Source organism: Oenanthe melanoleuca, chromosome 3 (genome assembly GCF_029582105.1).
Source record: "Oenanthe melanoleuca isolate GR-GAL-2019-014 chromosome 3, OMel1.0, whole genome shotgun sequence".
NCBI lineage: Eukaryota > Metazoa > Chordata > Aves > Passeriformes > Muscicapidae > Oenanthe > Oenanthe melanoleuca.
The window spans coordinates 36,086,405-36,374,762 of record NC_079336.1 but is presented as its reverse complement, the minus strand read 5'-3'; the positions used below and the strand labels follow the sequence as shown (position 1 = coordinate 36,374,762).

At 37.0% G+C, this 288,358-nt stretch overlaps 1 protein-coding gene across 6 annotated transcripts; it reads left to right on the top strand.

The window, feature by feature from the left end:
- The first annotated feature begins 67,052 nt into the window (after nt 1-67,052).
- Nucleotides 67,053-230,868, top strand: EPHA7 (EPH receptor A7). 6 transcript variants are annotated; one of them, XM_056487914.1, is made up of 17 exons: nt 67,053-67,376; nt 71,307-71,371; nt 75,554-76,223; nt 120,408-120,563; nt 121,432-121,767; nt 184,515-184,639; nt 188,218-188,386; nt 195,808-195,916; nt 196,619-196,674; nt 200,489-200,614; nt 204,692-204,877; nt 205,437-205,498; nt 206,525-206,734; nt 207,737-207,886; nt 212,308-212,501; nt 213,618-213,773; nt 227,112-230,868. In XM_056487914.1, exons 1-17 carry the CDS (start codon nt 67,280-67,282, stop codon nt 227,305-227,307), a joined length of 3,063 nt encoding a protein of 1,020 aa, XP_056343889.1. In that variant the 5' UTR covers nt 67,053-67,279; the 3' UTR covers nt 227,308-230,868. The 6 variants fall into 6 exon arrangements, with proteins under 6 accessions (XP_056343889.1, XP_056343885.1, XP_056343884.1 ...); XM_056487910.1 differs by lacking the exon at nt 227,112-230,868 and adding an exon at nt 214,925-217,044 and having other exon boundaries at nt 200,501-200,614; XM_056487909.1 differs by lacking the exon at nt 227,112-230,868 and adding an exon at nt 214,925-217,044.
- The last annotated feature ends 57,490 nt before the right edge of the window (nt 230,869-288,358 follow it).

Below are 288,358 nucleotides of genomic sequence, written 5' to 3'. Positions count from 1 at the left end.
ACATATGTTGACTTATCTTCACAACATGTTATTGACACCGCTATACAGCTTTACAATACAAATATGTTTTATTTGGCTTGTCTTGCAGTCATATCAGACTGTTCTGAAAGCACAGTATGGTCCTATCATCTTCACTTCTGTCAAAACTTATTTGACTTAGCTACATTTTTCTATGCCCATATTACGCCAAGAAAATTTCTTTTCTGCCAAAAAATTTGTTCAAAATGGTCATTTTTTCTTAGTGCAAATATGATGAACCACTCCTTCATTATCCCTCACGTGTGATGCACGTGTCACAATACAGACAGTTTCAGCAGCTTCAATATGCAGTAATATTTTGTGATATGAGTACTCCCCCCAAAAATTAGGAACTTTATGTACATGCACCAAACTGGCAAATACAGATGTCCCTCATTTGAATTCTTTTCTCATGCTAGAATATATTTCTTCATATGAACAAATATCTCCATCAGGACCATGAAAGCGAATGAGAACTCCTAAATAAAAAGAGTGACAGGAATTCCCTTTGTGGGTAGCTCTTGCTATATTTCTGTTCTAAAGACTGACTTTTTGTTTTCATAGATTAAAAACACAGTTGATAATGAAATAGAAAATAAAGTGGAAAACAGATGTTACTTGTCCACGGAGTCAGGTTTTTAAGGAGTAGCTGAAATCGTGTAACAAGTCCGTCTTGTGTAATAATTTCAGTATGGACAACTTACTCTGCAGTTCCACTAGTCTGGTGGCATGTAGTAAGCCACAAAAGTGCCCCCTCTGTGCTATTTCTCAGAAATTCTTAAAGGGAAGGATCATGGGAATTGATGAAATCATGTAAGGTAAACCATTAACTGAAAAAAGTTGGCTACATACTGTATGTTGACTTTATGCTTCCCTAGTAATATATTAAGGAACACAGAAGAAAGCAAACTGTGAATATTGAGCCCTAATTCTAGTGCTGAAGATATACTCACACAGTGTTACAAAGTCTGAAAAACTTCTGGATAATGACAACCTCAACTCTTCTTTTTATTTTTGTCAGGTTTTCACACTGAACTGCCCACAGTGAATAGGGTTTCCTGAGTACCAAAGTAATTGGGTATCAAATGAACAACCTTAATTGTTGCTAATAACTGAAAGGATGGCTTTTGGCCCTTCCAGCAATTTGTAATGAAGGAAGAAGAAACCTAAAACTCAGAACAACTTTTCAGCAATTTCTCAGTCAGACAAAATGGTTAAGAATGTATATTAATCCCTTTCTCCATTATTCATTAATGCTTATTTGGAGCTCAACATTTCTACCTAAGCATTTTCCTTTGTCCTCACTGCTGATCAAAATTTGGAAGTTTTCAGAGGAAAGAGCCTTTAGGAAAAAAACTAGAAAAGGAAAGCTTAGCAAGGTCTCTCAATAGGAAATTACCTTTCGTATGTGTGGCTTTGTTTAGGTGTGAATCAAAGCAAGAAGCTGGGCTAGTGATGGTCAATAATAGGAACTTATGGTTGATGGGCAGATAGCAGAGCAAGATGATCAGCATCCAACAAACCAGAGGAAAAAGAGCCCTTTGTCAGTGGTAGATCTGACACTTGACTTGCTGTATGGCTAAACACAGCACGATGGCCACAGAACTGGGTGCAGCCAGCACTTAATACCCTGCAGCTGTGGAAACAGTAAATTGATACACTTGGCTCTTGTGGGATTGAGTAACATTGCTGTAACTGTTGTACTTCCAGTGGAGCTCAGCAGCAACAAAGCAAGGGTGTTCAAGACCAGCAGAACCAAGATATTTTCCCTTCCCTTCCCTTCCCTTCCCTTCCCTTCCCTTCCCTTCCCTTCCCTTCCCTTCCCTTCCCTTCCCTTCCCTTCCCTTCCCTTCCCTTCCCTTCCCTTCCCTTCCCTTCCCTTCCCTTCCCTTCCCTTCCCTTCCCTTCCCTTCCCTTCCCTTCCCTTCCCTTCCCTTCCCTTCCCTTCCCTCATCATTACAGTAACTTTTTTGAGAGTGCAATTGCACACTTATCAGATACACTCCCTACACTGTCGTTGACAAAATCAGGAAGTATGAAACAAAGAAATACTCTCCAACTCTCTGCACATCTGCATGTTTGTTACTGTGTCTGATCAGCCTATATTTTCTAGTGAAATTAAAATTTTAAGAAAATTGCTGTCTCTTGTTCAGCTATGAATCTGCATAACATGTTTTTATCATATTATTTTAATCAGTTTCAGATTTATAACATTTTATTTCTCAGTAAAAACATCAAAAATGTTCTGCTCCAGAAATATTGAAGTGTATGTTGTCTAAATATTTCTAAACCCCTGAAAATTAAGTCCTTCTCTAAAGGATTTTTAACTGTTTCAGCAAATATAAAAAATCAGGATTAGGAAAAGTCAGTCAGGTCCAACCAATTTTCAGGGTTGGTTTCCATATTGTTTTATAAGTTCAACTTGCTGTTGTCCTGTAATAAATCAGTTATTTTGCAACAGTGCAAAGAAAATGTAAAGTAGCTGTAAAAGGCTGACATTTTCAGAAAATGTAAAGTGGCTGTAAAAGGCTGACATTTTCATGCCTTTTATGCTCACTTCTGCTGCCTTCAAGTAAGTGTAAGACCCTTGGTGTTCCACCTTTATCCAACTTCCTGCTTTCTGTTATTTATTAGCCAGTTTTGTGCCTTTTAACCTAAACTGTCCTTCCAGAAAACTTAATTTCCATTTCAAAGGCTTTATGAACAGATTTAAGGCAGCAGAAATACTGTTCAATTGGCAATTGGTGAAAGATTTTGAGATGTAGGATATGTTGGAAGGGAAAATTATGTCATGTATTGAAAATCTCTGTTGCTTTTATTTCAACCTATTTTCTGTAAAACAAGTTTTCCATAAAGTTTTGAGTGATGGCTACCTGAATTATCCTGAGTAGACTTGATACAAAGGACTAAAACAGTACTGGGAGCTGTTCATCAGCAAACTTGTAATAATGCATAGCTCTGAATGCTTTCAGCAGATTTTTCTAAGATTTTTTTGTAGATTCCTTGGGTAAATACATGTGATACAGTATACTGTACTTTTGAGGATATTAAGCTGATTTTAAGATAGCTATTTCAGATTAATTATAGGGAGTAGGATTTCATATGCAGACATTCATCCCTTGCTAGCTGATCATCATCAAAAACCTAAAGCCACCCACGTCTCCTTTTTTTCACTGTTTCATTCAGTCCCCCTGTATTAGGGAGAGGGGTCAGTCCTTTTCCTGGGACAAAACTACCAGCATATTCAAGATTTTGGATGTATGCTCAGTCTACACAGCCTTTGAGAAGAGGCTATCCCTTAGCACAGGTCAAAGATTATTATTCTAGTAGTACAGGTGGGAATAATTGACTGTGTTTAAAATCTCGTTTCCCTGTGGCAAAGTCATATGACCAAACCAGGCAAACTTTCCCAACACAGGATTATTCCTGGATTTCTGATCTCACATGGGCTGATAGACTACAACTGACTACAATCACAATGATCCTGCATTTTAAGTTTCTTAGCTGCTGAGCAGGGTCTTTTCACCACAAATTGTGAATGTTTGACAGGCCAGAGTGTGGACAAAGTAAGAAAAGGGAACACAGTTTGCAATTTTTATTGAGTTTCCAGAAATATATATTCAGGGAAAAGGTGTATTTCATACATGTTTCTGAAGCACCTAATTTAACTTCACCACTGTGCAAAAGATAAAGCAGACAAAAAGTAATCTGAAAACCAAATAACTCTTCAAGTCAAAAGGAGGAGGGAGAGGCAGAGTGTGTGAGCTCACATTGAGCCTGTGTGAGATGTGCTTAAAATATCAGCTTTTTGATTTTGGAAAATGAGAAGAATACTTGATGATTACTGACTTTTGGTGTGATTTTAAGATCGATGGAAGAATATTTGTCACATGCTTCTGATGCATGTATCACAGAATAACTTTGCAGTCTTAGACAAAACAGGCAATCAAATTTATATTCTAAGCCTGATAAACACTTCTGCCCTCTCTCTTCCAAATACCATCCTTTCTTTCCGACTTTATTTTCAATTTGAAAACCTGAAATGGTTGGTGGAATGCATCAGTGACAGAAAAACAGTGTCATTGAAGCTTGTTTATATTTTTGATCATTTTCATAGATGATATTTCAAATTAATAAATTAAAAAGTCCTTAAAAATAGGCAGATTTGTTTCACATTGACAATAAATGTGATATTTTGCAATAATACAAATACTATGGAAAGAACACACAGCTGTGTGCGAGTTTGGGTTCTGAATCACAGTAAAGCAATGGGGTTTAGGTGCTTAAATAAGTGTGATCCTTTTTTCCTCTTTGAATCCATATTTCCATTGGATTTTAAAATTACCACACAATTTATAAAGGGTCACAACTCTGTCAAAAATTATACCTCTAATCGGGGGTGATTGAGAAAATTCTTATATTGTTACATTTTTTTAAGCATTGGCATTATTAGTGTGTGAAACCTGGGGATATACTATAGAGAATCTGAAAAACTCTGAAATTGTGATGCATGTCTGAGCCATGATTATTAGGATTACTCACTCAATTCCAGATCTTTTATTCCCAGAATATTTTTTTTTTCCTAAAAGCTAGAGAGTACCTATTTAGATATTTTATGAAATTACAGTAAGAGGCATGGAAGGTAAGCACATTTTTTCAGTGTCTGTGTTGACTAACAGAACAAATTAGAAGGGAAAGTCATGACTTCACTGTTCTCTGATGCCTTTGAATGGATCTCTCACTGAGATGAGCTACTCATTTCACTTGGAGCAAATAGATAATATTAATGGCCTCTTAATATGCAGGTGAATATAAAATGTGCAAACTGGGAACCCTAAGGGACAATGAATATATCAAAGCAGTCCATGAAAAAATAACTAAGAAAAAAAAAGTTTATTTCCCAGAGGCTTAAATTCATTATTAAAAAGTGTGAAAAATCTGGAAACTTAAGCAGAAAGTGAAGGATATGGTTTATATCATAACAGCAAATAAAATACATATGTAGTTATACACTGGAAGTAGAAAGAAAAATGTTCTGTTCAAACTAACAGAAAAAAAAGAGCACCAACCTTGGGAGCCTTTATGTTGGATACATAATGCATAGGTACAATGAGGATAGAAAGAGATCTAAAACCAAAACAATTTCATGTTTCCTTTTGAAAAGAATTATCTTTTCCAGAGTTGTAACAGTATCCTATCTAGTTTATAAAGAAGCTTTTTGGCCCTTTAAGCTGTGATTTCTTTATTAAATTCTCCTTTATACAGTTATAATTTTCTAATTTATCCTAGAATAACCCAAAACGAGCTGATATGATTTGAAGTAATACCTTGGAAAGTGACACTCTTTTACTTATTGCCAACTTTCAATAGCTATAAAGATGGAATTGAAAGAATTGTAAATTGAACCATTGTATAAAGGTGAAATTGTATCACTACCTGAGTTTGTAAGTGAATGCTTTTTGGGTATTACAGTCCATCACATATTTAAAAGGCTGAAAACCTTGAAACAGATCACTGTGTGTATCATACTGAAACCTTCTTCTAAATCAATCCTTCTCTATCAATAATCTTTATATTCTTTTTTGCTTTATTTACTTGGCATGAAAAAAATCTGCAGCCTATCTGGTCAACACTAGAAATACTCAACTATATTTGATAACTGAAGTACTACCTGTTAAACTGCTATGAACTAGTGCCCAGGACAGATGAAGCTTAAGATAAATGTCTGGACTTTCTGGTTTTTAAGGCTTTCTAGGATAAAATTTTAAAAATTCTTTTAACTGAGGTAGTAAATATTTAAACTATCCAAACTGAGAGGGACATATCCAGAACATTCTACATCCTTGTCATGGCTTCAGAGGAAGATAGGTCTGCAGGTACCCACTGCCAGGACTTCAAGCTCTCCAAGGAAGTTAGAGGATCTGTGAAAAATATCTAAGAGCAGAGTTCTGTAAATTTGAGTTATCTTGTTGCTCTGAAAGCTATTGGACAATCCATACCCAAAGGGAAACTTGTAGGAACTCAAAATGTTTTGGTCTTGGCACAAGTGATTTGTTATTTGCTTTTTTTGACTCATACTCTTAATCAGCACTCTGCCCTCAGAAATTTGCCACTGGATTTCACCAAGGGCTTAATTATAAGTGTAACTTCTCTCTTCTGTCTTCAGGCTCTTTTCTTCCAGATTTAGCACACTCCTGCACATAAAAACACGTAAATACTCCTGCAGGTGTATTGTTAGTTTGTTCCTAACAACTATGCATTTACCCTGGCTTTCAAAGAAACACAAATTAATAAAATGACCTAGCAGCTATCTCAACTTCTAGTCTCTATTCATTATTTAAGCTATAAATAAATGAAAAAGCATGTATTTTTTCCTTACCCAGTGTGAATGGAAAGCAGCCAGTTTGTTTATTTTCAGACACTCACAGTGAAAGCTATTAGAATGTAAGAAATTACAGTTTTAGATATAATTTACATAAACACATGTCTATTTTTAAGGTTATTTGTTTTCAATAAGATTTAGTATTTTATTTTAGTATTTATTTTCTATTGTTTTTATTTAAAGAAAAATAATAATAATTGTTATTTCTAGAGCTTGGTGACAGAAAACATTTTAAACATTTACTCATGTTCTGGTCAGATGAAATTCTGCTGTCACCCTGCACAGAACACTCAAACCTATTTGTAAGAAAGCAACTATTTAAATATTTCATTGCAAATTGACTTTCCTGTGATATTCCTGCCTGCTGAAGCTCCCCCTTCTGGAGCCGAGTGTCCATGCGGGAATTTCAGCTTCAGTCAGAAAACACCCAGAGCACAGCCTGAGAGCACGACCAGGCTGACCTTACAGGCTTTAAAACAGCAGGTGAGGAGAATGGCCATTTGTTTTTCATCATCTTAATTCAAAAGTCAGGTTCTCTGGTTCTGTTACATGACTGATTTACAAGTTTAACACACTTGCTGGCTTTGGCAGTACCAAAATATGATTATTTGTAGCAGGAGGTATAAGTTCAAGGCTGTATGCTGTCTGCAGTGCAAGGGCCACAACACTCACTGATGTCAGTAGAGAGCTGGTGTAGTGATCCCAGACAGACTTTTATTTAATTGTCCAACTGTTTCCTTGTCACATTTGCTATTCTCTAAAAAAAAAAAAAAAAAAAAAAAAATTGAACCTGCTCTGCCCACTGTTGTTTGAAACTGTTCCTCTTTTTTGTCTCTAACCTCTTTTTACATTTCCTTTGCTCTTTTTCACACTTCAACCCAAAGAGGTTTAAATCCCATTTTTGGCCCTCACTGCATGAATAGTGTCTAAATAGTAAATGAAGAGCAACGTGCCATCACTGGGCTTCAAAGCTGATATTCCAATCAGCTAAATAGAAACAGGGAAATTCACGTCTCATTAATTACTTCAGGATGCATGAAAGGCAAATATTTCTGCACCCACCATTATTTAAAAATGACACTGCAGCTACAATAACTTGTTACCTGGTCTGTGAAAACACACGTTTTCAAGATCTTTTATCTTTTCCTAAAATGAAGGATGAGGAGTTAAGCATTTTCAGCCTTGCCCTTTACAATTCCCTGTTGTTCCATGACATGATTCTCTCCACTGGCCCACCTACATCCTGGCAATGGTCAAGACACAGCTGTCAATGGGCTGAGGTGCTTGATGAGAAAAGGTCAACAGTGAGCTGGCAGTAGGGAGGAAGGATCATATCCTAGGATAGAATAAAGAGAGATTAAAGTCTACTGAGAAAAGTGAGATATCTGCATGTGCATCAGACCACTGGCACAGGGCACAAGAAAAATTGAAAACTGGCAGGAGCTCCTTCATAACAAAAGAAGCAGTAGACATTTTGATTTTATGCTCTCCATGTTACCTTCTCATTGGCAAAATAGAGGTACATGCACTGTATAGAATTAAATTAAAATGTGCACCAAAATGTCCAGGTTACTCTGCTTGAAGAGCAGGTACAAATTCACTTTGAAATAGAAAAATATATTGAGTGAGACTGTGCAGGTATTGTCCTCAGGCTAATGCATATCAACAGTTTCCTTAATATTCAATCATATTTTCAGGTGATATTATCATGATAATGCTTTGGAGGGAAAGATTAGATTTCAAAATGTTCATGAGAAATAGAGGAAAAAATAAGGAGCATTAGGGAGGAATTGTATGAACACGTGCATAAGACAACAAATAGGTCATTGATCATCAGCTGTGGAAATAAAGAATAAAACAAAATTTTTAGTACAGAACAGTTAATAATTGATAATAATAGAAATAAATTAAATAATAGAGAAGAATTGAAGATTATAGGCAATCCTGACCTGAGAGTGTGTCAAAAGTATTAGTCTGTGGTAAAAAATGCAGACATTGTTTGAGAATGTGAGGAGCAAGTAAAAGTACAAAACAGTTCTGCTTGGAGTTGGCAAGACTCCAGATGGAATGCTGAGCAGAGTATTTGGTATTTATGTTAAGCAAAATATTGGACAGAGGAGACAAACAAAAACAATCATAAATCTAAAAATCAGGACTACTTTGAAAGGAGATATTGAATGACTTGGCTTATCTTAAGCCAAGAGGAAGGCTTATGAAGTGAATGAAGAAGGGAGGAGGGAAACATATATGTATATTTATATATAAATTTATATATGAAAACACTTTTGTGTATATATGTGCAGATAGAGGACACAAAAAAGAGAAAGGAAAAACATGTCTTCTGCCTTCACAGCCCAAAGGAATAAAGGGATGTAGCAGGAAAAAATCAAGTAATAAGTAAAGTAAAAAATTCTCATGCTGTTAATAAAAAAAAAAACAGACTGTCTGGCAATATTATTAAATCTCCATTAGTGGCAATTAAAAAAAAGGAGAAGGGCAAATGTATGCCAGATTGTCATAGGCTTAATCATTTAAGTCTTGGGGAGGAAATTAAATAGAGTTTCTTAAGGTTCCCACTTCTATTGAGCATAGAAACCTCCTTACGCCTGGAGTTAGATGTGCCCTCTATTTTTCTATTGCTACCAGATGTGGCTGTTCATATGCAATTTTTTTTGCAGCAATATTAATCACTTATTAGGATTAAATTTTCATTTCAGAAATGAAAAATTAATGGCTTTTTTATCTGAAAATTAACACAACAAACCCAACAAAATATATATTTTTATATTGTCCTGTACATCTTTCTATCAAAATTTTTAAAAAAAATTATTTGGAATAGAAAAATTAATAAATTCAGAAATAAAAAAAATTCTGGGAAAAATAGAATTAGGTTTACCTCAATACAAATTATAAAGGTAAGTTAAAAAATTTTTAGTACTCTATACACATTAAAACAGAGGGAGTGAGAACAAGGTGCAATGATACTACATTTGTAAAAGTATGATTATGTAGGTTTAAAACTTCAAGTTGGAAAGTTACAGAATTCTGATTGTTATCTGATGCTTCAGCAACCTGTAAAATCTGGCAGTTTTTTTATTTTTCCTCAAAACTTGAATTTTTCCACATAGCTGCAAATTTAATGTTTCTGAGGCTCTAGTCCCATCTCAAATTCAGCTAACATTTCAACTGATATTATGATTGTCAACTGACAGTTAGACTTTTCATTAAAAAGTTCATTAAAAGTTGAAAGAGACAAAAAGGTATGCACAGCAGAACAGGTTACTAAGTGTCCTTCCATTGCAAAGGTCAGCTAAAAACACACCTGGGCTCTCAAGATTACAGCTGAAAAAATTTTGATGTTCCACCTATATTTTTTGGTGACATAAAATAGTTAATAACATGAAATTCAGTCAAAATTAGAATGCAATTACTTATATTTATTTAAAGGATGAGTACAGAATACATCAGCTTTTGTATATATCAAATTTAATGAACCTTTTCAGTAAAAGATGTTTGTGCATACCACGTTGTTTTCCATGCAATTCTTTGCCCTGATTAAGAAGATATTATTCTTCCCTCTGTAGTCTGGTGTCTCAGTCATCCAATGAGGCTTAGCACAGGTTTACATTTTTTTCCTGGATGGATTCATGTGAGTTAGTAGAGATTAGGCATTTTCTTTTATATATCTTCTCCAGAGGAGAGCAAAGGGAAGGCTGTTGGGTGCACACATCTAACTTTTGCTTCTCTAATTAGGGGCCTTTTACATCACCTAAATGTTACATCTGTGGCTCTTTTGAGCTCCCAGTGGCTGTGTAGGTCTTTAGGAGATGACCTAACTCCAGAAGCAAAGCATTTTGCCATTTGTTTGGGAGAAATGTTCTTTTCCCAAACACCACCAGCAGATGAAGCTGTAAAATTTACGACAAGTAAATTACAGTGGAAGCATTGTCACTAATTTTTTTTTTCACTTTTATGAAATGCTTTTCTTTAGTCATGGAAACACTGGCAAGAAAAACTTCAAAAATACAGAAATGGATAATGGAAACCAGAAGTGGATCTCCTGCCTTCACTCCTATTTATCAAATACTCCTCCTTCCCATTCCAAACCAAAAGCCAGAGCTGTCATCTCTCATGCATTAAAATAAATAAAATCACACTGAAGAGAAATTTTTAAACAGCATTTTGAAATGCAGTTTTCAAGTGAAAGCAAGTAGAATACAAAAAATTCCTTTGGTGCTATAAAGCAAAAAGTTTTCTAATTTCATAAGTCGTTAAAATGAATCCACCTTTTACTTTCTTTTTTATTCTGTGAATATACTCATGAGATCTTGATGTGCCAGTATGACTTATGAGCCTTGGGGAACCAAAAGGGAGTTTAAACAAGTGAATTTTTCCATGCATAGTCACCTAAGAGCCAAAACTAAAATATCAAAGTTAGAAATTCAGTTGCAAATATGTTAGCTAATAAACTGTCCAAGCTGTATTTCCTGTCTCTAAGCAGGAGTGCCATGGAACAGAGCACATCCCCACAGCTAAGCTGCCTTATCAGCCAGTCTCTATGACCTGTTTGGAAAGATCCACAGACCATACTGTTTCCTGGACAGTGGTCAAGCCTTGCCAGTGTTTGTTGGTGTGCAGCAGAGAGTGATCCAAGGAGCATGGCATGTTTTTGAGCAGAACTGATGGTCCCAGGATAGCACTGAAGTGCCTGGCTCTGTTAATTTATTGACATAGTCATAGCCCCTGCACCCCGTGGTGAAACACTTGATGTTAGGTTACCTTACCTCAAAAGTAAACCTATGAAGTAATCTAAATACTAAGTGCATACATCAACTTCCACTCTGTAAATAGACTTTACAATTGTAGAAGTATTACCTGAATTTAGATATTTCTCCATCTCAACAAAGTTTCTCTGAACTTGACTTTTGCTTTGGACATAATGAAATAGATGGAAATCTTTTCACTGGAAGTTTTTCACTGGATGTTTCTTATGTGACATACACATTCTATTCTCAAAAATCAAAAGAAGTAGCAAGGAGGGGGATGGGGGCTTGTTTGGTTTTTTTCATAGAAGAAAAGTTTTGTATTACTTCTAAAAAAGAAATTAAACAAATAAAAACACAACAGTGCAGCTTTATGTGAGTAAATCTGGTTCACAATAATTACTATCAAGTTCGATTTTTTTATTTCAGTGTTAGTTCAATTGTAGAAATAATGAAAAAAACCCCAAAATAAGATTGTAAAGCACATTTTCTAGGATTTTTTAAGATAACTTAATCCTTTGAGCAAATTTCTCAGAAAGAAGAATGTGCCACTTACTGAGCAGAGGGACTGTTCATCCTCAGAATGCACACTGCTGTTTTCACTAAGGTGATCTTGCTGGAGTGTTTGTTTAATCACCAATGCCCCTGTGAGGATGGTTACAGAAGCAGTGACCTTTGAACTTGACATTGGTTGATGAGCCTGTAAAAACAGCTTGATCTCCTCCACAGCATTTGTCCCATTAATCTTTTCTTTGTGATTCTTCTGTCTTGGCATGTCCTTTTCTTGTGCATGTTGTTGAGTTTGTATTTTTCTCTTTGACTAATTTTATACATGGTGGTTGGCAAGGGAGACAGGACAGAGATGACACAAAGCATGGGAGGATGGAGCAACAGCAAAGCTGTGTTGGGTTACTGCTTTCAGATGAATTGACTTTTATCAGTCACAGATTTCAGTACACTGGTCCACTAAATACTTTCTATGACATCATTTTATGACATTGGCTCAAGAGCAGCAAATTGTGAAGAAGAACATTGAAAACAGAACCACCATGGAAAATTATAATTTTGCAGGAACCAGTAAGAGAGCTCTACATGGGAGATGATAGCCTGAACAAGAACTTTTGGACTGGGGGAACATGAAACAAAATACCAGACTTGGAAATTTTAACTCAAAATGCATATCAATACCAAATTTGTTAGTAAATATGTAACAGTAGAACTATTCTGACAAGCACATCCAGCCAACACAGACCAGAACTGTGTTTCACTTCTAACTCACTTTGGTTATTATATTATCTTATGAATGTATGGACTGCACAGTTTTGTGAAGTGTGTAATTTTTTCCACATATTTTAACTGTGATAGTTCAGTTGTCAAAACTTACAAGCATGGATCATGGTTAAGAGAGAGCCAGGTGACCAAAGTGTCCTGCAGTTTTAGGTACCAGCTGCAGAGTGATATTGTTGACACCAATAAGAACAGGAAACTGCTAAAGTAGAAGAACATAGACTCAGAAATTAAATCCATACCATTAAATCCATGCAATCCTGAACAGCAGATGAGACAGAAGAAGACAAAAATGTGAACTACAAATATTTGGGATAAAAATCAGAAATATTTTCTTAACATTATCATTACTTGAGATAACCCTGCCCCCCAGCAATGTGTAGGATGTTTGGAGAATATAATTCATAATGAAAATTTTATATTTGCATATGTATAATGTCCACAGAAACAAATAATAAAGAAATGTTTATAGATGTTCAGCCAAAAGACAAATGAGTTAAAAATATGGAAAGGATATCCAGTTTAAGAAAAGACTGAGCAAAAATGTTGAAAACCAGGAGGGAGGACAAGATAAAAGAGGGAGTATGATTGGCAAGATGCTGTTAGAGGCATTTCAAACAGCAGCATCTGTGCAGGAAAATGGGAAAATGACAGGAACTGGTTTGGGAATAGTCCAGATCAATTTGGAAAAAAAAAAAAAAAAAAAGAAAACAGCTATAATCACAACATTAAGTGAGTTGCAACATTAAGTGAGCTTACAACCAAAATGCAGGGCATTCCTAGAGTATCCTAAAAGGGAAAAGCTCAGGGGAAAACTGAACACTAAAGGCCAAGAAACAGAGAGAAGGTCCAAATGAGCAGGATATGCTGGAGACAGACTGAACTCTGCAAGGACAGAACTGAAGAAGTCACAGGAAAAATTAAATATACCTTCCTGACTTAGTGTAAGCAGAGCAGATTATGAACTGACCTGCATTAATAATTGCTCTGTAATGTGAATGATTCATGAAGTTAAAAAGTCCTTTCTTAGCATACTGGAAGAAAAGAAGTTTTGGCATCACAATGCAATATGAGGGGTACCAAGCTGTTTCCAGGACAGACTAAAGGAGCTGTTGTGTGACTCTAAGTTGACCTCCTCTGAGACAGCACTAGTTTAAAGCATCCAATTTTTGCTTATTTATAAATACATGTCCTTTTCTTTGCACCTAGGTAAGCCTATTCTTTTTCTATTTGAATATCATCACTGTTTCTAGACAAAATACGCTAAGTCTATTAATAAAAATAGCATGCTGTCTTTAAGCGAGGAGAACCATTTTCACTGTGATTTGCCTACATTTGTTTGAATTTCTGTTATTTCAATAGCTTTTATGAAATTAGTCAAAAGCTCTTTCTGCTGCATTGCTTGGAGGGAGATGTAGGAACAGAGAAGGAAGCAGCGAGGCCCTGGGAGCAGCAGGAACAGGAACAGAGCTTCCATAGCAAGTTACAAGGCCCCAGGAGTGTTTCCTCATGAATGCAGCTTGGCAGGCACTGAGCAGGTTGAGAGGCTGTCAGGAGGACTGAGCCCAGGGACAGCCACTTCAGTTAAATGCTGGAGAAGCCATTAGCAGCAAAGCCCTTGAGTTTCTCCTGCCAGGAGTAAAGGAAGGATGGGAACTAATCTTTTCACAGATATCCTACAATCAGGACTTGATTTCCCATAGATCTTTTACATTTAGCAGGCACTGCTCCCTCAGCATATCCAGAAATATCCTGTCCCTCCTTATTTCCCCTTCTAACTTGCATTCTTCCCTTGACCTTCACCCCAGCACAAAATGTCTGTTTTGGAGGCATTTAAGATCACACTGAGATTTAGAGGAGAAAAAATGTATTTGTTGCAATGAGCTGTGTTTCCCACCCCCAGCCCCCAAAATGAAAATACATGTGCTACATTTTGTTCCACAAATATCCTTGTGGATGTCATTAAAAGAGGATTTGAAGGGAGAGGGGGTTAACAGATATCTGGCTGAGAAAATTTTTCTGAGACACATTTTCTAATCAGTTAGCTAGGACAAAAAGATAAAACTATTTATTTGCATGCACATTATAGAAAAACACAGAGAACCCTTTTACTGTACTACACAGTGTTATGGGTCAGCTTCCAACTTCAAATACACACCTCCACATTTCTCGAAAATTTCCAATACAACCACAAAGCCATATGCTTAGAGATTCACAGAAATATCAGCTGGAATTACAATATGATCCTTAATGCCTCGAGTACGTCAAACAGACTCTGCTCATTGTGGCTAAATGCCATCTGAAAATAATTCTATACTGAGGTAGTATGAGGATTTCCATATATTGGCATATGATGAATCTCCCACCAAGGGTGTACTTATAGCATAAGTCTACCCTGTGCCCCTGTCTTCTGATTACAAAATAATGAGTTTTCACAAGCAATTCTCTGATGCAGTGAGAGTGAAAACTCAGGGAGCATTCATGTGAGTAATGGCTCACATGCATGAGGGTGAGGTTTACAAATTGGCTTATCTTCTCTCCCTTAATTTCTTCTCTGTTAGCAAGAGCTATATGTGCAAAATATCACCCGCTTGAAATACCTTTATTGTCATCCTAAATGCATTTGCATTAGTATAATTTCCTTCAGCAAATACTCTGAAGGCTGCATTGCATCCTAGGTATGTGCAAAAATCTCATATTAACAGAAAATTGATAGGGATCAATAATTGCTAAGCTGGTCAAATGAAAAGGGTATATAACTCAGAAAGCAGTTTCAAGTAATGTCCAGTAATCAGTGTTCTGGGAAAGAGCATGAGAATTCAGCAGGCTGAGAGTGGCCATTTCCTGATATAGCATTTTAGCTTCTACCTAGACACAATTATAGTCTATTTTGTTTGTTCAATTACAAAACCAGAGTCCTAATTAAAAACACTAATAGGGAAATATGTTCCTTTTTAGGGTTATTTTTTGTTTGGTTTTGTTTTTTGTTTGTTGTCTTTTAGTTTTTCTTTTTAATAAAGCATATAATCAGAATATAGAATTGACTAATTATGAAAGTTTTACATTTGTCCTCTCTCAGTGGAGGTGGAAATTTTCATCTTTTGAAATTTTGTTTCATTTTCAAATCATTCTGACACAAACAGACATATTGACAATTAAACTGTGCTATGCTTACTATCATTGTTACCCAGCAAAGTTCTCCAACTCATAACAGAATCTTAGGCAAGAACAGGGAAAGAGGAAGAGGTGATATTTCTAATGTAAATATAAAATCTTATCAGTCAGATGAAAACATGAGAAAATTTCAAATAATTATTATTTTGTTTCTGATAATTTAATTATTTTTATTTCTGAAATAAATTTGTCGGTGAAAAAAAGAGCATACATCTTAAGTGTTCTAATTGCCCTTCCAACATATTACACAGAAGATGCCAATCACTCCCACAGAAACAAAAACTTTTTCCAAAGGAACTGGTCTTCATCACTTTTTTTAGTCTCTGGTCTCAATGAGGCATAGGCAACAATAAGTACCTATTTACAGGAATGAAGCATCCACTGTATTCAAAAAAACAAATGTCAGAAATCTCAGAACACATGAGTAGGCACTTTAGAGAGATAATCAAATGGTTAGGAAGATGATCTCCAGCATCCTCCAAATGTCTCTTACTGCCTCAACCATTCTGTGTTTCTGCAGAAGGGGCTGTGGGCAACTATTATGGACTTGGGGGTATTTTAGAAGTTTAACTTCTTTTCAGTGTGCCAAATGACTCATAGAGTCAAATTTTGTTGCAGACACCTGGCTATACATCCTTTGCTTTCCTAGCCTGGGGAACTTTTCCACATTCTGCCACACTTGAGTATGCTGTGATGTCACAAAATGAGAAATGGACTTATCAACTAACACAGAAGTTCTGAAGAGGAATGTGAAAGCACCAGAGTCTTCAGGCAATGACCATGTTTTGTGGTCTAGCACCAGCCAGCAACTACATTCCATGCAACACTTACTCACACATTCCTCTTTCCTCACCTAGTGGGGAGGAAAATCTGAAGAAAATAGACTTGTGGATTTAAATAAGAACAGTAGAAATATTGAAACAAAGTCAAATACAAACCACTAATTATAATGTCATCATGATGATGATGACAATGATGATGGCAATGATGATGATGAAGATGACGATGATGAACTAAACCAAGTCAGGAAAATGATGATGACATAATTGTTCACCCACTGACCAATGCCCAGCCCTTCCCTGAGCAGCAATTGGTCCCTCCCAGCCAGCTCTATCCAGTTTATACACTGTTCTTGGCCTTCTGTGGTATGGAATGTCCCTTTGGCCACCTCAGGTCAACTGTCCTAACCATGCTCCCTCCAGCTTCTTGTGCAGCTCCTCACTGGCAAGGCATAAGACACTGAAAAGTCCTTGGTTTACAATAAACACTACTTAGCAACAGCTGAAATATCGGAGTATTGTCAACCTTATTTTCCTATTAAATTCCAAACATGGCACTGCACCAGCTATTAGGAAGAAGAACAATTCTATTTCAGCCAAAACCTGGACAAAGCGCTCTTAGCAATCAAATGCCAAATCAGAAGATGTGCTGGATCAGAAGGAAGATCATACAGTTGATTAACTGAAAATACCCTCTCTTAACCACCCTTCTCCTAGATTTAACCTGGCATATTCCCACCAAGTCCATTGCAAGGTACACTAAGTGTTTCTACCAAGTAAAAAGCAAAACTCATGGGGTAAGGGTTGCTGTAGGACAACCATGATGCTCAGTAACAGTTCTTATATGTGACAAGTGCTCTTTGTAGTCTCATGCAGCTTTCACAATTTTTAGATATTGGAATAGAAATTGTCAAGTTTAAATGTAAAGCTATATCAATATTTTTAGCATCTCCTAACAGATCTTTACTCAATTATAGTTCATCTTTTAGTGAAGGCACTATATTTCCACTTAATTATTTCAGGTTCTGGCAGACGTACAAGCAGAAGATACTTGTTCCAAGAAAACTGTAACAGCTCTTTCAGCAGTCAATATTTCAGATGGTTCAGGTTTCACCTAATTTTTCATCAACAGTTAATTATCAAAATGCTGTAAAGGACAATAAGCATTACTTAAATTTAATGGTCTTTCAGTCTAGAAGGATCATCTAAACAAAATATAATTCTGATTTCTTGTAATGTAGGCTTCACCTCTGTATCCCATTATATGTGTGAATGAAGAAAGAATGACCAGAATATATGTATTTTGAATAAAAGTCTAATTTGCTAGAAGCAAAAAAATTATTATATTCACACTGTCATTAATGCAGAAATAACATTCACAATGAATATTGATAACACATTTTGTTTAAGCATAGTTAAATACTAAGTACAGAGAATTAACTTTTATGTAACTTCAGACTGACATTTTAGAAGTGGATGCAAAATTACTGATTAAATAAGAGGATATCTTTGGAAAAAGAAATATAATTTGTAAAATTAGGGCATAAGCATATAAATAGGAAGGTATGGAGAAATCCCAACTAATTTAAAGAAGCAGTTCCAGTTACATAATGAAGACTACAGAGCTGAGATAAATCTGCCTCAAAACAAGTAACTTTACTTCAATTCTGTGCAAGGGAATTTAGTTCTGAGACAAGATAATCTCTTTGCAGAATAGTCCTTCATTTGTACATTGTTGCCCCGAGGCTTTATGGCAAATCTTCTGCCTTGAGATTCCCTATTTTGGGTTACTTCACTGGTGTATACCTACCCTCAGTCACAGCTCACAGAAATAAAAATATGAGAAATATTATTCAGAGAAGAGACTAAATAATGATTGATAGAGTGCAGGATTGGATGCCAACAAGCAGTAAACTCAGTTATTTCACAGATCTGACGTTATGGAATCCTAGGAGAAGGCCAGTGGTTCCCATTTCCCATTTTACATGGAGCTAATAACTCAGCTGTCAGATATTTGATTCCTCACTTTTTTTACCCTGAATTTTCTACAAATCTTACAGTTCCTATTATTCCAAGGGTTTAAAGAAAACTCATCAAACTCTACCTAATTTTTCCTCTTGAAGTACTTTATTTTCCGTTTTTTTGGTTTTTTTTTTTTTTGCCATGTGCCAACTGGGCAGAAAACTGCCTGAGTCCAAGGTTTATGTTGCTGTACACACAGCTGAGAGCCATTTTTGAATTGTGGGATGGAGTGACAAAGCACTGTTAAATACTCACGGTTTTTATCATACCACACTCATAACCTCTCAACATGACAGTTGGCTGCAGAAATGGACATTGTAGGTTCTGCCATGACAAAAACCACACTGGTTTCAGTACCCTAGCTCTTTATGAGAAAGACACTATTTTTCAATGATAGTGAATGACATGCAAATGTCTAAAATGATAAAGTAAGTTTAATTATGCATAGCACTTGACAGATAAGATCTTGTTTATCATCAACTTCCCAGTTTCCTTTGACTTCTCAAGCAAATAAGTTACCCATTACCTAAGAGAAATGATTCAGCTGCTAGTTATCCTCTAGTTTTTATATCTGGCTGTCTAGTTTGGACACCTGGAAGTTAATTCTCTCACCTCAGCCAAACTGAGTGATTTTTTTCTATTGAGCTTGGCTTATTTGCAGACAAGGCCCTGAAGTGGTTGTGATTTCAAACATCCTTCTAATGTATTTCTTTTTCTGAAGGAAAAGGGCAGGTTTTTATTTTTTTATCATTGTTTTTGTTTTTATTATTGGTTTGTTGGTTTGGGTGTGGTTTCAGGGTTTTTAATTTTTTTCCTCTCATCTCACAATTTCTCTTACTGAATTTGGGCAGTTATATTGATTCTGTCCTCTTTAAATTGTTTTTCCCCACTATCTGCCTATGCTCGGTAGAAAGCATCAAAACATAGAAATTCATGAGTTTTATCAGCTCATGAAATAATATGCATCAGGGGCATTCTACTAACAAACTCATATCTTGTTTGACAGACATGTCATTCACAGATCTTGGCAGAATGTTTATGCACTTCAAGCCAGATGCAGGCATCATCTTTTCCTGCCATGTGGTCCACTGTGACATGAATCTTACTGTTTCTGTTCCATTCTCAACATCTCTTGCTTCTGGAAAAGCCTAGAAGTCACACTAACAGTAGCATGACCATGGTAATTTCCAAAAAAAGCACTTTCTGAAGTCTCCACCTTGCAGCACACCAGACCATCTCCCCTGCTGCTCTTTAGATTTGTCAGCACTACCTGCCCACCTCCCCAGCATCTCTCTACTCCCACCACAGCTCATTGGCAGCCTCGTGCTTAGCTGAGCCCAGAGCAGGAGGAATGCACATGTAGCTGTGAAAACTGGTGACTTTTACCTGGGAGGATGATCCATCCAGGAGCTAGTTTTGGAGCCCAGACCTCATGGTTTTATACTACAACCAGAAGACCAATCTGCCAATTTTCACCTTCACAGAAAGTGTTTATGCATTTCATAGCTGTCTGTGTGACAGATGCTGTGATTTCCCTGACTCCATCTGCTTCTGCTGCTGAGTTAGACGCCCACTAGTGATAAGAGGTGTCAGCTTTCTCATCAGAGAACTTGTCTTTACTGTAGTACTATGTAGTCAAATGGAATGAAATAATCTGAAAACTTTATTACACTGATGTACAGAGCAATTGTTCCAGACGTGTAACCACCTTTCCTGAAGGCAAAATTCAAAATTCATTCCTTCCTGCAGATCAGGCAAGTGGGTAGTTATGATTTTTTTCTCCTGTAGCCTTACTATAGGAAGTGGAGCTGCATGTCATGTCATGTCAAGGTAATTGAGTTATTCATCTCAGATCAGATTATCTGATGAATTTCAGCATTTTCTGCAAAACAAATTGTTCAAGGATGAATTAGATGAACAGATCTAATTTCAGGTACAAGTGTTCTATACATTTTATTCTTTTCCTCTTTTTGAGAAGCTCACAGTCCAATAACTCAGTACTTCAAAGGTAATAGTGGATCTATGACTCACATCTTAAAAATCACGACTAAAAGTACATGACTATACATCCAAGTGAGGCAAAGGACTCCTATAAAAAAGCAATACATAAACCACATAAACCTGTCTAAATCTTTGGACAGCTTAAGACTTCTACAGGCCTTCTGTATGCAAGACAGTACATTATTTTATAAATCATTAGCATTCACATGGGATTAGATCCAACAAAGCTCTGAGGCACCAAATCTTGCCTAATTGGCCCTTCTTCATCGAGAGAAAAAAGTGTTCAAATAGGCAAGGTGTTACAACTAGTTGTGACAAAAACCATCTTTTAGCTTAATAATTGCAAAAAAAAAATCCCCCATACAGAAATGAATGGAAATTTTTCTGAAGGAGGTAGAAGTATGAGGCAGAGATAGCAAGTGTGGAAATGATTTGCATTCTGAATTAACAGCCCATGTTAATTGCATGCTTGCAGTTTGTTCAAGGAGGTTTAATCAGAAAAGTAAACTGTAAGCAACTTAACACGGAATTTATTGCCAAGATCCCACTACAAATCAAATCCTTCTGTTTATTAAACAGGTTTTTAAAAAGGAAAAGGGGGAATCTACTTTTCAATGAAAAGAGGGATATCTGAAGGGTTGCATCTTGAGGAACTAGTAATACAAAAGGTGTAAAAAGGACCTCTGAATTTTTTTCAATTTGCAAGGAAGATAATTTTCAGTCCTGTGGTCTTGTCCTAAAGATGAAGTTACATTAAATTATCACTTAGCTTGGGAACACCTTACAAATTCAGATATTTAATAGCTCTGTTTGTTTGATTCAAATCAGACACTCCTTGGCAGTAAAAATTAATACATTGAATGTTATATTATTCTACTATTTCCATAGTAAAAATGCATCACAGAATTTTCAGTATTTAAAATAATTTAGGTAATCAATATATTCTAAAATATATACATTTTAAAGACCAGCCATTCATTCATTAAAAACAAGATCAATATTTACTCAATTTTTAAGCCAAGTATTGTACATATTAAATTTTAAAGTTTTGGTTAATTTTAAAGGAAGAATGAGAATGATAACAGGAATTAGCATTTTTGCATATGCTCACCTTTTTCTTCAGTCTAGAAGTAAATCTATTGGATTTTTTGCTTGAACATTATTTTAGAAGAAAATATAGACTGTATTACCAAGGGATAAACTGCACTTTTCAAGAGTATTTGACAATAAGATAGAGATTATTTCTTCATGTAAAAAATGACTATACTTTCAATCTGAGGTATTAAAAAGTTATACACACAAATAAAAGGAATATTAAAGTATACATTTGGTAAGCAATGAAAGTTTATTGGGTTGTCAATGACTTTAAATGGAAGGATGAGACTAAAATGTCATAAAATAGTTTTAGTTTTACTTAATGTGGAATAGGATTTCTGATAGATATTTACTATAAAGTCAAAAATTTCTTACTCTTGTCTCTCCTTGGTTGCTTACCTGCAATGTCCCAGGAGCTAGAGATACTGCATTTCCTTCAAAAGTATTATAAAATTGATGGAGTCAAATATAGACTTAATATTGAGTGAGAGGACATTAAGCATCTAGGAGAAGGTCAAAATGCAAAAATACAGGAAATGTCACTTAAAAGAAAAAAAACAAATTAAACATTTTTATTCTGCATGAGAATAGGATATCCAGAGATGAATTTTGGACTTTCCATCCTTGTAGACATAAAAGCTAAAATCCTCTTGACACCCAAATAAATTTTTCACATTTCAATCACTATTGATACAGACCACAGGAGATTTCCCTAGGCAATTTTATGTTGTTTTGTCTGTTGCATGACTTATGATCCATTCCTTTCTATATCATGTCTTCTAAGCTTCTGATAATTCTCATGGTTGTCTGGATCATGACTAATTAAGATCATTTGGGACATGGAAACTATTATTTCATTTTATTTTATTTTATTTTATTTTATTTTATTTTATTTTATTTTATTTTATTTTATATACCTGAATTACTTATTATTGTATAACAGAAAAATCTTTGGGTTTACAAGTATGTGGCACTGTTGACTGATGGTCAGTTAAAGAATTAAATTATCTCCCAGACTGTATTTTGCAGAACTATCTGGACAATCATTCCATGTGTTGCAGGTGCATATTATTCTTACTAAATCTAGTGCCTTGTTATCTTTCTTATTAAGTTTTTCCTATTTTTCAAACACTTATGAATCTTGCCTTAGTCATTTTGAATTATATGTCTGCTCTCCAAAGTACTTGTATCTTTTTCAGCTTGTTATCATTAAATAGTTGTAGTCCCGATTATTGTTAAAAAATAAGTGGTATCAGACTCAGAACAGATATTTACCTGTTTTCTTGAATTATTTGATAGCAAATTGCACAAAACTATACTCTCTTTTCCAGTACTCTGTCTACCCAATTTAAATAGTTTTATCTATACCATACTTAAGCTCCTTTGATTATGATTATGATGTCACTCAAAACTGTTTAACAACCAAGAAAAACTACATATTTCAGTTATGTCTCTTCTCCAAGAAATAGATGGAAATTGTATTGATTCAGTATTATTGTTCTTAACAAATCTGTGCTGGTTATTACTTACTGCCTTATTTTCTTCAAAATGCTTACAAATAGATTATTTGATTTTTATTCCAAAGCCTGAAATTCAGTACATACATTTCATTTTACCACCTGAGATTAGTCACTACATCTTTTTCCAGCTTTGTGATGATTCAGTTGTCCTTCTTTTACTGAAAATAACTATTAACTAGTCTGAAACTACTTCAGCTAATTCTCTAAAGGCAAAGTCAATTAAATCTCTAGTTTATCTAAGATCTTTATGATTTTAATTTTTTCCTATTATAAATTGAATTTTGACTCTTATGTGATTGGTGCCAATTGTAAGTCATATCCAACAGTTTAACTTAAAAGAGAGTAAAGGGTACAAATGACAATGACATTTCTGGTGTTCTCAGTGTTTTTTTCTTAGTAGCTTTCCAACCTGATGGCAAACTGATCAATTCCTCTTATGCTAATGTACTGATTCAAAGCATTTTTATTTTCCTTTAGATTTCTGTTAAACTGTAATTGCAATTTCCAAGCGAATTTCCATTTTTCATTTGAACTTTTTCTCCTCCTAGATAAAAACTTTGGATTTTACAGTTATGTGATGCTCCATTAAAATCATTCTAAAGATGCAGATTTAGACCATAGCATAATTCTCTCATCTAACGTTAGCTATTGAGAAATTCAGGCTACTCTAAGATATTTTCATATATTATTCCTACAATAAATGATAAGAAGTAGGTTGAAATGAGGAGGTAATCTTATGACACATCCTGTCCTAAATTTGGTCTCTGAGATGCGGAGGATAAATTGTCCTTTGGAAATTCTCAGCGCTGTTGCTAGTCACAAACTGTGCTCATCACACCCACAACATTGTTCTGAACTTCAGCAAATGTGATGGATCCAGATCCAGTGTTTTATTTCTGTGCTAACTATGTAACTCTCCTGAAATTATCCTATACTGCCTTAGAAATATTAGTTAACTTAGATCACAATATCCCAGTGAGAGAAGGAAGTGAAGACTGAAGAACTCGTCTGTTTTCTGTCATAAAATAATGCTGCTGAGCAGTTTAGGACAAGAAATAATTTTCACCTGACTAAACATGTAAACAGAATACAGAATTAGGAGGAATGGTTACAAAATAGTGATAAATAAAATGAGAAAGGCCTGGAAAAAAAAACAACTTTGATTTAAACCTGAACTACTTTGTTCTAAATAATGTAATCTGTGATTTCTAATATAAAACTATTTCTGGGATTTTGTTTTCCTGTTGCTTCTTCAGTTAGGCAGTACACTGTACAAAATTGTTTAAAAGTATTTTTACTTTAATGTCTGAATTTTCTTGGTTACCTACCCTATGTCACTAACAAAGCAGTTAGAAACTAACTCCTTTGACCAACCCGTTTTCTCAGCATGTACAAGATTTTATGCTTCAAACATTGTTTTCCTTTTCAGAAAAAAACAAAACAAAAACAAAAAACATAAACCTGAAAGACTATATGTCTTTTCCTACCATTTCTTAATGCTCACTAGTAAAGAAACGTGACACACGGTTTCCTAAACAGGTAAATTAAAATATGTTTCAGAGTATAAAATCAATGGTGTCAAAGTGTGGGACAGCACACTTGCTCCTAAGAGTTATGACAAAACTCCTGATATGAAGACCTAGCTGTTGTGGTCATAGTTGTCTTAGAATCTAAAAATATGTGCTACTTTTGTCTGTTTCAGATCAATACAATTGAAATTTGTATCGTACTCAGGAAGATGGTGTGGCCAAGGAATAGGAAAATGATCTTCATGTAATCTGGACTTCACCCTCAGTTAGTAAGTAAAGAATTATTTGTGTTGACAGGCTGGGGCACAGTTTACTGGGTGGGTATCTTACATGATATCAAAATTAGTCCCAGTACTTCAATTATCTATACAAGGTGTGGATCTGCTGGAGGTTCCTCTGGCTTCCCCCAGCCCTCACCATGTGCACCCATGTGTTTCTGTTGCTGCCATTTCATGCAGGCACCAGGCAGAAGCAGAGACATCTACCCCATGGTCACCAGCATTCAGTGTTTGTATTCACTTCTGATTGTGTATCAGAACAAATCACTGGTGAGAATCCAGAGCTGCTGCATTTAAATGCACTACAGCACGAGTCACAACTCTCCATCTCCATATCTGTAAAATGAGATGGTAAATTGTAAATTTCTGATATGCTCTACAAGGCTTAAGTGGCATTTGTAAAGTGCTTTGAGATACTGTGGTTTATAAAAAGACTCCTCGTATGCTTGCCCTATGTGTTTTATATCAGTGAAGTTTCTTTTATTTATGTTTTGGGATATTTTCTTACGCTTTTGGCAAAAAAACCATAGAAAACCACATATAAAATATAATAACCTTTTTAAAATATAAATTATAGTGGGTGTTCAGAACATCAAATGACAGGATTTAGACACTTCAGCTTGAAGCTGATAAACATATGTACAGATTTTTAGAAGGAGGTTTCATATTTCAGAAAGAAATGCTTAGATCTCAAACCCAAACAAATGGAAAACATAGTTAACTGATCTGCATGATGTAATGGTGGATCTGGAATGGTGTGTGTCTGTCCACCCACTGTTGTACAGGCACTCAAGATACTAGTCATGAAACTATTTTTACAATCGTGAGCTTGGTCTTGTAACCACCCACATTTGTCTTTTAGGTTCTTATCTGTCAACGATGTAATTCACACCTTCACTTATAGCCCTGCCCTGAAGCCAAGAATAAGAAACTAACAATATTTTTTAAAATTTCATTACTCCTCCTAAGATTTATTTTTCTCTCTACTTTTTTGAGAATATTTGCATGAAATTATTCCTACAACAGCATTCTTTAAAAAAACACAAGACCTCTGAGAAAAAAAGTAATTATGTTTAAAATATTCCTTAGGAAGTAAACAGGGTGTGAGCTGCAGACTGAAAGAGACAAATTTTTATTCCTATTTACAGAATGGGTTCTACATTGCACTAATTCTTCATGGGAACTATTCAAGAATGAAAGTAGCTCCTTCATCCTAAAGAATGTCCATCAAACTTCCAATACATAGTAGCCATCAGGATGCTCTGTTCACTTGTTCAAATTAATTTGCTTTCCAACTGATCCATTTTCCAAGTCTCTCAAGGGCCTTTCATGTTCTGTATGTTCAGACATCCTTTTCATAGTTGTTCATCTATCTTTCAAGTGGATTGAATCCATTAGCTCAGGGATAAGAAATTTTGTTAACATTTACACAAAGATATCATTAATTAGGACCAAGTTTTCTTAGGAAGAATGCTATTTGACAACTTCTCTCTGATTATGCTCTTGAACTTTATTCTAGTCTTTCTGTCCCCAACACTGATATTCCCATGTTATGATATCATAAAAAATAATTGAGATTACCCAAACCAGTCTTAAGATAGGCATCTTCTAGGAGTTAATTTTAGAACTAGGACAGCAGGTAGTAACTGTTGTCTAAAAAGTGCTAGTAGTCAGCAAGGTTAAATCAGACTGTTTAAAGATGATTTTCAGACCATATATAGTATTTGCAGAAATGTAGATCTATATATAGCAACCTACTGCAAAATACAAGAAACCTGTTATTTGGCTAAAAAAGCTCAGTAACTTCTGAATCACAGTTTAAAAAAAAAAAAAAAAAAAAAAAAAAAAAAGCCTTGCTTTGAAAATTCTGTCATGCAGCATTTACTAGAAAATTGAGAAGTTCGTGCAGCAGTCAGTTACTCCATTGATTTATTATTCTGCCACTGTCACTGTTAAAAACTGTCTGCTTTCTAGTGTAAATGCACATGGTTAAAGTTCCAACAATTGGTTAAAAGCCCTAGTTATTCATAATTATGTTAAATGTAGCAATCAGCTATGGACAAGTCCTTATATCTCAAAGGAGTTAATTCAGGTGTTCCAACAGAGTACCTGCTATCTTCATTTCTGCTGAGTACATGGGTAGTTTGTGTAGAAGCCGTACACTTATTAATTTTTCTTAGTATAAGGGATTTTTAAAGAGTTTCTAAGAGTTTCAGTTTCTATGAAGATACAGAATTGTGACTGCTATAGGTTCCTTCAGATAAGTGTCTTACAGAAGAAGTTACCTCTTGTATTAATAGGGTGGGTTCACTGTGGGTTCACAGCCTTCAGAGCAGGCTGAAGGCTCCATTGCTCAGATAAATACATGGATATCAAGCATTGCACATCTTTGGACCCCTATCCAAGATGCACGAGTTCTGTGGTGAATCCAAGGCATTATGATCACTTTCCACATTGTGCAAGACGTCCTCTACCGTCCTTAGCTTGGGGTTGAGTGATGTTTATGAGGAACAAGTATTAACTCTATCATTTGGGGAGGAAAGAGCTCAGTTGCCAGCTGTCAGGCACGTCATAGCTGTAAGAGCAGACAGCAATTTGTCAGGGAATTAATGCATTTCTGATAGTACCTGTGCAGCCATTGAGGAGCTACATTTACTAATAGCAGCACAAGCACTTTGTCAATCACTGCACACAGACTTGTCCACAAATCTTGATGGTTCCATGTCAACAACCCTCCTTCAGGAAGGACACATAAAGATTTGCTGTCACCACAAAGACACTTTTGCATGAATTACAAGCTATATGCTTACAAAGCAGTCATTCACTGTTGTCAGGTGATTTGAGAAGTCTGTCCTTTAAGTCTGACATATGAAATATGGGTACAGAAAGGAATAGCCCTAGAGAGTGTACATAGAACAGGAATCACATGTGGTGGAGTCCTCTGGATGTGGGCTTGTGGTGTTGGAGTCATGCATGGATATACCAAAGATAATGTAGTGCAGATGAAGTGTGATCTGTTGGGTTCAGTGCCCAAGTAGGCTGATATTTGGGGCATTTAAAAGTAAGAAGCAAGTTCAATACCCTGATGGAAAAATGAACATTTCCACCTTTTACAGCCACACAATAGTCCACTTCAAACACAGCAAAATGACAAGAGACTGAAATGATATATCACATTTTACTTTTTCAAAAGCTATACGTCACCTAGCACATAATATCATTCATGTCTAAAAACAGTGCAAGTGAGTAGCTTGTAAAACCTCATAAAAATATGGCCAAATAATAATTTAAATAGACTACTTACTCTGTAAGAGAATACCCCAATAATATACAATTATCTGCACATATTTAGTTACTTATTTTCATTTCCCCCAAGCCTATTTATTACCTCTCAGATTTCAAATAACTCAAGCTTCCCATGAAACCTTGCTGTCTCTCTGCAGCACTGTACCATGAATGTCTTTGCCCCTTTTTACACATTTGTTCTGCAGTTTCCAGGCTGCTGCTACTGAGATTTCAGCTGGCAAATTCTCCTCCTTCGTGGTTGCCTCCATGAGAGATTCAGCCTAAGATTTAGCACACTGAACTTTGACTAAGGTAACATCTGCTCTAACTTAATCAATACAGATCCTTCTGAAGTCCATGGGTCATGTAATCATCCAAATTAAGATATTAAGTCAGTTTGAACCTACTGGCAGTGCCTGTGTCTCTCTGTTGAGATGAGAGAGGCACTGGGTGAGGACGCTAAGACTACATGCATATTAAAATAAAAAAATAAAAAAACCACAGACTCTTTTGTGGCCTGAGCTAAGCCAGCAGGGGTTTTTGAGTCCTCCATTCAATAACACACAACCACTTGTCTGCCAAAGCAGGGGAGCTGCACCTAAACTTCTATTGGAATGATACCTGGCTTAGGCAGTACAGGAACTGGACACATGAGCCTGAGATTAGCTCAGTTGCCTGGAGCCAACAACTCCTAGGCTGTGAATTTGTCCCTTATGGGCTGTTCATTTAAGACTTGACTCAATGATCCTTGTGGGCTCCTTCCAACCCAAACCCTTCTGTGATCTTGTGAGCACATGCTGGTGGTAAGACTTACCTCCTTCTATCTTGTGTGGTTTCCCAGTATAAGTGATTAAGTACATGTATCTAGCTTCTGTACAGATAAAAAGAAATCAAATTAATATACATTCTAGTCTTGAATGTATTCTATATTAAAAGACCAAATTGTGGTAAAGGAAACAAATATTTTAACGTGTAAAAAAAAGGAATTATTGAAACATCACTAACCAATTCACCCACTGTGCTAAAGACACCACTTACAGAACATTTACCCAAAAACTACATTTCTGAGTACTGTCTATACTAGAACAGCCTCTGCTACTGTAATCTTGCCAGTTATCAAATCTGGCGCTGTAATCATGCCAGATACAAAGATTGTCACTTGTGCCACAGTAACTTTTTAGCACAGACCTAGTTTTACTGAAGACAAGAACTAAAAATAAATTTCTATATTCTTAAAAGAGTTTCTCTTATAGATGATTAAACAGAAGTAGACTGTTTAAATGTGAATTAGAACTCTTATTTTTAAAAATAAAAGTAAATTCTAAGGTAGATTTGGATGTGAAGGTCAATTGTCATACACCAAAGTTTATTTATAGACTGTAATATAATACATGTTTTTTTACTATGTGACTGTAATTTTTTCTCATACATATCTTCCATTTCAATATTCTTTCGTTCCCTCTTAACATGGGTATAGATCCTGTTTCTGAATAACTATTATGAAAATTACATTGTCTGATTAACAGCTGTGTAGCTTCCCAATAACCTAAGAGCTCATTCTGTAATCACAGAAATAGTCTTTCTGAGTGCAATGGGGCTATTTGCATGAATAAAGACCTGAGGCCTCAGCCCCTAAATTTGTATTTATAGTATCTTTAAGTATAATAAAATTAAATTACAAATGAGTCTCTGATTAAGTGTCCTTTCAAGTGCTATAAAATCTTACATTGAGTCAGAGCTCCCTACTGTTCCTGTGATAAATAAGTGTTCAGAAAGATAACACCGGAGGGTTTAGTAGGATGCAGATCATGGGATCATCTTTATCTGAGTTTTTGACAGAAAACAGCTTTTCAGGTTTACATATAATATGAAAAGGTGTGCAGGAGCACCAAGTCTCACAATAATTCCTTTTCAGACATTGCAACTACAGCTTCAGAAATGAGGTCTGAAAAGATCTGAGGCAATCCCTTCTCCTCTGGCACAAAATAGGGGACAGCTGGCCAAGCTACAAGTCCTTCAGAAGCAACTCTTGTCAGAACACCTTAGTTAAAAATAGTTTCAAAGAAATCTGATCAGAAAACTCCAACGAGATTCGGACATTGTGAAAAGATCGCAACAGAAGAATAAGATAGGCAGTGAAGACTATGATGCTGTGCTGGAAAGACTGATGTCACTAGCCAACTTGTTAAAGCTCAGGTACTCATTAGTTGTCTCTTGCTCTCCTATCAACCTTATCCCTTCCAATATCTCTGTATTTCCTGCTCTGAAAAGAGTTATCTATATACCCCATGTCTGATACTCTCTATGTCTCTCATTTTTTTGTCCCACTCCAAAAAGATTTTTCTTTTCTGTCTCACGTAGTAGAAGCAGAGAGAGGGTTTTCCCAGCTACAGCCCCGATTGCCACCCAGCTTTTTGCCCTGGCCCCCAGCCGAAGTAGACTTTGGAGAGGAAGCATGCTCCAAGAGAAGAAGGAATGATGTGTGTTTCATTCCTCTTACCCCCTGCCTTCTTCTGCTGTCTGAATGTCTGTCCCACATGCCCTGGACAGTTCCCAGCTGAAAAAACATTGGTCAGTTGTTTAAGTGGAGCTTTTACGTGTGTGTGTGTGTGTGTGTGTGTGTGTGTGTTTGTGTTTGTGTATTTAACCCAAATCTGTAGAGTTCCAGATCTTAAAACCTTAAGCTACAGATCTGATTGGATCTTGTGCTCATGATCTGTCATGTTTCATGAATAGAGAGTATACACAATGCATATGGACAAATCAAGTAGAAATCAAGATAAATTCTTCTTCCCCTTCTGTTTGGAATCACACAGCTTTAAGAATGTAATACTAGCCTGAACTCTGTAACTGAGATTTCTTGAGCACCCCCTCCTCCTCCCCACTCTTCACTGACCTTGGTGTCTGCAGAGCTGTTTCTCTCACATAGTCTCACTCCTCTCTGGCTGAGATTTGCTTTTCCACAGTAACTTTTCCCCCTTCTTAAATAGGTTATCCCAGTGGTACTACCACTCTCTCTGAGGGCTCAGCCTTAGCTGACAGCTTGTCCATCTTGGAGACAGATGCCATTGGCTCTGTCAGACATAAGGAAAGCTTCTGTCATCTTAGAGAAGACACTCCTGTAGACCCCTACTACCAAAACTTTGCCAAGAAAACCACTAAGGCTGCAAGACAAATATAAACACCTTATCTCAGAAAGAATTGTGTAAATGAATATTCATTGCTTGCTGAAGAAGTCCCACTGCCCCAGAAATTACTTCTGTGATGGAAGAGTCCTGAGATGTGAAGGGGTTTGTCCCTAAGGCTAGAAGGACCTAGCACTCTGTAATTTTTTAACTAGAAAAGTTAAACTGGGGAGATTCAAAAAAGAATTTTTTGTGATTAAGTGCCTTGCACTCCCAAAATCCAAGTGAAGTAAAAGCTAGAGTGAAAGCTGCTCAACATTTCACCTTAAATTTTACCATGACTCTCACCTCACTTCATCTTGGTGCTGACATGTGAGCACAAGTAGATTGAGCTTGTTTGGCTGCAGCAGCTATTTCCTGCTATTATTCACCTTGCTTCTTGCTGACGTGGCCACTTGCAGCTGGGAAGACTGGACCAGCTTGAAGGCTATTTCTTGAACAGCTGATCACTGCCATATCAAGGCAAAAGGCCAGCTCTGAAATGATGCCATCCAGGAGCTGCCTCACACAGAGCCAGCTGTCCCATCCATGGGGAATGCACCCCCAGGAGAAAAGTAAGGCACAGAGCACCAAGACAGCACAGTAACCTCAGTTTAATCATCCTGTGAGTTAGTATCATTGGTCCTCCTGAATATTTTTTTAATCTTTTGCTCTTATTACTTCATTTACACACTAAGCCATTTTCTATGTCCTGCCCTGAAACCTCTTGCACATGGAATTTCTCTGTTTTTTCCAGCTCCAGGCTTAGCAGACACCACAAAATTTACTCTTTGTTAGCACCTCAAGCTAGACAGCAACTTGGCTGTAGAAAGAGACATTCAGTGTTTTATTCATCATTTAACACAGGCATCTTTTAAACTGTTCATAGTGCACTTTTATTAAACAAAAGGCACATTATTGGCTTAGAGCCATTTCACATGAATATTTCTTGGTCAAGATCTAATAATGTAAAGCATCCTGAAAAACATTAAAAGAATAATATAACAAGATTTGTATGTCACATCACATAAAACTGAGAAATTTAAGGTTGATTATTTGGAAATTATTGAACGGTATGAACTGAATGTTGCTGAAATCTATAAAAATATAACAAGAATATATAAGCAGAAGTTCTGATATCTATTCCAGATGTATCAATTTAGTTTGGTTTCTTGTTGCTGTAAGGCTTATTCTACTATGCTGTCTATCTTACAAATAACTTCTGAAGTCACTCACCAATTTCAACCAATTTAATAAAAATTTAACTTTTCAAAGTTTATATGATAATTGGAATCAGGATACAGAAAATACCCCAAAATTATTGTCTCCCTGAGAGAAAAGCAAATATAACTTATCCCTTTATCTCCTTTGAGAGGAATCAGACATCTGGTCATTCAGCAATTGTAAATTGGCAAGAAATCATCACAAACAAAACATAAAACCACCCAGAGCAAGTATTAAAAAAACATCTAAATTATGTTGAGGAGGAGGGAATAGTGTATGTGGCAAGAAGAAAGGATAAAATTTATGGAACAAAATTCAAATGAAATAAGGCTATAGTATTTCCATTATTTGTTGAATATCCATTTCTTTCAAAACTCCTTTTATTTTGTTAAATCCCATCTTCATCTTTCAATTCTCCTTTTTTGTTTTTTTTTCTAAGGAGAAGTTCATGTTTAAAAGCTACTCAAGAACAACCATCAAATAAATCAAATAAGATACACAAGGAACTTTTCTGTGTGTGTGTGAACTTTGCTATGAGTCATGGAAAGTTCTTAAAACATTTAATTGCATAGTATTAGAGATGTAAACTAGGCTGAGGTTCAGGCTGGCATGCATGGAGATACTGAAACATTATTTTAACATGTTTGAATGGGTCATAATTTGTAGGATGAAAACATCAGGTTGAACAAGACAAAATATGAAATATCATGAAAATTAAGGAGGAACTAGTCTTTTTAGTATTTTGAGAATAAACACTGAAGGTGTTACAGGTTTGAATACTCCCATGAATCACTAACAGCACTCTCTGTCTCTTCAGTGGAATTGTTTTCTAGATTCAGCAGAGAATATTGCTTATTTATTAGGTTTTTTTATGCTTTTAACAGTAGCTCACCTCCTTCACCTCCCGTCCTAGTAAAAGACCTCAATAGAAAAGACAAAAAAATGGACTGAAAAGCAACGAGTCATTGGCCACTGAATGACCTGATTTTCCTCAAGGAATAAGATCCAAGGTAAAACTAATACTGAAAACTGTGCTGGGAAACAGTTCCTAGGAGTTACTACATGTATCTACACACAGACAGAGAACTTAAGATAAATAATTTACAGCACAATGGGACATGAATTTAAAACACAAACATTCAGTATAGACTTTTAAACTGTACCTATCACATTAAATTCAGTCATGTCTGGGAAGGTTTCCAGATGCTGGAACACAACTCTCTATGTGAATAAACACTTAAATGTTCCTTGGCACTTACCTGGCTCGTGCCAGCTAGCAGGGTCCAGACCATGCCTGGAGATAGAGCTTGTACAGACCAGCTCATTCCCAATAAACATCTTACATGCTATTCCCTGAAGTGGAGCTAGGAGAGTTTGCCACCAGAGAGGTGAGCAGCATGTGCTGGCCTCAGCACCCAGAAGTGTTCTCATGCACGTATAGCACATTAGTACAGAGACAGTATTAGTGAGAACTTTGAATTATGTTGTCTGAAGTAGCTACACCATCTTGAACAGGGAGTAGCTGGTCCCTGGCAGAGAAAGCATTGTGTACATCCATAATAGGAATTAATGAAGAGCAAATATTATTTCTGTACTCTATTCTTGCTCTGTGACTCTTCTTTATATAGAGATCATAAATAGTGATATCACTGTATACAGCTTAAAACACATTGCTGTGCAATTTCTTGCATTTCAAGAGAAAAGTGGTAATCGTAGGTTTTTAATGAAAACTAGATTTTTCATTTAAATGAATGTTTACTGTTTGCTAGTGGGAAGAACATGAAAAAAAAATAAGGCTCATCCAGTAAATTAGTCAGGATGAATTATTCTTCCACTCTAATATTAATGACTCAACATTAGCTTGGCAGAAGATATTAAGTTGGGTCTCTCAGGGATCCATTCTGGCTTCAGTATCATTCAATATTTTCAATAATGACTTGGAGACTAAAGTTGGGAATATGTTAATTGCATTTGTAGATGAATACAGGGTTTAAAGTAATCAAAACCTCGTGGTGGTACAAGACAGATGCAAATGGCTGAGCCTGTGTCTATCTCATCAATAAACTGTATTGCAGAACTCTGGTAACCATGACCAGGGATTATGAATATGTTTGTCCTATCAACAATAAAAAATAACTGTAACAATCATAAATAGGATATAATTCCTGAAAAGGAATACAGAATCCAATGAGATTAGGCAAACTGTTTCTGATGAGAAGAAACAACTAAATGCATTGATATAAAATACAAGAATCAGTAACTTAGCAGTTAGAGAAATAGATCTAGGTACTTTAGGAGATGATGAATTAAATGAGTCAACAACATGACATATTTCAAATACCATAAATGCTATCTGGGTTGCATTATTAGGAGTGTCATGTTAAACAAGCTAGGCAATTATGTTGCACTGCTTAGCAGTACATCAGTGCACTTTAGAGCACTATTTTCAGTTCCAGTTACTCCTCAAAAAACTGCAGAAAAAAAGGAGAATAATTGAACCACTTTTCCTAAGCAACAATTTAATCAAATTTGCAAGAGAATCTCAAGTGGATGAGTTTTAAAAACAGATAAATATGCAGATTTAATAAATGTTAAATAAATTAATTCTGTAAATACTACATGACTCAACTATCTTTGCATATTAACCAGAAATAAACATAATGTTATAGGATTAAATTTAAGGATGAAAATAGAAATCTGATCATGGATATCTTGTAAAACTTTGACTTCAAGTTGGCAATGAAAACAGCTTCCAGTTGAATCAAGGAAACACCAATCAGTGTAAAAAAAATAGGCACATTATGTTGGGTTAATAGGAAGATTATTCCTTCTCTACATAGTTTGGAAATCCTGGGGCCATAAGCCACATACCTTTCTTTTCTGAAGAAGCCACAGCCATTCCTGGCAGGAAGGCTAGACACAGAACTAACCATGAATCTCATTGCTACTGGAAGTGTCTGTGGAGGAAGTGCATTAACTGGCATGCTGTAAGCACTTTGGTTCGAGCCACAACGTGTGCAGAAAGGCTTTGCATCAACAGAGAAAAAGGTGTAACAGAGGCAGAGCCATCCAGAGCTCTGCAAATTATTATTATTATTAATAATAATAATAATAGTAACAAGAGGAAGAAGGAGAAGGAGAAGAAGAAGAAGAAGAAGAAGAAGAAGAAGAAGAAGAAGAAGAAGAAGAAGAAGAAGAAAAAGAAGAAGAAGAAGAAGAAGAAGAAGAAGAAGAAGAAGAAGAAGAAGAAGAAGAAGAAGAAGTTGTTTCAGGAAATTTAATCCACAGTATTGAAGCAAATTAATGCTTCATGTAAAATCAGCAGAAAGAGGCAGTTTGAGAGAAGTGGCTGAGTACACCAAGTCTCAGAGAGGTGAGATTTTGGGACTGGGAGCTTATGGGGAAGGGAAGAGACAATATAGCAGAGGAGGGAGCACAGACAATTCCTAGTATGGAAAAATATTTTTCCATAAGGAAGCTGAGTGCAATGTTGTCAGCTGACAAAGATACTTTGAGTCAGGATGTGGGGAAGGATTCAAATAGTGTATCTGTGTCTTATCTTTCTACAGTGCTATGTGGCCCACTGCAAATACACATCTCTTTATCTCACTGTACAGAATAGGGAGTTCCATGTGGTTGCAATGTAAAATAATCAATGTAGACTCACCTCTTTTATCTTACATCTGGTTTGGACACTATTTCACTAAGACTGAAATTTTTCTCTTATTTTTTTATCTGTCTACCAATTATTAATCCATTAATCTCTATCTATTATTAATCAATTGTTTGGGTCTCTCTCTAGTCAGCAAAGGAAATTATAGTCTCAGAGGCCCTTCCCTTTCTCATTCTCTTTTTTTTTTCCCTCCTTCTTTAACTGGTTTTCTCTGATCTTATTTATTTGTTTGTTCTCTTTCTGTCTTCCATTCTACTTTTCTGTATTTTTTATTTGGGACAATTTTCTGCAGACTTTAATGTATTAGATTTAGCTCTGAAGAATGTGTTGAATGCCATAGCTGGGTGCAGTTGCTGAGTGAGAAGTGAAAAGAAATGGGTATGTATCTGTCAGTAGTGTGGAGCTGTCAAGGGTTCACTGATAGCTACCCAGCAGAAACTAATGACACTACTAAGCAAAAGCCATTATTGTTTGTTTAAATGCTTAGTGAATACTTCCCAAAACGTGACATACCCCACTATACTCTCTCTTCTTTAACCAGAAAAGCCCATTCACCATTTTTTTTTTTTTTAATAGCTTCATTACTTTTTTTTCTGTTGTTTTGGTTTTTTTTCCATGCTGTCCTCTACACACAGCATTCTCCCTAGATTGGAAACTTGCTATCAGAGACAATTCACCAGGTGGCACATGGGAAAATTCTGCACACATAATTATGTGTTTTAATTAGTACTAAAGGGAATTACATGTATAAATACCACATACTTTTGGAAATCTGTTTCATGCAAGGCAGGGTGGTTACTGAACAACTATTAAAACAAATGAACTATTTCAAGAACAAAAGGAAGGGATGTTTTCCTTTAATGCTAACAAATTTTACCTCTTGGTTAGTGTCCTTAATCCAATGTAGTAATGCAGCGATTCTATGAGGAGGAAAGGGATTCTGTTTCTTTCAAAACAGGTTTTATTTTTACATCTCTTAGAAAATGATTAATTTCTTTTTTAGATCCATTTTAAAAAGCCATGGAAAAGCTCAATTTACTAAGTAAATAAACATGTACATGAAAAATCCTTATAGTCCATTAGAATTTTTATGACTCTTGTTTATTGTAATCAGAAACAATCTATAGCTTATAGTACTTAAAGGCAATGATATGTGAGAAGGAGAAAAAAGCAAGTTGACAGGTATATTAGCATATTCTGGATACAATAGCAGCCCTGCATAACAAAGACCAACAAATAAAAGTAATTAGTTCCATGACACCATTTGAAATCTTGTTTGCCCTATGTAGGAAAGCAAAATAATAATGGAAAGAAAAATATAATTGTAAGCAACATAAGAGATGAATTGTAATGAGCAGTTTAGCTCTTCAGTGATATGTGATCATTTAGTTAGAGGGTAATGTTGAAATTCCCAATGTAAAAAGAATTATCATACTTTTTATGGCTGCTTTTTTTAAAGTTAGAGATTGAATATTAATCAGAAACATAAACACATTTAATAACTGGTAGGTTCAGTATCTAACAGAACTTTCATGAGCAATCTGGATAGAGGAAAATACTTAATGAGATTAAGGAATAAAATTTACAAATCTTCTCTCAGAGATTTATGAAAGAAAAAAGTCCTCTCATCTCTGATTATACCTTGAGTTCATTTAATGAGCAGCAACTGAAAGCAATTGATTTTACAAACTATCCTTTTTCTTATTTTATGTATCCCATAATCTACAAAAGGAAATGCTAGGATAAATTGCAAAGCTGTAGATGCATTGTTAACCTTAACCATAGCACTCACATGCACAAATATTTGCAAAATCAACACTCAATTAAATATTCAAAGAGACAAGAACTGAAGCCATATGATTTTCAAACACTAGTTACTTTTCTATTTACAACTGTGGAATCCACAAGCAATGTTTTCTTAATTAATGTGGATAGCTCATTTCACTGGAAAAAAAGTTATATGAAATTACTTTTTCTTGTTAAAAGAAATATGAAGGAATTGAACCCTGGAATTTCACTAAACTTAACAGATAAGTGACATGCGTAAATCACACCTGTCATTTTACAGATGAAAGGATTTGACAGGATGTGAATTGCAACTATAAATCTTTTATATATGAATAGGATAGTAGACAGTCTCAGGCTCAGTTTTCTAAGTCATGATTTGTTGACAGTAATGGCCCTGATAATTAGCAGCAAGTTTTTATAATATTTAAGGAGTAAACTTCAAGGGTCACTGATTTTAAATCAAACCTTGGAGCAATTTGAGTTACCTTGTGTTGAGGAATCAGAAGGCTGTCACCTCATAAATCCCCTTGTATTCTTAACTGGTATTGACAGGGCTCTGTTGCAGCATTATATGACTTCTGATTTATTTTGTATGGGAAATGAAGCACTTGCTGGGAAAGTGTTTCAATACTGGAAATTCTCAGAGGGTGGCTTTATTGTATTAATAGAGCAGTACAAATAAAGTTTAAATCGTTTATTGTTCCATGCTCTACCAAAAAAAAAAGAGCCTGAAAGGGTTCTAAATGTTTCTTTATACCAAATGTTGAAGAAAACTTATTTTTATGATTATAATCTGACAGCTAGATCTGGCATTATGAAAGCTACTCACCCTCATATCAGATCAGCACCAAGTCAGACAACAAGAATTTTTTTCCTTCAATATTCAATATATATGAACTGCTTCCTCCTACACAATATTTTTCTGACACCTAGGTTAATCACCCTATCACGAGAGAAAGCCATTTCCAGAATTAAATAAATCACTATTTGAAGGTCTCTCTCTCTACACTGGCTACAAAGGGAGCTTGGACTTACTGCATAAAAGGGTGAGAACTTCAAGGGAAAATAAGGACTGCCAGGCTTAGACCAAAGCTTTGTCTAACCAACATCATTGTTCCCAAGAGCACATGCCAATAGGACTGTAGGTTCTATGTAGTAACCATGCTCTCTGCTGCCATCAGAAAAGGAGAGCCTTGCTGAACCCTTCACTACAGGTATGTAGATGGCAGAGATCCTCTTGGTGTGTGGAGGGAGGGTGTCAGCAAGGCTGGAGACAGACTGGACTATAATTCATGGGTATATGTGGGCCCCTGGTGCCTCGTGTCCAACTCTGAACTGCCCTTTGAAATCAACTCCTCACATACATGTAATTCTTTTACCCTGTTTCCTTGCATTTGTGCCCCATCCAGACTAATAGATAGGTTCTATGAGTATCAAGTTGGTAAAATATGGCTGTGGAGCAGCACACTCCACATTTGACTGTGTATTATTGGAAAATAGCCCAAAAGTCCAGGCATGTTCATGGACATGGAGCAGTTCTTAGTGTCCCCATGATTCCTGCAGCAAGTGGCACACCCAGGTGAGTATTCATATCTTGAACACCACCTGCAGTGCTATTCCACCTCCTCAGGAACCCCTTTTTAACGTTTTGCTCTTTTCTTGATTTCCTTTCCTGTATATCTCTGAGGCTTGAGCACCTACCATGCCCTAAAAATCTCATTAATTTCCAGTTGGCCCTGGTCATTCCTGGAATGAGGAAAAGGAAGTTACATGGAAACAGGGGGTGACTGCAGACACCCTAACTGTTGCCTCATTCTGTCACAATTCCATACCTCACAGCAGCAGGCAGTGCCCACCTGTCCTTGGATGACACTTCCAAGAAATTATGAGAGCTTTTGGGAGACTCTGCTTGGTGTTTCCTGCTGTTTCCCTACTCTTATGTTTGTGACCCTTAAATTGTTACCCTCCTCCCTTTTCAGCTTATTATTTCTCCCACAATCCTTCTGCTTGCTCCAGAGTGGGTTTCTCTCCCTATTTGTCTTTCCCAGATCAGATTTCAGGGAAAAACATTTTACCCAGGAATGAATTTGTCCACCATGAGGAGCACCAGCAGCTAATTTGTGGTAAGGCAAGAATGTAATAATAGGATACACATAATCTTTCTTCTGATGCTCTTATTTTCCTCTTTTCTCCATATGCTTTGTCTTCTACCTGCTACCTGGATTCTAGAAATCATCCCATCAAAGTCAGGGGTTTTAAGATTTAACCTCTATGCTAACAGGATTAAAATGGCCAGTTTCCCTCTTCTTCATTTTGATCAACCTTTTACTTCAGCTCTGCAACTGTATCTATCAAAAAGTTATGGAATATAACAATATTTCATGTAAAAAAAATTGGCCTTCCTTTTCTTTGCTTTACACTTGCCAATTGTTAATTTCATTGGGTTGCCCCCTAACTTGTGCCTGGTGAGACTTGGTGTCTAACAGTTCCCAATTTGCTTTTGCTATAAAGTACGTGATTTTATAGGGATCCTTTACATAATTTTCTTTATATGCCATCCTCAGTTTCTGTTATTAGTCTTCCAAGTGAGGAACTAAAAATTATTTAGATTATACACTGATAGCACAAATGGAACTTTCTTTTTTTCTCTATTTTTTTTCCCCAAACGGGAGAATGTTAAAAATTATTGTGATATTCATTTTGGAGCATCATTATTATTTTCAATACATCATACTTCCTGTTTTTCTTCATTTCTCTGAATAATTACCCCCTTCTCATTCTAGGATTTTCTTGAATCATCTCAATCACTGTTAACTCCTTGATTAAAGTGAAGAGAGATGACCTTTGCATATAATCACTGCCCTATTGGTAGTCATAGGTCACCTCTTCTATGCAATTATGATAAAATTATAAACAAAATAATTCTGTGCCACCATTATATTGTTATTTGTCTTTCAAGGCATTAGAAAAATACTTTTATCTTCTTATTGCTATTTTCCTTTCTTTGATTCACTTCTCTGTACTCCTGTTATGCATATTATTTGTCTCTATTTACTTATGGTGATATTTTGCTACATTTGTTCACAACGGGTACTTGGGTAAAATGTTACTTCTCATTTATTTACTACTGATTTACCTCGTTGGAGCACACCCATGACCATTCAAGTAATGGTGTTGTTTGGTCCCTATGCTGTAAGCTCTTGGACTCAAACAAGCCTCGAGTCTTGTTTTATTTTTGTTAAGTATTATATCAGTTTTCAGAACTGTAAGAAATAACAAACAGTATATTTTTTAAAAAATTAAAGCATATTATAAATAGAAATAAAGACCAGTAGTATCATTAGTCCTTATCTTGATTGTTTAAGGAAAACAGCCTAAACCAAAACTATGATTTCTTTCTTTCACAAGCCTAAAATTCATGAAGCAGTATTCTGCATCTCCTGAAAGAGTTTAGGAATGGTTGCTTTCCTCTGGGGTATTGCAACTTCATACCACTTTCTTCCTCTGAGCTGTGCCTAAGTGGAATAATTGAACCCATAATTTGCAGTTACACTGCGGGAATACAATTATAAAGAGTCTCACTCCTAAAACACGTCTTTTTTTCATTTGATTTAGGCACTTAGAAGTCTAATTCTTATTGACTTTCAAATGTGATTTAGCCTCTTGTGCCAGATTTGTAAAGGTATTTAGGTTCCTAATTCCTGTAATCAATGGAAGATAGTAGCCTTTAAAAATCTGGCCCTGAGGTGCATAATTTCTATTGACTTTCCTAAGTGTCTAAGCCACTTTCAAACTTCTGAGTCACGCAGGTGTTTTTGAAAAGTCACTAAATAGTGTCTACCAGAAAACCCTCTCCAGTCAGAGAGTGAGTAGTAGTTGCAGTTACAGTGTGAATACTCCCAGCCTTTTAAGGAGGCAGATGACACTGCCTGCAGTTGGAGAGATGGCACAGAAATAAGTGATTAATTGATTGGATGTAATTACTATATAAGGCATGACTCCCAGTCTTATCTTGCTCACACACCATGATCACTATTGTTACTATTGCAGCTAATGCCATTCTGCAAGGCAGCAACTTCTACTCTTGTCTATACAGGTAACATAAGTAGCCTTTTAAGTCATATTTTGATCTGGTAAATTTAGCTCCTTGTCAGTGGTTTATTCTATGCAACATTAGTTATTCATCTCGATAAATGCTCAGTTAAAACACAGCTTAATCTTTCTGGATAGAGATACAGATCAAAATAAAGAATATAAAAAAATATTTGATAATGAAACAAATTCCATTTATGTGTGTGGTTTCAAAGAAAGGTGTGACCAGAACACTTGTTTTCCACAAACTGTTGACCATATGCTAGTATTAGATCATGTACTTCCACTGATGCCAAATGGATTTTCTGATTCATATCTGAAGATGTCTTTGGCTTTTTATATGCAAATAAGGATAGGCATTGTCCATTTTTTAATATAAATTACACCCAGATTAAGTCAATATGCTTTGAAGCCATATGTGTCTTTAGGCATTGATGCACTGGTGCATCCTCCTTAGCAACATGTTGGTGAGTATCTAGACACAGAGATGGTGTGGATGGAAGCTTAGGCACTAAGGCTTAATAGGCTTAAACTTATTCTGTATTAAACATTTTATAATGAATGTTGTCCTGAATACGGAAAAAAAAAAAAGTTGTTTCAGACACATATTTCTCTTTTCTCAAATGAATAAACCCAACCAAACAAAATCCCATGCACACATGCACAAGAAAACAGCTGTGATTTTTATAATGAAATTTTGCAGGCAATTAGCCTGGAATGTAGAATAATCAGTTTAAGTAATTTAAATTGGGCAATATGTTGTAGTTTTAAAGCAACTGTTGCACACTCTCAGTAGTTACTTGCCACTGGGATATTTGCTCAGCACTGAGTGCTGCATGTTTGTAATATGCAATCTGTACTATTATTACAACACAGTGTTTCCATGTTTAAAGGAGTCATTACTTTAGTGCTGCAAAGTAACAAAGTAGTGATTGTGTTTTGCATCTATAAAACATAAAGATTTTGAAAAAGTGTTCAGTGAGTTTGCTTTGTAACTGCAGATCCCCTGTAGCAATTTTAAATTATTTTGGGTACACATTCATACTACATGTGATAGTGACCCTGGGAAGAATGGAAAAAAATATAACTTTGTTATAGAAAATATAGTCATTGAATAAGACTGTAAACCCAATGCACTGTAGAAGACCCGTGTATTTTTTCCTTTTTTTTTCTAATTTCCATGATAAAAGAGAGAAAAATAAAGAATCATCCTAAAATCACATTGACAGGTACACTACATCTTCAGCTCAAGACAGAGAATGCAGAATGCACAATTTATTTAACAATTCTGAATGTACTAGGGCTGCCATATGTCCAGGTTTTCTTGATATGTCCTCTTTTTCCTCCCGGAAATGGTGTCCAGGTGGAATTTGAGTATTTTGGATTTTTTTTTTTCGAGAATTCCAGATGCCTGGCAGCTCAGTTGGAGGAGCAGCAGAGACATATAGGCTGTGTATGGGCAGGTCAATCCATCTGATTTTATGTGCACATGCAGACCATCTGTACAGCTCAGGTGCAGCAAGCCCAGTGCTTCATGGATATATTTCTCCTGGGAAATCCTGCAGAAAAGGAAGGTAAACTTACAAATTACTCAGACTGAAAGCATACCTCCCTTTTTACTAAGTAAGTGAACTTTAGAATTAAGGACTCAGTCCCAAGCAATGCTCTGGACTATTGCCATGCTATGGAACTCAACACCAAATGAAGTTGAAATTGTCATCTCCTGCTCTTTTGTCTCTGCAGTCATGTTGGGCTGCTTACAAAACGAGGAAGAGTAGTGCAGGGCCAAAGAAGCTGACCTTTTTAAAGCACTGGATGGCCTTTTAAAGCCATCACATCGTGTGGACACAGATCAGATAGCACCATATATCAGACACAGCTGAGAGCATACCCTTAACTGGTAATTCAGTGTTTAGCTGCTTCCTGGTTACAGCAAAGACTGATAACAATGTATTACTATTCAAGACTATTTCAGTACTCAGCCACCACAGTGTGAAACAATTCTTTAGAAAATATATCATATTCTGCCCCAAAGAGATCCAGATCAGGTGATATATTAATGAGTGACATCCTGCCCCAAATCTAGGCAACATTAACATTTCTAACTGTAGCAGGTTAACACCAGTTATACTCAATTTTTTTTAAACTCAGTGATTTAAGAATGCAAATGCATGGGGTCTTCAGCTCTAACAGATGGTGAGGCAGGATTCATTCCCAGTCCTAAGGAGCACTTAGCTATACTTTCCTTGCTTCAAAAGTGATTTAGAATGCAGTCCAGAAATATAGGTGTGCAGATTGCTTGTCATGGAGAACCCCTGGTTGGTAAAGAATCCATTCAACCATTTCTGTGCCTTTTCTTTTCTGACTCTTTTCTATTATGTAAATCTCAATTCAGTGAAGTTATGGTTGAAAATTAAAGAGATTATTTTAAGAAATGTTATATACTCTAATACTTCTAACTTCTTCTGTGTCACTACCACACCTTCTCAGTGCCATCATAGCAGATGAGAAATATTTAAGTCCTTTGCTATTAATAGATCTTTTTCTTAAGAATTACCTTGTTATGTGTCATATAATGACTAGGAAGTAAAACCTGGTTTATTTGGGGTTTTTAACTTTTGTAGAATTTTTCAAGAATAATTAATGGCACCATACCAGAAAATTGTTACAATCCACTTGAGTATTCTAAAGTATTCTGTGTCTGAAGAAAATGTATATATAATTTTGAGCCAGTTCTCATAAGAAATATCATTCAGTAAAAAGCATGCTTTTCTATCCTACTCTTCATTCTACTATGCTGTCTCAGAAGAAACTCCTTTCTTCTTTCCCTTTTTTAATCTTAGGTACCCTCTAACCCCATAAATCTATTGTTCATTTTTATTTCATTCTCTTATCCACAAGCTCTCAATGCCATGCTATTTTCCTTCCAATGACACAAACATTAACCTTGCCACTGAAAAAAATCTCACTTCTTTCTACTTTAGAGCTAATTGATCGTTGATTGTAAAATTTCCTTTTTTTTTTTTCACTAACCTGAACCATTTTCCTGCATATCCTCATATACAATGAAGCTATTCTTGCTACAGTTTTTAATAACTTTATTTTTGCCAGACACTATTCCATGTTAATCTATCAGCTGTGTTTAATATTACTGACCTCTCCTTAACTCTTGTCTCAGTTAGTTTCTGTGATACTTTCCTGGATCATCTCTTGCCTCTGACATCTGACCTTTCAGTGCATTCATCAAAGGAGAAACCTCAATGAGGTGGAACTACAAACTGTGTTCTAGATTACTGTCTTCTTTTTCATTCTCTACAGGTAATTTTATCTTCAGATTTCTCTGTTATGACAAATCATACTTCTACTTTGGCCAAACCTGTTTTCTCCTGTGCAAATCAAAATACTGTTTCATCTCTCATACATTCCTGAATATATCTAGTTGTCAGCTCAGATTCCATGCAGCTAAAATAAAATCTTGTTCTTATTCTTAAAGACTTCCTCCATTTTTTCCTTTCTGCTGAAAAAAAGCAAAGACCTATCTGTCAATCACACCTATCACCTAACCATCACAGAAATCAGTATGAACAATTAAAGCTTAACAGTCATTTAGACTTGCTTAATGGCTAATGAAGATTAATAGATAGTTTTAGGTCTATTTAGACTTTTTCCTAGATCTTTATCTTCAGAATGTGTCTAAGTATTGTGAAATATCTCTTGGTTGAATCCTTTTCTATCCATTTCAGCTGGTTCCTGCTATTGGTCATTTCAGTTAGCGTAGCGTCCTTCTCACAGGACCTAAGACAGTTAATCTTTCTTTTTCAATACATTCAAAATGGTTCTGTAAAGATCTTTTTTACAGTTTGGCACCTTGACCAATTCAATCCATCCCTCCCTGTCCTTCTCCTGAATTTTCTTCCCTCTTTCTTACACTGAACCCTGACTCCTGCTTTCACATCCAAGGAAGAGCCTTTCTTATGGCTTATCTTAGCCATTTTCATTCTGTTCAATACAGTTATTTAATTTTTATGTCAGGCCCTTATGTTCTTTTTATCTCTTTTTTTTTTAAACTCACATTTGCAATCCTAACTCACTGTCTTCCTTTCAACATCTCCTTTTCCCTGATGCCTTCAAAATACTTCCCAACTCTCTGGCTGCAAGTGATGCTGAGCCAAATGCCTGCAACACTGACCAAGGTGCCTTATTGCTTCCTTATTTTTCTATTGTGAAAGTCTCAGCTTGAACATTTTGCTTAATGCTGAATTCAGTAGTTCAAAGTAGTCAAAAGTTCATAAAACAATACACTGCTTGAGGAAAGTGGCACAAAAATGGGAAAAAAACCCCAGCTTATTCACAGGACAAGAATTTTAATAAAGCTCAACAACTATGTGAAGATTGGGCTAGACTAAAAAAAAAAAAAAAGCAACAGACCAAAATCAATATTACAGAAAAGAAGCTAAATTTTGAATGAAATAGTCTTGGATATTATATTCCATCTGTAGCCTTACTTCTCAAAGCTTTAAAAGAAAATCTTTTCCTCTCAAATGGCTTCAGTATTGAGTCTGAGGGAAAAAGGAAAAAAAGGTGTTGTTACTGTTTCTGTTATTGTTATCAACACAGACATCAAAACACTTCCATTAAGCACTCATGATCAGCAGGATGTACCCTTAAAGGACACCTGATCACTAGTTCACAGAGTTACAAACAGAAAAAGTGATCTTTACCCTCTTTCATTCCTTCAGCATATTTCTGTGTTTTCCTCAGATTCTTGTTACTGGCACTCCTTTTCTTGCTCTCTTCCTTTCTGTTCTTCAGTCCTGAGAGCAATCACAATGGCAGCAAAAGCAGAACAGCCCAGATGTTTCAGCCTAGCCCCAGCAAGAGCAGTGAAGCAGATGGACCTGGTCAGATCAGTCACACAACATCCTGGGTACCTAGTGAGAGCACAGAACAGAAACTGGTATTAGAACTGACTGGTTCTCCTGAAAACCACCAGAAAATCTATTTCACCCAGCTTTTACCCTCCCTTTTGTATTAGCACTTGTGTATTTTTAAAACAGGAAAACAGGACTTGGCACACTGATTATCTCAACATTCACCAGCAGAGGTAAATGCTGTGTTTTGCACCATGAGGGAATGACTTTGCAGGGAACTTGCTGAGGATACCTCAGAGAGCAACTGGTGACCTGCAAGCCAAGTCATGCTGGGGGCTTCATATCCACCCAGCTCAAAGGTAGGCTCCTCTAGAGTGGACTGGTCTTGTTCACAGAACATAACACCCCATCCTATTTGTTATACCTTGGGACTAAACAGTGAAAAAGGCCATTATATTATTCTTTTGTTTTGTGTGGAGTTGGGTTACTTTCATAATTTGAATATTTTGGTTTTGTTTTGCATTTTTTTCTGTCTCAGAGATCCAGAAGATAAAACAACCATATTGAGTTGATGATTTTTAAAATGTGAATCAAGGCTGTTGTAGGTCTTTCCTAAACATTACCTGCTCTCTAGTGACTGAATTAAATTAACATTCCTGATTTTCTGAGCTCATCCATTCCTTTGAAGTTATACCAGTGGGTATTATCTGCCATTCCTTGGTTCTGGTCTATAGATTACAGGTCTTTGAGGCACAGATTTTCACTTATGATCATAATTGTCTTACCATGGAGGTCCTGCAGCACAGTACTGATGGCTGCTGGAAATAACAGTCAATGCACCAGTCTCTATTCTGCTGGCAATGGGAACAAGTTTCAATTATTCAATTACAATCAGGGTCTGTGTGTTTAGCTCTTCACTCCCAGAGAGTGAATGTCTTCTTCCCTGGTGGAAAGGTCCCTCCATCTCTACCCAGCAGGCAAAGATATATATACAAAGACAAGGCTACAAAGGAATGAGCTGAAGCAACTCTCTTGAGCTAAGAAGCCCCAGGTTAATGAACAGGTGTTTCCAAAAATTAGGAATCTGGGAATGGAAGAAGAGGTGAGTTCATTTCCATAAAGAGAGCTTGCCCCAGGCAGTTCTGTAACTCACTGTAGAAGGCTTTCTCAGGGACAAGCCATCTGTCTAAGGCTGACCTATACACAGAATAAGCCACAGAGCCATGTTCTGTAGCTGCTGAGGGCTTGCCTGTAAAATCCCAAATATTTGCTGTATCTTACTGCTCTGACTTCTTTCCTACAGGAGAAATTTTAGTTTCTGGGTCACTTTGAGGCCAAATAATAGAAAAGACCATCATTATTTTATGTCACCAAAGATAGATACATCTATTAAGCATCTCTTGAACACATTATTATCTTAATGTGTTTATTATACAACCTCATCTACAGCATTGTACAGGTACTTCTATGAAAGTAAAATCAAATTTCAGAGACAAGTATAAACTTAGTTTTTTCTAGAAGAACAACTATTTCCTTCATGGATTTGGTAGTGTTTTCCTCTTAACGTCTTCATTCTCTTAGAAGAATGTAAGCTCTTCATTTAGAGCTGTGTTTTTCTATCGCTTTTTAAAATTATTGCCAACAGTATAAATAAATAAATAACTATCCACTAGGTCACAGAACAAAAATGAAGAGCAGAAGCCACATCAGGGATTCATATCACCAAACCTTGGCCCACTTCCATAGAGACACAGAATTTTACAAAATAATCTTAATTCCCTTTACCATGAGCAGAGAAAGATTCAGAGCTCAGGCTAATCCTTAGACAGGTCTTAAGACTGTTTTGCTGACCTGACATTTACTATAGAAGGATTCTAGAAGATGCTTTAAACAAAATTACTCTCATTTAGCAGTATAAATCTAAGCCACATAAAACTGCCACTTAAATTTTAGATTGTGCCTTGATGATAATCTCGGCTCTACAAAAAAACCTGAAAAGCTGTAACATGGGAGACTGGAGAAAGAGCAATTGACTGCCAATATTCACAAAATTGTGTTTCTGCTTCAATTCAAAAAGAAAGTAAGTGAAAAATTTGCCTCCCAGAAAAGGCTTCAGGGGTAGGGTTACCAAAACTAAGTACCCCCACTTCTACTGTAAGGGGACTCTCTTGATTTTCTCAGTGGTGCTCACGTCAAAAGAAAAGATTGTCAGGGATGCTGAACCAGACTATTACAGCGTTTCTTATTCTCTGTCTTTTCTCTTTTTTAAATTTTCTTTTTTTTTTCTTCACCAAAAATATTTATTAAACTTAATCCAAGATCAAATATTTTCCAATTTCCTAAGACTTTATATTTTGTTAGAAAAATTGATCCACTAAAATACTTTCATACAGCTCTGAAAATAAGTGTGCCAAATACAGATGAAAGAGGACCAAAAATATGTTCTGTCTCAAAGCTTTTGCACTGTCCTAGTGAAAATGTGGAGATACTATCTAAGATTGTAAGTCTCTTCCCCTACCTTGAGCAAAAATTATTTCCCCTTAGTCTGATGCAAACCAGTAGAATTTTGGTAGTTTATAGTTTTTCTTACTTTTTGAACAAAAGAAGCTTTTAAACCATTTTATTCCCTTCTCTCTTGTCCATAAAAGAGGTTGAATTATTCCATACAACTTCTTCTGAGGAGAGTCCTGCTGAGTAGGACTAGAGGTGGTTGTGGATGAGAGGATGGACGTGATGCAGCAATCTTCATTGAGAGCCAGTTGTGTCCTGGGCTGCTTCAAAAGCAGTGTAGGCAGCAGGGGGAGGGAGGGGATCCTGCCCCTCTGCCCTTGTGAGAATCCACCTGCAGTGCTGTGACCGGCTGAAGCACTTCTGTCTCCTGTAAAGACCAAGGGAAAGAGCTGGTTTGGAGTTATTTAGCATGGAGAAAAGACTCTAGAGAAACCCTATAACAGTAAAGGGGGCCTACAAGCAAGCTGGAGAGGCACTTTTTAAATAACATCTTTTAAATAGTGATGGGACAAGGAGGGAATGGCTTTAAACTGAAAGAGGGTTGATTTAGGTTAGATATCTGGAAGAAATTCTTTGCTGTGTGAGCGAAGAAACACTTGAACAGGTTTCCCAGAGAAGTTGTGGATCTCTCATCATTGGAAGGGTTCCAGGCCAGGTTGGAAGGAGCTTTGAGCAAAATGGAACCAATGGAAGGTCCTTGGGAAGAGGGCTGTAACTACATGATCTTTAAGATCCCTTCCACCCCACACCATGATTCAGTGGCTCTTTGGGCTAAAGACTTACTGGTAGCATATCTGATGGATGCACTAAAATGCTGGACAGCACAGGAGAGGTAATCTGAACATGAGTCACTTTAACAGTCCCCAGGAGAAGCAGACCATTCTTTGAGCCCTGCTGAGAGCTCAGCAATCCCAAATTTGAAATAGCTTCTAAACTGCAGGCCTCCATCCTAATATTCTCATGATCTTACTATAATCCATCACAGCTAATTATATTAACTTCCTCAATTTCATGCCATATGCTTCATTATCTCTGCAAGAGAAATCAAGATTTCCAAAGGACAGTCTCTTCAAGTTTGAATATATTATATTTTTTTAAAAAAATTTTATCATTGTATCCTACTTATCTTGTGCATTTAGTGACGTAGTCACATCACCGTCATCAGATAATAAGAAAATTGGCTTTTTCTTTGTTTTTCTTTTGTAAAACTCAGTTAAACATTTCCCTTTTCACAGCTGAGAACCCTGACCAATGACACAGTTGAAGTTAAAATTAGTTGAAAGGAAGTGAGAGCCTTTGTCGGGATCTGGCTGGAAATCACTGCTTAGTAGAAGGCAAAAGTGCTCCTACGTTTTCCACAAACACTTTACAAGGCAAGGAGGAACTTTAAAGAGGAATGACAGCAAAAACTATTGGAAGATTAATGAGGATCCCTGCAGCCTGGTCTTTTATGGATCACCAACTTTTCTTTCATCAGCTATATTTACTCAGCAAGTAAATCCACTGCTAAAAAATATGAAAAGCTCTTGCACAAGCCTGTTTAAAGGTAAGGGACCCTAAACAAAAGAGTTAACAGCATTCTAACAACAAAGAAAGCCTTGAGGGCGGGGAGGAAGAAAAAACCCTTAGGAAAACCTTCATCTTGCCTGTCAATTAGTCATTTTGCTATTCACTGCATTGCAGCTCCTGAACTATCTTTTCTCACAAATGGAAGGAATGCAACGCAGAGTGGTTAATCATATTACTGCATTGATCTTTTATTAAGCAATATGCTGAACCTCTTGGATTGTTATTAAAACTAAAATGTGTTTATGGCATACAGCATGTATATCTGGCCTTCTGGATCAAAGTATCTCCTGGCACTGTCACATACTAATGAGGTGAGCTGAGCTCAGAAACTTCACATTCATCAGGAGAAACAAATTTTTGTATATTATACATTTTTAATGACTTGTCTCAGTCCTGATTTTTACTTGTAATAAATTACATTTGTAACTTATTACAGCAAATGCAATTTGTAATCATACAAAATAGTCCATGGAAACAGCATTCTATTGACAGAATTTTCTTGTGTGTTTTTGCTGTATTCTTGAAGACATGGTGGTGATTCACACTCTATTAAAAATTATCATCTAAAACAGGCAACTCTTATTTCAAGCCAAAAAGCTTTTACTTGTGCTCTGTTCATCTCTGGTGAGGCTCTCCCACATGAGAAAAGCTCTGTAGTCACTGAGGATCAAGTCTAGCAGGTGAACTAAACTGCTGCCAAAATTTTTGCAGAAAACTGCTCTCTGTGACATTTTCACTAAGAAATTAAAGAGGAGCAGGGCATGGCTCTAAACAGGGACCTGTGAGCATCTATAATCTATCCCACCACACTTGTAATTGCAAGCAGAGGCTCAGGGATAGAAGTGTGTGGAGTGGCCAGCTCTATCTCAGGTGGGGCACAAGGCAGCAGGACTGGTTGCAGAAGCAGTATCCCTTTTAGGAGGGAGATGCAAACAGGAGTAAAGAGCACAACCTGGCTTCTTTATTTGTGTGGATATAGCTTTTGTTTGCTTTCTATCAAATCTAAAACCTGCATTTATATTTTGGGATGTTGTCTCACTTTTTAAATGACCTTTACAGCTATTTAGTAGGTTTTTGAAGTAGAATAATGCTCAATATATAATTACAGTTGGTTAGTTTAAAACAAACCTCTTTATTAAAATTAATGAATAAGCAGATTCTACCTAAGGTATTTCTCTGAAAAGAGAAATCTGATTTAATTTTTCTAATTTCTCTTTGAAAAAAAATAAAATTCCACCACCATGAAAAATTTTCAAATAGAAAAATATTTTCATTTTTCTTTTGGGATTTCCTACAGGGAAACAAAAAATACAGACTTTTTCAGTTCAATCTATGGTTTCATTTTTGTGCACAACTATCAGCCAGGTGCCTTAGGACATAGAAAATCCTGCAGACTACCAGATTCCCTACAAATATACCATCATAAGATGCAAAAAACATGTTTGTACTTAGGTTCCATGATCTGTTACAGAGGACAGGCTATAATTTTAGTAGGAAGAAACAGTGTGAGACAACCAAACTGGCAGAATTTATACCAGAACATTTCCAGTTACATCACTTGGCTGGTGAAACTCACCTAAAAGCTGTGGCGATTTCAACATGTTTGTTCAAATTGCACAACAGGAGGCACAACTGGAGAATCTTCTGTATTTTCCTCAAAGGCACATCAGAGCTTCTCTCTTCACCAAACTGCCTTCAGCCTGCCTGGTCCAGCAGTGTGCCCACAGAAGGCAGGAGTGCATTTGGGAGGAGAGGGGCAGGTCACCCTTCTGCTGGGTGTGCATCAAAATCAACTGACACCACACATCCCTGCAAGTTGGTATCATGCTTTCCAACCATCCCAAGGTGTGCTATGGGGCTGCTTCAATTCCAGTTATCCTCCTAACTTCAGTCCTATTCATAGCAGGAAATCCTTTAACATGTGTCAATGGAGGCTTTCAGTTTTAGGCAGTGAGCATGATAAATAATACAGATTTAAAGATCTAAATAAACAAATCTCAGCAGCTGCTCATGCAGGCAGGCTAGGGACAGCACAGTCAGATATGGTTCTCTGCTCTGTCTCCAGGATCCTGCAATTTTTTCTGTATGTGTATAGGAAAGAAGGAATTTCTCAATCAATATCTTGTTTGTGCTTGTGCTTCTGGTCCCAGACTTCCAAGCACTGGTCCAGCCCTGACCACTCACATGCTACCACTGTGTAATATACACCTTCAGCCAAGCTAGGCTAATCAAAAAAGAATAATTCAAATGCAGCATGTTGAAATGAACTCTGCAGTGAATGAGTGAGCTCAAGGACCTTTTTGATAACATTTGCATGTGAGTCATTAAGCAGATGCAATGCTTAGAATTAACATTGCTCAGTAACTCCTCTTCATTTTTTGTTGATTAGGCTATTGGTTAGCAATAATCCCCAAACATTTAGATATGTTTTGAGTAATGAATCACTGTTTTTGTTTAACTTTGTTAAATTTTGGGTAGATCAATAATTTTTAGGCCAGAAGTGATGTGTGTGATCCTCACCCATCTAATGAAGTTATTTCTATTGTCAGTAAGTGGCTGGTTTTTTAAGTTCTACAATAGAGATTCTAGTCCATAACAGGCACAGATACAATGGAATAAAGGGAATAATCCTCTTTTTAGAAATACTTAAATGTATTAAAAGATATGGCCCTTTTAAAAACAATAATCATCTGCACAAATAACCTTTATATTTTTCACATATCACATCTTTCAGCCTCAAAAATCATCAGCAATTGCAAGTTAGCATACACTTACCAATGAATGTCTATGAAAATTTACTGTTTGGTTACATTAATTCTGGTTATACCACAGCAAAATGCAGAAGAGACCCACTTCATACTGCAGAGACGCCTGTACCACATTTTAACTTTTACAGATGTTCAGTAATTTTATTTATTAAATAAAATACCTTTGTTTAAAGTCTGGAAAAAGTAATATTTTTAAAAGAAAATTTAATTAAATACTTATTTGTCTGTTCACTCGACCCGCATCCCTTTAATATAATTTCCTTTGGTTTCACCCCTTTTTGAATTTGTTTTTATATTCTTAGAAGATAGCATCATATTTTAGAAAGCTTCTGCTGTCCTCAGTATGGCCAACATGGTATAAAGACAAACAGCAAATGGGTAAAAAGTGACACAACATAATTACTCTCCACCTGAAATGTTAGGTAACTTATTCCTGAATAAAGTGGAAAGGTTTTTTCTCCACAATACCTTAAGCATCAATTGTCTAAATTAATCAATCTAGATTTTACCTATCATAAATGCTGTTTTTTAACAGAATAAAACACAAGATCGTGCATTTTGTTCTTCATAAATTCTTACCTCTACACTAACAACAGGTTTGTCATTTTCAGCATAATAACCATATCATCAATAAACTTGCCATTTATATATTGAATATCTTCCTTCCATGAACTTTGTTTTCTTTTTTTCAATCTACTTATTTAAGTCTAGTTTCTTGGAAATTCAGCTTGAGTTTTGGCTCTAGGGTACTATTTTTCCTCAGCCAGCCAAGTTTGCCATCTAAGATGAAGTGAGGGATGTGGCTGATGGAGACACTTGCTGTCTGGTTGTTCACATAGATCACACATGCCAGCCTCTTGCTCAGACACTGCCAGGTTCACTTGTGGTAACTGGTAGGTTCATTTGCAGGTTGGTTTGCCAGGTAGCAGGCTGTGATCTTTAGTGTGTGCCCATTCAATATTAAGAAAATAACTTCTCAGTAATAGTGGATAAAAGAATATCTTATTTTTCTCTTATGAAAGGGCACATCCAGGACAGCCAGCCAAATACTGTGTCTCTTCAGGAATAAAGCCTATGCTCCCTTATAAATCAGGAATTTTTAAGATATATGATGTGCAGGTATCAGCATATGTCTATACATAGGTTATGCAACTTACCAGCTCAAAGGGTAACATGATCTTTGTCAGCTTGAAGGTCTGGTCCTCTCAAGCTGGATTCCCCCATTTGGAACTGGCAAACTTGATTGTATATTTCAGTTCTGTTCAAACCAACCTCTAGCTGTCTTGTCACTTTGGATAGCCTCAAAATCTCTATCTGCACTAGTAAGTAAAAGAACAGTGTGGAGTGTTGCTAAACATCAACTATCTGTGCTGTTAGAGCAGAACGTGGCCAGATCAGCTAATATGTTCCTAAATGATTCCTGGGCATGGGCAAATGAAATTCCCCATGGGAAGCTTGATTTGGTGGCTCAAACAGTTGAGGAGTGGGATACAGAGACATAGCATACCAAGACAGATTTGGCCAAAGTGGGTAAAAAACCCACAGCCAGGTGCCAGAAAATGGGATCTCCTAGTCATCATCTCAATATCATACAGTCATACAAGAGTTTGGGTGGGAAGGGGCAATTAAAGATCATCTAGTCCAACTCCTTGCTATAAGCAGAAACATTGACAAAAACAGATTGCTCAGAGCATTATCCAACATGGAATTGAATGTTTCTAAGAATAGGGCACTTACCACCTTTCTGGACATATGGATGTGGGCAATCCTGTCTCCCAAGTACAGAACAGTACAAAAGAATGACTGCATCACCTCTAACATCCTTTAGTACAGACAATGTACTTAGAGATCTCAAAACATGGCTCTGGTCCTCTTCAAAGTGTCCTGAAGGAATTCTACCCATCTCTCCCAGAGGTTTCAAAATCCTGACAGGTCATCTACGTTCCTAAGTTATAATACTGAAGAACCACAACACTGCTGACCTTTACACTGGTTGAACTTTCTAGCTATACTTATATTTGCACCCTAGAAAATCAGTTCTGCAGATATTAGGCTCTGCTTCAAAGTCCTATGAGATCCCAGTGGTCAAGCATGGTCTGGACTAGCACAAATTCAGATGAGCTGGATGATGTCTCAAATTCCTTTAGGTTAGACATAACCTAAAGGATTAGAAGACTGAGTAAAGAATTTCAGCAGTCCTTTGCAGCCCTATTACAAGCTGAATTCATATTAAAAGGGGTCATCCTTTCAGGGACAGAAAGGAAAAAAAGGCAAGTTCAATTCTTTACGCTATAGAATCACAGTTCTCCTGATTTATTAAATTGTGTCCTTCTTAAAAATTATACAAAAAAAAAAAAAAAAAGTCATCACCAGAACTTCTAATTTCTGTTTCTTTTGAAGCTAAACAACTGAAAAAAGGTAAAACAGATTTTCTTAAAGTTTTGTGAGGAAAGTATAATCCTATAGTGAACAGTGTGAACAGCAAATTTCATCCCAGAGTTAATTTCTGTAGCCCATTTATAAGTCTTTGAAATACAGGTTTGTAATGGAAATACTGACAGACCCTTAACAATAGTGCTGCTATAATGAGATTTGTCATTTATGATTAATTGAGGATAGTCTTAAAACATCTTTTCTAAAAGCATCTTCTTTCCATCGGATTTATTCCCCGTAAAGCTGTATCATAAAAATCAGTTCCCCAATTTTGTCAAGTGCCAGAGACATTCTGCTTATTTACCCTTAATGATAATCCAAGCTTCTGACAAGTAATAATTTCATCTGTGTCACTTCAATCAAACAGGTTTTATTGAAAACCCACAAAAGCAAGGGCTAGGAATCTGCAGTGTTTTTAATAATGTAATTCTAATTGCAATATTGTTTCAAAATCTGTGAAATACAAATGGATTAAAAAAAAAAAAAGGATGCTTAATGATAGGATTAGATCAAGAATTTAAAAAAATATGGTTAGCTGGAAACTATTTTAAAAAAATGTTTCATCCTAAATGTTTCACTTCATGCATTAATACCACTTTGTGAATGCAGTTCGTTTACTCTAGTGTAATTGAATTTGCTTGTTAATCTGTTTCCAAAAGGTGTTCAAAAATACAGCTGTGCAAGCAAATGAAATTTTACAAAAATGAATATTTATGAAGATCCAGATTTCCTTATTCCCAAAGGAATGTTCAAATTTTACTCTAAATCTTTAAAAAGATTTTTTATCTCGCTTCTTGCTTATATTAGTGATGTGGGCTGCTTATTAATCAATGTTTAACAATGTAATTACAGCTGGTTTTAGTCTTACCAGATAACACAGATTAATAAATGACCTGCAACTAGTGAAGTGTGTAGAAAGGGTAATGAATTCCTTCCATCAGCACAATAATTTCTTAGTAATAAACAAAGAGTATGATGAATTAGAAGAATTTGTTGAGTTTCTGAATATTGCACCAAAATTTCCAGATGAAAGCATTTAATCATGCAGTTTTCATTCATTTATTTCCTTTGTAGCAATTCTGTGAGCTATACTACGCTGGGATTCACTTTTCTGAGCTATGTTAAGACATCCTTTGAAAGCCAGGTTCCAGGGTTTTATATCAGCTCACACTGCTACACACCAATCTTACCTGTCACTGAAGATAGTGTAACTTTGATGTGAACTAACTAAATTCCTTCCATACAGTAAAACAAAACATAGCCGAGCACAGCTGTCTCCTCACTGGTTAGGAGTATGCAGAATTCCTTTGCAGAACAATATGCAGCTGCAGGTAAAAAGAGGCAGCTATAGAAGCAGCCTGATTAATGTGACCTACCTGTCTGTGAAGGGGATATCACACACATCTGCATGCTAGAGAGATGTAACAGCAAAGAACATAAGCAAATGTAGTTTTAAAACAATCTTGCTATTTTAGCCTCCTTATGAACTCTTCTGGCTTTTCATCATTTGGATACAGACAGACACCTTTCTGAGAATCGTATAATTCCCTATGAACAGCAAAACTGAAGGTGAGAAGAAAAGGCAAGGCATCGATAACACAGAGTACCCATTGGCATCATCAGGAATTGCAGCAAACAGCAACAGAACTGTTAAGTGACTGTGGCAATACCCACAGAGATAACCCTGCACACCCCCTGCACTGCACAGCAGCCTCCTCTTTCTGTCTTTACTCCTGCTACCCTCCTTCCCTGAGCTGCCCCTCTCGCCAGTTCAGCAGGGCAGAGGAGGCAAGCTGTACACTTAATCCTCCCTCACTCCTCTCGTTCCTCCAGCACAGTCTTGAAACAGAACCAAAACAGTGAGAGAGCAGCCAGGCAGATCTGCCGTGCCCCCAGGTGAGAGAGGATGCATGCTGAGGACAGGCATAGCTCAGCGAGGATGTGCAGGAGAGGCAGCTCAAACACCTCCGATCTGACTGTAGGTTACTGACTTCCTCAGGAACAATTCCCAGCCTCCTAGAAAAAATCAGGTGGAAAGCTAATGGGGGAAGAGGTGGAGAAAAACCTCTCCAACCTCACAAAAGAATGCAGAATTTTTGTACCTTTTAAAATCTAATATTATCCAGATACTTGATTTTGTATTCTTTTTTTTTTATATCCAGATAAAAAAACTTCAGAAAGGTTTAAGTGGTGTAACTCATCATAAGTCAGATATCTTAGCAGGTAGTAATCTCAGCAGGTGCACAAAAACACTAACTCCAGGGGCTCACATCAGGTGAGGCTCAGGGTCACAACACTTGGTAATTGGAAGTGTGTGTGAAGGAGTGTTAAACGAGCTCAGGACCTACTGTGCTTTGACCAGCATCCAGCCCTATTACATATGTGCATCTAAACCCTGCACTGACTTCTATGAGAGCTGTATAGGTGGGAGAATTGCAACAGTGACTCTCAAAGTGACACAGTGACAGAAGCATACCCAGGGGGAACCTGAGGGCACATCAAAAGGGAATTCAGAGCAGAAATCATTGAGAATATACAAGCTACGCCTAAAAATATGCATAGATTTCAGTAGGTTAGAATAGGCTGTAATGAATTATGTAACTGTCATGAATTCTTGCCAAAAAGCCCCAACTAGCATAATGTTGTTGCAATTATGTCAATTCACAGGAGATAAGAGACTGGCCCTCTGTAAACAGTGCTTCGTGCATGAAGCTGTATTATCTCTACATTCCATTTATCTAAGACTACTGAATTTATGAGGAAATTATGTATGTAGACACATACATATGCATATTTGACAAATAAATGTACTGAAAAGTCTCAGTATGAACAGATACGGTACAGTACTTGTTTTGAAAGAAAAGTATCTCAAATAATCTCCTAGTGAATCCAAATTCAGATGAAGCTCTTGCCAGCTGCCAGCAGTTACTAACAGGTACAGTAGAGGCAGTGCAGACTTAAAGCTATGCTCTGATTTCAGCAGGAAGGAATGTGACAAACTAGGGTATTTTGCTGAGCCTGATTAAGCACCTAAAATCTAGCTTAATTATGCTACAGCTGTTTATATGCAAGGCACATTATATGGCAGGACAAAGAAGCCTCCCTGTTTCTCTCTGGGAGGGGAAAGCCTTTGCACAGGTGTGCCATAAGAAAACCTTCACAGCACTGACTTGCAAACCACAGCGAGGGGCAAAGCTAAGGCCAGGCTGGGGGAAGGAGGAGAATCTGGGACAGGGCTCCAGACAGCAAAGGCTGAAACTGGTCCTGCAGGGCTCCAGCCAGCTTTAGAAGTGTGCCATAATTTTACAGGACCTCAGAGCACTTCAGAATACAATGAGGGCATTTTCAGCTTACCAAAAGAGAAGGACACAAAGGTGACTTAATTCTCCTTCAGTTTGCCATGTCCTTTGACTGTAAATTTTAAGAGGCACACAACGGTAAATTTTTGGGTGGTTTTGTTTTGGTATTTCTGTTTGTTTGTTTGTTTGTTTTTTTGTTTGTTTGTTGTGTAGCAACATTCATTGACAAGCCTGTGACCACTTGAGGGAAAAACAAACTCCCACTACCCATATGGGATGATTAAGAAGATATATGTTAACAATGAACAAGGAAAAATAAGTGTAGATCTATCTTTTCTCCTGGAATTCAGCAGGTAGATTTCTTCTAAAATATCCTTGGCAGACCTCCTGGGTCTGGCAGACTGTTTTATTTTTTCCTTTTTTTAAATTTACTAATCTTAATACTGAAAGTTCACTTAGGTAAGTTGATTTCTTACTGTGGGGCTTACTACAGTAATGCACCAGTTATAGAATTTTTTCTGGTAGTGTACAAATGAAATAAATGTAAGAAATACAAAATCATGTTACCTCACAGACAGCATAAATCTGAATTCTTTTGTTTTAAGGTTCAGTTTGCCAGATATATTAATTAATTTCCTTTCCTGCAACTTTACTTGAATATTTGGCTGCATTTGAAAATGGTTTAAAGAACAAAATTTAAAAGTGAAGGGAAATAGAACATGTTAATTTGTGTATGCATTGGATTGCACACCCTAACTCTAAGCAACTAGGCAACAAAATGACAAGTGAATTACTGTAGATAGCTGCCATATTATTCATGAGAAAGAAGGAACACTCAAAAAATTGATGCATAAGAAACCACACCCCACTGCACCACTTAGCTCTTTTTATCACCACAGTTCATCTTTCCAAGAAAAAGATGTGCAAAAGGACAAATAAAGTATTTCTTGAAATTAAGTGCTTTTCACCTGAAAGAGCATGAAAGATCCTTAGTGTTAAGAGTGTCACTCTCATTCAGCTGGAGTATCACCTAGCTCTCATCTAGATCAATGGAACCACTTACATGAGGAAAACATTATCTGAACTGAGGCCTCAGATGGGAAACTACTAAGAATTTGCTTGGCAAATGCATGCGAAATTGTATTAATTAAAAGAAAAAATAACTATTCAGTAGTGTGTGGGGTGAAATTATTCATTTGTGGCACCTGTTTTCATGGGCACAGAGATAGCTAATCTGGTTGCATGAAGGACAGAAGGGACCAGAGGCAATATTGCAATACTGAGGTTTATGTTTGTCATATTTTTACTGATCCAGGCAGGGGTTAGCTTGGCCTTTAGGGTCTACTTCAGCAAAGCCTTTTTTCTTCATTATACAGCCACGTAGCTTAATTTTATAAATGCATCATCCCTGCATTTGTATCAGAAGATTATTACTCTAGACAAACCAGAATTGAATGTATAAAGACAGTTTTTTAGGTACTTCTATTAACCTTTGTCACACTATGGTAAATACTAGAGAAATCCTGAAACCACAGTTGGCAAATTCAAGCCAATACAAAATTCATTCTGAATAAAGCATTACTTACTCATGAAACACACTATCACGTGCACTTTCATATTTAAAGGAGATAAAATATGCAAGGTCTTGTGATTTAGTGTATCTGGCAAGCATCATGTATCTGAGGACAAAACAAGATCCCACAAACTAGTATGTGTATTACTTGTCAAAAATCTAGTTTACTTGCAGTGGACAATGAGAGATCAGTTTTGGGGAGAGGTAAATTCACAGGCCAGGACAGAAGTGGCAGTATATCTGCATGGAAACTTGACAGAGTATGAGAATACGTGAAAGACAACAAAGAGGGAAATCTGCAGAGGGTTGTACTCCTGAGAGATGCAATTCTTGAATTATTCTACTTCAAGGAACACCTTCTCCCATACATTTTGGCAGCTTTCCTGTCAGCAGTGATGCTCCACATCACCACACTTCCTGGATCTAGAGGTGAAAGCACTGGAACTCCTGCCATTGCAATCTGTAGTTTCTCTTTCAGAACTAAATCAGGGTTATTGCATCTGTTCTTTTATCCTTTCCCCTCCTACCTCCTAACACAGAAGGGAGATTGAGAGAAGAGATGCTTTCATGCTCTTTCACAGAAGAAAATTGAGAGATTGAGACTGACTGTAAGAAGGGGTAATATATGGAAACAGAAAATCTACTGGGTCTGATTTTTCACCTCAGCTGGGCTGAAAGAAGAATCTAGGACTGTCACAGATGGAAGTGATCAGATGTCACTTGTGCTGAATAAGAACAGGAAGCTACTAACCTCACTGGAGCATATTGCTAGAGTTTATCTGTCACTTACAACTAATTAACTAAAATACGAATTTGCTGCCCTTATGATCAGGCTCTTCCCTGCACAATTTTTAGTATGACAAACGTCCTAGGAAAATTGAAGCTTTAAATCTTATGAAGAATTGAAGTCAACAAGGAGCTTATATGAGGGGATACTTGTTGTTGCACCCAGACACAAAGACACTCCTTTAATTCATAGGTGAGAAAGGTTAATTATCTCCTTTCAGAATATCTCCAGATGCTATCACAGGATGATGGCAGGGCTTTGTGCTGCTCAAGTTTCCCAGAGGAAGGTCCACAGCACAATCTGATATATTAACAGACTCTGAAGAATGATCAGCACAGTGACAGTATGTTCTCCAAAGGCTGTTGTTCCTCAGAAAAGCAGTTTCCAAACTCAGCTGTATCAGTCTCACAGGACCCAAATACAGCATGCTTTGGACTCTCTGCAACTCTGCTGTTGTTCCTCAGGAAAGGCAAAAGCATTTTATGTTCACTGTATGTTCAATGTGAATTTAATTTCTGCTGTTCCATAGAATGTATTTCATTTCCATTAAATGGCAAGATGACACACCATACTACCTCTATTTCTGTACAGTGTTTCTCAAAGCATATTGAAAATTCATAGATTTGGAAAAACATGATCTATGTATCTATTTAGCACAGTACAACTTTAAATCTCCCAAGAGAAAGTTTGACAGTGAATTTTTATTACCATTCTGATATAAGTAAAGACTTTAAAGTGTGAAGCTTTATGGTACTATTTTTGATTTGTGTTAACTAAAATAGTTTTAAAAACCCCAAAACCAAACTGGCATTTTAACTAGAAAAATAACTTTTCACATGAGCATACTTTTCAAAGAAGCCAGTCCTGGTTCTCTAAAATTTCTTTATGAATCAATAATATTTATTTAATACATTGCCTTCTTTGCTATAATAGAGCTAGTCTGAGTTATAAATCCACCAGATTATCTGAAATTGATAGTGTATGGAAAATTCATCTCTGGTCCAGATTTGAAATGTGCCATTACATTACAAAACTAAATGCAAAGTCTGATATAATGATTTATTATACATACATAACTTAAAAGTGAAATGTCAGAAAGCCACTGAATTTTATATTAAAAAGTATATTAAAAATGGACAAAAATTGCACAAAAATGTGTACTATGCATTTAATAGAAAACCTTGTGCATGGACAAAATCTGCTTAGAGATTGTTTAGATTAAGACCAAAAAGTCAGGGCTGAGAAGATCTTCTTTTATACTTAAACCTAATTTCTTCTTTTGCTACTCTAAAACAGAGCTCATGTGTTTTTTTTTGTTTGTTTTTTTTTTTTTTTTTGGTTTGTGGTTTTTTTTTTTTTTTTTTTTTTTTGTGTTTTGTTTTGGTGTTTTTTTTGTTTGTTTGTTTGCTTTTGTTTTGTTTTGTAATTTCCCTCCAAAACCAGTTTTAAGGATCATTCTTCTGTGGACAGAACCAAGACACAGCTACATTTACAGAAACTGTGTCTGAGGCTTACTTGCAACATCTTTTCGAAACTATTGAAATTTCACTTCAGCCCTGCACAAAGTCAGAAAGAAAGAATGGCTAAATCCTGCAAGAAGAAAATTTGTGAAAACAGAACTTTGTAACAACTTTCAAATTATGAGCATCTCCTGGCATATTCTTGTGTAGCCCTAGACTTCATCCTGTATTTCTTGTGCCACAATTTCAGATCGAGTTGTGATGAATATAGAGTTAATAAATTTTAAGGAGGAGGAAAGTTTTTGAATGTTTCTTCAAAGTCTGGTTAGATCTTTGCAATTCAGTATAGAGAAGCTCAGCCAGTATGAAGTTAGTATTAGCATAGGGAAGCTTGGTGATGTCAAATCATGCTAACAAGGAAAAATAAAAGACAAAATCTGGCCTGCAGACTTTGAGTTAGGAGAAAAAGGACAAAACAGAATAAAGACACAATCTTGGATTATATTGTTCTTTTCCCATTAACCATTTCTTTTGGTGGTGCCTGAATTGAATTGAATGAAATTCCCAGTCCCTTTTTTTCCCCCACCTTTTTTCTTCCTTCTTCTCTCAGAGGTTTTGTTACAAAATCTGAGGATTGTAATCCATTTAACTTGGGTATTTTTGTTCAGTTGTATTACATCTCTTTTCTGTTTTTCTTTCCAGAAGATCTAACACAGCTGGACGAGATGCAATGCAGGATAAATCTTACAGAATACAATGAAGTACTAGAAAACACTACAAATAAACAGAGGAAATTGAAAAATCAAATTCACTAAAAAAAGATTTCAAATTCTTCATCAATTTCACAAAGTTTTAATGTGTGAGAAGCACAAAAATCCACCCCCAGCACTAATAGACACTCTCAATGTATATGGAATGTTTTGGTGTAACAGTGAGTACATCCATTACTGTTTTAACAATGCAGTACATATACTATGTCATCTTTATCTTAGTTTACAACTAGCAGGAAGACAGGGCATCTAAAATTAGTTGATCAGCAAGAAGAATATACACGTCTTTTTTTTTTAATCTCTAATTTCTTTGTACACTCACTCATGTACACACATAACCTTTGTGTGGTTAATACATCTGCATAACCTTGAGAATCCTTGTATATGATCCAATACATATGCCACACATATACACTATTAGATTGTATGAAATAGTACAGTATAATATGTATAAATGCAGGTGATGATAAAAATAAGTGTCTGGCCTAATACTATATGTAGGACAGGAATACACCTTGTTACCATTTAAGCCTTTCTCTGTAAATATTTCCACTTAGCAATTTTCAACATTTTTATTAACATAGTCATTCAAAAACTCAATATAATTTTTTAGTACATTCTTTAGGGTAAAAATTGTCTTTTTGGCTTAGTGGCATAGTACAGTGCTAGCACTTCATGCTAGGAAATTGTGGAGGACTAACTAGGTTGAAGACTTCCTACATCTCCGTTAATCACTGTTAAAATATTTGCAATATGAAAACTAACTTCACCCAAGAAAATTTGCCATGGAGTCACAAAATCCCTGCATGTATTTAAAACAGCCTTTTAAAAAGAAGATAAGCCTACTTACTGTTCTGCACAGCTCCCCTTTCTAAGTACACATGCATGAGGATGGGAATGACAGACGACAGAGGATGAGAAAACTGAGTCTGTACTATGCCTACACTTATCATGGTACCCGAAGTATCAACAGAGCATTCTGAATGAAACACTGTCATATTCTAAGCCATATTAATTATTCAGAAGTGAAAGAAATACAGCGCATTTTGGAGCCTCTCTCTACACCCTTCTCGGAAGTAACAAGGAGCCCACAGGGAAAGTGGTCAAAGCCCGGAGTATGGTGGCTGTTTTATCCGTCAGTGCTGAGCTTGTATTATTGTTATCATTATTGGTAGTAGTAATTCCAATTTTGTCTTATCTACCTAAAGGTTCCATAAACAAGCCTCCCCCCCAGTTTAAATTCCCATTTATGGCATAACAATTTCTATATCAGGATCCCCATCTGCACAAGGCGTGTTTCAGATTCTCGCTCTATCTTGCCACCGAATTGCAATTACACCCCTCGCTCTTCGCTGCCTTCGCTTGCAGCCGAGGCGACAGTCACTTATTGTGTTTACATCGCGGTATCTATCCTTCAGAGGACACGACGATGCACTTTTAGCGGAGCGGCACAAAACCCGGTCCATGCCGCTGGGCATCGGCCGCGGGGAGGTTGCGCGGGACACAGGCGGAGGAGGCAGGGGCCGAGCGAGGGTGCGGAGCGGGGGAGCGGAGATGGGGCGCGGAGCTGGGGGCACGGAACGGGGGGAGCGGAACCGGGAGAGCGGAGCGGGGGAGCGGAGCGGGGGGAGCGGAACCGAGGGCGCGGAGCCGGGAGAGCGGAGCGGGGGGAGCGGAGCGAGGGGAGCGGAGCGGGGGCACGGAGCGGGGGCACGGAGCGGGGGGAGCGGAACCGGGGGCGCGGAGCGGGGGTGCGGAGCGGGGGGAGCGGAGCGGGGGGAGCGGAGCGGGGGGAGCGGAACCGGGGGCGCGGAGCGGGGGGCGCGGAACGGGACCGCAGCCGGGCCGCCCCTCCCGCCGCGGGGCTGCGCGGCCCGGGAGAGGAGCGCTCCCGCCGGGACACCGCACACCACGCTCCGCTCCGCGCCCTCATCGGGGAGCGGGAAGTTCTTGTGTCCGTCCCGCAGCTGTTTCACTCATTGAAGGAGCGAGGGATGGGCTTGAGGAAAGAAAAGCGGAGGGGTGGGGGCGTGATGCATTCCCGGGAAAAGCTCTCCCGGTCCGCAGGGTGAGCGCTGACAAGAGAGATTTGGCAAGTTCCTCTCTCCCTCGGTTTTCACTTTTCCCCCCCCCTCCCTCCTATTTAAATTGTCTCATTGTTTGAGGATTACACGCGCTTCAGGTTACACCCGGAGAGGGCAGGGGGGAAGCAGCCGCTCCTTCCCCTCCTCACATGACATCTATATTGCCATTAACCTGTTCTTCATTTTTGGGGCAAACGGGAGACGCGGGGCGGAAAACACGGACGCAACAGAGGGAAGGGATCCCAAGTGATGTGAGCCCCGAGGAACTTGGTATGGCAGGGCTGTCTCGGGGAGCCATCCCGCAGCTGCTGCCGAAGTTTCCCTTTCGGTGGCAGCAGCCCAGGTGCGCGCTCAGCCCGGCCACGGGCGGGCACCGCGCGGGGGCAGCGCCGGGACCCGCCGGCGGCGGCTGGGCTTCGGCCGGACCACGCTCGGGACCCCTCTCTCTCGCTACCCCGGCGGCTGCGACACGGGGAGACCACAGGGAACCTGGGGGAGGGATGCAGGGGCAGGATGCAGCCTCGCTCGCACGGCGGTCCGGCGTGCGGGACAGCGCCGGAGCCGCCCGGGCTCGGAGCGCGGCCCCTCCGTCCCGGCGCTGCGCCCCGCGCGCAGCCCGCGGCTCCCCGGCACCGGCGGACACCCGACACCGCCGCGCGCTCATTGGCCAGCGCCGCCGGCCCCGCCCCCCCGGCCGCGGCGACTCAGGGGGCGGCTCGGCCCGCCGGGCGCCGAGAGCCGCTGCTGATTGGTCAGATGCTGCTGTCAGTCACGTTGAGGGACGGGCCGCCCGGCCCCCGAGGCCCCGCCCCCCCGCCCCCGTTGATATTATCGGCGCGCGGCGCGGGCGGCCGGGCTGCAGTCGGGGCTGGCGGGCGGCCGGCCCGGTGCGGGAGCCGGCAGCGGCGCGGAGGCGGAGGAGGAGGCGGCGAAAGAGAAAGGCAGCCTGGAGGGAGGGAGCGCCGAGCCACAGACTAGCGCTGCAGATCCTCCACCGTCCTCTCGCACCCACCAAGCGGCGGCAGTGGCAGTGTCTAGGAATAGAGAGCTAGAAATATAAAATCACCCCGCTCCAGCACCATGGCTTTCCAAAGTAGGCTCCCTTCTTGGATTATTTTGTGCTCCGTCTGGCTGTTCCGCTTTGCACACACGGGGGAGGCACAGGCTGCAAAAGAAGGTAAGGTGATGCAGAAAACAAAAGTTTGAGCTTATTTATTGCTCTTGCACACGAAGTCTGTTTGGAGGCTTAGCAGGGGACCTTCCTGCCCCTGCCAGCTGCTTGTCAGCCCCCTCTCCGAGGGAAAAAAAAAAAAAAAAGGCGTTTTGGTTGAGGTGGGAGGGAGGCAAAAGCAGGGCATTCACTGGGGGTCGTGCGTGTATGTGTATGAGGGACCGGGACAACTGCCTTTGCTCCCAGGAATAAGGTTTGCGAGGCATTCGCACGTGATGCGGGGGAATGGGGCAGGGAGAGCCCCCGGGCCGGGTATCCGTGCAGGGCAGCGTCGCTCTCCCGTGCCAGCCCTGATGCTGCCGGGGCGGTGCAGGGAGGGCGGGCTGCCTCGCTGCTCCGCGGGCAGGGGCCGAGGGCCGAGTGTTAGGGCTCGGGACGCTCGGAGGGAGGCGGGCACGGCGCGGGGCTGGGCTGCGGGGCGCTCCCCAGCGGGGCCCTGCAGCGCTCCGGCCCGGCGGGGTCGGGCACAGACCGCGGGAAGGAGCATCGGTGCAGTTCCGCGCGTCCCAGCCGCGCAGGCTGGCATGTATTTAGGGGTCGTGTGCCTGCAACGCCTGTGCTGTCCCCTGGCTTCGCTGGAGAGGGGTTTAGGGTTTTTACACCATCTGCGTATCACAACGCAGCTTCCCCGTTCTCACCAGTCCAATACTGGTGTCCGCGTAAGGCGCACCCAGCACATTTGTTTCCCCCGCGCACGGAGACAAACCAGGCAGTTTTGTATCAGACTGATGTAGGTGTTTAAAATCAATTCACAAAGCCCATCTGGGAATCTCTTTTTTCACGCTGAGAAGATCTGAAATGATTTAAAGGGGCGCCCTGCTCGCGCTTGACAGCCGAAGGCGAAGATGCGTCTCCATCTTCGGAGGGGGGGAACGACGACACACACGACATGACAGGGAAGGGGGACTCAGGGCATTTTCGGTGCCTCTGCATATGTATGCGTTTGGGGGCTTCCCCCCGCCTCAGCTGGATGCGTCAGTAATTTTTATCAAACCTCTGGCATGCAATAAAATATCATTTGGAGCTTTAAGAAATGCCTCAGTTAAAATGTACTCTGCCCTTAAAAGACGAAGTCGATGGCGAGATTAGAGAGGGGAAGAAGAAGGAGCCTTTCCCTAGCAGCATTTCGAAAGTTTATTTGGAGGGGCTGTGAAGCACAGAAACCCGCAGGCGGGGGTCACTAGCGCGGAGCCGGGGGTGGGAAGGGGAGAAGGGCCGGGCAGTCGGACAGGGAAGCAGGCGGGGAGGGTGCGGACTGCCTGCCCCGCTGTGCCCTACGGATTGCTCCGTGATCGGAGCTGCGCCGGTGCTTCCCAGTAGCCTATCCCGCTTTTTTCTGTAATACGTGTGTGGGTGGTTATATATGCATCTATACCTATGAGTGTGCGTGTATAATGTCTGTATATTCGGGGAAAATCACCTAGCCAGAGGAGGGTCAGGAGGGGGCGAGCGGCAGACAGGGATTGATAGCAGCTACCTGCTGCAAGCGCAGAAAACTCTCTCGGAAGAAAGAGCGAGTTAAAACAAACAAACAAAAAAGTAACTTTGCAGCTCCACCGCCGGCCCCGCCGAAGGGTCGGTGGCGGCAACAGCCCTGCGTGGTTTCCTACCCCTCCCCGCTGGGTACGGAAGAGAGATAGATGGGAGGGGTAAAAGGCTGAAAAGTTTTCCGAGTTTCTTTTCTGTATCTCAATGCAAGCCGCTGCGAGATGCTGGCGAGGAACGCGGCAGGGTCCGCCTGTCTCTCTAGGCGAGGAAGTGCCCGCGTTACCTGCGGAGCCCTCCGCCAGCGGCAGGACCCTGGGTCCAGGGCATACACGGGGAGCGGGCTGTCCCTTCGCTCCGTGGCTGCGGGAGCTCAGGGCTCCGTTCTGGGGCCGCTGTCCCGGGCGCTTCCTCCCAAGCCCGCGGCTGTCGGGGGTGCGGCGGGGGCGGCCGCGGGGCCGGCGCTCCGCTGCTGGGTGCGGGGGCGCGGCCGGCTGCGCGCAGCTCTGCGCAGCGCCCGGAGCGCGGCCGCGGCTCCCCGCGGAGCCCACTGCCCGCGGCCGCGGCTCCCCGCGGAGGCGAGAAGCCCCGCGGAGCCCACTGCCCGCGGCCGCGGCTCCCCGCGGAGGCGAGAAGCCCCGCGGAGCCCACTGCCCGCGGCCGCGCTCCGCCCGCCGCCTCTCCGCCTCTCGCTCTCGGTCGCGCTGCGCAGCGGAGCGCGGTGCGCAGCTCCCCGCGGAGGGTCCGCGCCGGAGCCCCGGAGGCTGCGGAGCCCCTGCGGTGCCGGCGGGCACGGCGCCGTCCCCTCGTCCCCCCCAGCTGAACGAGCCGTGACGGCCGCGGGTCTCCCCGCGCTGCGAGCAGGGCGGCAGCCGCTGGCTCGAAGAGCTCTTCCCCGGTAACTCTGGATGCCAGAAGGAACGCCAAGATTCCTTTGCAAGGGGTGTTTGCAGAGCGGGGCTTTCTGTGCCGGGTTTTCTTTTTGTTTGTTTCTTTGTGGGTTTTCTTTTTGTTTGTTTTGTTTACTTGATGTCTTTTCTTTCTCTGATGCGCTCACCCGTTGCTACGTGATGGAGAATTACTGCCAAATAAAAAGTGTAATGAATTGCAGCCGTAGTGTGCTGGTGCTGAAACGGTTAAATTTGTGGTGGTACCTTTTTTTCCAGGACCATTATAAATGTACTTGTTTAACAAGCCATCGCATACACCACCTGCTTTTCCATTGAAAGTGTTAAAAAAGTAAAGCCCCTTGAATCCAACCTTAATGACATAAGCAGGTAATCTTTCTAGAGGGAGGCTATCAAACTTCCTTAATGAGTAGTTCCACTTCATTACTGAAACACAGGCCTGGAAGCTACCGTTTGGTGTTCAGCTAACATTCCATGTGTTACTGTATGAATTAACTTTTTAGGCATCATTTTAGTAATTCACTGAAATTTTGTGTTAAATTCTCCTTGGAGAAAGGGCCAAAGCTAGAATTAAAACTGTTTTGATAGACCTGACAAAAGTTGCTTCAAGTTGCAGCCTTAAGTCACACATGTAAATATCTTAGTACAGAAATTCTGTGTACAAAGTTATAAATAGCTTTATAGCTAAAGATATGTAGAAGGGGTTCAAATTAGGAATGCTACTAAAGAGTTGGTTTACTAGGCTGTGATTAACCACTTTTTGAGGCAGGGTTACGTTTAGCTGAAGATAATTGTGATGCTGCTAGAACCGATGTCTTTCTGTATATAAATATCACCATGGCATGGAGATTTTAGGAAGCTATTACCATAAAGTGAATTAGTGTGATTTTGTGTATGCAAGGTGTGAGGTAATTGCAGAGGCTTTTTATTTTCTGTATTCCTGGTTGTCATTTATTTGCAGAATTATTGCTTTATCACCAAAGGGAAGTATTTTTCACTTTGACACTCAAAAAAGATAATTGATTTTTCAAAGCGACTCTCGGCAAGGTATAGACCAGTCCTGTATAAATCAGTTTGGAAATGTGTTGAAATGTTTGTGTATCTGTGTGCTTTAAGCTGATTGTAATAGCCAGCATATGGAAAATGTCCTTACAAAAAAGGAGAGGGAGGGAGCATGCATCTTAATGACTGATTAATAGCACTTCAGAACAGAAAAACCCCCCTCACTTTGTTTTAAGCAATGAAATTGTAAAGATTTATGTATGTCTGCTTATATGTGAATAGTGCATAATAATTTGTCTATTTACAAATAAATACCTAGTCATTGTTGCAGATAATTTGTTAATAATGTGAAGAAGAAATATTAATCTGTACAAAAATTATATTAATTGTATAACTTTTTAAAATTCATATTATGTTCCTTAGTGTTAACCCACTCCTTGTTATGTTTAACAAGCTGTGGAATTTCCTTTTTTTTTTTTAGTAATATTGCTGGACTCTAAAGCACAACAAACAGAGTTGGAATGGATTTCCTCTCCTCCCAATGGGGTAAGTACTGCAGACAAAAATTAAGTTCCTAAAGATGAGTAGTTATTTTATTGAAGCAGTTGAAAGACCTGCTTTAAACTAGTTCCCCCTCATATTTCTCTCAGTAATCATACCAAGTGTTTATGGCTTCTTCATTTTAGAATGAAACCTCAGGTTACAGTGTACAAATGCACAAGCTAATTAAAAGCAAGTGGCTCTTTGGAAACTTTTGGTACCTTTATGTTTTGTAGTGCTGTAGTCCTTTGTGCTGTACAAAGGATTACACTGTATATTTATAACAGAGTATTTTAAATCATTGTTTCCCTCCTCCCTTTAGAAACAACAGATCTGCTTCTGTGTGGAAGCTTTCTAAAAATATGTTTTTCATTTTCTGCAGAATGGGTGATCATAAATTTGTTTACAATGTTTTCTTTGTAATTGAATAGCACAGATTGAAGTGCTCTAAAATAAAAACATTTATATTGCAGATGTGTTTGAAATGACATTCCAAACTTGAAACATCCCCAAGCCTTGAGGAGCTTGATTTCTGGAACTAGGCACGAATTATGTGGTTAAGGCCACCTCCAGCTTGCATACAAATTAATCTCATGGCATTCTACAATATGTACCATTGTAAAATACATAGTTATAAAAAATGAGATGTTTAGGAACATTAGTGTTATTGTCCTATTTATTATATGTGTAAAGTTGAGAAATGCTGCTTTCAGTCTGAATTAAAAGTGGTATAAAATCTCTTTTTCCTCAAGCCTTGAGGAAGAACATTTTCAGAAATGGATATATTGTCCTATCTTAACTCAGTCCTACATGAACTTAGTCTGACAGATCATGGATTAGATGGACAGTTCTTGCTCATGGACACACTCTTGCTGAATCTATTGTGATGCTTTGCCCGAACAAGAACTTGGGGGATCAGTCCCTTAATCTTCAGCTCATTTAGAAATCTGGAGCCAGAAGAGCGTGAAGTGTGGGTAGGGATATAAAGTGTAACAAATCCTTTAAATGAGAAGAATGAAAATGTGGAAGTGTCTTTCTTTAAAAGTAAGACTGTAGCATCAATACAAGCATAAACTGGAAACTAATCTAAGGACTTCAGAGGGAATGTAGTGCGGGCTCAATGTGCATGATGTCCAATAACCTCAGCATTAGCCTTTGGTGCTGATGGAAGCCTTTACCAGAGGTGTTTGAAAGATTAGCTTGGTGGCACTTACATTAAACTAACTTGTAGATAATGAAAGACATGTCAGCACATCAGCACACTTTCACTATTTCTATGAATAGGGAAAGGCGAGTTTCAGAAGTAGAAGCGAATTTCAATCACAAATTAAAAGTGAATCAAAACTAATGGCTAGATTTGTATGTGTGAAAGTGTTCACAAGAAGTTGTCTGTAAATTAACATAAAAGGACCATTTCAATAATGTAATTTTGAAAATAAATGTTTTTCTAATTTTAATTAATGAATTATTTACTATGCAATAAAGACTTCATGGGAATGAACACAGAAAATTTTGAGAGAAGCTACTGCATCATCACAGTACAGAATATATCAGTCAGATACTCGTTAAATGCCTCATTCAACTGCAAATGCTACATTTAATGCTGTTAATATAACTAAGAAGTTAAAACACTATAAATTGAAACCAATAGAACAGCGCATATTCGAACAGATTTGCATGTGTAGCACCATATATTGCAGTAGGACAAAGAAAAGTGGTGCTTTCTTTCTGTGAAACTGATCACTATAAAAAGACTTCAATGAATGGTGACCTCAGCTGCCATAGGTGAAAATATCTTGAGGTACTGATATATATATTTTTTTTTTTTCCATGCAGACACTCTGATTACGTAGTTGCATCATAAATCACGTTTCCTTAATGCTTTGGCAAAATATGGAAAAATAGCTCCAATGCTTAATACCAGGGATCACAAAAAGTAGTGCTTCTTGTGTGAATTTAGTTTTTTGTATTATTTTCCTTGACTGTAGCATAAGAATATCTTTAATGCTACCTAGTCTCATGTAGTGGGATTTTGACTCTGAGAAAACTCATTTGTATTATGAAGTGTAGGCTGACTTTGTAAAATGTATTTTGCTTGTTGTTTTTTTTTTGAGGAGGAAGGGTGATTAGTTTTGGTGGAGTAATCCATATCAAGACTCAAGGAGACAGATTCTGTTGTGTGATGCCCAAGAGTTACTTTCATGTCAAAGATGCAATGCATTGTCTTACTGAATATTTTCATGCAGAATCTGGCTTGGTGTCTTGAGGGAAGAATGCTTACACAAGATGAAACATAAAACAAAAAACCTTCCCCAAACCATCTCAAAGAAAGCCCAAAAGACATAGCATTACCTGGAAAAATTTTAGGCTTTATGCCTTTTTTGTTATCTTGATGGGATTTTTTTTAGTGGAGAAATATTTTTTTATTATTGTGGTATAGCCAAAACCCTCTCAGTCCAGGGCTACTTTTTTTATTTTTCTTGGTTTTTTTCTAACTCTTATAGAGGTGAAAAAAAATTACTCATTCAGCTCTAAGAAATCTGTTATGAAGATAGACTTTCTTTTGTTCAGAGGTTAATACAGTTCCATATGCAATCACTTCAGTTAACTCCATGAGCATTTAATAATGCTCATTTAATACCATATGCATATATAATACTGTATATATCTCATCTATATTAACTGTAGGTCCTTGAAATGCGCTTTGATATTTACAACTTCTGTGCATTTCAGCATCTGCAGCTGTGATATATTTTGTGGGGATAACTTCCAGCATCAATTCAGCCACATCTGCTTTTTTCCTGAAACAGACAACAACATTAAAATGCTCTCATTTGCTGTCAGAGAGGCTTGCAGAGTAATGTGCGCTGTGTGGCTCCTGATCTGGGAAAGCAATGCCTTCCATGCTTGGTTGTGGTGGGAGGAATGTCAGTGGATGCTCTATCCTGCAGAGGTGCCGACTATATGAGTCCCACAAAGCACTTAAGCATGTGCTTACCATTGAGCTCATAAGTACAGTCACTGATCTTAAGCATGAGCTTAAGTGCATTATTGACACAGGGCCAGAGGGCTAAGTGCCATCCAGAGAAGCCATGGTTGCCTGAATCCTGGGGTGACGATAGCTCACCCCCTTCTCTAATTTATTACAGCTGCAGCTTCTGCAGGCACTGAAATGTTACAAGAAACGTGAAAAAGGTGGGAGACAAGGATTGTTTGGTTGCACCTGGGCAGATCTGCCTGGGTGATTCCAGTGGAAGGTTTGCCATTGCTGGAGGTGCAAATTCCCACGCTACCAAAGGCTGTTAAAGACTCTGGGGGTGTTAAAGGCTTACCAGCTCATTACACAGTTGGTAACCTAAAGAGAGAGCATCGACAGAACTCAGGCTTTGAACCAGCGAGCTTTCAGTCATATGGGTTGTTTTTAATTCTGTATGTAGTCTCATGGTTAATTTGAACTCCCAGCTAAATGAAGTTTACCCCTTCTAATGCGGGTGCAACCACTGGACAAAAGGTGAGGTGAGGAGGAGCTGCTACTTAACCTTTCAGTTTGTAAATAAAACAGAAGGCAGATTGAAAGAACGGCAAAAACTAAAATGTCTTCTTGCTTTCAGATTTTTAATTTTTCTTGCCCTTTTTCTATGCCACTTCAGTCATATAGGGGTGGGAATCATCTGTCTCATGAGTTTCAGGACCCAATCCCCTGCTTTCTATACAGCTGCAAGTTTCATTGGAAGCTTTACAGGCACAAGATTTATGTACTCTAATGCTAAGCAATTTCAGTTTCTAAGACTTCACTGATGTTAGGCTTCTTTGGAAGACAAGCTGCCTCCCTCCTTTTGGTCTTTGCTCGCTCAAAACCACTGTGACCTTAAAGAAATGTGTGTGAGCTCAGGGTGAAACCAGAAATGGGTATGCTAAACAGCCTTTTCTGAAGCTGCCCCTTTGCAAGTGTGCCCATGATATGACAATGATTTTTGGAAGCTGTATGTGGAAAAGACATGAAGGGAGAGAGAGCTTACTCCTGCATTAATGTGTATTTTCATTTAGGTGCTCAACAGTATTTTTAATAATAACTTAGTGTAAAAAAAAAAAGGGAGACATGAGTTTTGTGAAGCTTTTAAAAATACTTAGTAGTTATATCTGGTGACATACTTCTTGTTTATTACTAACTGTTTGTTATCATTTTAGTGGGAAGAAATTAGTGGACTGGATGAAAACTACACTCCTATACGAACATACCAGGTATGCCAGGTGATGGAATCAAACCAAAACAACTGGCTTCGGACTAACTGGATTGCAAAAAGCAATGCACAAAGGATTTTTGTAGAACTGAAATTCACTCTAAGGGATTGTAACAGTCTTCCTGGAGTTCTGGGGACTTGTAAAGAAACTTTTAACTTGTATTACTATGAAACAGACTACGACACTGGCAGGAATATCCGAGAAAACCAATATGTAAAAATAGACACTATTGCAGCAGATGAAAGTTTTACCCAGGGTGATCTTGGGGAGAGAAAAATGAAACTTAACACAGAGGTGAGAGAAATTGGACCTTTGTCCAAAAAAGGATTCTATCTTGCGTTTCAGGACGTAGGGGCCTGCATTGCTTTGGTCTCTGTCAAAGTCTACTACAAGAAGTGCTGGTCCATCATTGAGAACTTAGCTATTTTTCCCGACACAGTGACTGGCTCAGAGTTTTCCTCTCTAGTTGAAGTGCGAGGAACTTGTGTCAGCAGCGCGGAGGAGGAGGCGGAGAACTCGCCGAAGATGCACTGTAGCGCGGAGGGAGAATGGTTAGTGCCTATTGGAAAGTGTATCTGCAAAGCAGGATTCCAGCAGAAAGGAGACACGTGTGAACGTAAGTAAACACACAAATTGGGGGTCGTGTTCTACCAGATTTTTCTTTTGTTTCCTTTTTTTTTTTTTTTTAAGAGAAATGCATCATCACTCTGCTTGTAAAGTTTTCAGATCCTCAATCTGTGAAGTTCACACTGGTTAATCTAAATCAGTCAGTCGTTCTGATTATGAAAGTCAGTGGTTGCACAATGCACTTTTAAATTTAAAGAAAAAAAGTTGAAATCGTAAGAAGTATAGAGATAGGTTCAGGACTAACATTATGAACTGATTAATGTGCTGTTTCTTGTACCCTTCAGTAAGGCTGAGTAAGTCATACTTATCTCAGCACATTGTATTAATAATGTCAGGTATGAGTAGGTAAACAGTTTGTTCTTTCACATGATCTCTGACAGATTATAAGGAAACTAAAATGGATGTACTAAACAGAATGGGGTGTGGTTAGCAGTGGGAAGAATACACAAAAGATCAAAACTGAGCTAGAGATTTGTGTCAAGTGTGTAAAAATTCTAAATGCAAGACAGATACTTCAAAGTATTGAATTTTCAGAACAAAGTATGATATCCTTTCAATATTTTTGCACAAAACTAACTCTAAACTTTTGGCTTGCAGTGGGATCATGGTGATTATTTTAAAATACTAGCAGATCAGTCTACTGAGTTGTATTTCCTGATTCAAGACTAATTCAGTTAACCATGTTCTTAGAATTATACTTGCCCTTAGCAATGATGTCACTGGGGCTACAGGCATAAGATATTTCTACTTAGCATGAGAAATAATATTTTATTGTCTTTATTTCCAGTAAGAGCAAAAGAATCTGGAGTTTGTTTGAAAAGAAGTATTTTCATGTAAATTTAATACAAGAGCTATCATTTTTATCACAAGATAACACAAGGAGTTACATACCACCATATTTTTATTGCAAGATAGGCAGACATTTGTTGATGAGAAATACTGTAAGTGAAAAAGTGGAAAAAACCACACAAATCTATGAAGAAGAGAAATGTGTGTAATTTCAAAAACAAAGCTGTCAGCACTCACTGAGTCTGAGGTCCCTCAGTCTGATTAGGACTTCAAAAACTGTAGTGGATTTGGGACATCCTAAAAAAAAAGTAAATGTGTCTCTTTATTAATAGCTTGTCCTCATGAAAAAACACAGTTCTGCTTTTGACGAGTTTTTATGAGGAAATTCAGTAGATGGTGAAGTGAGTGGAATTGATCTGAGGCCTTTGTAGCTCCACACAAATCTTTCATTGTTCTGTTGGGAAGGGATGAAGTCTTAAACACTGCAGAGGGTGATCTCATTAGGAGTAATTGTAATGTGAAAAACTGCCCCAACAAAACTGTATGTTCAGGAGACTGTATTAGAGGTCTGTTAAAAATATTAAGTGCTGTGTCCCCTAGAAGTCTGTGTTGAGGTTTTAGTATTTCTTTTTCTGAGTGACTAATTTTTTTTTTTCCTTTTTTTAGTTAACTTGCTCTTGATTACAGACCTACTTATCATTGATGTAATTAATATACTAATTTTATTTGACTTTCAATAAGGGAGAGAAAATATCCAAAAAACCCCCCCCAGTGTATGTTAGGAAGAGGGTGGGGTACAGGAGCTGAGTGAGCACGGCAGGGATGGATAGAGAAGAAATTGATGTTTGGTGACTGGAATTCAAGTAACCTGTTTATTAAACAGGCTTCTTAATTTCTAACCGTGCTGATGTTGACAAAAGAATTAAATGATAACTTGTACTTGAGCCTGGTGGCGTGCTCATTTGCAAGAACACTTCCCATTTCTGGCTTGCTTCCAAAGCAATCGCTAGGAGAACATGCTACCCTGGAAGCAGTCCAGAGGATCATTTATGGCATTTTTCCTCTTTTCTTTCAGTGATCCTGTTAAGAGTTTCAAAACAAACTCTGGCCCCATTTTGAGTCAGGCTAATGTGCTTGAGAGGGAAGAGGTGGTCGGCAGACACTCGTTGAGTCAGACCCATCTGGGTGGCTGCGGCACACGCTTGTAATTGTAATTGTAGCATTGGAGGAGGATGCTATTAACTATGACCAACTATGTAGCGACCGGTAGTGCAGCTGGCACACTGATACAGTGTCTGTTTTTTGTGACAGATACTGAGAGAAACTTATCTGAGCATTGACACTAATGCAGCTGGCTATCTGTCACTGTCGAGCTGTGTAACAGATCAAGTGGAAGTAAGTTGGTGTTGTGCTTCCTTAACCTGGGGCTTTTATAGCCTTGTCTGGGGGATGACTTCTGCAAATTCTTTGTACCTGGCATGCTGTGTGGCTTCTTCGGGACTACTCAGGGTGAGAGTGTTGTGCTCTGTCAGGATGGGCAGACGTCTGTGATTCTTCTCTCGCACTTGCTGAAGCTCTGCTGCATTAACAGAGTAGGATCCTTTAAAAATACAGAATAATACCTTATCTGGCTGTGTGGTAGCAAAGGTAGGAGTAGATGGCCACGCTGTAGTTCCAAATATCTCTTCAGCCTGTAACTCAGCAGGGATTTTCATTTGTGTTACGCTAGTTTGATTGGCTGTCTGTGATTGACTAATGTGTTCCTTTTGCATACACCTCCTCTCCTGTTTGTGAAATTTATTGAGTGCAGATACTAAAACAATTGAATTTTGATTTATACACAGCTCTGCACTGGATGCATTTTTTATTTATTTTTTTTTTTTTTTTTTTTTTTTTAATGAATGTAAGTAACTTGTAGTGCTAGGAAGGATAAGAAAAAAAACAATCATGAGTGGTGAAACACATAATCTGGAAAATAAGGTCCCCTGTGTTCCCTCTTCATTGCTTGATCTTTCAAACAGAGTTAATTTTTTTTTTCCTTTTGGATGTACACCCATTACTTCTCACTATATGAGTGCCAAAGAATCCTTGCAACTTCAGTGGTCTAACACATACATAAGAGAGCCAAACTTCAGAGAGCTCACAAATGCGATTTAAAGCAAAATCTTAAAGCTGTGTGAAACAAATATGAGAAAACGATGTGAGCTTCTGAACTTTCAATTGCAGATTGTTTTGCAAACTGTTGTTTGAGACTATTTCCTTAGTGTTGATTTTAGGTCTGCTGATGTGTAGCACTAGGCTTAGGTGTGGAAATTGTACAATTTAAAGGATTATGTTGAAGGGTACCTAGCAGCTGTACCAGAAAGGTACTTGGACATATTTAGTTCTTTTAACATTATGAATTGCATCTGCTCTGGAAAAAAACAGAAACATCCAACCAACCAAAAAAAAACACCCCTTCCACAAAACCCAGTGGACTTCTCAGTGACTGTAGTGGACCCCAATAGGTCTAACTTGGACTTCATTTGATATGGTATGCATGTAAAGGAGTACACTGTGATCAGTGAGTGATATTTGAAGGTGAAAATAATTCTATGAGAGTTTCAAGTATAATGTATTTTCCATCTGTTTCATGTTAGTTGGGGGTGGACAGAGAAAGAATTAAATTTATTCAATCAGAGCAGTGGAGTGATATTTCAAAAGGTAGGAAGCTTCTCTTACTATTACTGAACTGAGAAATTACAGAGATCACTGGGCACCAAGTCCAAGATTTCAAATTCCTAGGGAAAGCCAAATGGGTGCATTTTACTGTTAAACATTTTATAATACTGTATGCATTAACAATTGTTTTATTGGCCTCCAAGTGAGGATGGAATTATAGCATTTTGCACATTTTATCTTGGTGAGGTAAAAAGGGAGCTACAGGCTTTTCTTTCCAGACTTTGTCAAGTGCTATACAGTGTGCCAAAGAGCAAGCTGCATCTGTTCCTTGTCTCTTCTCTTTTCCTTCTTGGGACAAACTTTTTATCTCTTCACTTTGTGAGATATTACTTTATAACAGATCCAGAAACTGAATTTCCCTTATGTGTAGAGTATTTGTGGTAAAGTATGTGTGGTTGTGGGTTTTTTTTTGGTTTTTTTTTTTTTTTTTTTTTTTTTTTTATTTGTTTTCTTTCTTGTGTGTTTTGTTTTTTAATGTTACTCCATTTAGGAGCTGATGTGCCACACATTTATTAATAGAGGACAAATAATTAAGATGGGAATGTGAATAAGTTGTCATTAAAACACATATTACTATGCTTCCCAAAAGCCCAAGTTGCACATATTGTGAATTGGGTGTAGAGTCCAGCTCAGGGAGTGTGCCACAGAAGCTGTGGGTGACTTGGGATCTGAGTAACCTATGCTGACATTCCTGCATTTTCAACTTGAAAATTTTTTGCTTTTTGGAGATGGGGAAAATGGTAGAAAACATTTCAATGGCATTTAAATCATCAAGATTTTAAACACTGTCTTTTTTGAAGAAGAGTTACCTTTCTTCCATTTGCTTCCAAAATTACTCTAGGGAAGAGAATGTAATTAGTTTCAGCTAATTGAACCTGAGCAGAGAATGAGGGTATCTCTGTGTCACTGAGTCTTGTCATTTTTTCAGAAGCCCACAGAAGTTCAACAGCAGAGCATCTATCTCCTTCTCTTTTTATTCCCTAACATATTAAATAACTTTTCTGTTCCTTTTTTAAAGAAAGGTCAGTGGGATCTGATATCAGACACCACATACAGCTGAATATGAACTATTTGATTAAAAAAAAAAAAAAAAAAAGTTTAAAAGGTAGGTATCTTTGCAAAGGATCCTAGCAGGGTTCAGGAAAATAAACTAGATACTTTAAAGTGGCAGTAGGACCTTCTAGCTAGATGGTCAAGAAGCACTGATGGTGTTTCTACCATGAAATGGAGAGCTCTGATTTCTGCTTTAAGCTCCCTTGGAATTTATAAAAAGTTGAATGCTTTGGCTATCATTCACCCTGTAGTCTTCTGACTTCCTTCTTGTCAGGGAGGTGTTGTGGAAAGATATATTTTCTTGCTATATCTTCCTTTCAAAACAATCTAGTGTTCATAAAGAGGATGATTTTTACAAATTTATTAGTCTCTAAGTAATTTGGATTTCTTTGAACTACTTTGTTCATATTCTTCAGCTTTCTGGATGTGAAAGCACAGAGAATAGAAAGGGAAAGGAGCTATGTCCACTGTTAAACATGATCTCTTTGAAAGTGGTTTCCAAATAAAGTAACACGAAATGGCTGGTGGTCTCAGTGGTCAGGGCTGAAACAAACTGATGCCTTCCTGCTTCATAAAAGTCTGTTCCAGGTCTATTCCTGTTGTCTTTTGATACAATTGATTTTTTTGTAGGGTTGCTTTGCCTGAAGTATCTGAATTAGTATGATTGTAGGCTCTCATAGTTTTGGTGATACAGCATCCTCTCCCAAATGTAACCTAAAAATATGAGGGAAGTAAAATGATGAGAAGTCAAAGTGATAAGTGATGAAGGCAGTCAAAGCCATCTAGTTTTCATTGATAATGCCATCAGAGTGATCCCTAAAATGAATTACCTGCAGAGCTACTGACAGATTTAGCTTCCAATAAACTAGAAGTTTTGCTCCAGAAGAGCTGAAAGAGGTGAAATTGCACATGAAATGGGCAATCAGATCCTAGAAGTGGAGTTTTTGGACAATGTGGTTGAATGTAGAGCCCTTTCCCTCTCCTGCCTCTCTTCTCCTCTGCCCTCCAGCCTTGCCCCTCTTCCCAGCTTCTGCTGCCTCCAGGATTTAATTGGAGTTTTACATTTTACTTCAGGTTTGATGAATACCAATTTCTTAAACTAAATTTGGTGCATGGTTATTGTTGTTGTTTAGGGTTTTTTTGGGTCAGATCCACTGCTGTGCACAGATTTTGAAATGAAAACAAATCCAGCAATGAAATCAAAGAGAATTTTAGTAATATCTCCTTTAGTTGCAGGGGAAGCACTAAAACTGTCTGTTTTAGGGGTCTGGGATGCCACTGCTGAATTAGCTACAGTTGCTCAACAGCTGGGCCATTAACTCCATAGCCATAAAGTCTATCTGCTGTTTGTTCTAAGTGAAGCTTTAGTTGGTATTTAGAAATGGAATCTCATCCTGTCAAGCCTGCTGCCCAAAACCATACATTTTGCTTATGAAACAAACTTCCATGCTCAGAAATCTTTTGTGAAGGGTGCAATAGGTGTCTAATGGCTTTGCTGTAATTTTCTAAGTTTGCTGTGTTTGTAAGTGTAAAAAAGTTTTCCTACATGTAAAAGAAGCTGCTTACTTGGAAACTGTGAGAGATTTTTATGGTTTGTTTTGGTCTGGTTTTTCTTTTTGTCCAGGGTTTCTGTTAAGCTCTCAGAATTCAGCTACTAAAAATAAATTTAAGTAGTCTTTCATCTCTGAGTACAAATGGGAGAAGTCACTTATAATCCTCATAAGGAGTATCCTAAGTGTATATACATTCTCTTAAGTGTGACTATTAGCTTTCTAAGGAAAAGATAAACAAAACTCACCCAGAAAACAAGGTTTCAGGAACTGAAAAAAGAGAGTTAGTAGGTTCCAGAGAAACTGAAAGTTTATTGGAAGGACTGATCACAGAAAAGAGAAGAACATGTTAATAATTAGGTAAATAGTCTCTTATCTCTATGGTGAAAAACTGTTGAAAGTTGTTCAAGAAAGCTGCAGTTCAAAGTATAAATTATTCTTTGAAAAATAAGGAACCTTAAGTAAAGGACTGAATTTGAGTTTTTTATTTAAGAAGTGAGACAACCATATGGTGAGATCTATGTTTGATACTGAAACAGAAAAAAAAAAAAGGAAATTATGTGGGCAAAATGTTTGGTTAACTAGATTAGCTTCTGAATTTTGATGCATCCAAAACTTCCTCTGTTATTGTGAAAATATTTGCTCCTCAACAGCAGTTCCTATATATTAAGCAGTATTAAATCCTTAAGAATATCTTTCTGTTTTCACTTGGGAAACTGTGGAGACAGTTTTAGTGTAGGTTTTCAGTTAATATAATGCTTATTATTACTTGAACTATTGAGCAAAAATTAATTTTTGCTTCTTGACTTCTCAGCTGCTCTGTCTGCAATGCTAATTTAGTTATTAAAAACAATAAGCTGTGCACAGTTTACTGTGGATTAACCCTTTTTAGATTGAAAACAAATAAAAAGGTTCAAATTAATAACTGCAAGGTCGAAATGGATCTTTGGAAGCTTTTTAATAAGTTACATAAATTATATGCATTTAACTTAATAGTGTTTTTTCCCTCTCCTAGAGGTCCTATAAATACTACTTTTTAAAAAACTTAAGGCTGGAACCAAATTGAGAGTAAAATAGTTTGTAGGAGTTTCCTTCAAAGAATTAGAAAAGTATATTCAGGGAGCTTATTAAAAGCCAAGCACTTGACAGTAAAAATATGTAGATGATTTCTACTCTAATCCTTCACAGACTGTTGTGGCATCAAAGAGAATCAAAAAAAGGGCAGGTGCACTATTTAAGTCAACATTACCTGTTTTTAATTTCATAAAAAGAAACCCCCTTTTTTACAGAATGGTGTGTCTAATTTCTTCTATAGTGTTGTATTATTGTGAAAACAGCTGCAGTAGCAAATATATTTAAGACATTTTTACGAACACACTTCTCCTTACTTGAAGAAGCTTTTATCCCTGTGCACTTCCTAATCTTTGTGCTGCTGCTGTCTCTCGCAGTGCCCCTAATATTAATGAAAAATCTGTGTTATATGTGAAAGTGGATAGTATCCAGTTAATAGTTCACAGCAGAAACCGTGGTAATCTCGTGTTTCATTTCTTGCTCTCAGACACATCAGCAGTGTGTGCCTGCTGGAATTTTTGTGCATTTCTCTGTATACATTTTTTGTATATTTTTCTATTAATGACTGTTTCTGACTTCACAGTCTCCCTAATAAACACAGCACACCAGCAAAAAGGAGAGTGTCTGTTCAATATGTAACACTTTTTTCCTTTCTATTTTTCTTCATTAAGAAGAGATTTTCCATTTAGGAAAAAATATCTCTTTGAATGCACATTCTCTTTGGAAAGTTTTGGTTAATATCAAGCTAATTTGTAAGTCTAATTCAGAATAGCAAAGGCAACCAAGTACAAAACTTGCATGCAATAAGAATTGAGCTCAAATATTGTATTTCTTGAGTTCAGATCCTGTCAGTGCATGTACCTGTACATTTTTATTTAGTTGGGTGGCCCTGCTTCTTTTTTTAAGGAGGATAAAGTTGCTCATATCTCTAACAAACAGCAGGGTTTTTACCGAGGGTAATTTGATACTTTAACCTCTTAATTTTTATGATTTGGATTAGTTACATGTGTCTCTTGGCAAGACATGGCTTTCCTGCAATAATAGTAGCAAGCATTTTTCCAATAAAAGTCTAATTAATTGCAATTGTTAATATCATCTGATATCAGTGCATACCTCAAATGTGTGTGATTGATGGGAAAAGAAAGGAATTACATGATTGAGAAACATGATTACTGTTAATATTTTACAACATATTTAGAATACATAAATGCAGAAGTTATTTCTTGTTGTAGTGAAATACACTAAGGTTTTAGAGAGGCTGGAATAAGTCTACAGCAGGCTGGCTGCTGATTTTTTTTTTTTCTTTAATAAAAATCTTCTGATACTATGTATTACCATAAATAAACATGCTGAGAAAGTGTAAAAATGAGGTTTATACTTTTCACTGAACAAGTTATAAGTATTTTAAGGAAGTAATGCCTAATGGAGGAAACTATCTGTAGAACTGCAGGCTGGGGCACCATCCCTAGAACTTAATGGCAAGAATCCCATTAACTTAATGACAGTATCATCATGTGTTGGTGTTTTCCTACTGAGGAAAGTGCTAAAGTTTTAGGTAAGTGTAAGCATATACATAAACTTGAAACTTCTATGTTGATGAAATATATTTAAATGCATGTTTTATTAGAATATTCAGAATTTTAATATTGTGCTGCTATAAATGTATACAGAGAAATGAATATTAACAGGATGCTCAAATTCCACTGATGGTACATCTCCCACTGGTGAGACGTATAATCTCTAGCATAGTTATTTGCTATAACTTGTTATTATTCTTTCCTTGCATATAGTGAATATGATATATCAAGCAGTGTATGACTGATGTTCACTTTACAGTGGATGGAACACAGTGGATTAAACTCGTGTGGGGGAGGGTCAAGTGGTATTTGGAGGTCTTCTGGCAGGTGACTAATGTGGTGGCCTCGTGTAGCCACATGTGTGGGACCTGCTGTACATTCCTTTTCTTGGTCTTGCTGGATGTGTCCTCATAATGTGACTAAACTGCAAGTGTCCCCTGACAGTTGCTAGAGCTATTTTTTCTCAAATCACCATACATATGCTTTACTTGCAGTCTTATAACAAAGTGTATGTGTGCATATTTTCCTATGGAAGTCTAAACCCATGTGTAGGAGAGGGCAGGATGTCCTTCATCCACTTGTGATGGACCACCAGAACAAAACTCAGGAGTTTTATGGAGCTTGTATTAATGACTTGATCCACTTGACCTGAAAAGTTGGGATGGCATGGGGCTTCCAATCCTCTAAATCCGTTAATTTCTCAGTTTATGAACTAATGTTAATTTGTGGGCAGTAAACAGTATTTGTTTAACTTCCTGAGTGTACCATCTTTTTTTTTTTTTTTTTTTTTTTTTTTAATTTGTTTTTTTTTTTTTTGGGGCAGATGTTGAGAAGAAGTGATACATTTAATGAAAGTATATGTGGTGCCTATTTGAATCAATCAACTTGTATTCACAGTTGGTGTTGAGAAACCAGTTAAATCTCCAATATAAAATATTGGAAACCTTCCTTTGCTATTATGAAAATTCTAAAAGAATGTTGGCAATTGAGGCTTTAAAAGTAAAGTTTATTGTATTTCTAAAAGTTGGGTAGTTTGTGTGCCAAACAGCTCAGCTCTGTTAATACTGGAACAAATTGCATGTTCAAAAATTTGTCTGTGGGACATGGTCTGAGTGGGCAGTGTGTCTATTTACATGATCTCATCCAACTCATGTTATCCAGGCTTAGGTCAATTATTTTTCTTGCTGAGGAGAATTTGAGCTTGGATCTCTTGCTTCAAATAGGGCATGTCTCTTAACCAACATGCAATCACAGTTAGAAGGTTTTATTAGCTACTGCTGAAACTTGTTCTTCCCATAGTGTAGCACTTAGAACCATTCATATGGAGTGACAGATTCCAATCCCTTATGAGGTTATGAGCTTTCTTTTTTATATAGATATATTTGTTTATATGAATATATGTAATATATAAAACACACAGACATGCATATAAAATAGAAACCATTTAATCTTGACTATTTGAGTTCTAGTGTTTCCAAATGTTGACATAACGTTGTTTTCATTAATTATTTGCATTGTGTATATATGTATGTATTTATTAGGTGAATGGTAGAACAGTTCTACTGATTTCTTTTTGCTTATGAGAGTGATGTGTTTGTATGTCAAAGCAAATGGAGATGTATTGATCTTTTCTCTTGTTTCTGTTAGAATGTGTTGCTTGAAGTCTTAAAACATCAAATAAGAAAATGTAACTAGAAAGAAAAAGATTGTATGGAACAGATTTTTTTTTTTAAATAGTATTTGGTATTTTGTTTTTAATTGCTACATAGAGATGGTTTTGAGATGTGACTGGAATATTTTCTAAGAGAGGATATTCTTACTTGACTTTATTGTCTTGGATCAGGCCCATGATACAGCCTCTTAGCTGAAATCAGACATTGCATCTGGGATATTTGATTTCTCATGTTTCAAAATGTCAACATATTTTTTTCTTGATCAATTTATTTGCACAGTAAAGAAATTAATTTTTGTTCAATTTATTGAGAAGGTTTGTTCTGTATCAGTAGCTCTTCAGAAAAAAATAACATTCATTATATTATTTACTGAGTATATTAAAATTGTGACATTGTTCTGTGTTGATTGTGCAGGGACACATTTATCTGTTATACAGATAAATGGACAACTTTCAAAGTGTGATCAGTTTTATTGACAGTAAATAGAAAAAGAGAGTAGTGATAAAGTCCTTCCAATAATTACTAAAGGAAATGGGCATTGTTTTAACTGTTAGCAAATCTCTAGGCTCCACACTGTCACCTAATTATCTCACCTATGGACATCTCAGCTGGGTTTCAGCTGCAGTCTGATGCTGGGAAGTGTGAAAGTATCATGTGCTTAAAATCATAAGCAGGGTTAAAAATCATGTCACCCTGTGCAGATGGAATAGAATTTTCTGTCTGTGATCTCTGTCTCTTCTCTTTACTTAGCACTTATAATTATTTGCATATCACTTAATTTTCTGATTTAAAGGCACAATTTTTTGTCTTTAGGATGTATATGCTTGTTTGTCAGCTAAAATAAGTCTCTACTTTCCTATTATTGAAAAAGCCTTGTCAGTGGAATTGCTAGTGAATAATGCTGGTAAACAAGAGAGAGAAAGAACATCTTTTTAAAACAGTTTTTCTTTTCCCTGGGCAAATGTGACATAGGAAGAGACAATGACATACCTACTTTTGATCTTTTATCTTAAAGATTTTCTGTCATGTTTAGAGCTAGAGTCATTGTATTGTGTATTATTGTTGTAAAAAATCATGTATCCAAGAAGATAAGATTCAGAATTCTATGACAAGTAGAGATGAATGGTTTTTAGAAAATAAAGCACAGGCTGATAGCACAAATGATGTGCAATATCTGAGTAAGGGGTTTTATTTCTCTTCTTAATACAAGGACTAAATGAAAATGCAATAACTGTTCTCACAAAACAAACCCTACTTTTGTAATTCAACTATTTAAAGACATTTTGTGTGTTTAAGCAGTGACAAGGGTATTCATTATTAATTAACATTCAGGAGATAACTAACTGTCAGTTGGCAGTCAGAGTGGAGTTTGGAAGAATGCTGACATTGATTGATGGACATGTTCTGGGACTATGCACAAACAACCTGCTCAGGTCATCTGAATACATAGAAACATTACAGATCAGCTCCCCCTACACAAAAAGCTCGGGCTGTCCTTCTTTCTGAAGGGAGGACATCCTTCCAGGTATCCTAGACTCACTTGATTTGTAAGTTAAACCTTCACTTTCCTGCACTGTCATCACCAGATAAGAAAAGTTCAGTTTAGTGTGGTAAATATGAATAACATATCACTGTTATTTTTCTAGCCATTTGTGATTGAGGTGCTTAATCATTCAGCAATATTTTTTTATGTGCTTTTTGGAATGCTGTATGTACTTACCTAATGATTATATACTAATGCAATTTTTTCTTTAGGCAGAAGAAAATTCCCAACCCCTCATTTATAATACTTTGAAATAGAGGGATGGAAGAGGTCTTTCAATCTTGCCATCTCTATGGTCTCTTCAGAAGTGAGTTTTACATACCTGCAGTGATACCAGTTGCATGCATCCCTGCAATCAGTAGTGTATTTAGATTCAGTACAGTGCACCCTCACACCTCCTTATAAAGGAGGATATAAGCAAGCTCTTAGTGTGGCACACACCAGTTCCACTTACCCTCAGCTGAGTAGGCTGTGTGCTGTGGGAAGAGTGTCTGAACTCCTCCTGCCTTTTGTGGTGGCACCTGCTCATACAGCGATGGCAGTTGTAGCTAAAGAAAGAGTATGGTGGTTTATGGGCTGTAGAGACTTTCAGGGAGATGACACTTTCCTTTCTAAGTGAACAGCCTGGTCATCAATATATGATAAGCAACTGCTTCACAGATACTTATTTCTAATAATTTTTCTCAATTTTAATTTTTTTAATATGCTTCCAAATATATCATGGTTGACTTGGATTTATTAACTGAGGCAGTGGGCTGCTCATTAAGGTGATTGAAAAGGCATATGACTAGAGCCCTTTTCCTATGATTATCCATGAGGGCAAAACTCTATTACATGACTCTGTAGGTTAAAAAATTGGATCTGTCTTGTCTTTAAAATCCCCATAACTTTCAGCTTTGGGAGACGTTGCAGTTCCACCCACTCCAGATGGAAGAAGCGTGCTGCTGGGAATCCCTTGCCAATCTCTGTCCCTGATAACAGTTTCTGAAGCATATTGGGGAAATCTGTTGAGAGCTGTTATAATTTCATCCTTGTCTGCCAGTTTTCTCTTTCCCTGTTTCTTCCAAGTACCTGCTGCTGGGGTTCCTTAGTGCTTCTTTGGGGCTGGCAGGGTATTCCTGCAATGAGGCACAGCTCCCTGCTTTTTACCCATTAGAAAAGGGCACCACAAACGTTTCTGTTGCAAAACTGCTTATTTTCCCTTGGGTAAAATTTTGCTTGCTTTATTCATTAAAAAAAAAAAAAAAAAAAAAAAAAAATAATGAGTCCCTTGGGACTGCTTGTGAAAGTAAGAAAAACAGGAATTGGCCCCATGTCATAACCATCTGTTATTAACACAAAGAGCAAGAGCCCAGTCTTGAAGTCCTTGCTAAAAGCAGTTTGTTTAATAGGAATTACTACAAATATGAAAAATGTGTGTTTTCCTCATTACTGTGACAATATTCCCTTCCAGTAGTGGAAAAAAAAAGTCATCATGAATCTTGGTGTACAATCACACAATTGCATTATGTTATATTGCAGTAGGCTGTATGCAATAAACATCTCATTCCAAGAAATATATGTATTGCAGTATTTTCTAAAATCACTTCAGCTACTTTCACGCATATTTTTTTTGTAGTACATCTTTTTATTTTATGGCTGAATTATGAGTGGGTTTTCTTTTCTACTGTTTTTATGACTGAGGTAAACCTTTTTTTTTATTATTTTTTTTATTTATTTTTTATAGCAGCTAGTTTGAAAATGGTGCCATTTTTCCATCTCCTCCAGCAGAAAATGTTTGACTTTTTACTTGATGACTCCCCTGCCTCAGACACACACACACACACACTCCAGTCCCCTCCCTCAATTATAACTACGAGTGTTACTGGAGAATTGAAATAATTTGATCCATCTTACCATGCCATCTCATGGCAGAGAGGTAGTTTTGGTGGCTATTACTTCCATTCACCTATAGGATGAACTGCTAGGTTAGATTGTATTTTTTTTCCCCCAACTTTGTGACCTCCCCTGTATTCTTTATTTTTACCTTCATATTTGAGAGAATTATTCCATGCTGTTTAATACAAACCCCATATCTCTGTAAAAAGGATCAGTTTGCTATCTTCCTGCCTGTTTGTTTTTCCATCAGTTCATCACTAGTTCTGAGAGTTGTGCCAGTCCCTGCAAGGTAACTTGAGCTATGAGTGTTAATAGGAGCATTTAATCCGTGCTCCTTCACTTCTGGCTATAAATCTGTTAGGCAGAACATGGGTTGCTATAATCCTGTTGATTGCACCTCAGTGGCAGGCCAGTCCCCTGGCAGGCTGCAGTGCCTTGAAGGGTGGCTTTGAACAATCAGTCTGGCACAGAGCACATGCAACACAGCCCAGAATCTGGGAAAATATATAAATTATGATAGGAGGCTGTGTGTTTCCATGGTGTATGCAGAAAGACAGGAATTGCTGTATTGGATCAAACAAGTGGCTTGTCAAATCCATTACTCTTTGCCAGCAAATGTCCAGTAGCAGATGTTTGGGAAAAAAAAATATGAAGGAACATCAGTTTTGCTTTTCTTCAACCTGCAAGCATTCTCTGCAGCACTCTTACATCCTTTGTATCCTATATACAGCTCTTGATATCCTTTCTCCAGTCATTTTGTCATTCAAATGTTAGAATAATTGTTTTCATTTCATGTAATAGATATATTCCATATAAGCTCCTAGTGTATTTTTGTGATTTTTCTTAAGCTTGTGCTCTCAGATTTAAATAGACTGGAAATTCTATAGATGTTTGCATTATTAACTATTCAAGCCTTAAATTTATACTTTGAACTTGACTGAAAAGGCCCTTGAGGATCTGATGTAGAAGCATGCACAGTAACAACACTAAGCTGATTTCTGTGCATTTAGAGATGTAGATTTTTAACATTTTGATGGGGAAAGCTAAATTCATAATTTGTAAATGATGTGTAGGACAAATACAGTATAATTTTATTACATTATGTATTTACAGACACTTTGAGACATTGGAGGGTTAACCCTCCCACCCCAGGCAAGCAGGGTATCACTTTCCTTAAAATGCCATTGGGAAACTGAGATAAATGGTGAAGCATTTTCTGTGTTGACATGATGTTCGCCTGTCCGATTGCATCCTTCCCAACAGACAGCAGAGAAGCAATTACAAAAAAAGACATCTGTGCCAAGGTTTGGCTAGCCAGGGAGGGCAAGCTCTTGTGTTTAAGAGGCAGAGAATCCGATCGATGAAAATGTCTGGGCCTGTTAGCGCCAATAAAGCTGAAGGCCACTGGGAAGCTCAGAGAGGGTCTTTTGTTGCAGAGATAGAAGAGAGGCCGAAGCTGTGACACTTGGGGAGGAATGGGGTCAGCCAGTAGGATCATCCATCTTCCTCAATGGCAGCTTTCTGTCAGTTTTTAACCCTGCTCAGCAGAGGATCTAAACCCCTATTGTTGGCACCAGCCAATTCTCAGCCAAGTGTAAATGAAGTTAATATTCACTGACCTTATGCATAGCCAATGAAGGCCCTTGATGTCATCCTGGAAATAATGTTATCTGACACTTCAAAAAGCAGATGTTGGCAGGTTGTTTGTGGTTTTTTGCTGAGGCAGTGCGCAAAGACGCATTGTTTAGGCACCTCGCATTTGAACTGATTTCCATAATAACCACAAATAGGCCTTTCTGACCTTAAATTGACATAGTTATGGTTTTGGTTTGCATATCATTATGTGCTGCTCACAAAGCCCGGCTAACCTGCACTAAGTGGTCAGGGAGAAGTCGCTTGGTTCACTTAGATAAGAAATATATGGGTCAGTGAGCAAAATTTATTTATGCTGATAAAACAGTGAGTAATTAAAGTAGTTTAAATAGTTCAAAGCAGACATTTTTAGAGCAAAATGAAGAATAGTGTTTTATTTTGCAGCATACCTCCATGAAAGGAAATATGTAATATAAGAAAAAAAAAAAAAAGATTCCACTTTCAGAGGTACAGACAGCTTTTATTTTGAAAGGCCTATTGCAAGCAATTGTAAATGTCTTCCTTTGTCTCCAGTAATATTCTGTCATGGTGAAACATGATTATTCTGATGTTTTAATTACAGAAGGGTAAATAATTCTTACAGGTTCCCCTTTGCCAGAAATTTGTCTAAGAGAGCAGCATACTGGTAATATCTGCGTATCTGTGCAGTGCATTTAATCCAGACAGTCCCCAAGCCTTCTGCAGACTCCTAAAACAGAACACATCCATGATCCTCTTGTCTAAAAGCCAGTGTCAAACATATGCTGCAGCTCTAGGGTGAAACACTATGGTTCTTTTTAAAGCACTGTGCTGTTTCTCAGCAGCCTGTGGTTCTGATTCGAGGAAAGTTATAATCATGTATCACACACTGGAGGTGAAAAGTATTCAATTTGCTTTATTTTTCTTGCAAATTATCTATAATTCTGGCTCATGCGTGTTTATCTTGTGCAAGATGAGCATAATGATGTGGTAATAAAGTGCAGATGCAGGATGAGTAGTCATTAATAACAAATTTCATCTGTATCAACCAGTGAACTTTGCACATAACCATATTTTTCCCCTCTGTGTACAAAATGCAGCAGCAGGTGACAGAAATCTAGAAAATTTTCTATTATCTCATGGTATTGGTGTTAAAAATATGTTTGAATGATGCTTGTAATATAGTTAACACCTTTCAGGCTGTGATGCATTCCTGTCCTTTTGAAAAAGACCTCAAAATAGCATGACTTTTTTTTTTTTTTCTTTTTTTTTTTTTTTTTTTTTTTTCCCTCTAGTCAAAGAATGAGTTAATAGTTGTACTGAGAAAGCCTGATAATCACAGTTGCTCGGGAGGCAATTATCTGACAAGCTGGCACAGATGAGAAATACCAGAAAAGATATGCATCTAATTGAAATCACTCAAATCTGATGTTAAGATAAACAGTCCTAGTATTTTTGGAAACTCTGTTATTGATTGTGTTGTTCCCATCAGTTATGTTTGTTTGTACCTGTTAGAGAAGTGAACATGTTTCCTGTAGTAACAGATTTCCTTAGAAACTCATCAGCTAGAGATTTCTCACTGTCTTTGCTCAGTATTAACTCAGCTCCTGGATGAAATTTTAAGGAATTGGTGATTGATTTTGTTTGAAGTACAGCATTGTATTTCATTAGCTTCTGGTTATTTATGTGCTGTCTGTGACATATGATGGCTCAGTCATATAGCTCAGATGATTAAAAGGCTAATTTTAGTTTAGAACTGATTTTAATGGGGTATCTGATAGGACTAATTTGTCCAAATAGATTAACTCTGATCCCCTCTCCCTGCCTGCCCCAATCCTATATTCAGTTTATTCTACAGTCATTCTGAAAATACGTGAAGTTATATGAAAATTTCTGAAATGCAGAATTACAGGCAGCTACTGAACATTGTGGAAAGAGCAATGAGCCAGAGAGCACTGAAAGCAATGAGGCACCTTAGTGGGCCTTTAACAAGCCCTAAGTCTGCTAAGAAAGCAAATTAATTTGTTTAAGACTTTACAAAGACCCATTTCTTCTGTAAGTTATATTGAGTAATAACCAGATTGAGTCACATTTTTGTTTTACTACTCTGCTGTAAATCGGTTCATTTCTGGCTTGGCTTTGTTAGTCTGTCCCTTTCTCAGGCTTTATCCTAAGAAAAGTGTAGAATGCCAAAAGAAACATCAAACTGACCCAATTCTGCCCTCTCCTCCAGCAAAAATGGATACTGAACTACAGAAGTTTATTTCCTATTTCTGGAAGGAGACTGTGAAAGAGAAATTTGCCTTTGTGAATTAACCCATGGACAGATTGATTCATTTCATCCTGTTGGTATTGAATATTGTTCTTATTTTAGTTGAAAGTTTGCAAAATGCTAGCTTTCCATGGGCAGGCCACTGAGGAAGTGATCCAAAAATAATATAAATTGAAAGTGTTTGGTTTAATGTACTTTTCTGTTTGTTTGTGGTTTTGGCTTTGGTTTGTTTTTTTTCCTTAAACAAAACAGAACAAAACAAGATATGCTTTGGAGTAAATGTCAGAAGATTCATTAGGGGATAAGGACACAGCTAGCTGGGAGGTGTGGGGGTGTGGGGAGGTGGTTGGGGTCTCTCCTGCTGATGGAAGGCTCCACCAGCAGTGGGTTTGCTGGGGGCATTGGTGCTGTCTGGCTGTTCTGGTGGAGGAAACCTGTCAGGGACTCTGAATCCAATATTCTTACTTGAAACTAAGTTGTTTTTGCTCCTGATTAATCTGATCTGTGAGAGATGATGTCTTCAACTGCAGATCCTTTTGGCTGTTTCTGTTGTTTAGGATAATATATAATTTTTTCCTCTAGACTCTGGACCTCCACAGACACAGTCTGTATGGATCCGAGTTCATTTGGATTGCGTTGTTTGCATGGCTGTGATTTTCTTGACAGTTACATCATCTGGGAAGAGAAAAATGGAATTAGATTTGAAAAATTGCTTTGTTCTCCAGAGTTTCTAGAAAACCTCTTTGAAGCTGTAGTGTGAAATCTCTAGCGCATCTGCAGATGATTTGTACTAATAAAAAATAGCCAGCAAAACTCGGTTGGAGAAAATGATATTGGAAGAAAAAAGCACAGAAAAAAATCAATTGTACGAGGAGGTAGAATATTTAGTACTGACTCATCTTCCCTAATCAGTAGAAAAATGGATTATATGACTAATAAAGAATCACCTCAAAGAGAACAGTTAAACCATGTACCATTTTGTTGAACAGATCAAAAATGCTGTGAACAACCTACCAATAACGAAATATGTGATTTTGTAACAAACAAAATTTGCCATATGGGGGAACAAAAAAAATCAAACGAATGGTGTAAAGCACCTGCTGTCAGATTGAAGCCTGGGAATGTATCACTGGGGAGAGGGAAGCAGAGGGTAAGTCAGTTATGAGGAGCTGTGGATGGGTGAGGAGATGCAATCTAATGATAAGGTTTTGGGCAGGGGCTCAGCTTGAGGAGGACAGTGGTGTTTCTCAGCTTCTACCCTATACTTGTGTGCCAGGCAGTGTATGGGTCCAGAGGTGGATGAGCACAACTGGAAAGCAGGAGCTCTTGTTGGTGGTGGGCAATTCCATCAAGTGGTGTCTGTGCTGTGCTGATAACCAGCGTGGGCTGTGCTGGGGAGCTGCCATGGCCAGTGACACAGCCCCACACAGCCACCCGTGCTCTGCTCCACCAGCCCTTTGCTTCACAGCATCAACAATGCAAACGTACAAGAATAAAGGTGAGGCCTGACCTCACCCCTCTGAAATGACTAGGAGATTGTCTTTACCTTTCATAAGCACTAAGGTCTAGTTGCTGCCTCTCTGTTGTTTTTGTGGTTTGTGGTTTTTTTAATGGTAACAGTTTCCAAAGTGCCTTTCACACACATAGATTTTTTTTTTTTTTTTTAACAGAGTAAATATCTGTTTCAATAGATGAAATATCAGTTGTAAATGTTGTGGAAATACCTTTCATAAGTAATAAAAAAAGAAAGGCTCATTTGTAAGCACAGCCATGTTCTTACTTAGTGGAGGAGAATAAGGTGCATTTTTCTTCCCTGCTCCTCCTCTTTCTTCTCAAATGGCAGAGGGTGTGAAAGAAGTTAGATTTTTGTACTATCCATGCAAAAGACCTTTTTGCATTTTATCCACATAAAATAGCACTTAAAAAAAAGTTGCAATTTGAATTTGTGATCTCAGCCTAAGGTGACTGGGCTCTGTGCTTTTCATTAAACAAGTTGGAATGCCTCTTTTCTCTATGCACCATCTTGAAGTGCCTGCAAAACTGGAATTTAAAGATGAGTTGAGTAAAAGAAGAATTTTTCTGAAGCTGAGAATTTATTGGGTTTTTTTTTTGTTTTTTTTTTTTTTTTTAACTTCTTTAGCTTTAGACAGACAGACATAGATCATGTAGCTGAAATTAATTGGGTCCCCACAATATCAGGAATGTCTGAAATAAAAATTATTCTTTAATCCCTCTGTATGCATCTGTTCAGTCTCTGAATATAATTGGGTCATCTTTTCAAAATATTTTCTACAACTGGAAGAGCGAGGTGCCATTTTTTTCCCAAGCTAGAGTTTAGATGGTCATTCAGAAACAATAACAACAGCAAAACCATATGATTCTTGGCACTGGAATATAAAATAGAACCAATTTCTTTAGAATTATGAATATTAAAAAGTAAAAAATTAGCAACTTCATATGCTCAAGCATACTTAGATTTTGAAGCCCATTTTAAAACCCTCATTTAACTGCAAAGTTGTTTATATATATATATATATTTGGTCGGTTTGGGTTTTTTTTTTCTATTTTTTTTTTTAAATATTCTTTTGTTTAAGATGAGCCAGTGTATCTTGAAGGACTAAATCAGGGATCTTAATTCATGTCATACACCAGTGGCAGGACTGCTTAGCAAGTGACAGCCTAATCATAATAAATTTGAGCAGCTTTTACCTCTATAAAATCATCATGGGCAAAGTGTCTCCAAGCGTGGGAGAATATTTATTTGTTGGTAGGTGTAAAGGAGGACATAATTTAACTAGTGGAAACACTGGTACCACTGATGAGGAATGGGGAGGAGAGAAACCCCTTGGGGGCTTTCAAAGATCCAAAGTCAAAACTGGGTTTATATTGCTGATGAATAACAAAACCATCTTTTTTCTAGCAAATTAAGCATATTTCCTGCAGAATTCACCAAGCAGACCATAAGCATGAAGGGTTATCTCTCTCCCATGTGACTGCAGAGGCCCTTGTGGAGTGAAATCTTTGCTGCAGCCTGCATGTGTAAAATTCTACAGCCAGACAGCAGAGGACTTTGAATGCACAAGATCTGGCTCTTGCTCAGCCTCTCTCATGCAGCACATCAGGGAGCACAGGACTTACATTCCAGTGTCTGTGTAATTAGAGTCTTCCTGTGGGTGAAATTTAGGTTAAAAGTGAGGAAATATCCTTCTGCACTGAGCAGCAGAAGGCTTCTAGTCAGGGCACACCTGTTCCTCCGTGCTGAAGGGTTCAGGATGAAACAGGAATTGTTGGTGCAGAACAAGCATGTCAAGGGGAATCCAGGTTTTAAAGTGGTTTAAACCAAACAGGAACAAGTCTCACTCTGTTTGCATGGTTATAATCAGGAACAACTGTCTGTGAAGACTGCAGTGATCCTTGGCTTGCAAATCAGATGTTTAGCTGTGAGTTCCAGTGTCTAGTTTCTTTAACACTGAATGCTAAATGGGGATAAACTACTGGATATGCAATGCTAGTCTGATTATTTCAGAACTGTATGCCTCTGCATTTTTCTATTCTGCATATGTTTTTTACTTCCACTGAAGTAATGCACAGTTCTCTTGGTACACACCCCTAGAAATTTACAGCCTTGCTGCTGCTGCCCATTTATGTTATGACATCTACATTCCTGGAATGATCAACTCCTGCTTTGCTGAATTAACTGCAATACACCATCATTCACCGAGTTTCTTTGCACTAGTGAGAGGTAACTCTTAATCCTGTGCTAAAAATAAAGTGCAGGAACTTGGTAAAATTATGCTGGATAGTAAAATAAGTTTGAATTTGCTTCATTGCATGAAGTGCCTCTTGCCAACTCTTCTAGTGTTGTCACAAGCTTTATGGCTATTTGCTGCTGTACAGTTTCAGCTCCTGCAGAACTGTATTTCAGTTTCTGTTCTTGAATTTTAAGGGTCACCTGTCAAGCACTTCTGATGCTTGACAAATGTTGTGTAGTTAAGGATATCAAAAGGAGATAATAAGTGATAAGTGGTAATATAAAAAGAAAAATAGAAATGCTCATATTTTAAAGTCTCCAATGCAAATAAGTAGAGGTGGCCCTTCTGTATGCATATCATTCATTAGTGAGGAGTATAAAGTTTTTTGTTGAGATGTGTTTTCCAGTTATTGGCTATTTAGGGCTGTGCGAAAGTCTCAAATAATCTGTTTGCTTCAAAGGAAGAAAGCAATGCCTTCTAGGCAGTGTTATTTTAGGACTAAGAGAATGCCTTTCTACTTTTGTCACTAAGCTATCACCTATGGTGCACCTGAGGCCTGAAGGGGATGATCTCAACGGAGTTAAAAATGGTTGTTCTTTTATTAATAACACACAGTGTATTATGTTTGTGCCTGTCTTTGCTGCTTTCACAGAGGCACCTCATTTGAAGTCATTAAGAACTCATGGATACATTTATTCTCACCACAGTGCACTAATAACATTCAAAGGTATTAGGATCTAGCTACCGTGCATTTGCAAAAAGTTGCAGTGCCAGGTCAGCACACATCCTACTTTTCTGTGATATATGAGAAATATTAACATATTAGTCCAGAAATAGATTAAAAATATTTCTAGTGTCAGCTTTCTGTCTTACATTTTACTTTTTTTTTCTTGTTTCTACAGTAGGTCCTAATTAGTGTATTATATGGATAATTTTACATTATTGTTTTCAATTTGAAGCAATGATTAAAAATAGTTTGACAAACTTAAAAAAGTAGTAAGAGATAATTCTCTAGTATGACCAGGAGTCTCATGCTCTCCCTTGCTGCCTCAGTAAGCACAAAGAGTTAATAGAGTCTCACAGTACACTGGTAGAAATTCAGAACAAAACAAAACAATGTATAAGTCATGGACAAGCAAAATAATTTTCTGCCTATTTGTAAAATGATCTCTTTTAATTTGGCCACTGGTACAACTAATAAGCTCCTAAAAGCCATAAGCTTTGTGTGGAAAATATCACTTTCTACAAAATATTCCAATTTATGCATGTTTTTATGCCACCACAGCTTATTTGCATGAGATAGGTTCATCCATGTTTCCATGAAAACTAATGGTAAAACTCCTGCTGAATTTATTTATCAAGCATTGCATAAAAACTGGATGCCATTTTCTGTTCAAGCTAAACCCACTGGGTTTTCACTGGTGGAAGTTAGAAGGTGAGATTTTGTCCTTGGTGATGTGAAGTGTGAATCTTAGTTTAACTGGACAGGGAATTGACCCAAGGTATTCTGCTTATTATCTTATATTCATTTTAATGACTATTTGTGATGTCACAAAGCAGAGATATCAGGGTAAAACAGACATCTAGAGGAGGTACAGTTCTAAGCCTCATAGACAATGATTTATTTTAAGTTACCTGTAGTAAAAGAAAATAACTGGTGGGAAATCAGTTATGTTTAAAAAGATTTCCCACCTTGCTGTTAGAAAGAGTTTATGTTTATATTGTGTAGTGGTGAAAAGGAAAAAGAAGGTTAAAATTTCTTCCTGATTTTTAGCTTAGTTGTAATGACTATCTACATTCACTGCTTCCTGTGCTAAATTTTGATCTGAGCAATGTACAGGACATTGAACAATACAGGATCAAGGTTTTTCTTTCTATTTTGATTCCCAAAGTGTTGTCTGCTGTCACAGGAGAAGTGAACTTCATCAGACGTGACTCGACGTTACATCTGTGCAGGAGGTTATCCCTTGTAAAAGAGTAGAGTTGTGAATGAAACCTTTGTCTTCAGCTTCCTTGTAATCCTGCAGTACAGTTGTGCATGTTAGCTTAGTTGGAATAATGTGCTGATTTTCTAAAGATGAAAAAAAAAAAAAAAATAAGCTCTTTCCTCATTTTAGGTTCCCACTTCTGTAGTTTCTTAGATTTCACACTACCTGCTTTGGCTTTAGCAACTCTGATTTCAGTCTGTCACCTTCCCTGGCTAAATATAAAAAATGATATGCTCCTCTTCTTGAAGGAGAATGTTTAAGAAATGCAGTCCCGGTGAGAATGCTGTTTTGTAGCAGCAGGGATTCTTTTTTCCTGTCATTTTCTTAATTTGGTCTCTGTTTCAAATCTTTATCAGCACCTGTCCTTTTAATGAAACAGATTAAAATGTCTGGGGGTAAACAGAGGGTTGATTTGGTGTGAATGTACAGCTTCTGTGCTTTTGCAATACCTGCAGTTATGAACAGGGATACCACATGCTTTAATGTCCTTACAAACCCTTAACTGCTTTGCCTCCTTGCCTTTGTGCATGCTGATCTCAGTTCTCCTTTCACTATATTGGGCATTATTAAATGAAAATTCTAAATTTATTTTTTTTCTTTAGAACAAGAAGCATGTTTTATGAAATGCTGTATGAAATGCTGGATAATGCAGGCAGGGCTGGAGAGGGGCTATCTGTTACAGAATTGTGGAGATATAGAAGAAAATACTAAAGATACTAGTTAAAGATTTGGGTTAATAAAATGATAACAATATTCTGAAATATTACAGAATATATTGCAGCAGCTCAAATATATTGATGACTGTCTGTCTGGGTTAGAGATAAAAGCAGTAGACATGCATTTGCTCTGCTTGCTCTCATTTAATTTCATCATAGTGAGTCACATAGGCATCAAGATTTATATGTGTCTGATAAGTAGTCAGGATAGAGAGTGCTAATGATGGTTGTAATGCTTTCTAGAATTCTATTTCTTCTGACTTTGGTTGACATTGTGACTCTAAATACTGCAGATTCTGTAAATTAGTAAGTGGGAGACAGAGGAGGGGACACCCCCCTCAGAACTCACGCCATATTCATCAGTATTTAGTCATCCATAGGTTGATTTTTTAAATTCCTCCCTTCCCCCATGTCTGGACAGCAGAATGCATGGTGCTTTTCAGGGAATATTTATCAGATTGTGTGCATTTATTGGAAGGAATTCAGGGAAAGTAAATCCATGCTTGCTGGGGGTTTGGTGAGGGCTTTTTGGTTTCGTGGTTTTTGTGTGATTTTTTTTCTGTTTTTTTTTTTTTTTTTTTTTGATTTTTTGTTTTTGTGGGAGGGAGAGTTGTTTGTTTTGGTTTCTTTTCTTTTGGGGGGGTTGAGGGCGTTTTTGTTTTTTTTTTTTTTTTTTTTTTTTTTTTTTTTTCTTTTGCAAGGAACTTATTTACCCTTCAATACCTAGAAGGGTAAATCACCAGTGATCAGTGCAGAATGGAGAGACTTGGCTGAGTCTCACTGCTTCACATGGGACAACAGTCTCTAGCACAGTCTGTTTCTGCTGATGGCCCCAGCACTGACATGACAGATGCTTGGAAAGCTGCTGTCCCTACAGCTGCTGTTGTTGGCACCAGTGCCAATTCTTAAAGGAAAGTTGCAAAGAGTCTTACTCTAGTTGAAACAGAAGACCCACAGTTAAAAACAAGGTAGTCTTTTACAGCCTGATCCTGTGGGGTCTCTCTTGCCATCAAGAGCTTTTGGATGGTCTTAACTGTAGGCAGTGGGTTGAAGGTCTTCACCTCTTTAAATGACTGTGGTGTTAATAGGAGAATTTGGAATATTGTGAGGTGTTTGCACTTCTCTTACTGTCTTCATTTATATGACTTAGGTGTTTGCTGCCCTTGTAGCAGTGGTCCTTAGAGGAGCTACTTTTCCAGGACATGAACAAAGAGAGGAGTGACAGTATTGCAGCTAGAAAAAGCATGGGAAAAGATAGCTATGGGCAATTTCCACAGCTCTTAATAAGTAGCAAGAGCAAGTATAGCAGAGAAAAATCAATAAAAGCCCCTTGTCTACCTTCTTACCTCCACAGCCCTTTCCTGAAACCCACAAGAAAAAAAGATGCAGGAATAAAGCATTTATCTTCAATGTGCCTGTCTGTTAGGTACATCCTATGGCTGACAGCAAGGCTCTTTTCCACTTTATCATTTCATGCTTGTTTTGGTGGAGAAGAGAGTCAGTTATTCTATGTAATTCTATCAGCTGTTGGAAAGTACTCTCTATTCTAGTGATATTTTCCTTTGAGCAGTTTAAATTCTTCTGAAATGGCACAGATTTTACTGAAGGGTGTTGTTGCTGTTTAGTGTATTACTGCCTACATGTTTTAGCTGGACTGAAGAACAGGAATCAGTTGATTCATATACTTAATGGGAATATATCTCGTTTGCTCCTTTTTTTCATTATTTAACCAGAGAAATAGAAAAGTTGAGCTGGGTCTGGTAACAAAATTGTTAAGTGCCAGTGTGGGGAATGGATCCCAAACAGAGATTTTTACTTAGGATTCTTGTTCCTGAGCATTCTTCTACATTATTTTCTCCTAGAAAAGAAATTAAGAATAAAGAAAATGCATCTTTAAAATGCTTTTGATGCAAAAAGAAAATTAATGCAGATGTATGGATTGCCAAATGTTATGTTATTCTCTTATACAGAAAAATTGCCTTTTCCCACTCCCCTGACACATTTAAGTATGGCTACAGTCTTAATAAAGTAAACCTAAGCCCTACACAATTAAGGTAACTCTACAGAAAATTAGGAACTAAAAGCAGCAGAAGTTTGCATCACCTGTTTGACCTTCATGAGAACAGCAGTGCAATCAATCTTTTAATTTTAACAGAAGTGGTATAAAATTTGAGGAGGAGACATAAATTTTGCTGCATATGCAAAGAGCTGCATGTAAATGGGCTATATACCTGTCGAATCTTTAGCTGAACAATATAGACTGAGATAATACCACAAGTCAATCTCTTCCTCAAGTTTTGTGTTATTGGATTTGATTTACTAGTAAAACCACATAAACCCCACCTAATCTTCTTGAATTCTGTGTGAGGTTTTGATTTTTCCCCTGTTCTCTTCTGACTTTCTCATCTGAAAGAGCTGCTTTATGTGGAAACTACTCGTCTACTAGTATGACTTGACATTTGTTGTCTTCATTTGTAAGATTGTGATTTTTTTTTTTTTTTTTTTTTGGGTTTTTTTTTTTTTCAAGCAGGTCAGTGCATACAGACTCTTTTATTTCTATGTAAAATTTGAAGTCTGCCAACCTGTTACAAATACTACAAAGAAAAAAAGAGTATTTTGTTTCTATATGCCAGTGGACGTAAATAAAAGTGCTATGTGCTTATGCAGTGTCAGGAATAATTTATATTAATTTTTAGTACAATTACTATGCAACTGATTAGACTGTGGGACTAGCTGCCAAAGGATGTTGTAGAAACATAATCACAGAAAAGGTCAAGTATCTGTATTTCTAAACTGTACAGCAGAAATCCTTAGTTCTGCAGAGCAGTTACAACTGACAGAAAATTTTAGAGCAGCTTCACTGCAAACACAAAGCAGATGCTGTAAGTGAATTCAGATTAAAAAAAAAAAAAAAAGAAAGAAAAAAGCAATCAGTACAGCAACCCTAGCAATACCTATTCTCACATTAAATTCCATTTCTTTTTCACAAGCTCCCATTATCAGACTTTGATGAAACAGGTTTTTTTGACTGCTAATCCACAATACGTGCTATGTTCAGGACTGAAGGAGGATGAGTGAAAATCCAGCACAAAGTGCTGTTTGAAATCTCTGGTACTACTGAAAAAATACAAGTGCAGAGCACAGATTGGAGGATATATTGGCTTAAGTCCATCCAAAGGTTCCTGTTCGGAATGTTGCTGGTTGAAAACCAGTATTCCTGCAGAGCTGATGTACATTTGGGCTCATTCTTGCAAATATGTCCAGTAAAGTCACTCTTACATCCAATGTGTTTGCACACAGTCAAAACCTCTCACTGCATTTGAAACAGATTCCAGTGAGCTTTGCACTTCCTTTACATCTTATGACTCCTTATTCTGAGTTCTGAGAAAACAAACATTCTGTTTTCACTAAGTTCCCAGTAATTATCATATGTCTTGAAAGCTGCCACTTAAATGCAGATTAGAGTTTCAAGCACTTACAGGCCTTATAGGACACACAAACCAAAAGGGCACAAAAGTGCACAAAGGTGCTTTATTCACATGAGAATTAGTGGCTGGGCAAAGGTACACTTTGCAGTGCAGGAAGTAGCATGTTTATCAGGGATACCCAGATCCCTCAGAAAAGTCTGTAATTAATAATTGTTGTTGCTTCATACATGTATTGGCAAAAGGCCTAATAAATGGCTCCTGCATCTGCTGTTTCAGTGATATAATAGGTTAGTTTATTCCAAAGAAAGAAAAGGGACATGGGAAGAAATACAGAGGGTTTTTAAAATTTCTCTTCATAACAAATGTGTAGCTGATAAAGTCTTTAAGAGTGCAACTTTCTGCAGTCACTAATAACTGAGTATGCTTACTTGTTCTTTGGTTTGCTATTTGGTACTCATACCATTCATCTTTGGCTGAATGAGAGGCCAGTAGAGAGTGTTGTATCACTGAAATATGAATGATGGTGAAGTGTGCACATGTGTACACGCATGCCCACAAATTAAGATTCTTCAAACGTGTGTCCTGTCTGTACTGCTGCTGTAATGCAGGAAATTGCCAGCTAGCATTTGTATTCATATCAAATTAGTTTTCATCACCCTCCACATAAATGTCATAATAGCCTAATACAGTCATAAACAGCTTGACTGCACCAGTATTTTATTCTGAATTTAGAGAACTAGTTGCAGTACACCAGTTCTTTACTTCAAAGCTCAAATCTGCCAACCTCAGCTTGATATCTCATTCCCTGTAGGCATACATTACTCATTTCGGCTCAGCCACCAAGATTTTGTGTGACAAGCTATAAAAAGCTCTACAACGCTCTGTGTATGGATCTAGGTGGATCCAGCTATTATTAAAGAATTTTGGACAATCCTCTGTTCCAATTTCTCATCACTACCCAGCCTCATAGGAGGCTAGGTGAACTTTGTGCATATGAAAACAGGAGATATTTTATGAGGCTATGAAGCTGGGTGCCATTTGAGGATTACTGGTAATTCTTCTGACTGGATACTTTATGTTGGCATGCCAGGACGAGAAAGTGAGAGAGGATTTATTTGAAGCTGTTGCCTGAAGAGCAGTTCCACTGACTGCAAGAGGCTTGGGTTGGGTTTGTAAACATTGTTTGTCTGTTCTTGTTTGAGGTGGGGTGTAGTGTGCAGAATGTTGGTTGACAGATGTGATACAGGAGTCACAGAAGACCCATTTTCTTTTGGACCATTAGCTTGAGGACCTGGCAGGACAGCCTTTGGCAGCTGGGAACTGAGTCCTGGGTCTCCATAGACTATAGAGAGAACTATACAAGTGTAAGCACTAACTGAAGTTTAGGTGTTGTAAAATCTTGGGAGAAATCACATCCCGAATGTTTAATCTGTGGCCAGTTGTCAGCTGGGCAGAAGAGATCAAGGGATTAATTTGGACAACTTCTCTAAAAAGTATTCACACTCTATCACATTGCTGCAGTTTCTGTTGATATTTCCCTCCCAACAGCCCTTTTTTTCCTGCAGAAGCCCTCCAGGCAGACTCAGGATACCCAGATCCCAGTCTGACTTTGTATTTAAATCCAGTGTCAGAGTTGACCAACCTTTTTCCTTTGTGTAGCTTTCCTGTGACTGTCTCAGAGGAGACCCATTTGAGATCAGTGGGTCTGCTGGACTGGTGTGCTTGCTGGTGATAAGGAGGTGGGTTGTGTAATGGAAATGTGTCTGGCTGAGTGATTAGAAAAGTTTGGGAAGGGGAGGAACTGAGCACCCTGCATGAAGACTGCATGTCTGGCTTTTTTCCCATTGCTCAGTCCTATTCCTCTTTCTATTCTTTCCTATTTCTAGTGGACCTTGACAGGTCTCTGAATTTGTTCCATCTTTGTTTTTCTTATTAAATTGACTTCAGTTAAAGTTTACTTGTATATTTTATCATTCAGGAAAAAAACATCTATTTAAATATTTAATGTAGAAAATTGCAAGACTGGGGAAGAAGGAGAGCAATACTAGGGAGCCAGTATGTTTTCAGGTAGCATAGTAGAAATGAAGATGGAAATGCATTAGAAGCAGGGAGATACTTGGGAATGCTTTTTATCAGTATCTGCTGTCCCCTGGGCCAGTGCCATGACTTTCACGCCTTTGTGGGATATGTTTTATTTCTTACTTGGCAGTGCATCCTTTTGAGAATAAATGAATGATTTTTGAATAGAGCTGCCTAATTAAAGCCCTAAATTCTGCCTTAAGTGGAAAACTGAGTTTTGCCATGGGCTTCAAGGGCACTTCCATTTCTGTTGGGAGCTGCAAATGTGTTAGGCAAGGATGAACTGGGCCTCCTTGCCTGTTATTGAACTTCATAAAAATTTGCTTTTTCTCCCCACTCACTTACATAAACCAGCTTTTTCTGTTTTCTTTTTGCTTGTGACTATAACAAGTTGCTTCCTTCATTGTTTTTCTTTCAGTATCTTGCTCTTTTTTCAAAGAATTTTGCAGTTTCTTGAGCACTGAGGAGCCAACATCTATAAACTTGTCTTTCTAACAAACTACACTGAGATGTTTGAAGAGTTACTTGCACAAAAAATCATTTGATATACAAATTGTTCACAATTAGGATGTTGAGTCACCTCTGCGTCTGTTAGATATTTTAAGTAGCGATTTGTCAATCAAAGCCAACAATTAAAGCTTCTCTAAATAAGGAATTCATGTTTTCCCCTCATGTTGGTGTCACTATCAAGGAGAACTGAACAATAGAAGTGAACTGTAGAGCAAAACAGCTTGTCCTGAGGACTTGATGTTCACACTAAATAATTTTCAGGAAGGTGTTATTTGTGGTAGGTCTACTCTGATCCAATTGTAGTTGGAACACATAAGTTTTACCCTTGGAGCACGTCTTCTGGTTATTTTCCTCTGAAAACAAACCTGTTCACTTGCTCTGAGATTATGTGATGGGAACCAAAACACAGTAAGCATGGAGGGCTGGGAAATCCCTTCAAAAGTGCACTCTGTATCCAAACAAAAATGTGAATGTGGATGCATTAGTGTTATATTGGCATTCTTTCTATTCCTTTTCAGTTTTCACAAGTTGAAACTCGAGACACAAATAAAAAGTTATAATAACAAAACCTCAAAAATAGAAATTCTACATTTCCAAGACCTTAAAATTTGTTAAATGTTATGGAATATTGGTATCCTTGAAAACATACCTGACAGGTGGGCTGTTGCAACAGAGACTGTTCATGTGTCTATACTGCAGTGTCTGCTATGAACTACCAGTGGTCTCAATGGAGGTTGGATCTTCCTTGTTTGCCTTGTCTTTATTGCATGATTCAGGTCATCCCTTGTCCAAGGCACCTATTGCTTCAGTGGGTTTAGTTCAAGCCCTCAGGGCTGTAATTACTTAGCTGACTAATGCCTGTAAGTTTTTGGGAATTTGCAGAGAACTGTGATTCCACAGTTCCATGGGTCTTGCATGCACACAGAGCTGTTCTCTTAGGGGTTTTAAAGGATTAAATGTAATAGTAGTGTACACTGAAACAGAAAGTGTGATAATCTTAGTTAGTGTGATAATCTTAGTTAGTGTGCTTGCATGGCAAGAGCAGCTTGGAAGTGCACAGCATTTTCAGTGAAAAAAAAATCTTTTGTCTGGTTAGATAAATATCCTCTTGTCTTCTTTAACAAAAATAAAGTTCATGTTTTGAGATTGCATCATGCTGGTTCCATAAAGCTTCCTTGGTTATCTAACTCCTTTGTTTTGCAGTGGTGTTTAATCACTTGCAGTATCATACACTCTTCAGCCATGCACATTATCCCTTAATTATATACCACTAAGCCCCTCTTGACTGTGAGACATGTTGTTTGTTCAAACACACTTACAAATCCATTTTCTTATCAGTTCTTTGCTGAACATTTACACAACGGGGTACTGTTTAAATATGAAAATAAACCTTTTATAAAAAAATAGTTTGACCCACCCACCTGGCCTCCATCTGTGATTGTTCTGTCTCTGCAATCTGTTGTCTGCTTTTCCTCAGCGTGTTCTTTATCTTTTTGGATGGCTGCTATCTTTGAGCGACTTTATTGCCCCTCCCTATTTTCTCTGTGCTTAGTAGAAAGTGACATTTTCAAATCATAAGGATCAGCCAGGCAGATTTGATACGCTCTCTGCTGTAAGACACACTTCTGTTCATAGTATGCAATTAGTAAAGACAACTTCATTTCACAGTATCACAACTCATGCTGTACTATTTGGAATTAAAGCATTGTGTGAATCCAAGGAGTTTTGTCATAAAAACTGGTACAGATAAATCTGTCAGAATTAGCAATGTTTTTTCTTACCACTTGCTTACTGAAATCCAGAAGTTTCTTTATATTTTGTTCCAGTTCAGTTTCATGTCTGTGAATTGCTATAGTAATGAATTTCCTTTAATTTTTTTTTCATTAAAGGGGGAGTTATGTGTTTGTAATCTCTTAATAAACTGACGCTCTAATCTTTAGATAAAGAGGTTAAATCCATTTTTATTTTAAAGGATTATAGTTAAATTCTTACAAAGACAGTTAAATTTCCAGTCTGTGCACTGATAAATTTTTTATTGTCTTCTGTGAACCTGGAAGGGAATCCTTTCTTAAAGAAATTAGAGTGTATTTTTTGTTTTGCTTCTGGCAGCATTTCTGTTTTTTCCCATTCCAAGCCAAATGTAGCTGTGGAGAACAGTTGCTTTTTTGCATTAAAGTTCCTTCAAAAGCACCACAATACATTCAAAGGCATGAGCATATTTTTTTTCTGAGTAAGTAGGACAATCAGCATTAAATGTAGAAATATCTGAGACCAGGATATGCAAGTAAAGTTATTTTTAGATTCTATAGCACTGTTGTGCTGAAGTGGAGTAATTTCTCTCTTGTGGGTTCTTAGAAGTTGGTCTTTTGTTTGGATGGATTTGCCTGCTGTATAATGATGGCCTTGAGGAATGCATTGCAGAAACCTGTGAAAATTTTTTTCTGGATTGAGGCCTGGAATGGTAATAGTAGGTCATTGTCCAAAGGAAACAAAAAAATGTGTTATTAAGTTATTTTAACTTCATTTCAATTGGAAACCTTATAGAGATGCCTGCTTCTATTCTATTTCACAAGAAAGCCCTCCAGATTTATTTCTTGCCAGCCAATTATTAAGCACCATTACAGTTAAATTAAATTAAACATCCACAACAAGTTGACTGCCTCAAAGCTTCAAGAATAAACAGAACAGATTCATTTGCACCACTTGCTTTACAGAGAACTTTATCCTTGAACCAGGAGATCTGAGAGAGACCTGAAACTCCCCTGAAAGACCTTCATTATTTCATGGGGCCTGAAATGGTTTTGTGAAAAGATTTTAGATTATCTGAGACTTTCATATGAAACTGTTCAATTTTATTGGTATCTGGAGAGCTGTAAGACAGGATTGTTGGGGTTTTTGGAGGAATCATCTGCGTGAAGAGGAAGTCTGGCATAAAGATAGACAAAATGATTAAGCTTAGTGCTGTTCTTTTCACAGAAGTACAAGAAGCTACTCAGGTTATATTTTTGCTGACTTTACATTTTATTAATGCATTGATTAAACACTGTTGCTGAAAGGAGTGTTTCTACTCCTTTTCCACTTTCTACTCCATTTTGTAGCCCTCTGCCCCTATGTTAGTGCCTTCACAGACACTTAGTGGCTGTAGAGTAAACTGGATTGAGGAACCAATAAAATATCACAAAAGTTAGTTTTACAATGGTATGTCACAAGGTTTTGTGCATAAGGCTTCAGTGATATATGAATTATCTTGTCCACATAATAAATTTTTATATTTTGCAGAAGTAGGTTGCTGTTGGGGAACTCCTTTGTCAGCATAGGTGTTCTACATTTTATTTTTGGACATCAGCATTGAGCACTTGAGCAAAACAGACTTGTCTGAGTGTTTAGGCTTTTAGAGGCAAATGTTTGGTGAACTTCATGGCATCCTGGGAAGGAAAACTTGCCTAGAATCCTCCAGCTGGCTTGGGCCAACACTTTCCCACCCATACCTGACCATGGATGGGGTCAGGCAGGCAGGTCAAGGTGTGGATTCTCCTGGAGGGTTGCAGAGGGGCAGATCCAGTCTGTAGACAGCCTGAGAAATATCTGCATCTGCAGTTCCTGGGGCAGCATGAGCCATCTGTCCCCTGCAGCCACCAGACCTGTCCATTGAGGAACAGCTCCAAAGGATGAAAGGCAAATTGCAAACCTTGATACTGCACACTTAGATCTCCTTGAGTGGTAGATGTAGCTGACATATTTCAATGGTAGACCATAACTTACACCTCTTCTGTTATCCCTCTGATGGTAATTTAGAAGCAACTATGTCAGAGAAGCTATCATTGCATCTTCCCTTCATCAGTTCATGTTTCTTCTCCTAGAAGTTTCTCACTGCTGCTCCCAGAAAGGGAGAATAGGGGTAGCTAGGGAGTGAGAGGGTTTTTTTAGACTTTTTTTTTTTTTTTTATAAGGTTTGGTGAAAAAGCACAGTAATTCTTTGATTAGAAGATTCTGACATCAGTACCGGCAAGACTATGGATGTTCATTTGGCAAGGGAAATGAGAGCCCTTGGGGGACTTACTGGGCATTAGAGATGTTCATGTTGGGGGACATGTTCACTGCTGTGTGTAAAAGGTTGTCATATTGTAGCTGTGTTGGAGTGGTGCTGTGTAATAAGGTTTCTATTTAGAGTGTGACCGTCGCTCTTTGTTTGTTTGATTTGAGGTAACAAGGCTAAAAGATGCTAAAATAATGGAGTTTCTTAAGAAAAATCAATGAGAGAGAGAAAAAAAAAGAAAAGTCCTACCTAGTACTCATCACTTTTGGATTCCACTGTAGATTTTTGCCTTTAATATCCTAGAATCATATAATTATTTAGGTTGGAAAAGACACTTGAGATCATCACCCATATCACAGCACAGCCGAATCTACCATGACACTTAACCATGTCCCTATGTGCCACATCTACACATCTTTTAAATACCTCTGGGGAAAATGACTCAACCCCTTCCCTGGGCAGCCTATTCCAAAGCTTGCAGCCTTTTCAGGGAAAAAAAAATTCTTATAGCCAAATTAAACCTCCTCTAGCACACCTTGAGGCAATTTCCTCTTGTCCTGTCCCCACCTCCTTATATCCTCCTTTCAGGCTGTTGTAGAAAGCAAAAAGCTCTTCCCTTAACCTCCTTTTCCCCTGGGTATACAACTCAAAAAAAGTTCCCTTAGTGGTACTTGTAAGACCTATTCTCCAGACCCTTCACCAACTCTGTTGCTTTCCTCTGGACCTGCTTCAGCACCTCAGTGTTCTTCTTGCAATGAGGGACCCAGGACTGAACACAGTTCTAGAGTTTAAAGATGTTTTGTTGTTGATTCCAAAGGCCTTTGCAACATTGGAAAGTCAGGTAAGAAGACCCAGAAGATCATGGAAATTTTGTTGGCCTGAAATTAAAAAAAATGTTTTCAAACTATTTTAAAATTATTTTCCAAATGACTTATCAGTGATCAAATTTTACTGTATTTTTTTTATTTAGAAAACAATCAAGCCTGTAATACAAGCCCTTCCCCTTCCCAAATTCCATTATTTTCCTTACTTTTTTGATGTTTTTCATTCTCTTTGCAAAACAACAGGAAAATATACCTAAGGCACATGAGCAACACCAAAGCCCAAGTGTGCATTAGACACTTCAAAATGTTAATTTTGTGTATGGCCAGACAAGGTATGGCTGTACAGAACCTGTGTGAAATCAGAGTTTAGTCACAGAATCAAAAGTTCCTGATGAATTCAGTGACTTGTTTATAATTTAAGTGGCAGTATTGTGTGAGCTTCATTGTTTGAGCTATGCCCCCAGAATTGGGAAGCAAAAATGTTAGAGAAAAATCTGATGGAAACAGCCTTTTGTATTCAGTTCATCACCACTGGGTTGGAGTGTTTTTTTGTTTGTTTGTTTTTGGTTTTTTAAAAAAAAACTTTCTTACAGCTATTAGAGTTGAGTATTACATGAGTAAAAAGAAAAAAAGAAAAAAAAACCCAACAAGAACCCAACAAAAAATCATTACAGGAATGTGACAAATTTGGAATTATTTTTCATATATCTGTATGGAAAAAAAGCACCACTTACATTCAAGTTTGCACAGCCAATTTATTTTTGTTGCAGCAGTTCTCTGTTGTCTGCTGATGCATCCAGGGATGTGTTATTCTGCTCTCAGTTAGATAATCATACAAATTTCCTATCAGACCATCATAACTTTCACAACATAAGTTGTTTGTAGCTTTACATTTCCTCAATTCTTAGTCAATGTAGTTTTAACAAATTCTTTTTTTAGTAAAAATTTCAAAACGTTTATCAATGAATATTACTATTTAAAAAAAGAGGAAGGAACAATAACCAAAACCTAAAGATACAGAAGCTATGAATCAAGTGCATTTCTTCATTAATTTTCTGACTTGTTGAGAATCTTCTGAGGAAGACAGATAAAATTTCTACTGCTGACAGTACATCAGGCATATATTCATTTTTTTTTTGGTGATGGACCTATACCACATCCTGCAAAGTGTGGAGCATTTGCTTCCAAACTGACTAATGAGTTGAGCTGTCACTCAACTCTGAGCAGAAACTACTCAGGCACCTTGCAAACCTTATCTTGAGGGAAGGGCATGGTTGAACATAAGGAAGAAATAGAAGAATGAACAGGAAAGCCAGAATATCTCTTCTCCTTTAGTTTTCTAATCCAGCTTTCAATTTTGAGCTCTGTAACAGAATTACATACCTCTGCATTTTTGGTGTCTTTGTATCTCTCGCATGTTAATTTCCCCCAATTTTCATGGTGGTTTTATATTTGTCATTTCCAGGAAAGTTAATGAGAGGCAAATGCCTTATCCTTGTAAACTGAAAATTTAGAGAAACATTATGTCATAGCCTCAATGCACAACTTTTAACTCTGCCAGTTAATTAATTCTCCTCAGAATATGCTAGTGTGTCTTTAATTGCCATTTGGATGTACTGATTCGGAATGATTAGATTCAAAGTAATTTTGCTGTTACAGTATAGTGACATTGGGTATTCTTTGATTTGTAGCATATGTTCTTCAATCTGATTACCTTGTCCTTGTCTAGAAATTAGCCATGAAAACAGCATAGTACTGCTTGGTGCCTATGTTTCTTTGCAGCTGGATAAGTTAAAAAGACACATATGCTGACATACTTACTTTTGGGGTTTTGTTTTTTTGTTTTTTTGGGGTTTTTTTTGTTTTTTTTTTTTTTGTTTTTTTTTTTTTAAAGCAGATTTGGAGAGAGGTGAAGCTTTCACTTCATTCGGTGGAAAAATCAGAGCAAGTTGATGTTACCTAGCCAGCATTCTTTTTCTGGATCTCTGTTTGTGTGACCAGCAGTATGTGAACATCTCTCAAAAGACATTAGCAGGATTTTGGAAAAAAAAGGACATAGTAGGCTTGGAAAATTAATATGAGGTCTGAGAGATTCCTGACATGCAGCAACAAACATTCAGTGAATGATGGTGTGCAGCCATGGGACAGCCCTATTTAGATATGTCATTCACACTATAGCTTAGGCACCATTAAAAGTCCCGAGTTTACTCTGACTGAAATATACAACATAGCTCCTTAGTTGAAACATGAATAATCTTTAGATGTTATTGCAGTTTAAAAATCAAGCTAAAATAAACTTCTTTTTCAGCAAGACATTTAGCATTGCATAGTAGTTAGACAAAATACCACAGTGTAAGTTCCTTATAAAACAATATATATTAGGTGCCAGAGAAGGCATAACAGATGCCATCTCTCACTATAAAAGTAATTTACAGTTTCAAACATAGCCATGACTGGAACATACACAAATTATTAAAAAAGGGGATCAGAGGTTATAAAATCTCTCTTTTTGTTACTGGATTTCTTATGTCTAAAATTTCACATTGAAATCTGCAGTTGGGAATTGTTTTATAATGGTCTGCTTTCAGTTTATCTAAACTTTTCAAAGACTTCAGCTCAAAAGTGCCTTTGGCCAATGTGATCTATTGGCCAAGTATCTCATAAGAGAACAATGCTCCCCAAATGTTTTTTAAAAAATTATTTTTTGACACTGTGAAAGGTTAAACCTTTTGTATTTCTAATGTCTCCCATGCCAAATTGTCATGTGTTTGTAGCAGGTTAATACAGAAGATGGTTGACAAATCTTGCTATAATCACTACCCCATGTTGCTTTTATCCTTGTCTGCTGTTCATTTTGGTTGTGAAAAATCCTAATATATCAGTGACAGGAGGTCTGCCTTTGTGGCTGACTATTATAATTACTCCCACTGAGGCACTGTCAATAGGATTAAAATACAGATTCTAGACCTGTCCATCCTAGATGAGGTCAGCAACACTAGCAGTGGGAGTAGTTTCTGCAAGCTGTGCTTTTAGTCCTGAGTTATGGAACCATAGACATTAATATGAAGCAAATATTTGAAAGCTCCAGTGGAGAAAGACCAGCTCTCTTTTTTTTTTTTTTCCTTTCTCATTAGCTAAAATATCCATCTGTAATAAATAATCTAACAGCATCCATCTATGTCCTGGCCATACATATATGTATGTTAATTTTCAAATGTATCTGAACCCCAGAGAGTTTCAATTACAGAACAATCCATTTTGCATTTTATAATTAATAAAGTCTTTGCAGCTGCATAACTTCGCCCAGGAAACCTCTGCACAAACTCTTTGTGTATACATCATTTCTGTGAAAAGAGGGTTAGCTGAATTCTCTTTAATTTTCTCAGGCTTGGAGAAGGTAGAAAGGTAGGGAGTGATTAAGATAATGGAAAACAAATCATAAGAATGGCGAGTTATGCCCGCACAGATATAAAATAAATTCTACTCACTGCTGGTAGGAAAAAATACAGTGTATAGGATCACTTATAATATAGTCAACTTACTCAATGAAGAGAGAAAGGAACCCTGGGGAACCCTGAGCCCTTCCAAGATGGGCAGTCAATTTGCCATGCTCTCAGTGGGACCAGCCTGGTACCCCAGGTTAGTAGGTAATGCTGATGTTGTTGAAAATCTGTGGTTACTCCTTTGTTGTCCTTTGACAATGACTCTGAAAAAGTGTTGCTTTTTAAACATTAGTTTCATCTTAGTGTGCATAAAACTGTCACACCACTGAGGCTTACTAGCAATGGCAAACTCAGGGAATGGTGCCCAAACCAGAGGAAACAGGCAAGCTCTCTTGCTCTGCTAGCACAGTGTGTCATCTTTATTCTTATCCTCTTACACCAGTCTGCTTCTTATAATGGGATCAAGCAGTAATTAGTGCATTCACCTCTTTAATTATTTTCATATAAACTCAAAAGATATTAAAAACCATGTTCAATCAAGAGTCTAACATGATGAAACAATTGTGTGGCCTTTAAGTCTTAAGCTGATATGCCACCTGGAAGCCTTTCACTTTGAAAAATGGAGATTTTCTTCTTTTTTTAAAATTGTTTATTGTAGTAGCAAATAATTTTCTTGATTAATATGTCGGTGCCCTATAACTGTTTATTCTTTCTCTTTTGATTATATAAACATCAATTGTTACATACATCACTCATAGCCCTCACCGTATTTCCATCATTGCTCCTAATTTATGTTCTCTTTTTATCCTAGACACAAAATGAATCTCACAGTGTTTATAGTGAAAAGGCTACATAAAAATGAATAGTACTTAACACATCCTTTTTTTCCTTTCTCTTTGCTCACAAGTGGGACTATAGACTGCTGTTTGTTGCCCTCTACATCTGCCTTCATTCCCTTCTCCGGAGGTCCTTGGACTTTTTTTTTTTAAATAAATGTGAAAAGAAACATGTACCTTGTTTGATCTCTAGCAGGCCACTAAAGCATGTGATGAGCTCACAGCAGAGAAGCTGCTATTTTTCTCCATTAGGTGCAGTCAGCAGCTTATGCCACAGAAGTGGCATCATAGTCCTTGTTAGTGTGTTAATTCCTCAGTATTTACTTTTGGCTTTGCAAAATTCCATTCTTTACAGTATTTGTATAGCCCCTTCGGGGATACTAATCATACTGGCTAAAAATGTTTGCAAATGCCCTGCCTGCAGTGGCATATGCTGCACACATTTCCAGGTGGGCACTGTGCATCAATGGTGCAGCCGTGTCCGGCCGTGTGCCACACCTCACTGTCACCATGCGTCCTTGTCACAGCTGGGTGCCCTGGATGTTCCAGAAGAAAGCAACTTAGTCCCAGCCCAGGAAGATTGCTGGTAGAGTCTTTCATTGTACACAGCCAGAATAGTGTAGTGCTTTATCTAGGGCTTCCTCTGTCTCAAATCCCAACTCCGGGAAAGCTCTCTCATCCGAGAGATTTTGTTCACTTTGTCCTTGTAGTTCACGCTGGAACTCTGCCAGCTTCCCAACAGAAAACAATCTCTGATGGAGGAGGTGAGAAGATTTGCTCTGAGAAGCAGCCATGGCTATTGCAGACAAGTGAGGAAGTCCAAGGAGCTGGTCAGCCGTGGGAGGGTCAGTGATGGACAGTCCCTAGTGGTTTTGAGGCTAAGATACCAAGCGAAGAATTGAGCCTTGGCTGATACAAGCCTTTATTCTGTATTTATTGTTGATTTTGTAGTATATGGGGAAAGAATTAAAACCTAATTGTGTTGTTTTAAGCTGGTTGAGGTCAGGCAGGTAGGTGCTATTCTGTGTCTTTGTGCTGTCAGTAACATGTAAGACTTTGGAGCAGCTGATTGAACAAAATGGAGCTTCATCTGGGAAGAGCTGTTCTCTTAAATTAGCAACTGTAAATGACACAACAGAGTGAATGGAAGAGAATTGTACTTTGTGCTGCCTTTCTTGTCTTTCTCCACACCCCTGTGCTGCCTTTTGTCATACCCCAGAAGCCCTTCAGTTGCAAAACTACTGCTGGATCTTCAGTTGTTTGAGGAACATCAAATGAGTTCACATTTTAATCAAATCAGCAAGGATGGGGATTAGAGCTACAACATCAGAGTGCCATCTCACCAGTTATATCTCCCTGCCTGTCTTCTGTCATTGCTTGAGTTCTGTGCCTTGACTTATAATTTAGGCTTCCTTTATAAGGAAGAAGGGCAGTTAATGAGTGCTTTCCTGTACTAATGAAATGAAATATTAAAATAGATGTGATCAAAAGTCGTTTGAGTTGCCTTAAGCTTTGCCATGAGATACTTTTGGGAAAGAGTAGCTGTATTTATCGCCTTAGATTTGCATGAGCACAGCTCTGAGTGTTGTTTGGCTAATGTGTTTGTTTTTGTTATTTTACAATTAAATTACTACTTCCTTATGGAGGTAGTAGCAGTGGGGATTTTATACCACCTGTCCCTGTAATCTTAAAAATATTACATATAAAACCAAGTTTAATCAAAATACATAGAATTAAAATAGTGTAGAACAAAACAATCTATCTAAATTACTCATAAAATAGAAAAATCCACCATGGCAATTTGGCAAGGGAAGACAAAAAGGGAGGAAAAAAAGAATCAAGCGAGTATTTTTGAATGATTTTTTCCCATCTGTTATCTGTGTAGCTGACTGGCAAGTTCTCACACCTTCATAAGTGGTAGAGTTTTGGTTGTGATTTTCTTTGCAAGGACAATGTTAATGTTAAGAACAGATAAGGACCCACAGGTCCCCAGTTTTTAAGCACTAGAAGTATTCTACTGCTAGCCTGAAAAAAACAATTTTTGTGAGAAATTTGTTTTATGAAGAAATATGAGAGAATAATTTAGTTGTATTCCCTCAATTAGTACCTTTAATTATAGTGTACAGCCCTGCATACCCTCCTTTCAGAAGAACTACAAAGTTTTTAAAAACCTATTTAAAAGTGCTGGTTTTATACTGTTAAAAATCAGTTCTGGAATATTCTGCCTCTTATACCTCTGGGATTTATAAGTTAAAGGGATGGTCATTAAATCACAAGCCTCTAAGTGGACAAAAAGCTAATGGAATGGTAGCATGATTTGAATGCCTGAACCTGCTGCCCGTGTTATGCTGTGCGGGAGAATAATTGGCTTTCAGTCATGTAAACTAGTCACAGACACTCAGATCCTTTGAACTCTAATAAGAAATGCACACTTACTTTAAATAGTGAGTGACTAAGCATATGAATGTCTTGATGAAGTCATCAGGAAAAAAAAAAAAAAAAACCACAAAAGTGAAAAGGAGTTTTCTGTTTACATTTTGTGATTTCTGTCTGAAATCTTTATTTTACTCTCTGTGTCTTTGCCGTGTGATGTTCCCTGCTGAGAAGGACAGACTGGAAACACAGTAGGGATCTTTGCCTTTTAAGTTGCTCTTTGCTTTGCAGAGGACTGCATGTTGGAAGTTCCGGTGTATTTGTCCACTATTTTGTTTGGTATAAGAGGAACATGACAATTTAAGAAAGGCAGGAAACTATTATTTGGTAATTTTAGCTACATTTCTATTGCAAGTACTAAAAAAGTGGACAGAAGTTTAAATGTATCTCTTAAGGTGCATGTATACAAATCTGTTCAGCTTTTGTGTGCTTTGGTCAGAAAATTCTGGAACAATGGATGAAGGTATAAAAGGATAATTTTGAGCTGAATTTGCCACAGCTATGAATTCACAGGTCATGTTTATCTAAAGCGCTTCTCCAAAATTCTTTTTGTTATCTTTTCTAAATAGCATATATAACAGCTACTGTGGCACAATCAAGCTATAGCACATTTTACAAGCAGGGCTAGATTTTCTTCCAATGCAAACTTGTGCCTCTTTATCAAAATCAAAGGTTACTAGCTTTGCCTGCTAATTGGCTCTGCCAAATAATTTAGGTTTCATCCACTGGGTTTTTTCAGCACAAGAAACTCTAAATGTTATAGCAATTTCAAGCATATTTTTCTTAAAAACTTTGTGTGTTGACAGAGTAATAGACAGCCCGAATTTCCTACTGGTGTAATCCACTATTGATTTACATAATTCATTAGCTTGAATTTACTGTTGTCTTAAGTATTGCTGCATTTATTTTTTTTCTCTGTTGCATAAAATTAATCAGACTCATATGACTCATGTTGCTTTAGTACTTTGGGTCCAGTCCAAAAGCTATTAAAGTCAAAGGTACTCCTCATTGACTTAGTGAGCTTTGGTTAAAGTTCATTGTTTTCATGCTCTTTCCATCACTGCAGTACCAGACAACTGAAATAACTGTTCCAAATATCAGTGTCTTTTGATACTTTGCATTTCTGTTCTGAGAAAATATCCAAGCAAATATGAATGTAACCAAAGTAAATTCTCTCCCTCTGAATACAGAATGACTATTTAACTAACTTTAATATTTTGATACCCAGTACAAAGTTTCAGCCTCTGTCCCTTTCCTTTGCATACAGGTGATGGCTTAAGAAGGTTAGACTGTCTGTTAGGGTTGGAAGAAAAAAAAAAAAAAAAGAGTTAAATAGTTTGGTTGAAAATACATCTGCTTTATTAGAAGGTTCTGGAGGAGTTTTGTGTTTTATTTCGCTCATTGACAGTGTTTGTAGGTTTGCCTGTAATCTCAGTGCTGAAACTGAGTCTTAATCTGTTTTCAGTTTTAGTGTTGTCTGATCCCCGCTTCCCTGTTCCTTATTCCCCACAGTTCTCATAGTTTATACATTCTTAAGCTGGCTGTCTAGGTTGCAGTGCTCTGCTTGCAAGTCTAATGGTAGATGTGTTTTATCTATGTTTTTGCCTTGGGAGTTGTGGCAGTAGCTGCAAGAAATATTTCTAAACATCAGCGTTGTAACACAACACTTTTTTTTTAATTTCATGGGCTCACAATGGGCAAACCAGAGTAAGAAATTCTCTTGTCTACATATTTCTGATTGCCTACTTTTTGTCTTTTTTTAAAAAGAGTTTTAGTAAGTTTATTTCAATCTAATTGTCTCTTTCTGTGAAACTGGGAAAACCAATTGAGCAGTTTATGCTGTCTGCTCTCCTCCTCTTTCTTTGTGTTCTTACCAGCGTCATCTTTTAAACAAAGTGCCTCATTCTTTCCTCAGGATCAGGGTTTGCTGGTGGGTTACAACTTCTTTGGGTTTCTGAGATCAGGGAAATAATAAATTTTGCTCCAAAACTACTAGTTCAGACCCCTTCAGTGGTCTTAGAGCAGCTCTCAAGAGTGTTTTCCTTTGGTTTAGGCCTATTGCAGGCATGCAGATATTTCACACCATTATTGTACTCTACTTTGGTGATGTTCTTGTATTGATGCTTCTTGTATTTATGTGACCCTCTGTTTTAGAATATTGTACTGCCAGCTGTTGAGGTACATATAGTATATACTTGAACTCATTAAAGTACCACGAAATTATTAAATCTGAGGAAAAAGAAATGGTGAGCCTATCTTGCTTGAGCCAACATAACATAATGGGCAGTTTAGATGTTTACAGAAATGTACCTCATGTGACAGAAACAAAAAAAAGATCAGGATAGCAGTCCACGCAAATCTAAACCTTTATTTGTTTTGTTCTGCTTCAGCTTGTGGCCGTGGGTTCTACAAATCCTCCTCACAAGATCTGCAGTGCTCCCGCTGCCCTACTCACAGCTTCTCTGACAAGGAGGGATCTTCCAGATGCGAGTGTGAAGATAGCTATTACAGAGCACCTTCTGATCCACCATATGTCGCATGCACAAGTGAGTGAGTCATGAATTTAATAGTGAGGGACGTTGCTTAACCAGCCAGGTGCAGCCACTTGCAGAGAGTAGTTTTGTCTGGCTTTTCCTGTGTTTGAAAAGTACATTTGCAACGGTATAAGAAATTGAAAGGCAGAGGGAAAAAGGGTTGACAGTGAATACAGGATCAGCATAAATATAATTTTCAAGTTTGCTTGATACAGCATTGGGAAACATTGCATGTTGCATAAGTGCATAATTCACTGTGATAGATATATACAGACCCATTTCTTCCTAAGTTGTTGTAGACAATGTGTATTATGTGATGTAATACCAAAATTAGTAATGTGAGAAATGAAAAGTAACCTCTGTGGAGCTGCATTTTGATTGAACTGTAATTGGATCTCATTTAACCTTCTAACTACAAATATATAGGCCAACACAGGCTGGCAGTTCAAATAGTGGAAGTCTCCTAAATCCAAAGCATCACTATATATCTGTGTAAATCATATCAGAGCTGATAACAAAAGAGTAGATGCAGCTTGTCCGGCATGTTTAGAACATGAATAAAGCCCATATTTGGAAAAATTTTAAAAGAGAACCTTTAAGGCATATTAAGCATTCCTTTTAATTACACAGAAGAGAAACAGCTAAAATCAGTTGCAGTAAATATACAGACAATTGTTATTCTGATGTCTTAATGGAAAATAAATAAAGCTCTTACCAAATGAGTTCAAGAAAGCTTTTATGCAGCCTGTGCTAAAAATAATGAAATGTTTCTGTGAAGAAAAATGCTTCGACTGTTTTCTGTCTCAGTAATTAAAATGCTACCTGTGTGTCCTACTGTGGTTTTGTGTAATTACCCCAGACTTCTTTGTGTGTTATGTAGGACCTCCATCTGCACCACAGAACCTAATTTTCAATATCAACCAGACTACTGTGAGTTTGGAGTGGAGTCCTCCTGCTGACAATGGGGGAAGAAGCGATGTGACCTACCGCATTTTGTGCAAGAGGTGCAGCTGGGAGCAGGGCGAGTGTGTTCCCTGTGGGAGCAACATTGGATATATGCCCCAGCAAACTGGATTAGTAGATAACTATGTCACTGTCATGGACCTACTAGCTCATGCTAACTACACCTTTGAAGTTGAAGCTGTGAACGGGGTTTCTGACTTGAGCCGTTCCCAGAGGCTTTTTGCAGCTGTCAGTATTACCACCGGCCAAGCAGGTAAGTTTTCATGGCTTATGAACCTCAACACTGTGAGACTGAGAGAAACTTGGAACATTCAAACTATAGATGCAGTGAATCAGGAGCATGTTTAGTGTGTTCTGGCTCATTAATCTTTTTACCTTGCCAGCTATTTAATTTGAGCTTATATTATTTGAGGATAACCTGTCTTGTTTCTTGGCTTCAGCATTGCTTTCAGAAAGCATTCACAAAAGAATTAAAGAAGACACACAGCTTTGTTATTAAATAGAATTTCTAAACTTAGAAACTTTTTTTGTTGTTGTTGTTCTTACTTCATTATAGTTAATTCCTAGTATTTGAAGATAAAAAAAATAGATGTGACAGTTCTGTGTGGAATTTATTTTTGAAATTTTTAAACATGTATGGGAGTCTTAGGTCACTCGAAGATGGTTTGGATTTCTAATGGTGTTTTCAGTGTTAATGTTTTCCCTCAGGACAATATTTCTGATTTATCTTATATATTTGATTATGAGATGCAATGAGAATGTGATTATTCTTTGTTTCTTCTATTTATCATAATCTGACAGGTGAAATGTCAGGGGAAATAAAATCAAACCAGCATATCACCCCAGGGGAAAGAAAGGGCTTTAGTTGTCTGCAGCTGAGAAAAGAAAAAAATAAAAAGGAATTCTCAGATTTAGGTTTCTGAACTGACGAGTTGCTTGTTGGTAAAATTACAGGCAATAGTGTCCTGTGGTCTTAAAGACAGGGTAGTAAAGCTAACCTTTTGTAATTTGAACAATCTTAAACCAAATATTATTTGCAAGATCTCACTTTCAAAGAAATGCTGTAAAAGAAAATATAAAGTGACTAACAGATATGATGCTTCCTGTAAAAACAGCTCAGTAATATTTTAAAAGGTGCTTCATACTTATATCTTGGAGGAAACCTCCATGACTGTGAATCATGCTATTTTTTTTTCCTTAGTGCAGTAGAAATGATCCCCTAAAGTAATGTTTTGAACTAAGAATAAACTCACCAAACAGGGCAAACAAACAAACAGGAAAATCTGTAGTTATTTTTTTCTTTAAAAATAGTAATCTCAAAAAAAAAAAAAAAACCAAAAAAAAAAAAAAGTAGGACAGTTGATAATGGTTGTTAAAATTAGGCTGGAGTATTTATGGCATATTTAATCTCCCTATAGTGTTTTCATGGATTCCAAATGCACATTTTGTATTATTTTGGAACAATCTCTGTGGCTGAAAGGATTGGTCTCTGTGTTCATTCAGTTCTTGAAGTTTCTGATGAGATTTTCAGCACAAAAAACTTACCCTGAAACTATTTCTGCACCACAGATGATACTATTTTGGCACCTTGATTTTTCATCTTCAAAATAATTCTCCAAACATGCACAGGTGTTGTGCTCTCTGTAGATGACTGTACAGAACTATCACATGAAGAAGAGGATTTGGACTTTTTCCTATTTAGCTGAATCAAATTGGCTTTACTTTATGTGCTCTGGTGGTTCAGTGGCACACTGGGTAAAGGAAGAAACAGTGCAATTTAGTGGCCAGTATCACATCTCAGGAAGATGAAAAAGCCGTAATCAGAAGTTTGTTGTGTTTTCTCCAAGATAACTCATTATAGTTCATTATTTTGTGTTGTCATAGTCATGGTTTTACAGGGCTTTTATTAGGCCAGATGATGTAATATGGTTATTCTGTGCTATAAGTAGCAGAAGCTATGTGATTTTATGAAATAATCCTCACATCAAGCCCAGAGATGTCAGTGAAACTATAGCTTGCATATGTGTTAGAGACAACATCTAAACTTTACTAAAGGTTTAAAGTAATCAAACATCTTCAACCTTCTAGACAAGCTTTGTAAGACCATGAAGAAGGAGATCTGACTCTGTTCCTTCCCTGCTCTTCAGTTTAGTGTGGGATTATGCACAGACCAGCATTTCCCAGGATTTGACACCTGAAAAAAACTGAAGCTTTGCCTGTTTAGCACTTCTGAATATAAAGATTTAAAGGCTTCCAATTTGGCATCTAAAAGGAATATACATGGGGGGACAGATTTTGAAAAAAAAAAGAGGCTTTATGCTCTTTTCATTGCAGTTTTCTCTGTAAAATTAAGGTAGCCTTCACTTTTCCTTACCAAGCTCATCAAGATTTTCTGATTAGAAGTGCCACATAAATGCAGCCTTTTATTTTTTTCACAGAATTACAAAATTTGTGTTAAAGAAAATACAGACATTCAGAACAAATGGATTTAGCAAAAGGAAAGACCTCTGTTACTTTTATTTTTTATTTTTTTTTTGCAACAGCATGTTTTGGATCCTAATACTGATTTCTTTGATTTCTCAAGGAGGAAAATATTTTAGGTGGAACAGATTGATGACTATAATTGAACAGAAAGAGACTGGTTGCTCAAAGGAGACTTATGCTTCTGTGTTTCTCTTTTATTTTACCATGGAGAGAAAGAAAATGTTGGATTTATTTATAGCCAAGTAAACTAGGATTCATGCAGCTCTCATTTGTTCCTGTGTGACTGTTCTATACTTCTGGCAAAACGAACTTTTTCTATGCCCATACTGCTTTTTATGTGTGTAAATGTGTCTAACTAAACCTTCTTCACATGTTATTATGCTAACACAATAGGTGGCTCTCTATAATTACTGGGTTCACCAGTTGCACAGAGGATTGCAATGAGATTTTCCCTTTGTAGTTTTGGTTTAATTGAATTGCTCCTTTGTGGCCATAGTCACAAAATTCAAATCATTGTGTAATGATAACAGGAAATTATTGATAAAAGAATGGGGTTATAGAATATATTCAGTGTTTCTTCACCCACATGTAACAAGCTTCTGATGAAACAAAGAAAGGATGACACATAAAAGAACCAGGTGGTGGATAAAAACCTATTTATATTTGTGGAAATAGCACAATAAAATGACTTCAAGTGGGTAGGTATCATTTCACATTGGTTATACATCTACACGTATGACACATTGCTATTCATTCCTGGTTTTAAAAATACTTTGTGACTAGGCTATCAGTTGTCATATGGCATATTGTTATGATTCAGCCAAGAACCATAAGGCTTTTGGTTTTGCTTTTTTTTATTTTTTTGACAAGATTAAGTACATGAAGTCCCCCAGGAGTAAACCATCTTGTTTCATATCTTGCCTATCCAGCATCATATAAAGAATACAGGATGTATTATTTCCTGTATACAGTACTGCAAGTTGTTCTATTAGAACCCCTACATCCTTGTAGAATTCAGATTTAAATGTGGCTGAGCTCTACTTGCAATAAACAAATGCACTAAAGAGCTGCACCTGGTGAACAGCTGAAAAGCACTACCTTTGCCAGCTCATTGAATGGGTTTTTACCAAAGATAAAATTGACCACTTCCTTGAAAAGATATTCCCCTTTCAGATGTACTGGTATTTCCTTTTGATCCATGAAATTCCTTCCCAAATTTTACATTTTTTCCATACAACACCCTGAAGGTGAGTGGGAATTGGGTAGGTTTCACTGCAGATGAGTATTTGTTGTTTTTTGGCATTCTTGCATTTTCATTTTACGAAATATGCTTCAATATCAATTTTATAATTTTTCTGTTGAAATTTTTGCAAAGATAGTTTGTTTTTAAAGCTATCTTTCTTCATCCTTTTCTCCAGATTTTATCTGAATGAAAAATTGACTCATCTCTTGTAAAGGGATCAAGGATAAAGCTTAGGATATTTTGAATGAATACCAAAATTTATCAGGGTTTGAGAAAATTTAAGTGTGAGTCCTGAGCCAGCTTAAATTGTCTTTATACTCATTGAAAAGAAAAAAAATGACATCCAAGGGGTCACCCATAATGCCTTATTACGGTAACTAAGACAAACAAAAGTTAAAATGTAATACCAGCAGCTGTCCCTAAATGTACTCATTGCTCTTGTGCAGGGAGCACTTGCTAATGCTTGCTGCTGCTTCACAGCAAGAGAAAGGTGCCCCATAGCACTCTTAGGTCATGCTGTGACTTCAGATGCACTTAATGCTGACAAACTTCAAGTGGTTAAAAAACCCTTTTTCAGTTCCATAATCAAGACTTAGTCTTGAAAAACATTCTTTTTTTAGTAATGATTTCCTTTGTATATGTTGATTTGCTGCTATTCCTTTTTTTGCATCTTAGAGTTCAATTTAAGACCTTTGCCTTCAAAAAAAAAGCAGATCCCAGATTTCACAGTTAAAAAAAGGGGAGCTGAGTTTTTCAAATTGGCACTATCCCAGGAACTTGAACTGAAAAAAACATTACATGCTATAAAATCATGACTATTAGCAGCAACATCATTGATTTACATGACAAGAGGAAATGGATGAATGCATAAATGCAAATATGTGGGATGGGTTCTGCCTTTCTTAAGTAATTCTGAAGTTTTCTAAATGACAGAGACATTTCACATTCTCTCATGTTACATTCTCCTTTCATTCTTGCTGCTTATAATTTTTCTTTTTTCTTTCTTTCTTTATGCTTGTTCCCCAGCTCTCAATTATCCCCACTCATTTTTAAAGTCTCTTCTTTCATAGCCTCTGCACTACTGACCATCTATTTGTTTCCTGTTCCCTGTCACTCTCACTTAAGCCTGACTTTCCTTCAGCAGTGAGCTGTCCCCAGCAGAGGCAGCAATCAAGGAGATTGATGCCTGCGGCTTTCCCAGTCACTGTGACCTCAGTGTTCCAGTCCTGTTGTCACTTCTCTCCTTTCCCCAGGCCATTTTGATTTCTTCCCATACTGCCACCAAGTTGTTTTAATCTACCTCCATCTACGTCTTCCATCCAATGTTCACTTCTGGTGCTACATGACATCTTATTACAAATAGCTTCAGTGTTCAATTTAACATTTCTTCAATGTTTTCCCATTTCAGTGGACTTCCCTTAGCTATGGGTTTCCTTGGTTATTTCCTGCTAATGACTTTACTTTTCGAGTTATGCTTCATCTGCTAACGTCCAGCTGTAGGTCAGCTTTCCCACATTGATATGGCTACATCATCAATATTTATTTTTTTTAAAAGCAATGCCTCATGTAAAAATAATTCAGATTATCAAAATAATGTTTTCTTTTTACCAAATGTGTTCCACCTGTTGAATCATTTTACAAAAAGTTACTTTTCAAATGTAATATTCACTAAATGCTTTCATTAAACAGAGGTTTTTAAAAACATATATGTGACGATGACTGCATTTTGGGTTACCTTTTTGCTTTTTTTTAAATGGGAGCTATATGGATGTCTGTGCTTATTCTTAATAATATTTAAGATATATTTTAAAATTTTTCCTAAACCAGTAGGCAGAGTAAACCAGTAGGCTGTGTAAGTGTTCTGCACTCCATGATAATCAACTAAAAAAGGAAAAAATAAAGTAGAAATGAGTTGCGTATGATAGTTATTATTCTTCTACTTTTTTAGATGTCTTTTCAGTCCATTAAAAGAATGGATTGGGTTATTTTGGTGCAGCTAAGACTGCTTATTGATCTGCAATCACATTACCCTGAACTAATATCACAGATTTTTTTACAGGAGGCGATAACTGAGTTTATACCTGAATTAAACCGATGGATAAAAACTTGATAAGAATTCCAGTCTCTGTATAGCAAATACCATCAGATCAAGGAAGGCAGTTTGTTCATTCACTGATTGTATCGGGTCATATTTAATATTGTGACATCCACAAGGTTATAGAGATACTACAGAATTGCAAGGTTGGGGCATTCTTATTAGATTATTAAATGTTAGATTTTTCTTCAGGAGTTTCAGTGTATAGGATATAAGATGGTATGGCACATATATTTGAGAGTTTTGATGATATTTTATATACATACACAGAACATGTATATTCGCAAAAAAAATGGAATGACATGCAGTATGTATTATACAAAAATGTACCACAGAGTATCCAATTGATATTAATTCCATTTTTTTCTACTATTTAGTTCTTATTTGTTTCAATATTTTTCACTGAAAGATAAGAGATATAGAAAGCAAGCATGTGCTAACCTGTGTTGCTTAGGGTCTGATCCTGCACCGCTGAAGTCAATGGAAGCTTTGTCATTGACTTCAATAGGAGCAGGATTTGAACCTTATGCTCTATCAGGACACAGGAAACAAAGTAATGGGCGCTCTGTCATCCTGAAAGAAAATTTAACTTCATATCATATTTTGAGTCAGGATTTTGCACATCAGTTTGTGACTGAATGTAATTTGGATTTTTTGTATAGTGTACTAAACTATGTAAGTTTTGTATAGTGTACTAAAGTAGTATACAACTATGTAGTTGTTTTTTGGATTTTTTTGTTTTGTTTGTTGGTGGGGGTTTTTTTTGGTGATTTTTTTTGTTTGGGTTTTGTTTTTTTTTTTTTTTTTTTCCAAATGGATATCAGAACTCTTGCCTGTCCAGCCCTATCATAAAAGCTTCTTTGACAGAGATGTAATAATTTTTGCTAAGAAGCTAATTTTTTTTCTATGAAGATTATGCAAATTTTACAATAGTTAGAAGTGAAAAGAATGGGAAGCTTCACTCTAGTGTAACTACACTATGATAAAGTAAAGCTTCAGCTTCACAGAAGCAGAACTCCAAATCAGAACTGGTCTGATTAAGCTATGGATGTTGAATGTTTGGTGGCAACCTGCTCAGAGAAGCATGACAGCCGCAGGGCTATTGACTTTCCTGTGCACTGAGCTATTGAAAAAGCAGGTTATGTCACCATGGTCTAATGTATGCTACTCAAGAATAATTTCACCAACTGCACAATAACAAACTGTGTACTTGAGGAGGAAAATGAGCAACATGAAGCTACAATTTAGCCATGGAAAGGAGGGATTACTTTACTGATGTCGCACAACAAAGGACTAGGAGCCCCTTTTTTCTTTTAAAAACATAGACCAGCTATCTCCTCAAAAAGTATGAGTTAAACCAATTGTGTTCATAAAAACAGGGACGAAAAATTAATCCTGATCTGAAAAAGCAAGTGCACGTGTTAACACCACACTGTCTATGACCAATCCCTGAAAGGTCTCTAAAATTAGAGAGCTCTACTTGTGACACCTGCTGGGTGAATTTTTAAACCCTCATGAATGTGCCTGGCTACTTCTTTCACATCATCCATAGTTAGGTATTTTTTCTCAGGGCCACAAATTCTTTTCAACAGAATAGAAACTCTGCACTTTATTGTACTTTTTGGGAACTTTAATACATGGTTCTGTGGCAGCCCAGCTAGTGTCAAAGACTTTAAGATAGCTGTACTACAAAGACACAAAGTCACTTGATATATTTATACTCGGTGGTACACATTCTAGAGCAGCTAATTAACTTAAGTGCAAAGAATATACAACTCCACAGACAATTGATTTTCACAGCAGAACAACATCTCCATATCTTCCTTTTACTGCCTCTTGTGAACTGTAGTATGGTAACTGGATTCAGGATCTAAATAAGTGCAGGACATCATCAGCAGGAACTCTGAACTCAGTGTTGTTTGTTTCAGACCTTTTGAAGAATTCAAGTGCCATTGTCATTAGAACAAACAAAACCTTTTAAGTGCTCAGATGCTTTTTCAATGAGAAATGAACATCGCTGTTGAAAGGCACTCTTGCAAATGTGTAAGTGCTACCAAATGTGAAATCCTAAATAAAGTTGAATGTAGTGAATTAAAAAATTCTTAGACTGTAACATCTCTATATAGTGAAGCATTTGATGACAGCATGGCATGGAGCCAATCTACTGTAATGCCTCCTGTGGAAATCTTTAGGAGAAGGAAGGTAGCTTGCATAGGGAGAGCTAAAGAAGTTTCTTCATTATGCTTAAATAATGCCATGTAGAATTGTCCAGCAATTTAAGACACTGTGTTTCCAGTTTCCTTTTTTTATATGTATTTTCTTTAGAAATAGAGTCAGAGATTGCTGCTTTTCTTTTGGAGCACATCATATTTTTTTCAGTTACTGATTTTAAATTCGTTGTGTGTGCCAATAAGCCTCCCTTTTTAGAAGGAAAAACAGATTTGGCTAAATGGGCCCTCAGTGGGAAAATACAAGTCTTCCTCTTCTGGTTCATGGCCTTCTGGCAGTTTAGGGAGTATTAATGACCCAAGAATAAATGATTCACCTTTGGCAGGAAAGGGTGAAGATTGACAAATTCTGTGAAGAGCTGGGTATGATCTTTCTGATGCTAGTGGGATAATAAGAAAGGGACACATCTTCCTTAATAGAGGATTGCTGACTTACCCACTATGACAACCCATGGGTGTCAGCAGATTTTTCAGGTGCTGGAATAGTCTCAATAATTAAAAGCCTGAACAAATTTTGGCAACTTTGACACTTTGCTGCCCTATGTAGTTTATTGTGCTTTGTATGTGATAGAACCTGCCCTGACTCCATAGGGCATATTTGTAACTGAGTAGTTTTATCTACTACTCTTTTAGTGTGTGTATTGTTTTGTTAAGCATTTCTGTAGTCTTTCCCTGTAAAAATCAAAATATCTAATTGGTTCTATTTCTAGAGAGAACTCTCATGGCAATTTACTGAGGAAGCTGCAGTTGAAGGCTGCAAATTGACAACAATAAAAGTGTTATCCCAAGTTCAATAGTTAATGTTAAGATAGGAGATACTGATTATCCTTTTCTTTGCTTCGTTAGTGATGAATGGAAGCAAATTTGATGCAGACAGCAGTCTGGTGGAATGATGCAGAGCTATCTATGAAAACATCTGTACTAATCCACCAATGCAGTAAATTATAGCTACAAGCAAACGACATTGATCCAAGAGGATCATTAACAGCTTTAACCAACTGATCCAAGTAATAGGGTAAATGAGAGTACATTATCAAGATCTGTTTTTTACAGCTGTCAACTACAATTGCTGAAATATTGTTACTACTTCCTCTCAACTTCAGCCATTTTATGACTTAAATTTAGTGTATCCTATTGTGATCAACCAACAAGGATCAATTAAGTGGTAAAATACGCAGGAAAAAATTGCCCAGTGATCATGCACTCCATTTACCAGGAGGTCAGTCACAAAGGGAGAGATAATTGCTGCAAGCCAGCAAAATTAATCGGGGATGAGCCAGAAAGGATGATGTATGTTCTGTGACAAAGTACGTGACAGAGATGTACGTATAAACCTGTAGCTACTTGCCTTGTTGAGGACACAAGGACAAAAGGAGGAGACATGTGAAAAACAATTAGCATGGCTTCAGAGTTAGCAATTCTTAATTATCCATAACATGTCGACATCAGATAATTAGTGTCCCAATTTTTAACAATATTTGGTCATTAACTACAGTAGAATAAGAAAGATCAAGAACAGAGCCATTTGTCTGAGCTAAGTGTTACATAATGGTGTCTACATGTGAACATAATACAACTAAATCATGCTCATGGTAATGACACAGAAATCTTCTTACTGTAGGACCAATATAAATGTCCTAAATTCAAGCTTATAACAAGCTGCTTTTTATGTTTCCATAAGGTAGTTTGTTTGTGTTGGCACTCTGCAAAATAAATAAGACTTTAGTGATAGCTGTAGTTTTAAACTTCCTGACTTGCTGCTTTTATTTGTACATTTAAATTTTCACACCAAGTGTCGTAAGTCCCATGACTCAAACCATTTTAATATTAATGCTAATTAAGAAAAGGTCATTTCTAGCTCAATTTTCTAAACATCCAAGACTCTGTGAGCATGCTAAGTACCCATCTCTTTGGAAATTTTTCCTTCAGCTCCTTTATCCTCTGTCAACAGTTTTTGACCACTTTTAGCTGTGTTTGACAGAGAGGCAGAAATCTTAAGGTCTTACCTGTAGTCAGTGGGCCAGTAGAGACCTCATTCCTTACTGAATGAGGTAAATGGTGTGTCATACACAAGAGAATCCACACGTGCAGAAACACAGAAACCCTTAAGAAAAAATATTCACAGATCTGCATGAATTTTTCCAAGGTTAATGCAATAAATCTTAGAAGTGCAGAATGGGATGTTTCATGTCTTCCATTTTGTTTCTGCTATTTAAGAGAGGGAGAGGCAGATACACACATGTACATTCATGCACACATGTACATGTAGCTCAATCTCCTTTCAATCACTTTTTCTTCTATCCTGTTAGTGTATTTTTCAGAAGTTTTCAGACAGATCTCATTTCCTAAGTAGGTTTAAGATTAGGGATAAGGTCCTGTCATTCTGTGATTGTTAACTTTGCTTTGTATGACCTCTCTGAAACTCTTACCTGTGTTTCAATAGCTTGTACAAAATTATCCATTGAATCTGGTGTTTTGTCTCATATGTGTGCATTTGCAGCAGCAGACTCTTCAGTTTCTGTATCTGCTGTCTCATGTCTGCTCATGTATCTGTTTGCCATCTCTCCTTTTGACCTTTTCTGTCACCTAAAAGTTTCTTTTTTTTTTTTTGAGAATCCCACTTCTTAAGTCATCATGGAGAGCTCATATTTTTCCATAATACCCAAGCTCCTATCATGCAGTAGTGGCTGAGTCAGCAGAGCAGATTCAAAGCTAGTAAACCCTGATGCTTATGTGGAGAAATGCCATTTATTTCGCTAAAGAGTCTATTTAAGTTCATACAGCCTCTAATCATGGCTGTGAAATGAGAAATTGGATGCTAATATTTCAGAGCCAATACAGTAATGATGTGTCTCTGTGGACCTCCTGTGGAATTATTCCAGATATTCCCTTGTGTAGCTGAGATCAAAATTTCACCCTTAGTTCTAATTTTTTGTATTGCAGCTTAACTGATAATGAAGAGGGAAAGTGTCATTGCACTTTATATTGCATAGAGTTAATCACGTGGAGTATTTTAGGGCTAAACGTTCTGCTCTTTGATGTTGGCATTAAACATTAGCATTTAAATCTTTGGTGGGTATTTACATTGTTGTAGTCAGTGGAGATTGATAGGTTTCTTTAGGGAGTGATTTGGAGCAGGAGCCAAGTTTAGGAATTGTGCATTGACTCGTCCTTAATTACAGAGGAAGCGTTAGATTACCTTCCCTATTTAGCCACCTAAATTAGCTAGCAAAAGTTGATGACTTGAATGCCCTCTTCCCACCACCCAGCACATACACAAATGCTAATTTCTGCCACAATATTAACATTAAATATTTACATGATTTTATTTATTTTCAAAATAATACTAAGCAAGTAAGCAAATTTTAAAATAGTTTATTGTCTGAGGGATTTTAAAACTCTAGAAATTAATTTGCTTGTCTTACTAGTAATTCATTAGTAGTTATTGAGACTTTTTGAAGCTGTTTACCAAGGACTGAATTAACCAAGATGCTTAGTGAGGATATTCTTATACAGGTGTATCCTAAAAATAGGGATATTTCAATTGATTGCAGTTTATAGCTTTAATGCTAAAAATGTTTAAAAAAAATAAAATACTTTTTCTATTATTTATATTTATTGTAATGCTAGTTAAGAGTCCCCATTAGGAGGGCAGCAGGTGCCTTACAGCTTATTTTGGCTACAATAATGCAGTGATGGCCACCCATCAGTGTTACAACCTTCTGTGTAAAAAATTAATTTAATGAGCCATGCAGGGGCACAGAACAATTACAGTCAAATAACCTTCAGTGAGCAATAAGTAGAGAAAGTGAACTTCACCAAACTCTTGGAAGATGTTTCTCAGCATTTCCCTAGCAGGTACCCCAGGCTCTCAGACTATTGTCACATTCACAGTGCTTTGGAAGGTGAATTCTGAATGGCTAAGAGATTACCTTTCACATCTATACTGAGATGTTGGTGGTGATCTCTCAGGAAGACGTGTCCCATCCCATTTAGCAATCTATAGATCTAAATTGATAGCTCAAACTCCACTGGGATGCCAGCAGACAGGCAGTGGGACTCTTAAAGAAATTAATTGGTGTTCACTGTTTACCAGAGCTAAGCCTGCTCAGAAGAGATCAGGTTCATCCTCTGTTCCTGGCATGTCAGGGCTCATGCTTGCAAAATTAACTTCTTTGTCTCTCAGAATAGTGTTCCCTTATGGAGATTGCCAGAATTATGCCCAACTAGCTAAGCACACTAACAAAGTAACAATATGGACAAGCATGAATTCATACTCCTTTCTCAACTCTAGCAAAATTTACTTTACTAGATTAAGAATACCAAGTCTCCTGAGGTAAATTTATAGATCAGGAGGTCTATAAAATTTGACTTCTTGCAAAATATTGTAATGAGCTAATCTCAAAGTGATAAACTTATTCATAAAATCAGCACACTTTCTTTTCTGGGGGAAATACCACAGCTGCCAGCTGCTGTGAAATTGGTAAACTGGTACGATGCCCCTCTTGGTCACATGGTCGTATAAATTTCTGTGAATGCAGAACACTCCTGGGAACAATCATAGCTTGTTTCATAAATTCTGTTTTGAAAAAGGGTTATGCTTTCCATTAGACCCACAAAAAGTGCTTCAGTTTGTAATTCCTATTTTTAAAGTTTGCATTATGTTTCTATACTGACTTGAATTTTCCTTTACTCACTATGAAGCCTAGGAAAGATAAAAATATTCAGAGCATGTATAAAATAGTTTTGAAACTACTGATAAAACACACAGAACTGTTGTTTCAAAATGTGGGAAGACCTCAAGTATATTTTTGACAGAAGAAATTAAGTAAAGAATTTCTAAAAAATGTTCTCCTACCTTCTTATGCTCTGATTCAAAGTCAGTGGTAACTCTCATAGGTATCTAAGCCATTTAAAATGACTAATAAGGACAAATAAGATGGCACAAAATTGCTTTGCATTGAACTAGCTCCGAACAGTCAGTGTTATTCAGCATCACAACTTAGAGAGTTAGCACACATTTAGAAAAAAATGGAGAAAAAATGAGAAGGTAGTAATTACTGAACTTTTTTCATACATTGATCCTTTTTCATACATTTTAATAATCTCAGATGTTACATCTAATATAAGGTTGTTTAAAAATTTTCTGTAAAAATCTGGGATCTGGGAAACGCTTACCTATGTAAATGCTCCATCTTCTTCAAATATGGAATAAATACTTAGGAATTTGCATAAACTAGCTGTAAAAAATTACTTGATCCTGTGTTTTTGGAGGTTTTATTCTGTGTTCAGGAGTGCATGGAGTGTAATGTTTTGAAATTAATAGGTACATCTCAGGGGGAGCCTTGGTGTGAAAGGGGTAGGTTTTGACCCATGTAGCTGTAGAAAGTAGAAGTCAGTGATCTCCATTAGACTGTATATCCCGCTGGGCAGTATCGGTTGCCCTTTTGTTATTGTAAGCTGTTTCTCTTACTTTTACAGTTTGAATGAATATGTTGAAGCCAAGGAGTTAATGACAGATTCAGGAAGCGTTGCCCTCCCGGTGCTGAAGCGCGATGCGTTTTGTGCCGTTCGAGGTGCACAATCTACGGCCCCGTTTGATTACCGCGGCATGTCCTCCTCTGTCAGGATTGCACCCGGGGGACCAGCCAGCTCATTAATCCATCACTTGCTGCCTTTCATGGTGCAGTAGCCCTGCATGGTGTACGAGCAGGGAGATCCTGGGATCTGAAGGCTGGTTCCACTCTAGCTGCCCCTTTGTGTGCAGGCACAATGCTGGTGGCTTTTCCCTGGGCTCCTCTTTCCCGGGGCTGCCTTACCCTCCTTCTGTCTCAACAGGAGCATGGTTACAGGGACTTCAGGGAGGAAGGGCCTTCCTCAAGTTAACCTGTAGCTTTCTTAAGTGCCTTTTGATTTATCTGTCACCTGATCCATCAGCAATGAATAATTTTCATGGAAGGTGCACTTTAATTACCTTCCCATTTGACTAGCATTATCATGCCCTATCTAGGTAATTAATCTCACAAAGTATCCAATTTCAGTCTTTACTGCTGGCAGGCAGGCCTTCTGAATTATATGTGCTTGAATGGGCATTGGGTCTGTTGTTAAACCAAATAGGCCATGAAACAAATTTTGGGTCCTTTCTTTTTTTCTGTCTTTTTTTTTTTTTCCCCTTAGCTTAATGGGTTCATACAGATGTTGTGGTCTAGTTGCTTTTGTTGACATAGTTGAGATTTGCATAATGTAAAGCAGAAAAGGGCAATGGTAGAAAATGATGGCTGATAAAATAATAATTAAAAACACAGATCATAGAAGTCAATCAGTCTCTGAAGAAATAGTTACCAGGTTGTGAAACTAGGTACCAAAAATAATCATTTTTTTGCTCTTGAATAATGTATAACTCTCACAGTATGAGCTCTGTATGCCAAAGAGTTACTTTGTAGAACTAGTGCGTTCACAGGATAAATTAGAAGTCCACCTCCCAGTATCAGATTAAGGATTTCAAATTGTGTTCAGATTTTTGTTTCATTCCTCTGTGGGTAAAAAATAGACCTTTAAAAAATGTACTGTTGAAAAAGAAAATTAAATAGCATGGCCATAAATTTTTAGGTGGGGTTATTTTTTTTTTTCTTATGTCTGTCTCATTAAAAAATGGTGAAGAGCTAAGGTATTTGGAAAACTGAAAAAAAATTGCCTCACTGGTTAGAAATAAATAGTTACATGGTGCAAGTCTTTCATTTGGTTGCCTACAGATTAGACACATTGAGTATTTTGGAAATTCCTTTCTAAATTTTTTAAAAGTGGTGTTTTTTCTTCTCTGTTTCCTCTCAGTTTCTTTCCCATTCCCTAATTACAAAAAAAAAAAAAAAAAAAAAAAAAAAAAAAAAAATTTTTCCAAAAGTTTTGACAGAAGAAAACTTCAGATGCAGCTGAGAATTCCTTGAGAATTTTCACAAGCCCATTTCCTCGAAATAAATTAACTGACTTTATCACTGAAGCTGATAAAGTAGTGTGTTAGTTAAGTTTCATGTTTTAAATACAGAACAGAATTGATGGATTAGGGGAAGAAAAAGGAATTTTAAAAATATGAGGATTTGTGAGGGAAAATATGAAATCTTAAATTCATGGGATTTTTCTTTGTTATAATTTTTAAGGTAACCAAAGCAATCCGTATGATCCTTGTAATTAAAAGCCCTTGAAAGAAGCAGACAATTTTACAAAGGCACAACTTAACTTATAACAGAATTTTTTCCAGAACAGGACTTCTTAAATACCATAATTTTATTATGTGACAGATTATTTTCTTATTTAATGGACGAACTTTTTTTTTTAAATCAGGAGTTCTCCAGACACAAGAAAATTTTGTATAATTGTGGTTTGTGCTTAGAATTATTTTAAGGGAAAAAAGTCTGAAAATATTTAAGTGGATGTAAAGTGGAGACAACTGTGTTTAACCATGTAACTCTCGCTTCTACCACTTTGAACTTCAGAAAACTGGAATAATAAACAGCATGGAGATTGATACTGGAATGCAGAATCTTTCACCTTTAGGTCACCAATTCAAATTCAGTAAACCAGTGACCAAAAATTGTTACCATATGAAAGTTGTTTGTGAACTGTGTAGAATTTAAATAATGATCTCAGTTCGTTTTCTTCTTCATAAACTTCATCATAAGCAAGGCTTTTGGCAGTGGCTCAAAAGAGACGGTGAGATTAAAGGAGCATGACCCAGTAAACTTTTCACTCCTGGTCACGATCCCTTCAGGTGAACATAGTGGCTGGAGAGTTTTAGTTTGCTGATGTGAATTGTATTTATTCTTTGGATAAAGACAAAACTTTGGTAGTTTTTTTCTTTAAATAGCATATTTTAATTAATTTGTGCATTCAGAGGGAGATACCGACCCAGTGTTTTAGACTACCAGTCTCATGAGTGCTTCTGTGACTTGAATTACATTCAAACCTAAAACCATTTGTTGAATATAAAGAGAAAACAATTGACTGCCTTTTTTTTTAAGCAGCTTTACCAAATGGTAAACAGAGCTCTTCAGTGTGCCAGGAAGGAACATATTTTGGTAGTTACCAAATGCCTCCTGCCATATATTCAGACATATACTTTTCAGTCTCAGGAATATAAAAAGCCTTGGAAAAAACCTTTAAAGGACTTGAATAAAGCATGGTCATTTGCAGAGCATGAAGGATCTTTTCCAGCTGCCAAGCTGCTGAGCTTTAGCTTTGCTGCTGCCTTCCAAGAGATACGTAATATTTGGTCTGAAAGTGTATGTGTTCCCAAGTTTCACAGCTGGTGTTGAGACAAGATACAGGGTGCTTAATTAAGCTCTCTCGAGGTATGTTGCTTTAACAGCTTTCTTCAGAATGGTGATAGAGCAAAAACCATGCACAAAATAGCCATTTTGAAAGGTCATTTAAGGTACTGTACTGTCATTTAAGCTCTTCTCTGTGAAGAAGAGAATGGTCTACTGGTTCAGGCAGTGGACTGCAGCTCTTGAGATCCGTGATAAATTACATAGTCATTCCCATAGGCATCTTGTGCTGCTTTGGATAAATGACTTAATCTCTCCATGACACTGTTCTTCACGAGAAGTGTAAGGATAATAGAACTTCTTTGCATCAAAGAAGCATTCTGAGGAAAAATCCATTAATGAGTGTGAGGCATTCAGATACTGTTTTGCTGGTGGCTTTATAAATACGGAGATAGGTTAAAGTTATCCATCTTCCATGATTTGGTTTTCGAGGGGTTATATCCTTTTCTAGTTAAAATGTAAAATAGAATGAAGTCCTTGTTTTCATGTTAATCTAGAGGTATTGGTATTTTTTGTTCAGTAATGGCCAAATTCTTTTTGGAATTCTTCTAAAGTTCCCTAAATAGACTTTTTCATCCCTCTATACCTAAATCCTTCTACATTTTAAAGAGAGGTTTTAAACAGGACTAGTCCAGTGTGTCACAAGCTTTTTGAGAAAACTTGTTTCTCCTGCAGCTCTGGTGGATGGACTGGGTAGCTGCCAGTGTTGCATATGAAAGAAACAAATCTCACCAGGAGTTTTGAAGCTTTCAGACAGACAGACAGAGCAGGTAGCAGAGTAAACCCTTAAGGATATTTTAATAATGTGTTTGCTTATTAAAAATAAAGTCCCGAGATTGTGAGCGTTCTGAAATAGTTGGTTCTTTCTGGAGCTTTTCTTTTAATAACTAATAATTGTGTCTTTTCTTGGCAACTTGACCCTTTCTGCAGTTATCTAGGAAAGTCTTCCATTGAATAAAACCAGATCTTTAATACAGCATTTTTTAAACTGTAGCACTGATGCATTCCTTCATTCCCTAATTGCATCTGGGAAGATCTGGACCTTGTTGCAGTTAATAAGCTGTTCCCCCCCAGTACTCTAAAATAACAAGACTGGTCATATTAAACTGAATTTTCATGGCTAATGTTTTTTCTCCCCCCACTGCTCCAAGTAAGAGGAATAATTTTGAAATCAGCACCATTGCTCTTGCATCTTTCTTGTGGAAGAATCTCGGGTTTGTTTTATATGGAAGTATTCTAAAGCTTTTATATGGAAGTTTTATAAAGCTTAGCTGTCATCTTTCTGCCACACTGCAACACAGTTAAAGCTCCAGAGTTTGTTCAGACATATGGACATAAGCTTCTGTTCTGATTGGTGCAATGTTAAACCTTACTGTCTCTCTAAGATCACACAAAAGTAGGTGTAAAGAATAGCAGAGAATACTAAACTTTGGGGATCAATTTTTTTTATTTTTGGGATTTTTTTAAAAATAGAGATAAAGTCATCTTTGGTCAGCAAATCCAAACCACTGATATTAGGATGTAATCACAGAGTAAATTTTAGGTGCAAACACAAAGGACAATTTCCCACATCTTCAGCTGAGGGTGAGCAAAGGCAGAGGCATCAAATCTTGGTTCCTCCTTCAAGACATTTTCAAAGCTACCATTCTTCTTCACATATTTGCTGTGTGAAGCTGTGGTTGTTTTGCCACTTTCTTGCTTTGCATTGCATTCTGTTGACTCAGCCATAAGGGAAGAAAGAAACTCAAATGCTCAGCTGAAGCTTTGGGACTTTTACCTTTTTGGGTCCTGTGATGAAGAGACTCCCACCCAGTGGCATGGTCCCCTCTTCTGGCCATGCACAAACATTTTGCTTTTCATAATGATCAACTAAATTATGATTCTCACTAGGAGGAATAGGGTTCTTCTGAAAGCTGTTTCTTGATTTTGAAAACTTTGGATAGAAGACTGAAGAGGAGGTAAAATGCATACTGCTGAGGGGAAAAAAAAATCAATTTATAAACTGTTTTTAAAGCATCCTCTAGATTCTTGTTGAGGTAATGTTTTGCATTTGAACAATGGGCTAATAACATTTATGATATAGCTGGCTTTGTGGTGGTACAACCCCAAATATATTAAGGCTAGATAAATCTCTTTAATGCTTTATCTACACATTTCAGAGTATTGTAGACAACTTAGCAGTGTCCTGTCACCATGGGAATAAGGTGTCCTTGCACATACTTGTTTTAACATGAAGATTCACCTGTTTTTCCAGTCCAGTTTTCTTTCCCTTCTTTCTTATGTCAGTGACAGCATTATTTAGTGAAGCAACAGTGCATCACCAGTGTTTCTGGAATTTTACAATTACAGAAGTCATGAATATCACTCAGAAGATGAAACATCACAGTCCTCTTATAGGCTGAATTCCAAAGGTTTTCAGAATTACTGCTAGAGCAGTTGTAATGGAGGGTTTTAGCTGACATCTCTATCAATATGGTTCATGTTCTTGTAAAAAAATTAGGTTTTATTTGAAATAAAGAGTTATCCTCATGGTTTTTGAGACATAGAGAGTGGAATATAGCAGTGCACTAAATACCACATTTTCTAAAATTTTCACTACAGTAGTGAGAAAATTCATTATTCTTTAAAAAGAAGACAGGAATTGTGGCCTCTTTATCTTTTCCTGAGCAGCACAAAAATGTATTCAGTTTAATGGAATGCCATAATGCACTCCTAAACTGTCAGGTTTCTAAATATGAGCCATACATCATGACAGTGCAGAACAATGTATTTTGTACCAAAGCAGTTCTATTAGAGAAGGTGAAAATATGTTAATCCTACCTTGATCATCAGGGACCCATATGAATTTGCATTATTCTGTTAACCTTGAAATGAGTAGGTGATATAATTTTTTAATTTTGAAAAGAAAAATCTATTCAACTACAAACAAGATTTTTCTTTGACAGTATTATTAATGACTACATAGACATCAGTAATTATTATTTGCACATACACAAAATATTAAAAATCTCAGAGAAGCTTGTGTTATGCATTATTATTTCTCTTTTGCCCAAGGGAACTCTCTAAGGGTTTTTTTGTTTGTTTCTTTGTTTTTGGTTGCTTGTAACTTGCATCCATTTTGAGTTAGAATACTAATTTTTAAATTATATTCCATAGCTGTCAGTTTCTGTTGCCTACAGATTTCATTGAAATGCAAACCAGTGTTGGAAAATATGGCCACAAAACTGTTACCCACATTTGTAGATTATTGCATTGAATTGTCTCAAGTGTAATTTCATACTAGGAACAGCTGAAATTGCATTTTAACCTTTCGGGAAATTAACCTTTTAGGTGATTAACACTAGTTGTATTATTAAATCTATTTTGGGGGAGGGGTATAAAGGAAAAAAAGAAAGTAGTAATGTAAGATGATTACAAGTGTTACAGTGGGTAAAATAATAATTTTTTTTTTTTGGTTGGAGTTTATACATTAAAATACAGCCAGGCAGATCTAATACTGAAAAATGTAAACATAGTTAGATTTTGGTAACTACTTATGAATTAAGAGAAATCTATTCACATATCCTCATCACATGAGACATCTCGGGGAGTTTGATTTGGGGATTTTTTTTTTGTTTGTTTGTTTTTGTCATGAACATACACACAACAGAAGAACTGAAGATATATATGGCTGTGGTATAGATTTAATATAGTGTAATATCTGCAGAGATTAACTGTGATGAAAAATGAAACAGATGAGGCTTAGAGTCCTATAAGAGTTGAAAGCAAATTCTTCACTTTTGTGACATTAGGTGCTGTATTGTCGTTATTGCTTTCTTGTCTTCAACTGATCTTAAAAAAAAAGAAAAAGCAATTTGATAGCAGAAGCTTGGTAATGGCTGTATGATTAATGACAATGAACTGCAGATCAGTTTTAAAAAATAGTCATGAAACCATCTATACTTTAGATTTAGTTAAAAAAAATAAATATATATATATATATTTTTTTTTTTTAACATGTGTGAAGTAATTTATATTTTGGTGTTTGGCAAATTTATTTCCTTCTGAAAAGTCCAAGAGTGACCCCTTGTAAAACATAACTTACTCTTCAGTGTGTGAGTTCAGCATGGACTTCATCAGACCTGACCCTCTTTTTATTCCATCTGCACTGTGGTCATCTCTGTGAGCATGGAGAAACAGGTAGTTTAACACTACATTAAGAACTGCTAATTAGCTCGGTTTCACAGTTGAAAAAGAAACAAAGTACTTGAAGGGGTCTGTGTGCTGAGTGCTGGGTCCTGCATTAGTACTCATGGCTCCAATGGGAAAAAGGCAAGAGAACAGTTTCCTCTTATTCTCAGGACTTGTTCCAAAGATCTCATGTAAAGGAAATGATGGAGTAGTGTAGTTTTGAGCAGAAAGGAGAACCAGAATATTTTATCAGTAGTCCCTTATTAGGAGGGGATCAGGAAGAGTATGAAATTTCACCCTCTGCTTCTAGAAAGTCAGGGCACTCAGAAGGTTTCAAGAGAAACATGCTGGAAGAAAAGCTGTTGGACCTGCTTAGCTGAAAACATAGCTCCTTTCATCTGCCTTTAATTTGGCACTAGAGTGTGTATGGGTTTGAGAGCCAGAAAACCTGTCCTGAGGTGAGCATGCCAGTGTTCATGATTATTTTTTTGAGAAAAGAGCAGGTGAAGCCTTCTGTTAAAATAGGGTGCTGTGACTCAGAAATGCTGTTTGAGCACTATACCATAACTGGTGAAATAGGAGAGTCAGATCCCTTCTTTAACTGTTGAGTTTGCTGTGCTCCTTCCATGTCCTTAGGAATATCCTTATTTTTAGTCCACAAAGCAATGTTTATGTATAGTGCCTAATTTTCTTCTGTTGCCTTTATTTCACCTGGTAGAGATTCAACAAGAATCACAGAGAGACTGCCTCAGATTTTATTAGTATTCAGAAATACACTGGGATTGAATGTTGGGGAACAATCAGGAGTGACATGCCAGCTTAACAAAATGACTAGTACAGATGTGAAAACAAATGGTTGGCTTTGTACCATGAGATATTTAGGCTGGAAATTTTAACTTTTCTAGCCATCAGACCAGTGAGATTCTGAAACTGTCTTTTGATGGAAGTAGTGGGAGACACAATCTGATTTTAAGATGGAGTGTGGACATTCTTTTTGGAAGGAATGACATCACATGGTTTCCTTAGATGGCAGGTAACTGCAGACAGTGATCCCAAAGTACCCTTCCATTCCTACCTTCTTAATTAGGAAAATATATTTTTTTATGTTCTCTGGTTTCTCAGTAACATTTCACCTGTAATTTGATGGTGGTATTTTTTTATTGCTTAAGAGAGGCTGGGCATAGAAAAGAAAAAATTTTGTTTAGATTGCACAAGTCTGGTAATTGATATGTGAACTGGAGATGATGAAATCACTGTGTGTAGGGTAGAGAAACAAGGAGGACACTGTTCACATTGAAATAGCTGGAAGGGATGTATAAACAATTATGGCACTTTGTAATATCTGTTTTAATACTGATGTCAAGACTGATAAAGCATAGAGTAAGTGTTGTTTCATTGGATAGCGTAAATTTAGAAGGTGAGCAAAGACTTATCCCCAGTTTGTTTACTTTTACATGAATGTTGCATTTGTTAACATTTTAGAATATGCAAGTTCTGCATCATGGGTGCTAGAAATCCATTTGACTGTATTCTGACTTCACCATCTTTTCATCAAAACACTTCTTTGCAACTTGTGGGAGGACAAATCATGTCATAGTCAGTAAAACGAGTACTTGGAAATACTGCTTTACATTGGTACCACAGTTAAATGAGTTCAAATTAGTTTTTGTTTTGTTTTTTTTTTTTTTGATAGTATTCAATCAGTGGTTCAAACCCAGAAGGCAAATTTATGATCTTTAATGGTAAACGGTCTTATAATGCATTTTAAACAAGTTTTGCCTTTGTGTTACACTAGTTGCTCAAAGATTTTTCTGCCACAGATGATGGTAGTGTAGTCTTATGTAGTGTCTGAGTTCAAGGGACTCTTTGGAAGATTGTGTGTATCCTTTCTTTGTTAATGTTAAAACTTCTGCTGTCATATCCTGTGCTGCTAATGACTCAGCACCTTCCTGGAGGTGAGACAAGAAGATGCCAGTCATAATCAAGGTGTGAAAATGAAGTTTGGAATCATATTATAAGGTGGTGCTTTGCAATGGATCGTTAACTTGCTCTATGGAATGAAACCCCTGGAGGAGGATCTTTGAGATTACAGATTATAAGTAATAACATAATTGCCTGATTATGTAGAAATATGATCAAGGTTTTAAAATGTGCTTTCTCTGAATGCTTCTGGTGCAGGATGCCCACGGATTGATGCCCACGGTCTGATTTTCAGCAGTGATTATTGTGAGGAGCTCTTTCTTTCAAAGGGTCAGGAAGGAAGTTGTGGTAATAGGACACAAGGTCATGTTGCACCAACTTGCTTAGTCAGTCTTCAGGGACACAACAGACACCTACCAGACTTCTTGCCAAAATTATTTTACTGCATAACTGAAATGTCACTGGACTTGTAGGCAGTTGATATCTCTGAAAGTCATTATGTGAGTTACAAAAACCAAGTAATTGAAAATTAGAGACTACTTCTAGAAATTTGGGCATTGGCATGGATTGCTTTACTATTTACTATTCACTATTCTTTATTATTATTATTATTATTATTATTATTATTATTATTATTATTATTATTATTATTCTATCATTACTTGAAGTTTAGATGGAAAAGAAAATGGATTTCTTCATTGCTGATCATAGTTAATTTATCAAAAAAGTAGAGCTCTGAAAGGAATTGCTTTTAAAACATTGTGGGTTTTGAATCCATTTTTCTTCCTTTAATAAATTGATCTGTCATTCTTGAATGATCAGCAAAATCCCACAAAGTCAAAGTAGTTTTTTTACAGCTTTGAACATCATGAAATTGATTCTTTTATGTGTGTGTGCACACATATATATGGTTTAATAATCTTCATTCACCTACTTACCACTCTTGCTTAAATTTCAGGCAAACAACCTAGAAATTTTTCAGTAAACATTCTCCAGTGTTTAGTTTGCTGTGTGTTGTTACATTGTTTGTTAGTTGGCAGTGTTAAATTACACTAGTATTTGGCTCATGGTCACTGTAGCTGCACTTCTTTAAACTTTCTTTTCACCTATCATACTAAGTTATAATGGGGAGTATTATTACTGGAAATGGATACCTGCAGTGTGAGTCCAAATGTTGAAAGAAGTGCTGAGGATGATTCAGAAGATAGTTCTTTCTTACTCTATTATGCCAGACCCATTGTCCCTTGTGGGAGAAAAGAATTTTGCAGTTGGATTTGTTGCTTTTCAAATGAACTAAAACCCCTGCAATCCTGTCAGCTGCAGCCTTGACACAATTTTCAAGAGGAGAGGCGTTAACCTCAGTGTCCTAAGCAAATTCCAGTTTGAATAATTGTCTCACATCCGTGTCACTCCCCCTGTAGCTTCAGTAGGATTAGCTATTCATTTCCTGTCCCAAATCTTTGTCTAGCATTTCCATGTGCTCTATAAGGGGTTCCACATTTCACCCTAGAGCAAACTATAATCGTCTCTCTTTGTCTGTCCCCACATACAGACACAGAATAATTGTGAAACTCTTTGCAGGCTCATGGAGAAGCTAGCCAGAGGCCTACTGCATTAACTAAATTAAGATAAAATTCTAGATCCAGTACAATCTGAATTTAAAGCAGGACTTGAAATGGTTTTAGTGGCATATGTAATCTGCTCCTGTCAGTGGAGACAGTACAGACATCTATTCTCATCACTTTAGACATATCTGAATCATTTAACACAGTTGATCATGAGATAGTACTTCCTTGCTTGAGAGAGGTAGCAGGATCCCAAGTAATACACTGAAATGGTTGGCATTATTCCCAGGCAAACACATCTAACCAGCAGTCAGGGCAGACTGCCTTTCTGTTCTTCATTCCGGTGTCTTTCAAGAATCAGTTTTATTGCTAACTCTTTTTGGCATCTATATTCAGCTACTGTGTGAACAGGTCAGATGGTATGCTTGAGAAATATGCAGATCACATACATTTCCTTTTGTCCTTTGAGGCCTGTAACCATTCCAGTTTCACTGTGGTGGCAACTGAGTGCAAAAACCAGCACAGAAATAAAGAATAGTTGTTTGAAACTGAACCTAAATGAGTCAGACAGAAAGTGACAATTCAGTGAGTTTCCAGGCCCAGTGTAGGAGCTTCTGGTGAAAGTTATATATTGTTTTTTCATCAATGCATTCCATAATTGAGGAGTATTTCTGTATTATGTGTCGGCACTAAGGCTGCTACTGAGTGGCATTTGGGAAATAATACTCCATCTTCCACCTTTGCATAAGAGACTTGACCTCATCCTGCTGGATGCTGCACCTCTATGTAGTTATTCTTGTATTTCTTCTTCTCCCTTGGATGATAGCAGCACAGTATATCTCAGCATAAAGCTCTTGCTGGCTAGGGAAAGTAATCTAGTACAAAAGGTTGCAGCAGCTCAGACCACCAGGAACACATGAGGCTGCCTTACATTGGCTTTTCAGAGAATTAGGCTTAACTGCAGCCTCCACTCTTATCTTCAAGACTCTCTGGCCTGGACCCAGATATCTAAAAGGCTATCTGAAGTCTCAGTGCTTGATAGTTTCTCTGCTGGAAGTTCTTCAGTAGATTTCTTCACAGAAAATATAAGGCTTATCTGTAGGAGAGAGCATACAGCAGTACAGTTTGCATCAAAGCCTCTGAGTTAATTCCCAAGGAATCTGATGCCTATCAAAATATTGCTTTATTTCTCTGTGTGATGCAAATTTCTTGGATTTGCTTCTATCTTGATAGTTGCACAGAAACAGCCATAAGAAGGAAAAAAAAAGCACTTTGAAGCTTAGGTGTTCAGTTACTCATTCTCCTCCTTCTAGAGAAAGGATGAGGAATGTATATTATATATATATGCTTCTGTGTTTGTAAATATCCCTGGCTTATAAACTTGTAGAGCTCAAAGAACTCCAGTGAATATAGCCCAAATTATAATGAATTACTGTATAGATGGGAAATCATTATTATGAGAACTTGATATATCATAGGCTTTACTTCTAAAGAAGATGCTAGATTAGATTTTTTTTCAAAGTCACATAGATAATAGTGCAATATCTACACCAAAGTAAATACTAAAGTTATTAAATAAATGTTATAATTTTTTTCTAAATATTATTTCTTACTGTAAACCAGCAGGCAGAGATGATGGCTAGACAAAAGAAAACCCAAAATATTTTTGTAAAGTGCTGGATATTGATCTTGGTTTTAAAATTCTTCATAACTTTTTTTGCTTTGTTTTCCAAAAACATGTTTCTTCATTATTCTTTAACTAATGCTAGTAGTACTTCTTTTGGAGAAACTGAAGCTACAGAAGGTAATAAAATGGTTTATGTATATGTGCCTCTGCACATAGCTTCATAATACTTGGTTTATTTCTGGCACTCATGTTCCTCACAATTAATTTTATTACTGATGTTTTTGGTAATGGTTCTTCAGTCAAAAATGTGAAAGAAAGATGGTTATTTTTTTCACAGTTTAATTGTATTAACTTGTTAGATACAGCAACAGCAAGTACTAGGTGGCAATACAGAATCTCTAGTAAGAACAGTTAGGTGATTAATTTAGTTGATAGATACATTTTCCACTGCCACGTTTGTATTCCTGCAGATAGACAAGTCATTGCTAAGTGGAACAGAAAAAATAAGATATACAAACCTACATCTTTCTGCAGAATCTGGATACCTTTCTCATTACTGTGTTAATTTGTGTTTTTTTAATTTTACCAGCTGAATAAACTTTCTAGCTTTCCTATGTATTAGAGTTTAATAGTAAGAATCAACTCAGACCAAAATAGTGAGAAAGCTGTATCAAAAAAGCTCAGAAGTCTCTGATGTGGTGTCTAAGCTGTTAATTGCTTGCCACATTTACTTAAAGCACATTCCTGGGTGACATTGTTTTTAATTAGTAGAAATTATTAGATGAAGCAGGATTTTTTTTCTTTCATTTCTGTAAGGAATATATGTAACAGAAAAGAAGAAGGTGTAATATCAAAAATAAAATTTAACTTTCTTGAATAGAAAGGTATTTAGTTGTGAAGTACTTTGCAACTAAATAGGTCTGATGTCTCTTAAGTCTGAAATTTTTTTGCATTACTCAATGAAATTACTCTTGGGATTTAAACAAAAATTAAGAGAAGCATCATACCTTTTCATTCTTCCTGAGTTTCCACTAGGATTTCTTTGAATTTGAAACCACAGTCTAATAAAATTGATTATTTTGCTGTTTTCTGACTTCTTATATTACTACAATTGTTTAAAAGCCTTGGCTGGGGTGGGGAGTTGTTCTGGTCTTGCCTTTAAGATGACACTGCACATACCAGCTGATGGACTGAATCTGCTGGTCTTTCAAGTTACATTGACTTTTATCCATTATTTTCACGCTGTTGTTCCTGAAGGTGTAAGATTACCTCAGGACTCTGGCATGTGCAGCTGAGGACTCTCAGAAGGAGCAGTGTACAGGCCCTAGCAGGTATAGCAGGAAACACATACTGGGACTTCTTGTGGCTGGGGTTGCTCTCCTCTGGCTGAGCCATTGCTGTCATGTTTCACAAAAGCCACTCAGGCTTTCACAGTGACAGAGCTGGGCTGCCCTGCACCTTCTGTCGGGCTCCCAGTGGAGAAGGAGAAGGTGTTAAGCCCTGGCTCTGTGTAGTCCAAACCTTGTTCCTATTTCAGACTTGGTACATTGTATTGCTTACTGCACAGTGGCAGGTGCTGTTCCTGGTGCCTTCTCATTACCACATGAACTTTCTAACATGATTTTGCCAGTTCAAGCAAGAGCCATGTTCACAGTGCTTCTCTGCCGTTTCTTGAGGACTTTTATTCCTTTACTTAAGAAGACCTGACTGTTCAAAGGCAGGAAGAGTTTAACAGATTGGGAGCTAGATCTCTTGTCACATCCCATGGTGTCTCCTTAGACCTGAGATCACCTCTGGAGGACATGCAGGTGGTCTGGAACCCAGCTCTTTCCAATGCCCATCAATGAGAGACTGCAGGAGGCTGTTCTTAGAGGTTTTCATGGTTGTTTATTCTTCCTTATCTCAGGAATGCTTTGTCCAGCTGACAGCGGTCTGCTCACAGAATCTGCCTGGCAGAGGCAGGACATACCTTTTATACTCTAAATTACCTACTAGGTGTTTACAATTATTTTCCAATACAATACAACTTTGTTAAACTGTCCAGCTCTGTCCCTATCCAATCTAAAAGTGGCAGCGTGTCACCCAGCATGGATGACATGGAGAAGAAGGAGGAAGAGGTATCCACACCCCCAATTCTCCATGTTTGCCACGTGTCCCTTAATATAAACATTCTAGAAATCTACTTATTCTACATTTTAATAGTTTAATTTACACTCTATTTGTTTTTGCATCTTGCATTTCTTCTCTCAATGTTGGTAAATTGTTCCAAGGAGCTAAATCCAGCCCCTGAGACACCTGGGTCTCATTTGAGGGTCTTTGGGGACCCTGCCAGGGGGGTCTTAAACCTCCCAGGGAAGCCAGAGGAATACTCTGGACTCCCACAGTCTGTGTCTGATACAAAGGGAAGAATACAGCTATGACTTGAGAGTGTGCTGTACAGGTGGAAGTCAGTGCAGACTGGTAGCACCTCCAGGATTCTGGTAGCATGTTGTCCTAAAGGTATTCCTCCACCAAAAAAAAAAAAAAAAAAAAAAGGGGTGGGGACATCTTTTGTTTTCATGAACGGCTCTGAAAAACTACAGCTATGGTCCCAATGTGCTGAAGTGACAATTGGCACTCTGGGTTTGCAAAGCAGTGCTTTGGGAGCAGGCTGACAAAGACACCAGACTTGCCTGCCTCCAGGCTGGGGCAGAGGGACCAGGAGCTATTTATAGCTGCTGCTGCACATTCATCAGGTCACACAGTCACAGAGGCTTTTGCAAGGGCTCTGCAAAAGGCAGTGTGAAGGTTTGTCAGCTCTGGATTTACATTTTATTTATCTGTGCTTTTTGCACCAAGTTCGTTCTGTTGGATTTTGTGGGTTTGAGGCAGACTATAAATAGGTGGGTGTTTCTTCTAAATATATTAATCAGAGGAAATAGAAAAGTGAAGGACCACCTGGAGTTAAGATTTTAATATTTCAGTTGTTACAAACCAACTCCAAAAACAATATTTTTTTTTCCCCAGCAAATTTGGTGTGAAAATGTTTAGTTGAGCAGATGGAGCCACAGCTGGTAGTGTACATGTTTATCGGGATAGTTGGCATTTAGCTGCATCCAAAACTGATGTCAGGCTTGAAGATGCTGAAAAGCAGGAATGACTGGAAGTGAAAGAGAGTACTTGATCAGATCATCTAGCAGAAAATTTATTTAATTTTTATTACTTTGGCCTTGTAAGAATAAATTCAATCCAGCAGGAAGTTAAAAGTTTAAAAATAAATATTAAAAAAAAAAAAGAAGTCAAATCACGTAAACATTTGCTTTTACTATGCTTTAATAAATAGCCTGAGGAGTGCAGAACATAACCCAGAATGTATTGATGTTTAAGGCCTAGTTAGCAAATAACACACATCTGCTGATGTTTAGTTACCATGTATGCTTTGCTGGCAGATTTCAGAATCTGTACAGTTCATATTTACCAATGTAGTCTCTTGTTTCACACGAGAACATTCAGCTGGAGGTTTGAGAGAGGAGAGGGGATGTGAATGGTAGTGAGGAACCAAGATGGAACTGATATGTGTAGACAGTAATGATTTTACAGTTGTGTCTAATGCACACAATGAGATTTGATGTCCTGTTGTGCCAGGCACTGTGCAAACAGTGGGAGAGAGTCCCACTGCCAAGGAGGCTTAAAGGAAGGATATGGATTCAGAGACCAAAATCTTCATTTCAAACAAGCATTTCAGATTAAATCTCCTCAGAACAAGATTAATATCAACAATATGAATGTACACTCTTTCTATGGTCCTGGCCATGCAGAAGTCTTATGCCAGAGTAGGATATTATTCTCTTTAGCTTAATAGTATGCCATACATTTATACCAAGGATTATTTGAGTTCAATGTTATTTCTAGAACTACATTTTTTAAAGCATAAACAGTTTATTTTTTTTTTCTTCATCATATTAGTATTTTTCCCAGAACAATTTTTCTTCCTGTTCAAGTTTTTCCCAAATGTCGTAGATGCACCATGGGCTGTAAAGAAAAGTGGAACATGTTTCTTTCTTTTCCATAATGCACAACATTTGATAACACTAGCATAGCAGAATCTGTTCCAGTGGCATTCCTGTACAAATAGGGTAACACACAGGGAAGTGAGATTTATTCATGCACATTACTATCCTGTAGGCAGCAAAGAATTTTTCCCTCATTTTTGGCATGTGATATTCTGAAGCAGACTCTTTTGTTTGTTGTCATTGCACAGGTAGCAGAGAAAAGTATCTCTCCAGGCATATAAAATGGCTGCATTATAAATGGCAGTGCAAGGGGAACTGAACTGCTTTGCTAGATGACCAGTGATGCCTGTCACCTCTTTGCCAGTGGGTTGTGAATGTACAGTGTACTGAAATGTAATGGTGCCTTCAATAACAGAATAACAGCATGTGGCATTGTGCAAACCCTGAGCAATTCTGCTTACCTTAGGGCATCCTTGGAGTTTGCTATAATACAGAAAGCCCCCCCTCCCCTCAGCTGTCATCTCCTGGGGACCGTTCCAATTTCCATCATAATCCAGCCTAGGAAACATGAAAAAGTGCCAGGAAGGCATCCTAATCCTGCATCTCACTGAACTAGGCTTCCTGAAAATATAAGCTCGTACAGAATTCAAGTGTCATGTTTCTTCCTTTCAGGAAAGTTGCATAAGAAAATTATTATGTAGCAACATTTAAAGATGTTTCAGTCATAGACTGTACATGTAAATAAAAATTAGGCAAGCATTCAAATTGTTGGTACCCCTTTTTATCTCATGGCCATGTCTATTTTTTAAAGTATGCATGCATTTATGCACTCCAGTGCACTCCCTGACTGCAGGGCAATGCCATAATTATGCAAACTTAATGATGGTGAAACAATGGCATGGGGGATAAAAAGCCATGATGTTTTATAAGGGAGTGGGTTTGTCATACATATTTACCTCATGCCAGTTCCACAGGAAAGAAAAGACAGTTTCTGTAGTAGGTGTGAGGGACATAGGAACCTCTCACAAATGGGATTATCTCCTAGCTGTATCCAGGTTCTTTTAGGGACCTATGAGGCAGAAAGCTTATTCTCATCTCACCTTTAATATTTTAGTGCTGTCTCAGGGCTTTACTAATTGTGCTGGACCATAACTGCCTCCAGAGCACTAAATTTTATTACCACTAATATAGAACTTTTGGTCAAAAATATTTTTACATTGGCATTTATGCAGTTTAGTATATTACAGATAAACCTGATAACCTGAAAGAATATGCTGCATTTTTTCTTTTCATTATTTTTCAATTTGAGCTCTATATTGATTTTTCAAGAACATGTAGCCATTTTATCACCTAATTATGAAAATTATATTCCATGACGTCTAATTAGAATGAAAATTTAGAGGATATGTTCTTACTTTGTGCAATGAACTTTGGCAAAAATGCTTTGTACACTAATGGCTGCACTCCTTTTAAAAAAGCTAATATAAGTGTTCTTCCCCAGGGTAGAGTGAAGAAGTATAAAGCTCCTCTTTTGGAGCTCCTTTTTCAGTGGAGAAAATTGTAACATATATACATACATTTTCTCTAAAATTAATTCATACTTTTACTAAAATTTCACTATTAAAACCACATTTGGTCTTAATTTCTAGTGAAACCCAGCATTTAATAAATGAGTAGTTTTTAAGGGCAGGTGTAAAAAGAAGGGAATTGTCTGGTTTCAGCTGCATTTCTTTATTTTCTTTTATTTTTTATTTCTTTTTTTTTTTATTTTATTTTTATATAAAACTAAAATTTAGCAGGTGGAATTTGTGCTAAATCCAAGTACAGTTTTTACCAACAACTGGTGGTGCATATTAAAGTATAAATAGATAAGAAACTATATATAGTGGCTTCACACCATATCTTTCTTCATACAAATTTTTTTACAAAGTGTGCCAGAGTGGAGAAGGATTTAGGTTTTTTAGAAAGGTATTGAAATCGGAAGTGCATTCGAAAATAGTTGATAACAGAGCCAATAGGAATTATCTAAATTAGGAAAATGGTCATATTTTAGCTGTGTTCTATAAAGAGTCCAAAATATTGGATGTCAGTCCAGCTATTATAAACAGAGAAAGAATAAAAGTCCTTGTACAATCTGTTTGTTACAATTAAGAGCTGAAAATTAAAATTTAATATAGCAATCCATAAAGAATTAGTATGGATATGTTCTGAGCAAGAAAGTGCTTTACATAAAGAATACTACTGGAAGGGGTGTTGTAGTCCTAGCAAAGACAACAATTGAATTTTAATTTTCCAAACATATCCTGATACATTTGATTTACCTTTGGCATGGGGACATTAATGCTACAACAAAAGGCTGTACCTGGAAATATACAATAGAAGTCAGTGGATAAAGTAAACCAGTCTGCAGCATAAGAGTCTTAATGTATCTTTGAACATGGTGCAATTGAAACAGAAATTTCATGGTTTTCTCCTGTTGCTTAACCCCTGAGACATGATTGTCTCCTTATTGTTTGCTTTCTTCAAGGCACCAAGAGTTTAATGTTCTTCTTTTGAAAGCAGGAGATAGAGTGCTGATTTAGAGTTGCTGTGTACTTCTGCTTTTACATTTTGACTTGCTTATAAAATCAAGGCTGTGTGTTTCAGGAAGCCAAACTCATGGATAGTTTTAGTAAACTTGTAATAATAATAGTAAAATAGTAAAAAAAAAAAAAAAAAAAGTAAATTTGATCTTTCATATTCCCACTTTGTGGATAAGAGGGTTTTTTTTCATTCCTCATCTTTCTGTTTGACAAATCAAACCAACTTGTTTATCTCCTTTTATATATTTTGAAGAAGAAATAGGCATAGATAACTTAAAAATTGCTGTTTATTTTTCTTGTATGTGTCAGGATACTCAGTTATAAAGTATAAGTACTTACATAAAATAAAAGCTTGATAGTTTGAGTAAGTTGGGACAAAATTGAAGGAAGCTTCATCTTCACCCTGATTAGCATAATTTGCTTTGTTTTGATAACCAAAGCTTTTTTTTATAATACTAAACAGCCTTTTCACAACCTTCCAATCGTGGCTTGATGGATTCATTCGTTTACAGAGTCTAAAAGCAGCTGCTCCTACTTGCTGCTGCTGCAATTAGAAAATCAGTCTGTAAAGGTATAATGAACTTAATAAATCTCATGTTTTCAGATTGTTTTTATTGTCTACTAGCCATAGTAGAACCTATAGCTAACACATTTTTCCAAAGCATAATAATAATACTAATACTAATACTAATACTAATACTAATACTAATACTAATACTAATACTAATACTAATACTAATACTAATAATAATAATAAATAAGAAAGATGCTTTGTATAACAAAGCAAGTATTTTTCATGGTAGTCATCTTTGGGAGAAAAAAAATTGCTGGTGAGTGTAGAAAAGCAAAGATAATCTCACTGCCTCACACACTGTTGCTAAATACAAAAGTAGCAATGGTCTTTCAGAAATGTTCTTATTAAATACACACAGCAGGGTCAGTCAATGACCTTTTTGTTTAATGCAGTAATTACACTATGTTTTCACAGAGATATGCCTTGTAGGGTTCATGTCCTAAGTATAGGAAAATCCCTATGAAAGTGTGATGTACTGATTATTTTCCAATCTTCATATCTATCACAAATAAGGGTAAGGATTATTATCCAGTGTTGCATTGGAAATTTTTGATGTTGTTGCTGAAGATATGAAAAGAAATCATTGTCAGAGTATAGTAAAGAATCCAAACAGCTCGACTAAGTTTTGTTTCTAACACATTTAATCAGACTGATTAGTTGATGTGAGCTTTTTGTTTGTTTTGTTTTTTTTTTTTTTTTTTTTTTTTGTAATTTATTATTTAATTATTTTTAAAATAGAATGGTCTAGTTAAGCTAAACACATAGAGTGCATTAACCTAAAGTATTAGAAATTGAAGACAATGTGATTGCTATATGGTTCATCTTTTGGATAGATACCTGGAAATGCCATACATTATCTTTCAGCCAAATTCCCTCCCTCTCTATTCCTATTTTCCCTTCTATTTTTTTCTCTCTCTCTTTTTGTCACCTTTTCTAAATAGTCTATATATTTTATCCTTCTAAAAGTGCATCAAGAGGCATGTGGCTGCCAAGACCAGGTCAAATCCAGAGGGAAAAAACTACATGCAAAGCCAAAGCAGCATTATCCCCTGTATCACTGCATTGACGTTGGCAGATGTTAGTTCTTCTCATAGGGCAGATTCTCCAAGGGGAACTCTCAGGGCTTAAGCAGACTTCAGGAGCATCCTGGCACTTCTGCTCTGCAGCTGGTAAGCTGTGCAGAAAAGGGAATTGTAATTTTCCTGGATATATTCCACCTCTCTACACCATTTGAGAAGCCTGGGCTGCAATAATCCAAAGGAGTAAGAAGACAAAAGGAGTGAGACCTAATTCATTGTGATGCACTGCTCTAAACTTGCTTTCAGCAGACCTGTCTCTGTCAGTGTGCTGTCCAGAAAGCAGCCTTTTAAGAACATTTCTGTTTGGGTTTTATCACATACCACTGGTAAAGGAGAGATCAAAGTTTGCATTATTTTGCTTCCTTCACTTCCTTCCCCTCCTATTGTCACTTCTACCTCCTACCCCTTCACCACAGCACTTCTGGCATCAGGCTTCCTAGGCAACAGTTCTCTCCCACTCAAATTTCTCTCCTACTTAAAAGATTGTTTAGTGACTCCTCCCAAACACTTTAGCAGAGTTGGATGTATGCATTTTGCCTCCCCTAAGTGAGAAGAAATTAAAGATCCTAGCTTGTTTAGCAAGAGAAAGGTGGATAGGAAATGCTTCTTAAGTTAAAAATGCATGCATCTCATTCTGGAACAATCCTGCAGCCAAAAAAGCAGCAACCCTACAGTATTTTTAATCTTCATATCGTGACCACATAATGTTGTCTGCAATGTAGTTAACAGGGAATTAAATTTTGTGACACAGATATCTCTTTCCAGTCTTAGAAGTGTGATGATTTGTCAGGCTTTATATGGATTATAGGGTTTCTGGTTCCAAGAAATTTCAGAAATTAAACAACATATTACCAAATAGAGGAAGTATCTAGAAAGTGTGTCAGCCAAGGAGACATATCTCCAGATTCTTTTAGCTTGTTCCATTAGAGGTGGAGAACTTCCCAAGTTCAGAATATGTAAATCAAGCTGTCACTCAATGGAAGTGGCATTTCTTCAAATGTTTATCCATTGTGTTCAAAAATGTCAATATTCCCTGGACTTTAAAGGGCTAAAACTAAAAAGAGGAGTAAAATAAATCTGTTTTGAATCATATTTTCAGCATTTCAAAGGAAATAGCTTATGGTATACAGCTAAGCAAAGATTGATAATCATGTTATTGGTCAGGCTATGTAAACTTGATAGCAAGGAAGGCAAATTCTTGCTTTCTATCAAAAAGAATGTTAAATACTCACTCCATAGAAACAATATGGTTGCAAGAGAAGTTTCTGAAGCTTCTTTTTGAATAAACTCAATGTATCTATGTTCTCACAGGGAGGATCTTAAATGTTCCTTGGCTATTGGGGTTTTTCTCCTCTTCCCAGCATCAGAGTAGTATATTTAATAATATTTTTTGTGCCTTCTAATATTTGTCTTCATTTAAAGTCGATTCAATCCACAGATAATTTTTATTGGCAATCAGAACAAGATAACTGCATTTCAGGAACATCCTGAGAACATTATGCTCAAATATCAGAGGGTTCCAGTCATAGTAACAACATAGTGTTTCTGATACACAAACATCCATTCCTCCTATACAAATACAGCAATTTAAGGGATGGAACAGCACGATTGCCTCTTAAAATGTTTGCATTGTTTGCAGCTTTTTGAACTAATAGCGAAAAATTTTAACAATTTTGGGTTTAGTGTCTGGGCTTGCATAATGGGAAGGGAGGCTGAGCATAGAAAGGCTTGGTGGAGGAAGACAAGGAACATGCAGTTTCAGCTGCAAAGGAGTTGTATGTTTCAAAGAGTGCCACAAGGAGCTGACATATAAGTGTCACTTTCCCTGTTCAATAATATGAAGTTTTAAAAAGTGTCTGTGTTCTTTGTCTGACTTACCTGTCTTCTAAGCAGAAATTTTGTCTAGGATATTGCAGCTATCTCCAATCTCTGTTTCCTTAAACTAAAGAGGGAATGATAATCAAGAGAACTTTAGCAAATTTTTATTTCATTCTTCATAATATTTTGGGGACATTGAGGAGGAGGGATGAAGAACAGTTAATTAGAAATATGTGTAAGTGTTTAGCTAGTTCAGCTTATGACTCATATCTTCTGTGTGCAAACAACTGAAGACTCATCTTGTGAGAGGCAACCTGGTGTTTTATTAGTTGAGCTTTTTCTTTGAGAAGCACAGAAGAAAGGATTTTAACAATTGAATTCCTTCCTGAATATCTTTTATTGCCCTCAAGAAGAAGGATGGGAGAAATTAAGGATTGGTCTGAATCTTTCGATGAATTCAGTCAAGCAGTTCTCAGGGGTGTTATCCCTGTTATCTCTAGACAGGGTCTTCTTAAATGGTCCATAAAATGAATTAATGAAATGATAGCCTGCTGCTTCAGGAATGTTCCAGTGTCTGTATTTGCTCCCTTCTGTGTCAGTTATGACTTTTGATCAGGTTATTCAGAATAAAAAACCTATAAAATGATGACTGCAGAAGGGCAATTTCACATTTTAAAAATTGTAGTGTTGACTTAATAAAGCTAACTGGGTACAATGTTTTAACTGTTGAATTAATCTTGAACTATTGCTGGCAGTAACAATCATAGGGGCTTTGGTAGGGTCTCAGCCCTTGGTTGCATATCTTGTTGGGCACTTGTCACGCTGCTGGAATTTATTGTCTGCATCACAGCAGAGAAGTCTGCCCCTGCAGGTTTGATTAGGGCTTTATAAAAAAGCTAAAACCCTCAAACATATCAGTCATGTTGTTCCAAAATGTGGAATATGTAATACTTTCTTAAAAAAGGCTGTTCTTTAGTGTTTGATCTTTGTATACTTTCAAGCCTAATCAACAAGAAGGGAGATTTAATCAGTTAAATAGCAGCTAACAAGCTGTAAGTAATGTCCAGGTGTTAGAAATACTAATTACTTGTTGGTAGAATTGCCTTGTTAAGGTTTAGGGCTTGACGTGTTCAATGGTCTCAGACCTAGAGGGAGGTTAAAAAATCTTGGGAAGAAGGATGCCCACTGATAATGGACACAAAGAATGTAGAATATACAGGCCACAAGGACATTTGACAGAACTCCCAAGATAAGGAAGAAACTAACAAGGCCAGCTCAGCAACTGCGCTGAAATCAGCTCCAACTGGGTAAAAGGTAATTCTGGCAGGGGGAGATCATGAACACGGAGCCATGGGCCACTGACTCAGGAGAGAGAGACTACACATGTGGACTGCTTAGCATGATAAAAGAGAGAATCAGTAACCAAGAGAAGATAGAATACTTATTAATAAGAAAACTATATAACCTGTAACCAGTGAACACTAATTCCATTTTTTGCTGAAGTTATGAATAGTAGAAAGTTTTGATATTGATTGTGTTTGATTTGGGGAATACCACCGAGCAGCCAAGCTTGTGAAACTCTGAAATAAATTATCAGTGTCTCTCTTGAGTGTCTAATTTTTGGCTTGTTGCACACTGGGTAATGAATCCAATTTTTGTGGACAACAATACCCTCTGTATTTGTATTTGTCATGAGAACTTAGATAATACATTCCACATTTTCTTAAGGTATTGTGCTTGATGCAGTTTCACATCAAAAAAATCTGTGTATTAAAGGAAGAGATAAAGAAGAGCATTTGACCATAAGTTTCTGGAGTGTAAATCCCAGGAATCCCAAAAGTGTGCTTAAGTTACAGCAGTACGCATAAGATTTTAATGGTATGGTCGTTTCCTATAACTAATATTTTGTTGATGAGCATTTATGTACCTTTATACAACCCTTTCTCTTACAAAAGAATCTTTCTGAGTATAAATTCAACTGAAGGAATCCAAACAGGTTTGATTTAAATAGAGACAACTCTTTATAAGTGTCATTAATATAGCACCAGTTTTAAGATTGTTTGGGTTTTTTTTGTGCTTTCATTTTGGTTTGATTGTGGGTTTTTTCCCCTGGTGGTGGTAATTTTGTGTCTTCAAATATATTGAGACACCTTGAGATATGTAGAGATTAAGTTTTCCAAATAATTTAAAAGCCTACTGAAAAACAAGAATAGTCCAGTAACAATATATATAATTTGAAGCATCTTGGACCTTGGACAGATACTAGGACCTGAAATGGATTAATGGGTGTCTTATCTGTGAATCCTTGATAATATGTAGAAGTCTTGCTTCTTCTTGCTAGAATTGACTGCTTTTGTCTACAGAATAGGTCTTGCCACAAGAGGAGTAGTATGCCCAGGTTACATAGAAAATTACGCATAGTATCTCATTTTTTAGGTAGGATCTATAAATACAAAACTATTTAATGAAAAGTTATAACCATGTTTGTAGGGTTTCTGCATTGACCTAATCCTTTCTTCCTAAGAATTTGTATGCAAACACACAAAGCTCATGCCTTCAAGGCTTCACTCTTTTACTGTCCAAAGCCAGAGGCTTGAAAGGGAGAGCTGAGGAAGGACAAACTGTAATAAAATTCACCCTGAAGTTAATGTGCAACAGGTGTATTCATTTCTAGATGGATTCTCTCTGTGCTGTTCCTTCTGAGGCATGTATGAGATTGATGAGACAGAGGCAAACTGCAAGAAGTGGGCTCTGAAAGGAAGAATGCAGCAGAATCTAGAAATGCTTGGCAGAGAACTTCCCACCAAGTGCACTGGCATCAGTGTGTAAACCCAGAGTAATTTAGATTAGCATTTCCCTGAGCAAAGTTTGCCTAATGTTTATTACACATAGTTACGTGGCGTTTTAATCCTTTACCTGCAATGTTTCAAATATAAAGGGCAAATATATCTACTTTGTGTTATTCTTAAATATAGTTACAGTACAAGAATGTAGTAGTTTAGATTTAAAGCAGGCAGTTGGCTATAGATGGATTAATTAATTTGGGCTTGATCCCACAAAACAGCCATTTTAAACAAAATAAGTAACCAAAAGTCAGAATATTCTTAAATATCATTGACTTCACTTGACTGAAAGTTTAAGCACAGGTTTTCAGAATTTACAGAGCTGAACTTATTTGCAAGTAGATTAAAAATGTGTTTACCTCTTCTACCATTTTCTTGCATCAGATTAAAAAAATTCAGAATAAGAAAATGAAATTATTTGTTTAGAATGGCTTAACTTCTAAATATATGATTTATTTTCTATCAGTGCTATCTTTCAGGAAGAAAATGACAAGGAAAAAAATCAAAAGCAGAAAACCCTTTTTGTGGCTTTGTGACTCATTTCAGGTAAATGATTGATTCAGGGTAGCTGAGAATCTAATCTAGTATGACCCAGTTGTATCAGGGTGAATTTGGCTTTAAAGTATTGCCCATTCCTGGAAGCAGGAGTAAAAAAGCATTGATTCCATAAACAATCTCTGTGATAGTTTGTATTAGAATCAGCCTTTCAGCAAAGTAACAAGGCTTATGTAGAAAAAGAGTGGTTTGGAGTGTATTTAATTATTTGTTTGTTTTTGTTTTTATCTTTTTGCCCCACACTAATCTGTGAGAGACAGTGAGTGTAAATCATCTTTCTCTTTGTGTATTCAGTCTCAATTCATTTGTTGAAATACAGAGCTAAAGCTGCTTTTTGGAGCAGCCCATATTTTAGCATATTGAAGACTTTCAGAAATTAAAGATTTTAAAAATATAATCTCTTCCAGGAGGGATTGAGGGAAAACATTTTGCCAGAAGCTCATCTTATTAAAAAATGACTGAATGATTTATAAAGTAGCATTCAGACTGATTTAATTGTTGAGGCTGGAGCAAATCATATCCTGAATTTATTGTAGATTGGGCTATGTTAATCTGCAGGCCAGGATTTCACAGCTACAAGTTTGATGATTCCACCTCTCTCTTCTTTCATCTCTCTTTCACGTCTTCCACTGCCTTTTTTCACTTCCTCTTTTCCCCAATATATCAGGGATTTTTTGGGGATTTTTTTCCTCTTTAGCTTCAAAACAAATTAGATTAATTCTGATTTAGCTTGAAAGGGTAATGGAAGTTGCATTTTTCTATTTAAGGCTTCCTTTTAATGAAAGGCAGTGCTTGGATAGCTCTGTCTTTGCATTTATTCAAAGCTTTCCCACTTGCCGGTGCAGAGTGTGTGTGAGTTCAGCTGAGTGAGCCACTGAGAAATAGGCTGAGGTTTCCAGGGGTAATAAAGGTTTGTTGTGGGTAGATCCTGAGATGGGGCTTTGAGTTATCATATGGCACATCACTCGTTAGTGATTAAGCCTCAAAGGCTTCAAAACAGTGACCATTTCATGGAAGATAAAGAATATATTGTATGCTTGCATCCCTTCAACTTCCTTTGTGCTTCAATCCTGGTTTTTTGTCTCTTTAAAAAAAATATCTTTAGAAAGCTTCTCTCGCACTTTGTCTATTTATGCTGTCTGAAATGAGATCCTACTTCTCTCCCCAAATCCTTTTCAATTTTCATAAGGGAATATGCTGAAATTTAAGAGCTGCAAACAGGTTTTCAACATTTTCATATGAATACAAAACATTTTTATCCTCTTAAAAATAAAAAAAAAAAGTTTTATCCTTCCCATCTGTCAAAGTGCATAAACCTGCTTTCCAGAAAGCATATCCCTGATGGTAGGCACCAGAAAACTATTAAGAAACTATGTGTATGTCTTAATAGCAATAATTTTACTGTGTTTGGTAGAGCTCACTAGGATGACATTTCATTTGCACTTACAATCCAGACGTGCCTAGAAAAAATTAATAAAGTTTAAACATCTAATGTTACTGCAGATGTTTTAATTTTGATATGTTGGAACGTACAAATTTCCTTCTCTTAGGGTCTTGCTTGCAAGATTGAAATCCTGATAATTCATCATACTTGAAGTGTTTGAGTGAAGTGAGAATGCAATAATGCATTTGTATTGTGAAAAGCTCTTCAGGTTTTTTTCCCCTCTTTTGTGCTTTATCCTAGATGTAATCTTGAGATAAGGAGTAGAGCTAACATTTAATCCCCTCTGTGTTGCCATGCAAACAACTGTATTTTTCTTTAAGGGTACATATCTTCAATCAGAGCATTAGCAGAACGTGTGGCCCACTTGGCAGCCCAGGATCTGGGTTGCTGTTCCTGCCCCTCTGCTTGCATGTGGATGCAATCAGATCATTGCACTGCAGCATGCTCCAAAAGGACCATTAAGCATTCTGCTTCTATGCTGTGCTCCTCTTTTTCACCCATCTGTGCTACAGAATCAAAACAAAATATTCACACAGAAGTTTTGCAGGTGTAAAAATCAAAATCTTTCTCCCCAGCCTGGAAGGAGCTGTTGATGCACAGAGAGATATCTGAGCCACAGCACTCCTGAGGAGGGCTGCTGGGGAGCCTCCAGATTTCTCTTTGTTTAAAACTATGTCACCATTTGAAACCTAGCTAATGTGGAGAGAATTCATAAGCTGATTGCATGCAGCGCTTCCCTTGTTAAGGGTTAATTATTATGCGTCTTTCCTTGCACCATATGGTGGACTTTTCTTTGCTCTGAAATGCCTCTCCTTTCAACAGCTCTGCAGATTAAAAAGTAAAGCTCATTAGCTAACAAACACTATCCCTTTTACTTCAGATTTACATGGTTTTATGTAATTTTACATACACTTGACTCATTGTCGAGTATAACTAGATAGGGTTTATGAAAATTGCCCTCTATTTTTATTATTTATCTTTAAATAAGTAATGGTAATTTTTTTTTGTTGCTTTTCTCTATTCTCTGTACTAAGAAGAAAACTTTTCTTTCTTTATCTCAATACTGTGTTTAAAATTAGGTATGACTATGGACATGTATACTCCTCAAATGGCAAAAGTTTAAACTTTGTTGCTGCAGGATCAATGCCAAACATCTCCTAGTAAAACTGGTTGTATGAAGTCAAAGCTTCCTTAAATGTATTTGCTTTTGTGATAATCCTAGCCTAAATGTGGTTACAGATAGAATCAAGTGCTTAATTTTTGGCTAAAATTTTTCAGACTGATGGGTTTTGTGGTTTTTCTGCTCAGTAGTTTGCAGAAGAAGAATACCAAACTTTTGAAATAAAATACTCATCTTTCATGTTATGTGAAAAGAGAAAGGCTGGAATGTGTGGGATTTTATGACTTATTTATATAGCCATATTTATTTGAGCCACACTTGCAGCAAAATAACTGAGTTGAAATTCTGGCAAGGAAATAGAGATTATTTATTATTATTTTGCCTTTTTAATTTTTTTAAATGAAATGCCTTTTTGATGTGGTATAATTGCCCATCTTTGAACAGTGCACATTTTGAATGCACCTTTTGTGGACTTATGCCTTATTGAGTGTTATGGAGATGCTCATAAACATTAATCTTGATGAATTCTGGCAAATATGGGATAATGGAAAGTTTTAAATTTTGCACATATGTTACCATTCTCTTTATACTTTTATATAATATTAAACACACTTTAGGAGCCACTGGAAACAATCATTGCTGTAATATTAAAAGATTTATTCCTTCACTATTGCCATTACCATGCCCTACTGGTATTACTGCTGTCTGGATATACCACTAGCATTATTGATTATTAATGGTGGAATAAGAAAGGGAATTCTGCCTGTGCATTATAAATATTCAGAGGAATGGAATATGCACATTCACACTGCATATTTGTGGTACACAGTTTGGGAAAACAGGCCTTTACTGAAACAAGCTTTAAATAATTCTTTATCACTTTTGATGCTGCATTTTTATATTTTTCCAGATATTTTTAAGACTTTTCTGCGGATGACCCATCTTTTTCTGATTTATTGCTCAAAGATTACTTCTAAATCTGATAAGAACTGTTACATGGAACATTATTTGCGATGTCACAAATCAGCTTCATGGTTTTTCTGCAGGACTGAGCCTTGCTAACCAAGACAGAAATAAAGGTACCATATCTTGTTTCATGCAGGTATTTCTGAAAAAGGAAGAGGATGGCAGTGAGTTATGTATAAGGCATGGAAAAACAGACATAATTCACTTACTTTTCTGCTTTGAATATGTCTTATTAATTCCATGGAATCACTGTACTTTTTGCCTTATTTTTGAAGTATGCTTAAAATTATCTCTAATCTGCAGAGCTGTCTAAACTCTGCTACCAAACTAGCTGAAAGACAGTGTCATTATCAGGGTTGGTTTGGATTGTTTTTTTCTTTTTTTCTTTTTTTTTGTCCTACTGTTTTTCATTTCTTTTGGAATAGCACTAAAAGGCTGCCATCAGACTTCAGGCTGGCTACATTAGTCATTAGATCCACACATAAAAATGCATTCTCTAAGCAGAAAAGCTTTTTACTCTAAGTAACAATGGCATGCTATGCCAAGGACAAGGTGAAATGCTAATGTCCTGTTTACCTCTTTCCAACGGTCTGCATGGTGGAATAGACAAAAGTCCTTACTCTGAAGCACAGCTTTGTGATTCTGGTTTCAGGAACTTCCTGAGTAATTAAGACATGCTCATTTATTATGCCAATTTACGATGGTTCTGTCTAGATAACAATACAGATTCTTCAAATTTCTTTCCACCATTTTAAATGAAAATCTTTATCTGCTGGTTTGACACATATTTCCCATGTCTTCTTTCTTAACTCTCTGACATACATTTTATTTTTTTTTTAATTAGACATGACAGAAAAAACTTTGAATAGCTTTTGAACTTTAAATTAGGAAATTAAGTCAAAAGTTAGTGAGAGTGTGCATTAAGTCAGAAGTTATTGAAAGTCTGCAAATTTTAGGACCTGGAAAAGTTTGTGTTCCAGAGTATTTAAAATATCACTTCTATTAAAAACTGATGAAATACATATTTAACCAGACTTAAGGTTAAAAAACACACAGTAAAACCCAGAAAAAAGTACTTGTGCTTTTTAAAATGAATAATGATTCTAGTAATTTTTGATGGTTGTAGGGTTTTTTTAAAGATTTAATTATTAATTATTAATTATTAATTATTAGAAATTGTTCTAATATTAAAATAATATAAATAATTACCAGGGAAAATTCTTTTGACAATGAGAACTTTGCTGAATTCAGATATTACAAAATATTGAATCATATTGGTGCTTTTGGTTGTTTTTGCATTTGGTGTTATTTTAGTGGGGGGGGCTAAATCCAAATAAGTAAGTAAATGAAAAATTATTTATCTAATTGGATCTAATTATTAATAGATTTTTATCAAAGTATTAATAAATAGATTATTCATTCCTGTATTCTAAGAATTTATTATTCATTACATATATTATATATGTATTATATATTGCAATTTATTATATATCCCTTAAGCCATCATTCTTAAAATAAAATTATAGCGTCCCCTTTTTCTTTTGCCTCTGAAAGCCTCTTCTCAGGTGGCCAGATCTTAAGAGCAAAATTCGTTTTTGGTGAATAAAAAGGGTTGTAATGACCATAGTTAAGGGAAGGTATTTCATACACATCAGTGATACAGAAGTATCAGAGCATCTCACCCATGCACTTGCTCATTCCTGAGATACTCCAGCTCCTTACACTCAGTTCTTTTCCAGAATAGCTCTCACAGGCAATACTAATAGTTGCAAAAATATGTCCTAAATTTTCTTTGCAATGCAGGATTTGTAATGACTTTTCTATAAATTGTCTTTGACCTATAAAAAGAAAGAGCAACATTTTATCATTGTAATTAATAAGTAAAAGCTGAGTGTTTAATATTCAGCATTGTGTAATCAATCTAAAGTCATACAAGCAACAAGTGTTTGAATTTCTAAGACAACTTCCTGTGAGTGGTAGGAGCATTTTCTCGTTGAGCTGTGCTCAAGTCCTAGATATACACAGGGAAACCCTGTTTGAAGGAGAGATACACTGAGCTCATGATTTTGTTTTCCTGCATTTTTTAGCATAGATCACTAAATTGATGTTTACACTTGAATGGATGCAGCTTTTAGAGCAGGAGTTTCACTGTGAACTGAGTGCCCTGAATTCTCCTCTCACTTTGCTTTAGAGAGAGATGCCACCATTTCCACAATTAAGAATAACGGAGGAAGAAAATTTTAGAAAATAATGAGGTAGTACACACTGTTAATTTCAGTTGGAACATCTTTTTGTTAGGCTCTTGTTTAGTGTTTTGTCATGCTGTGTTTTATCCCTTGTGCTGGTTTTACTGTCCTTTGGGGCAAGCTTTGGCCAACTGAGGTTGTATTTGGGCAGTAGATCATATTTTGATAAAAAAATCTGTTTTTCCAGACTCCTCTGGGACAATATATCTGTGTAAGTTCAGTCACATACACTTTTAGATAAGGACACAGGCCTAATTTTAATCCTTATCAAGTTTAGCAACTACCCAGAAGACTGTATTTTAGTGATAAAATCGGGGGGGGGTTTAAAGACTCTTATGGATTCAACAGCAAGACGTAGGGATGTTAAATCAGAAGGTGACTTTGCTCTGATACTTGGAGATTTTATTTTTAACTTTGGTGTGCCTAAAGCTGTATGATGGTTAACCTGGGTTTTCTGGTCTGAAATCATTATTAGAGCATGAGGCTTTCAAACACCTTCCAGTCACTGTGCCAGATGCTGATGCTTAAGGTACTTTAGTTCCCCAACTTCATTTTAGATGAAAATTTCTAACACCTAAGGCAGCTGTATCTCTGTTGGTAATGAAATTCCTTGTTTTCTGTACTTTTTAATCAACATGCTTTAAAAGTGGTATTTCCCTGATGTTTTAGTAAATGCTAATAAACAATACATGTTTTTAGTGAAATGAGAGAACCTATTAAAAATAAATAAATACTTGCTATGGCAGCACCTGGTTGCTATAAAACCTGTCTTGCAAAACTCAGGATTGCTTTTGCATGGGCATACTACCTCTTGTTTTGTTTTGTTTTGTTTTGTTGGTTTTTTGTTTTGTTTTTGTTTTTTTTTTTTTGTCAGGGAAACATAATGTAGTGATTTATTTTATTATCAACATCACTTTGGTGGATTTTGTTTGTTTAAGATATTTATTATTGGTTGGTTTGGGCATGATAATTATCCCAGCAAATTCAGTTAGCTGTTACTCACAAATAAAAGGGTATTAAAATGAAAAATTGTAGTGTTTTCCCAAGAACATCTCTGTGTAATCAGAAATCTGTACCTAGCACAAGAAAGAACGGTGTTCTTTCAGGATACAGAGATGCATTAATTGGCAAAAATCAATGTCCTGGCAATATAAAAGTCCAACAACGTTTATAAATAAGCAGACAATGCCTCAATAAAGATGTGATAATTAGAAGGTGATCAGTTTAACACTTTTTTTTGTTTATTTTATGTCATTAATATTATTGATTATTTCTGGTGAGCAAACTTAACTTGTGAGCAGTGAGAACAAAGCAGGTGTATTAGCTTCTATTCACAGTTGATGCTCCAATGAGTCAGGTAGACCAGAAAATGCATAAACCAACCAAACAGAAAAAGTGCCAGGTGATACATCTTGTCTGAAAGACCATAGTGCAGCCTTCATTGTGCAGAGTGTGAGTTAAAAGAGCAGTATCCTGATGTGAGGTGAGGTTGTTGTTTACCTTGAAGCTGCAAAAAACTGCAAGTAGTAAAATAAACTTAGAAAGTTAAAAAGAAAGATGGAAGCACTAAGTTAGTACATAAAAGTATATGTCTAAGAAAGAAGTAGTTTTATAAAGTGCATTAAATAAACCATTTTTACTACTGTAATTTCAAAATAGCTACCTTGGAAAAGCAAATCTTTGGAGAATTTGACAAAAGGCATATTAATTTTATTTAGAAGAAAACTCTGTTTGAATACCATAACAAAAGAGTCAGGAAGAAAGAAGAAAAAAATTAATTTCATTAAGGTTGCTTGTTTATTCTGCTCAATTTTTTTTTTTTTTTTTTTTTTTTTAATTTTATCTGTGATCTAGCACTAGGCTGGATGATTCCAGTGATGCAAAGACATAATTTGTTTTTCCAGCCCTTAGCAGCATTTTACTCCTGGGGCCTCTTTTCTCAAGTGGTACACACTGCATCACATCCCTTCCAGTCCTTTGGGGATGCAGGCTGGTGGTATGGATGCTTTCTACTGGCTAGATTTAGAACATTGTTCCAAAACAAAGAGGGATGGAAAGGGGTACTATATCCTGTTCATTATTTTGAAGAGAATCTACCATTTTCAATTAAAAGGATGGAAGATAATTGTAGGATGTACAAAAGAGCCCAGTTTTGACAATCTCTGTTCAAACATAATTGTCTATTAAACAAACCACTCAATGCTGGTACATCACTCATTTACATATGTAACTTTTCATCCTCCTCTTCATCTGCCATGGACACACACCACAGTCTGCTGTAGTGAGATTTTCTGTTTAAAGTGAAAATTTAAGTTATGTAAGTTTCAGTTAAATTACAGTTAAGTGAAGGCTTTCTGTAGTAATACTAGAGGAGATTTAGAAGTGTAACTTTCTGAGATTGCTCTAAACTATATGTAGATTTGGGTCACCTCTCTTACCTATCTTTTTGATGACTGGATATAGCCTTCCTTAAAATATCTCTATTTTTCTATATCTAAGAATCTTGTCTTTTCCTTTCTCTTTGGTTCTTCTACAGTAAAGATACTTAAAGTCATCATTAGGCTCTACCATTTTGTTATTTAAACATCACTACTTCATTTGAAAACTTTGAGTGCATTTAAATACATGAAACAACATAAGTCATAGTTGAGTCAAGAACTGGAAGGACTTTGGTTTTACATTTCAATACAAACAAAATGAGAATGTGGAAGGAAGATAGGAATTCTATAGAGAAAAAAATTCTAATCAGTCTCAACATACATTTATAAGAAGGAAATAATAGAATAACAATTATATGGAAGGAAGGTTGACCTTTCCTCTCTTGTCTGCTTTATTCTGGGAGGAGAAACAGTTTTGCCCATATCAGCTTCTATTCAGAGAAGTCTGTGGCTCTGTCCAGGAAAAGCTAATACAGTCTAGGGGGACGTTTCTGGATTGTCTGCCTCCATCCTGATTCCTGGCAATGGGACTTTGCCCATTGTGTGGAAACCAAGGAAATAAGGGAGATGTGCTTTCAGTCCCAGAATGGCTGGGGCAAAGGGTGCTGTTTAAGCAAAACCAGCATTCCAGCAAAACTGCCACTATCTGGATAACTGGTGACAATCTGGAAATCTGTATCTTGAGGAAATGGCAATAGTGTCAATCCATCTTTCACTCTGCTGATCAATGGCCTAATTAAGAGTGTGGTGTGTTCCATTTGTTATAACCTGAGTGTTACAGTGCTAGTGGTTAGATTCTTCTTCGTTTGGCCATAAAAATAATACCACTGGATTTTTAAAAATCATAAAATACTCCTGTCATCCTTTTATACTTTTTGTATTTTCTGCCTTTGAGCTTTTTTCTTTTAGGTGTACCATTAAAAATTAGTCACCAGTTAATGTGCTGAAGGCTTTGGGTACCTAGATGATTCTTTGGAAAGAACTAAAGAACATCTGCAATGTCTTAAGGTAATAACTGTCAAACTGTCAGAGGCAAAAGTAACAAGCAAAAATATTTGCAACAAAAGAAATGAGAAGACAGCTGTTGGAAAGGGAAGCAAGCTATATTTATAAAGCTGGTTGTAAAAGCAGTTAATGCTAAACATGTGATGTTTATGCCAATAGAATGAGTCAGATGTGCTTCAAGTGAAATACTGTATTTTGAGCTGCCTAATGTCACCAGCGCCTGCAGGGACAGTTTGCTAACTCTCCATGAACACACAGCCAGCTCTTCAAAGTAATTTTCATTATGCAACAGTGGAACTTTAAAGGCATTCTCCCTTATTGATCTTGTTTTTGCATGATTCAACTTGTTAAGAACAAGATAAAGCTCCTCTGATAAGCATTGATATTCTATAGGTAAGGAGAATTTCTTTTGTCTGACATTTTTATTGTCATTGTTTGTATCTATTCAGACAGCTTAACCTTCTGTAAGCCTCTGGTAAGTCATTAAAATGGCTTTCTCTCACAACAGTTAAGCTTCCTTTAAACTCTAGCCAGCTGCTTGCATTCCTGACCTTCTGGAACTTCTGAGCCAGTACTTGAGACCAGTCATGGCACCTCACCTACTGTTACAGTCTGGACTGGGCCAAAATATTCCAGATTTTGCTTCCTTCATGATAAATTCAATGAAAGAGATGCAGGCATCTGATTTTTCAGAAAGAATGCACTGATAAAAAAAGCCACAACCTTTCCCTTTCCCTTTCCCTTTCCCTTTCCCTTTCCCTTTCCCTTTCCCTTTCCCTTTCCCTTTCCCTTTCCCTTTCCCTTTCCCTTTCCCTTTCCCTTTCCCTTTCCCTTTCCCTTTCCCTTTCCCTTTCCCTTTCCCTTTCCCTTTCCCTTCTTGGGAACATATTCCCTTCTTCCTCCTTGAACTATGCCCTGAGCTATGGACTAGTATGAAAACTAAAGGAAATGATCAAATGGGATAATTTCACAATAATCTAATCAGTCTTCTTTAAAAGTGTTGCAGATTTGGAATATCTTTCCTGCTTTAGTTTTTTTTGAAGGGTGTCAGGGGGGAGTAGGGTGGTTTGAGACCAACCTAGATATTAAATATATATGTTAACAAAATGCAAATATAAAAGTACATTCTCAGTATTTTAAAAACAAATTTATGATCTCTTTTTTTTCTTTTAAATACTTTGACAAGCTGTTTACCACAGAGTTGAAAAGGGGAGAAATGCATACTTAACACTAGAGTCTGTAATCTGGGTGGCCTGGCTGTGCAGTAGAGTTCAAACAGAATTTGGGGTGATCCTGTAACTTGAGGCCATGCTGGGTCACTTAAGACACATGCATGCTGTTGTGCCCTAGGTCAGCTGGCCAGCTGTTAACATGTTAAATCTCACAAATCTGTGTTTGTCACAATCCTCATTTATCATGCATTTTTACATATTTTTAATGCTTTTCATAGAATACAATCTTGTGAAAATGACTTGAGAAAACTCGAAAGTCTGTTTGTATCTAGGGGATGAGAGTGGTTCCTAGGCACTCTTGAGAAAAGTTAATGACTGCAGCAGAAAGGTGGGTAGGTGGTAGACTGTCTGCCAAACTTGGCTGTGCGTGCGTATCGACACTGAGTAACTCTGAGTAAGCCAGACTCCTTACAGGATATGCCTCATTTACCTCTTGAAGAGTGGCAGATGTTTCCACCATCCCTCAGAGGGGAGTCCAGCCTCCCTAGCTGGGTGCCTGGGCTGTACCAGAGAGGATGCTTCCCTGTAGGCCTTTTGGGGCAGCCCCTTTCCTTGATTAGATTTCTTCTTGGAAAAGTTTTTAGGCATTTACTAAATAGAGGTTTAAATTAGGAAGGGTAGTTCCCAGCTGTGGATAATAAATTGAGACAAATACCAGAAATTAGCATCTCTGTATTCTTATTAGAGAAAACAAATATTAGATGAATGATTTAAAATTTAATAATGATAATTAAAAAAAAAAAAAACAACCTTATAAAAGATATAGAATGAGAAAACAGTCCAATCTAGGTTATGTAGGTTCCATCTTAGGAAATGCCTGTAGAAACAATCTAGCTTAAAAGCACACCTAAGACCTGCTTACCTAAAATCTAAAAGACCAGCAAGATCTCCTTCTCCAGTAACTCAAAGGACCTTAATGATGTTGGACTTGTATTTTAATATGTCTGGTGAAAAATAAGATGCAATCAGTCCGTGCAGGTGTTGCACACTGAGGTGTGAAATTTGAGTCCAGATAAGGAGAATTATATTTAATGGTGATTTGTTCATTACCTTAAGGACTGCAATATATGTAGTAGTAGTTCTTTTAATAAAGATAAGCCAGCTGTGTGTTCCACTTTTAAAATAGTTTGTCCTTTTGAAGATAGTGATTCTATTGAATCTGTGCACATACTGCATGTATAAAGATCTTATTGGTACCTGTAGATACAGATGTTATTTAAAAAAGTACCATGAGTCTCTATATTATATGACTTTATACATGTATTTCATAAACCTTTAGTTTGGATTAGAGAAATGACAAGGTTAAAAAAAGAAAAAGCTTTCAAGCAGAGATTTAAAATAAAACTTGGGCATATCAGTGCCAGCTTTTTTTTTAATAACTAATTCAACTGCTCTTAAATAGACAAAAAAGGGAGGATTTTTTTTCCTGTTTTTATTATGCCTGAGCATGTATGCAGCACAGCTTTAATTAGTTAAGTAATCTGTAAATGAAGTAGTCTCTATTATTTCCCCTTTTCTAGCAGTGCTCACATAAAGATCTTCAAAAATTCATAGCTAGGTAATGAGTAGATTGACTACTTTTATCACTGAATGATCATAAGAGGAGTTTGTTTCTAAGTGATTTAGCACAGCTATTTTTTAAGTAAGGGTTTTTACTTGCATGTAGAAGGGAGAGTAAAGAGCATTCAGTATATTTATTATCATGGGAAATTCCAGTACCAATAATTAATTTTTTTCATTTCATACAGTAAGCAGTGCTGAGACCATATTCATTGAGGAAACCAGCTATAAATGTTTATGCTTCTGATGTATATCCATCTTAATATGTGTATTATAATGCATTCATGAGTATAAATAATTACACTGGAGCTTTTTCAAATGAATAAGATATTAGACTGTTGTTAGAGGATGTGGTCATATTTCTGTTTCTGTTTATATATTGTGCAACCTTGCACATTCTGTTATTTAATACACTGTTGGTCTAACATAAGTTGTGTTGTATTGTTTGACAGATCTGGATATGACCCATATTGTACACGGTGCTCATTCATGTCAGTTCAGTTGCTCTGCTAGTGATGGGCCTTGGAATCACTAAATTTGTGTCTCTTGCTGTTGGTGTCAAGGGCAGCTTTTGTGCTATACATACATGTAGGTAGCAGTAATCTCTCCTGAAGACCTGGAGGCTCTCACAGGAAAATAGTAATTGAGAAATGATCTGCACCGACTGTGTAGGAAAACAGTAATTTTCATTAAAACACAGGATTGTGCTGTTGTTAAGACTCAAGTTTAATTGCTTTTGTGACATTCCAGTTATATGGTCTTTTTGCTGTCTCCTCTACAATCTGGAAGGGCTTGTTAGATATGTAGACACCATTTTCCACACTTTCATTTAGCAGAACAACTTATGTTGGATGCTGTCTGAAGGACACACTAATCTCTCCCAATACCCTAAATATGAGTGAAGGGATGGAAAATCAGATCTAAATTTCATTTTTTAAGATAAATACAACCATAATAAACTGTTCAAGATAATTATGCAATTTTGCCTATTTTGCCAATATATTGAGTAAGTGTGCAATAAAACAGAACCAGCTTTGTTTGGTTGAGTTTTGGGGGGTTTCTTTAAGTTTAGCCATTCTGACTTATTATTGCATGGTTTTGTGTTACTGCAAAGAGCTCCATTTTCATCTCCTTCATCCTGGATATTTATTGAAGTTCAACACTCAGGATGAAAGGAGTCAGTGCAGTCACTGCTTATTCACACCATTAAAAATTGAAATAGAGCCCAACCCAGAAGCTGTTCTGGTTGTGTTATTTTGTGGATTTTTTTTTCCTTATAAAATATTAGTTCAGACTTCAATACTACATAGGAATATTCTCATCATTAATTTGATTCTCTGCAGTTGTGAAGCTAGAGTTCTATAAGTAGTCACAGTATTTAAATAGCAGTTTGCTAAAATACCTCTAGGCTCACCAGGATTCAGACTTACACTATTGTGTGTAGAAATCTGGATCCTGCAAGATTTGCATGAGAGGTAAGTCAGAGCAAACTCCTGGCTAATTGCCTTCAGGAGATTTAAGGATAATGGAATATATCCTTAAATGCAAGGGAAAATTTAAAAGGAAGGAAGAAATCTTAGATAGTGTATGAGAAAGATGGGGTCTACTTCACCTAAAAATACATAAATGCTATTTGTCAGTTTTATTTGCTTAACTAGGCTGTCTGTTTCTTCTAAAATCAGTGCCTAAATTCACTGTGTAGTCAGTGGAGAAAGTTTTTCAAAGGTTTTCAAGGGATGTTTTAAAATGTGTGGCTCTCAGTTTAAACAGGTTCTCTTTTTGGATCTTCCAGTGCACTTACCTCTGTCACAGGGAGCAAACCTGTTTGGGTGAACTTAAGCACTTAATTTATGTGTGCTGGAGTTGCCTAAAGGGGAGGTGCACCCAGGTGCTTAAGTTAGATTGACTTTATCTCATCTAGAATTACTTCTAATATAAAAAAAATATATATAGACCAATCTCTGTGAAATTGGCAAAGCAATTGTAATTTTTTTTTCGTAAAAATATATAAAAAATTGTATCCAATTAGTGATGTAGCTATGTTGCATAATCAGTTGTGGTAATTACATTTTTCATTACTTTACCCTTAGGACCTGATTCTGATCTTGTTTCCATTGGTATAAAGCAAGGATAACTTAGATAAAATCAATGCAGCTAAACTAAGATATAATTGATAAGAGGTCAGAATTGAGCCCTAAATGATATCTTAAAAGTGGAACTAATCAGGAGGCTAAATGGGTTTATAATTTGTGCAATTGACATTTTCGTAATCTAAATCTCCAAGAAGTTAACCTTTGGATACAGAACTTTGCTTTCTTTGGAGTCTTATAGTATTCAAGGAAGTGAAGCCACCAGAAAGACTGTAAACAAAAAAAACCAAACAAACAAACAAACAAACAAACAAAAAAAAAAAAAAAAAAAAAATTCTGTAAAACTTTTAAACCACATAGTAAATTATTTCATTATGTGATTGATGTGTTTTGAGCTTAATACATTTCTGCGTCAGACAAGTCTTCAAGCAAAATTTTCTGGTGAGCAGAACCTGGAGAAGCATTAAACCTTAGCATGTTCTCAAATAACAAACAAAACAAAAAAAAAAGCCAAAAAAAAAAAAAAAAACCAAAAAATTCCCCCAAATTCAAAGTTACTTTAAGCAGTAAGTTTTAGGAATTAATGTCTACTCAAAGGGAAGAATATTTAAGATCTTTTTGAAATTACGTACAGAGTTCACTTTTTGTGTAATAGATGGAAAGAATACATTTTTTTTAAATCCTACTTTTTATCATATGTAGTTGCATAAGCCCTATAAATGTATTACAAGTTTTAATGTTTTGGTGTAAAAAAAAGAAATAAAAAATATCAAAGATATTTCCATACAAAATTTTTTTATTTTTAAATAAATATGTGCATTATGTCTAAAGGACTTTTTGCTGTTGAATACTGAGATGTTGATTTTTGTTGTATAGTCAGTTCAATCAAATAGCTTTACTTTGCAAAATGCATTCCCCCAAAGATAAGGGGTTTTCCTTCTGCTTTTGCACAAGAGTATTTTTCAAACAGTTTGTGCAAACATCCAAAGTTACTTCACTTGGGACAATCAATGCTGCATCAAATGGATTTTTTCTCAGCTGACAGAATGTACGTGAGTTTTTGTACATCAGGATAAATTTTGAATATTGTGTTTATGTCAGGGGCATTTCTCCAGAGTGGTGACCTTGCTCTGGCCAGTGAAACTGCTTCCTCTGAGTCTTGACCCAGGGAGCCATGGGCTGTCTGCTGTGCCCAACCTTCTCCTCATGGGCAAGACTTTCCCTCCTGTGCACAGTCAATAACTTCAGCCTTACTGCTTCTGGTATTTATCACTAGCAGAGATTCCCAGGTGGATATTTATCCATCTTCTTAAATGCTGGAGAGTTATTGCTCTTTGAGAGAAAAGCAGCTCGTAACATGAGAGAAAAACTGTTCTTGCATGGAGTTCTTCCTGTATTCCCTGTGAATACTACCCATGCTGCTTTCAGAAATATGCCCATTGTTAGCAGTGCCACTGTGATGCATTTCACAGGAATTTGGAAGGCTCTAACAGAAGTTGTTACACATTTGAGGAATGTTAGTAGAGAAATATTTTTTTTCCCCACAGAACAATTGTATCTTTGGAAGCATCAGCTTGATCAAGCCTCTGCCACATAATTATTGTTTTGTGCTGACATCTTTATAGAATATTTATATGCTTTTCCATTAATATTTGATCAACTGTTTTAAATTTTTTTGGCATGGCACTTTGTTTCCAGATTTTGGTTGACTGTGTCTGAAACAAAATGCTTTGTTATAGGTCTGGAATTCACTCAGATGTGTTTGGACATCTTAGACAAAATAAACATAATCTAACAATTCCATAGGCCTCTAAAGCCACTGTTGTAAATCACCTCATACACTTCTCTAAAAGTAAAAGTTTATTTTGCTGAGGTCAAATTACAGCAACAAACTTAGCTATGTGGTACCAACAAGAATGTATTAAGGGGGTTTTGTTGTTATTTTTTTCCCCATGTGTAGCATCCTTGAAGCTGACATCTATTTGTGACTGAATAGATGACAGCATGAAATTCAATTATAGCAAACAGTCTCAGTCATTACACCTGTCTACTTCCAGAGAAAAGTATTTGTAAACTGTTTTTTATCCTTCTGTTCCCTAAAACCTATGTCTGTAATTGACACTTGCCAGCAGAGATGACTGGAGACAGAAGGAGAACATTATGTGTCTGAGTACCACACCAGGGAAAAGAGTGTCCTCATCTTTGGAGAGTTTTGTGGTGTTTTGTTTTCTTTAATGAAGAATAATATCTGTGTACCAAGGATTTACTGCAAGGCTGGTGGCAGATGTTTCTCTAAAAAAAAATAGAAAAAGTTATGAAAGATGAATCACAAAATAACACAGGACAAAAGAAAAAGCTAATTAACATAGAAATATTTCTTCTGCAAAGGAAAAACAAATGCTTCAGGAGAACAAAAGCCCCTCTCTGTTATTTGTAAGGCTGGTTTGTTACTCTAACACATTTGTAAGAATCAGGTTTGTGCCTGACATGTCAAAACTTATTCACAAAACAAGAGTTGTGGATATCTTGGGAGACAACGTTGTCACTTGTTACGCAACTCAGCATCCGTACATCACTGATTGATGCCCAAGTTGCCACTTTTCAAAGAAATGAGATGCAGACATAACAGTAATATTTGTACCAAATGTCAAGCAGAAGAAACAGGGGAGTTCATAGAATGGGTCTAGATGTAGACTGTGACCAGAAAAAAAATCAAAACGTGATAGACAAGCTGTCAGCCTGATCTTTCTAAATTGTTTTATTTCTTTCTGGTAGGTTCTTTTTCTTTCTTTCTATTGGTTTCCCTCCCCAGAACTTTGCCAGAGTAGACAGCATACAGAACTGATCCAGCTGCTAAGTTTTGAGTTTGATGTAGAAATTACCAAACCATTATACATTTTAAATGCATCAGAGGTTTAAAAGGTATGGACAATTACTAAATCACTACATATTTGATAGTAATGCTATTTGAGCATAAGCTTTCTTAAAAATTTGCTAGTGATATTAGGGGAGATCAGAATGTATTTATTGGTTTTTTTTCTTCAAGGGTCCCTTCCAAATCAGCATATTTTATGATTCTATTTTTAATTGAAATTCAACAGTATAGTGCTTGGGCAACTACTGCTTCTGTTCTTCCCTGTATATCAGCAAGTATTTGGAGAGTTTCTAAGCCATAAAAGTAATGGCAAAGCATGTGATCAAGCAATGCAGTCAAGTACTACTTGACTACTTTGCTTGTTCCCATGTTCTCATGACATCCCCAAGTGGCTCAGAGCAAGTGTGTGTGCCTCTGCTGAGGCTTACCCAGCACTGCAAGCACACTGTGTTATATTTATGAGCTGGAAAGTGAAGTGTGTCAGCGAGGAAGTTAAAATGGTTGCTCTGTAGGATATTGTTAGTGTAAAATATCTGATTTATTTGGGTCTTTTTTTTGAATGCTGCAGCTTGTAAACACAGTGGGGAATTTCTCTGCCATTGATCCAAAGCAATGGGTATTAATGGCATAATACAGTGGTACTCAATAACCTTTTATCATGGGCTGCTTTAGGATGTGGAGGCTTAACTGAGGGGAGAGAAATATACTGTAACAAAACAAAGTCTTGTAAATTTCTATCAATACATTTAATAATTTCTGGTTTAAGATAGCTAGCATGATCTTTTCTATTATCTTTTTTGCATGAATTATGATATAGAATAACATGAAAATTATTATGCATATTAGTGTAAAGATAAAGTGAAATATTTTTTTCCAAGCATTTCAAGGACAAGCTATGGCAGTTTTCTATCATAGCTTTAGTAGCAACTCGAATTTAATAATTTGAATAATTAATATAATCTACTTTTTTTTTTTCCTTTATCACAAAAAAGCTTTTGTATCTTTCTAAGAAACAGAATATATAAGTAAGGGAAATAGATATACAGTAAAGTGTTAAAATTTTCCCAGCACTAGCAATCCTGGGCAAGGCTCTTCTTCCATCAGACAGCTCCTTGGAAGTAAGCAAGGGCATGTGTCCTGAAGCAAGAGAGGGCATGTATCCTGAGGTATCCTGTTTCAGACCAGCACAAAAACCAGTGTGGTGCCACATGCTGACCCCCAGATCTCTGACAGCAGCAGCTGCAATTCTTCAAGGTGTATAATCTGTTTGCCTTCCACTCTTATTTAGTAATTTTAGCAGTTGTGATGCCTGTTTCCCTTGAGAGCAAACCAGAACATGGTTGGAGGCCAGGTTATGACTTCACTTACATTCTTCTCTAGGGAGCAAATCAGTGCAAAAGGCAGTGCAGAAAGGTGCCCTTAGGGTAATCTGGGTGCAGGACTATAATGGAGTATGGGAAGCTTTGTATTCTCTTCCTGAACAACCATTTAAGAGCTAACAGCAGTATAATTTTCTGCTACTATTTTCATATGCATATATATATATATATATATATATATATATATATATATATACACACACACACACACATATCTATATCTGTCTATCTACATCTATCTATATCCAGGTTCATTTTACATTTGTTATTAGTAAAATTCCAGATTACAGTCTCACTTAAAATAGATGTAGAGGCAAAACAACTCTGTTATCCAAAGATTTTTCCTGAAAAAAGGACACAGCAAAAACATGTTAAAAAGAAATAACAGGGTAGGTTATAACCATTGGGATGCCAATATCCCTGTTTTTTTCTATGTTTTGCAATGTCCTCTTCAGGCTCAATACTCAAAACAGCTCTCAACTGCTGTAGAACACTGTTGCAGAAAAATGGTTTATGTCATGTAAAACTTATATTGGGCTCTAAGATACAGTTTTACAGAGATGTAAAATTGATGTCATTGCTGCTGTAGGAAAAGCTGGTGGCTTTGAATGATTCTTGCATATCTTCATGATATGAAAACAAAGGATACCAAAAGCCAAGATTTTTTTGTCCTTTAGGAAGTGCTGTAAGGGTGCTATCAATGTGCTGCCAGTGTTATTGTTTGACTTTAGCAAGTACAAGAGGAAGCTCAGATTGACTTCAGCACGTTATTGCTGTTGTAAGATAAGGAAATAAAAAAAAAAAAAAAAGGTTAAGGAAGTCTGATAGCCCATTCATTTTTTAGAATTTGTATGACAAGTCATGAAACTGGTGCTGCAAGCAGAGATTTGGTGGCATTTGTTAGTATTGGGTTTAGTTCTGCACAAGGAGCATGTACTCCTATTCATTTATTAAATTTTCTGTGTGGAGTGAGACTCCAGGATGCTTCTAGAGACATTTTTAAAAAAGTATCAAGTTAAAAGTCTCCATGACTGATGCTGTTGATGGAATTGAGACACATTCAATATTCAGGACTTTAGGAAATTGCTGAGAAATGGATAGCTATGTTCCTTTTGCTGACTTACCTTTTTTCAGTAAAAAGATGCTTACAGCTGATTTTGTGCTAGCAATTGGTACATTATGACTAATTTCACTTATACGTTAAAGTCCAGCTTGACATACTTTTGTTTTGGGGTTGTTTTGTTGTTTGCTTGATTTTTTCTTTTTAACTGTTTTTGGGTTTTGTTTGTTTTTGTTGTTGTTTTGCTTTGTTTTTTTTTGTGGTGATGTGTTCTGATAAACCTCTCTTTGCCTTCTGGAAAGCACACTACAGACCAAGGAAAATGTTCAGAGAATAGCTAAGGATAGAGATTAAAGGCATGAGCAATATTATGGGATAAAATTTTCAAATTACTCTGGACTAAAAGTAGCACTTTCCAAGTAATTGCTACAGTTTTCAATACCTTAATATTTGCACATATTAATAATGTATCATATGCTTAGCTTAGTAGTATGGATGGAACACATCAGTCTACCAGATGCAATATTCTCCCTGGTACAGAATATATCCTTGGAATATCCTGCTCTTTTTGTCACCTCAGTTTTAACTTTTTCTATAACTTGATCTGAAAATGATGACCAGCTTGAAATCTATATAACTTGAAGGCTTTATCAGTAAAACCCAGCACAGTTATATTTCTCAGAGGCTGTGATGTTGAAACCTGGGGAAAATCAATTTTTTCTTTTGCTGAATGGTATATTTGAAGCATGTAAAAAAGGTGAATGAGTGTGCTGAGGGCCTGTCATTCTCAAAGTACTTTCTTATGCTGCATGTGTAGGTACATCTGCCTGTTAGCCCTGAGAGGCTGGGTGTGTTTGATGCATTGGATGTTGTGTCAGCAGGAAGGAGAAAAAGAAGAGATGAGGTATATCAGAAAGGAAGTTGATAGCAAATGGTGTTTTGAGCAGCCTATATCCCCCCCCCCCAACATGTAATATATTATGGAAATAATGATTCTGCCAAGTGATGCCTCTTTGTACCTGAAGTGATACAGTAGGGATTATGCATGCTCAAGTCATTCAGGACTGGGCATTTAGTTCTCTAGAAATGTTGTAAGAGGGGACTTTGCCATAAAGGACTTCATTAGAGATGCAGTGGCAAGAAGTAAATTACTAGAAGAAAAACACCCTGAAGTAGTTCATTATTATTGTTATTATTATTATTGGTTTAGCTATAAATGGGAACAAATATGTTATTTTAATCCTGTTTTTATAGAGTTATCTATTTTTTTTGTAATTTAATTCCCTAACTTATCTTGTATTTAAGGATGAATTATTATTTAGCTCATTTTCAATCTTGCTCAAATATAGTTGTTTTAAAACCATAAAAGGTTGTCATCTAATTAGCATGGATATGCAATGAGAAGTTGGCTAAAGGTTTAAAAGGAGGTGTCAGGAAGCCATAACAAATAAAACACAAATGTAAAACCATCAGTAAGAAAGCCACAGAGAGAATACAGAGGAAATTATTATACTAGAAAAAAGAAGAAAATGCTTCTGACCTGTATACTCTCATTAAGCAGAGATCAAAAAATGCAGCCCAAAAGGCAGGATGAAGATAGCCTACCCTCTCACATCAATGGCTTGGCTTATGTGGCTGTTCCAGTTTGAAGAGATTTCTGTGCAGTGAAAACAAACTGGTGTTCCTTGCCAGAGGAGGGTACTGTGGCTTCAGTCAATTTAATGATTCCCTTCTTCCCCTGAAAAACACGGGGACTCAGAATAAAGTTAGGTAGCATGCTGCATTTTAGGAATCTCATGTGGTATGGGAATTGTATGCAACATAATTGTCTTCAGAGCTGCCAACATGTGCAAGGTTGGACTGTAGGTTTGGACTTCTTTCTCATGTGGTTCTTCCAACAATGAAAGGTAGCACAACTTTTTTAGTGTTGGGTGCAAAAAACCCAAAACAAAAACAAATTGCTAAAAACCCCCCACACAAACCCCAAACCATACCAAAGCAATTTGAATGCTGTCTTGCAATGTTGATAAATCAGTGGGATTTTAGTTTGAATGGAGATTCTTTAAGAATGGAATATGCCTGGTTTTGATGTACTTTGTGCAGGTGTTAAGTAGGAATGTCACACAGTGTATTTCATTTCCTCAATTAAAATCTTCCCCCTCTCAGTCCCTCCTCCTTCACATTTCTGTTTCTTCCCCACATACAAAGAGTTAAGTAATATCAAATTTATTTTGCTTCACTGCTTTAAGAAAAATAAATGCTGTGGCCAACGGAATGAAAAAAATTGATAAGCAAAAACAAACAGCAGGAAACATGGAAAACAAATGTCAGTGACCTAGGTAATACAAAATTGTTCAATGATAAGGACCAACATTAACAATTTCAGACACCTAAAAATGTAAGATTAGCAATCTGAGAAACATTTATCTGGGTGAGATAGAAAATTATACATGAAACATAATGACCTCTCTGAAATTCATTCAGGGTGCAGAGGTACTTATTTAGGCAAAGAAGACAACTAGTTAATCATGTCAAAGAAAACTAGACAGTAAATTAGTTTGCTGCATTCTGGAGTCCTAGCACTGAAAAAAATATATTTCACTAATTAAAGAGTGAAAATACTCAAAGCTTTTAGAAAGAGAATGCAAAGAGAGTGGGACTGGTCCTGGCTTTGTGCAGCAGCCCAGGGTGTTTGTCTGATACAACTTTATGATTTTATCATTTAGGCAGGCAAGATTAAGAGATCTTCAACTTTGATTATATTGACTATATACAGCATAATTGTTCATAATGAAAATTATCATGCATGGCTTCAATTCCTAATTTTCATGTATTCTTGGAGCCTCCAATTAAATGCAAACAAATTTTAAAAACCTACATGAACATGCATGCTATAGTTTTAAAAAAATCCTAAAAACCTCAAAATTGAAGTAAGAAGTTAACAATCTGATTTAATTTTAGAGGGTTATTTTCTTGATTGTGCTGTAGGTAGTTTAATTTTATCATTATGTTTTTATACTCAATGATGCAGGAGTGTGCATTCTAGATGTTTTATGTTATTTAAAAAAATAATGAAGATCACCTTGTTGCTTGGGATAAGAATCGTGTTTTATCTAAAGACTATATAGTTTTACATAGTGAAAGCTTTGTACACAGTTCTGAAATAAGGTGGTGGGTTTTTAAAATTTTCAGGTTTTTTAAACAAAAAATTCAATAAAGTATCAGTATTAGATTCTGTGTTAGAAAAATATATACATTTATCTCTAATTTAATATCTTTAGTATTATCTCTAATATATTATTTCTAATAAATTTATCTCAGACACCTTTCCTTCCTGCTCCAAGACTAACTCCTTATCCATGTAAATGGCATTTAGCTTTTAACCATAGGGGGCTGAGGGTCAGGTCTTCTCTATCTTTTGCATAAACAAAATTGATTTCCATTAAACTGAATGAGAAGAAGATCAAGTTCTGCATGGTTCCAACACCATAAGTGTTTTTCAAAGTGCTGTAGTTTTACAGGACTTTTTTTCCAAATTCAGTGTGTATGTTTGAGGAAGACTGTGATGTTTGGCCACCCTTGATGCTGCACATCAGCAAAACATCTGCCATCTTTCACATTAAAAATAAATTGAGAAAGCAAGTTATTTTTTCAGAGTCTCACAGTTTATTACATGCTCTCTTAAACATTTTTATATGAGTGTCAATGTCTCTATAATGCTTTTATAATTTTTTAATTTCAAAAGGTCCTTTTTTGTGGGCGATATTCATTAGGAAACTCAGTGTGCATGCATGAAGTGTGCATTTATTTATATCTCTGTAGAGTGAGGTGGAGGAAGACAGTGTCCCCTTTGTTCCATAAGATCCACTCCTTAAATTGTCTTTTTGAAAATGCTAAGACCAAATATGGAAACTTAGCTCTAAAGAGAAAATGTCCTGGAAAGGTTTGAACTAATGACAAAGAGTGGGCTTAGTCTCTGAACAAGGTTGTTTTAATCACTGTCGTGTTGTAATTAGATAATGTGAGAGATTATTTCTGAGCAGAGCTGGAATTAGTCATCAAATCAACCTAAAATGTGATTTCGTTCCTAAAATATTATTTCTCTTTTTTAGTGTGTGTGTTTCAGAAACATGCGCAATAAATATTTAGACTCTTAATTTACTACTCATCAATCTAAAAATTTGATTTGCTATCATCATCAGAATTAATTTGCTTAATTGTTTTTCCTATTCCATCAATCTCAGTTTTGCACTAACTCAAACAATGACACCTTTTGCTGTTTGCACTTTAGTTCGATTTCTGTTCTAAGTTTATGAACAGTAATGGGGACCTGCTAGAATATTCATTAGCTTTGAATTGTGAGCCATGAAAAGGTGCTTTCTTTTACCTTAATGGAAGTGGCTCAGCATGGGGTGGATCAGTAATGACATTTGATTTTAGGCATCCAACAAATCTGCTTTTTATTTATTGACACGTCTTGTCCAAACAGCTCCCTCGCAAGTTAGTGGTGTAATGAAAGAAAGAGTGCTGCAGAGGAGCGTGGAGCTTTCCTGGCAGGAACCAGAACATCCCAATGGAGTCATTACTGAATATGAAATCAAGTATTATGAGAAAGTAAGTGCTAAGATTATCTGTAATGTGCAACAATGTGCTGTTTGCTTTATGTTGGCTTGCTGTGTTGTGGAACAGTGTTAAAGTCATCAGCTATCAACTACCCCATCTCTCCAAATCAGTGGTTTTGCTTGTTTTTAATAACTAGCTAAATCCTGCAATTATTATTGTTATCAAATGTCTCATGTATTTTGGCATATTAAAAATGAAATGTACACTTGAAATCTGCCTTCCTTTCCTTTTTTAAATAATTGTTAAGTTGTACTTGGGTATTTTTACCATTATATTGCTGTTTTTGCATCTATTCTACGTTGTGTTTGAAGCTTGTTTCATTTCCTTCTGTATCAATGTAATTCTAGTCTTGAAATGATGGATCAAGTAGAACTCCCAACTGCATTTTTTATTTCCTTATGAGCTGGGCAACTTCTACTTGATGTCTGAAAATATTCAAAACACTTCCTAGACTTCTAGGGAATAAATATTCCTTATTTGTCCTTTTTAAAAAAACCAGGACTGTGAAATTTATTTTTCAGTTGTTCTCTCAGCACAATAATGAATTGAAGGCCGGTTTTCAATAGTAGATGAAGTGATCTCTGTTTCTGGTAGAGTGAAATTGCAATCTTACTGATGTCAGTTGGAGTTTTGCCATTCCTTTCAGCATGTCTAGGGCTTCATTCATGATAACTTTGAAGTACTGCACAATAAAAAAATTCTGACAACCGTAAACTGGATGAAAGCAGAGTGAAGGCAGGTTGTGCAGCTCAGTGTTTGTCATGGGACCCAGACTGAGTTTGGCTCCTCCAGATTCCCTGGGAAATTGACTGCATTACGAAACATACTCCTAATTTTTATAAAACATTTGGTTTAAAAAAAGGAAAAAAAAAAAAAAAAAGAAAAAAAAAAAGAAAAAAGGAATAAAGGGGCTCCTTTGTGGTCAGTCATGAAGACATTTCTGCAGGCAAGGTAACAGTACCCCTATATCTAAAAGAGCATGTCATCTTACTAGGTAACACAGAATTAAGTAAATTCAGCCCAGATTGGATGTAATATCAAGTGTCATGTTTCATTTTCAGTGCTGAATTACAGAAATATACTTACCAAAAGATCTTTATATTATTTGGGAAGGGAATAGATTTTTTATTTGTTAATGATAACTTCCAGTTTCAGTTGTTCACTCTAATGATTCTTATAACAACATCTAGCAGATAGGTACAGATAGTTAAATAATTCTTTGGAAGAAATTTTGCTAATTTTAGCAGATAATTTTTGTTCCTCCAGCATGTGTGTGTACATGCACATGCAAATAAAGTCCAAGTATTTTTAAAACTATACTTATTTAGCAAAGGCAACACTGTCCTCTGAACCAAAAAAAAAAAAAAAAAAAAAACTAAAAAAAAAAACCAAAAACACCAAAAAAAACCCCAAAATCCTTGGATTTTTTTTTTTTTTTTTTTAATGTACAGAGTAGTTTCTAATCTGTTCAAATAAAATAAATAATTTAAATGGGTAGTTTAAGATGACAGAAAAATGACCAGGACACCCAGCTTTTTATATAATGATAGCTTTTAGAATGTGGCTTTTGCTATTTTCCTATATACTCATTTTAAATAACCATCAGAATTTAATTGCCAGTTTTCTGTTTGTAAAGAGAAGAACTGATGTTAGAGTTGTTGGTTTTGGTTTTTTTTTTTAATGGAAGGACATCTTTCAGTATTATACTTAGTACAGTGAAATTAATAAAAGAGAATAAAAAGCTCATTCTAACAGTCACAGATAAATTGGACTATACAACTTTAGCAGAGGCAATTTTTGAACAAATACTGAAATGGTTGTTTTCCTTCCAAAAAAAATGCATTTCAGCTTTAAAACTACTTCATAATCTTCTTGCTCAGAATGAGAGAGGCTGTTTAAGTTTTGTTCCACTAGTTTAAAAGAAAAGAAAAAGGATTTGAACTTTCAGCTCCTTTTAGAGCCAAATTAAATCAAACATTTCTGTCATTCTGAAATACTCTGATAAGTGTTTTTTTTCACCTCTCACTTCTGGCTAGGGCTGGAATGGAAACTGCCTGAAGTCTCCAAAGTAAGCCTGTCCTGTGAGATTTCGAGCACAGGTTATTTTTATTTTTTTGTTTGTTTTGTTGGGTTTTTTTAATGCAATTCAAATAAGCCTTGTTTATGCATCAAAACCCAAACTGAAATTCCACTGTGGCTTACAGTCCTGAAGCTGACTGTTTATGGTTTCCTTGTTTGTCATCTCTCAAGCATTCCTGTTCTTTCTCACATACCAACATACATTCTGCCATTGTCCTCACTTACAGATGATTTAAGTTCTCTTGGAGAAGATATGCCAAATTGTTGCTGGCCAAGACTGTGGGCTTGTTCATGTAACAGACAGGGCAGGAACCAGGAGAAGCCTTAGTGAATCTGAGAAAAGAAATCATGTATGTCTTTATAGCCCTGTATTTCAGCCAAAGCCTTTGCTGCATTACTGACTGTGACAGGGAAGGCTCTCCATCACTTTTAGCTGGTGAAGTATTATTGAAATGAGTTACAGATTTATTCCTTCCCTCTGTATCTGTCTCATTAGCGCTGCTCATGCTTCTCTGGTCATGTGGTGCATTCAGATGGTTGGTTAATTCATCTCTTCTGCCCTTCAAATCAGGGTTGCATCTGCCACCAAAAATCAACAGGGCTTCACATATCTATGCTGAAACATAATCTGTGTCAGTAAATATGATGAATAAGTATAGCTTTTTGAATACTCTAATGATCTGTGATACAGCTTTTGTACTATTTGAAAGTGAGTTATTACTCATAGGGTTTGAAATCTTACAGCTTCAAATTTGTGGAGTGTCATACTGAGCTTCTTTCCCTGGGTTCCTCTTATGCCTTAGAGTCTCAAACTGAGAAAAGACTAAAAGCCAGAGATAAAAATCTGAAGTGAAAACCGAGTTAAGGACCTCAGAAATTATGCAAAATCCAGCCAATTATACATTGGTGATATTGTATTTTTTAGAGGTGATGGAAGGGTACAGTGTCAAAGTAAAGATGTCAGTCAGTTTTTCCATTCATTTCACAATGTCCAGGACTTCATTCATGATAACTTTGAAGTACTCTAGAATTAAAAAAAAAATCTGACAGCTATAAACTGAATTAATGCAGAATGAAGGCAGGTTTTACAGCTCTGTGTTTGTCATGTTCTGACCATGAAAGAAAAATTTCCCTGTCCTTGAACTATTTAGACCTCACAGATTCCCCTGGAAAGCTGTGGTTGAATTATTTCTTATCAAAATTTCACAAAATTTATTCAGAGCCAAAAAATCAAGTGTTTTTTTGTTTGAATGTTTTCTGAGTAATAACATGAGCATCCCATTTGAATTTTATGTTATACTTAGAGCTCATCCTTGCGCTGACAATGTTTTGTAATACTCCACAGAGTAAGCTTGATTTTTGTTGTTGAGGGAAAAGAGCATTCAGCAAATTGAAATAAACTACCCAGGCTGGCTGTCAGTTACTGTTGTGCAATCATGATAAAATCTTATCTGTAAATGTCATTTAATCTTTTGTCTTATTGTTTTCAGGATCAAAGGGAGAGGACCTATTCAACAGTGAAAACCAAGTCCACTTCAGCTTCTATTAATAACCTAAAGCCAGGAACAGTGTATGTTTTCCAGATTCGTGCTTTTACTGCTGCTGGTTATGGAAATTACAGCCCCAGACTAGATGTTGCCACACTGGAAGAAGCCACAGGTAAGGAAATAGGTTTACAGGAAATTAACCCTCTCTAGAGTGTTAATTAACTCTCTCTAGAGGTAGTGAGGAAAGTAAGAAAGGAAAGAGTCATAAGCAATATAATTACAATTAGAAAGAATTCAGTTCTACAAGAATGTGGATTTTTGTCATTGTCTTTTAAAGGGTGAGCTTCCATAATTTATTTTACCATAGAAGTGAAAATTAGTCCTATAATGGCTGGAGGAGATTTGTTACATATTAGGTTCTCCTCCTTTACTGTTCTTCTAATACTCAAAGACTTTTTTTTTTTCTTTTAGTTTAAATGCACATTTATTTTTCCCCACAAAAGATGTGAGTAGTGGTGAGCTGAATAACTCACCTAGATTCTTCTATAACTGAAGAGAGAAGGAAGGAGGAGATTTCAACCCACAGACACTTCTCCAGGCTACTTTTTTCCGTTTAATTTTCTGAAAAAAATCAAAACAACTTGGTAGTTTTATTTATGTGCAGGTCTTCAGCTATCACTCCATCTTTATTGTATTTTGAATTCATTGGCAATTTAATTTAGTAAAGAAATGAGAGTCTTAAGGGTGCTATGCTCCTTTCAGGCTCATATAGTAAGTTGTAAGCTGTGTAACAATAAAACTACTTCCATCAGTGGGACCTGGTAGCCCTGAGCCCCTTCACAGGAACTGTCCCTTGGCAGCTCCACCCCCTATTGCAGACCCAAATTAGGTTACCCTGGCTTAGAGCATTTGCTTCACGTTGGTGTTGACATCAGGTGGGCAGGATTTGGAGCTGGGAATACAGGAATGCATAGCCCATGAGTTCAAAGGGTGTGGATGCCTTACCCTCTGTGCACCCTATGCAGCAGTCTAAGACTGTGTGCAGACACACATTATTGCATCCTACTAACTGCAGCCAGGTATTGCCTGAACAGCTTATGGTTATTCTTAATATACAGGAGTTAGGTCTTGATTCCACCTTAGTTCCACACAGAATATAAAAACTATAAATAATGAATAATACCACATATCTAATAGGCATAATTGAAACAGTAATTATCATAATAGCATCAGTAAGCTGTTATTAGTAATATTATTAGCTCCATGTCTAACAGCATACTTCCCATCTGTAGAGAGAGTCAGTAGCAGAATCCCTATTTTGCAAAATGGGAACCTGAGGTACAGCCAGAAGTAATTTCTTATTTTGAATAGTTTTATGGAAAACAAATTAGAAGTCTGTCATAATAAGTTTCTGCTAATTAGATAATTTATTGTCCATAGTGGTTTAAAATTAATACATCAAAATATTTCCCCAACATTTCCTTAATTATCTGAGTATTTATTACATACTCAATATAGTGGACTGGTAGCTGCTAAGATTAGCAAAGATGATTTCAAAGATAAACAGTTTTGACTAGAATTTGGTCAACATATGGGAGATTAGGAAATCCTATAATAAATGCATCACTGACCACTCTCCTGTACTGCTTTTCTGACTGAGATGATGAAAAAAATCCATATAAACCACAAAGATTCTTGGCCAGGATGCACAGCAGGTTTATTTTGTCACAGGCCAGCTATATGCTTTGAGATGCCATGAAAAATGTCCTGTGTTTCCATTAAAGAAAATTCTAGAAGGAGCATACTTTCCATTATCTTAAGACAGCATTATAAAATATAGTTCCCAGCAAGGATAAACATCCAAAATTTCCCATATATGGTTTTCAGAAATAGTGAAAATGTTGGTAAAAAGATAGCAAATTCCATTAAACTCTTCTAAAATTGTTTTACACAAAAGTATTTGTTTAATATATTTATAGTTTTATCAGAACTTACAGGATCATCAAATTTGTCTATCAATAGCTTTTTAAAGGAAGACTTTTATTGGATTGTTTTTGGGAAAAATACCTCAAGGGAAGTACCATGCTAGAGAACACTAAACCATGTTGTGCTACAGTTGGAGGCTTTGGCTGCTCATTATTCCAGTGGATTTCTAAATGCAGCTTTTAAACATGTCAAAGTATTTTAAGAAAAAAATAGACACATACATATTTATGCAAGAATGTATATAATGACCACTGCATTCAGTTAGTCATTTTACCTACCTGGATTTGTCCTGGCATTTCCACATGTTGGCACTGTTTGGTTGGTGCTGTTAATTAAGTAGATTTTTGAACTGTGTGCTATTTTCTGAATTGTGATAGAAATTGTATAGAGACTTTTCAATATTTGAGGAACTATATCCATTATATTAATATCATCTGATATGTAATATATACATATATTATACCTGTAGTGGATCATATCATACATGTTGAGTATTGCATATATATTTATGGAAAAAAATCACAATTATGAGGTAAATATGCTTTATAAAAACAGGCTATTTGTATTCTACACTGTGTTTGCCATAGATCAATCAATGGCTCTTGTCTAATTTTTTTGTTGGCTGTTTATTAGAAATAAACAGAAGTCCAAAGTCCCTCTTGAAAAACACACAAATGTATAAAATATCACTTAAGTGTCAATCTATGTCTTGTTCACTGAAGTATTTAAAAGTCAAGTTAAGTAGTTTGTAGCCAGTGGCCCTAAGGATGATCCTCTGCATTTTACAATAGAAGCAGATTTTTCTGTTACAGAATCAGTTAGGTTGGAAAAGACCTCTGAGGTCATTGAGTCTAATCTTTGACTTCTTTACAGCTCTCACTGTTAAAGTAGAAGCACTTGACAAAACCTTTTTCCTTTTTCCATGAATCAGAGTATATCAAACAAGATTGAAGCATTATGCATATGTAAAATTGACCTCTAAAGTCTGAAATTCCAATATTACAAATTTTTATAGAAGGCATAGAGCACAATACTTAAGAAAGTGGTATTTGGCATACATGGATGAAGTTATCACTGAAGTTTCATGGTGAACTTCGCCAAGAATTCTTTTCCAGAAATTGTGCATTTGAAGTTGCTTGCGTGAGAAAAGGTTGTTGGAGCAGCAGCACAGCATTTTCAGCTGATACCCTTTTTCAAATCCTCCAGGCTGTTCAGATATGCATTCCCCATCCCTACATCCATGTATTTAAAAGCTGGTTTAAATTTAACTCCTTTAAGCTAAGCACTGTGCATTGGATGTGCACATCTCATAGCTCAGATCAGTATCAGCTGTAGTCAAATGCCCAGGTACCATCCCTGTGTCCCACTGTGGCACCTTGAGCCTGAGCACAATGTGAGCAGAGGGAAGGACTTTCCTGTCCTTTCCTGGTGCTGTTCCCTGCCATCACTGTTGTGGCATTGCCAGTGACAGGTAGCCATTCATGAACACCCTGAAAAGACCTGCATCCCAAAATCCTTCCTCTAGGAACACTCCAGCATCTTTGTTTCTGCCAAGCCACAGGGACCGTTCCAGAAGCTCTGTTCTGATTCACCCTTACACCAGCAAACTGACTTCATCACACAGGAGAAGCAGCAGAGTACCCAAGCAGAGGCAGATGCCTTACACTGCTGTCACTGAATTTATACCAGACCAGGCCCACAATCAACCCCCTCCCCTCCTTTTTTAAAGATATAAAAAGAAATCATGCATTGCATCCCACCTGTCTTACCAGTTGGCCAGTGTACCATGTCCCCAACATTTTCCAGAGCCCAAAAAACATCGTCTGCTTGCTTCCAGAATGTGCCAGTACCCAAAATCTGTGAGGCACTTACATAGAGCAACCCACTCACATATGTCAGCCTCTATGCACTTATCTTGGCTACTGGGCTGGGTTACAGGCTGGGCTGGGGATTTTTCCAGACTTTTTTGGATGGATGAAGCTTCACACCCTGGCCATTATGCCAGGATGCTTGCCTCTTCTTCAGTTCCAAGTGAGGTTTGCAGTGAAGTTCAAAGAGAGATGGGAGCAGTTTGAGGAAATGCTGTATTTTACAGAAATTTGGGATTGTCTGTTTTGATGGCCTAGATAAGTTGCAGGAACTGAGTTGTATGACTTATGCCTCTATTCTCTTGCATAAGACAGTCACCACTGATTTCTTAAAAGTTGCATAAGTGGAATAGAGGCAAGTCTACAGTAGCATCCTACTGACCTGTGTATCTCAGAAAGTTATAGTTACTTAAAGATAAGCATTATTTTTTATTTAAAGAGTTATAGGAATAGTATGATCTTCCTCATGTGCATTAGAGAGAATATAGAAAAATTACAAGTTTATTCAGGAAATAAATGTAGAGGGATGTGTGTATGCATGTGTGTGTAATTTCCCTCCAGTGCAGAGTATTCCAAATCCATGTAGTATAACAAGGGCTTTGTTATTTTGGGGGGAAACAGTTGGTACAGGTCACTGTCAGTGACAAAATAAATCATTTGATTGGCTCACTTTTTCCAAGAAAAATCTGGGTTATTTGTTTCTATGGGAACCTCTGAAGTCTGTGACAGGAATCCAGTCCTGTGGAGTTCATAAATCCTGGTGTAGACATTCCTGTTACCAGTACCAGAAGTAAACATATCATCATACCATTAATTTAGTTATCAGTTTGGTTTCCTTTTTTCCTTCTCTTTCATCTGTTGGCTGCATTTCAGTTATAGGACAGTTTACATGGCCCCAGGCATGCTGGAGAGAGATGGGGTTCACCTGTGTAAAAAGGATGAAAGGATTCTAACCCATGAGTTTGCAGGGCTGATTGACAGGGCTCTAAATTAGGTTTGAAAGATAAAGGGGGCAAGACCAGGCTCAGTAGAGATGAGTCTAGGGGGGCATGCCACTGTTGGGGGTGAAATCAGTCCAACTGAAGTGCATCTACACCAATGCACACCGTATGGGTAACAAACAGGAGGAGATGGAAGGAAATCTTACAGGCACAGAAACAGGCCATCCCTGTGTGCTGAAAGGTGAGCCAGTGGGGAAGGAAACTGGCCTGGCTAAATAGGGAGCTTTCACTGGAACTCAGAGGAAAAAAAGTTTATGACCTTTGGAATAAAGGGACAGGCAACTCAGGAAGCATATAAGGATATAGGATAAGCATATAGGTCATGTAGAGAGAAAACTAGGAAGGTGAAAGCTCAGCTAGAACTCAATCTAGCTGTTGTTATGAAAGATAATAAGTGCTTTTATAAATAAATTAACAACAAAAAGAGAGCCAAGGAAAATATCCATCCTTTTCTTGCTGGTGGAGGAGTGTAACTAAGGATGAGGAAAAGGCTGAGGTCCCAGATGACTGGAGATTGGCTGATGTGACACACATTTATGAGAAGGGTTGGGGGAGGGTCTGGAAACCTCCAGGCTGAGGTCAGCCTGACCTTGGTGCCAGATCATCTTGAATGTGATCACACAGCACATACAGGACAGCAAATGGATCAAGTACAGCCACGTGGGCTTAGGAAAGGTAGGTCTTGCTTGATCAACCTGATCTCCTTTTATTACTAAGTTATCTGCTTAGGGGATGTAGTCCACCTGGACTTCAGTAAAGCCTTCAACACTGACTGCCACAGCATTCTCCTGGAGAGACTGGCAGCCCATGGCTTAGACAGGTGCACTCTTTGCTGGTTAAAAATGGCTGATGGCCAGGCCCAGAGGGTGGTAGGGAATGGTGCTGCACCCAGCTGGTGAATGGTTACTCGTGGGGTTCCCCTAAACTCAGTAATGGAGCTAGCTAGTCCTATTTAGTATTAAAATTGATGATTTGGACTCTCTCAGTAAGCTCTCAGGGGACACTAAGTTGGACCAGAGTGTTGATCTGGTGGATGACAGGAAAGTTCTGTATAGAGATCTGGACAGTCTGAATTGATAAGGCAAAGTGTTGAGTCCTGCACTTGGTCCCAACAAGCTCATGCAGCACTACAGGCCAGAGGAAGAGTAACTGGAAAGTGGCCCAGTGAAAAATGACCTAAGGATGATCAACAGGTGGCTGAACATAAGCCAGTGTGTGCCTAGAAGGCCAATGGCATCCTGGCTTGTTTCAGGAATACTGTGACCAGTGGGATTAGGATAGTGATCATCCCCCTGTTTTTGGCACTGGTGAGGCCACAGCATGAGTCCTTTATCCACTTCTGGGCTGCTCCTTTGAAAAGGACATTGAGCTGCTGGAGCATGTCCAGAGAAGGGCAACAAAGCTTGCAGCAGCCCAAGTCTGATGAGGAGAAGCGGAGGGAGCTGGGATTGTTTAGCCTGGAGCAATGGAGGCTCAGGGAGGAGCCACTCTCTAGCAGTAGCTGAGAGGAGCTTGTTTAAGGGGGGTTGGTCTCTTCTCCCAGTGACAGGACAAGAAGACAGAGCCTCAAGATGCACCAGGGGATATCAGGAAGAATTTTGTCACTAAATAGATGGTTGGGCATTGGAATGGGCCACCCAGGAAGGTGCTCCAAGCACCACTGTAAGTGGCATTTACTGCTGTGGTTTGTTTGATATGGTGACGTTTGGTCAAAGTTGGACTTGATGATCTTGGAGATCTTTTACAACCTAAATTATTCCATGATTTTTTATTCTATGGTTCCATTCTCAATTACACAGTCCCTCATTTGTCATCCTCTATTCATCTTCTGGTTCAGATGCTCACTGTTACAAGCCAGTGGGTCTCCACAGAGTTTAAGAGAGCTGTGTTTATTTAATGTGTCTGGGTAACATGGCCACCCTTATTAGATGTCAGGCAAGCAATGTTTTTAACAAGCCTCAAGGTTTCTCAGGCTAAGTATTTACATCCTCAGTTTACATTAATGTGACATGTATACATTTGCATATATTAATAGAATTGGCATATCTGAATAAAAAGAGCAATAATGTGTGGATATTTTACCATGTAAATTCTCTGAAGCATGGAGAATTCCATTTTGTATTAATGTGGGAGCACCTTTTTGTTGCTAACAGAAACAAATGGTAAGTAATAATAGCCATTTACAATGATTAATAGCAGTAAGAGATTGAAATATGCTGCCTAGGAAATCTGTGTTAATAGTGTTTCAGCTCAAACATTTTTCTTAAAGACACTATTTCCTTGAGGAAACCCTCAAAGTCATATCAATGAGTTTTAGAGGGGAGGCTAGGAGCAGAGTTAGGGATTAGTCTCCTACAGTCCCTTCTTACAGGGATATCCAGGACTCTCCTTTTAGGAGGGAGTCAAAACAGATGTAGCAGATCAGTAGTGGGGAGTAGAAGTGACTGATGCTAATATTGCTGGCTTTCAGCTAATGGCTGTACCACTTTGGGCAAGAAAATTGCAGCTTGGCTTCTTTTTATTCAATGTAGACAATCATTAATTCATAAAGAATTTAGTTGAATTTCCAATAGAGTTGAATTTCCTTCTTTAGACTGTCTTTATCAATGTAATTGTTTCAGACAAAGGCAGTCTACAACAGTAGACTGTCTACAATTCGTGATGATTGACTTAAATTTTTGGAGTCCCTTAGTAGGGATTAATTTTTTACTAATCTCAGCTCTGTGCTCTGTTTGTAGCCACAGCTGTTTCCAGTGAGCAGAATCCTGTTATTATCATAGCTGTGGTTGCTGTGGCAGGAACAATCATCCTGGTCTTCATGGTGTTTGGGTTCATCATCGGACGAAGGTATTGCATCTTTGATGGACGTAAGCACATCTGACACCACTCTTGTGAACTCTTGAGACACAGTCAAACTGGGATAGTAACTTGCAAAACTGAAACAGAAATGGTTCTTAGTACGAACATTTTTCATTTAAATCCCATTATCAATTATATGGTTTGTCCTCTTACTTTGGCAGGATACTTGTATCATGATGTTCTTTTTTTTTTTTTTTTCCTGTATAAATGTGCTGTAAAAGGAACCCCTAGCAAGTTCTTTACCTGTACTCCTCAAAGTCTCTCTTTCTGTTCAGTTTTCTCACATGGAGAAGTCTGACACTTTATCTGATCAGCCTTTAAATGACTTTACGTTCAAGAAAAAGAGACACAGCAGTAAGTTTAAGAATAACCTCATGTAAAACAGTGTTCTACTTTCAAGTTCTTTAATCCTCTGTTTTATCTGTAGAAGCCTTTCACCAGAACTAGATTTTTTTTCTAGGACCTGTCCCAACTGGTATTTGATACAAAAGCCTTTTGATTGCAACTGTTCATGATTTATTTAAAACTGTGCTGTCAATAGAATTGTAGGTGAAAGTTTCAAAGGGCCTACAGCAGTTAGGTGCTCAGTGCCTGAAAATCCCAGCCTGCAGAACTGATTTTGTCAGAACTTTAGATGTGAAAAGTAAATCATTATTTACTAGTGAAACTGGTGTTTTCCTTTCTTTTCAGGCATTGTGGCTACAGCAAAGCGGATCAAGAAGGGGATGAAGAACTTTACTTTCATTGTAAGTGTTTTGCTTTTTTTTCCCTCTTTCAAAAATTCCCAATTGGAATAGTGTAGACAATACTAAACCAAGACTCCATGAAAGATAATGCCATAGGAAATTCAAAAATGCTGTGTAAATAGCAAGTGGGAAGTTAAACACTGTAAAAATGTGACCCACACAAAAAGAATGCAGATTAAAGTCAACAGTGCTCACACAGATGGTTTTATTTCTATACATGTCTATGATATACTGTTGTTTTCATTTTGCATTTTTTGTTTTCTTTTGGTTGCTTTGAATACATGTTTCACGTTGTCCTAATGATCCCTCTGAGGTGCAGTATTCAAGAGACCTTTGCCTAAGTGGCTTTTTGATCTTTACCTCAGGCAAACTTCAGATTAAGAAAGTGTGAGTCACTGCATCACCCTAAAATGAAGCTGTTCTGCTCTAAAGCTGTGTTCTGCTACTGTGAATGCAGTAGCACCATCAGTATTTACACAACATAATGTCCTTAAAAATAGAATATTTAATATGAAAAGAAAGGTCAGCCACTTCATTACTGTTGTGTGATCTGGGATCACTTGCCTACCTAAGAATAGTACCTAAAGCCTCTCTTGTTAAAATCACATCTGCTATTTCAACTTAAACTAGAACCCTGGGAAAGCTCAATAAAACACATCTTACTTGAGTTAGTGACAATTGAAAATGCAAGGGGAGAGAATTAGTCATGAACTCAGAAAGTGTGTTAAACTAAGTTGCAAAATTATTTTGACCAACCATAAATGAAAAAAAAATTACAGAATTAAACTGCACATAAGTTCTGATCCAGAAAATGCCAGTCTTTCCCATACCTGATCACTCTCATTTTAGTACATGCTATTTACTTATGTTATGCTGTATTTAGCCTTTATTGTCTACCAATAATTGCAGTTGTAGATTAAATCCATTAGATTATTGTGGGTTTTTTTATGAAAGCAATAGGGATTGTTTTAGATACATTAAAATCAAAAGCTATCATCTAAAAGTAATCTCACATGGAAAATGAAGTAGCCACTAGTCATTATTTCTAAGCATTTTCTCAATGCATTCCTCTTTAAATGAATAATTCTAGCCAAAGTTCCACTGAAAATCAGATCAAGGTTCTGTTTTATCTTTCCTCCCTGAAAAAAACAGCTGGAAATTGATCGCATTTCCTGAGTTTGAGTGTGTGGCTATCTAAATTGTTTAAATGCAGTGAGTGCCAAACTAAGTAGTGACATCATTGCAGCTTTAGTCAATCAATTCGTACACTGTGCCAGAAAGGTGGAAAATAATAATGAGATAAGAATTATGTATCATGCACTTTGCAATGCAGCTGATTTTAAAGAATTTGTCAAAAATCTCATTTTACTTAAATGCTACTCTTCTGGGAGTGATGGATTTGAAATTTGCCTCTCATAATGCATTATAAGCTTTTCACACCTCCAGAAGAGCTGCTACTTTTACTTTTAAAATTACTGTCATGTCCTTGAAGGAAAAGATACAACTATGAGTTCTGGTATGTCGGTATATAAATAAAAGGGATATGTTAACTAAATAATTTCTTATCTCCATTATTGGTGACTTTTTTTTTTTTTTTTAATTTCACTAAAAGTGTAAATTAATTTATTGGAAAGCTGCTACTTAATAATTGATAGTTGATCCAGAAATGGTGAGATTTTGTAAGTGTTCCTTTCCCTCATTTTACTTTCAACAAATCTGGTTATCTAGCAAATTAGCCTGATTATTTAGCATACACAGTCTTTCTTCAATCGTGGCACCAGGTAGAAGTAATTTCTTGCCAAACTAGTTTTCCTTCATCTGTTGATTGTGGTGTGGCATTTAATTTCCTTTGATAGCCATGTGCAGAGTGAGATGGAGCCCAGTGCTGTGGTCATCAGCTTGGTCACAGAGCTGTGAACACCAGTTTGGTGGCCTTTTGCTCTATAACAGCTAGACAACATTCTTCTGCACTGAAGTACCAGACTGGATTTTCAAAAATGTAACTTACAACAAGCACTTACTCAGAACAAAAACTTACAAGCAAACATTTTTTTGAGGCAGATTTTAAAGCAGTGCATTTAATGGACCATCATATATTTCATTTCAGTTCCTTTCATCTCTCTTTGACCTCAAGTGCTACACTTGAAGATACAAGTACAATGGAGGAGTTTAGTCAAGCAATTCAGATTTATACTTGGTTTCCTCCTCCCTTTTTCATCTAACAATGTCTGCAAATGCAGGCCAGCATTATTTCACGTTGCTATGCTAGGATAGCCTTGGCCTGTCAAAATGTTTTATGACAGCTTGAACAAAGAACCATCAGAGGCCCACTTGAGATTCACAAGGTTACTTCCAATCCAGGCCCTTTATCACAAACACAAGAGGATGTCTCCTTCTCCATCTCCTTGCCTTAAAGCACTACTACCAGAGGTCAACCTACTGCTTAATTCTCATTTTATCCAGTCTCTTTTGGTTTTAAGAAACAATTTAAAAAAATTCAGCATACAAGTTTCCAATACAACTAAAAGGACATCCATTTAAATACATTATGTGACAGATAACAACATCTGGGCAACATTTCAAGTAATTTCCCTGGCTGTAAATTCGTTATATTACTGAAACAATTTTCTAGGTTTGTTTTTATTTTTTTTTTCTTATGATTTGTGGATTTAGTTTATTAATACCATCTAAAATAAAACATAAATACACATGATTGCTAAGCTGTTTTTCAATATATTTTCAAATTTAATATATTTTATGTTAAATTAAAAGAATACAAAGTAACTGAAAATTATTTATATTTCGTATTGGCTTTTGATCCTGTTCTTGTATTTGAGTATATCAGTTAACAGAGGAACATTTTTGCATTTTCATATTGAGTCTTAATTCACGGATTTAATAAAAGCTCAAGAGTGTAATCCTTGTGAGCAAATTTATTTCATAAAAATTGCTTGATTAATAGATTTCCAGGGTTGCTCTGCTATCACCAGGAATTTGTGCTTTGACCAGAATAGCAAAAAATAATTTACCTGAATCATAAGCAAACTAAGGGAAAAAAACTGCCTGCTGGCCATAGAGCACTATGCTGCCTGACCTGCACTAAGCGTGGAGAAAGAATGAGCAAAAAACAAGTTGCTGCATATTATTCACTTCAGTGCTTGAGAGGGGAGATAATTGTGCCACAGAGGCCCCTTTCCCTTCCTGTGCTTTTCCGAGTTGGCTACAGGTGTTTCTCATGTTCATATTATAATGCAAGAAGTACACTTAAGGATGTAATTTCTGGCTGCTGTGAATAGTGGCTATTGCCACAATCTACAAACAATATTATATTCAGTAGATTAAGCAAGTTCAAGGGGGTGGAGGAGCCTTTCAAATCCCACTAGAGGAGAGAAGTAACATAAAGAAATGATGTTTACACATCCTGAGTGAAGAGGATAAGATGTCTTTACACGGAAAAGAAACTTTCACCTCCTCTGCTGGTGTTATACCCTTTCCCCGCTTTGTTTTGACTCCCACTCAACCCTTGCATTTTATTCCATTAAGCATTATTTAATATTTATTATTTCTTTCAGTTCAAGAGGAGATGCAGATGCTAATGTCAGTCATTTTTTAGAGATGAGATTGTGTATACTTGTGTCAGCATGCTTGCAGATGATGCCTAGAACTAAGGTTGCCTCTCAGAGCAGCTCTGGCTCAGGCAGCATGGAAACAGGTTCACTCTTCCAAGGAGCACTCTGCATAATGAAATTCCTGGGCTGACTGCACAATAAGTGCTTTTGCTTCATCACAGTCATGCTTTCTTACATCATTACAGTTAAATTTCCAGGCACCAAAACCTACATTGACCCTGAAACCTACGAGGACCCAAATAGAGCTGTCCATCAATTCGCCAAGGAGCTAGATGCCTCCTGTATTAAAATTGAGCGTGTGATTGGCGCAGGTAAGGCTGCCGTGGCTTCCTGATTCAACTGTTCCATTTAGCTGGGATCGAAACTCATACATCATAATGACAGGCAAATAATTATACCTCAGGTATAGAAGAACTTCTTGCATTTGCCAGAGTGGTTAAGAGCAATGAAGCTGCACCCGCGTCTAAAATGTAAAAAAACAAACAGGGGAAAAGCCCAATAACAACGAAAAAAAACCCAAATAAATGAGTAAATTAAAAGTCTGGCTTGACATTGAAAGCTTATGGGTTTTTAATCAAGTATCTTCTGTTAAAATTGGAACTGGGGGGAGTAGGCCAGTTGTGCTGCCTATTATTTACTGTCAGAGTAAAGGCATTAGGCATTTGTGCAAATTCTGCTCACTTGCCTTTTGCAAGGGGGCTTTTTGCCCTCTGCAGCTTTGTTCATGTGAGTAAGGAGAACTGGCTGCAGCACAAAATCTTAAATAAAGAGTAGGAAGGTCTTGTTTCTGTATAACAAAATCTTCCCTGAGGCTGTTTTTTCTTCTGACATTTTTCTTTTTGATATTTTATGAATACAAAACGTTATTGTTTAACTTCTTATGACTGATTGTAATTGCACCAGCACTACATTGCCTTTTTTTTTTTCTTGAACTGTCTACCACCTACTTAAGCCATAGTGTTCATGCTCTAAAAAGGCAGTTTCATTTGTTTGCATTAATAAGATATGTGACATTTTTATTGCACTACTCCATGTAGTGAAATTAAGTTTCCATGAGTAAGAAAAATATCAAATACCTTGGATTCCTGGAGGAAATGTTCTTTTGCTTTTTTGTTGTTTTGTATTAGTAGAATACTTTTGAAATCACCCTGTAGTTTGGTACTGTAAATTACATGTTGCAGTTTTATTTAAATATACAAGAAGAAATATCTCTAGAATAAGTTGCTTTACCTATGAAAACATCTTTACACTTAGAATTCACAAAGCCTTTTTTAAGTAACCTCAGTCATGTTGAATCATGTCTTAATCACAAAGTAGTACCATTGAAATTAACCACACTGCTGAGCAAATTATTCCTTCAATGAGTAAGAGCATAAGAATCCAGCCCTTGCTAACTAGTAATTTTTGTGATGCCAGAATGGCAGCATCTCGTCTAATAAATATGAAATGTGCAAGATTAGCATAGAAAAATTGCTGAGCCTTATCTTTTGCTTTGAGTTAAAAAGCTACCAGCATAGCAACAGTTCAGAGCACAAAGATATATTCAGTTGGATTTTGCTAATGCCTTCTGAGAAAAATGCTGAAAACACTTGAGCTGCAGAGTATAGTTTAAAATGCATTTTCACTGTTATGACAAATTCCAGAATGTTAATTTTCTTGACTGCAGATGAATTTATTCTTGATTTTAATGAGCATAATTGATAGGAAAAACAACTAACGTGTGTCAGTAGTCAATCTGAAGCTAATTAGGAGTGCAGTGGTGAAAGCATATTGTGTGTCGTGTTTAGCTATGACTTTAACCTGTTGATGTAAATAGCAAGCAGGAGTGAAATGAAATGCAGTCCAGGAACAACAGAAGCAAACAGACCCAAAGCAGCAGCTGAAACTCATACATCAAAGAAGAATATGGAATTTCTGCTAGTGACAGCACCAGAAATCCACTTAGAAATCTCAATATGCATCAGCAGTGATGGCCACATCAACTATTGAGTAGTGCCATGTCTGTCAGACACAAACAGGGTGCAAGTATGCTTGTGCTCAATTTGCATGAGGGATATGTGCTTTCCTTGCCAACATTTTCATTACCATCCTGCTGTGGCCACCTGTCAGATACAGAATATGGTGTCCACTATGTTAAGTTGTTCATACCACACATCCTTTGTTTTACCCTCTGCTTTGTTGACATGCTGAGCTAGTGGCCGTGTGGCTGTGCAGTATTCCCTCTCTTGTTGTCATATTTTCTGGTTTATTTTTGGGCATCATTTCAGCTGACTAGACTGTTTTCTTGGGAATAAAAGTAGTTCATTGGCTAGCATCCTGGCCTGAAATTCATAACATACAAGTTGAAGTTTCTGGTTTGCCCAAGTGTGTGTGATCTGCCTTTGGAAATCAATCAAAATCAGATCACAGAGAGCTGGAAAGGAGTAAGGCTTAGTGTCTCCTGTGCCAAGTATCCTAATTACCTGGCTCTGAAATATCACAGACACACAGACACACTCCTATACTCACATCTTTTTTTTGGAAAAAAAAATTGGAAAGAGCCGCTAGAGAAAATTGTTGTCCTTTAGGAAGTTCTTGTGGCTAGGAGCTGTGAGTGAGGTGAGTGGTGAATTCATTAATAGTCATCCATGTTGCTAATGAAGTGCAGAAGGGAGGTTAAGGCACCAAGCTAGGGGCTTGAGCTGTTTTGTGTGTAACAGCTATACCTTGTGGCATTCTTAGCTCAGTGTCCAAGGATGGCTGAGGATAATATGGAGGCAGAAACACTTGTGTGGTCAGTTAGCTTAGCTACAGCACAGTATTAACAGAGGTATATGGAGTTGGTTTGAGCTAGCCTTGATTCAGCTAGCATAGAATGTGAGGGACAGGAATTTGTGCAGTCATCTCCCGTAAGATTTGTGGAAAGAGCCATACTGAGTGGGGATTTGCTCAAACAAGTCAGTTAAAAGTTCTACTCTTTTGGATGAATTGTGAAGCCAAGACCCTGCTTGGTACTGCTTTTGTCTTTCAATAAGCTCGATTTGGGGCTGATGGGAGGACAGTAGTGTTCAAATACTGACAGTGTCATAAACAAGACTTTCTGCAGCCTGTCCATTAAAACACCCCAACATCTATGTCTTCAGGCATTCAGCCCAACTTCCAAGCATACATCTCTCCACTGACAGCCAGACACCTTGCCAGTGTGTGCATCCACTTTAGTTCTGATCCCACAAGGTTCTTCCCAAAAGAATTCTCTAATCAAACTCTCTGTGTAGGTCTTGTCTAGCATAGTCATTTCTTTCAGCACTCGTCCTAAAACATGTCTTAGATGTAGGTGTGTCTGCATACTTGTGTGTACATAGCACTTTAATGTTAAGGTATGCAGAAAATAAATTTTTAACTTGATTTAATTTGGAGAAGGGACTTGGAACCATATCTCTCAAACTTCAGATGAATTTGTAAAGTACCAGATTATTAAATATTTTTGTGGGTAATCTTTCTTTTTAAAGAGATGTTGCCTTTTATTCAGTAACATATGTTACTATACTCTTCTTCTATGTATAAAAGGATATTTTTCTTCCTGTCTGCAGAATTGGAGCTCTCACTTTACCTCTCTGCTGACACAGCTGTGAGGCAAGGGACAATTCTTAAATCTTTCATAATCTCGTTAATAGTGAGGTAGATTTATTGTCATTCAGCTCCACATATCACATGCTTCCATCCTCTTTCCTGTGTGATGGAATCCAATTACTTCTCTTCCAGATTTGGTTGTTGGGGCTTTTTTTTTGTATTCTTGCTGGCTGTTTGGTCTTTTTTATCATGTTCCAATTGTCTGTTAGTTTAGAACCTTTTACAAACTTGTAGCATTTGATTGTGTTTGTTTAATATAACAAAATTGTTATAAGTCACACCTTTAATTTCATAATCTGTAAAGTAAATTATCCTGCTTGAAGGTAATAATGTAGTGCTTCATTTAGCACCATAAGGATGCTAGATTAAAAGCAGCTCTGCAAGAGCTGCCTTTTGAAAGAAAAAAGCCCATTGCAGTTAAAGATAGCAAGGAAACCATGTAGAGCAGAATGACATTTTTACTTAGGGATGGCATTGCTATTTCAATAATAGTGTTTTCTTATGAAAGCCACTTCAATTTTTATTTCCTGTTTTTGAAAAAAAATGCAAGAAATTACTAACAAGTCTTTTAAAATATTCAAATAACACTCCTGTCAGTTGCTTTAACTGAAGTGTTTATTCCATAAGGGTCAGCAATTCATTTAAGGCTCATGCCAAAGTAATCCATTTCAAATATGAACACATTAAATTTAAACACACGCTTAGGTGGCTATTTGAATCAAGGCCTAAAAAAAATACTGGTATTTAGAGTAATTCAGTGTTGGTCTACTTCATTTTAGGAGAATTTGGTGAAGTGTGCAGTGGGCGCCTAAAGCTTCCTGGCAAGAGGGACGTTGCAGTAGCCATAAAAACTCTGAAAGTTGGCTACACTGAAAAGCAGAGGAGAGATTTCCTGTGTGAAGCAAGCATCATGGGGCAGTTTGACCATCCCAACGTGGTTCACCTAGAAGGAGTTGTTACCAGAGGTAAGCAGCAGCTCGGTCTGTCAGTCAAATACCAGCACGATGGCAGAAATTACTCTGCCTTATTCATGGTCAGAGATTCAAATTGTGAACAGACTGCACACTCCTAATGGATTTTCTCCTGATGCGTAACTAACTAAAACAATACTCACTTTATGCTACAACCTGAGGAAAAAAATTTAGATGCACACATGATTAAAAGATGAAGTACTTTGAAACATATTATTTTTCTAGTTTCATTTAGCCTCAAAGACCATGCAGAGAGATAAGATTTCTCATGTCCTTTCATATTATCTGAAGTGTCATTATTCCAGAGTCCTGTTCACACAGCAGGAGTTGGGAGAACACACTGACTTTTTGATTTGTATGGTTCAATTTTATGAATCATGACCACTTTCCATGCAGATATTTAAGAAATTAGAGCTCTGTAACAGTGCTGGAGGGCTCAGAAATGTTCAGTGTCTGAATGATTCAGTCCTTCAAAGGAATAATGTGCATTTTATCAGAAAAAGGCACTCCATTTGTTTTACAGTTCTCAAATATCTGTCTTCTTTGCTTTCAGGGAAACCAGTCATGATTGTAATAGAATACATGGAGAATGGGGCCTTAGATGCATTTCTTAGGGTGAGTACCAAAGTGAAAATATATAAACATATTTAAAGTGACATATACACTGACTCTTTTAAAAATGTGTTTAATACCTGTTCATATATATGTATACATGCATATATCATTAAATATAATAAAAATATTAATTATATTTATATTAAATTTCTTATATTTAGTTAAATATAATTAAAATAGTTTTCAGGTTGAAATGGAGTTTTGACAAATATTACCAGTTTCTCTATGTTATTTCAGCAAAACCAGATCAGAAATGAGAGGATCAGTCAGAATCAAGTGGGGACATTCTAGGAATTTATGTGATTTAGTTTGGCATAGACATAGTGGGTTTTATTACAGCCACGAGATGAAATTAAAAACACTGATACCTGAAGCCAAATCTTCTGCCTTTTGGGAGCAGAATTTTTTTGTTAGCATGGTGGAAATCAGCATAAAAGAATTCCTAAATGAATTGTGATTCTTTTTTAAGGGATGAACAAAGAAAAAATGAATGCAAATTCAGAACTATTTAGTGTTTTTCTAACTGTGTTCTGAACTCACCAATTCTGACTTCTTACAAGGTATGCAGGTCAATGTGAGATGATATGTAAGCACTCTATACAGAACAGATTTTTTTTTTTTTTTTAATTAACTCCAAGCTGTGAATGAAAATTATCAGAACCCAGGGTTGCAAAAAGCAGATAGTTCTTATTTTCTTGATACAAATAATTATTCTGAGAGATGAAGAGCACGGAAATAAGCTGTAAGAATGTAGGAAGTCTTCATTAGATAATCTCTCTTAGAAATGACTTGCCACAAGTTAGCAAGAAATATACAGTGGTTAGCAAGTTTTATTACTATCAGTACATGAATTACTCACACATTTCTTAACTAGATGCACTGCTTTACCTTTGAAGAAAGTAAGTTTGGAGTGAGTTTCTTTGCCACAGAAGGAGTAAATAAGTGGAAAGCTGAAGTCATAAAACTAATTCTTATTTCTCTTCTCAGCTATACTAACAAGAATTGCTGCTCCTTTCTTCCCTCCAGAAACATGATGGGCAATTTACTGTCATTCAGCTAGTGGGAATGTTGAGAGGAATTGCTGCTGGAATGAGATATTTGGCCGATATGGGATATGTACACAGGGATCTTGCAGCACGCAATATTCTTGTCAACAGCAACCTTGTTTGTAAAGTATCAGACTTTGGCCTTTCCAGAGTTATAGAAGATGATCCAGAGGCTGTCTACACTACAACCGTAAGATAAATCAATGGGTTTTAATAGTTTTGATATATGGTTATTTAGAAGAAGTGTATCTTCTGGAAAGTATAGAAAAGATAAATACTGTAATTGATGGAGGAGAAGGGAGTTTAACCAGTCAAAAGGAAGAGTCTCTGCAGAAATCTGTCTCTAATTAGGAGATAATATTTTTATAAGAACATACATTTTTATTTGAAATAGTTGTAAAAATGTTTTGCGGTATCTTCATTATCCCATTCCGCATGATTTTCTGATTGAACAAATAAGGAAGTTTTACCCACAAAAATTTTAAACATCCAATTTACTATGAGTCAATTAAAATATTTGTAGTCTATTACTATTTTTCAGGCTAGATTTTATCCCACCAAAGACTTGACTAGCTTGAGGCTAGTCTGTGACAAAGCTCAGCTCCTGTATTTTCCCTTGCTTTTGGGTGGGACGCTTTTCTTAAATATGCATTCATCAGGCACACTATGCTCTTTATTCTTTTGTTGAGCCAGCTCCACTTTCCCACCCATGGGGCCTCCCTGTACCTATTTTCTCATGCTGAGGGAAGGAGGGGCCCCTGGAATCTGCTCTGACAGGCACAGGGATCCAGGAAACCACACCGGTGTTCACGGCTCTAAGGGAGATCCTGGCTTAAAAATGTTAGACCAAGATTTCCAAGGAGCCATATGACAAGTCAATGGGATTTATATGCACAGATTGGGATTCCACTCACCTGGCTTCAGCCAGCCAGGAGTTAAATGGCTAGTGTAAATCAGACTTCTAAGCAGCCCAGTATCTTTGTTCCAAGTGTTTTAAGATACTCAGCTTCCTTAGACACCTTTGAAAATTCTGCTATCAGTCAACCATAGCAGATGATGTAAGTGCTGCTCTTAATGTTGATGGAAATACAAATTCATTCTGTGGAAGATTTTATGAAACTTCTGTGGGTGAAAAGGAGAACATCCTTCCCTTTTTTTTTTTTTTTTTTTTTTTTTTTTTTTTTCTCCATAGGGTGGAAAAATTCCAGTGAGATGGACAGCTCCAGAAGCCATTCAGTACCGCAAATTTACATCAGCCAGTGACGTGTGGAGTTATGGAATAGTTATGTGGGAAGTAATGTCTTATGGAGAGCGGCCTTACTGGGACATGTCAAATCAAGATGTAGGTTTGTCCGTTCGTGAGTGTGCGTGTCTGTTAATAAAACAAAAATTACATTTTATAACCCCATACATATGCATTTCACTATTAATGCATAAAATATTGGTTTGGAAATAAGACTTATCAAAGTATTGTGTGGTTGTCACAAAATGAAAAAGTTACAGAGCTTTCACTTTTTACTGAAATCAAAATCATTTTTTTGTCACATGGATATTGTAGGTTTCTGTCCTAAGTATCAATTAAAACTGGAATATCAAAAATAGTAATATGGGCTCTTCACTTCACTATGCTTAAGCATGGAAATAATTAATTTTTTTCCAATAAAAAACAATTCTGAGGTTTCTGACCTTAGAGCAATGATTAATCATTTGAAAAAAGTTGTTAAAAGTCTGAGTGGCAGTTAATGACCTACTTTGGCTTTTTCAAGTTAATTATGCTGATTTAACAGTACCCTTGTTTGCATAAAATATGATCCAGAGCAACAGGTCAGCAGTAATAGAACAGATGGGTCTTAATCTTGACTTCAGACAGGAGTATCTATTAATATAGAAATTACACAAGAAAAAGCCATACAGGTGTGAAAGATGTCAGAATGAGTCTCATTTAAAGTTCTTCAGGTGGAGGCTTGAGTGGGTTTTTTAATTGTTATTTTAATTTTTGATTGAATGATCAACATCAAAGTTTTAAAAAAAAAAAGATAAAAGTGTAGATGATGAGTCAGTTTGGCACAGTGCAAAGTTGTTAATATTTGACAGGTCTCAGTGTCAAAGATTTCATGGACTGTCAAAATATGGGCAAACAAGTCCTTGGGGCAGAGAAAGAGAAATATTTACATTCCCCAGACACCCAGTAGACTTTCATTTCTTTTGACACCTTCCTTCTGTACTAGATTCAAACATAAAAGAAGTCTGACAGGAATATAAGATGCCTCAAAGGCAAACCTTACCTATCTTTCAGGGAACAATAAGGAAAAACTTCTAAATAAAGGAGGAATTTTGATATCTTTATGCTTCTTATTAGATTTTGAAAAGTATTCCTTCTGTTGAAAACTGCATGTAAAGTGCTTGAGTGAGCCTCTTTCAAAAAACAGATAATTGCCACTTCTTACAGTTTTATCACTTTGTAGCATCTTTCAAGATAATCTTCAATAGCACATAGTTAAAAGATGCACCAATTGCTTGGTAAAATAATTTTTTTATGTTATAAAATATTCTCAGAATAGTCTCAAAATATTCTTGTATGTTGTGATCTTCAGGCATGTTCTCCCATACCATATACACATCCTACCAATCCCACATATAATCTATTACGCAAAAACTTAGAATCACCTAATGATTTATTTATTCTCCTTCAGAGTCACCAGTTGGAGTGTTTAATGGGAATGAAAAGTTCTAAATGTGTTCTTCTAATTTTGCACAGAGTTTATATACTTTATGTGTATAATTTTACCTAAAAGTGAATGTGGATGTAGTCACAGAGCAGACCAGATCTCTTAAAAAATCGACCTCCCTGACTCTGGATCTTTCATTTCTTTAATTCTGCTCTTCCGTCTTTAAGTCATTGCTTTAGACTGATGGAAGATACATAATCGTATTGTGAACTCTTTTCAAGCAAAACCCTCCTTTTAGCAATGACCTGGAGCTAGGGTGCACCAAAAGAACACTCATCCTACAAACTCCCTGCAGAGGCCCAGCAGGCTGAGCACAGATGATAGACAGAGTTCTCCCAACTTCCCTGGGCAGTAACAGTAGCCCTCAAACTCACATTGCCCTATTAGATTGCTGATGTTCTTGCTCTCATTTTGTTTCTGACCCCAGTGAAGGTTAGTTCTTCAGAAAAGGGCAAGACTATACTACTGGATTTCTTGCCATTATTATAACCATTAATTTGTGTTATTATTATATGACCATAATCAGAGTTACAGCATTACATTGTCCAGTTACCCATTTTTAATACTTCCTTGTTGGCATCCAGTATATAAAGTGAACAGACCCAGTCCTTTTCAATCCTGCTTTTCACCCTCAGCCTGGTTATGATAAAAGCATAGTCTTAATAGTATTCCCTTTTTTACTCTTTTTGCAGCAAAAGCAGAATTTTGAAAACAAATTGTGGGAAGTGTAGATAATATAAATCAATTATATTAGCAAGAACTTCAGCTGTTTTCTCTTTGTAGATTTGCTTTTAAAAAACAATCGTGCATCTATTTCATTTTGTTTTGAACTCCACCTCCTCCTTTCTTAGCAGAGTGGACACTTGCCATACTTTACTTATCAATATTTTAGAATATTTTTTCCGTCTTTTGGGTATTCAGAGCAATTCCATCCATCTCTGGCTGACTCACTATTTTATATTTCCTGTTTTCAGCCTTCTGGCTTGGAGTACACATCAGAGAAGCTGATTCTGAAGTATCACAAAGGCTTTTCAAAAATAGTATCATAATCTTGATTCCCACTTCCCTTCAGGTTTCTCTGCAGTTCACAGTGAATGGGGAAAATCCTGTTCTGATCCCTTCATTCATGATTTCACTCTCCCTTACATTCTTGGATATAGTCTTACGTAGATAGTTTGCCAGTTCTAAGTATATTAGATATTTTGGTGGTTGCACTGTTGTTGCTGGCACCTACTTTTTCATTTCTCATTGGTGATGTGTGTCTTCTGACCTCGTAAGAACTATTTCATTTGTGGTAAATCATACATAGCACTCTCAAAATGTTAAATACCTTTTGCCATTTAAAGGGTCAGAAATTTCTGCATAACTTTTCGTAGCACAGCAATTGTCCTGTACACACTACAGATGGTTTTTTCACTTTAATTCCACTACAACTTCTAAGCATAGGGAGCTGTCCTTTTCTTTCTCCTCTTAATATAGCTCTAAAGGATCTTACATTTTACTTTTAATGTTTTCTTTACTATATAGCTCTGTTCTTGAAATTTCTCTGCTCTTCTGCAGTAAACCTCTCTCCACACCCTGTCTGACAGACAACTTCAACGTTTGTAAAAGGTCACTGCACTCACTCTTCAAGGTGTGGATGTTTCTGCAGGAATTGAATATTTCTCAGTCATTTTTGAGCTGTAGGACAGTACTGTCATTCTAAATGTTCAGAGAGAAAGCTGAGGCCTAGGGAGATGAGGCAACTTCCCTGAGGTCAGAAGGACATTCTGTGACACAAAACTGCAGTCAGTGCCCTACCACTGGGCTCTGCCTTCCCTTTTCACAGAATTTCTTTTATGCAAAAGGTTTTGATACAAAACCTGGCTGGATTTCAGCCAGCTTTATGAAGGTCATTCTGTATTGTCTGCAGTTCTGTCTACTTTGCGGTCCACTACTCACGCGTTTTCTCATACAACCTACAGAATATTTTTTTTTCTGAGGTTATTTTTTTTACTAAAAACTGGATATTCACCAAGTTTGTTTATTGTATCAGATCTCCTTCCCAGAACTACATCCAGAATAGCTTCTGATCTTGCCTTCTGTACAAAATGAGGGAGAAGACAGTCCTATGCACTCCCCTTCAGGAGCAAGCACCCTTTCTTAGCAATTCTAATGCTGCTGTGTCAGTCAATGTCAGTTTACTTGAAATCCCCCAAGAACAGTGTTTTAGCCCTTTTTCACTAGCTTTTCTTATCTGCCTTGCTTCCTGATGTGCTTTTTTATTCTGCCCTCAAGGTTTACAGCAGTTTGCTGTGATTTTACTTTATCCATTTATATTTTTTACTTAAATCTAAATGGACTTGGCTAAGGAAGTCAACGGGTGGGTGTAATTCTTGGTTCAGACATTTATGCTGTCCTTTGATCATATCATCATCTAGCAGCATCTCTTATTAAATCTAACTTTCTGTGATATATTAAAAGAGCATTTACCCAGGTCTTTCTCTCTCACACAGCACAGTTCTTTATCATTAATATAACATGGCTAGACATAGAATACAACTTTTTTCCCTAACAATTTCTATCTGCTAAACATTTTTCTTGGATCCTTTTATAATACCTTCAGGCTTCTTGTATTTTATATGTGCATGCACAGATATCCATCCATTTAAAAGTCAGTTGTTTCTACCACACACTCTTTCATAAAAACCTTGGGGCTAGTAATAATGCTTTCTGAAATAACTCCATTTATCAATCTATCTGTTGCTCCCTTGGTGAATTTAATTGTTGCTCCCTGCTACTCACTTGTCTAGGTAATACAGCTATGTTCTGCACATATAGAACAATATGCTTAATAAGCCTGAAGATAAAGCTGGGGAAATTATTTGAAAACCAGAAGGCTAGTGTCAAAACAACGGACTCAGATTTTTGCCACACCAATGGAAAATTTTAGATTTGATTTTATTTTATTTTTTCTTAGCTATTTGAAGTGGGTAGCAATAGATATTATTTAAATTGCTGTTGATGAAAAATGATTAACTGTGTTGGCTGCTAGGTTATAAAAGCAATCGAAGAAGGCTATCGTTTGCCAGCACCCATGGACTGCCCAGCAGGACTGCACCAGCTGATGCTGGATTGTTGGCAGAAGGAACGCGGTGAAAGGCCAAAGTTTGAGCAGATAGTTGGCATTCTGGACAAAATGATTAGAAATCCAAACAGCTTGAAAACCCCACTGGGAACCTGTAGCAGGTAAGAAAAGCTTTAGTGTGTGTTCTTCTGGCGGTGCACATGGCTGGGCTCTGGGTGTTCTGCTTGGTGGCTGGTTCCAGTTCACACTTACTTCATCTGTCTTTCAGTTTCTCCTTTCTGTTCCTTGTTCTTTTCTTCCCTCATTTGCCCTTCTTTTTACCATGCTAAATAAAAAGAAAAAAGACTTTCTTAGAAAAAAAAAGAAAAACAAACGAAAAACAACCAAAATAAAGTAAATATTGTGGAACTAACACATTTCTCAGTAGTCTACCACCTGCTCATCATTCTTTCTGCACTCTCACCACTAGTCTATGTTTTCCTTGTTTCTTAAAATCATAAAGGCTGGAGGGCAAGGATCGTTGTCTATTGTAGTTTTGTGTGATGCATCCCTTGCCCTAGGAACTGCTACAGTAGAAATAGTAATTAACAATACTCATGCTTGGCCAATGTACCTTGACATTCTATTCTAGATTTTTATCTTCCATTTTCTGGCTTTAACTCCTTTCAGTGATTGCATCTCATTGTATTTCATGACGTAGTTTTTAATGGCTTCTTCATAAATTTCAGGTGAATTATTTAATCATGATAATCTTGTGATCTGCTAGCTAGACCACTGTACTAGGGAATCAACTGACCTGTGTTCTGCTCCTGATTCTTCTACTGATTGATTTGCTGTGTGACCTTAAGACTTTTTGTCTCTGTTCTTCCCTTGTCTTTGTTTTGTCCCATCCAATTGAAAAATGGGAATAGCTACTACTATGTTTTCTAAGATGCATAAAAGAATAGCATCTTTATTTTACTCAGCAACATAGAGACAGCTGCTGTCATGCTAGGTAATAAGGTTGATTTTCTGTTGGTAACAGTAGTCCATTAGGCTGATTTTGCTCACTCTGACCTTTCATCTTTCATGTGAATAAGCTTAGGAAGTACGTATTGTGAGCTACAGAGCAGCCGAGAGCTATTCACAGAATAATCTAAACTGTATATAAAGGCCTATTACTTTCTACTCCCGACATTTTTAATACCCAAAACTTATTTGACTCTCACCTTGCTAAATACTCCCTGATGTTTTACTCTCTTTGGAAACAACTTACTTTCCTTTTTCCTTCTCCATAGACCAATTAGCCCTCTTCTGGACCAGAACACTCCCGATTTTACCACTTTCTGCTCCGTAGGCGAATGGTTACAAGCTATTAAGATGGAAAGATATAAGGATAATTTCACAGCAGCAGGCTACAACTCTCTTGAATCAGTTGCCAGGATGACTATTGAGTAAGTTAGTACTGGGCATGTTTAACTTGCATTTAGGGAATTTCTAGGTACAATATTCAACTCCAAAACTTTGCTCTGAGTACAAACATGGTACTTGGGGTCAAACCAGCCATTTTAGCAGCTGATAATGTTGTATTAGAGATCTCATGAAAGGGCAAATACCCTACTACCTCTGCGTGGCATCACTTTTTTCCCTGCTTTTCAGACCAATTGAAATAACACCAAGGGACTAGAATTTGAGGGAGAATGTGGCCCCTTCCAAAGTATGTATGTATAGCAAAATAACCACTTTGCCTGCACCGCCTAATTGGTACCTTTTTCCCGATGTGTCCTGGGAAGATATGGAATTTTCTTCTAATTGGCTGGGGGCTGTCTGTGTCCTGCAAGACAGGACTTTGCATCAGAATAAGTCTGTAGAAGTAAAATGATTTTCTGAAGGCAAACATGGCCTGTATCAGTACTGTCATCTTAAAACAGGTCTTCTTGGCACCCTGCAAACAACTTTCTTGTCCTGGTGGTTGCCAAACACATGTAATTCCCCTTAGAGAGCGGTGGGTTTCTAAACAAGTTTCTAACTCAATATTCTCAAGATTTCAACCCTATTCTTATCTGCCTGGTTTCACTAGGGTCTCAGCCTATAGCTTGGGAACTGTCATCAGAGTCCACAAGCTTCTAGCATTAGTAGAGGGCAGAGTTGAAACTGCTGCTCCTCATTCATTTGCATGATGGGTATGTGTCAGTATGCAAAGGCATCTAGGCATCTTTTTAGGAAACAGACCATGATCCCCAAAATCTTGTATTTATACACAACTTTGTCCTGAAAACCACCCGAAGTATTTTACAAGAGAAGTGTCTTTGTCTTCGGGTGTCCTTAAAGGCTAGACTGAAAGATTATCATAATGTAAAACATGCTGACCTCCTTCTCAGATGTGGAGACCCACCCAGTGTAACTACATGACACTTGTCATGCAGTTGCACTCGTTGCTGAGAGTTGAACAGTGCCTGTATGAACTTCCCAGTACTGAGGCTACAGAGTAGCTTCAGTGTCAGACCCTGTAGCCCAAACCACTGCGTAGCTTTGACTCAGTTGAATACCATACAATAGCAGTCTAAGTTGAAAAATTAACAATGTACGCATTTATCTTCCCCAGGGATGTGATGAGTTTAGGGATCACGTTGGTTGGTCATCAAAAGAAAATCATGAGCAGCATTCAGACTATGAGAGCACAAATGCTACATTTACACGGCACTGGCATCCAAGTGTGATAGACATTTCTCCCTTATGAGGGAGGTGACAGACTGAGAGAACAGCACTGGCCTTCAGTATATATGAAGTGCTGCTAGAAGACACTTGATTTCCTGGGTCCTTCCTGCAGTGAATAGAAGAGCTACAAGAAGCACCTACAGACTTGAACTCCTAAGTGCCACCAGAATTTATGAAAAGGGAATTAGGATCCACCAGTGGTGGCAAGGAAAACAGCAGTGACAATAAACAAAGTACTACCTGAATAAACATACAAACACCTTGAGCTCTCTAACCTCCTTTTTATCTAATAGACTTTTTAAATGTACATAAAAATTTAAAAAGAATATATTTGTCAGATAAAATCATGATATTATTGTTGAATTCAACAAAATATTTTCCTTAAATCTGTGATTTCTGAATCTTTTTTTAATCATTTGTGTTTATTCTTCATAAAGACTTTCTTTTAGTATGATGTTTATATCTTTGGACCTTTTTAGTGCTAATTCAATGACACATTACTACACTGGGTACCTCTGAAGGATTATTTGAGTTCCTAGAGATTTAAGAAGCATGACCAAGCAATGTATATCTATCCAAACTTTGGTATCCCTTTGTGCCATTTCCTTTTGTTAAATCAACACCGTATTGACATGGCTAGCTAATTGGCAGGGAGTCAGGAAAATGCAAGTTGCCAAGAGCTCTGATATTTTTTAAAGAATTTTTTAAGGTTATACATATGCTATCTTTTAAAAGAAAATAAAAGAGAAAAAAAAAAGAAAAGAAAAGGAAAAGCAATAATGACCCCCTAAGTAGTTCTAGGCACTTTTAGCAAATTGTTTGCAACATGATTTTAATGGACTAGAGTTAAACTGAGATATATTCTAAGATGTAGATCTACAGCTGTAAACCTGCTGAGACACAGCATTGGATGGACAAGTGATTGTAGGAGTGTCTCAGAGTACGGGTGCAGTTCTCCAGTGTTACCTAAACCATTTAATCTGAGCACATCGCATTTTTTTCAGTACTCGGCGTTAGCAAATCCAAGAGAAATAGCTGGTGTATATTTTCTATGAGTTTAAGCCGTATGCAGTCCAGCTGTCAGAATAAGGACATAGCTTTTATATGAGAACTGTAGAGCATGAGACAAGGGGCAGTTCAAAATTTTCAATTTTTTTACAAGCTTTTGCTGCTCTGAAGGAACATGCGTGTGCGTGGTCACACAGACACAACAGTCATTCATCAGGAACAGAGATGCAAAGGTAGTTGCTCAATGGAATATCTTTTTACATATCTTACTTATATATAAATTTTGTTTCATTAAAATATTTAATTACCATAAGCAATAATAAAGAGAGTCTTTGCAGATATTGCAAGAATGTACGTGAGCCAGAGAGAAATGCTTTTTAAAAAATCTGAAAATTGTGAACTACCCCAGCAATGAAATGCTGTACTTCCAAAGAGAATTGGGCTGCTTCTATTGATTTTGATAGAGAAAGATCCCAGGGATCAGTCATAAATTGGTCTGGTTTGATAATGTGGGCATCCACACAAAAAAAATAAAAACAAAAGAAAAACCTTGTAAATGTTCCTTTGTAAAACTTGTAAATTTTATTTATACTGTCTTGTTTTGTACACACATTTATGTGTAGTGAGCTCTGAATACATTGAAAATGCACTATATTTTTCTATTTTACTTGCAGAGCATCACAAACAAACATGTATATTCAGTGCTACATAATGTGTTTTCCCACATTTAGGACCAAAGATAGTTATCAGAAACTTAAATGCATCATTTTCCCCCCTCCTTTTTTCTCCCCCTTTTTAGATCACTGTACAGTGTTATATTTGTCATTTTATTTATTTGTTTCACTAGAAAAATCAGTTTGGTTATGCTAATTTTTTTGTCCCCACCCACCTTTGTTGAAGAAAATCTGTAAAAAGCTTTTAACTATCACAATCCCGATACATAGACACTTCCATTTGTAATCTTTGTAATAGACTGTAAATATATTTTTGGAACTATAATGCAATGTGCATAAGGGTTATTTTTCAGTGTCCATATATGATTGTTTATACAATTCACAGCACTTTACAGTCATGCTGAGAAGCCTAATTTATTGCCTGGATTTGGGCAGAGTAAGAAAAAAGGTGACTATTCTTATTTCGTATTAGATTGTCATTCAGTAGTAACGGAGTTATTTTCAAGTATGCAGCTCAAGCTGTTTTTTTAACTATTAAAATTAATTTTCTAAAAAATCCATAGGAGTAAGGTGCAGAGTAGACTGCATGCCCAATATGCATATTGGAACTAGTGTGCACAACAAGCACTCGGCCAAGGCACTTCAAGTAGCCATTAGAACACAATTAATAAATACACAATTAATAAACATCCATTTTGTGTTATAACAAATGCTGAGTGCCTCACTGCTGGGGTGAGCATCTGTGGGCAGGGTGATTGTCAGTCTTGCTGCTTTAGGCACTCAGCTAAGAATTTAGGAGTCTAAGTTCCTGCTTCCTTGTAAATCTCGGCTACTGTTTCTAAGGGCTTGGTCATCAGAGGTGCGATGCAGCAATGCTGGTATTGCTGAGAACCTTCAAACCCTAAATGCAAAAAAATTGAGGCCAGGCTTCACCTTTAGGACTTGTTCAATATTCTGAAGCACAGAGGCCTCGAAGCGTGTGTGGTGACTTGGGCTCACGCACGTACAAGTGAGGGCCCTAATGGTATTTCTTCCTTAATTTTCCTGGTTTGGTTTAAGCCATCTTCTTAGAATAGTAAATATATTTTAGCATTCATATATATACCTTGACTGCCTTAATGTTGCCACAGATTTCTACACGTTTGAAAGTGGTAGAATAGACCCAGAAAGCACAATCGCGATCAACCGCAATCAATCAGAAAACTTATCTACATGTTCAGATCATTACTGCAATTTAGACCACATGCATGTAAATGGATTTGGAACTGGTAGAGCAGCAAAATATTGGCATTGGTAGCAGTTCCCCAGGTTTCAGAAAACACAGTCCAGGGTAAGAAAAATAAAGTGCCAGAGAAAGTTGATGTTCATGGGAGGAACTGAAGAAAAAGTTGGGTCACGGGGAGAATGAAAGGCTAAATGATGGGGAAAAAAACATCAGTTCTGGCTTAATTTCAAAAAGTTTGGACATTGTGCATTGCTAATGACAGATTATCAGGCTGTCAGTGAGACTGATCTTCCTTGACTTTATTAATCTGCAAGCATCTAGAAGAGAAATGCCTAAAAAAAAAGCAGGATGAATCTCCCTCTGGGAATGCTCATCTCCATTAGATGTAGAGGGAGGCCAGATGATTAGCTTAAATTAGGCATCTAATATCTATATAGCTAAAGTTAGGTAAAGTGATTCCTACCCTATCTGTCCTTGGCTGCTACAGTTTTCCTTGTAAGCTGAGTGTCATAGAACAGCAGCTCCTCCACCACTGGTATATCCCAGAATGTATTTGAACTGGGCTTTATTACAGAGAGAGGTGATTTTTAATTATCATTATTCAGAGATTTGTAACAGGCCATCTAAATGCTTTTTGTATGTGGGTATCAGTTCTTAAAAAATTTTGTGATTGTTCTGAGGAAGACCTGCCTAGTAAATTACAGTTATTTAATATTTTAAGTAATCAGAAATATTTGCTGACATACTGCTTTAGTCCAGAGGTTATGTGATCAGATATGATAGTTGCTGTTTGCAAAACCATGTTTATCTAAAGCCTTGTCATGTAAAATCTCCAGGAGGCAAAGATGCTTAAATGTATCTCAAATTGAATGTTGCCCTTAATATCTCAATAATTGAGCTCTGTCTGTATTATTTTCAATTTAAAATGAGGTTTTTTATTATTTGCTTAAGCTTGAATTATCTGGCATCCACTGAGGGAGCTTGAAAAAGTGATTTTAAATTAAGTTTGGTTTTCTCCACTAATAGTAATATAAGATGAATAGTTTCCACTGTTTTGAATGTTACAAAAACTATTGCTTTAATGTGGGGGATGAATGGGGTTTATTTTTGTTTTGTTGTTGGTATTTTTTTACATTTATTGGTTAGTAGTTGAAATAAAAAAAATTAATACTTTGTCCTTAACTTTCTAAGTAATTAATATATAGCAATTTTGAGAATGGTTTAAGTTCTGTGACTTTTGGGTTGCTGCTTGGAGGGTGATTGTGTCACTACAGCCATAATGCCAGGCCATGCAGAGACACCCTGCCACAAGGGCAGGGTCAGCCAACATTCTGTTGCCCAGTATTGGCATGAAGCAGTCCACTGGCTGTGTGAAAGGAATGAAGGGCAACTCATGGTCATTTCACCTTTTAAAAGTATGTTTGTGACATGTTAGAGCTAAAACATCCTTAATTCATTATCTCCCTGCATGTGGTTTAAAACTGATGTGCTCATGATATGCATTTGGTCTTTGGTGGGTTTTGTTTGTTGGCTGGACTGTTTCTCTTATTTGTTTTATTTTAAACAAGTGACATTTGAGGTTCTCACAGGAGAGAACAGATCCCATACAGAATAATAAGTGGTGTTTAGAAAAGTACAATACAAATTCTTGCCCAAGAGCCATCCTGGCAGCAGGTGCTGCAGGGGTATTCAGAGTTGGTGCTATGATTTGCTGAGCAACTATCACAACAGGTTTTCTCCATCTTCCAGTGGGGGATTGTTAGGATTGTACTTCTGATCAATTAACTGATACATGGAAACAGGTGAATTTTTTTCCCCACTAACTTGTACTGGACCTGCATATGGTAGATTTGAGATTTTCGAGACTACTCAAAAGTCATGGTCTAACAAATTTCTAGTAAAACAAGAAATCCTGGGCTGCAGCCTATATTTTTTCCTGTATTCCCTTAAGGGTTTCAGATGTACAATTATTTTTAAACAGAGATCTTTATTGTTTGCATAGTGCAGCCCTCTATTTACTTGGAAATAGGTAGTTCTGCAATTAAAGTTCCTGCAAAAATGGACTGGGAAGCGAATACAGGGCTCCCCATTTTTGTAAGACATTCCATATAGGGATTTGAAAATTATAAAAGTTTAAACCATAAGATCTGCATAAGGCATAGATCTGCAATATCCTGATGAAAGAGTAGTTATGGCAGAATGCAAGCTACTTTTGTGAGAGTTTTTCCTCTGGATTTGGTCTTTTTGAGACTTTTAAGTTACAATAATTGACACATGCATTTGAAGCCAAATATGTTGGGACAGGCTAAGGGATAAAATCAGCATGTCTGTAATATCCATGAAATTCTCAGAGCACTTTCAGGGTGGGTAAGGCTTAGGCAGTTTGAAAGTGAAAGGAGTGATGTGTGCACCCTATAGGTTACATCCAGCAAGATTATGAAAGGTTAGATGTTATTGATGAAAACCCTCACTTTGGTATGTGGTGAGAAGTCAGAAGATGGGAGGCAGTGGACAGGAGGGAGTGGAGAGAGAACACTGTAAATTCATTCACAGTGTCTAAGTAGGGCTCCTCAAGACACTGCTGGCAGGGGAGTTAAGGAGTGTGAAGATTTTTTAAGTAAAGAGACACTTTTAATATAATATACTTAATATTGTAATGTGGAGTCGTTTCAGTACTCTGATTTTTCCTCAGGCCAGATTGGAATTTGTCAAAGAGACTAAATTGAGACAGATGGGAAAGCAACTGGTAATACACAACTCATTCAAGCAGACTTGAAATCGAGACATAAAAGAAGAATTTTACAATAAAAGCCTGAAAATAAGACATGAACTGTGATGATATTTACTCTCAGATGATTTTACAGTAGTTCTTCTTAAGTCTTGTATAATGATAGCAGATTTTAGCACTTATGCCATACAAATTGGGTACAATTAATGTCTAATTAGAGTGACCAAAAAAAAGAACCACAAGTTAAAAAATAACTGATGTCTTCATAGACTATGAAAAAAGATGTGATACATCCAGGCAAAACTTGTGTAGCCAGCCAAATGAATTTTGGACAAAACAAGACATAATGCTTGGTGCCAGAAGAGCTAAATCAGGAACAGAAAATCTACTCATCCACAGACCAAGGCTTCTGCATTTAATTGAACCAAATAACCAATTGTAGAACTGTGCTGCTAATACCAATTAATAATTAACTATTAAAACCTACAACTTAGAGGTCATCTCTTGGATTATAACATGGCTAATACTGAAAAACACACTTTGAGCCATAGCTATGCCCAAAGACTGATGTGTGATAATGGTATTAGAGTTCCCTGACTCTGAGTGTGTCAAGTCATTTATAAACTGGAGACATTATAGCCCCAAGTCCATAACTAAAGCCTTCCTGTTTTGTGCCAAAAGAAAACAGAAGGAATGATGAGAGCCTGTAGGATCTATCGGGCGCAATACAAATTATCTTGTTATTTTATTGCCCAGAGATGTAGTGTCTCCCTCACTGGAGATATTCAAGAACCATCTGGATGAAATCCTGTTCTGTGTGCTCTAGGACAACCCTGCTTGAGCAGTGAAGTTGGACCAGATGACCCAGTGTGGTCTCTCCCAACCTGACCCGTTCTGTGATTCTGTCATTACTTCCTTAGAATTATGAAGAAAACCATGAATTTACATTAAGGAATAAACTTCCTGATCCAAAGATACTGTCTCGTTGAGAAGAAAAATCAGCCATTATTTTTGCTCTAACATTCAAACTTGGCTTGCAAGAGGCTAGACTGAATGATACATAGATAGATAGATAGATAGATAGATAGATAGATAGATAGATAGATAGATAGATAGATAGATAGAATCCATCTTGATCCCTCTCATTTCATGTTTGTAGAAACATTACAACATTACTCAGGCAATTTCTTGACTGTTGTTCAACCGGTGTTACTATGCCAACTTCCACTGGCTTCCTGAAGGGCTGCATGTCCATTTACAACGTTTGCTGTAAAACATTTTAATTTCCTTTTCTCAGGGACAAGCGGCCTATGCCAAGAGTACATGTGTAGCTTAACAGCAAGAAGGTGCAGGAATCTCAGATCTGTTCTCTCCAGCATGTTTTTTTCAGTCATAAATTAAATGTGCTATTCCCCTGATGTTTCACATAGTACATTGCATGAACAATCTGATTTGTCTGGAAGAAACTTAGTAAAAATTACCCAGATATCTCTTGAAGGCCACTCAGAAATGGCATTTTTAAAGTGATTGGGTGATTAGGGTTTTGTTCAGAAAGTTAAAGAGTTTCAGGGCTCTTGCCCTCAGGCCATTTCATTCCAGGTCTCTCTCCTAGTTTGTTTACTGGAGTAGCCCATAAGTCATCCCTTATATTAATCTATACAAATAGCAGTATCTCCTTTGTCAGTAGACAATATTTGTACCCTCATGGGCTGCTGGAGAAAAAGACAGGGTTAGATTCAAAATCAGGAAAATATGGCTACCTGAAGAAATTGGGCAAGCAATGAGGTATTCCTAATGAGGATTCTCTTTTAATATTACTGGGCCTTAACCACTTAGTGCTATGGAGAAATAATTCATTGCTCTTGTGGAGGGAAGGGCTGCTCTTTACTACTCTTTACTACATAGCTTCCCTACACTTCTGTTCATCCACTGCCAGTAGCAGGAATGGGGGCAAGGCAGGAAAAAAAAATAGCTTTCAGGCATTTCTTTGTAGTACTATTTTCAAGAGAAATAATTGTCTCAATGCCTACATTACCTAAATTTGTGCAAGAGGCAAATCCTCTTTTATGCCTTCTACTTGCTGGCAAGAGCATCCCAATTATGCTGTGTGCTCTTTGTTGCAAGCCTCAGCCACGAGCTGCCTCCTATCCCATGAAACTGCTCTGCTGGCAGCAGGATGGCTCTCAGACAGACCTTTCTTGCAGTAGTTACTTGATATCCCAACACCAAGTTCCCTCTGCAGTTGTCCGTGTTTGTTTCCTTGTGCAGAGCTGCCTTTGAGGGATATTTTCCCAGGAAATGAGGTAGGAAGCTATTTGCAGCACTATGCTCTACTTCAGTTTCTCCCCAGCTGGCATCAGTCATTTATACTTACCTAGCAGCACCTGTGCTTCCCTGCAGGGTAACTAGATGATCATGAGGAAGGAATATTAACTACCCTAGCAACAACAAAAGCAATGTCTATCTACAACCAACAAACTAAGAGTCAGGGAGACCCCTCCAAAGTGCAGAAGTCATTAGTGTTGGTCAAAACAAATCAAAGCACACAAGAAAAAGTGTTTTTACAGCGAGGGGAGCTGTTGAATACAGAAGAGCAGAATATCAGGCTTACCTGGACTGCCCAGTTAACACCAGTTGTTACAAGCTAATGGAGTGTGTTTAAAGTAATGTCAAAATCTTTCTGTTGGCAGTGCAATCTATGGGGGAGCTGTATGGCAGGAAAAAAAAAGGTTGGTGAAAGGATTATGCCAGGGAAGCAGAGAAAAGAGTTTACTTTTTGTGATTTTGCACTCCTCATAATGAATGGGGGGAAAGTCTCTTCACATTCATTTGTACTGTTATACACATTTCTTACAGATTTTATGAGATTAATATAGCTGGATTGCTGAAAATCATATGAAAACTAATGCTTGACCTGTGTCATCTGCTTCTGAATTATTTGCTGAAAAAGCAAGAAAATTTCTATACCTTAGAAATTTTACCTGCTTTCAGTATAGTAAAGCATTCTTAATAATTATTGAAAAGGGAAGAAAAATCTGTAAAAAATAAGCCTTTAAAGTAGCTATTACCATTTTTACACTTGTATATATGTAATAGGATTGTGCAAAGCTGAATTTATCTTTTTTTTTTTTTTTTTGGCATCAGAATCTGTCAAGTTATTTAAGTTTATATATATGTATGACATACTTAAGATTTTATTTTCAGGTCTAAGTTAAGAAACCTTCACTTTGGCTACCACAGAAACAGAAGCCAGGTATCTTAGCAAAGACTTATGTGTGTGCAAACGTTTAATTGAGCCATTGCAGCATACTTTTGCAAAACAGGACATTATATTTGGCAGTGCTTTGACTGTAAGTTCTATTATGTTGCTATTTTTTTTTACTTTAAGGCCTTTTGGTGATAGAAGTCCTTGGTCAGCATTAGTAAGCAGATTAATATGATGTAAATTGGTAGAAGCCATTTGCTGCAAGTAGGGAGAGAGCTCACAGAGATGACATCCAGCTGTTACTGCTCACTCTCTCCTTTTTAGCATAAATTCCAGAGCAAGAGAACAGACTGACTCCCCTCATGCTTATTGATAGCTGAGTCATGGCTGTCCATGGCTTTGGATGCTGATGGATATACATGTAATACCTGCCTGTCATCCTTATGGATAAGGCTCACCTTATTTTTCTGACTTGATGAATGGCCTACTTTTCTGGAACTTGTGGAAATGTTACATATCTCTTGGGTGAGAAAGGCATAGAAAGACTAAAATGGACTCTGCAGTACTGGGCTGTGGGAAGGTATTACAAAAAGGCCAACATGATATTTTCAACCTCTGTATACTGGTATTCATATGTTGCCAGACACTTTGAGCTGCAGCTGGGAAAAGGTTGGTTAGGGTAAGCCAAGTCCAGAATTACCTCTGAAATTTCTTCCTGCACTGTACAATCCTTTCCCTTCCTGATGCACCCTTCCTATTTAGAAATCCCCTACTTCTGCTCTGAGAATCTTGTTTATGACACTTCTGTGGGAATGAGGAGACTGTTGTTCTGAGTAAAATGGAGATTTTTCTTGGAAGTCATTGAGTGGCCTTCTTTTCCCAGAAGAGCTGTTATCTCAATCTGCAGGCACCACACTTTGCCATATCATTCTGACACTGCTCAACTATTAGATAAAGTGCGTGCGATCCCTTTGATCCTTCTTTACATGTATCTCCTGTTGAAAGGATGAATTTAGGGGTCTAATTTCAAGGAAGGTTAGGGGCTATGAATCCCTGCCACATCCTGATTTACTGCTGGGATATGTGATGGCTTTCCCACAACAAACACAACTCGGAGAGCTAGCTCTCATGGGGTTTCCTTCATGTGGAGTTACAGTGTGGGTAGCAACTTCTGCACGTTTTCTGTCATTTCTGATTTCAGATAGGGCCTTGGCATGTACCAGAGACTGGATAAATAAGTGCTAAATCCAACCATACAGATGTAGCAACCAATAACTGAAGCCCTATCCTCACTTCAGAGGCTTTATCTACTGTCTTTGATTGGCTTTTGGGATTCCATCCCTTTCCAGGGAGATAGACTGTCTAATTCAAGTCTGGAATGATAGGGGACAGCACAGCAGCTAGAAATGAACCATTATGATAATGTGTACCCAGGTCATAGAGATGCAAGGAAATTATTTCATTGATTTGCCATGTGTTGCACAGGGATCCTCATCTCCCATTTGCTGATGTTTCATACTTGCTAGCTTGCACCTGGGCTGTGCTCTGGTGAAACTTGGGCAGTGAGAACTTGTGGCAGCCCAGAGTAAAGCTGAGCCACAGTCCAGGGCAGCCCTGTACTCTGTTTCATGAATCTCTTTATCTGGAGACCTTCGTTCTGGTGCTAACTAAGAGATATCAGGAGAGAGAGAGCCAATACAAATGTAACTTGAGGTTTTAAATACCTGTGCTTCAAAGTGCCATTTTTGACTACCATTTACCTTTAGCTTTGAATAAATTCACATGTCAATCATTTTTACTAACTCAAAGGCTTACTTGTCTTCAAAATACTAAAAGGACCTATCAGAGTAAAAAAGTTCTTCCTTTTTGAAAAGATTTCTCCTCAGAGTGCCTTTTTGATGAATTCTTTTCTCATGCATTCCATGCATTACTAGGGCTTCAAAGGGCAGGTGCAAAAAACCTGATAGAAATGAGAAGATTTAGCTTAGTTAAACCTTCCCTTCATGTAAAATTAGTCTCTAGGACTCTTTGCTAGAGACAGAAGAAAATTTTCTGTCCCTCCATCAGATTGCTTCCTCTAGCTCTTCTTTTTTTGTTTGTTAAGCCTCAGATATTATGGCTATTAATAATATCAGATCCTCTTCTCTGTTTATCATAAAACATCTGCTCCCATGTTTTTCCAGTTTGGTGACAGAGATGTATGGCATGCAATGATGTGTTAATATCACTCTTCTCTTGAATGAGTCTCTTCCCTCTGATTCACACTGTTAAATAATCTAATCCATGTGCTGGAATGAGAGATACTACTTTGGAATCTGCTATACAAATACTGGTTGGTATAGTAGGGGGACATTCCTCTGCTGCTTTATTTTTCTTTAGTATTAGTGTTACATTGGCTTGTCCCAATGCCTACAACAAATTGCTTTCCTCCCAGGAATTTTCAAATAATTTAGTTAAGAGATTTCCAGCCATATGTAAAATAATTTCCATTTGGTCCTGGCCTATGTCCATTAGTGCTAAAGCTATGTTGTTTGGAGATTTCATATGACTAGTCTGTCACTAAATGTACAGTAAAATCCACATCATATTATTTCCTTTTATTTTTTAATCTCTGAGTTTGTTTTGTTGGGACTTTTTTAGCAGCACAAGTAACATAAACATTGTCTTCTGGTGCCTAATATCATAAAATGACAGAGATGAGTCACTTAAAATGTTTTTAATGTCAGTTAAATACTAAGAGTTTGAGATAATATTGGGCTAAGGGAGAGCCTACTTTCATTAGCTTACATGCTAGAATCTGTCTACCTTTGTATACTTTTTTAATTAAGCAGAATTAAATTGAACACACCCATTCCACCCTTGTCCTGCTTCTCTGTTTTAAACAGTTATTTACATCTTCTCCCAGTACTTAATTTTATACCCTAATCCCCATCTGAAAAAGTGCACCTCATTCATTTATTTCCTTTGTTTTCAATACTGAATTTGTCAAGTATAATCCTGTGACTCATTGAGTTCCAGAGTGAAGCACAACTACATTTCCTTCATGTTAGAGGTGTTTGCTTGGGAATTTTTGAGTTTATTGATGTTTACCTAGCCAGTCAATGAGAAATTTTGTCAAATAGTGGTGTATACATGGCAATGAAAATGATAGTGTAATTTGCCTCTATTACTTCCTGATATCAGGATTCTGCTGCACTGCAAATTTCATATCTGTTGTTATTATTTGTTTGACAGAATCAAAAACATGCCAGGTGCTTTGCAAAACAGAGAACAAGAAAAATCCCTTTCCAGAAGAGATGACAGCCTGAATAGAAATGGCATAATGGCAGGAGACAAAAGAAGCAGAAAGGGGAAGCAAAACAAGAGTTATAACCATAAGATCATGAGATTGGTTTGGAGGCACAGTGAACGCTATGAGGCATTTTTTTAAAGCCGTAAGGACTGTAGTTGGGATTAGAGAATGGAAATGTAGAAAAGAAGCATGGAAAGGAATGGAGAAGAAGGGAGGAACAGACTGGCAACAGGAGGAAGAGTAAACAGAGGTGTATGGGAGAGGCCAGAACACACATCTGACAAACTGAGGATTATGACTAATGACAAGGATGAAAGACCACATCTGAAGAGCATGATGATTTCAGGAGGATGCGAAGCAGGACATGGTGATGCTGCTAGGGAGAGAAGAGCCAGCAAAGCTGCCCTGGAAGCCTGCCCTGGAAGCTCCTCACGCTAACATAACCCTGCTTCCCCATCTTCTTTCTAGCTCCCCTCTTATACATAAAATATGTATATAGAAGAGCAAAGGAGAAGGAGAAGCAGCTAAATAAACTTTTCCAAAGATCCTGCTGGGGAAGAAGTTTAAGCTGGGATGATACAGATTTACTCCTACTGATACTGCTCGTAGTAGCAATAGGCAGAGAGCATTCTGTTAGTCATACTCCTGCAGATGAATCTATGTGAGTCTTTGCCTCTGCTTACAAATAGGCCCTGTTGAGAAATACTCAGCAAAAATTATAATGCTCCAGCCAATCTGGGACATTTTAAAATGTCCTTTCATTCTAGAACAGAAAGAAGCAGAAATTATACCACTCACAGTGAAATGGAAACAGGAAAGAAGAATATTTTAACAGGTTTTTTTAATGCTGAAAATAATCATTTCAGTATTACAGAAAAAAAAAATATAAGGGGGATTTTTCTCATTGTGAAAAAATAAATATATTTTATAACCATGGAATTTCTGATAAAATTGGGAATTATTTTTATTATATGGGACTGGTTTTTCTGGGTTTTTTTGTTTTTTTTTTTTTTTTTTGTTATTTTAGAAAATTGGTATTTTTAGAAGGAAACAGGAAAATTGGCATGTTCGGTCTGTGAGACATTTTAAAATACCCTGACTTCCAAGGTAAGGATTCTTCAGGAGTAAGAAAGCTGAAAAGTGGCCAGTCTAATCTCTTCCTCACTTCCTTCTCCTCTGCTTCTGTGATCAGACGTGTCTAATGATTAGTCTGCAAAGAGCAAAGCCAGTTTCTATGTCTCCCTGAGAAAAGGCATTTTGCCAACTACTTTAAGAATTTTTAACTGGATCTACTTACAGGAAGTCGGATTTTTTGCTGCAGACTCTCTCCACTTAAAACCTCCTCAAAGCTCTTCCATGTTGCCTGGAAAGGTTTATCAGAAAGCATGCTGGAAAGGCTCAGATCTTTCCATCTCCAGTGAAACTGTTTCTGAACATAGTTATAGCTTAGCAGATGTACTGGTATGACAGTTGAGAGACTACTGCTGTTAATGAAGTATTCTACTACCTTGGCATATATAGACACTTTTCACTTGGTACTTCTGACTGCAAAGTATTGATGTTTAGGCTATTATAAGTAGTTGTGCATTATATTTTTTTGTGAGTTTTAGAGGACAGAACTGGGTAAATTTTTCTTCTCCTTCAGGGTAACACAGCTTTTCATGAGTCATTCATCTTGAAATCTTGAATGTACACCAGAGTGATATCAAGTTGGTTGTTGTGACACCTTATCAATATGGTGCCCATTTTTAGTTTCTTCTAGCAGTGGAATGATTGAAGTATTGTCTCATGGAGACAATGGCCTCATTTGAGAATATCTTGGTGACTCTGGATAAGAGTCAAATAATTTGTCTGAGTGAGGAGGAGGCAACTGAAAGTCATAGCTGAAATATTACCAAAAATCCTTAACTGGTTGGATTTGTCCATCATTGGCTTGAAGATTTTGGTAAATGGTGGCTTACTGGTTTCTCAAATGCCAGCAATGGCCAAGCACTTTCTTTTAATTTTCTTCAATTTGAACTTTGCTTAAGTTAATTAAGCTTTTGTCATCTCAGGGTACCATTTTAGCAATGAGATTTACCAGACCTTCTCTGTCAATGCAAAAACTTTGGCTACTAAAGAACATACGAGGTGTAGAGAGTAAACTCAATGCTCAGCAGTGCTTGAAGAATGATTCCCACCTCAGTAATTTCTCTCCACTGTTATTGAAATAATACTGCATTTAAATCCTATAGCCATGGTGTCAATTTACCAAAATCTTCCCTGCCTAAATTATTCTTCACTTAAATGAAGCTCAAAGTTTTATAACAATCCACCTATCATTTAAAAAATGGGATTGCAAAGTAGTGTCATAGTATCACCCCATAATACAGATTTTTTTACATATCATTTTTACATATTTGAAAGAACTCCATTAACTCAGTTGCATGCAACTTTTTGCAATAAGAGACTCAACATAAAGCAATACCAAAACACAGTTAATACTTCTACTAATTTTATTTAGCCAAGTTCCAGATTTTGCATAATTTTGCCACTGCTTCTGGCATGATAGCAGATATGAGGTTATCCGTGCCTACCTTTTGGTGCTGAGAGAGGATTCAGCTGTGTGGCACCTTACCATCCTCTGCTACCAAAAAAATAATAAAAAAAATTTCCACTAGGAAATGTGGCATACCTCTGGTAGATGTTGTTTGGCCTACCTTCTGGGTTCAGACACTGAACTGGATGCATTATTTGGGAAGGGATTTAATACCAGCTACCTCGTAGCCACAAGGTGTTACAGGAAAAAGATTGAAAAAAACCCCAAACTATTATAATGTATCCTGAGACTGAAGGACAGCATGGTTATTTTGCCTATATATTAATTTCTAACCTTGCCTATACTTTTCCTCACAATCCTTCCCTGATATGGTCTGTCAGCTTTTTCAAGAAGACACTTGGTTGTGCATAGAGTAAGAATAGCTGCACCAGCTCAAGGCACAAGCCCCATGGCCAGCCCTGTGTCCTTGGCTGTGTACCTTGGTAGGGATACAGTCCTGTCCAAGGACCTCCACTGATCCTGCACATTAGGGACACCTTCAGCTGTTGACTTCCAGACATCTTCAGGGCTCTATATCCAACATGTACACTTCAAATGCTTCCCAAATCAGGGTGGTGCACTATGATGAGTAGTCTGGGTTTGTCCTATATTCTGTGAATTTACTTCCTTCTTCTGTCAATCTCTCTGTCTTGCCCTTCTTTCTCCTGAAGTAGAATGACCAGGGCTGCATGAATTATTCAACATAAGAGTGTATGATGTATTTATACAGTGATATAGCGATACAGTGTATTTATACAGTGATATATATATATATATATGTTTTCTATTTTGTTTACAGTTTCTTTCTTAATCATCCAAATATCCTGTTTCACATTTTTACTTGATACTGGGTGCTTGACTTGATATTTTCAGAGATGTCTGATGTTAATTCCTTATTTTTTTTCTTCTCAAGCAATAGGTAATTTGTAGTCCCTGCCTGTGTGTGTACAGTTAGACTTATTTACCTCTTGTTCAGCTCTTTCTGTTTTATCAGATTTCATCACTCCTTCATGGCTAAGGGCATTGAAAATTGTGAAATCATTTTGCAGTTCTTTCCAAGCACTTCCTTACTGATTTAACTTATAAAAAACATTTTGTATCAAACTTTCTCATCTGACAGTTCTTAGATATCACATTTCCCTTTACTACTAATAAAAGTACTTTTGCTTAAATCCTTTGTTTTATTTCATGCTTCAGTCCAGGGATCTTTGCATACACTTAAGTGCCCAATTCCTATAATTCACTTCTGTTTTTAAGGTTGGGGGAGAGAGGACTTCAAACTACTGTCATTTAAGTTTTATTAACTGGAAACCTTAAAAGTAGATTTTAGACCTTCTTATTGCCTTCTGGTTCTGACAGAGTGGTTATACAACTTTCAGAGTGAAAAATTGCTAGGGGCTAGATCCATAAAACTGCATCTAGGAATTCCTTTAGCCTCTTAGATGTCCTGTCTCCTTGCAAAAGCTGTAAACCCAGATTAGTCACATCCCTCTAGACTAAAAGGGAAAACCTAGGTGCTAAGCAGCAACCTCCACCAACTCTTTCATGCTGAGCAGAGTACAGTCTGAGTGAACAGAAGAAACATCCAGATGGGGTAAATTAAACCAGGGAGAGGTGTACTGATACTGGTGTATTTTTCAACACTGCCTCACTCATGGGACTGTAAGGTGCTATGAGGTAAGACTTTCAGCACCTCTCCCACAGCAGCTGTTTCTCTTGTTGATTCCAGTATTTCCTGCAGTGAGCTCTAGAACCAAACTACAGTGCTGAGGTCACAATCCTCTTTCTCTCTAGCCCAGTGAATGTTGAACTTTTAGGGTTAGGCAACAACTGAGTGGACTTTGGGGAACTACCCTGTCAGCATCAGCACTCAAAGCTATGTTTAGCCACTTCTGTTTTAGTGGAAGCCTAAGCTGGGGTCTAAGTTACAACACCAGCAAAAGCAATGAAAAATTTGAATCCTAGCTTTGGAGACTTGTGAAACTTGCTTGTGAGAATGGACTCACTCTACATAACCCATAACTTACCCTCACTCAAATGTCACTCTTGCAATTCTCCAAAACCTGTGCTTGGTCTACACAAGTGTTGTGCCATGACCCGTGTTACCATGTGAATACTGACAGCATGTAAATGTAGACAGGTGAGTAGACCCTATGAGTCACAACATACCAGAAGTCTTACATAGTGGGGGAAAAGAGTGAGCAACTTAAGTGAACCATGACTGACATTTAGTGTGTCTCAAGCTGAGTTAAATGGTGAACAACTGAGAGAAAGAAGTGTGAGCATATTTATTTATTTATTTATTTATTTATTTATTTATTTATTTATTTATTTATTTATGTTTTAGAAACATCTCCACTTTCCAATATTAAAAAAAAACCCAAACAATTAAAAACAAACAAAAACAACCCACCAAACAAACAAACACACCACAGTTATGTGCTGTGCTTATTTTTCTGTAGTTATAAAAGTAATTCTATTAAAACATATTGCTATACTAATCTGGCCAGTGACAAAAAGTGAACCAGCTGCCAGAGGAGGTTTGGGATAAGGGATTTCCATCTGTTCCATTACATCTTAGGTGCCTGTAAATCTTTCTCTGAATCAGTAGAACTTTGAGAACTAATAAGCCAAAAATTAGGAGACTCTGCAAACTATCAAACCAATCTGCCCTGTGATTTTTTTAAAAAGAACAAGCTCTGAATGACTGCTATCTCTGTTATCTATATCTATGTGTCTATATTAATACAGGCTAGTTTACACATTTATAATTTTTTTCTTACTTTCTCAGTTTTTTAGATTTATAGGTTGGCAGTCTCTCCAGTGCTTCAGCATTTTTTGTTTTGCTGATATTTATGTTAATGAGTTCTACTTTTTAATTGATAGTTATTAATTGAGTAATAATATCAGGTAGCAATAAAATAAAAGCCAGTAAACAGAAACTTGGAAATAGGAAAAATTCATAGCAAATCCCAGGCCAGCCTGTCCTTCCTAGTGTGTACTGAGCAGGCACAAAATATTTTGCATTTTATGCCAAGATTGCAAAGAAAGTGGATTTTTATGCACTGACACCAAATAACAGTAAAGCTCTTCCTAGGCCTCATATACTTAGAGACATGAAGGAACTTGTAGAAGGCTCTGTTTTAAAACTTGTCCAAAAACATCTAAGTGACAACTTTGTGCCTGTTCTGATATTGTGTGTTTATACCAGATCCATGAAAACTTCCCCTTCTTTGCTCACAGCCCATGTCTCCAGCCCTTTCTAGCTCTTTTCTTTCTATGTAGTGCACGATTGAAGACTTCATTGGTTGTTGGTGGCAAGCTTACTCATGAAAAATGTCTTTTTACTTGTGTTTTGAATGTAAATTACACTTATATTATTGAAAGAGCTGTTTCAATCTTTTTTTCTTTTCCAAAACCCAAATTTAGGAAGTGATAAATGACTGACTGATTCTTAAAAAAAAAAAAAAAATAAATAAAAATCTCTTTTAGTGCTCTCAAAGAAAAACATTTCCTGTAACATACCTTTGCTCTAAGGTTTCCAAAATTTTTTTATCTCAATTTGAAGCCTTTTATGGGACTCTAACTTTTTTGAAAGTACTGATTTCCAAACCTCTGAAATACTAGAATTCTCAATTTATTACACACTAAAGAAATATAAAAAGGCATGCTTAAAAATAAAAGGAAAAGCCTTAGTTAGTGAATTTTCTTTGACATTTTAGGGCCTTGATTTATTTTATGCTTGAGTTTGCTCTTTCCTGTAAATACTTGGACATATGTTTGCACTTTCACAGAGAAGAATCATAGAATGAGAATCATTTAGTTTGGAAAAGGGTTAGATTTGGTCTAACCCTTAACCTAGTACTGCCAAATCCACCACTAGATTATGTTCTTAAGCACCACATCAACACAACTTTTAAAACCTCCAGGGATGATGATTCCACCACTTCCCTGAAGATGCCTTTTCAAATGCTTGAGAACATTTTCCATGAAGAAATTCTCCCCAGTACCCAACCTAAACCTCCTCTGGCATGACTAGAAGCCATTTCATTTTGTCCTACCACTTGTTATCCTGGAGAGGAGACCAGCCTCCTGTCACTGCAACCTTTTTTCAGGTAGTTGTAGAGAGCAGTGAGGTCCCCCTGAGCCTTCTTTTTCCCAGACTGAACAACCCCAGCTCCCTCACCTGCTCCTCATTAGAATCAGTTTCTTTTCTCTGGATCCACTTCAGCTCCTCAGTGTGCTTGTGGTGAGGCACCCAAAACTGGACACAGTACTCAAGGTATCATCTTACAAGAGACAGGTGCAGGGGGACAATCACTGCCACAGTCCTGCTGGCCACACTACTTTTGATAAAAGCCAGGATGCCATTGGCCTTCTTGGTCACCTGGGCACACGTCTGGCTCAGGATCAGCTGGCTGCTGACCAGCACCCTCCTGTCCTGTTCTGCAGGGCACCTTGCCTGGCACTCTGCCCCAGCCTGTAGCACTGCATGGCTTAGTTGTGACTGAGGTGCAGGAGCCAGCACCTTGCCTTGTTGGACCTCATACAGCTGGCCTTGGCCAATTTACCCACTCCCTCTGCAGAGCCTTCTTACCCCTCAGCAGATCAGCAATCCTGCCCAGCTTTGTGTGACTTTCAAAGTGACTGACAGTGCACTTAATTTCCTCATTGAGATCATTGACGAAGATTAAACAGAACTGGCCCCAGCACTGAGCCCTGGGGAATGCCACTAATGACTGCTCACCAATGGAATTTAACTCCACTCACCATCACTTTCTGAGCCAGCCACCCAGGCAATTTACTCTGCAAACACCATCCACACCATGAGCACCAGTTGCCCCAAGAGAATCCTGTGGAATATTGTGTGAAAGGCTTTGCTAATGTCCCAGTAGGTTCCATCCACAGCCTTTCCCTCAGCCACTGAGCTGGTCACCCTGTCAGAGAAGGCAATCAGCTTGATCAAGCTACACCTTCCTTTCCTAAACCCCAGCTGGCTGGGGCTGATCCATTGATTGTCTTGCACCTGCCATCTCAAGTTGATCTGCTCTAAGACCTTCCCCAGTACTGAGGCCAGCCCTTCTTGTAGATGGGTGTCCCATTTGTTAATCTCTAGTCATTTAGGGCTCCCCAGGTGAACCAGGACTGTTGAAAAATGATGGAAAGCGGCTTGGTAAACTCTTCCAGCAGGTCCCTCCATACCCTTAAATGGATCCCATCCAGCCCTGTAATACTTGTGTGCACCAAGTGGTGTGGCAGGTCACTGAAAATTTCCCCATGTACTATGGGGGCTTCATTCTGCTCCCCATCCCCTTCTTTCAGCTCAGAGGTTACCCCCCAGCATCTTAACAATTACTGTTAATAAAGAATGACTTTTCCTCATCCTTTGTTACTATATTCCCCTTGCATTCATTAAAGGATGGAAATTCTCTGCAGCCTACTTTTTGTTGATGATGTGTTTACAGAAACATTTTATATTATCTTTTATGGCAGTAGCCAAATTAAGTTCTTGTTGGGCTTCAGCCCTTCAAGTTTTCCTCCTGCATAACCTCATGACATCCTTGTAGTCTCCTTGAATGGCCTGCCCCTCCTTCTAAAGGTCACAAAGTCTTTCTTCCCTGACTTCCACTCAAAGCTCTCTGTTAAGCCAAGGTGGTTTTCTTCCTCACCTCCAAAATTCTGGGCAGGTGGTAGTAGCCTGCTTCTGTACTTTTAATATTTCCCTCTCAAAGCACAGGGAATCCAGCCTTCCTGGATTTCTTTCTCCTTCAGGCCTGCCTCCCAATGGGCGTTTTTTGGCCAGGCTCCTAAGAAGGCCAAAGATGCCCTCCAGAAGGCCAAGCTCTGCTGATTCCACATCTTACTTCTCCAAGAATTGCAAACTATAATTTCATTATGTCTGCACCCAAGAAGCCCTCTGACCATCACATCACCCCAAAGTCGTTCTCTGTTCACAAAGAACAGGCCCAACAGGACTTTTGGGTTCTTCAGAACTTGTGTCAGGAAAGCATCTTCCACACACTCCAGTAACCTCCTAGACCATCTTCTGTCTTGTGTATCTGTATTTCCAGCAGACATGTGGTAAGTTGAAGTCCCTCATGATGACAAAAGCCAGTGAATGTGAGACTTCTCCTAGCTGCTTGTAGACTATTTCATTCTCCTCTTCATCCTGGCTGGGTGGTCCCTAACATCACCATCACTACATTCTGGGCAATCAAAACACTCCCATCCTTGTCTACCCCTGCTGAAGAGATTTTTGCCATCCATTGCAGCACTCCAGTTGTGTGGGTCTTCCCACCATATTTCTGCAATGGCAATTGTGCCATAGTTTTCCTGCTGCACCATGACTTCCAGCTCCTGTTTGTTGCTAGTGCTGCATGCTTTGGTGTAGATGCAAAGCCAGGGAAGTCTCTCAACGTTAGTATCACAAATGAACTTTTAACCAGTGGACAGCAATTCTAATCAAAGCTGAAGTATCAAGGAAAACAAATTGAGATGGTCAGTTTGGAGGCAGGTTTTTCTAATAAATACAAGGAGTTGGTTATATGCATCATTAAATATTTCAGCTAAGTGAAACTTAGAAAATGTATTGTTGTCAACCATAATTAATACCAATTTGGACAAGAATATTTCAAACACTACTGTAGTAGGTCTTGCTTGCTAGAGACAGCAGAAATTTCTTTAAGCAGTTAAAGACATATAGTTTTCTTATAATAAATTTCTTATTATTTATATTGTCAAGAATTTGCCAATTAATAGGTAGAAATATGTGGAGCATGTTCTTTCTGAAAACTTAATGCTTTAATGTTTTCTAATGCATATTGAAAACACAACTTATAGCTTTAGCTTCTAGTTTATAGAAAAAGTAGACAAGGCCCACTGAAAAATATAAGTGCAGGCTTTTGTAGATTATTCAAATTAAGTTTAAAGCTAGTAAAACATATTAATATTATTAATCTCGGCCAAATAAAAATGTATAAATTATCACCTTAGTCCGTTCAGGATTATATTTTATCTATGCAGTTATGAAAACCATACATTCATTTTGATGGTGAATAGAAAATGAAGGATTTGGAAATTTGTGTAATCACATTTTAATTATCACCCGAGCTGTGAATAATTCCTTATGTACAACTAGGCAAAATTCTTGGGCAAAAACTTAAAAGCTCTGTCTCTAAGTTTACCAGAAATTTTATCTATCTACCCATGGGTGCACACAAAAATTCAAGCACACATTCACAAATAGATGTAGAGAAGACTGGCAAAAGGTCTTATCTTTGTTTCTTTGCACAGAAACTAGAGATATGTTAAGAATAAAATAATTTAAGCAAACCTTTGCCTTTGTGCAATATCTGAGTCAAAATTTCACAAAAACCTTCCTGTGTATAAGGATTTAATTTTATGAAATCCAACAAAAACAAACACTGAGAGATGTAATCAGCATTCTTACTTTCCTTTTCGTGTACATCCTTGGCTTTTATTTTGGTGATGGCTTTATTTTCCACCTCTTCACTTTCATGCTTTTGGAGAAGGTTAACAGAACTGCTGACTAACTGCATTCCCACAAGAGACCTAAGAAATAACCTCAAAATTATACAATTTGTGCTTTAAAGTAATGAAATAACCCCTCTGTCACCCTTGAGAATAGCAGGCACTAGTTTTGCCACTTCATTCCCTCCAGACTGTGTTTATATGCATTTTATAGTGAAGTATTCTCCTGAGAAAAAACAATGCACACTTTCTGAAACTTTTTTTTTTTTTTTTTTAATAATTACTAGACGGAATGGAGTTGGTGAGGTGAATGTAACCAGGATTTAAAAATATCAAGTGCCATTAGGTGACGTTAAATGTAATGAAATCTCAAGGTCAACTTAATTTCCTGCATCTCCTTATCTCTTTGACACATAGTTCTGTATCTCAGTAGCTGCCACCAACAGCTTCCATCAGTGTGCTTGGCTAATTGGTAATCAGACATGTCACTTGGTGTGATCTCATCCAGTCTGACTATTGAACCTGAGTGCAACAACAAAAAAGGAAATTGAAAACTCATAGCAGCTATGTGTTTGGGCCACGTATTTTCAGCAGCTTTATATGCCTGCAGTTCAAGCTTTCATTATACTGCACTAATAGGCATGTTTGAATTTGATGGTTTTGGGAGTTATTCATATAAGAAATAACCCCATCAAATGCTGAAAGATAAGATTTCTTAGCAGTTCAACAGCATTAAGGTAGGGAGAGAGCATTTAAATAAAATTCCTACTCACATATCCTTTCTCATCATTAACCTTTTCAGCATGGAGTGTACCCATCATTGCTGAATGAAACCAGAGAGCATCTCATTGCTGGGATGTGATCCAGCAAAGTGCTTAAGTACAGCTAGGATATAAGGACAAGAATATCCCATCAAAGTTACTATATGATGACCCACACGATTAAAATTGCACAGAATTGTAGGTAGGTGCTTTTCTGGATTAAGGTCTGAGGAATGAGGCATTTAAGAGCAGCCTTTCATGTGCTAAAAACATTTACAAATCTTTTTAAGATAACATATAAAGAAAAATTACTATCTTGCCTTTGACTGCAAGACCCAGGACAACTTCATATGTGAAAATCCTGCACATTAAGTGATCACTTCATTCCCAAACGAAGCAGTTGTGTGAAATGGCAAGCATAAAGTGCTAATCTCTGTTACTAATAAACAAAAGTAAATCATAGCAGAAAACTCGTTTATGTGCAGTAATCTCCAGAGGATTAGCATTTCAAGGGATCAGATTTCCTAAACTCCTCTTTCCTGATAACAACCTCTGCTGTGAGGTGACACACCAATAGGCATAAATTATCTAGAGCTGCAGATAAGCAGAGGCCGTTTGGGGGTTCGAAGTGCAATATAAATAGATGCAAAGCAGTAGGAGAACTGGTGCTCATCACAAACCTCAGAAGGATTAGCAGTTCAAGCTCTGATTTCCTTGCTGTTTTTAGCTGTGATTTATCATCAGACAGTGCCTGAGCATCTGTCTTATCTGTGATAATTTAATGGCTTAATGGCAGTCCCTTTATCTGGGGGTCATAATTAAGCTTGTTTGATCAGTTTCCTTACAAGCACCTCCTCTGTATTTTTAGCTATGCCTATTTTTTCTCTGTGTGTAGCAGCATTTTTGCTAATTAGTATTAACAATATTGTTGTTAACAATTACTGGTAATGACAACAATCTCTTAAAAGGTTAGCATTTATCTGGAGGAGAAATGCAAGCCAAAAAGGATGCAAGACTTTGAATCTTAATCCATTTATAGGACATTATAACTGTAGTGTCTCATCACCTCTTTGGTTTGTCAGGTTCAAATACATAACTGAATAAAATAATTTTTGATTGAAGCATATTTCTCTGCTGCAAAATTAACATCAATTTGAAAATAAAGATGACTCCAATCTTACAGGGCATTTACTGTCCCTCTCTATCTTCCTATTAATAAGCTGTTTCTTCCATTCTCATGAGAATTTTTTCAATAAAAGATAAATTGTCAAACCTTACTATGGCTGTTTTAAAGCATAAGCGTCATCAAAATGGCATTTTAGCTATTAAAATCACTATTAAAAGAAGCAACTAATTATTTTTTAAATGTACTGAATAATGACTATTTGAAAAGAAATATTTCTAAGATTTTATTTTTTTAATACAATACAGTGACAGGCAAAAAATGCGTTAAATGTGGTGGTTTGGGTTGTTTTGGGTTTTTTTTTTTTAAGGTAGATCAAATTAAAAAAAAACACAGATTCAGATTGGCCACAGTATTTCTTAATTATTGATGTAATTTTCTTAATTAAGTACCTTGGAGGCCACAGGGAGATGTGACTAGGTTATGTAGTGGTATTTAAGGAAACAGAATTACTGACTTTAAAAAGACATCTAAGGAACCTGATCACATGTATATAGAGGCAAGAGTTATGGTAGTAATATATGTATAAATCTATGCATATGTGAATTTGTGTGAATTTGCACATCTATATATATGGTTTTGTATTATGTATTTCATGTTATGTACATTTTAATTGTATGCATAAATTTATGCATGGACAGATTGATTAAAGTTTGTCTCTAAAACAGGTCTTATTCAACATTTGAAGAAACAATTAGTGGGACAGAGAATATATATGTCCAACCTAAATTGATTGTTTAGCTACTATAATGCAGAGAAACAAGGTTCATTGGAAAGTGAGTCCTCTTACCTGACTTGCTTGCTTTAGAATTAGATTCATTGCTTTTCTTTCCCCAGACTATAGATAAACTCCAGGTGATGTGGCTGAGCTTGCAGCTGGTTTAGGATTAGCTTAGACTATACCCACGTGAACAAAATCATGGTAAATTTCAGAATGAGAAGTCTGAATACTTTCTTATTAAGTTACCTCCCTGTTCTTTGCAAATGGAAGAACTGCCACAAAAGTATTTTATATGGGTGTATATACATATATTTTCTGCCTCTTGTAGAAGAAGGCTCACCTTAGAATCCTGAATAAACCAATATTTTTCCTCTGGATATTGTCAAATAGCCTATAGTAATATTGATTAAATAGGCAAGGACTTGCAGCCAACTGCAAAGAAAAACAAAATGAAAAAACAACACATCTGTTAGTTCTCCTCTACTAATAATGCAATTTTACTGACTTCTGCTGAGTTTTGCAGGTGGATCAGAAATGGCCTGTGTTCAGTTGTTTGGGCTTGGCAAGAAGGAATTTGATTTTAAGCTTTCTATCTGGCCAAGAGTATGGCAGAGGAATTTACTTGGAGTGTTACAGACTACAGTCTCGAAGGAGCTTTTTTCCACACAAAACTCCTAGTCCAGTTCTTGATGAAATCAGTGAGAAACTTTTCAGTGACTGCAGTGGGATCAGAGAGAAGGTGCCAGCCACATTGCAGCTGCAGCTGGCAGTTGCCTGGGAAGCTGGAATTTTACTGAGCTATGAAACAAGCAAAATGTGTGAAAGATAGAAATGACAAGGTGTGAGGGAGATTGCAATATAACACACTGAAGTCCTTGCCCTATCTGCAGCTAAGGCCAGTGACACTTGGGGGCTGAGCTGGCTCTGGGAGGCCCTGATGAGATAAACCCACAGAGTCACCGAGACGTGCGCTTTACACGTCCGACTTCCAAAACCAACAAGACAGAAACATTCCTGGATGAATACTACTTTTGTTGCTGCCAGTATGTGACAAGTTCAGACGATTTTTTTTCCACCACTAGAACAAATTGTTAAGGATATATAAAAGAGGAATCTTTGCCCAGCTCACAGTGAGAACAGAGACAGCATCATGCAGTCACCGCTGTGTTATGTTGTTAGTTGCTCACCAGCTAGTGCCAGATAGAATATAGTCAAATAAATCTCCAAGAACAAAAACATCATGAACCTTTTGAAGTGCTAAAACCTTTGTTTTAAGTTCACCAAAGGTTTCAGTGGATTTTACTGTTGTCAGTAGAGAAAACAATAAATATCCTAAATACATCTCATTGTCTTAACTTTGGGTGTTACTTGCCATTACTTGCAGAAATAATGCTCATTCTAAAAAAGAAACCATAGATACTACAAGACAACTGCTCATGTCTGAATATAATATAAAACCTGAAATAAGTTTTCAGTTAATAATGTAACATTGGCTTCTGTCTCTGTGTTCATGGTGAGGATTAGACCTGGATTAAATTTGTTGGTTTTATTTTGTGTTGTTTTGCATGAAAATTATCATGGTCTGGTAACATATTCAGTTCCACTGTTCCTCCTGCATTTGTAGCTTTAATAACATGATTTTATATATATATGTATATATATAAAAAAACATATTGGTATGCATATACATAGATACCACTATGCACATACATAGATATAAAACCATAAATTCTCACTCATTCTTTGATGTTGAAGCAATTTTCAATAATCTATTTTCACTCACAAACAGGTGTGTTATTACTGGAAAACAGTCCCAAATGTGATTTGAATACTTCCATCACAAAACTAAATTTTGTTTCCACTGGAATATAAATATAGTTTTCACTAGATTAGATACAATTATATATCTATAACAAAAAATCTCCATTATATTTAAGACATTTTTATTGCATTATGAAAATTTTGCAAAATATGGTCTTCTCATCCAAGCCTCAAATTCTGTTTTCATTTCTTCCACTGATTTACTATTTTATGGTAGAGAAGCCCTTTAATCTCCCTGAACTTCAGTTTACTCATTTGAAGTAGATGAGGAGACAAGTGTGATCTAATTGATGTTTATAAAGCTCTTTGAGGTCTTGTAATGAAAAATAAGTCAGAAGTGATAAATATTTTTAAACGTACACTTACTCTCTTTGCTTCAATTTTTGCCAAAAATCTATGTGTAATTGCTAAACTTAGTATTATCTGTTTTTTTCATGCTCTTTTCACAGTCAGAATTCTTAAAAATGTTACAGCATTATGTATATTCATACTCAAAACACTATTTTCCTTCCATTGTTGGCATGATACAGTTCTGAAAAGACTAATTTTTCATTTTTCCTGTAATTTCATCATGCTCTTATTAAATTCCAAAATCTGCAATTCCATATGCAATGGCAGACTGCTGTAGACATTTAGAAACCCTATGGCCTAAGTGTTCAGCAGAGAAATGTATTCAAAATTTGGAAATTAGGGGACAATGCAGTAAGAATGAGCCTGATAATAACATAAACCAGCATCCTGTGATCTGTATTCACAAGAATAAATATTTATATATGAAAAAGTAATATATGTAATGACCTCTCTGTGTAAAGCAAAGTTTTTCTTTTCCTTAAAACAAAAGTAATAATCAGATTTCAATGTGCAAATATGCTTATATCTATTTACAAACAATAATTATTCAATGTAACAAATTGTTTGATAGTGAATTAGAAATATCAATTCGAGTTTTCCTTTGGAAAAGCAGGGCAGGCATTGACATAGTTTCAGTTTTGGTCTTTCCATTCTGAAAGGACAGGAAGTATTGGGCCTATTCCAGGCCTATTTTGAATTCTGGAATACAATTTCTCCCATGATAAGATAATTGCATGGCTGCAGAACACCACAGCCATTGGAGCTAATACCAATGCTGCAACTTAAGAACTGACAGATCAAGACCTGATCTCTGCTTCTTATAAATGGCCCGTGGACATATTAACTCATTTTTGATCAGAGCTGTTTCTTGGACTTCAAGCAGTAACTTGCTGTTAAGGGACACAACACAAAAAATAGTGCCATCCACATCTCTATTGCTATTTCCTTGCATTTTCTATTGTGCTGATGGGGGAAGCAGTATGGCTCTCAGGAATTGAGGGAGATGGCAGCTTGGAGAGGGTTATTAATTACCAGCTACTATTCATGGGTTTTCTGTTTAAATGTGCAGGAATATGAGATTTGGATGCGAAATCAAGCTCGTATGTCCCAGGCAGCTGTGCTGCACTAGAAATACATAATTTAGAACACTTCTAACTTCAAGCTCTTGCATGTCATTTTAATGGGTCATTGACAAAATGATGTGGGGGGAAGAGCAAAAAAATTAACTCCTCCCAGAAAAGAATCAGAAAGAGAGATCATTCCTCTATTGATAACGTTGTACAGGGATGCTGTTTTGGAAAAAAAAAAAAAAGAAGGTGAAAATTACAAGTTGTAGGTATTAAGTAAAAAAAAATAAGACACTATAGTTGCCTTGGTAGGTGTCAGCTGTATTGTGTAGCACATAAACCCATGCTGACATTTAGTTCCAGAGCAGGCTGGAAAAAGGCAGCAGTAGTTCCTCACCTGCTTACAAATCTGACCTACCACTGGCAAAGAGAATCTCTCTATATGATTTCTGTGACAACTGAAATATTTTTTATGTCTTCCTCACTACAATTTCAATAGGTAGGAAATAGTTTTCATATTGCACATCTTCACATTTTGCTTAGGAAAGTTCCTGCCAGGGACAGCATGTGAAGCATTAGTTTACATTTTGGAAAAGAAGCCAGATCCTCAGGGAGAAGAGATGGAACTTCACTCTCATCAAGATTCTTCCCCAAACACAGCAGAACTGATATGCTGCTTTGAAGAGTCATGGCTGGAAGTTAAAAGCAGGCCGCCACAAAGGGTCAAAAACCCAATGTGCAGAGGCCAAATGCTTGCTGTTACTGAAAGCAGTCTTGACTTTATCAAGGCATAAGTTGGCATAAAAACAAAAGGTTTCTTGTGTTGTGAAAGATTATAAAGATTAGACTTTACTGTGAAGCCTCCCTGTGTAGTACTGTGGAAAAACCCAAACAATTCCCTTATAATTCAACTTTAGTTATCTCATTGACCCTTTTCTTATTGGTTGTCTGTCTGTTTTCTTCTAATTTGAAAAACATCTTGAGCTCAATACTATTATTTAATTAATGATAACAGCTTGAGAATCCCAGGTCTTTACCTCCTTTGAATAACTACTGTTTCTTGGTAAGCAGATAAGTCAGTCAGTGACATAGCACATTCATTTAAGCCTAAATTTACCCTTTTCCATGGCCAAAATAACTCACAAGGAACATCAGAATTCATAATCATGTATAGTTTGTGTTGCATTCATTGACTGAAAAACATAGATACCTCTGTGCAAAAAGGAGATCATGATAATGCTTCTTCCCAAAACCTGAAGGTCTCAGAAACTAAATACCTATTGGCTGCCCATATTGGTTCATTGTTTTCTTTACATGTATGTAAAGTTGGAGAGTTGTTTTCAGATTCCTAACAGAGTGGAAAAAAATCTAAAATCTTTGAAGTCTGGTGATAATAACTGATGATGGTTTGTACATTGGTGTGAAGAATAAATACTGAAATCTACTGAAAGCTTCTTTATTTTCTTTTCTAAATGAAACAAGTAGTTAATTCCTATAGAATGAGGACAAAACCTCATTTTATTGACAGCACTTTCCTCTCCTCTGCAGGAAAGGAATGATTCATACTAAATGGTGTGAGTTGGCTGTGAAGTTCTCTGCAATTTTTCCTCTGGCCATGTACTTCAGTGACAATTTCACCCACATAGAGACCATAGCATCAAATGTAGGAGAGCAAAAGTTCTGGTCAGTTTTTAAAGATAGTGTTGGTGCCTATGCTGCTGTTAAAATGTAGAAACACTTCTACATTCCTTTTTCCCTTTCTGTGTTTTTATTACCAATATTTGATAGCACAACCAAAAATAGAATAAACTTGGTCTGTACCAAAAAGTTCTAGAATTTGAACAACTTCCAAAGAGATTAAAAGACATGTTTGGTCTACTGAGTACTGGTTGGTCAAAATTCTCCTCCATGTTCTATTGCAATTAATTAGGGATTTTTAATTTAACTTGACTAGGGGGAAGGGAAGGGAAGGGAAGGGAAGGGAAGGGAAGGGAAGGGAAGGGAAGGGAAGGGAAGGGAAGGGAAGGGAAGGGAAGGGAAGGGAAGGGAAGGGAAGGGAAGGGAAGGGAAGGGAAGGGAAGGGAAGGGAAGGGAAGGGAAGGGAAGGGAAGGGAAGGGAAGGGAAGGGAAGGGAAGGGAAGGGAAGGGAAGGGAAGGGAAGGGAAGGGAAGGGAAGGGAAGGGAAGGGAAGGGAAGGGAAGGGAAGGGAAGGGAAGGGAAGGGAAGGGAAGGGAAGGGAAGGGAAGGGAAGGGAAGGGAAGGGAAGGGAAGGGAAGGGAAGGGAAGGGAAGGGAAGGGAAGGGGTGATACTTTGATCATGTAAAATATCATAGCAGAATCAAATACCACCAAAATAGAGAGACACAGATGACTTGTAGAATGGCCTAATTTTTGTAATTACATGATTAGATTCATTCAGTGACACTGATCTCTTCAGATACATGTGTAGGTCTATTGATCACAAATCTGCCTCACTGTTATACTAACAGATGTACAGTTATTAATCTTGGAAAGAATCCACATCCCCTTTTCAAAAAGATCAGAGAAGCTAATTAAGGATGACATGGCATCTTGTGTGGAGGAACTGCACTGCCCTTCCTATAAATGGGCAAAAATCGTGCCAGAATACCAGAACCTATGAAACAAATAACAGGAAAAATAATTGTGCTATACTCTTTTTTTTTTTTTTTCCTCTCTGCTGTTTCAAGCCAAAATACTTGCCAGATTACATGTTCAGTGTAGCAAGTGCAGCTCTGCTAACTGTTGTTCCCTTCTCAAACTTCTCATTTACCAACCTTGGTTAAGTGCTCCAGTGGGTTGACACAGCAAAATTCATGCCAAAAGCTTCTCTCTACAAGAGCACTAATAGCTCAACAGTATGAGCCAGGGTTATTAAACCACATCCTGAGCAGTGTCTGGACTATTTGGAAATATAAATAAATAATGAGGAAAATACAGGAAATCTGTGCTCAGAAGAGATTTGTATTCAGACTGCTGGAGTTCAGTTACTGCCAGGAGTATATAATGTACAAAACATTGTATTTGTATGTTCATTTTGCAAGATAAAATCTTAGATCTATTAGCAGCCTTGCCTTGATGAACAATAATGAACCAAATCAAAGATCATATCACTTCTTGTCTGCTTTTGAGATTTTGGCCTAGCCTGTTCAAGCAGGTTATCTTTTTTACCATGTTTAAACCTGTTGAAATGTTTTCTTATATGATTCATTTGCTTCTTTGGAGATGAGTCCTCCAGACATTTAAATATCAAGACAAGATTTTATCATCAAAATAAATATATTTTTACTGAATAAACAACAAAACGCCCTAGAGAAGAAATGTAGGGGCAGCTTGTGCAATTATTTTGGTCATTCAAGTGTTAATAATATTCACGTTAATTTTCTTTCCCTTTTTCTCTGATAACTAGTACTAACCTTAAAATGAAGGTACTTTCAAAAAGTACAGATACTCCTTCCATGAACATCCTCTTTCTCTGTAAGATACCTAAAGGATCTTATTCCTCCTTCTTGGCAGGATAAGGATTTCAAATTATCCACCATGTATTAAAAGGTCAAAGAGCCATTATAAAAATTAGTCTTGTGACACAACTGCTGTAGTAAAATTTTTAGAATGACAAGATACATTGCTTTTTCAATGACTAAGCTTATGAAATTTTTGGGACATTAATAATATTTGTATGGTAAGGCTTTAAGACATCTGAATGTGTGGTTAAGTACATAAGTACACGAAGTTTAGTACCTACAATGTTGGTGTCCACAACTGAGTAGGTAAAAATCACAGTAGGGTGGAAAAGATATAATCACAATATTGAAAATCAGGGTTGTAAAGCTAATTCTCAGAAAGAAGAATAGAGGAATTGCAGATATTAAAGGATAAATTAGGGCTTTGCTTCTCAATTTAACTGAAGATCTTCATTTGCCCAAGGCTGATTATGTTAATCTTAACCCACAATAATCTAAAATAATGGGAGAGGAGCGAGGGACTATGGCTACATTGGAATACCAGCTTGGGTGCACTCAACCCTAAAGAGTATGGTAAGTGGCTTTTCCCACAGAATCTATGTTCCTAATTCATCTGTTTTACTTAGCTCAAAAGATTGTAAATTCTCAGAGCAGTTTGTTTTGTTTTGCTGGGCAGTAGAAGGAAAATAGGAAGAAGTAAAGGCGGGGAAGCATGTAAGGCAAGATTGATTTTAGAGTCTGTAATGGCAGGTTTATTGATTCTGACTCATGAAGTATGAAGTTATAGATTTGTGTGATGGTACAAAGCCAGCTGAAACAGCTACATAATGTCACACACTACCCAAGTATTGGTCAATTAAATTCTTGCTTTATATCTTTTGGCTGTTTAATGTACACTGTAGACATGATTTAACATCTGTATCAACCATTCAACCTCTTTTTAGGTTACCAATTTTTTAGTAGCAAAGAGTATTGTGTACTCTAAGAAATGAGGGCATGAGAGCTATAAGATTCTCCTAAAAATAAGATTTTACATCAAAAATAAGAAGACAGATGTTGGTGGCATTTGCATATTTTCAACATGTCTAGTTAAATGCAAATAATTTTTATTGAATGAAATTTTTCTTTACTAAAAATAAAGTATAAAAAAATACTGTTATTTATTGTGCATATTGGTGCTTTGTCTGTGAGGATAAGTTTAAACTCAAAAAAATCTTATTAAGGAAGAAAAAATGTCATATGGTGGTATTTAGTCTTCTGGAGGTATTCTAGTTAAGCATCATGATCATAGATTTCCAGGAAAAAAAATCTTTCAGCTTGGCTTATCTAGGACTTTCGAGCCAATGGAAAGAACAAGTGTGGTATTTAAAGTAGAGTCCCAAAGTAAGCTGTTTGCTGTTTATGAAATTTAGGTTTTGAGTGTTTTTCTTTTCACTGACAGTAAAGCTGGCCAGGTATGCAAATATTAGCCAAGATGATCCAAAATTCTCATTCTCAGTTTGACCTGGGGTGCAAAAGCATCTGTAATGCTTATATCTGACACCTCTAGAAGGTGGTATGAATACAGTAATTTATTATTTTTAAGTGTGATGGCTGTATGGAAAAATGCTTTAGAAAACAAATAAGAAAATAAAGAATCTTCAAAAAAATATATTTTTTCTACTGTTTTTGTCTAAAGCAAAGATGAACACCATGAGAAGAGTAACATGTAAGGATGAATCTCTACAAGGCCTTTTAGAAATCTACATGCATGACTGAGCACTGCTGCACTAGTCTCTGCCCTGCTCAGCTTGTTAACATGGCTCTAGCTAATGCAGTCAGAGTAGCAACACCTGCACATAAGCACTTTTTACCACTGGATAAAAATTACTTGTTTCTTTTACTAGTAAATATTTCTCTCTATTTCTGTTTGTAAAAATGTGTACTACAGCATCTTTTTCTCTATCCCTATGCATGCACATGTACACCCATAAACACATGCACACTCCTCTGAATACAAAAATCTTAAGGTAACAGTTTAAGCACAGAGAAAACATCAAACTGGGAGAAAGCTTTTACTGTTATTTCTATCTCTGAATTGAACTTAGAGACATGAAGATGTCACTGTTACTTCAATGGTGCTCCACAGGAAATCTGAACAATTAGAACTAACTATTGTATGCCAATATGGTGGGTTTGAGATTTTCATTGATCTCCACATTACAGGAATAATCATCAAAACTTTCCTGATGGATCAGACTGTCTCTGAGGACCTGCTTAGAACATACCAAGGCCTTGTACATCCAGGTTTTTTTCTTGCAACAGACAGAATGCAGAAAGTGGATGTGGACATGGCCAGAACCTGCACCATGAGCTCAGACAAACTTGTGGCTCTCCCAGTCCAGACACAGTCTAGAAATGATCACTTATGGTTTCTGCATCTACCTATTCATGGTCTAGCACAATAAAAAATATATTTCAGGGAAATGACCTTGCAATCAGTATAATTACATTAAAACTAAACCTTGACATACAGGTCATAAAAAATATTTTTATATATTTACAAATATATTCCAGAGACATTTCATTTAGCTATGTAAACTCCATGGCACTCAATGTGCTCTCTACATGCAAACTGTTCTCTATTCCAACAGATTTATGTGAAGATTCATACCCGTATGTATTGATTTCCTTGTCTGGTGGAGCTCCCTTTCCAGCAAAATTTTACCTCCATAGTAAATTGAAGAAATACTAAGATTTTGTAGAGCAATAATGTGGATATGTCGACTAATTTGGAACAACGGATTTTCTATTTGTCTTAATTTCAATATGACAGAGTAAGTGGAACACACAAGAAGCCCAGAATCTTCAAAGATATATTTTTCAAGTGAGGTCTGAACAGGTACCTATTTAATCTTCTTCAATTTGTCTCAAGAAAATATGGATTAGAATTTATGAATTTCTATATCTGTATCTTATATATATTTCATTCAGCTTCACTACTCCAGAGCAAGAAGGATCTGCTTTTCTAAGTGTTCTTTTTAACTGGATCCCAAACACAGTGAGTAGTTTGTTAGTAAATTTTATACATTCAGTTCTTCATTTAATGAATTTGAAGTCACCCCTGCACTTCACTGCCAAATGTACAAGCTGCTCAGTGCAAATTAATAAAGATGTTATTGTCATGTAACCTTTATGCAGAAGTAAAGCAAAAAAAAAAAAAACAAAACTTCCATGATGTTTAAGATAATAAAATTTGTTCACACCGACTTTTGGGCTTGTGTCAAGCTATTAGCTACTGCAACATAGACTAATGCAAAAAAAGACATAATATTTCATTACAGGGGAAAAAAATGGATGATTGGATGACAAACATTTTATTAAAGGTGATTTTTGATATTTATGATATCCTATTGGAGATGAGTTAGTTGAGGTAAAATACATGTATCCAATGATTGATGTATTAATTTTCCATCAAACAAAGTGAGATTTTCCACGCTCTCTGTAACCTACCTAATATGGATTTCCCTGGTTTTGCCATTAATTTATGATAATTAAAGACACAGTAACTATGAAAGCAAAATTGGAAATAGAATCAAAAATCTAGGAACATGAAGGGAAATTAACCCTGTTTTGTTATTTCCCTCCAAAGTGTCTATGAAAATAATCCTTCAATTTCAGTAGAATCTGAAAACAAGAAAACCCACAGAAGCTGAAGAAAGGTCAGGATCAAATTCTTTTTTCTAACTGATTTTTATACAGTATTTCTGGTCCCAGTTCTCAATTGGTGATGTATCACTAGAGCATGTTGAATTTGAAGTCGTTGCTATGTCTCATCCATTTACTGCTGCTGCACCTCCAAAGGGTATAGATTGCATAATTATCCATATTGCTCTTTTCCTGCTGAACCTGATAGGTCTTGTGTGAGGCCAGGTTGCTTTATGGGAACTGGAGGAACAATCCCAGCAGTGATTCACTTCTCCTTTTCCCTAGCCAAAACAACTCAGCCAACTCACAGTGGAAGCATAGGTATGCAGAGTGGAGCCTCACCAGCAATAAGTATGAACTCCTTGGGAGTAAAGGGAGCAGGAGGAATGGAATCCATGAACATGTATTGCCTCCAATGGTTGGGGTGGGTGTAGGCACACCCTTCACCCACAGTCCTGCCTAAATTCAGACTCTGTTCCTTTATAATTTTTCATGGATCTCATCAGTTTAGTGTTGCTTACCATGAACCACAACTATATGTTACACCTAGAGGCAAAAAGAAATAAAATATCTAGAAAGAAAGTTTTCTTTCTGGTTTTTGTTGTTCTGGTTTGTTTAAGGGGTTTTTTTAATTTGTTTTTTTTTTTTAAACAACTTTAATAAGTTAAATAAATGCCATAGATCAGACCCATAGCTCGTGTAAATCAGCTGCACTCCGTTGATTTCAGTTCAGCTGAGAATCTGGCCCAGTAATTTTTAAATTAAAAAACATAATCTGATTTGCATGAAACGTTACATGCAAGAATGAACTGGGAAACATTATGTGGGATCCCTTCATTCAGCTTTTTAATTACTTTTACATAATTCTACAAGACAGAGATTATTACATTTAGCGGACAATGTTTGATCCCCTTTGGTTAATTTAAATCTCATTTAAAAGTTCCTGTGGGAGGGTTTTGACAGAATTTTCAGAATGTCTGACACCACAACCGTGTTTATACCAATGGCAGTAAAAGTCTTCAAATACATAAGATAAAATTAACAAATCCTGTTTAAAAATCAAAATATTATTCAAAAGCAAGCTATGCACATACATTTACTTATTTTCCTTATACAAGTCTTATGAGGTGAATAAATGCTTTTCTCCAAATTACATATGGGAAAACTCAGAGTGGCACAGTGAATTGCTCATTGCTACAGCAAAGTTATTTTCTGTTTTGAAGTTTGGTGTATTTTGGCTATCAGATGCTATAACCCTCTTCTTGTTAATTAATTTTTTTTTTCGTTTTGGTTTTTTGTTTGTTTGGTTTTTTTTGTTAGTTTTTTTTTTTTTCACTTAGCAAAAGTTCTTTTAATTTCCCAATATTTCTAAATTTCTTCCTCTATGCACAATTCTTTTGTGGTATTTCTGTTTCTGGCAGATTCATCTTTCTCACCTGTGTCTTCTGCCTCTTCTACTGAACATAAAAATTATTTCTTGTGACCTAATTTAAAAAATAAAGGAGATTTTTTTCCTTCTTATTTACAGATAGGCAGCAAAAAATATAAGAAGACTTTATACGTGCAAAGAAAAGAAGGAATTTTGTTTACATTGTTTAAGTGCTCCTTAGATGGTGTTTTTTATGGCACATGGGGTTTTTTTCTTTATTTTTCTAAGACTTTATATACTGGAGTAGGAGCATGGACACCTCAGAATGAATAATATTTGGTCTAAGATATGTGAAGATGTATTCCTAACCACACAACTTCTTTCAAACCTTCAGACTCTCCTGTCTCACACTTTACATCCACTCTAACCTAATTTTTTTACATGGCTCCTTTGCTTCTAAATTTCTATGTCTACATTACATTTTATTTTGACATTGAGGATGGCCAGAAAAGTCCCTTATAATATATGACATGAGTGAATAATACAGCACTTTAACATTCTGTCAGCTGCATTCTCCCAAGTAGTTTTAGATATATGATTTTAGAATTAGCCAGATTGCCATCATGCTCTGGCATGTCTTGAGAATAATTAGAAGCCAGACTTCTATAAAATATTATCTGAGTAGTGGAAGCATAAAGGTAGCTTGAAAGCAGCCCCAATACACAATATAAAACTTAGAAGAGGTTATGAAATGACAGTAAAAAGCAGGAGAAAAAAATTGAACCTCTGGAAATACTTTTAATACTTGTAAAAATACTATAGGAATATGAACAGTATTTTTGAGAGCAATTTGACTCTCACTAAAGGTTGCCACAGCTGATAATCTTTCACAAAGTATTTAAAAAAAATCATAATAATATATTGAGCCATTAAGCTAGCATGGCTGGTGCCCAGGAACCCATTGTGAGATCCTTTGAGTTCATGCACATCCTGGTGTTCAACCAAGAAAAGATTCACACAGGGTAGCCAAGAACTCTATTACCCAACAAATTTGGAGATTGCACAGAAACCTTAGGTGGTCAGCTAAACAGAAAATGCTGTGCAGGGCAGCTCTGCCAGCAGGGAAAGCTGCATGGGGGAGTTCTATAAATAACACCTTTTATCACAATTCAATGAGGATGAGACAAAATATCTGCATCTGTTTGATTATCTTGTGCTGGGTCTGCAATGCCACCATTTAGTCAAGAAAAACCTCCTTGGGTGGGATTCAGTTTGAGACCAAGGCACCTAAGTCTGGGTGTCTACCTTAAGGTCTCTCTATCACTAGTAGGACACTCATAACACATCTTGTCAGTACACTAGGAGGAGATGAATGGTTCTGCTAAGCTTAGATTAAATTTCTAGGCGTTGTTTAAACATAGGTGTCCTGAGGCACTTTAGAAGCACTGGAATACCTGGTATCCATTCAGGTAGATGATAACCCGTGGGTCTCATGCCAGCATTAGACATGCAGTACACTGTTGCTCAATGAAAACTGAGGAATTTGCACAAAATGACAGACCTAACACAAGACCTATGGAAGATGTACATTCTTGCATCAATCAGTGGAAGCCTCTGAGAAGCAAAAATATGGGTTGTCCAATGGTTCTGGATGCTTTTCTACAGGAAAGCATCCTGGATTCTTTTTGTATTTCCCTGTTTTCATCTGTCACCATGCACAATGATGTTCCCACAAACAGGGGCAGCAGTGCAGGCTGGTGGAGGCAATGCAATGAGGAACAGCTCTGTGATTTTGTCTTTTTTTTTTTTTTTTTCACCACAATCCCCTCCCTGATTACATATTTCCTTTTAGAGGTTGTTCTTCCCAGTCCATATAAAATACATCAGAAAATCATTCTACTCTAGGTCTACCTTCCAGTCTCCCTGCTAGAATAGATAGCTGACTCATTAAAAAATCTTTTGCACTTTTTTAAAACCAGTAATTCATCTATATGACTAGAACTAATAAAATAACTTAAAACTGCATTCAGCTTTACAACTATCAGCATACCACTCTTCATGACATCCCTGTGGTGTAGCCTTCTAGTTACCACTAGTTACTGCAAATTAATATTTCATTTTTTGGTTATTTTTAATATCATTATTCCTATTTTTTAAAGGTGAAAGACAACAAAGTTTTATAAACTTGTTTCTTTGTTAGTAGGAAGCTCAGCATGTTGAAAAATAACTTGGATTTCATGAGAGGCATTGAAAAATTGGAGAAACAAAATTGGAAGACTGTTGTTAATGTGGTTTTTTTGGTCTTTTTTTCCCCAAAGTACAAAACCAATTAACTGAAAAATATATTAAAAAAGAATGGGCTCCAGTCAAAAAGCAGATGGACACATAGTAAAAAAAAAATAAATAGAAGTGATATCTGAAAAAAGCTTTTTCTTTCAGGATCATATAAGATAACTCAAGTTTTAATGTGAGATTTTTTTCTCACTTCTCTTATTCAAGTATGAGAAAAAGATAATTAAGGTGAAAATTAGGCACTAAATACTTAGCAAAGTAGGAAAAAATACAATAAAATTACCTATTTAGACTTAAATGGAGCACAATTTTACCTTTTCAGCCAAAGATATGAAAAATACATAAGTGAAAGAAAAGCTTATTAAGAATGAAAACAATTTTTCTGCCTAAAATTAGCAGCTGGAGAGTTAGAACTTGGCTTAGTATTAGCAAATTGTTTATTGGTTGTAACACTAGTGATAGTCCCAGAGCAACAACTGTAATCAGAGATCTGTTTGCAAAGCTAATTCATTCAATTTATTCATTTCTTCCTTTTCTCATAAAAAATAAAAGCTTTCTCTATCACTGCTCCTAAGTCTTAACTCCCATAAAAATGTGATTGTGGGGGAAAAAAATCCCAACAAATAACATAGACTTTCAGACTGGGTAAATTTCATTAAAAAACTTACAGCTGACAAATATTTGCAAGTCTGAAGGGACTTAAGAATATTATTCCATTATAAGTTCACCAGAGAATTATTTGGGTAAAAAAGCAAAAAGCAATTTCATGACACAAAAACAATCAGGTAGCATTGTAAGCATAAGTATTTCCATGTTCTGTATCCATTCTCTGACCTTATCACAGTTTTTACTGCTTGTATGGTCAGGGATTCATAAGCTCAGCCTTTGCAAGAGCTGGTATGCTATGTTATCAGAAGACATTATCTGAAAATATCTGTCCAACAGGCAGGAAGGGAAAAGAAAGTTAGCAGCAGGGAACTGGATTAAGGCCAGTGGCACAAATAATGAACAAAGGGTATCCCATATACAGGCATCAAGCAGCTTTTAACTTGTCAAGTGAGTTGTGAAGGCATCCTTACAAATACGTGTGACACACATCATCTAAGTCCAAAATGCATAGCTGTACCATGTCTTGAAACAAGAAACCATAGCACTTCCCCCCACAGACTTGACCACATTTGGCTGCTCCCAGGCTGGAAAGCAGAAGCTGTAGAGATCTCCAGCTTCCCTAATCCCCAGCCTTTAGTAAACAAAGCCAAGGGCAGAATGGTGGCATGTGGGCTACTGAGGGAAGCACTGTGTGCTGACTGATTTGCTTGAAATATTGGCTCCAAATCTTCCCACCTGGTTGGCAACAGAGAACAAGTTTTAGCTGCACTGAAAGTACCAGTGTGCTTCCAGATAATGTTTTTGATAAATCCTTTTCTCTCTGTATTTGCACAAACAAGATCTTTAAGCAATCCTGTAGCACCATTGGAGTAGCACCAAAATCTATTCTAGCTCAGCAGCTAAGGTGAGGCAGGCAGAGGAGCAGCTCAGTGTGATACCTGACCCAGGTTCCATATGTAGGACTATATACTCTATACACACATATGTACATATACATGTAACCTTCAAAGCTAGGGTGCAGCTTTTTGTTATTTTGCAGATCAATTTCTGCATTCTATGGCCAAGACAAGTCTGTCAGATGAAAGCAGGAATAATTCACAACCTTTTAGTTGGTCTTACAGGGGATTTCTTACTTCCACTTGAATGTCTAGTGATTGGTGAACAAGCCTCTGCAGCTCAGCAGAGAATCCTCAAGTGGCTTCTGGTGTTATTTTGATGGAATTAAGACAATGGTGCATAGCATATGTTGGGCTTTTTTTCTCTGAATCCTTTTTTTCCTTCTGAAGGTATGCTTATGCTTTCTAAATTGGAATAAGTCTTTTAACTTAGAGTAGAATGTGTCAAAAGGAATCTCTTTGATTTTTTCAGCTTTGAAACTAAGTGCATTAAATGGAATTGTAGTATTTTTCTGTGCTTGAAATTTGGGATTATGTATTTTTGTTTCAGAAAGCTTTTCATCAAAGACATTTTCACAGTAGTGAAATTAAACACAAAGTGATATTAAACACAAAATTGGACTATTTGCTTGAAGTAATTCAACTATTTGCAGATTTGACCTCATAACAATGTTCAATAACAAAACCAGAGATGGTCAGGAATATCTTTTTGTAAATAAATATGTAAGATGGCATGCTATTTATCTGGAACAAAAGAATTATGTGACTTGAAAGAAAAAAAGGTAAATGTGTTTAATTAATTAAAAGAAAAGGTTTAAAATACAAACTAAAAAATTACTTTAATCAACATTCCTAATAATAGAGTGATATAGGTTTAAGGGAAGATACATATTCTTTACTTACAGCTGGGAGAAACATTTTCACAAGGTAAGACATACAAAGGGCTGTAAAGTGGGAATGGTGTGTCTAGGCTCAAATTTATGATCCTGAAAATATATATTTAACTGATTGTAGGAGTGCCAAAGCATATAGACTTGTTAGCACTTGAAATGAACATTCCTCAGGTGCCTCTGCATTCCCAGTACAGGCTCTATTTTTATGTCCCAGAACAGCTTTAAATCTCCCAATCAAAATCTAGAAAGCAATTTTTACTCCAATTTAGTCCACTCTACACCTATATTAGACAACCAGCACTACAGAGAGCACAGAAGTGGCTGTCATTTCCTTTTAAAACATCAACAAAAGGAGTAAACCAGGGAGGTCACCCTTTTACAATAACATTATCTGCACTGCAGATAAAGTGAAAATCTAGATATGACTGTGAAAACATTAAAGATACCACTTTAGTGGGTGAAAGAAGGAAAGTTAGGACTTAAAATTTAAGGAATTATTTAAGAAATCATTATTTTCTTGCATTATGTCTCATTCTTTAAAAAAAATATATGTTCTTTAGAAATAGATTGGAGTCCAGATATCCATAATCTGGAGAAATTTCCTTAAGGTTTAGAGGCAGCTCAGCCACACTTTTCTTGCTCTTTGAATCACCAATTCAACCCAGAGGAGCTGAAGCTGCTGCTGCCCAGCTTGTTATTGGGTATTTAAATCCCCCTCCTGGTTGCAGGATTCATAGCTCTGACACCCCTAGAGAGCTGAAGCTCTAGTATCTGCATCCATATCCTCAGTGTAAGCATTTGAATTATCAGAATTAACTGCAGTAAGTTTCTTCATCTGGCTGTAGATTTTAATTAAAATTCTAGACTGTCTGAGTGTATTGTCTTGCTAAGATCGTATTTTATATATTGGGAATTCCAAATGAGTTGTTGCTTCCCAGCCCATCTGTGAATCATAAAGTGCTTTAGGTGGGAACCAGGTGCTACTTTCAAACATATGTTGCAGCTTAGATTTAAGCATACTACAAACTTTATCTTCCAAACCAAAGGTGTCCAGATTTTCATGCCACTGTCTCAGGTGAAAAGGATCAGTCTGAGACATAAACGATTTAAATTCTATCTGAGTATCAGGTTAGAGAGAATTAGGCAGTCTGAGTGTCAACCTGCATGATAAAGGACATTTTTTACAGCTTAAAATTTCATCACACAAGAGAAATACTTTTCCTTTTGAATCACTTTCAGGATTCACTTTTCAAAACTTTCTCTCTGGCAACTGCAAAAATAAAAATACCTCTTATTGATGCATTCCTAAATCAGTTGCACATTTCTCTAATCAGCAGCAAGTTTAAAGAAAGAGGTGGGAGCTGAAAAGAGAGTTTAGATGGTAGTAAAAAATCTGCAATCCTCCTCATCTATGAACTTAAAACTCATAACAAATTGTGTACAACTCTTTCCCCCCATTGTGAGTAAAAAAGGAAAAATAGTAAAGAATCTATGTTAATTTTTAACCACATTTATCCCACTTGTGAGTGGGTGTTGGTTAGTCTAGAAAGATCACCAACTTAGCCCTGATCCAACCCCATGCTTGGCAGGCTACTTTCAGGTATATTACTTCACTTATTGTGTTTAAAATTGATTTCATGGAGGGCGAGTACATTCCTGCTTCTAAAAAAGATTAACCTTCTTCATTACCAGTGACACAATCCATAATTATTTGGAATATTTTAACTGCAGCATTATGATATTTATGTGACAACATTTCATAAAAAGGAGGCATAATATAATCTATATAAATGGCCAGACAATGTTTCTTTTCTATAGTAAACTGCAGCTCATGCTCATGACAGAGAAAATGAATATACAAATGAAGGGTTTGTTTCCCAGCAGCTGTACAATAAATACTTCTCTGGGAATGTTAAGTGTCAACAGACACACATTTTCTATAAAATTATTGTTTCATTTTTATGGAAGACAAATTCTCCTCGAAGTTTTTCTAAAATTGTTACAGTGTGTCTGCTTGCTTCCTTTTTTGATGCTATTTTATCTTGCATACAACTACATTTGTGAAAGATGCAAATGATATTAATAAAAGATGATGAGACTTCATTGTAACTGTGTAAGCTTACACAGTCCTTTCTCTCTCTCATCCTCTCTATACACATACCACACACACATGTATATACAAAGATAAAGATGTTATAAACATCAGATAAAAGCAAGATACAAGCATGTATAAACAGGGCACTGGTAACAATTCCTAGAAGCACTGCTGGTATCTGTATAGATATGCCATAAAACTGTGAGCCTGCTTTCAGGTTTCAAGTGCATTAAATTTATATCCACACTATGTGTCTTACTGTCAAAAACGGTAGATGTTTTTCTATTGATCACAACAACTTTGTGTCAGGTTGAATGTACCATGATACACCTCCCTGATTAAGTCAACTTTGTCTTCACCATGAAGTGACAAAAAAAAAAAAAATAGTTCCACATCTATGAAATTGCATCCCTTTTCAAAATACAAGCAAAGCAATTTTTAAGTATGGTCAAATAAGGTTCAACATTTTATTTTCTTTAGTTGTTATGCTAAATATTTTTTTATTATGATCTTGGATATAATTTGCAGTATCCCAGTAAGTGAGAGTGTGCTGTCTTTCTAGCAGACTTTTGGAAAGTTTATGAGTACAGGAAGCTCCAGTTTTGCCTGGCTGCTGTCAGCAGGTGTACTTGCCAATGAAACAAGAATGAGTAATGAGTTGCCATTAAATATCACAGGTTTGGACATGTGTCCAAAGAGAGGTTTTAGGGAAGGGATAGCTTTTGCATTGTTAAGACTGAGCAAAGATGATGGGGACTAATGGCAAAATAATTTGTTTATTAAAATTTGGCTTCTAAAAGTTGTGTGCAAGCAAGTAATTGAGTGGGAGATGTTTCTGGTCTGGTCTGACTCTTGGCACCTTTTTTACCTACATATGGTATGATTAGCAAAAGAGTACTGTCTGCCAGCATTCCTGGAGAGCTTGAAGTGAGTTTGAGGCTTTTGTGTTTGGACAGAGATCATATATGGATCTTTAGGACTCGTCAAGTTTTCTCCAGGCAAAATTCTGAAATGGACAGAGACAACCAGGAACTCATTAGATGAGTACACTAGTAATAGTAGTAGGAAATACCTTGCAAACCAGATTCTTTTCCCCTCTGTCCATTCCCCCTAATGATCATTAGAATAGAATCATAGAATAGTTTGGGCAGGAGGGAACCTTTAAGATCATTCACTTTCAATCCCCCTTCAGTGGACCAGGTTGCTCAAAGCTCATTCCACCCAGGTCTTGGGCACCTCAAGGATGAGGCATCCACAACTTTCTCTGGGCAACCTACTCCTGTGCTTAGCTGCCTTCCCAGTAAGGAATTTCTTCCTAAAATCTAATCTAAGCCTACCCTCTTCCAGTTTAAAGCCATTCCACTGTAGTCATTACACTGAGACAGACATGAGGTGTCATCACCAGCCCTTTATTAAAAGCTTTACATGCCTCCTCTCAGTGGACTTCTCTTAGGCAGCTTCACACAGCACTGACTCCCTTCTTCTGGAAATTTCCTTCTTCCTTCTACATGAATGGCTAACCCCAACCTGTCCCTTTCCTGGCCACCTAACCCTGTCTGTCCTTCACACAGCATCTTCTTATCTTGTCTGTCCCTTGCATGACCACATGTCCCTAACATCCTCACAGCACAGCCTGCATCCCAAACTGCAGCAGACTGTGGGTCTCAAATTCCAGCTACAACCTATGGCCAGCTAGCCCATTCTTTTATAACACCCACCCTCATTGGGCAGGCAAGGCTGTTTCTACTCCTTGGCAACCAGTACAGTTGTAATTCATTGGGAAATATTGCCTCCTGCACTATCCTTTCAGCCTATCTTCCCACATTCCACCATGTCCTATCACTAGGTGCCTCCTCTGTCTTGCTTTTAGGCCCCCTTTTGGCACTGAAATGCTGCTGTGAGATCTCTCTGGAACCTTCTTTTCTCCTGGCTGAACAATCCAACTCTTTTAGCCCATCTTCAGAGAAGAGTTACTCCAGTCCTGCTATCATCTTTGTGAAATCATTCACTCATTCATTCATTCATTCATTCATTCATTTTCTATTCTCCAAATCTATGATGTGTAACCTGCCCCCATTTTTTAAATCAGATTTTAATTCTCCTGGGTCTCATCTTGTTCTTAAAAGGCCGATTATATTAACTAAAAACCAAACAATAAAATTGCATTCTCCAATATTCTGAAAGCTTTGATGTCATATTTGAAAGGTCATGTAGAACAGGAGAGATGCCAAGGACTGGGAAAGACTGTTATTCCAGTCTTCAAAAAGTGCAAGAAGTAGGGTCCAAGAAACTACAGGCCAGTCAGCTCCACCTTCATCCCTGGTAAGGTCATTCTGGAGGTCATCACCAAGCATGTGAAAGAAAAGTAGGTTACCAGGAGTAAGCAAGGGGAAATCATGCTTCATGAGTACAATAGCTTTCTGCAATGAAATAACTGGCTGAGTAGATGAGAGAAGAGCAGTGGATGTTGTCAGCCTTGAAGTCTGTGAGGCTTTTTGGTCTCCCATAACATCCTCATAGGTAAGGTCAGGATTCATGGGTTAGATGAGGAAATAGTGAGGTGGATTGTGGCCAGTCTAGTTGGTGATTTTTAGACAGCAGAGCTCCCCATGAGTCAGGTCTGGGTCAAATCTTGTTCAATTTATTTGTCACTGACTGGGGTGAAGAGACAGAATGTATCCTCAGCAAGCTTGCTGAGGGTAAAAAATGGGGAGAAGTGGCTGCCATGAAAGCTGTGCTGCCATTTGTTGAGACCTGAACAGACTGGAGAGTTGAACAGAGAGCATTATCTAGTTTAACAAATAAAAATGAAGGGTTCTAGACCTGGGGAAGAATAATCCCAAGTTCCAGTACAGGCTGGGGGCTGACCTGCTGGAAAGAATCTGTGTAGAGTAGGACCTGGAGGTTCTGGTGGATGACAAGTTGTCCATGAGCCAGCAGTGTGTCCTTGTGGCCAAGGCCCATGGTACCCAAAGATGCATCAGGAAGAGCACTGCCCGCAAATCAAGGGAAATGATCCTACCCCACTGCTGAGCCCTGATGAGGCCACATCTGGAGTGCTGTGTCCAGTTCTGGACAGGAGACACATGGAGTTCCTGGAGTCAGTCCAACCAAGGACTGCAATGTTGATTCAGAGACAGGAACATCTCTCTTATGAGGAAAGGTTGAGGGGGCTGGGCCTGCTCAGCCTCAAGAAGAAATGACTGGGTGGGGACTTTATCACTGTCTACAAATTTCTGAAGGGAGAGTGCCAAGAGGATGAGGCCAGGCTCTTTTTGGCAATGCCAAACAACAGGACAAGAGACAGTGGGAAGAAATGGGAACAGAACCAGTTCAGGGTGATTATGAGGAAGAATTTCTTTAGTGTAGGGGTAATTGAGCACTGTAAAGGCTGCTCTTCTTGGGAGATATTCAAAATACTCTTGGACATTGTCTGGTGCAACCTGCTCTGGGTAAACCTGCTTGAGCATGGGCATAGGACTAGATGATCTCCAGAGGTCCCTTCCAACCCCAATCATTCTGTGATTTTATGACTTAATCTTGACTGACAAACAGGTACTTATGTGATAGAAGTGAATATATGCTCTAGGTTGATAACACAGAAGAATGAAGTATTAAGTACGATTTAAATAAATTTTCTGATGAGTGGATTTACATTTACCTCTAGACTTTTTGTTTTGTTTAAGGTATTTTTTTAATATAGAGGGTTCATTATCTAGTGAGCTTCAAAAATAGAAAATAAATCCATGACTTTGGAAGATGAAGAATCATTTCAAAACCTACTGACTTTGGTAAGTTTTAGAACAGAGATCTCAATGAAACAAGGGGAGAAGACCAGTGAATAAAGCTCCTTCAGAACTGGGCAAGGAAATTCTGTTCTAACAGTGAAAGATATTTTTCATGCCAAGATCTCTCACTTTTTTCCCACATACATATTTGCAACCAGAAGCAGAATAAAAGACATTTATACACATTCCCAAGCATTGTCCATCTATCAAACATAATTGAAATGCAGGAATTCTAACAATGCTTTTGGAGATAAAAGCCTAGAAATGGTGTATTACAACATGGAAATGTTAATCTGAAGTTGTTTTCAATATACCAACCTATAGGTTTGATACTGAATCAGGCCCACAGGGGAAATAAAGAAGACGTGAAAAATAGATTACAAGTATTACTGCTATTCCACGGGAAAAGATAAACATAGTAATATTTTATAACTGTCTTCATGCTCTATCTTTGAACAACCACAGTACACATATCCCCAGCATGTGGCTAGGTTGTTACATCATTTTGTGGTGCTTTTCTTGTAGGAATAGCAAGCTGGGATGTCAGAAACTAGAATTTTTAATACAGTCACATCAGCAGCAGAGTTACTCTTTCTGATTAGAAATATGTGTGCAGAGGAGGTAATTTAACAAATCAAAGACCTGTGTAAGAAATGTTTGCACATACAGCACAGTTTGAATAAAAAAAAAAAAAAGTTGTGTGACAACGTTCTGAGATCAAGACCTAGTAAGTCCTAATTTGATGAGCAATTTGAAGGAAAAAGATGTTTTAAAAGACTGATCTCACAGCTGCCTAAAAAGATCATTTTTATAAAAGAGGTACAGTAAACTAGTGGCATAATTTATTTTCCTGTGGAAACAGTTATTGTGTGAATTGTTTGTAGTTTTCATTATCTAAATAAAGTCCATAAAGAACTTCAAAAAAGTGAATTTTTAACGTGTATTTAGGTTGCTATGAGGACATTGCATTTCTTCTTATTTGATATTTCAGAGGCTTTCGTAGTGCATTGGGTTTCCAAGGACAGGTTTTGGTAGCAGGGGGCAGCTACAGTGGTGGTTTCCGTGAGAATCTGCCAGAAGCTTCCCCAAATCCAGCAGAGCCAAGGCCAGCTGGCTCCAGGATGGACTCACCACTGGCCAAGGCTGAGTCATTTAGAAATTGTGGTAATGCTTCTCTGATATCACATTTCAGAAGAAGCTAAAAAAAATATTATGCAGATCTAACTGCAACCAGAAGAGCAGAGGGAGAACATGTGAGAAGAACAATCCTGCAGACACCAAGGTCAGTGGGGGAGGAGGAGAAGGTGCTCCAGGTTCTGGAGCTGAGATTCCCCTGCAAGTCCTGGTGCAGACAATGGTGAGGCAGCTGTGCCCCTGCAGCCCATGGGGAACCACAGAGATGCAAAGATTCGCCTGCAGCCTGTGGAAGAGGCTCATGCTAGAGGGGGTGGATGCCTGAGAGGAGGTTGTGAACCCATGGTGGGAAGTATGGGTTATAAAACCAAGCAGGTTATCACAAACATTTATCATCCTGGAAAACACAATGCTGTTATGAAATCTTTGTTGCCTTCCTTGCTTAAAAGTTTGAGTTATTCTTTACACTGGTAAATTACTGTATTTTTAAATACAATTACCATGAAGCCAATGTATTACAGGTCATAAATCTGAAGATTAAATGCTCCTACCCAAAAAGTGGAATGATTAATATTAAATGATTTCAATGTTCCATGATGGAATACCATTTCAATCATATTTCTGTAAGTTCTAATGCAATAAAAAAGCAAAACTAATTTCTTCCGTCCTCATATATGTTTGGTAAAGCCTAAATTTGTCAAAGATGCCACTAATTTTACTGAGATTTCTGTTGGAGAGTATTAGAAATAGTGCTTTTTTTCCCCTGCACATACCTTTGAAAAAACTGACAATGCCATTTAGCTGTTTGGATTCCTTTATTGTTCATTTGGTATTTTATTGTTCCACAGACTTTATGTATGAGGTTAATTTGTTATGAACACTGGAGAGCCTGGTGCAGATTCAGTTGGGGCTGTCCACTTGCACAGAAGTGCCTGTGTTTGCATAGGGGCTGGACTGAAGAAATTTTGAATGAGGATATGTGAGAACATTGTTTATTCATTTTCAACAAAGATATCAAGACAAAGTTTCCTTATTCAGCAACATTAAAATTGAATGCCATGTTATACTCATGATATCATTGGACATGAAGCATTCTGGTAAACAGCTGGCATGATCCTGGATTGCACATCTGGTAGGTGTGGATGGAACTCATTAGAATAAGTCTCCCATAAATAATGTGCCAAAGCTTTGATATAGCAAGTGCTTATGCTTGATGGCAGCCATTTACTGTTTGCCAGTTCAAATGTGCTTCCAATGCTGGAATTCATCCACAGTGGTACTTTAAATATTGAGAATGAGCTCACTACATTTTGGAGGGGAAAGCTGAAGAAAGGGAGCCACATACTCATCTCCTGTGAGCTGTAGCAGCTCTGGGGGACTGAGCAGAAGCACTTTACTTAGCAGTTGAAATTTTTTCCTGCATATTTTCACTTTCAGCCAGCTTAGCACTATTTTAGGGCATTTAATTATGGAGCATATCATTCTAGAGAAGTGACCTTGAATAGAGACATCTCCTTAGAGAAAAGCCTAAAACAAGAGAGGATGGACTTACGTGTTATCATAGAATAATAGAAGATAGATCTGGAAAGAACCTTGAGGAGTCACCTACGCTATCTTTCTGCTCCAAATGTACTTACCCCATTCCCAATGGGTGCTCAACTAATCTTTTAGTTCATTAATCATTTATCATTAATCCCAGCCCAACATCATCAACAGAAAGCAGCATACATAGCTCCCTTGTGTCCCTTACCCCAGACACAGGGAAATGTTTGATATTTTTTCTCTTGATAGGGCATGTAAGCAAATGATTATTATCCTTTCTGTTCACAGATGCAAGAGAAGTGTTGAGCTAAAGTGCTGACAAGAGATTGAAATATTTAAATCTTCCCATGATTCCAGTGAAAATGTAACACAAAATAACAATTCAGACATTTTTATTTGTGATTCAGAGCTTAGCCTCATCTAAACACTGCTCAAAAGGAAGCCTCTTTCCCTCCAGACATTTTATTATAGTATATTCTTACTATTTTGATTTTATTTTAAACTTTCCTTTTTTGAAAAAAAAAAATTCTTATGCTGCCACAAATATATAAAAACTGATTTCCAAGTACTATTAAATGTCTTTCATATTTGCCCCAAAAGGCATATAGAATTGAGTACTTAGTTGTCAGTAAGTACATAGTAAAGAAAAAAAAGCTGAATTGAAATGCATAACAAATACAGAAATGGCTCTGGATATCACTGGATAGTTTACAGAGTCCTGGAGGTTGTTTAGTAACAACATCACAAAGAGATTTAGGCTCATAGGTGATTTTGGTACTTCCAGAAATTTAATTTTTGCAGAAAAATCTTGAGAGAAAAATTTTGGCCTTTAAATTAAATACTTAAATTAGATTTTAGTTGAATCATAATCAATGATCAAGACCTTGCCCAACTAATTTCTCTTCCTAAATAGATTGCACGTTATCTATTTCTCTGCAGAGTAATTTCTTTTTATGCTTTTATGGCCTATTGAACCATAATTGATAAGGATATCTTCACCTGTGTAAGTGAACTGCAAAACATTAAAATTTCACCCTTCATTACACTTTAAAAACAGATGCGAGTAGCTAATTTTTTTTTTAAATTTTTTTGCTTCTTGTTGTTGCATTTTTGTTGTTGTTGATACAGATTTTGCATATATTTTCTTCCTAAATTTCTCACTTTTATATCACAGTCCTTATCTGGGATCAGAACTGACATAAAAGGTAAATATTCATTCAGCAAGATAAGGGCAGCAAAAAGCATGTTCATCAACATGAAAAAATTTTACTCATTGCTAGTAATTGCTTCTTATTAAATATGGAAAGACTGATGAATCAAATGAATTTTACTGGGACATAATAAAATTAATACAGGAGCACAGGAAAAATGTCTGACCTAGAAAACAGGTGAAAACACTCTAGAGCTCTGTGATACAGTAAACTTCTAATAAGAGTTTTCTATAACCCATTTGAGAGGAATGGGACAATGTTAATCTCTTGACTTGTATCATTGGTTATTAAATGTCTTTAAAAGCATCTGGATTTCTTATCATGGTGAGAAATTTCCATGTTATTATCTCCCCTGTTCACTGTATAGTAGAACAATAGAGAGGAGAAAAAAGGTAAGTAGTTTTTGAATTAATGATGTTAATTTCTTAGTCTCCCTCCACCTAAAGCTCAGCTAAAAGGGAAACACTCTCCTACTCTCTTCTGAAATAAGGTTTCAGGCTCAGAAAGTCAGTGTGGAGTTAAAAGCTTACTTATATGCTTGCCAATACATCAGTAGTCTCTAGTTCCTTCCAATAAATGTTCTCATTTACAATTACTCATAGTTTCCCTCTAAGACATTGTTGTCATTTAATACTCTGCAGTTCAAAAATAAGAATGATATTGCAGAGCTGCAGTTTAAGATCATTGCAAGCATTCAACACCGGCCTGAAGATACCATCTGTGAAATGAAGACAACAACTTTAATTGATTTCCAACAGACCATGGTTAGGCCAGTGCCAAAATGTACTTCAATAAAAACAGGCCATCATACCTTGCCTTCATCTTTTTGAATCTTCTGCATGATCCTGCAAACCTACCAATGTGGGAAGTGTTATGGTTACAGAAGGAAAAGTACCAGTACGGGTGTAGCCAAACTATGTATTTCACACCCATCTGCATTATTCCTGATGAACTGTTGGTGGTGGGTCATTTGATTTCCCTGTAGTCTTCTCTTCACCTGACAGCTACACCCAGACTAAGGGAGGTCATCTCTGTCAATGGGCTATCAAGGACTCCCCAAAATATCCTGTGACTCAAAGGATTACATCATTTCTTTGTGACACTCGTTTTTTCTCCTGGGAGAGATTCTGAACATTCCTGCCTGGACGTGTAATCTGGGGTTTGGGGACTTGGACAACCACCACCACTGGACATCCAGAGGGGAGCCCAAATTTCCACAGGAACACCCCCTTTGGCACCACTTCAACAAGCACTGCAACCACTGCTTAATTGGACTGGGACCACCATCCCTGACCAACAGGGGCCAGGTTGTACTCTGTCAGTTTAAGCCAATGTTTCTATAATATCACCTTTATTGTAATTTTCCTATTGAATTGTAACTCTGACTTGAAATCTCTTGCAAGGTATTTGTGTGGTGTTAATTTCCCCCTGCTAGTTTACCTTCAAACCAGTACAGGAAAGTCAGCAGTAGCTTAAACTGTAATCAGATATTGAACTCACTTCTGCACTGGAAGACTTGTGCAATAATAAGAAGAACAAGCACCTAGCATTTCACAAAATATAGAAATCCCCCCCCTCCCAAATTTGCTTGTATTTTTTTTTTTTTTGCCTTTATTGTTGCAGATAATAACTATCCATAAATTTCAGATAAAAGACATTATGTTTCAGCAAAGAGTTGCAGGATTTTCTAATTTTGGTTTTGACTTGAGGAAATAAAAACTGAGTTTTATTCTGTTGCACTTACTGAAATAAAGTGCATGTGCATATTTTCAAAAAGACCTAAGAAAAATATTTTCATCTAGTTCAAGATGATGCTCACAATTAAAGAAAAAAATGAATGGTTTCTATATGCAGATCTCAGTCTTTTTATTTTCTTTTTGTTGAACACTTATTTAAGTGAATAGGAGTTTAATGAGAACTAGGCCAGAGGGAACACTGGATTACCTAGCCTTACTCATTTATAGGACATAAAATTTCATGAAGTATGGAAGCCAACAGTCCTTGTTTAACTAAAACTGGTTTTGTATTTAGGAAAAGCAGAGCTTTCAGAAAAGCACCCTGTCTTGATTTGAAGATGTTGAGAGACAGAGAATTCATTTCTTTGCTGGGCTTTTCCATTCTTTAATCAGGCCCACTTGTTTTCAAAAAGTTCTCAATTGCTAATCTGAAATCTGGCTTCTTCTTGCAGCCATAAATCTTGTTATGTCTTTCTTTACTAGATTTTAAAATCCTCAGTACCATTTATCTTCCATCTATGATGCCAATGATAAGTTTAAAGCCATTAAAAAAAAAAAAGTCAACACATGAAAATCTTTACATTTCTCACTCAAAGACATTTTTCTGGCCTTCAAATAATCTATGGATTCAGCTACCTCATCTCCTCATCTCTAAAACTCCTTTCAAGGTTGTGAATACTGAAACTTTACAAATTTTTCTAATATCAGCCTTACCAAAATTGTATTTGACTATTGACCAGCAGCTACTATTGAGAAGCTACATCTTCTATTTAAATTTTTTTATATCAGTGAAAAAAATCCTCTAAAAAATATTAATCCATTCAGCAGTTTAGTGATTTGGCATTGTGCAACATAATACTCAAATCCCTGTGAAATTTTCCTAAACAAATAAGTGGAAAACATCAAAATAGCCACAAAAGTCCACCTTATTATTTTCAGAAATCTGTTTAGAAGCAGGGTTTAGTTCCTGCAAGTTTTGTGAGGCAGAGCAAGAGCTTTAAGAACAGGCTAGGCTTATGACTCCATAACTGCCAGGTTCAGATATGCCTGCTCTGAGCTTGCAGTAGCTGCCAGAAGAACAAAAAGAGAGAAATCCTTTGGCTTAAGTTCCCTAAACTTTTTCTTAAAATTTTTCTTAAAAATGTAGTCAGAGAAGTGATAAAAGATAAAAAGAACTTGGTTTTGACAGGAATTGAGTGCATGTTTTTCTTGGAATAATTTAAGCAACACTATCATATTTTAGATGCTTTTCAGTCAATTTCAGTGAATAGAATGGCTAACCCAACAGATTTCATGACTGAGGGTTTTAGAACAAAACATTGATATTTATTACGAGGTCAGAGGAAACATTTTGCTTTAAAGTTCTGACAGAGATGCTGAAACCTGCCTGAAGGGTCAGTTTCAGGAAATTAAGATCTATTTTAAAAAATTATTAAACCCCAGTATTTCTACTATCAAGGTACATAGATACACCTCAGTAAGCAATAGCTGGGGCTTCATGCAGCCTTGACCAGATTTTATCAGGTGACAAAGACAGAAGCTGCTTGTCATGTTTTAAAATTCTGTAAGGACTGAGTCCATTTAATTAAATGGAAAGAAAAAAGCAACTCTTCAACCTCTTCTCTCCCTCTTAAGTCCTGTTACAAATCTGTGGTGAGGCACTAATGACATAATTCACAGCCACGAGCCTGCTGCAATAAACCAGACTCATCTTTTCAGTGTGGCAATGTATAGCATCTCTTTTTATTAACATCAGCTCTTTTTCTTGTTTCATCACAGGGAAAAAAATCTCCCCTGCTAAAGAACTGCTGTAAGACTTGAAAATAACTGACTTCAAACTGAGAGAAGCTTAGCACAGCTATTAGTGGCAGGCTCCCTTTTGACTCACTTGGTAAACCTGCTTTCTATACACCCCCAGGGTTCTGGTTCAAGGACTGGCTGAGTGCACACACAGCAAGTTCACTTACCAGATTTAATCTGTCAGATGCAAACAGCTGTCATATCCATCTGTGGGACATGCTGAAAGGGTGGAGAGATCAAAACCTGAGATTCCCTGTGAGTTTCTAGGATTAACAGTCCCTGAAGCACCAGTGATCTAAATGAACAAATCTAAGTGAGCACAGGGTGAGCCCAGGTAATTTGGCAGGTCTGAGATAGGCTTATGGCAGGAAATATTGGAGGGCAAGAGGAACATTTATGCTTTTCTCTCAAAAGTGAGTGTCAAATATGTTCATTTTGTGTTGTGCTTTCTGTTCACCTTTAGCAGCTGGCCAGGCAGTTGTCTCGGTGTCTCTGCTGTTGTGCTGTGCTGTCTGTAGGAATGCTCCTTGGCAGCATTCCTGTGACCATCTCTGACATTTTTGTCATAAAGCAAACCCAGTCCCTTCCTACTGCTGCTAAGTAAATTCATGCAGGACAGTAGAGACTAAGACTTTTCCTCCTTTCCCTCATAACTGACTCCTGAGCTTTCAGCCCATCTTGTCAGTATCTCAGCTTGACTGAGTTGCTATCTTAGAATTTTTACTGTGGGGAAGAAGGTGTGCATTGACACTCATTAAGAATTTACATTCAGATGGACAAATGTTTGTTTAATTTTCCTGTCTTCAGATATGGTTGATTTATTGCAAAAAGCTTTCAAAAGTGAGTCATAGAACTTTTTTTTTTTTTAAGTTGTTGAAGATCTCAAGTCTGTGAAGAAGTGATAATACTAAAGAAAGACTTTCCAGTAACTAAAGATATAATGCTAGTTAAATTTGTATTTGGAAAGATCAACACAGTTTGTTTGTATAGCTGAGTTGAAGTTTCTTTGCAACTACTGAAGACATTTCAATTACAGTCAATGCAAAAGGTGAGAAATACATATAGCCTGTCTTATTTGAAATAGTTGTCTCACATGCTCATGCAAAGGAAAAATAAATTAGAAGAATTTACTTCATATTTGAAAACAATTTTTTTAAAGAGATAACACTTCTTCTTTAATACATTTAAGACACTAGACATTACATTTTGAATACAGTCCCAATCACATAATTCTTCGTAAAGGCAAGAAGAATACTTGGACTTAACTGCAGGCCAATAAGCTTTAAAAAAAAAAAAAAGAGGAAAAAGCCTCTAAGCAAGGTCAAATGCTTCAACTGAGTAACTTCTAAAAAATCAAAGCCATAATGTTTTAATTTTCAAGTGTGCACTGTTAGTTATTTGCAATCTTAATCAGTCTTTCTTTTAAAGAACTTTTGAAAGTTTTGAACAATGACACAAAATTAGGGCTGTGATGAGCAGTTCCCCAGAGTTTTGAGTTTTGTTCAGAAAGTCCTTCAAAACTTGCAAACTAATTAGAGTTCCTAAGCAAGCAGCATTCTTTTGTGGATAGTAATTGGAATGTCAGTCACAAAAAGCAAGGGTATTATGTTATAAGCATAATCAAGTTAGCTTTAAACAGGGTAGGGCAGGCATCTCTAACACTTTAACCATGGCATTAAAGATGCAATCATGATCTTACAGTTGTGATTTATGGGCAGTTTTGAAGCTCACACTCATCTAATGCTTTAACCAGTTTTCAACTAGTAAGTGAATATGGACTTGATCTTACTGTGGCTAACACTTCAGTAATGAATTATTCTCTTTGGTCTACCAAAGAAAGATTTGAGAAATAACTGCTTTTCTCCTTGAATCTCTCTCTAGAACCTATACTAGCTGCTGTAAAATAGCTTTAAATGTTATGGGTATAAACTATGATAGAATATTCTCAGAAAAACTGAGGGGAAAAATAAGATTTTATAGCACAAGGAACATACACAACTGGTTCTGGCCTATGCTCTGTGCATAAATTTCAACCAGTCATTGGTTAGCACCCTATCTGATTTGCCTTCTTGCTTTAATTAAGCCTTGTTGAGAATAACATAAAGTGCTCTTTAAATATTTGAGGCATTTTAGACAGTTTAATTTCTCCAGTGTATAGAATATGTCTGATGTATAAAGCAATCCCATCTCAGCCAAAAGATATTAACAAAGATTATGAAAACCCTTTATGACTACAATGAGTTCTGAATCAGTCCTGTAAAACCATGTTAACAATACATGAGGTCATATGTAGCCTGTGCTTTCTCTACATACATGTTGCAGCTTTGAAAAAGAGTCACAAAAAGCAAATACAGCAAATGTAGCATGTGTCAAGCAAGAATCTTTCTCATTTTCGTTGGCTTGATATCCAAGATTTCCTTCTCTTTTCTCATCTGCTCTCAAATAATATAAACAAAAGGACAGACTAATATTTACGTTCCTCAGAGGATCAAACAGACGAAACAAAACCTCCCAACCACCCTTCTGCAGTCATTTTATAGAGCACAGCAGATGTCCAAAACAGCTGACAAGACAGGAAAATGTTAACACTAAGACTGTAGCAAGTCCAGTAGAATTGTGCTGGTCACAGGCTGCTCAGCAAGTGAGTTCAGGGAGTTAACAGCAAAACTGCTGCATATATTTAAACCTTGCGCTGTAGGTCGTGTAAACATTCCTTTCATGGAAACTGTGCTGGGAATGCAGAAACTCTCTGACCCTGCTGTGTCTTCCCTATAAGGTTTATCATAATGCTGTGACATAACTACATACTGTATCTGTCAAAAAGATGGCATCTTGCTGTTTAAGAAAACCAAGCTTGTGTTTATCAGTGGAATCTGGAGAAAAGCAATAACACAGTTCTGTGCCATTGGAAACATTTCCATTGATCTTGACATTTTTTAAAACAAATTGTGGTTTGAAAGTGAATGTAAACACTATGAGGGTAACTGCTCTTCTCTAACAGTAATAAAAGCAGTATGGAATTGAATAGGCATACATGGTCATGAGGAGCTTAAATCTCAAAGTTCTCAGATGGAGTACTAGTGCTTCCACAGATACTCAGGAAAAGAAAGGGTAATGTTTAATTGTATTTATCATTTCTTTGCCTTTCTCATATTGTTCAGAGACAGGGCATTTGGAGATTATACTACAGCATTCTAGTAATTTCATGGCAGTCCTAAAGCAATATGTCATTGTCAGACACTTTATCTGTCACTTGTACTCTTGCCTGTAGACAGCAGTAGCCTTCTGGGAGATTTCATGGTGACTTTTTTTTCCAGGCTGCAGCAGGTGTGAAGTCACCACAACTCTATTAGCTCCACTGTGGCAATGAAAGAACATTATTATAATAGAATTGGATGTCTGCTCATTACTAGGGAAGCGACTTGCTCCAGGACTTGCCCTTTTTCTATGTAAGGCCACACTTTCCTGCCAGCTCTTTTTCAGAAGAGGCCTCAAAAATGAAGACATCAAACACTCAGCTGGAATCCAACTGCATTCCACCCTGCCATCCTCACAGACTGGACCTGAAAAGCCTGTCTTCTCTCATTTCAGTCTTGACAAAAGCAGGACAATGGGTGGCTATTGGTAAAGTCTTTTTCTTGCAGTTAAGAGCCAAAAGCATTATCCCAGGAATCCCCATTCACATAAAGATAATGCACAGTCACTCTCTCCTTGTTTAGATTACAGCTCAGCCTATCTCAGACCACCTCTTATTTTCTTTCTTGCTTTTTAATCCTTGGCTTTACATACTGAGCCATCCAACAACTGAACAAACTAAAAAGGAAAATAATTATGGTAAGTCTAAGAGCATCGAAGCCTCTTCCCCCTCAGCCCCTAAGCGATATTGGTGGGAAGGAACTTCCAAACAGACATAAGACCACTGAATGAGCTTCTGGAGCCTAGAAGGGGTCAATGTATTCTGTGGAGGATCATCTATCCTTCAAGAATAAATGGAGTTGATCACAAGTCTTCTAAGCACTCAGCCTCTAAATGGGCTTTCTTGAGCACAAGTCTGCATTTACACGAGGTTATTACGATAACAAAATCCTTCTGTACTGTTTAAGAATTCCATCTCCTAATGGCTTTTTTTTTGTTGTTTGTGTTTGGGGGTTTTGTTATTTTCTTATTTGTTTCAATAAGAAAAAAGAAAATGTTAGGAGTTTCAGAAGAAAACCTTTCTTTTGCTGACACTCTCTCTAAAAGGGTGAAAAATAAGGCGTCATTATGACTAAGGAAAGATGACTTGAAGAAAATCTTTCCTCTTTAGCAAAAAAATAAACTACCTGGAGTGTACATGAAAGAGAATTCTTATTTAGATATATCTTCATATCTTTAAATCAAATATTTCAGTTAGTAATGTTTTCCTTTACTGATTCCTCTTCTCTTTCCAGTCCCTGTCTTGTCACCAATAACAGGAATGAACAAGGCTTGAAGTTTCATTTGGTATAACAGTTTGGATCTTACTCCAAGAAACAAATTCTTTAGAGATTTATTTCCTTCCTCTGCTCCATTCTCTGTGTTTCTATGCCTTATGCATTGCTTTGACATGTTTCTCTTTGCCACATGGACTGGACTAAGTCCTTTCCTCTTACTCAAACCTGAAATGATCGAGGACCTACAAATTTTCCAAAAGTGTTCTCAGGATTCAGTAGTTTCTGAAACAATTAACTTTTTGAAAGATTACCCAGTATCCTCCATGATCCTAACTCCACTGAACTGCCAGACCCATCCAGAGAGTTATTGTTATACATGCCTGTACTTGGCTATGTACAAATACATTTTCCAAATACTTTTGATTCACATCACTACTCAGCACAGTCAAACTCTTACAGTTACAACCTACTACACATTCTTAGTTCAAAAACTGAGAAACTTCCCTAACAGCACTTTTAGAAATTGTTTCAACATTTGCCTCTCAAAACCCAAATATGTAGGAACACATTTCCTGTTTAGTAAGTATATTATCACTCTGCTTATTTATGTTAAGATAAAGAAGATTGAAGAAGCGGCTTTTCTTTCCCACGGGAAGTTGTTCTAGTAAACTCTTTTTGAAGAATAATTACAGTGATTAACATGGTCAGCTTTGTTAAAGTCATGTCTCTCTAGGAAAGGAGAGTTTTCTCTTTGGAGATTTTTGTCAGGACATGAGGATTACAGTTGTCAGGAGTGATGTGCCTCTTGAAGAACAGCTATCCTGGATACAGACCATTTAATGTTTTAAAGGTATGAATGGAAGGCAAGATCCAAAACAAGATTTAGATCTCTAAGTCTGTTAAACCAACACTTATCCTGTTCAGGGAGTGTATTTTTGCCTCACAAATTGCTCAGGCACTTAAGATTCTGCTACAAATCAGACCCTGAAGCATTTGCCTCTTATCTGATATGAGTACCTAGGTGTTCACCAGCTGCTTAAGCTGCCTAAGATCTACAAGTTCTTCAGCCTTGTGCCCAGCACAGACTCTGGGTTAGCAGGACTAACACACTCCAGCAATACAAAATGCAGATGCAATGGTCAATTTCACCAAAAGGACAAGTCCAGAGGAGGAAGCCTCTTGTCAATGTGGGAATTCTGTGTAGCTGTCTAGCAGCTGACATGATCCTCTGGGATGCAAGAATAACTCTGATCCTTCCTTGGCACACGGGGTTACAAATTCCCAAATTTCACTCTCAAAAGAGTGCAAAAATGGTGTTATAAAGAGTTACCAATATCCAATTTTAGACATTCAAAGCCCAGCTTGTGTTTGACAGCTGTTTCACTTAAAGCAGTCCAAATGTGCTCCCCACCAGCACCTGTAGAGCCTGGGAGATCCCCAGGGAACACCAACCAGGACCTGCCCCACCACTCCAGCCAGGAATGAGGCAGCTGATGGCCCCAGAACAGCCACAGCCATGGTCACTAGCCATTACCTGAGGTCAGGGTGGGCTGAGAATGGCCTGGGCTGAGGGACTGAAAATGGTGATGGTGATGATGGTGACTGGTGAAGATGGGGATGGTGATGGTGATGATGGTGATGGTGAAGATGAGGATTGTGATGGTGGTGATGGTGAAGATGGTGATGGTGATGATGGTGATGGTGAAGATGGGGGTGGTGATGATGGTGACTGGTGAAGATGAGGATGGTGATGGTGGTGACTGGTGATGGTGATGATGGTGATGGTGATGGTGGTGACTGGTGAAGATACTGACTGGCTCAGCAGGGCCTGTGGCTGGGCAGGGAAAGACTATGGGGAGCTGGAGACCAGTCCTGCTGTGGCATTTCAGGGCCAGGGGCTACAGTCCAGGCTGGCTGAATTGTCTCCTGGGTCATGAGTAGGGTGGGAAGGGACAGTCCCATGAGTGCCTTTGCCTTGCCATGCCTGCCCACAGCGCATGCACAGGTAAGACAGCTGCTTCAGCTCAGGCTTTATTGCTTTTTTATAAGGAATATTTCTGGCAAAACTGAGGGTTTTCCCATCTCTACTGTAAAAGTCCTGGTTATGGGATGTAGAGATAGCTATGTCCTCCCTGTTCTCTCCTGTGACCCTTCCTTCCTTGACTGGAGAGTTTTAGCTGGCAGTGTGCAGGGTATGGCAAACTAGGTAGCATATGCTAAATTATCCTTCTGCAACTGGTTTCATATCCTCAGGCCAAGCAGCATGGAATATTGCAACTCCTTGCAAAAAAAACCTGAGGGTTTTCTCTATATTTACCTATCAGACAGTGGTTGTCACTCCTTTTCTCATACTGTTTTTCCACAAGAAGTACGTGTTGGCCGATTCTGCTCAGGGGCATGATTTAAATGTCTGAGCTGAGACAAGACCAGCATTTTCAGAAGGGATTTTCAGTTTCCCACGGGTGTCTTATGGAAGGCTACAGCCACAGGAGAGTCCAGAAAGGACAGAGTTATAGATATGTCTTTTTTGTGTCACCTCTTCATTACTCTTAATGTATCTTAATGTATCATTAGCTGCATGTTTCTCTCTAAAGTACCCAGCAACTATCCTACAACTTAAAGGCAGCTTGAAACACTAACTCAGTGCTTATAATCTGAAGTTTTTAACTGTTTCATGTCCAAGCACTTTTGGATAGTCAGTACTCAGACCTGACAACAGAAGGGTTATATTTTGCTGTCTGTGTAACTATCCTTCCATTTTTATTGTAGTAATATGTTTACTGCTGACAGACAAGAGCAAAAAAAAAAAAAAAAAAAAATCTCACATTGCTACTTGCTTACGGGCAAATTGAATTCATATTTTGAAATATTATAGAATAAGAAAAATCCTCTCAAATTTAAAACATGGAAAGGAAAATCCCCATGGGACATCATAGAATGTGAGTATGTCATTAGGAACAATACAAAAACAGAAAGGGAAAACATAGTTGAATAAACAGGACTCAAAACTGGGGTTCTAGACTCCATTCTAGGGGTCCATTAAATGGTTTACTGTCCTAGGGTCCTAATTCTACAGTAAATGTGGCTTATTGCACTCAAACAGATGTTCAACATTAGACCAACATTTTACAGCAGTTTTAGTTCTATCTTTGGAAATCAAATCCCTGTAGCCCTGGCTGAATATTGAAAGACATTTTTCATTGATGTATGAATGCCTACAATTGCTCTCTTTCATTTGGTACTTTTTCATCTTTGTACTAGATTAACCATGGTAATTAACAGAAACTTCAGGTAATCTGGTTTTACCAGATTTGTATCAGCCAAAGACACAACATATAAGCAAGGTAGACAGCAAAACAGTAACCTACCAAATATTTCCAGTTAAGTGAATTCATACTGGTTAAAGCTGGTGGATTTTAAAAATGTCAGTAATTTCTAAAATAAGTTTAAAAATGGAAAAGACAAATGTGAGAAAACCTTGACAATTTTCTCATGTTCTTCTATCTTTTTTCAGATACACAAAAAATTAAAATTCTACAAAAGATTTGAAAGTTAAGTTTGAATTAATTGCAACTGATATCAGCTTTTTATGAATAAATGAAATTATTAGATTCATTTATTCAATTTAGCATACGAAATATCTGACAGTCAACTCTATGAAGGATTTATAAGTGAATAACCTCAGAAATTATGTGTATATCCTAAAGGCCACTGATGATTCTACTCTGTCTCTCAGCAGAGTCCCAAAGAAATGAACCTGAGGTCTTCATCCATAAAGTTATGCCAGGGACCTTGTGAACAAAGGCACTGCTCCTTCCCACCTCAGTTCCTGGAACTATTTGGGTTCACCTGGTGGCATGAACTAGATAGGCAGAGAAGAAAAACACAACTTCCTACAACAGCCCTGAACAATAGAAAGGTGTGTTACTTCAACTAGAAATACTCTTCCTGCTTCAGCATAATCTGGGAGTGGTGGAATGATTTATGGCATGGTAGCCCCTTCACAGAGAAGGCAATCACATATTTAATCAAAGCTATTCAAATCCTAGCAGCAGCTGGAATTAAAAACCTGCAAACCACAGTAGTCTGCCACGAATTATTTCTATAAAATCGAATATTCAGGAATTTTTCTGTCCCCACCTTTCCAGGTTATTTTTTTGTCCTTACTGTTTTTAATTTATCTACTTTCTTCTCCAGGTTATAGTTCTTCATTATTTATCTCTTTCTTTTTTACAAATTATTTTACAAGGGCTTAGTTTATTCTCTCTGAGTTTAGGATGGAAGAGACATTCACATAATAATATTTACCATTACAAAGGACATAAATATGGAAAAAAAAAGTAAAATTAAAAGCAAAGAAGTAGTAGAAGCTTTTTAATTTTTCAAATAAAAGCCAAGCTGCTGTTTTCTAATGTAGCCCATTACTCTGGATACACTAAATCAAATAAATAAGACAATTTTAATTCTAGTGAAATTGCATGAACATTAAAAAATTCTGGTGTTAACATCATCTTAATTTTTAATATTTCTTAATGATTTTTTAACAATTTTTAAACATTACTTGAATTATTAATAACATCTGGATCTAAAGCCAACTAACATAATAATCTAGTAAATGTATCAGACATGAAACAGAAAGCTTCACTAAAGAAACTGCTTAATTAACCAACTAATCCACAGAAGTGTTATGGACATTTTCAGACTCCAAAGGATACAGTTCTGCCATAAGCAAAGAACCATTCAAAGCATTCAGGCAGATCTGGGCTACCTTTTGCAACTTCCTGTTTGCCCTCCTTCAGATTACTGGCTACTAGGGTAAGCAAATTATCTCTTCAAATCAGTGAAATCAAATAACAGTGTCAGGATAAGTGAGTTACTGTCAAATGTATGTGTAAAAAATTACTATATATACTTCCTTTTATAAGAAAAAATTCTTGATATATATATGCTTTTAGTAGGTGTTCACATGTCCCCATGATGTTAATCTGTGAAGAATTTGTTATAAAGTGATGTATCTTTAGAGTCCTTTTGTTTGAAGGTAATAATTTCTTAGTAGTTATGGCATTTAAGACCACAGATATATCTAAATCTAAACCTAAAATGAAAAAGATTTTGTGGGAAAAAAATTGTTGAATAAAGTATCTTAGGAAAAAGTACAATATTTTGAGCAATAAATGATATGAATAACAGAATATTATTAACAATCTATTTGAAAAGTTTGATTTTAATTTGTTTGCAATGGATTAGAAATCCATTTCCTCATATTATTTTTTAAATAAAAGCCCTGAATTAATTTCAGAAACTGAATGAATAACAGCATTAGCACTCAGAGTCCTAAAGTACCCATGAGAAATATATACTTGTTTAAGCAGTCAGAACCAAAATTGCATGAAAAATTAAAAGTAGATTTTTTTCCTATTCATTGCAATCCCTCTTGGAAATGCAAATGCAATATTGTCATCATCTGAAGGTCTGTTTCAAATTCACATTACTGCATATCCTTCATGTTTGTAAAGGTATTTTTAAAAAAGGTAGAAGTACCACTCTTCAGGTCATTTCTTGAACGCCATACTGGGAAAAATGAGGTTTACTTGGGTGTGGGGCATCTTTGGAAACAATTTCTGTAGTTTTTCACCATTTAATTGATTACAAAAATATGTGCTGCAGTTTGCATAACTTTGTCATTTTCATAACATTTCTTGAAGCTCAGCCATCCTGTGATAAAAAAGCTGCTATGAGACCAGAGGTGGCTGCAGCTCAGTGTTCCCCACAGCCATTTGTGTAACCCACAGAAAACAAATGAGTATGCAGAATTACCTGCTTCATATACTTTTACATTTAAATATACATTTACATTTAAATTTATATTTTCACCTTCAGACATCTTCCTTTGCAACGAAGAGAATTACATACAACTGTTTTTCCACTAGTATTTGCTATCAAAATATTGGTGGAACTTTAGGTCATAAGTGTTAAAAGAAATTTTAAAAATTTTTCTTTTTTGAAGAGAAAATATTAACCACATACTTCCCAGGGATCTTACAGTGTCTTCTAAATTAATTCTGCTATTATGAGTAGAATTTCCTGTTTCAGATTCTGTTCTAACATTGAACAACATAGCCTCAGATGTTCAGCAATAAAACCTTTCAGACTGTTTCCTCACACAGCACATTTCCTATCCAAAATACATTTCTCTCTAATATTCATTGTCTCTACTTTGACTTGGAAAGAAAACCTTGAAGGATGAATCTTCCTGACCTGAAATCCCTTCCTCACCTTATGGAAAGGATCATTTTGCTAAAGTTCAGCAAACTAGTTGCTGACTGAAAGTCCTCTCCACCCTTTTGTTAGTTAATATCATCAGGCATGTAAAATGCTTCTTCCCAATGTTACCTGAGGGCATCAAGCTCTCACTGACAAAGCCTGCACTTCTTGTTGCTATAAACTGACAATATCAGACGCTCTGGATTAGTTAATATCACGTAAATGGTATTTATGTAAATTTTACATGCGTGCACACACACAGACAATAGCTAGGCAGCCGGTTTGCTGGTATGCATCACTGCTTATCATGCTGATTATAATCATCTCATTGCTACCTTATTCTTCCTCCATCTGTTTGTTGCATCCATCTGGTGTCTATCGTCTTATAATGAGACTGCAAGTTCTTTGTGGTGGGGAGAATTTCCTTGTTATTTGTTTGTATGCAGTTAGGAAGAATGGTTTGATGCTATTCAAAGTGTTATTGTGGTTTAGATGATGGTAATAAGAATGATCTAAATAACTCTTTTTCCCCCACTCAGAATAGTTTGTAGGAAAGATTCAGACAGTCATTTTAATTTTGGTGTGGTAACATAACTAAGGATGAATTTATTTTAGGAAATATTTATTAGAAAAACATCTCTTTAAAATAATTTTTCTCATATTATCAAGTTCATGGACTTTCTAGAAAAAAAGGACAATTTAGTATGCAAATTAAACATTTAAAATTCTTTGACTTCAGAGTCTGTGCAACAGATGTCTACTCGGATGTTACAACGAAATTAACTATTTTTTTCTTTTCTGCTAAATGTGCCTCTCAGGGGTCTGTATTGGGACCAATGTTATTTCCTATCTTCATTAAAGATTTAGACAAAGGGTTGAGGGCACCCTCAGCAAATTTGCAGATGGCACCAAGTTTAGTGGTGCAATTGACAGACCTGAAGGACAGGATGCCATCCCAAGAAATCTGGACTAGCTCAGGGAGTGGGTCCATGGGAATCTTGTATGATGTATTAAGACCAAGTGTAGGGTGCTGCACCTGGGTCAGGGCAATGCCCAGTACCAGCACAGGCTGGGGGATGGACAGATCAGAGCAGCCCTGCTGAGAAGGACTTGGGAATGCTGGAGGATGAGGCTGGACGTGACCTGGCAATGTGCACTCACAGCCTGGAAAGCCAAACGTGTCCTGGGCTGCATCCAGAGCAGCCTGGCCAGCAGGGAGAGGAAGGGGATTCTGACCCTCTGCTCTGCTCTGTGAGACCCCACCTGCAGTGCTGTGTCCAACCCTGGGTCCACAACATAGGAAGGACATTGGTTTGTTGGAGTGAGTCCAGAGGAGGACATCAAGCTGATTAGTGAGAGAGTTTACCAGTCCTATGAGGAAAGGCTACGAGAATTGGGATTGTTCAGCCTGGAGAAGGCTTCAGGGTTACCTGATTTCAGCTTCCCAATATACCTGAAGGGAGCCTATAGGAAAGATGGAGAGAGGTTTTTTACAAGGACATTTAGTGAGAAGATGAAGAGAATAGCTTTAAACTGAAAGAGAGTACGTTTAGTTAGGTATAAGGAAGAAATTCTTTATTGTGAGAGGGGTGAGGTTGACCAGAGAAGTTGTGGAGCCCCATCCCTGAGAGTGTTCACAGCCAGGCTGGATGGGCTTTGAGCAGTCTGGTGTAGTGGAATGTGTCCCTGCCTATAGCAAGGAGACTGGAGCTAGGTGATCTCTAACATGGCTGTTAGATTGGAAGAAACTTTCCAACCTGAGCCATTCTATGAATCTATGAGTTAAAGAGAAGCTCAAAAACATTTATTATGTTGGTTAAAACAAATTTGTCAGTTAGGATGATCTTTTATATTACGATGATTTTATTCTCTTATGATGGTCTGTAATGGAAAAGTGAGCTTTGACTTAAGGACATCTTGAAGAAAAGAATTTTTTTAGTGTGGAAAATATTTACTTCATTTATTTTCTTTAAACTTGTATGTTTTTAACTGCAATTGAGGAAGTCACTGCAAGGAAGTGAAAGTATTGGATGTTTTTTCTCATCCACTTCCCAAATTCTCTGCGCTTGCCCTTCCTCAAACACAAAATGTAGTGAATGAGAATCAAGTCAGGCAGAATTAACTATTGCCCTGAAAACACCCCTGAAGCAAGGAGAGGAGAGGTAACTTACAGTTTTCATGTAACTTCTTGCTTTGGTCCAGTCACAGCTCCCACTTGTTTTGCTGTAACAAACTAACATGTAGATTATATCCACTTTAAAAGTTGTTTTCCCATCCCAAGTGGTACATGAGGATTAAAAATCAACACTATGTAAATGCCAGAAGGACTGCATTTTAAAGCCACAGAGCAAACTTAAACCTTGTAGGTTATCAAGTGACAAAGACTTTTAAACTTTTAAACAGCATTATGAATAAGCTGTTTCAGATTTCTCAAACTTTTCATTTTATTTTAGGATTAATTGTTCACTGGCGAAAGGACATTTTTCTCATGTTAGAGTAGCTGCCTACTTCTGATACTGATGAATTTTTTAAGAAATTTGAAACTTCTGTATAATTACTTGATAAGAACCTATTAACTGCCATTCACATCGTATTCATTAGCTCATGAAATAAAACCTTACTTTTTATTTCTTATCTTTCATGATTTATTTAAGAGATCAAAAGTTTGGCTTAAAAAATATCAAATTAAAAGAATAAAAAATAATCTCTGAAAGTAAAAATTTCAGCTATCATACCTGATCTTTTGTTCTCAAAAATGGAAATTGTGATGGAGAAGTAGATGGATAGATGGATGGAATGGCTAGATACAGATTTTTCCATACAACTTTACCATTACATAAATTTGAACTTTTAATATATTGATCTCTAAAAATCCCCATTATTTTATCTATTATTACCTTGCTACAGAAATGAGGAGTTGCTGGAAAATGTGTGCAGTGTGGCAAAATGTCCATGGATATAGTGTCTACACTGAAGACCAAGTTCTTACAAGAGAATAGGCTTGGACATTGGCTTTTTGCATGGCTGTTACATTGATCCAGCCTGGTGCCAGTAGGGACAGCTCAGCCAAAATGTCCTCACTGCTCGAGTGACACTTGTTGTGACACTTGTTGTTGGCCTGTTCTATGTCAAAGGGAGATTATCACACCTGAAAAAGTGACCAAAATGCCCTTCACCCTTAATGAAACATCATTTTGGCTGAGTTAAAGCCTTTTCCTTCCTCTTGTAATACAAAATTAAGATACAGCAGCAGGATTTCTAAAGTATTGAGGGCGGTCAGTTGTGTCAGAGGAGGCTATGGCAGGTGGGAGCAGCAGGAAGAAATCAGAGGAGCTGTAATTTTTGTGGAGCTGGTTACTATTTAGGTAGGTTTATAAAGAGAGATGAAGAGATACTGGTGGCTTGAGCAGAGAGGAGTGAATTTTCAGGGGGGCTGCAGTAGACTCAGGTGTATACTGTGGTTGTGCTTTTCCCCCTTCTCAGATCTCTAATCAATTTCTTGGATTTTTGGCCTATTTTTTTTTTATTTTTAAAGAGCACTTTTATAGAGTTTTTCCTATTAAAAATCCAAACCAAAACAACAAAAAACCCAACAAAAAAAAAAAAAAAAATCAAAACCAAAATCAAACATGAGCATTTACTTAAATATGACTGAATTTTGTTTCCTTGTTTTTTTTCTAAGTGAAGTTCAAGTGCATGGTACATTTTAACCCGTTACTTATAGCTTGCCTTTGATCTTCCAGAAAGGTTACAAAAGAGAACAAAAATGAGTCAATGGGATTAAAATATGCATCCTTGTGTGTGAACTGGCATGCTGCTCTGGCATTGATCTTATGTCTCTAGTTTCTGTCTCTTTCACACCAATAACAGTTAAGAAATCAAAATTTTAAATATATGAATGCATTTGTTACACAGATGAATACAAAAATGCAATCAATATCTGGTTCTCCTAGTAATGTTGGTTGCTCCTGGAAGAAAATAATACTGAGAGGAATTGTACCTTAATTTCTGCCTTTGTGAGTATGTTCAAGCAAACATCCACCCTACACTAAAGTTTGATGCTAACCCTAAGCTGGTAAATGTCCTATTGCTCATAATTATGTTATTACTATTCATAAAATTGGAGTTAATAGTTTCCATGAAGTTTGACCATCTGCTAATTCATTCAGCCATGGTCACATTAAAGAACTAGTTTATTTTTACTTTGAAATCTAAAATACCCTTTGACCACAGTGAGATTTAAAGGGTGAGATTTAACAGGATATTCAGGTATGATAACTGAGGTTTGAAACAAAAATTGTTTTCAGACATTTAAATTCAGACAGCTCTTTGCAGAAACATGTTAGAACTTCACCAGTAAGATCCCTTAATCATATACATAATTATTTTTATTTTTGTTGTTGAGGAATGATTCAGAACAAGAGGAGAAAACTGGTCTTCAATTTAACACTAAAACCAAGGTAGCTGATACACAAGAATTTCATTTACAGTGAAAGGAAGTATTTTTAATTTGCAAAATAATAATCATTATTTGTTTGATATTTATGAATATTGTGTTTAATCATACATTTTGTTTAATGATGTCTATTATTCATGGGAAGTTGAGAACTGTACTAAAAGAACTTGTATAAATTAATAGAGCTGTAAAATCTCAAGCATATTTTTGTGTGTTTTTAATCAGTAAGAGCAAAAGTGTCACTGAAAAAGAAATATGACAATAAATAGAAAGCCTTGACTTTCATTAGTATTTTGATACCCATTTTCACATGACCTCTTCAGCATAGAGCTACAAACTAAGGAGTTTTACCAACAAGGCAAACTAAGGAGAGATGTGCAGGAGGAAAGTAGAAGAATAAACACAAGTGCAAATGAGAAGAAGACATTTGAATCTGAATGGTCAGTTAATGATTCAATTACTTTTTCACTATGTTAAACTATGATAATCCTTCTCTGCTAGGTCTCCATATTGAAGCCTGTTGAAAGAAAGAATGTAAAGTATCTTCAGAAAATTCTAAGAAAAAAGAGTATATGTTTTTGTAAACCACTGCTGCTTTCCAACAAAATGCTCCTTATAAACAATAATGTGGATGCCAGACAGATATTTTACTGAGTCTAAGATTTGGAACAGTCTTGGTTTGAATAAAAGCTATCAATCAGAAGTGATTCCCTCAGTTATGCAGGCTGATTGAAGTGCAAGCCTGGCTTCAGGATTGCTGATAACCTAGTAAATCATATATACTGTGACTTATCTCTTTATCCTTTCCTATTCTGATCACTTGATATTTATCTTTCCCCCAAGCACTTTATTGTTCTATTTTCCATTCTTTCTCCCCTCCCCAACTTGGAAGTTTCCTTAATACCTTCCCCATTCCTCAATTTTGTAGAGATATGGAAATAGAGCTTTCAAAATTGCATATGCTGCATATCTGCATGTACAGATACATGTCTATGAGTATTTTACCACGTGAGGGCTCTGTAAAGATGGCATTCTGAAGGGCAGATGTTCAGAGAGGTGACTGAGACTGTTTATTACTACTGGTGCTAATGTGTACAAGGGACTGATTAAAATTCACAATGATTGACATTTGGCAACGAGGCAGCACAAAACCCCCAGCTCTTTGTGTTGTGCTGAAATTAAGCAATGGTTACATGGAGTCAAATAACTGTTAAGCAATGACTTACATTAATGGATTATTTTAAAATCCCGAGAAGTTATCTGATTACTTCACAGGCTAACAAATAAAGCTGTTTACTCAACTACTTTTCTTGGCAGTCCTGTCATGCCCAACCACAGCATGAATGATTATTAATGAATGATATTATGGTAGCCATGGTGTTCAGTATGGCCTCAGTCTCACTACATAATTTGAATGCCTCATGCAAACAGTTAGACACTTGTGATCTATTGCTTCTGTGAGAAAGTAATCATGAGCAGACAATTGATCACCATTTTTGGGTCCCATGATTTGTCTCAACCACTTTCAGGAGGAAACTAGGTGATGGCTCCACCTAATCTTTTCCAGCAAGGATAAATGTTTGTTCTGGTATAGTATAAGTCTTCCGTAGATTTCATGAGCTCCTCAAATTAACCCGAATGAGAATTTATTCTGATAAGAATGAGACTAAAATTATAATATCTGCCTCATTCATATTACCTAGTCAATGTATTTTAAACTAACCTATGTTAATTACCTGCAAGGCTGATATATAAAGCAGGGATGGAAAAGGAGGGGGGTGCAAATTTCCTCTTCTGGGGCATGGATTGAGCAGGCAGAGATATGTGAGCTTCAGTCCCTCTCACCCCCTGTGTGGATGAACTCCCTTTCCTCCTGTTGAACCTTGCACACAGGCACAGGTTTCCATATCACAGTGTTTCTTTCACATGGCCATCTTTGCCTCACAGGCCCATCCTCCTTCCCTCCCATCAGTTTTGTCTTGGGCTACTGCAACAAAATCTGACTCCTTAGAGTCAGAGCTTTAGATGGGAGAGTCACATAAGCCACACAAAATGCCTGTTAATGTTTCTAGATTATAATAAAAATATTTTTCACCTATTAATCACATATGCCCCTATACATATATATATATATATATATATATATATATATATATATATATATATATATGAAGGAGTGAAAAGGAAACTAGAATAAGAACATTGTAAATAAATTGGGGTGAAGCTAACATTGGAACAAAGCACTATGCAACCCTCTTTTTAACACTTAAAAAATAAAAGATGTGTGTGGGTGTTCTGCATCAGCTTGGATTTAGCATTTTAAAAATTCCAAATGTTGGTTAAAGCTATAATTATGTTCCAAAATACTTTTTTTTAACATGATGCTTTGTGTTTTTAATACCATGTATCAAACACCCTCAATTAAATAAAAAATATGTTATGCAATTGCTATTATTATGAAAGCTGCTGGGTACATTCCAGTACCCTCTGTAGGAAGAAACACTTTTCTTTAAAACAATAAACACAACTTGTCAGTTCCTTCAACTTTACAAGTTAATGAGATGCATTTTTTTCTTAAGAAGAAAATTTTCTTTTTTACCAACCACGGGAGATATTTTTAAAATTACCCAATGCAATAAATGCAACTCATTTCATTATTGCAAAGTTGCTAGTGCTTAAATATAAGATTAATTCTGGTTTTTACTTAGTCTTGTCATCTCACTTATTACATTGTTTTTCTTAGAATTTTGAGTTAGCAAATTTTTCTTCAAGTAAGACAGAACATTTCTGATTCGGGATGATTGCAAGCCCTTAAGTCAATTCTGAGATGATGAATAAAGGCTTTAAATTTCCCAGTGATGAGAAAGACCTCAGTTCCTCTCCTCTTAGTTTTAGTTTGTGTATATGTGAAAGGAACAGATTGCTACAGATGAGTAAAGATGCGTATGCAGTTATGCATGCTTGCAACTGAAAACTTTAAAAACCTACTTAAAATAAAAATATATCTAATCATATATTGAAGAAGTTATATATAAATAAATATAGGTGTGCTGAAGACTTTTAAAAAAAATGTGTGGTAGCACTTTTCAGGCACACAGACTCACTATCTCACTGAGTGTAAAAAAAAAAAAGAAAAAGGCAAAAAAAAGAAAGAAAAAATCATTTATGAAAACATTTGAAATTAAAACCTCAGTTTTGTGCTGATAATAACTTCAGTCTATTCCCTACCATGCTTGTGCTATATTATGCAATAAAACAACTTCAACAACAAATAAGAGGAGTATATGAAAATATCAACTAGCTATTTCAGAAGGTCATCTGTGACATTGTTTCAGCCTAATTTCAAAATACCAAATGGGATCACAGAAACCAAGTATTCTTTTTCCATCCTTTTCTTTCTTTATTATTCATTTGTCTGATATAATTTGCAGCAATGGTTTACATGCAAATTGCAGATTTAAAGTGTTACAAAATAAAACTCAAGCCTTTTCATTTCTCAATGCCTTTTGGTGCATTATAGCACAGATAATTTAGACTCAAGCTGTTCTAA

Excerpts from the sequence above, each read along its gene's own strand:
- EPHA7 (XM_056487914.1), top strand. The coding sequence starts at position 67,280 with ATGGCTTTCCAAAGTAGGCTCCCTTCTTGGATTATTTTGTGCTCCGTC. Across the intron at positions 67,377-71,306 it reads GGCACAGGCTGCAAAAGAAG|TAATATTGCTGGACTCTAAA; the intron begins GTAAGGTGATGC and ends TTTTTTTTTTAG. Across the intron at positions 205,499-206,524 it reads CCTTAGATGCATTTCTTAGG|AAACATGATGGGCAATTTAC; the intron begins GTGAGTACCAAA and ends TCTTCCCTCCAG.